Source organism: Emydura macquarii, unplaced genomic scaffold (genome assembly GCF_026122565.2).
Source record: "Emydura macquarii macquarii isolate MOO-44397 ecotype Brisbane River unplaced genomic scaffold, CSIRO-AGI_Emac_v2 contig_312, whole genome shotgun sequence".
Classification (NCBI taxonomy): Eukaryota; Metazoa; Chordata; order Testudines; family Chelidae; genus Emydura; species Emydura macquarii.
Window position 1 is genome coordinate 13,319,534 of NW_027130449.1, and position 288,358 is coordinate 13,607,891.

General features: G+C 46.9%; 2 long non-coding RNA genes across 7 annotated transcripts; one reads left to right on the forward strand and one right to left on the reverse strand.

Moving 5' to 3' along the window:
- Window positions 1-25,142: 25,142 nt before the first annotated feature.
- Window positions 25,143-67,230, forward strand: LOC137164841 (uncharacterized). 6 transcript variants are annotated; one of them, XR_010923219.1, is made up of 4 exons: window positions 25,143-25,273; window positions 35,972-36,114; window positions 64,149-64,254; window positions 66,798-67,230. It is a non-coding gene; the product is annotated as an uncharacterized lncRNA (long non-coding RNA). The 6 variants fall into 6 exon arrangements; XR_010923220.1 differs by having other exon boundaries at window positions 66,829-67,230; XR_010923221.1 differs by lacking the exon at window positions 66,798-67,230 and adding an exon at window positions 64,923-65,145.
- On the reverse strand, window positions 63,081-190,493 carry LOC137164855 (uncharacterized). The gene is made up of 4 exons (XR_010923224.1): window positions 189,371-190,493; window positions 92,644-92,802; window positions 64,904-65,075; window positions 63,081-63,299 (listed from the first exon to the last, which is right to left on the reverse strand). It is a non-coding gene; the product is annotated as an uncharacterized lncRNA (long non-coding RNA).
- Between the last annotated feature and the right edge of the window lie 97,865 nt (window positions 190,494-288,358).

The following is a 288,358-nucleotide window of genomic DNA, read 5'->3' on the forward strand; positions in this document are numbered from 1 at the left end:
ACCTTCTCTTACATCCCTTGGTAGTTTATGTGGCAGGCAGGTAGCCTTTAACCTTTCCCTGCCTGCTTTTAGCCCAGCGTGATGTCCCCTCCTTTTGTGTGCTCACTCTTCTTGTGAGGCTAAAATAAGCAAGCTGAGATACTCAGATGACAGGTTTTGCTTGAAATGACCCAGCTATGGCCCTGTTCTTCCTCCTCCTTGACCTCCACTATCCTCCATCTTACGCCCCTTCATCTCCTGGAAACCTCCCTTCTTTCTTCCTACCCAAACTTTTCATCTGCCAGGCTGCCTTTCATTTGCCCCTGGCCCTTGCTTTTCCCCACGCTTTCCTTCTCACTATGGTCCGTGACGTTCTTCTTGTTCTCCCTGTCCTCATCTGCATTTCCACATTTCCTTTCCGTTTGTTTCGTCTTGGCTCCCATCACTCCTGGAAGGTTATTTAATGGTTTTCTCCCTCCTCCCCACTTTGGTTTCTTTCTTCTCCATCCTCCCCACATGGGTCCCGCTTATATTTTCTGCGTCTGCTTTTATGGTTAACTCTCAGTGACCCATAGGGAGATCAGGAAGGCTCCTTGTTGAAAATCTGCTACCAAACTGCTCTGAGTGTGGGGGTAATTTCTCAGCTGTTGATGGTGTCACCCCCACATTGGATACTGCTAATTCCTCCCTGCCAGAGATTAGGGGTGAAAGCCTGGCCCCATTGACATCAATGGAAAATCTCCCATTGACTTCAACAGAGTCAGGATTTCACCATAGTTAGTCCGAGAGCTCATGAAAATATTTTGGAAGAATTTGCCTTTGTAATGGGCCAGCTTATCACAAATATCAGGTCCTGGCAAAGCATTTTCATACCCCTTGAAAAATCTCCCCCATCCCAATTCTAATGACACAAACTGATTCCTGTGCCAATCTGTCTATGCAAGGCCTGCTCCTGCCCCTTGAAAGTGAGTGAAAGTTTCTCTTCATATCAGTTGCAGTGCAAACATCAGAGTGACTTGAAAAACATCAGTTATGTTTTCTAGCAAACTATGTTTTTAATTGTTTTATTTTTCTAAAGTTCCTGTAAATATTTTTTGTTTTTTTCAATGAAAAAAAGATGACAAAAATCTAATTTTTCAATTTTCAAGGACCGTTTTCAGTAAAAAAAAAAATAAAAAAAAAATCAATTTTTGGTAAATAAAATTACTGAAGCATTTTCTGTTTTAAAAGGAAAATTTTTACTTTGGTGAAAAACCCACCTTTTCCTCCCCTTCTCAAGCCCCACCCAAATGTGTCCACAACAATATTTCAACCACCTCTAATAAACATTTCCAGCAGGAGCATTAATAGAAGCTTGTTTGCAAGTTGGATTCACTGCTCCCTTGATTATGGTTAGAAAAAGCTTTTAAAAATATATTGGAAAAGGAAATTAATAGTTTCCCCAGTTGTTCATGACATCCTTGGGAGCACTGGGGTTTATTACAGGACGAGCAGAGCCTCATGTGAAACGTTTGCAAATACAGTTCTGCAATTGTTCCCAGCAAACGGCCAGGTGAATTCCCCCCTTTTTCTGTCAGCAAATTGTCAGTGAGCAAAATCTTCTCCATGTTCTCAAATGAATTTGTCATTGCAATTGTTTAGCTAACAATCTACATGGATAGTTCTTGGTCCAACCAAGGCTTGTTGTGAGTTCTCTGTTGCAAACACTGGTTATATTCAAAATATCTCGACTAGTTTTGATGGGATGCATACATCACATGGCATTGTTTCTCTTCTCTGATTGGATGAGTGTGACACAATCAGGGTCACGGTGCGAACACTTGTATTTATGAGCTTAAAATTGATTTCCTGAGGGCACTGGCTTAAAAATTGCTGTCCTTGTAAAAGGCCCCACCAGCAAACTCATTAGTAAAGATATTCACGGAGACCAAACCCAAAGGAGGAGCAAATACAGCCACCCAGTCCCTACTGACATCACATCCCCGCTGAGTTGTCGAGAGTGAAGACATATCGTAATAATATGATACCAAAAACTTTTTATTAAAAAAATAAATCCTGGCTCTTCTCGGTTTCATCCGGAGCTGGATATAGACATTCCAAGCTCCCCCAGGAAAGTGCTGATCTCGCAGTGCTTTGAGCCCCAGCTACAAAGCTGAGTATTGCAAGATTTCCAGCCCTGATTCTAGAACGACATGCATTTGGTTAAGGCCACCCAGTGGGAATCACACCACCGCTGGAGAGCCTCTCCATTGTTTAAAGTGGCTGCTCTCCTTGGTTTGGAGCTGATTGGATGATTTTCACCTTCTCACAGCAGAATGAAAAAGAAATCCAAAGGAACATGCATCCTCCTGCAATGTGCTGTCCAGATCCAAAGACAGGTTACCCCCTGGCACCTGGCCTATACACCACTCATGTCCCAATTAAGTTCTTTGGAATGAGCTAGATAGCACCAAATGTCAAGTATTTAATTAGTACACTGGCATTGTGCTAGCCCTGTGCACAGGGACAAATTTCACCCACTCTTGTATTCCAGCACTGACCTTTTCATGTACTGCATGAGTACCCCATGGCTCTGCACCTGGCAGCTCCGAGTGGACTCCGTGGGATGAAATGGCACAGACACTTGCATTTTCTCACTTCCAGTGAATCGCCATGAACCTGTGACAGAAGTTGCCTGTGAAGTACCCAGGTATTTGTTTATCATACAGAGCATCCCTCTGGTTGTCCCACATCAATCACCCTTGCTCTGCCTCGCTGGCGGCTCGCAAAACAATGGTGGGTGGCTTGTATCTCTCTCTGGAGAGCAGCTGTGTGCAACTCCTTAACTTTCATCCGTAATAAAAGTGAGTTGTCGCTTTCACAAACTGATGGTCATAATCCACCCCAGCTTTCCAAGGAGAGAGTGACAAATGGAGCGTGGCCTGCATTTTAGGTGATATCTTTGGCTAGTCATTTCACTGCTTTAGGATCACACCAGGTAATATTTCCTCAGAACACAGCCCTGGTGAGCCTGCACTGGAAATACTGTTTACAGTTAGAGGCTTCTCAAAGGAAGAGCATTAAAATCAAGTGGAAACAAAGATAAGAAGATTGGAAGGGCTGACATGAGAAAAAGATAAAGGAACTTAACTTATGGAGCTTTAAAGAAATAAAGGGGCATAAGGGAGTTGGGAAGAATATGATAGAGCTATACAAAGAATAATAATTTTATTTATAAATTGCTCCACTCCAAGACACACAGGGACCCAGAGAGACAATTAAAACACAATAATAATAAACAATAATAATTAAAACATCATAAAATGCACAATATAAAAAGCAAACAATGTACTAAAAAGCCCATGAAATCCTGGAGAGGAAATAAAATGAAGGCAAGGGGGAAAACTTATTTGAAGTTGACAGAGGATATATCACAGGCATTAATGTCTTTGCACTTAGAAAAGGCCAAGTTTAGATTAGATGTAAGGGAAAACATCCGAGCAGGGAGAGCAAATGACCAGTGGGAGATCTACCAAGTGTGGGCATGGAGGGACAACAACAATGGAAGATTTCACAAAGACATCATACAATGCACTCGGGATGACAGGTTACCAAGGGCAAGTGGTTGAATATGAAGCCCAGTAACATTCCCAATATCTGTGATCACAGCGTGGACAGTGAGAAGCAAAGAGAAAGAAAAGCCTGAGTTACGTCTAAAGCCCAGGGCTGGTGACTCAGAACTTTATTGTGGTGAGCTACTATTCAAAGACTAAGCATGTTGATGTAGCTGGGATGCAGCAGCTAAGCACCCTTGCAGATCTCCGCCCGCTCGGCTTGTTTATGCGGAAAAGACAAAACTAAACATAAGGATCGTCACACAGCCAAACAGACCAATGGTCCGTCTCACTCGGAGTCCTGATTCAAACGGCAGGTTTCAGCCCCTCATCTCTTCTTTGCCTTCTAAAAGTGCATCACTTTTCCAGGTGCCACTACACTGCTGGAGAACTGCATCCCAGACAGAGCATTGCCCAAGGCTATCAACCATAAGTGCCCAGGGTATCATGGGTGAGACTGAAGGCAGAATACGTCCCTATGGGCCAAATTCTGCCCCTCCTTCTTGACCAAGTTGGGATCTCTTGCAGCAGAACTGGTTGCTCTTCACCTGTACTGGGAGGGGGACAGGATTTGGGAAGTGCACCCTCCTCCACGACACCAACTCCACCTGCCTGGGAATTCCCTGTGTGCTGCTGAGTGGCTGGGTCTGGGATGGGGAAAGGGCAGCGCATCCACTGCTAAGTGGATGCGCTGCCAATGTCCCCCTGCGAACGGGGCGTGCAAGCAGCAGCACAGAGTCTATGTCAGTCCTGTGTCTGGAGGAGCCGGCAAGGAGGAAGTCTCCAATGCTCAGCCTGTTAGCCACGTGCCTGAAATGTAGACCGATGAGCTGTGTGTAAAGATGGGACTATAAGGAAGCGGGGCAGGTGAACAGCAAAGAGGGCTGCGGATTAGGGAGTGCCCGGATACCTGTTACTACAACGGAGTAGCTCCCAGGATGATGTAACATAACATGCATGCCATATAGCCACTGTGTACTCCGCATTTCAACATGGACTATGTGTGGGAAAGACTCAGCCTGTACTCTGCGCAGGATAATCACGAGAATGAACTGTAACAGCCCACTCTGAAAAAGGAAGCAAAGCTGGAGTTTACTGTACCTGCTGGCTAATAGTTGGAGAACTGTGCTCTTGGACAAGCAGTTTGCCCTGGGAATATTAGGCATACAGCTTGAAAGCCTCTTCTATCGGTGAAGCCGGCTGTGGGTAATGTCTGCGGCAGCGAGACTCTCCGAAAAGATGCATTTTCTGACAGTGAGAAGGTTGCTCAGACTGAAAGCATCGCTGTGCGCTATGGCTGCTTTGAAATGTCAGTGCGCTCCATCAGCTCAGCCTGGCGTTAGGGGTAGGAAGGCTGTCCAAGAAAATGCTTTTCAAATCAGCCTGTGAGCCAGAAGCTGTGGGGAATGAGTTCTCCTGGGAACCCTCCATCCTTCAATCCTTAGAGCCTAAAAATAAAGGTTGGGCCGGGCAGATCTCAGTGGGAGGAGTGGTAAAGAGTCTTGTTGTGCATAGGGTAGCAGGCCAGTGCAGAGGAAGGAAAGACCCTGGCTCTGCCTCCTCAACAACCCCTCCCTGATACTGTGGGGGCAAGGTGATGCTTTGGGGGCTGACAGAAGGAGCAGTCCCTGCCCTCTCTCAAAGAAGGGGTGTGCCGGAAGGAAAGGGTCGTTGTGCTCTCAGCCTGCATCCCGTCTCCGGCAGGCACAATCGGGCCCAGAGTGAGCAGAACTCTTCTCTGTCCCCCTTCCCGGGGATGTGGGATGGTGACAGGTATGGAGAGTGCAGCATCTGGCTCCCAGCCACCTTCTCCCAAAGGTTCAGTGCCCCTTGTAGGACCTCCATCGCTGGGAGCGCTCTGCCCTCCTGGGTGCCAGCCAGGCCTTGTCAAAAGCTGTTAGTGCCGCCTACCCCGTTGCCTGGAAGCTGTGCTTTATTACATCCCAGCACTTCCAAGGTAGCTTCCAGTCAAGGTTGACAACTATTGAATTTAATTACGTAGGAGCATAGGATTTGGCAGACGGGACTAGGCAATTGGTTCATCTGATCCAGCATCTCACCTCTGGTAGTGAACAGTGCCTGATGCATCAGGAAAGTGGAAAAGTAGCCATTCATGAATGCACCTGGACAACTGTGTGCTAGGGGAAAACTTCCTGCTTGACCCCTTCAGACATAATCTTCAGCATGAGCTTTGATTAGCCCTCTATTTTCCATGCATAGCTACAAACGTCATTATCGATTGTAAAATTATGCAGCTCAACTTTAAATCCAGCTATATTTAACTTTCTGACCTCCTGTGGATGCTAATTCCACAGGCTGCCAACACAGTGGGTGAGGAAATATTTATTTCTATTTATTCGAGATTTACCGGCTATTAACTGCAGTGAATGGGCCTTTGTTCTCTTACTCCAGGATGGTAAACTAGGGACTGAACAGTTTTCATTCTACTCTTCATAATCTTAATTTTCTTGGTTAAATGCCCCCGTGGCCTTTCTCATTGCCAGACTAAATAATCCCAGTTTTTACACAGAATCATAGGGCTGGAAGGGACCTCGAGAGGTCATCTAGTCCAGTCCCCTGCACTCATGGCAGGACTAAGTGATATCTAGACCATCCCTGACAGGTGTTTGTCTAGGTTCTATCATATTATGTATTATGCGGATTTAATTTTGTGCCAACAAGTTTTGTACCTACAATGAATAACAGGCGAAACTGGTAGCACATAGACATCTTACTACCCCATTGCCCCAACAAATCAGGAAGTTAGTTGTCGAAGGTCTACCAACTATGCCTGCAGTTCATTGCAGCCGCTTTTATTTGTCAGTGGAAAATCATGCCCCCAAGTCTGAAGGCCTGTCTGAAAATCAACCCCATTGTCAGCTTCTGCAGGTAAGCAGAGAAAGAGAGAAAGAGAGATGCACAAGCAGACATCATCACACAGATTTCCAGGCTGAATTTGCATCTCTTTTGATTCTTCAAAGGTAAACAAATAGATTGTTGTTGGTTTTTTCTTTCTTCTGCCGCTGAACTGGTGTGCGGTGGGTCTTTTGTAGAGAGAAGCCTTTAAAAGATCCGGGAAGCAATTCCAACATTTTCTATAGGTGCAGACAGATAATTGAATGCTTTCAAAGAACACTGTGAGGCGGGAGAAGTTCAATTTGTAGTGTAGTGTAGTGTTCCCTGCATGGACTGAGCTTTGTGCCTTGGTGGGTTTTTTGTTTGGTTGGTTTTGTTTTTGTGTTTTGCCCTCCTCCCTTCCTCTAGGAGTTGAATTGTTCTCTGTGTTTTTGTGGTTTGTCTCTAACAAAGCACATAGGGTGGGAAAGGAGAAATGATCTAAAATCTGACCAAAGACTCTTGTAATCTATCAGGCAATAAAGCAGTGACTATTTTTATCTCATCTGAAATAAAGGAGAAGGAGCCTTTTCCAGTATCCGTGAAGATGGTCAGAAAGTCTTTTTGCTGAACCAACACAGCAGAACAAAAGTCAGCTCCAGGCAATTTGCTGTGTTTTGGCGTTTTTTGTTTTTTTTTAATTTGTTGACTCACAAACAGAACCAGAGTGATATTTTGGGAAAAGAGAGGGGATTTTCTTATCACTTCAGTGCTTGCTTGTACAGTGATTAGAATTTAGATCTGTTTGGGTATAAAAAGAAGAGCTTGCTGCTGGCTGGAAATGAACTTCATATGGGCTTAAAGTAGCCAGGTATTCTCACCAGAGCTCTGCAAATGCTCCCCCGGCCTGGATTTTCAGGAGATGGGGGAGGAGCAAGGGAAGGAGATTGGGTCTCTTTACTCTGACCACCCAAGGTTCCAGTTATCTTCACAGACACCTCTTGCTTTGTGTCACTGTCCCTTGAGACTTGGATGCTGAACCACTAACCAGTCAGTAGCAAGAGGTGTAAAAACCCAGGCTTCCCCAGTGTCTCTGGGGTCCATGTTGGGACTGACATAGGCAGAGGTACCTGAATTATTCTGGGCGTTTTTCAGGGTTGATGTGTCTCAGCTGACATATCTGAGCTGACATTGCTTTGCTTTCGAGAACTCAGTCCACTCTTGTTGCCACTGACGCCGAGAGCGCTATAGAAAATACAGATGGAAAACAAATCTGTTCAATCACATCTACCCCATCCCACTGCCAAATGGTTATGTCGTTTATTCCAGACCTCACTGTGTGACCTACTTATGCATGTCTGTTCCATGTGCCTTCCACTGCTTCCATAGCATAGTATCCTACACTGTCCAACAGACCTCACCTTAGAAACAAAGGAGCAATGATCTTGTGGCTGATGCATTGGACGGGAGCTCAGGAGGTCTGGGAGCAGTTCCCAGAGCTACCCCCAATTCCCTGCGTGATGTGGAGTAAGATATTTAAACTCTCTGTGCCTCATCTCCCCCTTTATAAAATGGGGATAATAATCCTTCTTTTCTCCCACTCTTCCACTCTCTTGTCTGTTTAGACTCTGAGATCTTTGGGGCAGGGGCTGTCATTGATTGTGTGTGTACAGCAGCGAGCACAATGGGGACCGGATCTCAGCAGGAGCCTCTGGGTGCTACCCTCATGGAAATCAATAATAACCAAAGACCCATTTCTCGCTCTGCAGCACATAACCTTGCTCAGTGTCATTTCAGTGTTCCCGGTTACACCTCTTTGATCCACCTCGAAATGTCCTTTCTCTGCTTGGCATTTATTGCACTCGAGCATATTGTGACAGGGCCAGACCGCAGGGCTATGAAAGGGTGCTGGAAGGCATGGATATTCGCCCCAGGATCCATAAAGCCCTCTTCCCTGGGTAACCCAGCTGGGGCTAATTGAAGACAGTTGGGCCAATTAGGCCACCTGGAGCCTATCAAAGAAGCTGCCCCAGCAGTTTAAAAGCCTCCATTTCAGGCAGGCCAAGTAGGCTGAAAGGGAGTTAACAGCCAGAGGAGAGGAGGCAGAGCAAAGCGAGCAACGCAGAACAAAGAGGAGTGAAGTGAAGCAAAGCGGAGCGGAGAGGAGCTGCCCTGCCCTGCCCTGCCGCCACTGTAGCTGCAGGGCTTGGGACTATCATCCACGGCTGCTACCATACTGAGACAGAGAGGCTCCAGCCGGGGAAGACACCACAACCCTTCACGCCGGTACGAGGGAGCAGTCTACAGGCCGGGGGGGCCACGGACAGGTAGCCCAGGGAAGGTAGTAGGTCTCCAGGACTAAGCAGGGCGAGACCACTCCTTGCAGGGTCCCTGGGTCGGGGGCCCGGGGAAGAGGGCGGGACCGGGTCCCCCCTCCCCCTGCACTCCCCTCCCTGCCGCACCACTGGCATAGCCGCTGAAGCGCAGGATCCACAGGGCGGGACAGGCGCACCCTGCCACAATATTGAGACCACGCCTATGACAGAGCCTGGAACAAGATCTCGCTAAGAATTCAGAGCTTTGGATGCTGTCTCATCTGTAGGGACCATCCTAGATATTGTTACCTGAGCTGCTCTGCAAAGGAGGCATTTATCCTATCATTGCACCACATGCATCGTAATAAGGGGAGATATTTTCCTGTTCTTGGAACACAGCAATGCAAGGAGATATTTTTAGCACACTAACATAAATGTTTCCTTTTTAATACCTACTACCACAGAAGAAACAGCAGGTGTGTCTGTTAATAGGATGAAGAACTATAGAAAATGTTCAGGTGAGGGATACCAGCAAACAGACAAAAAACAGGATATTTTAAGGCTATGGTGATTGGATTTTAAAGATACCCAACCTGGAAGTGGGATAATTCCCTCTTTTAGTTCCCCACTGTGGGGGAAGTGGAGGCTCAGAAGCTTCAGTAGGTTTAGCTTTTGCATATCAGAGCTGGTGGTTATTTCAGACATGCTCAATCCGGGCGGTTTATTTCTGGTCCAAAGGAAAGACTGATTTAAGTCTTGTTTCAGTGACATTGCTTATGCATAGCCACGTGCACGTCACAGGCTCTGCACTGGCCCATGGAATGTCTGTTGAGACTATACAAAAATAAATTGTATTGTATTTAAATATTTCTAAAGTCATTTTAGTGTATTTAAGTCTTAATTCATCTTCTCTAAATCTTTTTTCACTGCATTAATGTGATGTATTGACAGAAAAATGAATGACATTACTAAAAAAGCTTGCTGGCAATTTTAGTTGTAAAATCTTTTTTTCCCTAGTTCCATTTCTCCTTCCTATTCAGTCTCTCTTGCTTCCTTAAGCTGCTAAGACTATTCTGGGATTTCATGAAGAGGCTTCAAGATGTCTCCTACATCTTTTCACTGCAGCTAGTTTAATATGTGCCAATTTCAAGATGTAATGATGAAGAATCAGGTTCGGACTGGAGGGATGAGGCCTGTTCAAGGAAAGATCTTCCATTTAGACAGAAGGGCTGTACATTTATTAAGGGGTTCTAGGCACACACACACACAAACACAGGTCCAAATGGAGCACATTCTTCTCACAGCTCCCTATCCCACCCCACCCTACCCTCTCCATTAGGAAATCTCAATCAGTTGCTATCTGAATGCTGGATGCCACCCAACTTAAGAGTTGCATTGGCAGCAGGCCTCAAGTTTCTGCCACTCAGGTCCTGAGCAGTCCGGCTATGAATTTATGCACTGCTTTCCCATTCCTTCTTGATTTATCATTTCCAGTGTGCCAGCAAAGTCATATGCATTAATCATCTCAACTTTTAAATCTGCTCCCTTAAATCATTTTGCACACTGGGAGCCATTTGTTTTGCACACTGGAGGGTCCTTCTCTGTTTCACTGGAAATGTGCATTGCAGTCAGAGAAACTATGATAAGCTGGGACAATTAGGGCTCTCTCAAAAGGCAATGTCTCTTTCTGGTAAAGTAGGTAGGTGGATAAATAGCTGCAGCTTTAGTTCCAGAACTGTCCCTCCTGGATTGGTCAATTCTCTGCAATGACCGAGAACTTGGCAACACACTAGGATGGAAAAGCACAGAGAGAAGCTGTTTTTAATGAGATTTGTGAGCCTGAACCAAAAAGCTCAGCTCCAAAGACCTCCAAACTAGAGGCAGTTTAGAATCCTGTCTGGACTGGCACGAATGCTGTGGAGCTGCTCTGGATTTACACTGGCAAGTGGCAGCCCGGAGATCAAAATTTGACCCCACTTGTCTAAGTGTTCCCATGGGCGTGTGTGTGTGTGTACAAGGGAGAGAGAGGACGAGGAGCAAGGATGGAAACAGCCAGAGCTAGGCTAGCGTTCCACTAAGCTGCTTTATTGCTGTGGCTCTTTCCCTCCCGCCTCTTCATATCCAGCTGCACGTTGGATTAGATTTGGATGGGGGCATGAGTCTGTTACTTTCCATATTCCATAGGTGGGCTCCAGTGGCGATGCCAGTCAGGTGGTGCCAGCTGACAGATGCCTGTACTGCTCTTCTGGAGTGTCCTTTCCCAAGGCAGGGCCAGTGGTGGAAAGCATTGAAAAGATCTCTGTGTTGCTCAGGATCCATTCGGTGCTTTTCTGCCCCCCGCAGCTGCCTGCATGTGAATTCTCTTTGAAGGGGAGGAGTGTTCTTTTCATAAGGGGTATGTAAAGAAAACAAAAAGCAGGTGCCTGAAGAAGTCCTGAACAACAGAGTTTGTTATTGCACTCTGCTGAGGAACAAGTGATGTATTCTCCTCTGCCTGCCATGTCGTGTTTCCCCAGTCAGGGGAGGTATGCACTTTGCTGAAGCACCACATTAGCTCTACTATATTGCAAATTAGATCTGGTTAATTAGGTGAAGAAGAGGAATCAGTTTTAAGGTCTGAAGCCTCCTGGTGTCTCTGTAACTAACCAGCCTGCTGCCTTTACCCAACTGTTTGCAAACCATGAGCCCACAAGCAGAGAGGAGAGTTTGATTCAGAGTGCACTTGATTTTGTGGTTCCAATCAGGCATTTGCTCTTGATCCCAGCAGCTCAGGGCATTGTGCATTATCCATGCTTCCTGGTGTTTAAGGAGCCACTGACATTAGAAGCAATAAAGGTCCCACTAGTCTTGCCCCTGGGGACTAGAGTATGATGGTTGCCTACAGTGTGTTTTATGCTGCTTTGTTCTGTCTTGTTTTAAATGCCCAAGCAATGGAAGTTCCTATGAGCTTTGGTCATTGGCCCACTGTCAGCGTATGGGAGGCATGGATGGATGCTTTTGAGAGGTTGCTAAATGGACAAAGCCACGTGTCCCAGACGGACATCATCGGTCGGATGGTGTTGTGGAGCTCAGGGGCAGAGCACATCAGAGTATAGGGCTCAGTTTGGCCTGCAACCAGGAACTTGGGGCCCTTTCACTGCACGGGATCAGTTTGTTCTGTCCATGCTAAACTTGCCACAGATAGAAAGGAACATGTGTCAGCTCACACAGCAATCTGCCCATGCTCCGTCGCCCAGTGGAATTCAGAAGCAGCACATGGAACAGGGTGGTGGAGTTACTGCCATATATGGTTTATATTCTCACAAGTCCCACCTCCGGAAGGTGGTAATTCTGACAATGCAGGTAGGGTGGAGGCAAAAAAAACCTATCATTTTTGCCATGGAAAGTGAGAGAAAATATTGAAAATGGCAAAAAATCCACCCCACAAACAAAATGTTCATGAATACTCACAAGGCCAAACTGGTGGTGCAAACGATGATCATTATTGCCAACTAAAATTCAGGAAGAGGATGGAATTCAGCTTGAGATGTTAAGCCAGCCCCTAGCTATTAGGAGACCCGAATGAGACCTGATGGGGGGTGGATTATCCTGCATCTGTTACTGCATCATTCTTAAATTTTCTTCTGAAACCTCTGGCGCTGGCCACTGCCAGAGACAGGAGACTGGGCTAGACGGGCCTTGGTTCGGATCCAGGCAGGCCATTTCTATGTCCGGATGATATTTGGTTACAGGTCAGAACTCAGAGTGTAACTGAATTGCTGGGGCAGAGAGCATGCCTTGCTTGATGCCTTTTACAGTGACAAGCCCCCTGCCAAGGCTTATCAACTAACAATGCAATCCCAATCATTATTCTCATGCAGTGCTGGCCCAGCAGAGAAGATTCTGTGCACCGTATGTCCCCATAGTTCTGCTACCAACGTAGCACCAAACTGTGGCACCAGCAGAACGGGTCCGTGGGTGTGTGCCGTTCGCCTCTCTTGCGGTCGTTCCGTTCCCCAGGGAGGTGGCATGGAGGGATAGAGGTGCTCTCGCATGTAGGCGGGGAGCAAGGCTGGAAGCAGGTAATCTAAGGAGAAGCCAAAAGAATAGGAAGGTCCCTTGCTAGGGCACAATCCATTTCAATTCATCACGGCATCTGAACGGAGACCTGGAATGCTCAGCTTCCTTGTCCTCATCTTAAACCATCGAGGCCAAACGCACTGTCTCTGTCCCTCTCCTGACCAACCCCTCTCTGCCTCCAACCCCCCACTTTCCCCCAATGGGGTTTCAACAGCCATCTCAGCACTCTACATCGATGAGAAACCCCCAGCCTAGAAGGCTCACTGGGGGCTACCCAGGGCTAGGTGCTGGATGACATGGCCTTTTTTCCCCATATGCTGCTTTGTAACATCTGGATCATTGCACTGCCGCGGTGAAAGCATCCTATCCAATGTGCATAAGTCCTCCTTAGCGCTCCAGGGCATCTGTGCTTACCATGTAAATGCAAGAGGCATGGCTTAGCAAAAAATATAAGCAGTGTACAGATTCATTTTGACAGTCTCTGAATTATGTTGTATGAGGGCAAGAAAGGGAAACAAATCAACCTGGGTCTGGGTAGCTTGCACTGTGTCGATTTCTCTTTTAAAGGGCCAGCAGCTCACAGACTTCCAGATTAAAAGGTGCATGTTATCTGGAAAAACGTGTATCGGTGTGTATATAACAGGAACTGCTAACTCTACTATGCTCTCACACACTGTGTTGGAATTGCAGGCTCAGGAATGGTGTGCACTGATCCTTGGCTGACATAAATGTAGCTTAAAAATAGAAAGAGGCTGATGAAAAGTGCAAAGAGAAACTCTAGGCGCTGTGTGTGTGTTTAATATGAAATATTGAAGAGACGGCTCAGAATGGAGTTGTCAGTGCTTTGGGGGTTTGAAGAAGAACCAGAAGGATGGATCTGCCATGCTTTTATATTTATTTGGCTAAGAGGAAGCTGATATAGGAGGGAGTTCCCATGTTTCCAGTATTATGACGGGTGGGGAAGAGGGAGTTTCTCTTTGCTGATGTGTGCTCTAACGCTGGCGTGGGATCCCCATAATCCCTTCAATTCAAAATCCCAGACGGATTTCCCTGTAATCCGTGATGTAAATTCTCATGGATCCCCTCAAACATTATATTCGCTTTCTGGAATATTTTGCATCCCTGTTCTAGCCTCTTGTTCTGTCTGTGGGTGCGCAGGCATATGTGTGATTTCTCCTCGTCAACATTTCCACAAGAACAGTGCTGACACCATCATTATTGTCTATACCCATCTGGCCTGACATGTCTTGTGATTTGTTTTCCGAGCCATGTGACGGCCGTTCCTTGGTGACCTGGATTTTCTAAAGACATTCTGGAGCGAAGCCTCACACCCGCCAGGCACGTGTGATCACATCATCTTGCATGGCTTGGCCATCAGCAAACCCTGTAAGATTTGAGATGAGTCTCCCAGAGCTCCAGCCTGCACACCTTGTGAGAACAAGTCCCCTTGTGAGATTCCCAGTACCTCATCCTCTCATATGGGCTAGCTTACCCTGCAAGAACAGCCTGCCTCGTGGCTGTCTCCCTCGAGGGCATGGGCCTCTGGGTCTAGCAGCTTCACTACACTCTCAGTCCATGCTGAGTCAAGGAAAGAAACTATCTTGCTGGTAGGACTGAGTCCACCACTTGATCGGTTCCAGTAGCATCTGTGGGGCACCTAGGGGCAGAGGCTACTGCTCAGCGATTTCCACAGTGATCTGCTGCAATGTCAGAGAAGGTTCAGGCATCAGGTGGAGAAATAACCTGCAGTGGACGCAAACGCTTAAAAATGTAAAAATAAAAAAAACACTTCCATAGATGATGGCAAAATTGTTCCTAAATTGAATGTTTTTCCCATTTTTTTCCATGCGGTGTCTGTGGCACTTTAAGATTATTCTCTCCCAGGGGGCTTCATGAAAGCTGTAAATACTCTGAATTGCTCTCAAGGCTAGCCCTATGACAGTTCACTTCTCAAGAAAATATATTCTAATACGCGCTGCCATCGTTATTCAGAAGACCTAGGTGCAGACGCTTTCGTGTCTATGAAGAAAAGATTGCTGACTGCTAATTTTTTTGCTAAATGATAAATACATCCAGTCTCTGTAGTTCACAAGGAGAATTTTTAGGAGAAACCAGTAGCGACTTCAATCCGTTGAGTCCCAGCTCCAGGGGACTATGCATCAAATTTTCACAAGTGGGTAAGTGACTTGAGACCATATGTCCCATTTTCAAAACTGACCCAGGAGCCTAAGTCTCATTGAAAGTTAATGGGAGCTAGGTGCTGACCTGCTTAGGCCCATTTGATCCAATGGAGCAAATTCATCCCAGCTGTTCACTTCACTACGTGCTTATGCCATGGCTAGATTTGGCCTTGTGGACAGGCTATTTATGGGCAATAATGAGTAGGGTGAGAAGGGAAAGTAGATAACCTTAAGAATAGCTATTCATGTGACCTCTCTTAATGCAACAGAAGTTTTTATTATTGTTGTAACTATTTATTGATTTGTATTGTGGTAGAACGTACGAAACTTAGCCCCACTGTGCTAGGCCCTGTACAAATATATAACAAAAAGACAGTCCTTGCCTTGATTTAATTAATTTGTTTATTGGCACGTCCATAGTATCTGAACACCTCACAAATGCGAAAGGATAAGGCTTCCCGACCCCCCTGAAATGTAAAGTGATTATCCCCAGGTGAGGAACCAAAGCCACTAAAGGATTTGCTAAAGTCACATGGGAAATGTGTGGAGGAGATAGAACAGAACCCAGGTCGCCTGCCTTAGGCTGTTCTCTTATCCACAAGGCCACCTTCCGCTGAGTCTTTGGGAGCGTACCATTTCAGCTACCCCAGTTTCCTGGCATTTGAGCTCTGAAATGCTTCAGAAATAGGGGGGGAAATCCACACATTTTGGACGTGATGGGACCGTTTTCTGCAAGGGTGCATTTACAGTAGAGTTACTAAAGACTGGTGACTAAGCCATATTGAGTCAACGGCCCCCTCTGCCCCCTCACAGTTAGGTGTCAGCACAGCTATCCAACCAGCTGGCTCTCAGTGAACGTGGACACTGCGGTCAGAGATGTGGCTGTCGCATGTGTGGGTGCACCTCAGGTAGCTTTGACTGCGCTGGCTTGCTAAATATAGTCGTGAAGGTGCTCGGGGGCAATGTACAATACTTGCAAATAAAGATGAAATCTGCATTTTATTTGGCTTCGCATTGGTTACAAAGCTGAAAATAACTTTAGTTTGCACTCCCTGTCCCCCTCCAAATAACCCCCCTGCCCCAGTCATGACGTTTCCACTTTAAAAAAGGCCCGACGTCTCATTAAGAAGAGCCCATTTCTGCATGGACATCAATCTGTGCGAAGCACAAAGCGGCTGGACACTCGCTTTTCACAGGTTTTCAGTTCAGAAATAGAAAATGAGATGTCTGAGGGGATGTGAACTTTCCACAAATAAAACTGGCAAAAAGCTTCGAGAACAAGAGCCCACGAATTTTTCACAGCCCTAGAGGCAGAATGGCCTGCTTGCTGAACGTTGCAGCCAACTGAACTGCCTTTTAGCTGCCCTCGCCATTAGGTAATAGCAGAGATGCATATTGTCTGCCGAGAACTGCCCAGGCTGTTTAGCTGCATACTTAGTAGTTTTAATCAATTTTAGTGTTTTCTTTCTCCAGCCGTATCTGGAAATTGGGTTGAACATCCCAGTGCTTTGCAAAGAACACAGGTGACAAATGTGATATGAAAAGCAGCTTTCTCTGTCTGAGGGCAGGCTCTGAACGAACACACACACACACACGGGCTCTGCAGCACAGATTAATTTATGATTCATAAGCACTTTTACACACATACATCTCAAAAGCCCTGTTCTGTATCATCAGCATTAAAATGCAACAAAGTAAGACACAAGGATATTTAAAGGCACCCCCCCCCTTCAGTGTGGTATTTAAAGCACATGCCTAACTTTAAAGAGTTGAGCAGCCCTACCTATTGACGCTATTGCTACCACTTGTGTTCTTACAATTAGGTACATAAATGTGTTGCTAAACCGAGGCACAAAAGAACTAGCCTGATTCCTTTGTGGGACTAAAATCCGGACGCATCTGCCCCATATTGACTTGGAAATGGAAGCAGGTGAACACTAGGCGTGTAGCACTTAGAATTTTTGCATGTGTCTGCCATGCAGACTGGGAAAGCACAGAAAATGCTTCCAAGCATCATCTTTGAACCTAATGCTCTTGTGTGGAGGTGTAAAATATACTAAATCCATGCCACTGGCATGCCTTGGATTTCAGCTGTGTGGCTATAAGCAAGGAACAGCCAAGACTTGAAGCATGGTGCATAAGAAAATTCTGATTCGACTTAGATCTAGATATTTATGTGCTTATCTGGTCCACATCACTCTGGTACCTGAGCACCTCACCATCTTTACTGTGTCTATTGTCAGCCCACCACTGTGTGTCAGGCAGTGCTATTGTCCTCATTTTACAAGAGGGGAACTGAGACAAAAAGACTTGCCCATGCCAGGATTACCTAACATAGCAGCGATTGAAGCCAGGTCTCCTGAGGCCTACGCTAGCACTCCAACCATTGCACCAGTTTTTCTCTTGAGGTGAATTAGCAGCTCTGAAGGAGGTGAGGTGAGCAGGACTAGGATCAGAAAACATCAGGAACTTAACAAGGGGGGAAAAAAAACCCTGTTCTCATAAACTACCCAGTACTGGTTTTACAGATCCAAAAGTCGAGAGAGTTTGGGGAAGCTGAGCCAACCCTGAGCTCTCAAGTTGTGGAGTTCATCCAACCTCTGGTCTCTAGGTCTCTCAATCTGGCATCTTTTACCAGCATCAAATTCTTTTATACAAAGAAATAATAATCATTAATAAAAACAGCCCTCCCCTCTGGGGTTGCCTCCAGGATTATCCTGGTTTTCTTGGGAGAAACCCATGCCTCCCAAACAGCGGTTGTGTGATCGGAATAAACTTTGAAATCCTTTTCTCTTACTTTTCTGCTCTAATACCACGTGCATCACCATATGACTGATGATGACATTCTGGAAAAGGCACAATGTCATCCCAACTTGATGCAACATTTATTCCTGCAAACTCATCCATCAGGTTGTGCTGCAAAGTGCTGCCAAGGCAACAGCGTGATGGAGAAATCCAAACTCCAATACCACGCTCAATCGCAATGCCTGGCTGTGTACTGAAGAAGCACAGGGAGACACAGCAAGCTAAACACGGCTCAGGTTAGAAATATACTCCATGTAAAGCCCTTCATGGACTGTCATGGCTGTGGCATCCTTGTGATCAGAAAGACGTGCTGTATGTAATCTACCACACCTTAGGTTTGAGTGTCCTTGAAAGACAACTGAGAAATCCTCAAAGAAAGCAAGAGGAAAACCAGAGCTTTGGTATGTTTGACTTTCATTCCGGTGAACAGTAAGGGCGAGAGAGAAATGAGAAGTGAAGCTATCTACAGGGACTGCCATACTGACAGATCCAAAACAAGCCAAAGTCTTTAGCAGACTAAGATAACAGGGGATGTAAAGATCCAAGCTTCCCTTCGCTGTCATTTGTGAGATGATTGCTTGTGAGAATCCTACTATCGGCTGGCTCTGTGTGTGTGTGTGTGTGTGTGTGTGTGTCCGTGTGCGTGTGTACATGAGAAAGCGCTGATGTGTGTGATTCATTAACTGATTTTTATAACAGTCCTGGACCTAAACCAGTACAACGATCCCCCCACTGAACGATGTGGAAGTTTGAGAGTCCACGTCTCATTTATAACAAAGGACCCCAGGCTCTGGCAGTGTAAATGAATCTTAGTGTGAATAAGAATGGGGAAAGCGCGACTCTCACTGTCTTGGGAGACGATTCAGAGGAGGCTCTCCATGCCCAGCTGGAACGGACACCTGGTCTATGCTGATACCCACCATTACTGAGTTCACCTTCGCGAGGAACCCAGGAGAGAGCCAGCGCTCACTGGATAGAGATTTACCTTCTTTGCTCGGTATTTATTTGTATTTCACCTGCCTTCAAATGGGAACTGAAAGCACTTTGGTAAATGAACCAAGGGGTTTGTCTGGCTGCCCTGTAACTTCCGCGAGTGCTCCTGCATCCTTTCACAGCCCTTACTACATAGCACCTCAGACTGGTCCTCCAGCACAGGCAGAATGGGTGGAGCTACTGTTCAGCAGGTTGTTCCTGGAGGGTGAAATGCTCCCCAGTGTAGAGAGACAAGCACTTGAGTGGTGCATGGGTCTGTGCTCGCTATCCACAGAGCGATCCTGCTGAAAGTGATGAGTTCCAAGGAAATTGCACCTTCGGGCTTCAGATGGATTTAGGTGGTGCACAGGGCTTGAGCTGCCCCTCTGCACTGGGATGAATTTCATCCTAACTTTTCGGGTAACTGGGGACTAGTAAGAAGCAGCCGTTTGCTAGCTTTACTGGGACAAGAGAATCCCTCGACACTTCTTGCAGTAAAACTTATCAGTGAGTTGCATCAGATAGTTCAACAGATCGTACGGCAACACAACACCGGGGGGAACTATTGTCCTCTTCTTCTCCTCCACATCTGAGTCACAAAGGCTTGTGCCACACCTGCAGTCTTCCTCCCTCGGGTGGCAAGGGCTTCCGAGCAAGGCTGGGATGCATTCCAGGACTCAGTTTACTATCCCAGAGGGTTCCCGGGGACCAAAAGGACAAGCATAAGAAAGTCAAACAAAGCCAGCGTTATCTTTCTGTCAGTTTGCACTCTCCAGGCAAAGCATTAATATGCATTTCTCTGACGTGCTGTAAGTCACTTGTGTGAAGTGCTGCATCTAATTGATTTGAGATGCATCAGCCAAGCCTTGTGACTGTCTCTGCCATGCCTGCGTGTAATAAGTGCAACACGCCGGAAAGAGGGGAATTACTCTTGACACTGGGATTATATCTCTGCCAAAGGCATCAATATTCTATTAAAGATGTGTGATAATATAACACTAATTATCAATTGAGGGCCCATTAAAGGGGGAATACAAACAGCAATTCGATCTCACCTTTCAAATTAAAAACCCACAATGATTTTCTGTTCCCGGTGCTTTTTTTTTTTTTAAATGTTTTGCCTCATGCATAGTTCAGTAATCCAAATTGCAGGCAAACACCTCAGAAATGTCCGTCTTCCCCCAACATGCTGAGGAAAAGGCTTCCCATCTGACTGACCCGGGAAAGGTCTCTCTGGGAAAGTCCTTGCCTGTTCTTATTTGCCTGCTTGCCTCAGGGCATCATAATTAATTGCCTTGATTAAATCATAGAGAAAAGCACAGGTCATGTGAGATGAATTGGTACCAAACCAGCCTCTCAAAGCCCTTCAGTGACTATAAATCCAGCCAGCAGAAGGAGTGCAACTTATCTTGCCAGGATGTGGTGTATTGAAAACTGTGTTAAAATTACAAGCTATCACTTTAAGAGTAAAGAGCTTTCTGGTCCTGCTTGGAGGCTACAGATCTCTGCAGTGAAGCATGTGATCTGAGTGTCCTGCTGTCAGTCTGTGAAAAGCCAGCCTAGAGCAAGGCAGGTGAGATGTGCTGCGCTGCCTTAGGGAGCAGCCTGCTTTGTCTCTCTCTGCTTTCAGGTCTCTAGTGCTAAGGTTCCGTTCTGACCTTCCAGCAAGAGTATTTGATGTTTTCATTGAACTTGTGTGTGTGTGTGTGTGTGTGTGTGTGTGTGTGTGTGCGCGCACCCTGTCAATATAAGAGAGGCTAGGGCAGGTTTTGGCTACAAATCAGCTTTCCAAAAGATCTGTGTGACTTGGACAAAGGTGTGAAAGGAAATGGAAGGCAGGGTTAGCCAACAGAGTAGTTTGTGTAGTCATCAACTGGCAGAGCTTATTGTACATACCGTGGTAGTGCCCAGCAGGGGCGTTGGAACAATTTTTATAGTGGGGGTGCTGAGAGCCATTGAACAAAACTGTAAACCCTGTAAACTGTATAGGATGGAAACCACTTCAAGACTGGGTGCTGCCGCCGCACCCCCAGCATTCCTAGTTCCCGCACCCCTAGTGCCCAGAGGCTGCTTTGGGATCAGGCCTCCATTGTGTTACGTGCTGTACATATACATTGGAAGAACTTAGGTCCAAATGTGCCAGATGACATAAGGTGAGCCACCAGTGATGGAGCACACGGCTACATCGCTGAGCTGTCGGGATGATGGGCGCACGCGGCTACATAGATGAATTGTAGGCATGCTTGCAAGTCCATTCTTTCCCCCATCCTCAGTATAAATAACAAAGGAATATCAAGAATCCCTGCTTACCCCTTGCCTTGCCATTATCTGCAACGGATTGAAGCTTCCAGGTTCTGAGTCAGTGGCATGCCGCCAACATCCCTCCAGAACCTCTGGACTCCCTGGCAGATGCCTCCAAGGAAAGGTCCAGCATAAGGCCTGGACACAACTTACATCCTCAAAAATGGCTTAGTTGGGACTGAAATGGTGTGTGGCCTTGTGCCTGCTTTCAACACGGGGTGACTGTCATCTCAGAGCGCAATTCTGGTGTCCCTTCTGCCCACTTCTTATTTAAGCCCATGTATCTATTCATCTTGGTTTTTTCTGAGTGGCCTGTCACTTGATATCTAAGGTCCAGCATCAGAGCCCTGGTCTGCGGTACGTGCAGGGGTTTAACCAAAGACGTGTTTTAGATCAACCTGGCCAAACTAGTGTAAATCTTAGAGTTAAAACTGTCCAAACAGGGTCTGCACCAGCTTAGCTAATCCAATTGAAACGTTAAACTGGTGCAACCTGCAATGTAGGGAAGGCCAAAGTGCCAGTATCTACATGGTCGTGTCTAGGGTAGGTCTACCCTGCACACTAAACCTGGGCTCTGTCGCACATTCAGCCCCCAATCCCCCTGCCTTCCACACACAAATCAGTCTGACCTGGGTCAGCAAACACTCAGGACCTGGGTCCTAGCACTCTTGCTTAGTGTGCAGTGTAGACGTATCCTAAGAACGCTTCCACACCTTGCTTTCAAAAAGGCCTCTCCCTCTAGTGGCCGGAAACCTGTACAGACGCTTCAAAGCACCTGCAATCTTGCTGGCTTTCGCAGAGTCTCCTTTCCCACAGCTGTAGGGCTGCTGCTGCTTTGAGCACTGATTGTTCCCATATCTAGGTCCCAGCAGGGAGAGAGGGCTCACCAGACTTGAAGAGGAGAATGTCTTGTTGACCTCTCCAGAGACAGTTTGCCTTTCCCCTTGGACAAAGCCAGCCGCACAGCCTGCCTGGGTAGGAGGATGGGCCTTTTTCAAGTACTTTGCAGCTCTGAAAAAAAGCTGGATTTTTTTCTCCTTGAAGAAGATGCCAGTCTCAGGGGCCAGGGGCCAAGGAATACATAACATTACTAGGGGAACAACCCTCATTCTCCATGGAAGAGACTTTTCCAAAAATTTGGGGGCAGCAGCTGATCTCCTGTCTCCAAAAGGAGGATAATAAAGTTCCATTCTCTTTAAATGTCATGGCAGGCGTCTCAAGATAATGGTCTTTTCCAAGTGGGAGGGATTTTCCCCCACCCTTGCAAAGGGCATCGTTGTAGTTCTACCAGCTAGTGTATTAAGCTTAGCAGAGCAAGAGTCATTGACTTCCACAATTTCATCCCTCCTTCCCCCCCAACAGCTCTGATCTCTCTGATCAGCTTAGTGATGGTCTGTAGTGCTGAGCCAGCCTGCAAAGGTCAGGCTGAGATGAAATTCATTTTTACATCCTCTGTTTTGAAAAAAAAATAAAAAATGACCCCGTGCCAGGGGAGAGCTGTTGCTTAGATTCACCCCAGGCATTCTAAGAGCCCCAGTCTAAACAACCAGCATGTCATACAGACCAGTTCATAGCAGCTGTTTAACCTCTTCATTGTCAAGGGGATTTACAACTTGCTGTGCTCCGGGAACTGCATGCCTAAAATATTTTTAAAGCAGAAATAAGTGCACCTCACCTCTTAGATTCTCTCAATACTTCTGGCTTGTTTTCAGGGCTGTAGTGAGCGTCCATATAGTTTGGCCCCAACTAGTTCAGGAAACAGTGTAAAAGCCTATGGCTTCAGTGTCTCATTGCCAGAGTAAGCATATGCTCCAAGGTGCTGATCCTGCCAGCTCCTCTGTGTGGTCAGAGCCTGGAATCCAAGAGCAGCCTGTCTGTCCTCCCATACAGAACGTTTTGCAGTATCAGGGCCTAAAAGTAGAATAAAAATTGCTCAGCCACTAATGCAAATACAAGGACATACCTTATCGCCTGAGAATAGGTGACATGCAAGCTCCTCAGAGTTCCAGTACATATCTGCAAACATTCCTGGGATGGTGATGAATTCCAGAGACCTGGACTAGCCCACCCCCAAGAATGACCACATAGCTCGCCACTCTCCAGTCTGGATGTAAAACTGCCTTTCTCAATCTTGCTTTCCCATATGGCAACATATTAAACACATGAATAAAAACCTCTCACAGGTAACTTCTCCTCCTGGGGAAAAGAAAGCTTTATTTGGTCAATGTGAGACATCTTGGGTGAAATCCTGGCCCCACTAAAATCTATGAGCACTGACTTTTGAGGGGTGCTCAGGTACCTTTCAGAAAAGTTTCAGGAGTGGGAAGCTTTTTCTTAGAGTTTCTGGCATGGGCAAAGACTGATTCTGATTTTTCCCAAACCATCGTCTCTCCACGGCACCTCTGGGAATGGCCTCGCAGGTGTGACGTGTGTGCCTGTATTGTAGTGTCTGTTGAAGCACAGAGCAGCAAAACACCCTTTCAGCTCTGACTGGCACCTGCCCCAATGTGTCACTGCAACTGGACAAGCTGACAGGATGCCATAGTCCCTGGGTAGCTGCAAACCACAACTGGCAACGGAGCCAAAGGGCAACCCACTCACAGGTAAACCAGGAGTCGTGGTGCCAGCTCCTTGGACCGCTTTGGAAAATAATGAAAGGTCATGGCTAAAAGCAACATTTCTGGCCTTCATCGCCACAGAAGCACCAAGGTTTGGTTTGAACAACCATGTTAACTGCTTAGAGCCCGGTCTTGCTCCAGCTGAAGTCACCAGGTGCTGAACCATCCATGTCAGTAGGAACAGAATCAGGACCAGAGTGCAGTGATCCATTCAAAATGGGAAAGGGATTTTCTCCACGTGGGCTGCAGTGAGTTTGTCACATGGTCTGGGTAAATGCCCCGGCCATTTCATACCGACTGCCCTGTACTGATCCAGCTTTGGCTTTTGACACACAGCTCTGCTATTGTATAGTGCTCCAGTCGCACTAGTAAGAACGGAGGGTTTATGCCACACAGCCGAAGCCCCATGAGCCTGAGTCAGCTGACCCCTGCCAGTCACGGGTGTTTTATTGCCGTGTAGACAGAGCCTTACTTTTATAAGTACTATGGTCGCTCGGCTCACTTGAGCCCAAAGTGAGCCCTGTTGGACAGGAACATGCATACGGTAAACATCTAACGAAGGGGATGTATTGAGTCACTGCAAGATGATGTGAAAAGTCAGACGAGAAAGTCTTTATCAGTACTGGTAACAGTTACAGCATCAGCAACTGGGTCTGTTGAAAACAGGTAGCATTTACAGAGAGATGCTATTCTGGGAATTCCTCCTGAGCATTTGTTTTCTTGCATGCAGCAGCAATAGGCAGCTATGCATTATTTTAAAGAGACAGAGAAATATTCTATCAGCTCTAGGAGCTATAGATTGAAACCACAGTGAGAAACAGACTCATACTCCATATGATCCATCTTGTCAAAACACGATCATTTAATTCCTTATAAAAGCAAGGAAGGTGTATTTAAAATGTCATCCTTTGGGTCTATGAGCGGGATTCCTATGTATCAATCATCTCAGGTAAACTGTATTATTTAGGAGCTTTCTGACAGCGGACAAGCTGAAAACATTTTTAAACTATGCACACAAGATGTACAGCATCTCAATTATTTAAATAATGCTGATTTTGTGTGTGTGTGTGTGTTTCAGTTTCATCCTACAGATTAATCACAAGGCAGTGATGATGCCCAGAGACACCTAAAAAAGGAAGGTGAGTCCACAGAGACTAATGAGGAACTTATATGACCCATGCTTGAGATAATGCACCACTGAAACTGAACACTAATAATCTATGAAATTGACAAGAAAATCAGAGTGGGTGTGACTGAAGTGGACTAAGCCCAGAGGCTCCCTGCTGGAGGCTTCAGGATCCTGCCACACTGATCCCAGGAAAGGAGCAGTGGAGCTAAATCCTCCAAGCAGCTTAGAGAGACAGCACAGGACACAGCCAATCAGAGAGTCTGCAGGGAGCAGCCAATCAGAGCCCAGGAGGGCCCTATAAAAAGGAGCTGCAGGGTGGCTGAGGCCCCTATACTTAGTTGTTTGCTGGAGTAGGAGGAGTGTAGAAGGTGTGCCTGGCTGACCAAAAAGAGCTGCAGTGCCATGAACAGCTCTGTACCGGCAGGGACTGGAGGAGTGTGACTGAGCTGTGGCAGGCTGCTGGGCCTGAAAGAAGAAGAGCCTAGAGGTAAAGGTGAAGCACTGATAAAGGCTGGGGCTGTGGGGAAGTTTTCCAGGGAACTGAAAGTAGTTTATTTAAAGGGGCCTGTAGTGTGTGGCTGCCATTCTTAGGATCCCAGTGTTGGGATCTGGAGTAGTAGATGGGCCTGGGTTCTCCCCCTCCTCCCCCCATAGGCAGCTGGGGAAGTGGTCTACAAGTGGACAATGATTAAATGCCCCCACCTCCCTCCCCCTCCCCCCCAGGGGATCTGAACTACTTAGTGGCCCAGAGAGGGCAAAATCATTGTCTGGAGGGAAGAAGCCCTGGGGGTATGACTTGATACCAGCACTGGGACTGTTTAAAGACTGCAGACACACCTGACCAGAGGGGGTGCCTGTGAGAGCTAGGTGTCATGCTGTTAAAGTGGGTAAAAAAAAGGTCAGTGATTCAATGGCACTTGGTCTCCTAAAAGAATGGGATGCTTTGGCAATGGGACTTACTTCTGAAGTCAGTTTCATTGCAGTGTGGACATACTGTAGCACCCTGGGCTGGCCTGTGCCGGCTGACATGGGCTTGCAGGACTATGGTATTTCAGTGCATGTGTTTGGATTCAGGGATGCTCCTGCCTCTTGTGAACTGACCCAAAAGAGACATGCAGATGTGCTTATTTAGTGTCAGATGTGTGATGTGGCTGGTTTTTAATGAAAACATAAACCATGGCATGGGGTACCTTCCTATAATGGAGCAGGATTGCTAGGAGTTGGGGTCTTTTAGTTCACCCAGGGCCTCACAGAAAATCAAAGGCAGGTTCATGAACAGAACCATCTCAGCTCTGAGGCTTGGTTAACACACTAGAAAGTTTGCCTACATCACAGGAATGCTGGGAGGCTTAGAACGATTTGAGATGTTTCCCTTAAATAAATATGAAATATTACGTCAAGAGCACCAGTGTGGGACAAGGTGGCAGTCTTAACTCTGACTTTCCCATCTTGGTAATGCTGTGTGCGAAGCTTAAAGCTAGCTGACTCCCAGGGCATGATCTAAAGCCAACTGAAGACAAGGGTGATATCTTCATTGAGTTTAATGGGCTTTGGTTCGTATACTCAGGTGGCAAACTCAGGTATCTGGAGATGCTCATGATATAGCCAGCAACAAAGAGACTCTGGACAGCTGGACGATATCAGGCCTCAGAAAGATATCCCTCTAGGAGAAAAGTGTGGGGTGGGGGATTTTCTTTTTCAACACCCACACCCTCATTTAAAAGAGAAGACACTTGAGTGATCTGACAAGAGGCAGAGATCCATTGGTTCTTTATTGGCTGTGGAGGGGGCTTGTATTTAAAACCATTTGTTATGCTCTCTGTGATTTACTGCTGCACTGGAAAATGGGGCTGGGTATCGATTCTTTGCCTCTTCTGTTGCAAATGGGTGTCATGTTTTATAGTATGTCAGAATAATAGCAGTGGGCACTTTATCAATGTCAAATGTTAAAAATGATCAGCGATTGTGATGTAGGAGATTAAATATGAAAGCTTGATGGGTATATAAAAGTGAAATGGCAATAAAGGGATTTTTATGTTCAACTCGTTGCTCTCCTGAATCCACCTGGGGAGCTATTAGAACCAATTGTGCTGATCAGCGACACATTGCCATGGGTTAAAGGACTGGAAATTGCTGGGTTTTATTCCCCAGGTGGTTGTATTTGTTGCTGAGTTGATGTGGGGGGTGAGAGTTCCAACTTGCTCTTCTGAGGGAAGACTGAATGATGGTGCTTTTGATTGCCGAGAGTGAACAGACATCAGCCCTGTGGAGGTGTTTGTGCAAAATGCAAAGCCACTAGGGCACTGACCACACAGGATGCAAGGGTTGTGACAATGCCAACAGGTGGGCCTGGTGCTGGAGTGGATTTTCCCAGTGGGAATATTCACCCATCCCACAGCCAATTGCACTCTGTGCACTTACACATTACTACAGCCAAAGAGTTCCCTGGTGCACAGTTCACTGCTGAATGCAGAGGGCCAGTAGGAGCCTTGCACATGGATACTATTTTCATAACTGGTTGTACCAAAAACCTAGATCCAAATCACCTCCAAAACTGGAGTGTTTGAAATCTGGATCTGCATGTTACAACTTGAGCATGTCTCTCTGATGAGCTACATTCTTGAGTCATTTAATAGATTGATTAGAAAAATCTGTGGTTTGTCAGTTGGGAACCCAGCATACTGGGGGGAGGTGGAAGGAATAGAAAACTGCAGAAGCACCAGTGCTGCTCTCTGCCCAGCTGCTTGGAAACAAAGCTGAGATTTCACATGTTTCGGCAGCTGAGCTGGTGAAAACTTTTTCAGCAAAACTTATTGGGGGAAAAAATGTGGCTTTGTGACCATGACACACTTCCATAGCAAATGTTCTTTTGTCACAACTTTTGATTTTTCTCAGCAAAAAAACAGAAAACAGGGTAGATTTGTTTCCAATTAAATTAGTTTTTGGTAATCTTGGTTTTGAAATTCGGTTTTTAGTAAAACTGTAGTGTAAAACTTTCAAAAGAAATTCAGTTTTTTCAACAAAAAACAAATGTCATGAAACTGAAAAATGCAAAAGATTGTTTCCTTAGATGTAATTAACCTTTTTTCAACCTCCTCTAATCATCAGCCACTAGCCTCTTAACTGCGCTGCTTCTGACAGGCTGCTTGGACCTGGGAAGGAAGCTACACCCTTAACTGGATGTTAAACACTCTTATGGGAAAGCTTGGTGTGTCAGGTACATGCTGCTCCTTTAAGAACAAAATACAACCCTCCCCACCCACTCTTGGTTGGTTCTTAATAATCATTTTTGCCTCTCAACTCCATCCCTCTTTCTAAAGAACCTCTCACTGCACAGCTCTGCTCCCAAACCTATCCAGCTCCATGCCTGAGAGGGAGGAATTAATTCCTAATGGGCTGCCTTGCATTCAGGGCAATCAGCTGTGCTGCTTTCTCTAGCCAAAGGCATGGTGTTGACCCTGTCCCAGGCAAGCGCTGCACAGAGTCGGTCTATATAAACCCTCACAGTACTTGTGACTCCAGTCTTCCCTTTACAATGCCATCATGTTCAGCTGAGTAAGTTGGATACAGTGAGTAAAATTCAAGAGCAGCTGAATTAGAAAAGGTTGGAGGTGCCGGTGGGAAATTGGGTATTTGGGGAATTATTACTCCATGGATTGGGGAGTGCAGAACTTTACCCAGTGGAGAAATCAAACTGATTGGTTTGGGGTCCGGCACTGGCTTATAGATGTAAGTTTATATGAATATCTAATTGAAGAAGTGTGGTATGGATACTGCAGTATGCACCACAGACCAGCAGCCACGCAGGGAAGCTGTCAAAGGGAATGTTGCAGGATAGCTTTCTAAATACTGATTTCTGGCTGAATGACAGGTCTCTGAGCTGGAAGCGAAATGAGACTCCTGCCTTCTCAGCCCTGGAGTAGGATAGGGAAGGAACATCATTGGCACCAACATGTCTGCTGTAGACAGGAGATACTCCCAAAAGGCATCACTCAAAGCACCCAAGAGGGAATAAATGGCTTCTGCTGCATTTGATATGCCCCTGGAGATGGAGAAACTCAATCTCCTGCTGGTTCTAACTATGATAAGGAAAAGGGAAACTTTTTAACTTGATCAGTAAAATGCTAGTTCAGTTAGTAATTACATAAGTACTTTATTACACAGTAACTAAAAGCTTAATTCTTGAAGTCTAGACTCAAAGTATTTTTTTAAAATTGTTGTAAACAAGAAAAAAATATGCAGGCGGGACAAATGTTCTCTTAATTACCCCAGGACTTCATTAGCTATCACTAATTAAAGCATTTTTTGGAGTCTGACAAATGTCTCAAATTACTCAATTTAGAAGTTGGCTTTGACTCTGGCAATTTATCTAAAACTAGAACTTACTGGGGGGGAAAAAAAAAACCCTCAACTAATTTTTTTATGGAAGTTGATTACAATAATCAGTTATTTCTTATTAAGAGGAAGGCTCAGTTGAAGGTAATTTGTAAGAGATGGATGGATTGGGTTAGGTCCAATACTAACCGGTTTGAACTTTGCTAAACAATTGCTGAACAATTGTCCGAAACTTGGATTGACCCAATATGGGTCTTTTTTGACCCTCAAAAGTCTTATTGACCCTTCTGTTCATTATTTAGTTGCATCCTAAATCTTCACTTCCAGATTCTTCTGCTCCAAGTTAGAATATACACTGAGACTATTCCATGCCATTACATCTGGGAGCAAATTTTTCCTTTTTTCTCATGGAATTTTGCAGCCTCTAGGAGTTTGAAAAAGAAACTCTCCTCTTTTGAGGGCTTCTGTGACTCGAATTTCAAAATCTTCAAGATGTGTGCATCCCTCAGTAGAGAGACCTTCTAAAAATACTATAGTATATCCAATAAGGGAGCAAAATGCAAGGGGCCAGCCCCAGCCCTATGCCATCACCTAAACAGAGGAGAATTTGCATCTCCCGTAATCAAGGACTGAGGGTCATCCCAGCTGTGGCCCTCCCTGGGCCCTCCACTTCACCTCTGCTCCAGCATGGGCCAATGACCATTGGCTTCATGCAGAGCTGTTGTGCAGGTGGTGCGGAGATGGCAGAACCAGTCCTGTGCCTGGGTGCAACAGTCCCCTTCTCTGGGTGTATGACACTTGCCCCGTGGGGCTCTTGCATGAAGGCCAATTAAGGATAGGGCCCAATAGCATCACTGCTGAATTTTGGATCCACACTGATGTATTGCAGGATTTTTCAATAAGCGTGCAGGTGTATTTAAGTTCAGTACAAAAAACTCCAAAATAAAATGCAGTTGTTGGAACACGAAGTAGTCGTAAAATGTGACTTTTTTTCTTAGTAAAGGAGGTTGAAACTCAGTAATTACAGATGTGGATGGTCCTTGTAGTTCTTACCTCGCTAAAAGAAGCCTTAAGTGTTTTGTGCTGCCCAATTCTACACTGGGCAATGACTTTGCTGTGAGTAACATGTTACCCACTCAGAAGAGAAACATTTTGCCTGGGAACATTTTCCTCAAGAGAATAGTTGTTCCCTTAAAGGGACACTGTCAAGAATTTATACTTGCAATTAAGGCTTTCCCTACACAAGGAAACAAGTGAGAGGGACCACAGTCCATTGTTGCCACCTCCCAAGTTCATCAGAAATCTGGAAGTGTTTGTGTTCCTTAAGCCCCAGCTACAGGAATCAATTGATTACATGGGGATTTCAGCTTTCATTTTAAAAACTTTAGCCACCATGGTTGCAGAGAAAAGCTTAAGGCCATGAAGTGAGTACTCCCTAAAGACTCTCAAATCAGATGGCAAAGAAAAAGCATCCACTATTTTAAAAAGCTCCTGGTTTTTAAGCCCAGCTCCTGATTTGTTTTTTGGGGGGGCTAGATTGGTCATGCCACTCTGGATCACATCTTTCCTGTACTCTGCACCCTGAGAACTTTCTGCAGAGAAAAATGTGATTCAGTGACAGTAAAAGGATAATACAGAGAAATTCAGAGGTGTACTGTATGGAGTCTATGCCAGAGCCAGAAATTGAACCCACAGCTTCCGACCCCCAAAGTGCACTCTTAACCACAGGATCTCCCTTCCTCTAACTCCTGAGCCCATAAGAGGGTTCAAAAGACTAATAAAAGAAAGCAATTTTGCCCTGGTTGTTGAAAGATCATGAGTCAGGATCTGCTCCGTTACACCAGTGCAGTCCCGCTGTGTTAAAAAGGTTTGCAGCAGTGTAAACCCCACCTGAATATTTTACCAGGACAAATTCTTAGCTTTTTGTGGAGACTTTTCACTCTTTAAAAAAAGAGGCATGTGCCATGGGCTGAGTAAGGCACTAAACCTCGCTTGCTACAGAGGTTAACTGGAAGCTTTGACAGCTACGCTAATACACTGCTATTTAGTCTGTTGAAAATGACATTAAAGGGTCGTGGTTAAAGACATGGCTCAGTGTTTTTGAGGGAATTTAATGAGGTGTTAGACATATACCGACCTTGTAGGAAGTATCATGACTTTCTGAATGTTGCTGGTTGTGTTGGCCATTTGGTCTGACATCTGGGTTTACTACTAACCCAACACTCATTAATGTCTTTGAGGGGCCAGTCGCATCAAAAACAAGCACTGCTGTGATTATAAAGTGTGCATGGAAAAAATGGCACCTTCTTGCACTCAGTTAAACTGGGTGGGAAGTGGTTCTCATCCACAAGAATTTTTGAGATTTCAAAAAAATTCCTCATGCCAAATGGGGACAAAGTGGAAATCTTGAAAAATTTTGTTGAACCAAAAATCTAAAGGAAGGTGGGGGGAGAATTCAGGTTGACCTAATCAAAACGTTTTGTTTTGGTAACTTCAGAAAGTTTCAATATCTACCTTTTAAACTGTTTTATTACAAATTAACTTTGTCTTTTGTTTTGACATTTTGACCTAAACTGACATTTAAATTCAGAAAAGTTCAAAGTGGGATGTTTCAACAACTTGACATCTTTTCCCCACTTTTTTTAAAGCAGAAGACATGTCAAAACAAAGCATTTCTTGCAAACGATGTTGGTTTCAACAAACTGGCATTTTCTGATATTTTTTCTTTAAAAATTCCTAATCAGCGCTAGCACTCAACACATCTGCTCCCTGGGTGTCTGAGTCATAGCACCTTGCTTTGCTGACAGGTAAGCCTGTAACTCCTTTTAGCTCTGCTGATCCAGCATTGCCATGGAAGAGTGACCTGGGTTTTGCTCTGAATTGCTCTAACAGCTATGAAACTGCCAGTTAAGTTCTGATGGCAAAATCTTGATTGAGGCAGAAAGAATCCTGCTTAACTTTTCCATTCCAGGTGGAACGTGCGAGGCAGGTAGGAAAACAATTTTTGGATTGTAAATTGGGCATACATTTGGATCTGGAATTTCAGACTACTATGCAGTTCTACGTAGTCATTTTTACAATCACTTATGACGAGCAGCCTGATTGTCCGTGCCCTGCACCTCGTGCCTGCATATACACTTGCTTTGCAGAAGTGTGAAGCTTTGCCTAATCAGAACTCCCCACTCCCACCAGTGATGGTTTCATGCTTGCTTTGCACTTCTCGATGACAAAGTGCAAGGCAGTGCAGATACAGGGCTGTCCCTGTGCTGTGATACACTACATTGGGTTGTGGGTTGCATTTCAGTGGTTGGCCCCAGTGGCATGTCTACAGTGGGCTGCTAACATGATATAATGTCAGGAAGTATGACTGCCTCTTACTGTTTTACAGGGAGGGAGGATTATTTTTTCTTAGGTGAAAGTCCCCCCATGCCCTTCCCAGCCAGTGCAGGAGATGTTGAGCTCACAACCTGGCCTCAGGCTCTCCCCTTTCACTAAAGACTCTGGAATGGATGAAAGAAGGAAGGCGGGGGGGTGTCTAAAGAGGATCAGCTCAGGTACTGAGAACCAAATGTGGCTCCAGAACTCCTCCTACTTAGAGCTGCCACATCCAACTTAAGCAAAGTAAGTTTGCCCATCTGTAGTGGAAGGCTGGGTTTTTTCAGAGGTGCTGAGCCTTGGGGGCTGAGGATGCTGAGACAGTGTAGGCTGAGCAGCTTTCACTTCCTCCTTTTCTTTGGTTCATGCACACCTCAGAAAGGAGCTCTCACAATGTCTGATTGCTAGTCATTCTTCTCCTTCCCTTTAGTCCCATTCCAGTGGAAACAGATTAGAGTGCCAGGCATTAGTGACAGGCATTTGAGACTCACATTGCTTTGGACAAACAGATGTATGACCAGCTCTGCATTTAATATTTTTAAAGTCAAAGGGAATGGCACAGCATGTAGCATTTTGCTCAACTTGAACAGCCTGTTATTTACAGGTTGCTGGGTTCTCTGCCTTGGAGCCTGTGTTTCTCTCTCTCTCCCTCTCTTGAGGCTACTGGAGGGAGGCATTCCATGCTCTGGCAATAAGTAACGGGGACCAAGGAGGATTTTGACTACTGAGCAAAAGTTCTGCTCATAAATAAGGCAAGGCTGTTTTCAAAGCTGTTTCTGGGGGTTGGGTATCCACTCCTCATTCCTTTTAATGGGAATTGAGCACCCACATCTCCCGGAGGTGCTTGTGAACTCCTGACCCAAACAAACTCCAGTCAAGTGCCAGGAATGGTTCATTTAAGTCAAGATTATCTTTTTTTAAAGATCTGCTCTAGTTCAAACACGCACTATTCAAAAGTTCTCTTGCCTACGTTATACAGGGAGGTGGACTAGATAATCTGGCCCCGTCTGGTTTTGCAATCCAGGGATCTGACACTCTATGGAGAGCTAAAGTTAAGCCTAGAACTTCTGAGTGTTTAGAGAATTAGGCACCCAACCTAAGGGGATTTAGGCATTTTGAAAAGCCCAGTCACTGCCCCTGGGGCAGATTCTGACTTACCATATGCACCCTCTTCTATGGGGTTTGTCTGGGTGTGCATCAGGCCCAAATGGGACCTTCACACCCTAAAACATCCATTTTGAGTCTTTGGTTTTACAGGAAGGTATCAAAGGATGGGGGAAGTTCAAAGGAGTTCTTCAAATCCTTCCTGTCACCGCCATACACGGGCAGCTTGTGATCTGTACCAGCTTCAAGGCAGCAGGATGGCATTGTAGGAGAACTGTAGACTACCTATGTCTGGTGGCTCCCTGACTGCTGCAGAAAGGCATGGGTCGGGGCACCCCTCACAGCAAATAGTGTAGGGGATGTGCCTTGAGGTGTGAGGGGGAGGGATGTGGGAACCACAGCAAAACCATTCAGTTTAAATTAGAGGAGCCCTTTAATTAGTCAGATGCTCCATGAGCCCTCAGTTGACCTGAAAAGACAGGTTTGAAACCACCGTTACCCCCTTCATTAGTCGACTGGCTGCTTGAATAGACTCGGGGCTGATGTAGTGAAAAGAAATCGTGCAGCTGTTTCTTTAATTTGTCCTGAGATCCTTAGACACTATGGACCACCAAACTCTCTGGATGAAACGCCACTAAGTCAATGCAGCAGCAGCCACTTACAGCGGCAGTTATTTTGGCTCTACACATGAGGCTGATGTGCAGAGAATGGGAGGTAAACAAATGGCAAGCAACCCTACCAAAACACAGGTGATGCACACTCTGTGGTTGGACATCGTTAAATTGAAAAACAGAATCAGAAGGGGGAGAGCCTTTTTATTTTGAAGCTTCTAAGGGAGTATTGAAAAGAATGGAGAGGGGTTTTGCTTTTTTATTAGGGCTTTTAAACAAATAGCTGATAATGTCGCTTATTTGAGTAATTCGGTGCCAGCAATAACTGTCACTTTAAAGTGCTTTATTTAGAAGTAAAATGTATATTTCTTTGTAGAATGCTCCACATTACATCATCACAGGCTGGAAGCAAAATTCTCCTCCTCTTCTAACCTTTCCCTGTTTGAGACAGTCATCTTCTTCTATAATCTGATCTTGGTTATAAAAATATATATATAAGAATGGAGAGACAGCTGGCTCTCCCACACATCTAACATTTCCCTTTCTGCCTGGTTTAACTTTTTTATGACTGCTTGGGTACGCTTCATTGGAGAATTTCTCCCTTCAAATGAGTTTCATGTTTTATGTTAGAAATTTTCCTTTAGACAAACCTGGTAATTTTTCAAGTTAAAATGTGTACATTTTAAGCACTTAGGAAGTTTAAGGATCCCACTGATGGGCACATAAATCTGAGGTTTTTATTCAAGCTGGAGTCTCTGCGTCTAACTGCTTTTTTTTAAGGGAGCAAAGAAAGACTGGCATATTTTTAACTTCCTTTAAAGTAGGAAAAAACCAACTGTCAATTCTCTAAGTAATTTATTAGTATCTGCTCATTCTTCCAGCTCTTTATGTACTAATGCCGGTGTAATGCTATACTTGTAGTTCTTCAAGCATGTACTCGTTTCATAGAAAATAAAGCTGAGGCTGATCTGGCTTCATTGTTTACTACATAAAATCAGTCTCTAAGGGAGTGAAATAAATGTTGCCTGCCTGTCTGCACTCAGCTATGCAGCCAAACCCCTGCCACTTGAAGGAAGGGGTGCTTCTGGAAATGACATCCTCCCAGCAGCCACTGATGAGGGCTTCCAGAGACTGTTAGATCCTTCCCTGGAGGGATATCTCTGCAGAAGTAGACTTGGGCTTAAACTATCAAGTTGGCACTAGATATGAATTCAAATATTCTCTAAGCTCAGATTCTGTGTCCTGGCTTGGGTACCTCCTTGGCGGTGGTCTGTGGTGCTGTACGAAGTATGGATGGCCGTTTATAATAGTGATACCAATGTTACAAAATCACCATGACTCTAACAAGGTATGCCATGTAAGGCATCGTTGGAAAAGCGGTAACTTGCTAGGTATGATAGTGTGTTTATGTATGTATCCTCTTCGTATTGTAAGTTCTGAATAGGTGTGGTATAACTGTCTAAAACTTGTGCGTTGCTACTGGGTGACACCCCCAGACAGATTAGGATCAGCACTCTGCAGCCTGCTTAATGGCCCGTCAAGGGCAATCCGCTATACAATGCACCCAGAGAGAGAAGCCAGAGGCTACACCATTTTAATGATTCAGCAGGACATGTAGGGGCATGCCTGAGGACAGGGGTCTCCAAATGTTCTTCCATGCCCACGTGCTGTGAGCTTGTTTTAGAACAAGCCACGTGACAAAATACTGCAGCTGCCTTTTATATCTCCATCTCGTCTTCACTCCTGCTTCTTACCTCTAGATGAACTTGGCTAGAAGCCGAAGCTTTGCGCAAAGGACTGACAGACCCATCCAGGTACTGGATGTGCTCCAGAGGAATGGTACAAGCCAGCAAACTCACCAGTCCTGCTGAGAATCTGATATATGTGGACTTCGAAGTCATAGGTATGTAACATCTCTCGTTTTTCTTTTATAATAAACCTTTAGCTTTAGATACTCAAGGATTGGCATCAGTGTGGTAGCTTGGGTAAGATCCAAACTAACGCTGATCTGGTAATGTGGCTGACCCTTTGGAGATCAGAAGAACATCTTGTGAAGGGAGTAGTTTTAAATAACTTCTCTTAAATGGACCTACTTGCTGATTGGGAGCCAGCGACTGAAATGCAATAAAGGGGGCTCTGTTACTTCTCTTTGAGCTTCTAGATAACCAGTGTGGGGAATCAGGAGCACTACTTGTGACTGGCTGAATCTAACTTCAGTGTTAGCCACCAGTTTTGAGAGCACCTACTCTCCTTTTCACAGCCTGTCCTGACCTTGGCTTTGTCAAGTGGGCTCCCCTAGGCACATCCGGTCGCATGAACACTTCAGGATTGGATTCTGATCGGAATCCAAAGGCTCATCAAGTTCAGGAGAGTTCAGATCTAAGTTCCTGTGGAATCCCAAAACTGGGATTTCTCTGGATCCTCCGCTTCTGTAGCTCACCTATTTTCTAGTCCATGAAGCATTAGCATCTCTAGCCCAATAGCTATCTGCTATCCTCCCCCAACCAGCTCCTTTTGTCCATTGGGTTGTTACAATACAAGATCACGTAAAGAATCAAAGCGGGACAGGTCCTATTGTTTGGGAGGAAAATATACAAAAAACAGGGACTTAAGACCAGAATTATTTTTCAAATAGAATGGAAAATCTAACAGGGCTTATTGGGAGGAGAACAAGCACTGTGCAAATGTGTGGACCTGTGAGTGGCGTGTGTGTTGAATAGACTTATCACATTGTCAAAGGACCTGCCATTGTGTTCCTGAAAGGCACTTGCAACATTGCATAGAAATCAGTTGTTCATGTCACCCTGAGACTAGGAATAGATGGGATAGAGCCTTTATTTATTTTAAAAGGAAATGTCCCCTGAATAAGACCTTCAAAGCCAGATAAAGCTTATTTTTGAAAGGCATCAGAAACCAGGCAAAGCAAAACTTGTGGGCAAAAACATTTCTAATGTCTTTATTTTTCTCTATCTATATATCTATATAAAAATGTGTGTCTATATGTGTATATGACTGATTTCTATTTCCCCTTGTACCTGTTTGAATGTCTTTGGTCTCCAGTCAGTGGAATTAGCCCAGGATCACTGGGTGGCAGACTCAGTTCCAGCTTGCTGCCTCTGTTCCCCTCCAGCACATTTCAGTGCTGGCGAGTGCTCTGCAACTGCAGTTCAAGACTCAAACTCTCTGCCCACAGATAGGCTGAGACGCATGCAATGGCAGGCCCAGCTTTCCTAGACTGTAAGCTTTGTAGGGCAGGACCCATCTGTCTGTGTGCATACAGCACAATGCAATCCCCACCCTCACTTAGGCACCAGGTATTATAAAGGTTTAATAAACAGCTTCCCAGCACTGCCTCTCTCACCAGCCAGTCAGCCTCACCCCTGAGCAGAAAACATTTCTAGAGGCGATTGGGACGTTCACTTGCCATTCATTCCCTGGGCTCTCTGCTGAGCCTGCTAGTCGTAGCTCCCCCAGGCCAATGGCTCACCAGGCTGTCTCAGTTAAGGCAAATCCTTTTCATAGCCTTGTTTGACCATCTTGGACTGTCCTAACCCAATGGACCAGGGGGACCGGTTTTGCATCTGGATGAAGTAGAGGTAGCCCATCAGCGAGAGTGAGCAAGACTCACGCCCACAATGTTAACCTGTGTGTAACCCAGCCGAAGGGACCAATCGGCTGAGGTTTCAGACCCAGGATTCTCGACTGACTTTAATCTCGCCCTGTGTTTGCTGTAGAGCTGGTATTTTTTCAATTGAAATAGATGCACATAAAACTGTGGTGGGGTTTTTGTGTGGGGGAGGAGGGAAGAATTTCCACGAGTAATAACCTGAAATAGATCATTGAAATTGGTTTTCATCTGAAAAGAAATCATTTCGGTTATCTTCAGCAATGTAAAATTTAAAGCCATTGGCTGAAGCCATACATTTTTCAATGGCTGAAAACCCAAAATCCTAAAGATTCAGTTCAGGGAGTTCTGTTTTTTGACCAAAAACTTGAATGTTCAGAAACTTTCAATGAAAATCAGAACTTTAGGCTTTTTTTTAATCTGAATCTTTTCACAGAACCCATTTCCTGACCCACTCTAATTAGCTACCCCACCCAGTCACTGCAGGCATTTTCTGCATTAGTTTTTGAGACCTTTCTCCCAGGTATGATCCCCAACTTTCCACCCTTAATCTGACGGTGCCAACCAACGGTAACAGCTGTCATGGGCTTGGCAGGAAGGAATGTCAACCCAGTCATTTCCTGAAGGGGGATAAACTAGGGGTGCAAAGTGTCAGCATGAGTTCAGATCCAACCTCCTCCCTGTGCTTTCGGAACCAGACTAAGATCACACTCGCTGAGTGGCGCTGCTCTTGCACAGTGAAAAGAACACACAACGCTTGGTTCGGGAGTGAGAAAGAGGTGAAATCCAGTGCGTTCACAGTCTTTACAGCCTGAAACCCAGAGCAGAGCCCTTCGCAGGAGTTGGCAGTAGGTGTTTAGGATAGGGCCAAGACTCAAGGGGGTACATGCCCTGCATGGGTGCTGGATCTGGCTTTGATGCAGGGCAATCTCCTTCACTGCCACAGCAAGGTTTTAGCAAAAGAACATCTAAAGAAGATTTCAATTACAGCAGCATGTAATTTTCTGTTTGCAATGCTTATTGTATATGTAATTGAATCAGTGTAAAAAGATCCATCCAATTGCTGCAGGGCAGGGATAAGGCCTTGGAGACACTGATGGCTCCTGACTTGAAAAGGCAGAGGAGGAGAGACGGCATGCATGTGTAACACAGATCAGTCTGTCAAAGCATAGTGGTTAGAGCAGGGCTATGCGAGCAGAACTCCTAGATTCTCCACCGGACTCTAGGTGATCCAAGTCATTAGCGCAAATGCCTGGGATTCTGGACTCGGGTTCAATCCTTGGCTCTGGCAGTAAGCTTGTGTTGTGGCTAGAGCAGAGGTTTGGGGGCCAGGAGTCACCCTGGGTCCTATTCCCAGACTTTCCACTGGACTTTTTGGGTGACCTTGGCCAGGTCCCTTCTGTAATGCTGCTGTGACAATGCTCCTCTAACTCACAGGTGCGACTGAGAAGTGAGATTGGTAACATGCTTTGAGACGCTGTTTAAGTGCACTTGTCTCCTTGCTTGGCTTAATGTACGTCCGTGCGTTGGCTTTAGACTCACAGATTCAAATGAATTCCCTGAGCCTTGTAGTCTAGTGTTTGCAGCAAGGGGCATGGAGTCAGGATTCCCCACGTGCCTGTACGCAGATCGCCTGTAGTATTTAAAGCAGTCAGGTAGGATCCTAGGACTCCTGGGTTCTCGGCTGTCGCTGCCTGTGTGTGACCTTGCCCTGGTCAGCTCACCTATCTCTGCCTGGCTTTGTAAACTAGGTCTAAGCAGTGCCTACCTTAGTGAGCTGAAAGCTTTAGCCATGAAGCTCATTTGTCCCTGCCTTCATACAGATCAGGGCTGGTGAGATCCCCACAGTGTCCACAATTGACTAGCTCTCGTTGGTTATCCGTACACCCAGATGCTCTGGCCAATGGTACAATGTCCTTGGTGCCCTGGCTCACTGCAGAAGAGGTCTGAATGCACCCTGCTCTGCCTTCCCATCCCATCCCACTTCACACTACTCCAAGCCCTGTTCCAATCGAGTCTCCCCCCAGACTATTTCAAGGAGGTTATGCTGGGGATTATGGGTGCTCACATGGCCCTATGCAAATTTGCACAGCAGGGAATCACTTGGGTGAACGGACACGCTTACTGTGTTCTTTTTGCTCCTGACCCACCCCAGAACACATGGCAGGGGCCCTGTGATGGGGTGACTGGGCCTGGAGGCCTCAAGGTCCTGCCATGCCTGCCTCAGGAAAAGGGCAGTGGAGCGGGTCCTCTGACTTTCCTAGGAAGTATGTGTGAGATGCAGCCACTCAGAAGGGCTGCAGGGAGCAGTCAGGGCCCAGCAGGCTTGTATAGAAGGAGCTGCAAGGCCAGTGTGAGTCCAATCTGCTGGCAGGGACTGGGGGAGCCAGGAAGGAGCTCCTGGCAGTTGCTGGCAGGGACTGGGGGAGTGCGAGAGTAGTTCCTGGTTGATTGCTGGGACTCAGCTAGGGCAGACTATGGAGAAGTGGCCCAGGGAAACAAACAGCAGCACTTGGTAAAGGGGGGGATGCAGCATGAGGTTCCTCTACTTAAAGGGTCCCCGGGGCCCCCTCCTCACCAGCCGCTGGGGGAAGTGGTTATGCCCGAAGGAAGGGAAGTAGACCTGGTACCCCAGGAAAGGGGGGGGGGGGGGGGCTGCACTACTGGCTCTGACTCAGTGGGGAGCTGTGGTCAGCAAACTTGAGTCGAGGGTTGGCCCGGTAGGAAGGCTGGGGTCACGGGGGACTCGCGTCGAGGTGAGTCGTCCCCAGGGAAGAAGCCCTTGGGGTGGTGTTCAAGACCAGGAACTTTGCAATCTAGCCAAACCAAGCCAGGGTACCGTGATGGGCTCTGCTGGACTGGTTATAGCCTGAGTCCAGGGAGGATGCACCAACTGTGATTGGCCTCTGAGTAATTAGGGACTCAGGGAGGGCAGCAGGACCGTTTGGATTGTGTACCCGTGAAGGGGTTTGTTTTGCGCACGTGCCGTGCGAGACTCGGACGGACGGACGGCTGAGTCACTGAAGACTGCCTGACGAGTGCAGCGACTGCCGAGGGGGGACTGAGCGGGAGGGGCTGCAGGCACATGCTAGACCAGGGGCACCTATGTGGCACCAATCACAAGGGTGTAGGAACAGCAGAATATACCAGCTGGGCTGGGGGAGGGGTTGGCGGGGGGGCCTCCCTGGGAGACTGAATTCCAACGAAGGGCTCAGTTTTGGTTAGACTCAAAGTAGCTAATTAAATTTTTGGAGTGCAAACTGCTGAGGGTCCAAGGCAAATAGCTGCCGAAGACCCAAAAAGAGAGAACAAATAAATAAATAGCCGGGGGACAGAACAAGGATGCCGCAGCCTTGGCCTCCTAAGCGCTTGTTAATAGCCGGAGAGCAGGGAAAAGGAAGTGTCTTGTTGTCTCAGACTGTCATCCTTCACTCTGATGAGCACTTAGAGTGTCACGACCCCTTTCAGCAGCTCTGTGCAGGCAATCAGCCCCTCGTGTTGGTCACTGCTGTTCGCGCACCACCTCTCCAGCTGCTTATAGGGATGCGTTTAAAGAATATCATAGTATGGAAACTGCAGGTTGGGTGGAATGCTTCTGTCCAGGCCACCTTGGGGGTGTCAGTGGTTGTCATAACACTGCTTTTCTGAGAAGCCTAGCGCACGGGAAAACCATCTGCAGGGGTTGAGTTTACACTACCGAAGTCAGAATAAGGCTCTTGCTTAGGCCGGCAGGGGAGGGAGCATGGTCTAGGGGACAGGGTACTGGATGGGTATTGAGACCTGGGTTCTATTAGCGCACTGTGCACATCACTTCTAATCTGTGCCTAAACGCCACCCTCTGTACAACAGGCCGTCCTCTGTATTCCCTGCCCCAAGCATGTTTGTCTCTGAAGCCACTACCCTGCTGGGGCTGCTCTGCAAGAACTGGTGGAACTGGGCACTTACGGAGGGTATCCCCTGATTGGTGGGTGGATGTCTCCCTGCTTCTGATGAAAGCAAAAATAAGCCAGGGCTGCATTAGTTCCCATCATCCCCCTCTGAGCAGGAAGGGTCCTGGACAAGCTGCAAGCAGGGAACCCATGCACTATAGCGCCACTGGGTTGTGGGGCAAGGCAGAGGGTCTCTGCATGGATAACCTGGGGCCTCTGGGGCATCTTGACATCCTCAGGGTTTGAAGGACCGATTGATCAGTTTCTAAAGGGGGGCATGCCCCCGCCCCCCGACAGAATCCAGAAGACACTCTCCAAAGGGAAGCCCCACTGAGGTTTACTCTCCATAGCTCCTTCCTATGGGATTCCTTGCATAAGAGAGTCATCTGGGCCTCTGTGACCACTGGCAAGCCACCTATGTGTCAGGTGCTCAGGGTGAGAGGTTGGAAGATGAGGAGAGAGGCTAAGAGGCAATTTGGCTTCCTGTGCAATGACATGTGAGGGAGTTAGGAGGATCTGACCTTTACTGTCTGTATTTCTAATCTCCATCGGCCTCTCTGGTTTGTGGTTTTGAAGCAGTTACATACAGTGCGTTTCCATGAGGGTCAGAATGAAAGCAGAACATTCATGCAATTACACTTTCACTCTTGTAGTTCCCCAGTTTCCAAAACCCAGGTTTTGGGGAACAGAGTAATGGGGGGGGAGGGAGGAAGAGTTGCTAAGTCTAACCCCTTCATCAGGGTAGATAAAAATCAAGATAAAAAGGTTTTTATTTACATTTCTTTTTAAAATCCATTTAAAATTAATTTTGAAATTGATATTAAGTTTAGTCCTTAAAATTAGTGTATTAGCTATTTAAATTAAACAAAACTCATGGCAAGGTCTAAACAAAGCCAGACCACTGGATTAATGGAGGTCATTGGCTAAGCTCCGGTTTGGAATTGGTTTGGATGAAGTACTAAACCAGCTTTTCACAGTCATCGTATCTTCTGCAGGCTTAGAATATTTTCTCTTAGTTTAGTCTGGTGGTTCAATCAAATTAGTTATTTGAAGTTAAACCAATTGGGAGTTGAAAACAAGATTTTTCTGCTTCCTCTTTGAATCTGTGAATAAAAATGGTGTGAAAGGATGAAATCTATTAGGTCTAAAATCTTGAAGGTCATGATGACAAGAAAAAATCACTTCTATTCACTAGCCATGGATAATACTGCCTTTAACTCAATTAGTTTTAAATGCAAAATGTTCTCTGAAACTTTATTTACCACCCCATTTAAAGTAGTGTAAGTTCACTAATTAAAAATAATGCTGTTTGAGCACTTTTCATTGAATTTAAATTTTCATTTAAATAAGATTGATATAAATTGCAAGTAAAATAATTGGCTAGTAAATAAGAAATTCATCATTCAGCATTTTCTAGTAAATACAAATATAAAAAACAAGAATCTGAAGAAATGCATAAGCTATATAATTGCTTAAATATATATAGACATAGTGTAATCACACTAAATTTGGTACTTTATTAATCAAGTAACAGTTATATTTGCAAATCTACCTATTACGATTACTAACCAATAAAAATCCATTTTTCATTAGGAATATTGCTAGGTTATACAATGCAAAATTAGATTAAAGTTGATAACTTAAATCAAGCTTTCCTGCTTGTTTTAAATCATGATTAAAATTGGAGATATAATAACTTTGATTTAAACTAATCTTGTTCTTGGTCAGCCTTTGGGATTATATCCCCAAATCTTGTTTACATTAAGGAGGAAGTGAAAGCAGAGTAGGAGGCTGGGTGAGTTTATTTCTGCACGTCACTGTGGTGCACTCTGCTGTCTCTGGGACTTGTAGCTGTCAGCAAATGAGACAATTATTTGAACTTGGTTTAAAGGAAAAAATATTGTTGTCGGCTCAGAAAGAGCCTGGAAGCAGACAGAAATGGAGTTTGAGGCCAACAGATGGAGGATTGTGGAAATGACCGAGATGGAGGAGAATGAACAGTAAAACATGAGAATTTGCAAACTTCTGTGGTTTTGGAGCATTGCAGACTGACGATTTCAGCTGAGCGTGCTTCCCACTGTCTCAGCGTGTTGCTTTTCTTGAGCTCTGCTTGTGCTTTATCACCACTTTAAGGCATGTTTAGCACTAGTAAAAGATAGTGGAGGGACAGCCCTGGGATGATGCTGCCTTACCAGTGCTGCTGCTGTTCCTGTGTATTAATGATAATAGACACAACCCCTAACTTAGAGGGATCACCTCGGGGCAGGAGGGGCTTTGCTGTTCAGGACACATTCAAGCCAACATGGGTGACTGTTGTGTTTTCAAAACTCAAAGAAGGGGGCACTTTTCTGCTGACACTTTAAGAGCATGAAACAATCATTTAAAAGACATTTTGTTTTCATTTTGTGTCTGACTCAACAGCGAACATGTTTCTTGGCGTAGAGAATATTGGTCACTAGCTTGTCACTGCCACACCAGCTGCATTCACCTGTGCTGGCGCGGTCTGTGGCACCATCTCCCATTTAGCTGAGCCAAAAGGCCACGGCGGGGTGAACCACCAGGCAGCTTTGTGAATGTGGGCTAGCTGAATGAGGCCCTATGGGTTGAAGGAGAGGGAGAGTGTTTTCTATCCTCTTCCTCGAAGGCAAGCTGGGCCAGGCAGTGCCCATTCAGAACAGTGTCTGCTCAGCAAGGCAGAGTCCCCCTAAGGAACAAGGAGCAGACCAACATTTGAATTTTGTGTGCGCCTCCATGGGCCAGCTCCTTATGGAAAGCCGAGGGATGAGTGGGCCTGCTCAAACGTTTTCTCACCTGCCTATTGTGTGATCTGCTCTTTCTGGTCTCTCCTCCATAGTGACGAATAGCTATTCTTTCCTGTAAAGTTTACAGCCTCTTTCCTCCTCCTCCTCCTCCTCGCTGCTTTTCAGCTGCGCAGGAGTCATCATTCCGTGCTGCTCTTCCTGCCCCCCACTCGCCTCACTGAGCTTACAAAAAGCGATTCCTAGCGCACACCGCTGAGCAGAGAAGCTGGCGGATCACAGGCAGGGAATACAGCTCACACAAGAGATTCCCAGCTGTGGATTAAAGCCCAAAGAACTAAAGCAGAGAGAGGCGCCGTGGTCTAGTGGAGCCTGAACTATACTGGGACTCAGCGTATCTGGATTCTATTCTTGCCTCTGATCTGTGACCTCTAGCAAGTCATTTTACTCTCTCTCCTGACCATTTGTCTGTTTACACACTAAAGTTCTTCAGAGCGGTGACTGTCTCATATGTCTGTGTAATATGCAGCAAACTGGGGTCCTGATCTCTAGGTACTACTATAATGTAACTAATACATTTCCAAGAGTGGCCTCAAATTGCAGTGGTCTTTGTTTTCGGGGGCCTAGCTCAAGACACCTTCAGCTAATGTGTCAGAGATGTGGTAGCCCCTGACCTCGTGTGGAATGGTGAGGCCAGACTTGGTTCTCTACATCCCGACAGTCTGTTTGTTCAGGCAATCTGGAGTGATGTCCCTGGAATCTCCAGCATGTGCCGGGTTTATGACTGCTGATTTGCTGAGAGCTGAGTGGGCTGCCCGTCTCTCTGTTGCCGAAAGAAGCTATTGCATTCCCCTGAAACGGCACTGAAATTCTTTCATTTCGTTCATGAGGAATCTGTTGCTATGAGGTTTTTTACTTAGCAGCAATTGAATCTTTGTTCTCGTTTTGTCTCGTAAAGGCATATCAGTTACTTTTTTAAGTTCAGTTTATTCTTTGCTATGTATTCATTACATGGTGGTTACTTAATGCATTATTTAATGGGAGTGATGATGTAATTAAGCCAGAGGCAGCCGTTAACAACCAGAACTGTCAGGGAGGTTTAGGAGCCTTTGCTACTATGTTCTTGGTGTTATACAGCTTCTAATTTTAAAACAATTACTCCGTCGGGCTGCTTAGAACCACCCCCTTGCACCACGGTGAAGACACACATGGAAGTGCTACAGCAGTGCAGGGGGAGGGATACAGCGGAGGAGGGCTTCGCTACTTTTCACTTCCATTCCTTTGCTCAACTATAAACTATCCCAGTGCCTATGAGCTCTTACTTGAGAAGAGGAGGCTCATTATCTCTTCTTCTGCTTTGCTTCATGCTCTCTCTATCTCGTTCAGTTAACAAGCTCTTCAGGGCTTACTTTTCAGTACTAATAATAAAAAAAAGTTATGATGAAGTCCCAAGGCGGGGTCAGGCCCCACTCTGTGTTTTATTACTAACACAGCTGGTAGGGCCAAACCAAGTCTTGGAGTGAGTTGTCCTGGGACATCCTGAGGTGACAAAAGTTACCCACCACACGTGAAATGTTAATGAACTAAGCTTCACGACCTGGTGCCATCACTATTTCCCTTTCTACAGGAGGGGAAACTGAGGCAAAGACTTGCTTTAAGGTGATCGAGCAAGTTCATGTCACACCCAGGTATCTTTAATCCTAGCAGCCCACTGGGTTAACCATGGGTGATCACTCTCCAGCCAGATTTGAAGCCAATCCTCCCTGTCTAGTGAAGTCAAGGGCATCCTTCCCATATCCATCCCTAGATGTAGAAGCAGGACCCTGATAAAGTTGCTTTGTGCACAGTTTCCTGGGGGAGGGGGGTTTGATGCAGGAAGGGGGCCCTAGCCTTCCTCAAGCCAAATGGGGGAATCAGGGGCTCGGCCAGGATTAGAACCCAAGATTCTCCTCCAGGGAAGCCAGAGCCCAGACGTCGTTTCCATGTGTGTATGGGCGGAGGCATGGCCGCGAGGGTAGCCCCAGGACACGTAGTCCTCCTCTTGAGTTTGTGTGGACGTTTCCTAAGGCTGCGTGTCCTCTTACTCATGCTGATATAATAATGCTGACTGCAGTGACTGACTTACTCCTGATTTACACCAATGTAAATGATAAAGGGCTCCAGGCCCCCCTGCACCCCACATGTGACCTTAGCCAAGCTGGGTAACATTCCTGGCGTGGGTGACTTCCGCTTCCCCCTCTGTAAGGTGCGGATAACACTCTCCCCAGGAGGCGGCATGGGTTATGACTCGCAGAGTGCTGCGAGCTCTCCAGCGTGGGACAAAGCATTATTATTGCTAAAATGCATCAGCCCAAAGTCTGCTGGCACCTAGTTATGCCCTCCCAGGGGCAATAATGGCCCAGTGTGTCTAGGGACTGGTCCTTAGTGCCACTAAGCTTTCTCTGTGGCACTCGGATAGCTTATGAGGGCCTTGGAGGGGACAGAAAGGGCCAACCGGGGAATCTCACCTATGCAGAGGGACCCCCCCGTCTGCCACAAGGGTGCTCAACTCCCTCCTGCCACCCCCACCCGGGGGGCAAACAGTGTAAGTGAGAACAGCCCTATCTTGCCAGGCATGGCCCTAAAATAAGGGGACTGCAAAAGTGGTTCAAAGCAACCTCAGACTCCTCCTGCGTGCTGCCCTACACCCAGCAGTGGCATCACCAAACATCAGGCCCATAATGGCTCCACTCTTAGTCCTTGTCTACGCTTGCGGGGTCGAGCAGGGGCTGGGAAGCTACACGTGGCAAGGAAAGGCAGGCTGTGTCCACACTGCAGTGTGTAGGCATGTATGGCAGAGAAGCTCTGGCAGCGGGGAGGCAGCAGGACCCCACGCTGCTAAAAATAAGAGGGGAGAGGTGGCAGGCCTTGTGTGTGCGCACAGAGCTGTGTAGGGGACGTACCCTGCGGTTCTGAGGGTTCTGTGAAGCAGCACCTCCCTCTCTATGCTGCTGTTGACACGCTGCAGTAGCTGAGTTTGCAGCGTCTGTACTCTGCATGCCGCCGTAACGTAGAACTACCCTGAGTTGTTGCTAGAGTTACGGACGTGATCCAAATGAAAATCAACAGGCTTCGTTTTTAAATTCCCTCCGAGCGTGGCGCAAACACTGGTACCCACCAGCAGGCCAGTGCCCCGCAGACCGGCAAACAAGGCTGCCCGTCGCTGATGAGGACCTTGCCCAGGATAAGCCAGGCAGGAGATGGAGTCTCCAGATTTCAGGGGCACATGCAATGGTCAGCACTGAAGGATGGGATTGGAGATTGTCCTGCATTGGCCATCACGGGCATGCCCAAGAATCTTGCATTATCAAGAGGTGGTAGCTACGGCAGGGCTGTGTGGTTCTTTCAGCCGGCTTGCCTATTTACTAGGGGCACTGTGCTGGAGGCTTTAGGGGAATATAGTGAAGCTCTAATAACTTCCCACTGAGGTGGTGTTGAGAGAGTGCTTCCTGGTGCCTTTTCTGGGGGATATCAGCAGCAAGGATCTTATCCAATTGTAATGGCCAGGTCTAGATCTGCACTCATTGGCTCTCTGGAGTAAAGTTACCTCCAGTTGGTATATCAGGGGTGCACAGCAGGAAGTGGTTTGGAGCTGAGCGGGTAATGTGTGATGATCTGTCAAGGATCAGCTGTAACTACAAACAAAAAGCAGGGAATGGGGTGAGTGGGTGAAACAATGTGTGTAATATGCACAATGGGCAGAGCCAGAGGGTGGATTCCTCTGGCCCTACTCTTTGCTAAAGGGTGCCTGCCATGGATTTCTTCTTGCACCTGATGCAAATACTTCAGTCAGTTGCAAATGTAGCAGCATGGCAACTGTTTGACCGCTTTTGCAATGTTAGTAGGTTAGGGTACCGTAAGTAGTAGTGTTACTCTGCACTGAGGACAGGCCATAGCTTAGGGAAGCAAAACGGACAGTAATTCTTAAATGTCTGCAGGCTGTGCTCAGAATCAACTCCACTTCGACATTCAAATCCAGCGGTGGTTCTCCTCCACCCAGAGAGTGCAGCGCACATCCATTGTATGTGGGCACCAAACTGTAATTCAGCATCTGTTTTCCTTATTTCCAGTGAAGGAACGGACCAGGCTGTTCCTTCCAGGCCATGAATCTTATTGTTTTACACAAAAGCATGCATGTTTTGTTGGCTAATGCTCTTCACCTCCAGGAAGGTGGCAGGTAGGCAGGATTATTTTATGTCCTATCATGGTAAAAAGTGCAGAGCAATCAGAAAAAATTCAGGGAAAATATTATTTGAGTACTTATCAAGGTTTCACAACTGAGAAGTTTTACCCCTATGCTAGAAAGTATGTTTGGACTCTGTTTTACTCGGTAATTAGTGCATGTTTGTCTCTCTGACTTCAACTGATATTTAGCAGTTCGTAGCTTGGGACCCACATTACTTCAGCAAGGCAATAAAAAAAATAGATCTGTAATTGAAATGCTGCTCTGCTCCTGTGGGACTCTGTATGTTGCTTCACTCTGCTGAATGATAAAGATATGTTGCCCTGATCAGAGGCAGATAAGTAGGCTGGATCCCACAGGCAAGCACTAATCGAGCAGTCTGTTTGTTAACTATCAGTCTGTGATGTTTGGTTTGCATAATGTGATGATATAATAACGTGATCATTCTTTAAGGGGGAAATGGATCCAAATTAGGGGTGGTGGGGCAGAGGGCGGAGAAGCAATGCAGTCGAATCTCTGTCTCCGTGGCAGATTTTCTCATACTAAATGAGTTGATTCTCAAGGCTTTATTTTGGGCCAGTTTATTGCCCATTTTGGAATCCATTTAACTATTCTAGCGTGAAGCAGTAGCAAGCTTCTATACCCTATACACGAGTGTGCGTTCTTTGTTAGTCGTAGTTAATGCTTCTATTACGGTGGATGTCTAAAGGCTCCCCTTGGGATTGTGCTTGGTGCTGTACATAGAAAAGAGACAGCCCTTGCCTCAGAGGCCTTACAATCTAAAAGTCACAATCTGACAAAGGATAGACTGTTTATATATGTGTGGATATATATATGCAGTATGGGTCAGATCCTCAGTGGGTATAAATGGGTGCAGCTCTATAGAAGTTAATGGAGTTCCACTGCCGATGCAGTGTATGAGTTTAAACCCTACAACCCATGTATGGAACAGAAACACACTTTCAGTAAATTCAGAACAAAACAAAATTTCATCAATAAAATTCCATCCTGGTTAATTATGTGCTGCCTACCTAAATGTCCTCTGCAGTTTCAAATGGCTATGGCATAATAAATACGATACAATGACAAAGGTCCATTGACTTCAACGGGGTGAAGATTTCATCCTGTGTTCTTCATCTCCTGTCTCGTACTGCTATGCAGTGTGGTTGTGAGCTTTTAAAGAGTGTCGCCCTCACCCAAGCGGTGGCTGTGTTTCAGCAATGGGTGAGATCATTCCTGTGTATTGTTTTATGTTTGGAAAGCACTTTGGGGCCCTTTGGGATGAAAGGTACTACATAAATACAGGCTATTGCTATTATACTGTATTCTAGTCACATCACAAAGTAACACATTATCCTGGGGAAAAAACCCAAAACTGCAAATAAGAAAATAATGGAGAGAATAAAGTAGGTAAGGAATAGATTTTTAAAAAAATCTGTTCTCTGTACTGAAATCAGAGCTCCTGAAGAAAATCAAGAGTCAATAATAAATATAGCATGGGCCAGATTCTCACTAACTTCCTATTGCTGGCACAGCCTCATCAAATCTTGGCCTGAAGGTTTCTTCCCTCTGATTGGACATTTGGGGCATGTTAAATTAATTAGATGGTTGGTATTGCCTTTGCAAAAAGGCTTTTGTTTTTGTTTTGTGTTTTTCATTTTTCTTACTCAGGCAAAACTCCCTTTGAATCCAGTGGGTGGGAGGTTTGCCTGAGTGAGAGTTAAGCACCAAATCCTGCAAACACTTCTTAGTGGAGAAAGTGTTGGCTAATGTGAATGATCTTGCTGACATCCATAAGACAGATTTGCATTTGTACGTAGAGTGCTATGCCTTGTCTGCATTAATTTTTACAGGAGTTAAGGACTTCAGGATTTGATCCGTTGTTACTTAGAACATGTTTAATTTCCCGGGCTGAGCAAAGATGAGTCCTGAAATGAAATCCAGCATCCAAACAAGTCCTCAGACTTCAGGAAAGTTTAAATCTACATCCACATCTTGAACCTTTTGTCTCAGGCCAGTCTCTGGTCTGCTAGGCCACCTAGTTTTTATTCTTCTGAGAGTAACTCCAGATGCTACTCATTACACACAGTCCTTTCTTGATTCTTATTAAATTAATTGCCAGAATAATATCCTGCACCAGTGAGTTGCACAGGTTAATTATTTATTGTAGTAAAAGTGTTTCCTTTTATCCATTTTAAATGTATTGCCTTTTAATTCTCTCAAGTGCTCACTTGTCCTTGCATTATGGAAAAGGTTAAATATTATTGCTGCTAATGGGAACAAATTGAATTAGGCAGAGAAAATATGCCTGGAGGGAGAAATTCAGAAATTGGTCTGGAGTCCTTTGTTCATCCACCAAGCAAAAGGAACAGCTTGGTGATAAAGCTTTCCCCACACACTGTGCCCTGCCTATGTGGCTCAACCCTCACTTAGAGGGATTACTACTACCCTGACTTAGACGGGTGACAGGGGAATTTGGCCTTCATTAAAACCAAACTCTTCATCTGTCTGCTAAGACTAGTGGCAATCAGTCCCATTTGGGATAGTTGTTTTTATTATATAGAGAGCTGTCGATTATGCCAGTGTGTATTGAAGTCTGGTGTGTCCCCTGCCCCGGAGGTGGATGGGAGGTGGGGGTCCTGGATGACTACCTGGGAGTCATAGAAAGGCCTCGATTATTCTCCAGAGTTTTGGCATTAATTAATTAAAAAAAACAGTAAGTGTCTAGCTGTTGTTGGAGTTTAAAAATAAAAAAGCCCTTTGTAATATGAAGTAAATATAATTGATGCAAGGTGTCTGCCTTAGTTTGCAGAAAGTCTGAAAGTGTCTCTGAGATGGGAACTGTCCCATTTCTCAGATGCCCATGATGATACCTTAAGTGTCAACATTGTTGACTGCATCACTGTTCACCGAAGCCTGTAAGGAAGGAGAGGGAGGATCATATTCTGCGTTCTACACCATTGCTGAGATGTGTGAGCCTAGAACAATACATGGTGAGGCTGGAGGCAGTGGGAAGGAGGAGGAAAATTGGTTCCGTTTTCCTGAAGTGTAGGCGCTGCTTTTGAAAGTTTGGGAAATTTTGCATTATGCAGTGGAGTGAAACTCACTAACTCATTTCATGCAATCCACTGGACAGCTCTTAGAGGGGAATGATTTTTGAATGTTACCAGCCCAGGTGGGCTGGACTAGATTTGAACGCCGAGGTAGAAGGCTTAGAGTCCAAGCACCGGTCTCCTGAGCCTTTCAACCTGTTGGTCTAAGCATTCAATAGGCCAGCTCCTCAGCTAGTGTAAACTGGCATCGCTGCCTGGCCTTCAGAGGAGCCATGCCAATTTACTCCAGTTCAGTACCTGTCTTGTTTCACTACAGTATGTTTCCAGTGAGACATTGGGGGTACCTGGTGTGGTGCTAGTTTAAAAGCATTCCTTAATTTCAACCCAGCTGGGAAGGTCTTTGGATGTTCTTTTGGATCCCCTCTCCTCATTCTGACACAGCATGCTTTTCTAGTCCACCCATGGTAGCTCAATATTTCCATTTCCCCCTCCTCATTCTTCTTCTTTCCCAGACTCCAGCAGCCTTTGGAAATGGAGCTCTCTAAAACTGACCAAAAGCACAATGTCACTGTGAAAAGGTTCCATGGGGCCAAAGGTCCATCCCTGCTCTTCCAAACTCCTCCTCAGCAACCTCCTTTCTTTTTTTGTGTGTGTAGGGGTTTCTTCTGATGGGCTTTCATCTCATTCAACCAGAGATCCCCAGAATGACTGAGATGGTTGTGAGGGGAACCTTCCCCATATTGTTTTAGATCTATATATCGCTATATATTATACCTCTGGGGGAAAGTGGGACTCTTGGATCATCTGGGATTACAGAGGACATTATGAGCTTTCAAACAGTGGATGCATCGGATTCAAAAGTGGGTCATGTACAGAAGTATGCTGGAGATGCTTTGTGTGAAGAAAGGGAAGGAGGATTGGAGAACCTGCTGTTTTCTGGTACTATTCAAATGCCAATGAGCACCCATCTAACTGAACTGGTTTTACTAGTGTGCTGGCAGTTTGACCTGGCACAGTAGCTGCTCTGGACTGATTCCCGGATTCCTTTCCTTGTTACAGCAATTACGGGTGGCTGCACCAGTGCGCAACTTGACAGAGGAACAGCAGGCACCGCTTGGGTGAGCAAGAAAAGAAGGGCCCGGAGACACTGCAGAGTGGCTCTCGCAAGAGAATGGTAGTCATGTGCTGTCCCCAGCTCAGCCACTCTACATTGTCTCTGGGTCCTTCTTTTCCTGTATCACCCAAGCCATGCTCGCCTTTCCTCTGGTTGGGACCCTTAGATAAAAGGAGTTCTCTACACATGCAAGGTTTTCTTAGCCATAGCAGTGTAGATAATGGCAAGAGATAGAATGGAAGCAAGGGAAGCGACCCTTGGGCACGATTCCCCATTGTCCTGCATCTTGTGGTGGCGTTGGGGGAAAAAATGGGTCTCTCTCATTACCATTTGGGTTGTAGTGTGTTGTGACGTAAATGACATCATAAGCTGCAGGGCTGTGGAGAATCACACCCTTTATTTTCCCCTTCACATATTCTGAGACAGTCTGCTCCATGCATCAGATGAAATAATGCAACAGCTGTTATTCTGCAAGTCCGCTTTTAAGACCCCAAAATGCAGGATTCTACCTGCATTCCCCCCACCTTACTGGGGAGCACAACAACCTCATGGAAAAAAGAAGCCTATTAATAATTACCAGAAAAGAAAAATCTTGGTATTTTTCTATATGTTTAATGAGCTCTATAAAAAATAGCACTTCAGAGAACTCCCCTACGGCTCCGGCCACCAGCGAAGATGAAATGAGCAAACTTGTCAGATAACACCTTATAAAGGCATGAAAGAGAAACCTGAAGGTCAAAGGTCAAATGAAAGATCACTTAGATTTGAGGAACTATCAACAAGGCACTAATTGGACTGGAAGGAGGAGACAGGTGGAAAGAAACAAAGCAGGAAAACAGCTTTGGAACAAGAATCATTAAAAACAAATTTGGGGAAGAAAAAGGACCAAGCATTGGTGCAGGTGATACACAGACCAAGACCTCCTTTACGATTTGCAGGGTAGAAGATCTTGGAATTTAAGGTTGGACCCAGTCACACAACTCTGCACGTCTGATTCTTTCTGGACATTGGTTCTGGAGATGGGTTTTCCATAGAAACTGTATTGAGTAGGAGAAGGCCAGAGAGAAATATACATTCATATAACATGTGCAAAGCAGGTATAAAGTTCTACCAAATCATGATGGTAACATTTCACACTCACTTCACATCGGTGCAGTTAACAACACAGTGATGAATCTGGCTCAGGACATTCAGGTTTCATTATGACAGATATGACCATTTCCTGCAATATCCTTGAAAAACTTGATTGAATGAAGTTTAGGTATCTTTGGGGTCCATTGTATTAAAGGCAAAGGTTCTGTATTATTGTGGGTCAGGATGTGACTTCTCTGGAGGGAGAGGGGATGTAAATCCTGGGAACTGTTAAGAACTTCAAAGGACTGTGTTGAATGACGTGCCAGACAAGACTAGATTTTTGGGACAATCCGTGTCAAGTGGTCCTAAGGAGAGGACCATTGTCTGCTCATTACCTGCTCTGGGAATCTCAAGATTACAGGCCTCAAGCTGTTTAAAGGAAAGACTGAGCTATTCGTGGCTGTTCTGGCTCTGAATCTGACTGAGACCGTTGTGACCTTGTAATTTAGGTGAAAACCCACCTGTGGGTTTTGAGGGACTGACTCCTACCAGAACACGAAATTGGAGTTGGAGGTGACCTCTGATAAGTTTCATAGCGTGCATGTAGGTTCTCTTATTGCTTTCACCTTAAAAATAAATGTGCTTGCTTATACAGAGCTCTGTGGTTACCTATGACAGCAGGCAATCACAGATGTTCATAGCCTTCAGAGAGAAAGCGAAGAAGACACTGGCTTGTTTGGGCAGTCAGGCTTGCTGGGCATATCACAGTGTAGGCAAGGAACTGTGTATCCTGAGAATGCCAAGTCAGGAGGGATAGACAGACATGGGCCTCCAACCGAAATTGGGGATGACTGAGGAGCTGAGAGTGGGGCCCTGGGTTGTTCACAGGTGCCTGAACTGTGGCACTTATTTTGGCCGCTTTTGCTATTGGAGAAACCTCCCCTGTTTGTTTGGACAAGGATGTAATCAGCACTGGGACTACGCCAGGCATGAGGCAATGGTACTTTCAATGAGAACCTCAGAGGCTCACGATGTGAGGTCAGACTAAGCAGAACTGGGAGACTGGTCTTAGAAACATGCAATGCTCCCCCCCACAATTGATTTGTGGGAGGAGTTGCCTATGGAGAAAGAGCTGAGGAGGTGTGTGGGGTTTCATTTCTGTGCCCTCTTCTTGCAGGGTCTTCATGCAGAGGCTGCTGCACAACAACGTAAAGTGAATCCTATGGAGCGCAGGGAGAAGGGTGGGTGTTTTCTCTGCTGAGGAAGTGACTTGAACCGAAGTGTCTTTGTGGTAAATGTCACTTTCCTCGCTTATGGTAACTGTGTTAAAGACAGGCATGGTCCTGCGGAGACTGCAGCATGGGAGGAAGAGAGTGGATGTAAGGCGAGCCCAGTCATAGGAAGAGATAGAAGAGAGCTAGTGAGGTGTGGAGAGGGAAGCAAGGTGTCCTGTGGCTGCCCTCTGCTTTGTGCAGCCCATGGGGACGATTGGTACCAGAGCTGGTCTCCATTTTATGCAGCCCTCCATTTACTCTGGCTCACGTCTGGCCATCCCTTGTGGTGAGGCAGGTGCATATGGATAGCAATCAAGGCACTGAAGGCATGGCTGAATGAGAGACAGTCCCAAGGACTAAGCCCCAGCCAGCCAAGTGCACAGAAGCCGCTTTTAATTTGCCAGCAGCAAGAATGTGACTTGATCTGTTAGGGGCCGGTCCAATGCTTCCATTGACTTCTATGGGTCATGGACTGGGCTCTGAGCTAGAAGTGGGTGTGGGTGAGTATGGGGCAGGGGATGCTAAGTTAGACCTTTTGCTCTAAAGCAATAAGGCTTTCAAAATGAGCCATCAGCACGGAGCGTATTGCATGAGAGTTTCCTATTCATTCCAGTTCATAACCATTAACTTAAAGCTTTATCAGCAAGTAAGACAGACCTTATGGTTTGAGAATCTATCACGCCTATTGCTTTTCTGAATGGGCCATTGAAAATTATAGGCTGCAGCAGGCAAAATAACCTTTGTAAGTTACGATGATTGGTTCCCCCCTGTGTGGGGGCGGGTTTTCATTTGGCTATTGCTACCGTCTGGCAAAAGCCCAGGCCAAAGCAGAAATCATTTACACTGAGGCCCGGTAAACCTAGCTTCACATCTGGCTACTCATCTGTTAGATTAATGAAATGTGGGATCCAGGATGTGACAACACTCTGTTACGATACTTACACCTGCCCCCTCCACTTCTACTTCCCCCAGCTTTCCCTCTGGGGAAGCCGAGAAGTAGACTGCATTCAAGTGATGGTCAATGGTTAGCCTTCTTCCAGTGCTGTTTCCCTTATTTCTGATTCCTGCCCTCCTCTCCCACCTCAGGGAGCACTTTATTATGAGCCTTGGAGAAGGGCGAAGTGCTCCTTGAACTCCATAGGTCAGCACTGGTCTTCCCGAGGTGAACAACAGATGGACAAGTAGCCAGCTGTTAGGGCTCACCATGGCCTGAGCGCTCCATCTGGTCTGCGGTTTCATTGTAAATCATTGTGACATGCAGGGAACCGGTTTTGTCAGGGCTCTTGTTTAGTTTATTTATTGTACGGCCTGTAAATCTGCACCCTCTTTCAGCAGCTATTGTGTGTGAAACAGCTTTTCCAGGTCAGTAGCAGATCTGTGGTGGTTCCAACCTTCTTCCACGTACACTGTGGAAATCAAAGTAGGTAGGTAGAAGATGGCCTGGCCCTGAAATGCAGAAACTAGGTCCTTTGACTTCACCTATTTTGAGAGAAGCTCCCCAGACAGAGGGTACAAAAAAGCCAGACACGGTGGAGATTGTGGGACTAACAAAATTAATCCCATGGCAGTCAGTGGAGGGATGAGCTGGACGCTAGATATCTCAGGGGAGTACATTCTCTCCCCTCTTCTAGGAGCTGAGCAGATAGACGAGACCCCAATTCACACTTGTGACTAGGACTATTTGCTTAGCTAGTGATTGTGTACCAGAGTAGGGCATGTGACTAGGTGCTGGGAATCCGCTAATAACTGGAGCTGGCCAGAAAATGTTAGAGCATTTCAAAATTGTAAAGAAAAAATGACAAAAGAAGTTGGGAAAATGTTCCCAGAAAATTGCTGCAATTTTTTGAGGAGGATGGATAATAACCCACGCTGGACCTTTGAGGCCAGATCACCTGGTGAGGGTTGGCATCACTGCACCGAGTCAACAGACCTACTTGCACTGAGCCTCTGACCCTAAGACTGGACCTTTGTGCTCATTTAACGAGGTAAAGGTACTAACTAAGTGAGGATTTTAGATGCTGGCCGAGAAGTGGGGTAGATCCGTACAACGCTCTTGTATTCCTGACCAGTAATGTGGCAGACACAGGACAGCGTGGCTCTTCCTAATGCAAACACTCCTCACGCCCTACGAGCAGGCTGCACTGCAGTAGACACATGATGCACGTGGCTGCAGGTGGGGGAAGGCAAGTCTCCAAGTCCTCTCTTGAATTCTGCCTGAGTCCTAGCTGATTTCTGAGACCAACAACAAACACACGAAGACTGGATGTGTTTTCCTTTACCATCCCCCCTCCACTCCTCCTGTTTCTCAAACGAACTCCTTGAAGAAATGAATCTCCCCTTTGTGTAATAGCAAACACAGATATTTCACAGGCGCTCTCCTGGGACAGAGCTCTGCCGCATGCACACACACTGCTTTCATGTTTCCAAGTGTATTTAATGTGCGGGGCCCTTTCCTGCTCAAGGACGGCATTTCAAGTTGGGCAAAAAGACCGAAGCAAAGTTTTGATGGCTGAAAGAAACAGATTCTTAACAGACTTGATTGATAAAACATCACACTTGTGCCGATTAAAGCATGCCGCTCAGAAGTTCTTGCGGAGAAAGGAACAATTGATTTTGGTGTAGTACTTCCATTAGATGCCCAGAATAAGACTTCATAAATATTTAAAGCTTCAGAAGGTGAAGACTGGTTGGGAGCTCCAGGAGTGAGAGTGCAGAGCCTTGGGACCCGCAGATAGGGGTGGTGTTGACTGCTGGTTAGAAATGAGGTCCACGGGTGCTGGTTTACTAGGCGGAGAAAGAAACGGAGCATGTCTTTAGCACTGAATTGTGTGATGCTTCGATAATGGTGGCATGGTGAGGGCAAATGGGCTGCCATTTCCCCACCTCCTTGCAAGTTACCCTGAATGCAGTTAGTTCACCGAGGAGATTCCTGGAGCAGTTGGCTGTTTACCAGATAGTGCTATTCTCCATACATTTACACTGGAATCTGTGCCGTTCTTCTGCCAAAGGTCTAGCATGGAGGATTGCACATCTTCCTCCTTGGAGCATCACTGAGGTCCCTATAGAGAAGCAACTACGCCGACTGCCAGGACTGGGAATACAAATACCTGTTTTCCCTTGATCCTTAATTAAGCCTCACAAGATCCCTACAAGGGCTTGATCCTACGAGCTCCCCCAGGAAGTGGTCATTGGGAGCGGAGGACACGCACTAGGATAGATCCTTAGGGCACTCCTCCATATTCCTTCCTCAGCATGGGGAACTCATTGCCCATAGGCTCAGCAGCTCCCAAGAGTAGCTCAGCAACTCAGTGGATCAAGTTGCTAGAGGGATGTAACGAGGCTTAATTAACGATGGCCAAACTGTGAACTCCAATTAGCAGCAGTTATTCTATGGGTGGTCCCGTTGGCTATTTGCTGAGTAAAGCACTATTCAGCGTGAATGAGGTCATCAGAATTTGGCCCTATATCTAAGGGCAAAGTATTTCCTGTAGAATAATAAAAATCAGGTTGAAAGTCCCTGTTTCACTGATTTTTATGTGTGCAGATATTCTCCTTGTCAGGCACTCCAGCTTGGCTGATACACACACGTACTCGCTGTACAATACCTTTAAAGTATCTATGCAAATTGGATCTTAATATCATTCAGATAAATGGTTTAAGGGAGAAAATAGATACTGTCGTGTGTCAGAGTTAATGTTATAGGCTCTCCCTCCCAAATTGGCTCAGAGAAATTAGCAGGAAGGGAGGAAGGATCAGACGAAATAATAAACCTGCTTACCTGCTCATTAATTTAATCTTTTCTTTCTCTCAGCCTCTTTCATAGCTTTGTGGTTTCTATAACTGTGGAATAAGTACTGAATTGCAAAGTCCTAGATGAAAGGGAGACTAGGTCTGGAAGCACAAAGATTAAAGCAGAATTTTTAGGATTTGTCTTGGATTATTATTAATATTATTATTTTCTCTCTCGGGTTTGTGATGGTTGTTCCTTGCTCTTCTCACAGCTATTCTTCTGGGTGTATTTACAGAGCAGAGAAGCAAAGCACGGAGGCTCTTGGGTAAGTTCAGAGCATTTTTCTGAAGACGTTATTGAAAATGCTGTTACCAATCGAGCAGGCTTTCGGAACCTTACATACCTCCAGAATGAACTTTCTTTTAGCTGTATTTCTACCAGCGCTGGGTCCAGGCATGCTCCCTTCCCCAGATCCAAACTTTGAAGTAGTTCAGTTTCAAATCCAAACTTTGTAACTTGGGCCTCTTTCTCATTTCTATACAGCTGCAAGGATGATCATTTTTGTTGATTGTTTTTGCTGTATACAGACTAACATGGCTACCCCTCTGGAACTTTTCAAGGATGATCATGTAACTGCAGCTGGGTGTAGTTTCTTTGCATAGAATGTGTTTTTCTATGGTCTGTTGCTTGTAAAATGGTTACCCTGGTCCTAGACAGGTGACTCCAAGCAGTATTCCAAAGGACACACCCATGTCAAGTTTCATCTTTTCAGATGGGAGCCGGTGAGGTTGCTTCTCTTGTGTTTGTTCTGTGACTATGGACATTTACCCATTACACAGGCAGAACCCTTCCTTGAATCTCGCCTTGGCCTCTCTGAGCTGTATTATGTTCATTTCTGAAATTGGAGATATAGTGAATAGGCGAGGAATATCTCAAGAATAGCTTTTCCCATTGGAGTTTGGCTCTCCCAGCGCTGTCTCAAAGCAAAAACAAAAACAAAAAGGTTTGGTTCAGATTTTGGGAGGAGGGAAAGAGAATTCCCTTTTGCTTTGCACATCTGTGCAAATCTTACCAGATCTGAATCTCAGCATTTTACACCCACATTGCACAGGGTAAATGATGACAAGGTGCAGGGCAATGGGGAATCAGACCCAAGAATTTTTTTTGGCATTTATTTTGGACTTTTTACAAAACCAGCAGGAAAAAGAGTCTCCAGAGAGCTCCTCATGAGTTTTGTGCATGTGCAGCTCACTGATTCCCAGTGAGCTGGGGTGGGCTCAGACCAAGCCTATCTGCAATCCAGATCTGTCTGATATGATCATCAGGCCCTCCCTTGTTGGCTGGCTACTCTTTCATTCAGAGGAGACCTGAAGCATCAAATCAATGAAGCTTTCAGATGGAGAGAGAGCTGAGCCAGGCTCGGAATATGATTTATAATTTCACGGAGTGTCTGAAGTGTTGTGGTTGGGTTTCGTATTGTAATGGCCTCTCGGCAAGTAGTATCCAATTAGGTGACTCCCTGGGTCCCGCTATTGATTTTTTTGAAGGGGAAGAGGGTGTTGTTTTTTCGTTACTCTTTCAATAGCAGCGCCGTCTAGGCTGGGATCAGGGACCTCTTGTGAGAGCAGTGAATTCACAAGGTGTCACGGGGACCACTTAGGAGGCTCCGGGATCTTGGGGGATAATTTGTTGTCTGGTAGGGGCAGCAGCGGGAAGCAAAATCAGAGGGAAAAAACAACAAATACTACAGCACACAGCTGTTACGTTCCCAGGAGCCAGGTTTGCAGACTACTTCTCCACTCCTTGAGCAGCAAGGCAGCTCGATTCAGTGAGCAGAGGGAAGGCAGACCCTGTGGGAACAACAGCCCTGGTCCCCCCAACACATAGTAATGTCTTAAGTAATCCATGAGGTGCCAGCAGCGAAAGGCGTTAATAGAAGTATTATATTACAGGAACGCCTACAGCCCCATTGCACTAAGGGCTGTACACGCACTGATTGAAAGTCAGTCCCTGCCCCAAAGAGCTTACGCTCTGCCTCATCTTACTCCGAGGGGCTTGCCCAAGGTCGCACGGGTCTCTGTAATGCCAGCAACAGGTCACTGGCTCCTGTGTGCTCCTGCCCTTGACGCCCTGTCCTCCAGGCTGGAATGAAATGAGAAGGCAGCCGACCAGCACTTTCACTGTTCAGGCAGCCTTTCCAGAACAGCACCTTGTAGAGATGACTGGGAAGTACCAGGGCTAGAAGCCATCAGGAGCATGGCAGTAATCTTGTGTGTATAGATAAGGTGAATTCTCAGATGTCAGGCATGTTTGGCTCAACTCTTAGGCCAGAAGGCAGGGCTTCCTTTCAGCATACTGTGTATACATACACTATATATGGTGAGAGAGACCATCCATTAGATTTATGCAAACATTACTGATCCCTTGGGATAGTTATGAATTTTCTCTGAGTTTCAGCATAGCTTCTCCACTCCCTCTTATGGTTCAGATGGAGCTGTATGCATCGCCCATTGGCCATAACCGTGGAGGATGACTGACTAACCAAAACTGCAGGCTTCACTCACTCCCCTGACAAGTTCCTCTTTAACTGGCCCATGAAATTCCACAGCTGATCGGTGACTGGAGTAATGCTGCAGGTTCATCTCTCCTTTTCTTGACACCTCTTTTGAAATGAGCCCAGTAGTAAAAGGTTCATTTCTCAAGTGCTTCTACCTCCCGCCTCTCATTAAACAAAGGGAGTAAGGGGGGAAAGAACCCAAGAAGATTAATTTACGAACTCTAACTAATGCATTTTATGTTCTACATAATAATATAAAGCTTTATTCAGAGACAACAGCCTCCTGCATCAAAGATTCAACTCTCACATTTTGAACTTTTGAGCCCTTCTCCATGCAATTAATGCAGAAAGATCTAAATAAAGTTACACAGAGCTGCTTGCAGATAATATCTTGAGCTGTGAAGTAGGGCTCCCTCCGCTCTGCAGGCAGGATCACAAAAGCTGCTTTGCTTGACATTCCTTGCCTGCAGGGTCCCCTTCCACTCTTATTAGATTGTGTGTGTAACTAAAAGGAGAAATTGCTCACACTGCTGCAGTGACTGGAGGTTGCAGTGCTCTTTATCCCACAGAGCTGGCGTAGCCAGCATGGTAGGGAGTGCTGAGAAGGAAGTCGTGTGATTGATTCTGGGCTGTCAAAGCCCATCCCAGGTAAGCTTGAATCAAACACCCCAAAGAAGCTTTGGGACAGATGCTGATGCCCTTTCTCAAACCAAGCAGTGTCGCCAGGAGCCCATCTGGGATGGCACTGTCTCAATGAGACGGGTGTGAAAGGATGCTGTCAACAAGGAAGGAAACTTGCAGGCTTAGTAATTACAGCATGTGCTGGCCCCCTCATAAAGCTGTGACCCATGCGTCCTTGTATAGTAGAGAGAAGCAGCCAGCTGAAAAGCCGGAGGAATGGTCTGCTATTCTAAGGGCTGGTTCTGCTGCAATGCAGAGAGGGGCCAGAACAGACTACGGATATGAGCACTGCCAGATCTGGTCTGGGGAAGCTTGGATTTAGATTCAAAGCTTTGTCGTGGGGAGATCACTCCCTTCCCTGGCCTGTTAAATCTGGCTTCTGAAACCAGAACTCTGCCACTAACCCCCTGTTTGATCTCAGCAAAGCCACACACTCAGCTCACCCATCTGAGGACATGAAGAACAGATGCTGCATCGAAGCTGAACTATGCTGAGGAAACTAGTTATGATTAAGAACGCCTTCCTTCTCCTTTATAGTCCATATGTGTCTTAGTTTCAGAGAAGCCAGTTAGCCTCCGCGGCATGTCGGATTGTGGCTTTGATGGAAGCAGTAAAATTCACTCTGTGCTGTACCGTCCTTTGCACCCCATGTGTGATATGTACTACCTAGGGCCTGAGGAGTTCCCTTCCTTCGTACTGTACAGAGCTTATATTCCATACCTTACTGCAGGGTAAGCTGTACCATTTCTATTCTTAGATCTCTGCAAAATGCTAATTGCTGTGCCTGACCTCTCCAAGATAACAAGGGAAAACCTCCCCTCATTATCACTGCAGTCTGTGGGTGAAGGAAATCAAAGTTTATTGTAGAATGAATGCACTTACTGTAAATTCCAACATATGCTGTGCAAAAATGCCAGCTAAATAAGACTTCAGAAGCATGGAGTGTTTTTAAATAATAATGAATACCCACTGCTGTTTATTACAGAACAGAAATGTAATAAAGGACAAAGCTGCAGTTGCATTTCATCTTTCCTTACAGGACATATTGCATCAGGCCTGCAGTTGAGAAGCTGAAAGAAAAAAATGTCAATGTAACACAGGAACGTAACAGTAATTTTGAGCGTTTACAGAGCAATTTATGAACATTACCTCATTTGGCTTCCCAGCATCCCTGTGAGCTGGGTAACCATTATCATTCCCATTTCACCCATGTGTAAACTGAGGCACAGATGAGGAGTCTTTCGCCAGCTCACTGAGTGAGAGATCCTGCATGAGAACTCCAGAGTTCAGGATTCTGTGTTACACAGTGACTAGAGCAGAGCGCGGGGAGGATCCCGGGAGGGGACAAGCCAAAGCCTCTGCAGGTCAAGCTTCAAATGCATGGGCAGAATTGTGTGGGGAGCCCCACACTGGACAAAGGAGGACGTGAGGCACATTTGCAGAGCTGTGTAAGATTGCAGGACTGGAATAGCAGAGGGTTGTCAGGAAATTATTCTGCAAGTCAGACCTAGCACTCACTGGCAGAGCTGTGAGTGGAGAATACTCATACAAATATCCTCTGTGCTTTGCCAGCTTTAGATCGAACCGTAAGGACCACATTTGTGCCTCGCGTAATGCCCTTGACTTCACTGGAGTTCAGCAGAAATGAATTTGGCCTTAAATGTGTTCCTGACTTGGACACTAAAATTCCCTCTCCCCCCTACTCCCCAGTTGTGTATGTATCTGTCTTTATGCAAATATCCATACACTCACATGCAGAGTGCAATATAGCACTGGAATTTGGTCTGCTTGCTGAAGGTATCAGCACTCATTTAACAAAACAACCTATTAGAGGAGTTATGTTTTGGGGAGACTGTTATCTGCCTCAGCAGGTTTCTACTGCCTTTTCCTCGTGTAATTCAAGACGTTTCTCTCCTCAGACTGAATGCTGCGGAGACCGGGCTAGCCCTTGTACCTTCCTAGGTACACCGGCACTATCTACAGCTCTTGCAGATGCAAATGCTTGGCTCTGGCACAGATTGCTGAGTTTGAATTTTTATTTGATTTTCTTGTAATGTGTGGAGGGAACTGAAACAGCTGCCTGCCTCTCTCCAGTAGCCTGAATGTGGCAGGAAGTGGCAACCAAAGATTTACAGCCAGCTAGGAGAGGTTCTCCAAGATTTCTGGGACTCCAATGGTCTCTTGTGATAATCCCAATGATATAAAATATTTATTCAGTCCTAATTGGGACTAATTACCACTTAACCCAGAGAAGGGACATACCCAGAGTGCCCAGCAGTTCAATACATTTACTACTGAATAGCCTCTGCGAGAGCTAATTAAAAGGCAAGAGCTATAGGCTGCCCCAGTCTCTCTGCAAACTTGTAAAGAAACCACTGAATTTATTTGTTTTAGAAGGTAGGACCTTGTGTAACTGAGCAAGCAAAGTGCTGACACACTCAGCCTGAGGTCTGTACCATTCCACTCAAAGCCTCCCTCATGGATGCCCTCCTAAAGGAAAGCCTGCTTCACTTGTAATTTTATTTTGATTATTTTTTTCCTCCCTTCTGGTTCAGCTTCATCTCCAAATGTCATTCTCTCTCTCATTTTTCACCTTTGAAGAGACCTTTTCCTTTCCCTCCGCTCCCTTGAGCGGTCTCTTTCAACGAATGTTTTTTCTGCATATAACACTGACCTTTCCCTCATCTCCATAGGACAAAGGCAGCTTGGCACTTTCCTAATGGGAATTGGCTCCAAAAGTTCCAGTAATTGCTCCATCCTCAGTGTTTAACTGCAGAGTCTTATTCAGCTTCCACTGCTGCAGATGCCCTTTCTCCTCTTTGCCAGTCTCCTACGAGTTGAACAGCCTGAAAACAGATTAATAAGTCCCCATTAACAGTTCTTTAATCAGAACCCCTTTCTTCCTTATTTTAATAGGCCCTTTCAGTTTTATTGTTATTTCCATTCTATTACTTGGGAATCCTTCAACATGAAAAATCCCCCAGTGCAGCAACCTTGGCTTTGCTATTCATGTTCCTATGCTGAGATGCCCACTGCATGCTAAAAATTGCGAGGGGCTGAGATTCTCTTCACACAGTCTTCTTTGCTTTCCCTAGCTTGCTTTGCATTCATCAAGTCTACATTGCGGGGGCTAGTGACATCTAAAGTGTACAAGGGTTGCTCAGCTCCGTGAGAGATGCCCTGTTAGTTATTAGGGGAGCTGCATTCTGAATCTACAAGTTACTGGGTGGCCTTGGATTGTTGCTCACACTTTACAATAATCTGATCTAGAGGGATAACTACAGCAAGGTCCATAGCCAAGAAGAAGGGTTGCAAATTCCTGGCCAACCTCAGATGCCTTCTCTATCACCTTGCCTCTCCTCCCATCTTCTTTCCCCCCGTCAAGCAGCATTATCCACGCTATGCAAACCGAGCTTCACCCTAGCTCCAGACCAACAGTAGCAATCCCCCATGATTGTCCCTTTTTATTCACTCTTTACAAGAGAGAGAAAGAGTGTGTGGTGCCTAACCAGGTTTTAAGGATTTAAACACATTTGGACAGAACTGTGTGAATAATATTCATTAGGACTGGCATGTGCGCAGACAGAAACAGGGGAAACAACATTTTCTCACTGCTGCAATGAAGTTTATAGCAGCCAGCGGAGACACAAGCTGCATAGCTTTGAGCAGCGAGCATTGTTCCTCTGCTTGTGGAACCACACTGTGGATGCAGCCACATCCTTTGCCTCTTACGACTGCTTGTACAGCAGCTGTTCAATGCCCCTCTCTTCTCCCATTTCCAGAGAAGCATGGCCCAATTGCTTTGTGTTTAGCATTTGACAGAGCTGTGCAAGAGGCCTGGGTTGCTTTTGTGCTCTCTGGGTAGGGGAACGTATACACACCTGCACTCCAGAATGCACAGCTCTGGCTCCTTGTGGAAACTCGAGCCCTGTCTGTATTAGGTCTTTTTGCACTGAGATAGCTACAGCATTGCAACCCCCAGTGTAGATGTGGTGCATGGTGTAAGATGACACTTGGATGTGACTTACTCCTGTATATTAGGGTGAGTTGCACCACTTTGAACCCATTTTGCCTGGTGCAGTATGTCTACATTAAAGTTGTCACTGGTGTAGTGATATTCGTGTGGGTACACCAGTTCAAATTCACCCCATCTAGACAAGCCCTTGCATCCATTCATTCAAGGACAGTGGCTGCTGCCACTGCAGATAAGCAAAGATTTTTATAACATGGCTGGACCCAACCAACAGCTGTTCTTTCCAGCTCTCAGTCATCAATCACTGCTGACAGTCTGACCTCCTTGGTCAACAGTGTGGGCCTCATCATAATTTCTGGGGAGGGCTTTCTTGCCTGTTGGAAGCACAAAAATACCACTTAGCAAGAACAGGTAGGGCTAATGATAGATGGCAGCCCTGCAGATATGCCAGAGGCTTTGACCTAATTGTCACTGAGATACCTCCTGATTAACTAATAGTTAAAAACCAGTTAACATTTCTGTTCTTCCTAAAGTTTGTCTTGACTTTTTTTTCTCCACCTTCTGCCCTTCGTTTTAAATTGGCTCCAAATTAAAGAAACCTAGTTAAGTGGCACCATTTTCATTAGGCAGCTGCCAACCCCATTGGAAATCAAGTGAGTCATCCAAGGAGCAAAGGTCCAAGTTACTCCCATTGCTGAGCCCAGCTCTGGATTTCTGAGTTAAGTTGAAGTGGGCTCCCAGAGCAAGTCCTGGAAGAAGAACTCACATTATATGTGTCTACCTGGAACGGACTTCTCGGCGTCTCAGAGAGGGCCAGTGGAATCTGAATGGGATTTCTCAGCCCATCTGCAATGGATTCTGTGTAAAGCCCATGGAAGGAAGAAATCTGAACTGGAGTTCTGCAGCAACCTGGAATGAACACTTAGTTCCCCTGATTTTTTATTTCTTTGCTACACCTGAATAAAACTACAACCCAGCAGCAGTCTCCTTAGCACATTTACTTTGATGTGAAATAACTTAATTACTATAATAGGTTCATCTCCTTGCCACCGCCCTCCCCCCAGTGTTGAATCACGTAGAGCATTCACACAAATTGATACAGAGCCTCTCAGGTTAATTCAATAATACTTTTTGACAGACCTAGGAATAGTATTCTTGTGCGGTAGGGGGCTTTTCTAGTCCTATTTAACAGATTTATGCCATGTTTTCCAGATATGCATTTAATCTCTTTGACTACGAGGCAAGGCCTGAAAGAGGTGTTCACAGGAAGGTACTTCTTTAGGCCTTGGCCTTGCACACCCTGGCGGGGCACACAGCAGGGAGTTCCCGTTTGTTGCCCTTCAGGCCAAATGTGAGGGTAGGCTACCTATAGGTGACGCCAGGGTAAGCGCTAGGCATGATTCTCTGCACTGAATGGTAGGAGTCCTGCATGCCAGCACTGTTTACTCCTGTACATGAGAGCTCTCAGCCAGTAAGGGTGCGAGGTGTGGACGGAAAACAAATCCCCATCAGACACTCGCTTCTCTTCCCTTTTTGTCCTTTTTTCCGGCTACTAGGCTAGAGTAGCATGGCAGCTGCCATCTCATTAAGGGTTAGAGTCTGGACTTGGCCTACTGCCATCATTAGCCTTACTCTAGTAGGTCTGAATCTGGGCTAGCATTCAATCAGGGTGCCCTGCACTCTTGGTCCTGAGAAGGGGCACTCAGAGCTAACAACCTGCCACATTTCACATGCAAACGTGTTTAATGCTTACCCAGGAAAGACCCTTTTATTGCATGCGTTTCTGCAAGTGAGAAGCATTAGGACTGACCTCCTTGGATACTAGACTCATTTAACCACAGAGCAGGTTCAGCATAGGAAATGGCAGAGAAAATGTACCCTCCCTGCTAGTCGGTCCCATTCCCGACCTCGTGAGATTACCTTTGGTGACAAGGGAGCAATGAGGTCTTGACGTGTCTGCTTTGGCTGCCATCAAGGGCACAGCTTTTGGGGGGTTGTGCATTTCACATCGTTGGCTAAGAAGCCAATGCCCATTTTCGGCGGAATGGCCATCACTGACACCGAGCAGCTGGGGAACCATAGCAATTGCACAATAAGGGGCCAATCCAAAAAGGCATCAAAGCCAATGGGAGTCTTCTCATACTCTTCAGAGACCTTTGGATGAGGCTCTAAAAGTGCTTTCTCAAATATACTTCACAGCTCACGATGAGAGAGCCTCATTGCCATGCGGAGAATGATGCACTGAGCAAAATGGGGGCAGCCCTTTGCCCTTGAGTACTATTCTGTGAACTCCCAGCCAGCTGTTGAGCTTATTATATTTGTAACCACATGTTAGTGTGATGGGGGCTTGGGGAATCACTGATGTTTGACAAGGTGACACATATGCTCAGAAAATCTTTGCTCTCTCTCTCCCGCCCCCTTTCCTTTTTTAAAGTAAAGCAGTGATCTCTAGCTAATGAAGTCAGTCCTGCTGGGCCATTTTACACTGCTCCTGGAGTTTTTCAGTTGACTGTCCTGCAGAGATCAAGTCTCTTACCATGGATTAACCCTGTTGCTCTGATAGTGCAGCTATAGGAATGGCTGATGATTTGAGAAATGCATGCTGTTGTCATAGGTTTGGGCTGGGGCTCCAGGAGACAATAACAAGGAAGGTAGATGGAGGATGAGGGGCATTGGACCCATCTGGAGATGAGCAAGCTGAGGATTGAATGAGCAGTAAAGAAACAAGCTAAACAGATCGAGGGGTGCAAAATGTGCAGGGTTATTGGCATTTTCCATTCTTCCAGTTCCAGTAAAGAGAGTCCATGTTACCAAAATTACCACTTCAGTACGCTGAACTGACACTAACATGATGATGGGAAATTGGAAGGAAAATGTAGTGTAAGCAAGGTCTGTATCTCATATGTAGGAGTTGCATATCAGCTCCGTTTGGTGGTATTACAGGGGTGGAGGGTTAAAGAGCATCTCCCTATGTCTACGTTCCTGGTACCTGGTGAGAAGAACTAATAGCTACATGTGAAGTTGCTCCTTCTCCCTTCAGTGGTTGGGAGAGTTTGCTGCACCTACACTGTTTAGGTACTCTGTTCAGGACCAGCTCTGCGGAGACGGCCATCAAGGCTGTTTGTCGCTTTACCTAGGTTCTCGTAATGCTGTGTCTCAGCAGGGGACTGTAAATGACTTTATAGTTATTGTTCCTCAAATTGGACACCCCCTTGGAGCTTAGATAATATGAGATGAAACAGTCTGCAGGAGATTGCAGTCAAATGGAACAGTGATGGGGGTTCCCCCCGCCCTTGCTCAGAAGAAACACTCCATATATTTACTGCTTCTCTACATCTCCCCTTCTCGGTCACAATTTGTAACAGAGCCACACCTGGCAATGCCAAGGGTGAATTTAGGCATAATCACCAAGCAAATTGAGCTGCCTGAACCCTGTATGGATGAATGAATTTTGCATGCTAAAATTTGGAAATACAGATTTGACAGCAAGCCCTAAAGAGGGATGGGAAAGGAGTGTGTGTGTTTCGGTTTCTCACTCTATTTCCTACTCAAGCAGGGTTTGCAAGGAAATGTTATTACCAGTGAAGTAGAAATATCATTTCATGTCATTTGGCTTCACAGTGCATACGTAACCATGTGAGTGCTGAAGAAGAGAAGGGGAGGGTATGGATACACAGGCTAATGATGGGAGATCCTGAAGGTACAGGAAAGAAAGAAATAGCCAGGGGCATGGGGAAGGGAAAAGATGATTTCAGGGCTTGGGGTTATAAGACTGAGGCCTAGAACGGGAAGAGGGAGCCTACAATTGAAAGAGAAGTGGAGGAAAGGGAGCATGTTGGAGAGGAGACACCTGCCAGAAAGCGTGTGTGTGTGGAGGGGTGAGGCTGGAGTAGACACACTGCTTTGAGCTTGGAGGATAGTGAGGCAGAGTTGGGGTAAGCAACTTGGAGAGGAGAAATAATTGAGAAAAATGGAGTTTCTTGACTCAGGAAGCCAAGCAGCTGGGAGCCCTGGTGTCAGAGCATCCTGTGAAATTTAGATTCACTGATTCACTCAGACTGAGTTTAGTTTATCCAAAAACTGCAAATCATTTAGAAAAAAGTCTCTTTAGAGTTTGAGATTTTACCTACCTTAGAGAAAGCCTCTGACTTTGCAGAAGCCTTCCTAAAACCTGAAGTCACTGCATTAGGGAAGCAAATGCATAGGAGGCAAATGATCCTTCCCACAACCCCTGGCCCCAAGCACTTGCACTGAACACAGTGGGGGGTAATTGTAGCCCTCAGCTAGAATAGTATTGCCCTCTCTTTGTGAAGGCTTCCCTGGGATGTTTCAGGACCTTGGATAGCAGGCAGTCCAGGCCTGGTGCAATGGGAAGTTGAACAGTTGATCCAAAGCCTTATTTACTGGAAATTTGGGACAGTTTATGATCTCTTTGGGACAGAGACTGTCTTTGTTCTGTTTTTGTATAGTGCCTACATCTAGTACCATGGGGTCCTGGTCCATGGCTTAGAGTCCTGAGCACTGCTACCACAACACAAGTAATAAAAGTAAAGAGGAGATTTTAGCTCCACTGAGGTCAATGACAAAACTCCCGTTGACTTCTATAGGCCAGGAGTTCAGTCCGCATATGTATATATCTGTTGACACACACGGGACAGCTTGTATTTCGTGTCTTCCAACCCATCAGAAAGGAGAATATTGACAGTAACACAACTAAGACATTTCACAGCATCGTTTCCAATTCTAGACAACTCAGAGGAAGCCGAGCCGAGGGAAAACTCCGAATTGCATGTGATCGCAGTCATTCTGTTTGCTTTTTTCCATAGCAGATCTGATGATTTAAATTAGGTCTCGATTCTTGTTTAAATTACAGTTTACTGTTCTGCGCCCTGCTCAGAAGTGAATTACCTTAAGCAGCAGTATTAATAACACGGTTATAATTAAGCTTCATTACTGTAGGCAGTTTGCTGAAACAAATTGCTTCTTCATTATTATGGCACCTTTGGTAAAAAGGCATTTCCCCAGAATGCGACCTTGATGCTTTATATAGCAAAAGCCAAGGTATGATAGAGATGTAAGGATGAATTAGCATCTTTTGCCTTCTATATCAAGCTCATTAAAAGGAAAGCAATTCAAGTCAAAACTAAGCAGCTTTGATGGAGATTTTAATCTGTGCGAAATGGATAATGAATAGGTTTGAACTTTCCCTGCCATCTTTATAATGGTGCTTTATTTATATTATGCTACTATTAAAAATATAAATAAACAACAGAAGTGGGGGGGAATCCAGCTGGCTTGGGATCCTAGATTGGTTTCAGGGTTGCATTGTGGCTGGGGTTGGGTTTGACTGGGCCATTGCTTAGAGCCAGGGATGGGGACATGGGAAGAGAAAGACGCACTTTCTGACCACAAAGTATCGTTGCAGTTGATTCTCTGTTTTATTCAATCACTTGGCTTGAGTCTGCACGAGACTGTCCTACATGAAGCTGGGAGACAGGGTCACCCAAACCAGCCTTCACACTGACCGGTTTGTTTTAGGGTTGGGAAGCTGCCATGAGCCGCCCAATCCAATACCCTTACACAAGTGCTGGGATTCTTCCTCCCAGCTTCTCTTTGCATTAAATGCAGCCTGATCAGGCCAATTTCTAGGGATAGGGCATCCTTGACTTGCAATAAGAGATTGCCCCATCACCTGTGCCACTTGCTAATCTCTTGGCCACTTCACAAGCTCAACTCATCCTACCACAGGCAGACAATGGGGAAGCATTTAGCCCTTTATCCTCTACAACTAGTGTCCCGTCCAGATGCAAGGCTGCCCTGTGGTGGCAGGCAGTGTGCCTAGCAGTTAGAACACACGCAGAACGGGAGTCAGGACTCTAGTATCTTCCACTAACCCACAGAGGGTCTTGCCCACATCACTTCCTCTCTCTCTACCTCAGCATCCCCTGCCCTACCCCCCATAAAATGGAGAGCATAGCAGTGAGCCATCTCCCAGGGTGGTTGAGCATTAATGAGTGTTTGCAAAAGGCTTGGAGATCCTGGGGTGGAAGATGCTACGGAAACACCAGCCCTTCATATTAGCATGAAGACTTTAGCATATTTAAATCCCCAGAGGGATTGTCTGAATGCAACACTGGTATTTAATTGTCTGAGGCAGCTGGTTTCTGGCATGGGCGAGAGGGATCAACGAAGCAATGGCTACATATGCTTTCCTTCTGATTGCACTTTGCACAGCTCTTCCACAACTCACGAATAAAGCATCTGAATGATAGAAGTAATGCTGGAGGAATTGGTCATCATGACCATTGCATTGACTTCCTGGGCTAAAGGAAGGGATGATGGCAGGTGTTAGGAGAGTGAAGATAACCCTTTCATACTTGTTATGGCAGTCTCTCTCTTTTTTTGGACCAGACCTTTGGGGATATTCTTACACCACCCTCACCCGTACTGTGACTCTCCCAGTTGGGAGAGGTGATTAAATCTAGGCAGAAGGACCAGATATTGAGGAGAGCTGCAGCTGGTCATTATCTTTTATACAATACCTGGTGGGTGTTTAACTCTGGCTTCTGGTTGGGAGGGTCTCTGGTTGAGAGCTGTGATCTTATTTTTCTTTCTCATACCTTAGTTCTGTGACCAGTCACACACACGCATCCCATACACATGACATACATGTGACACATCCCTTCTGCACTCAACTCTCAGCATCAGACATGTTTCATGTGTAAAAAGACTGCAGCACTGAAAAGAAAAGCTCCCTTGTCTCTGTTTTGTGCTTGTAGAATTCATGTTGCTACTTCCTCTAAGCTAGGGTCACAGAGCTACTAAAGGTCACCTGCTGCCACATTATCTCCTGTTAAGATGCACAAATGTGCATCTATTTTCACTTGAGGCTGCAGCACTGCAGCCATTAGCCATAAATATTACAGCCTGGCACATAGCTGAGCACCACACAGCCACACCTGCATAGCAGACTTTCATCCCTACAGCTGCTGAGTACATGCCGACTTCAGGCACCCAGGCAACGCTCCAGGTAAAACTCAACAAAGCTGAGGTTCGAATTTTAACAACCTTTCAAACCCTTGTCATTTCCCTTCCCTGTAATTCCTAGCAGCTCTCTGTGAATGTCTGTTAGCATGCAATTAAACTAGCTTCTCAAAAGGTTACTGATAAAAATGTTTCTCTCCATTGTTAAACTGGGCATTTAACGGGTCTCTTGCTAACCTTTAGCATGATGGAGTTTAACACTTTATGTGCCAAAAGTTGCTAAGTGTATTTTTGTGCGTGTCCATGCCAGAAATGAGGCAGTTTTATATTACAAATAAATTATAAAAAATGACCCATTAGGCTGTTCCGCAGAGCAGAGCATGGACATTGCCACGCCACGCAGATCGTTAGCCCAGCTAGTCTGATGTTCTGTACCACACAGTACTTCAGTGTAAAATAACTTTCCCTTCCAATTGCAAGTAGTTACTTTTAGAATACTTTTCTATGGAAAGTGGGATTCCCTCCTGACCCCTCTTAATGGGCTGGGTTTCACACTGCAGCATGACAATTGATGTGCCTGGTAATATTTTTACTCCAGTTCCCGGCAGATGTAGCTATGTGAGATTCACTGATGCAAATATCAAATCCTTCTTAGGAATTGAATTGCATTTTTAATCTTAATGATTTCCTGGGGCACTAAGTTCCACAAGTAGACAGTATGCTGTTAAATAAGCATTTTCCTTTCTATATGCACCTTATAAATCTATTCTATCTATATGCACATAAACTCATTGAAAAATCCTAGATGTAAATTTCATTGAGAATTTATTCCAATAATAACTGGGTTTCCATTTATCATATCTGGCTCTAGCTCAAGTTTAAAATCTTTTTAGGTTAAAACTATGATCTTTGATAACTGTGTTTTACTTATAGTAAAAAATAAAGGTGAGATGAAAAATAATTTTTCCTTATTTAAGTGTCTCTGCCACTGACACAATGTGTGACCTTGGATAAATCACTCCACCTTTTTTTGCCTGAGCTTCACCATATGTTCGATGGTAATAAGAATACTAAGTACTTCCCCTGGATGTTGTGAGACGTCGTCATCGTCGTCTTCTTATGCTTTATGGTCATGCAGACTCCTCTATTAAATCTATACCACCGCCTACAATAGTCCTCATACTTTCATGCTGCTCCACTTTCTTACCCTGCTCTGTAGCCTTTAAAAATGTAGGAGAGGTTTTCTAGTGTTATCCCACTTTCCCAACACTCTCACTAAACCCCTCATAGTATGTTCTGTCACCTTAAAACATCTACATTCATTATAAAGCGCCTATCTTTCCTGGATCACTCCCTGCATTCCCATAGCAGCTGAGCGGTGTTTCTTTAGCCTGACATGTTACGTAACCCAGCTCTGTGTCTATTCAACACACATAAGTTGTTATTCAAACCACACTAATCAGTTAACAGAACTTTGGAGTCGCACATTAGTCTCTATTTTGGGGCACACTTATAGAATCTCCTTCCTTTTTTCTCCTTGGTCCACAATTCTTTCCATTCCTTTTTAAACTAAACTTTATAGTTTCTGCTTACTCAAAGGAAACCTTATATCAATTCCTCCATTTTTAAAGCATTTTTCGCTTCCTTTTCTGCCATTTCATTGCCAAGGAATCTTAGTATCTGCTGGAATCCAGGCTAGTACTATATCCACACCCAGGTGTACTAACTCTGTCAAAGAATATTTTCTTTGTTAGATCATTCTTGCTTTCTGAGGTACTCTTTTGAATTGCCAGCATACCTCGTAATGAATCCAAAAAGAGAACAGCTGTGGTAGGCTGTTCCTGTCTTATCTGGTTTAATGCTAACATTAGTCCCACCAATTCAACTGTCATAATGGCTACAAAATTAAATATTCTGTTAGATTTCTTAACTTCAGTCTCAGGGCTGAAAAAAACGCTACCATTTTTTTCATCTTTAGATCCATCACTATCCATTCAGCAATGGCAACCCCATTTACCATATAGAACTCAAACTTTATCTGTCATACAGTATGACTCCTTCTTTCCCTTTATTTTATTATATATCCAGAGAGCTGATTTTCCAGATATAATTTACTACCCCACAGCTATAGATCTTACTCTCTTCTTGTCCTTCCTTTTCACTTAACTCTTTTACCCACACTTTAACCCCAAGAATATGAGCGAGTTTATTGTGTCAGGCTGCAGGTCATCTGCTTAATTCCCAACATTGCTTATGTATTTGTCCACTATTTGTCTCTTCTCTGTTTCCTTTGACTGTAGCCCAAAATATCACCTCTAACGTTTCATTCTTAAATTGACAGGCGTTTTTCCAGTAGCTACCTCTATTACACACACACAATGCTGTAGGAGGGAATGCACTGCTTGCACTTCAGCGCTTGAGCTTGAACGGGCTCTAACTTTTTAAGCTCCAATCTGGATGCAGCATTTAAAGCTTGATAATCATAATCTATAACTGATCTTATTAATGCTCTATGGGGCATCATCGGCACTTCCTTATCTGCTCCCCCATTAATCCCCGTAATCCTTTTAAATAGATCAACCCTACCCTTACATTTGTTTTTAATACTCTTTATATGGCTCTTCCAAGTAAGTTTATTATCAAAGAGCACACCCAGAAATTAAAAACTTTTTCTATAAAGGTATAAATTTCATTCATCTTTAATCTTTCTTCTAGTGAAAACCATTCCCTTTGTTTTAGTAATTGAAATTTAAATCCACCAGCAGCTCCCCATTCCGAGATCTCTGAGTGCTTCCTTGAGTCTCTCTCTAGCCACTGTAAATCGCCTACTTTTAACCCTTTGTGACGCGTATTCTGCGTTAATGTTTACAAAGTGATTTCAGACCCCCGGCTGGAAGGTGCTAACTTTCATCATTGTTGTGTTAGTTAATCAGCTGTGTCTGGACTTTCCCAGTGCACTGCCATAGATAACATAACCCAACATACAATAAAGGATAGAGACATTGCTAGCAGTGGAAGGAGGGGGTGGCTCCCAAATGTTAAGAAGTAACAGTCTAGCTGTAAAGTGCGGACAGCGTGCTCTCAGTGCTTCCTTCCCTGATGTGCATAAGTAATTGACAGCTCATTAACTGCTCATTAGAAACAGTAGAAATCCTTATGACAAAAACAAACCCTAGTGACTCAGAAAAGGGCAAAGATCCTGCTTGGGAATTACTGAGGAAACTCTAGGAGATTGACAATGATAGGCCAGAAAGCAGCGGGTTTGCCCTGGAAATAGACACCCTGAGCTCTCCAGAGGCCCGTGAAGGCTATAAACACCTGGGATGGGGAAAGAATCATTCTGGGTGGTTGGAGCCAGGTTAATGCAGACCCTGCCCATTCTCCACCTGCCTCGCCCCTTTATGTTGGCCACAGGGTGTTGCATCAGAGCTGCTAGCTGTGGTGACTCTATGCAACTTCCAGAGTCCCCTACACATGGGAAATCCTCCTGTGGCCAGCTACACTGATTTGCTATCCTGTCTTAACAGAGGGAAGGATCACAACTCAGCGACTAACAGAAGACCAGGGGCATCTATGCCTTGCCTGATACATGAGTAAAGAAATGGGTGGTGACCATTTAACACCGGGTGGGGGACCATTCAGAGAGTGAATCCCAGACTGAGAGCCTGGGGCGCACCCATGCATCCCACTCATCGGCTCAAGGCATTCTAGCCATCGCCCTGAGAACAATGAATGTTTTGCCCACCCATGCTCTGTCTGTTCCACCTCGGGCTGATCAGCACTCGGCACCACTGCCCTGTGATGAAGCATGAGAGACAGAAATAGAGGGAGTCAATGAGGAAGAAAGGACTAGAATGGCCTTTTCTGCATAGCTGCCAGCCTCATCTCTGCGAGCGGCGCGCCGCTGAATAGCAAAGAACAATTTAAGTTTCTTTGTCTCCCTTATCAGTGTGAGCAGCCCATATGCCATGGTAACTACAATCTTGAAAGTAGGGTGTGACGGGAAGGGACGATCCAGCACTGGAGAATGAATTGCTGGCGCTCTCAATGGAGCAGTCCAAGTTGGCCCGCCTGCTACAACAAGATAAGGCGGTTGTTCGCTCAGGCCTCCATGCCAATCTGGCGTCTTTGTGGCATCTTGCTGTGTGGGAGAAATATCTCCAACCAAGAAAAAGGGATCACAATGGCAGATAGTGCCAAATTTTACCCCTCTAATTCAGGGCTGGGGCTGAACCTTAGTGCTCATGACAGTAAAAGGTGAGAGAGCCTTTGGATTATGCCAAGGTGGGCTTTTTGTGCTCCCCTCAGTCCCAAGAGGTAAGTAACACCTTCTCGGCCACTCAGCCCTACCCCTAGAATTCAGTCCTGATGAGCAAACCCCCTCCTCCTATTCTAATCCTAGCTCTCCCCCCTCCCCCCGCTCTGCCACAGCACCTCAGTCCTACTGTGCAACAGTCTGATTGAGTGGCGTTTTGTGGCCAATGAAGTTGTTACCTTGTTCTGAGTTGAAGTGCAAAGCCAGCTCTCCCAGCGTGACAAGCATTACCCTCCTCCATTGTAAATTACCCCAGCAGAGAACTTCCTCTTGTGATTGTATCTTCACAGCTTCCTACATGGCTCCAAATCCAGTGGTGACAGCAAGTGCTTGGCTGCCAGTGTCCACACGTGAGGCGTGGAGAGTATCTGGCCAAGTTGCCCATTCGGATGGGAATAAGCAGGACAAACCCAGACAAGAGAGGCTTTCACCAATTATTGGACTGTCCTAAACTAATGTCTGGTGTTGCTGTTTGTGAAGCCCCAGAGGGGACTGTATTTAATAGTGAGGGTCTTACTTTCATCCCAAATCATTCAACAAATGTAAACTGACCAGAAGGGCCACTTTACCGGCAACTGAAATGCAGCTGTCTCTGGGGTGGAACAGAGCAGCTGTTTAACCAGCACCAAGCAACACTGCACAACCATCTAATGATGGAAGGGAAGAGGAATACTTAACATAAAACGCTGGATTCATACTAATAATGAAAGTACTTAGTACCATTACAGAGCATGGGCTTGGCCTCAAAGAGAGTAGCAGTATCAGTCTCCTCACTGTGCAGACTGAGGTACAGCGAAGTAACTGTCTCAGGTCACAGTGAGTTAGTGGTAGAATCCAGGCATCCTGCCTCCAAGTCCCATGCTCTGCCCCTGTTTTATCCCATCCTACACACATCAGGTGACTAAGTCCTGTAGGTTTCAATAAGAGTTAGCCAACTAAGTACCTTGGCAGAGCTGTGTCTCTGGGCCTGTTTCCCATCTGCGTATGGGGAGAATAAGCCTTCCTTTCTCTCCCCACCCATCCCTTTTTCTCTCTTGTCTAGTTAGACTGTAAACTGTTACGGGCAGTCTCTCTCTCACTATGTGATTGTGCAGCTCCTAGCACGCTAAGGCCCTGATCCCAGCTAATGCCTCTAGACACTATCATAATGCAAATGAATAATAATGCCATTTCAGCAGTGAATGCAGTGATTCCTATCCGTCATTAGCAAAGAGAACTAGGACCACCTTCAGGATGAAAGTCACTCTATAAAAGGTAAGATATTATTATTAGTGTTGTTATTATTAATCCACTTATTCGAAAAGGCCCTTACCTTAATACCCCTATTTGCTGCCCTTAAACTCCATGTCATAGTGGCTCCACACTTGCTTTCCACATCGTGGACAAATAATTTGCATAACTTAATTAAATTTAAGTAATCTTCCCTGAAGTCTGCCTGTAAATGATGCTGTGTACATGGTCTTAAAGCAAATCAATGCACATGATGAAAGAGCCTATTTCAGTTAAGCGAATTATAAGGAGGCGGGTGACGTCCTCAGTATAATAATTCCCTGTGAATTATTTATATGGAATCTGCAATTACATTGAGCAAAACAATGTTGTATGCATAAAGCACACTTAATTATCCAACCACCTGTTATGAATTCAGGCTCAGCCTATAGTGGGCTCCCTTATAAATGATCCCAGTGCGGTAGTAGCAGTCTACCAACATGCTGAGGTAAAGGGAGAGATGGGGCAGGAAGAACTGAGGGACACACCCCATGAGTAAAATGGACCATGGGAAAGGAATTGTCCAACTTCCTTGGAAATTCAGCTGCAACTAAGAAACAAGAGGAAGGAATTTCATAGGCCAGTTTGGCCGAGCTCAGCATTAGATCCACCGTTGACATGCTCTCGGTTTTCTTCATCCCACCCCAAACTCCCACCATGCTCCCAGCCAGCCTGTCCGCCCCTTTGTGTTGATTTCTGGGTCCTTTTCCATGCCTCTGCAGACACAGAACCTTTCTGTCTGTTTGTCCATCCACCTGGGTTCTTATGTTTGCACATGTCATGGTAGTTTCCAAATCCCATCTCTGACTTGGTCCGTCATTCCTCAGCATTCTCCTCCTTCCAGTCCCCCAGAAGTGCACCTTTCCCGAAGGCCTGTTAATCTATGGGCCACAGAAATGGAGGGGGTCTCCTTCACGCTTGCGTCTTGAAGCTGTTCCACTTGAATTAACTGGTCTTTTGGCCAGCCTGCCCACCAGTTTCACTCTACAGTCTGGTGGTTAGGCAGGGTGCCTCAGTTGTGGTAGTTGCTGGTTCAAATCTCCCCTTCATTTGCTGAGAAGCAGAGTGTCACCGGCTCTCTGGTAGCATAGGTGTCTGCTCTAGTCCTTGGTGCATAGCTATTCCACTTGACTTAAATATTCTTTAAGGTCTTGACTTAAATATCCTTTAGGTCAATGCCTGGGGCACTCACTTGAGAGGATGCAGACACCCCCCCACACCCATTCAAATCCCTTCTCATCAGGCTATCTTGGGGGGGGAGGCAAATGAACCATGGTCTGTCACCTCCTGGGTGCCCAGCGCTGCTTGCGTCACACAGCTAGGAAACGCTCCGGTGCTTTCTCCGTTTCTTATGGGATTGTTAAGTACCTGCCTAGTGCCCCACAAAACAGCCGAGAGGAGAAGGGGCAGGGGAGGCCTCCTGCGTAACCTTTTGTGATGACCTGGGAAGAGTTTGTAATATGTTTATCACTCCTGTGTGTGCCTCGGTTTCCCCTCTGCGCTCATTGTTACCTAGTGGGTGGACAAGGACTGTTGCTCTCGGGGCAGGCTGTGACTGGTGCCTAGTTGTCAGGGACTAAGGGCTGGCTGGGGCCTTAGGCCCCCATATCAATGGAGCATCCGAGCAGACAACGGCAAACCCATTTACCTGGACATTGACACCTAGCAACCCACAACCCAGAGGGCTCGTGTCCTTCCCCCCCCAGCCTTGCATTTCCCCAGCTCGAGAAGACAGGCCTGGGGCGGTGGGTGGTCAGCGCTGGCTGCCGGAAGGAGGTGGGGTTCTCACCTGGAGCCTGAGGAAGGAACCAAATGGAGGAACACAGCCATAGCATGACCCAAGGGGTTCACGCCAGGCTGGCTGGGCTCTGGGCTACCCGGAATGGGCTGTGCTTTAACCGGCAGGGCTCTGGGCTGCCTACGCGGTGCTCCCGCTGACTAATAAAGCCGACTTACCCGTTGAAGCCCTTCGCCTTACAGAGTGGGCTCTGGCCTGGGACACAAGAGACCTTGTTGCGGACCAAGGGTTGTTTCGCAGGCCCTCTTGCTTCTTTTTAATAAAGAGTTATTGCAGATTTAAGCCAAAACGCCAGCTCCAGACTGCATCAGAGCCCCAGACTGCGTCTGAGCGATGATCCATCAAGCCCGCTCACCTGTCTTCCGCCAGCGCCCAAGGCCGGTCGCGTCAATTATCTCAAAGCCTCCGCCTGCCCGACGGCGGGAGCGGCTGCCGGGGGCCAGAGTGCTAGATAATTGCCCTCCTCTGTGTGTTGCCATTGAAGCGACCAGCCTTGGGCGTTGGCGGAAGTCAGGTGAGCGGGCTTGCCGGATCGTCGCTCGGACGCAGTCCGGGGCCAGTTGCGTGCCGTTAACGTCCCCGTCTGCCTGATGAGACGAAGGGAGTTGAAGAGGGCTCACAGGCAGCAGAGGTGAGCGCCCCACTCGTCGGGCTGTTGCCTCGGAGTGTTGTGCAGGGCCCTCGAGTGGTTCTTTCTGGTGTGTGGGGAAGGCAGAGGTGCTGTCTCTTTTGTCACTCGGTGCTGTTCCACATGAATGAAAGGTGGTTCGGGCCAGGCTTCACCACCAAGTTCCTGCGTAGCCTGGTGCTTGGCCTATGTCCTGCAGCTGTGGGGGCTGCCGGTTCGAGCCTGCCTTGGCGCCTGTGCCTTCCCCGGCCTGGTGGAGGCCCCTTCCTTTGCTCTTACCTGTTGAAGCCCTTCAACTTTAGTTAAAGGTGCTTTGGGGCAGGCATTTGTTGTCAATTCCTGGGTAGTCCAGCGGTTAAGCTTGCATCCTGCGGCTGTGGAGGCTGCCGGTTTGAGCCTGCCTTGGGGTCGGCCTGTCGTAGGGTGCTCCTGCCCTCTCTATTGCCGCTTGAAGCCCTTCCACTTTAGTTAAAGGGGCTTTGGGCCAGACCACCTGCCAGCCTCCCTCTCTAGTCCAGTGGTGAGGATACTCACCTGGGTTGTCGGAGAGCTGGGTTCAAATCCCCTGTCTGCCTGTTCAGCAGGGGTTTGCACTAGGCTTTCCGGCCTCCCTGGGGACTGTCCTTTAGGGTGTTCCGTCCTTGGGTGAGCCCCTTCTCTTTCTCAAGAGCCGTTGTCTTCTTGGGAAAGGGAGGGGGCTCTAACAAGGGCGGCCCACCCCGACTCTCTCCTAGGAGGTGGCAGCCCCCAGCTCAGGCCCCTCAATGTCGAAGGGGCGTGCCCTGGGGTCTGCCACAGCCTAGGTGCCTATCCTGATCACAGCGGATGAGAGAGGGGGGGCGTTTTGCGTAAAGCCGCCATAACTCTTTAGTAAAAAGCAGCAAGAGGGCCTGCGAAACGCCCCTTGCTCCAGTACAAGGGCTCCCATTTCACAGGCCAGACTGCCTCCCATGAGGGGGACGGGGGGATTCGAGCCAGGCTCGGCCACGCCCCAGGCAAGCGCTCTAACCCCCGGGGCATCCAGCGCTCTGCAAGACAGCCCGCTTCCGGTTAATATGTAGCGAAAGAGGAGCAGCGTCAAAAGAAAAGACTCCAACGCCCACTCCAGGAACAAGATTTGAACCGGCACCTACCCCATCCGCAGAGCAAGAGCCAAACCACAGGACCAGAGAGGCACCCAAGTGGGCCCTCCTGCCCGGCTCCCACTTAGTGATGTCATGACGTAGGCCCACCTTCAATAGGAAACGCGGAGGGAGCCAGCACGTTGGAATAGGGGCTAGCCCAGGACTTAGGCCAGTCACTTGAGAGGTAAAAGACCAAGGTTCAAGTCCCTTCTCAGGGAGCATAAAGAGGATTCAAACCCTTCACCATTCACCCGCCAGGGCAGTACCCAAACCACTGGACTACCCAGGGCTCCACGGTGTTGGCCTACAGCCCAATGGCAGCATACTGCAAGCGGAGCAGCTTGGAGCAAAAAGAGCAAGGGAGCCGATGCACATGGGTACAGCCTAGCCCGGCACTTAGGCTGTTCACTTGAGAGGCAAGAGATCAAGGCTCCAATCCCTTCTCGGCAAGAAGGAGGCTCGAACCCCCGCCACCCACATGCCAGGCAGACGCCCAAGCCGCTAGACTACCCCGGGCTGTCCGCTCCCACCCTCGGCCCGAGGAGTAGGTAATGAAAGCGGCACAGCTTCAGCCAAAAAGGTCAAGGGGCCCACAGGCCTCACGAAAACACCTCTCACTCCAAGGAGTGGATATTTACTGGAGAGCTGGGAGATGGCTGTTCAGGTCCTTTCTCAGGAAACAAGCTGAGGAAGGAGTTGAACCCGTATCACCCACGTACTGGGTAAATACCCAAACCACTGGACTGCAGAGGGGCTCTCGGGCATCGCCCTCGCCCATGGCTGTTTAATGAAGGAGGCACGGCCTCCGGCCGCTCCAAAGAGCAGCCCGCCTCAGACTATTCGCCGCCGTCAGGGACCGGGGCTCGCGCATGAGAGATTGCGGAGCCCTTTTCCGATTCCTGCGCTGCAGGCGGGAGGGTGGGTTGGGGAAGCTGAGCCAGAGTCTGCCACCCCCCGAGGTAGCGCCCGCTGTGTGCGATGGTGGCCAGAGACCCCTGAGGCACCAGACTCCTTTCGTGCAAGCTCGTTAGGCCCGCTCACCTGTCTTCCGCCAGCTCCCAAGGCCAGGCGCTTCAATGGCAACACACAGAGGGGGGCAATTATCAAGCGCTCCGGCCCCCGGCAGCCGCTCCCGCCGTCGGGCAGGCGGAGGCTTAGCAATGCCCGGAGCGCGGGGCTGCGTCCGAAGATCCTGGCTCAGGGCCGTTGCTGGCCCTGTCTGCCGTGAACTTTCTCGTTCTCTTTTCAACCCACTTCTAGTTTTGGCCTTCGGAACATCAACTGCCAAGCGGCTCCAAAGGGCGCCTGGGTGTTGCAGGGAAAACGCGGGGACCTGTGTTCGGTTGAACGCCCTCGCCTCACCCCTGGGTCTTGTGTTACAGGCAGGGGTGAATAACACGTCCTTATTCGCGCTCTTCACCCCGGTCACAACATTACCCACCTCGTGCATAGTCCCCCTTTGGCCTGGCTTTTCCCAGCTGAACTGGAAGCAGGCTCCTCCCCACCCCACGGCGGGGCTGGAGGCCCTAACCCACTGGCTAAAGGCTGCCCGGGAAGCCTTCGCCGCCTTTCCCCTCTGCTGGGCTGCGGGGCCTTCAGCAGGTGCCTAACGAGCTTGCACGAAACAAGTCTGGCGCCTGAGGGGTCTCTGGCCACCATCGCACGCAGCGGGCGCTACCTCGGGGGGGTGGCAGACTCTGGCTCAGCTTCCCCAACCCACCCTCCCGCCTGCGGCGCAGGAATCGGAACAGGGCTCCGCAATCTCTCACGCGCGAGCCCCGGTCCCTGACGGCGGCGAATAGTCTGAGGCGGGCTGCTCTTCGCAGCGGCCGGAGGCCGTGCCTCCTTCATTAAACAGCCATGGTCGAGGGCGACGCCCGAGAGTCCCTCTGCAGTCCAGTGGTTTGGGTATTTACCCAGTACGTGGGTGATGCGGGTTCAACTCCTTCCTCGGCTTGCTGAGAAAGGACCTGAATAGCCGTCTCCCAGCTCTCCAGTAAATATCCACTCCTTGGAGTGAGAGGTGTTCTCATGCGGCCTGGTGGGCCCCTTGACCTTTTTGGCTGAAGCTGTGCCACTTTCATTACCTACTCCTTGGGCCGAGATCAGAAGCAGACAGCCTGGGGTAGTCTAGCGGCTTGGGTGTCTGCCTGACATGCGGGTAGCTGGGGTTCAAGCCTCCTTCTTGCCGAGAAGGGATTGGAGTCTTGATCTCTTGCCTCTCAAGTGAACAGCCTAAGTGCCGGGCTAGGCTGTACCCATGTGTATCGGCTCCCTTGCTCTTTTCGCTCCAAGCTGCTCTGCTTGCAGTATGCTGCCATTGGGCTGCAGGCCAACACCGTGGAGTCCTGGGTAGTCCAGTGGTTTGGGTACTGCCCTGGCGGGTGAATGGTGAGGGGTTTGAATCCTCTTTATGCTCCCTGAGACGGGACTTGAACCTTGGTCTTTCGCCGCTCCAGTGACTGGCCTAAGTCCTGGGCTAGCCCCTATTCCAACGTGCTGGCTCCCTCCGCGTTTCCTATTGAAGGTGGGCCAACGTCATGCCATCACTAAGTGGGAGCCGGGCAGGAGGGCCCACTTGGGTGCCTCTCTGGTCTTGTGGTTTGGCGCCTGCCCTGCGGATGGGGTAGGTGCCGGTTCAAATCTTGTTCCTGGAGTGGGCATTGGAGTCTTTTCTTTTGACGCTGCTCCTCTTTCGCTACATATTAACCGGAAGCGGGCTGTCTTGCAGAGCGCTGGATGCCCCGGGGGTTAGAGCGCTTGCCTGGGGCATGGCCGAGCCTGGTTCAAATCCCCCGTCGCCTCGTGGGAGGCAGTCTGGCCTGTGAAATGGGAGCCCTTGTACTGGAGCAAGGGGTGTTTCGCAGGCCCTCTTGCTGCTTTTTACTAAAGAGTTATGGCGGCTTTACGCAAAACGCCCCCCTCCCTCTCTTGTCCCCTGTGATCAGGATAGGCACCTAGGCTGTGGCAGACCCCAGGGCACGCCCCTTCGACATTGAGGGGCCTGAGCTGGGGGCTGCCACCTCCTAGGAGAGAGTCAGGGGTGGGCCGCCCTTGTTAGGGCCCCCTCCCTTTCCCAAGAAGACAACAGCTCTTGAGAAAGAGAGGGGGCTCACCCAAGGACAGAACACCCTAAAGGACAGTCCCCAGGGAGGCCAGAAAGCCTGGTGCAAAGCCCTGCTGAACAGGCAGACGGGGGATTTGAACCCAGCTCTTCGACAACCCAGGTGAGTATCCTAACCACTGGACTAGAGAGGGAGGCTAGTGGTGGGTCTGGCCCAAAGCCCCTTTAACTAAAGTGGAAGGGCTTCAAGTGGCAATAGAGAGGGCAGGAGCACCCTACGGCAGGCCGACCCCAAGGCAGGCTCAAACCAGCAGCCTCCACAGCCGCAGGACACAAGCTTAACCGCTGGACTACCCAGGAATTGACAACAAAGGCCTGCCCCAAAGCACCTTTAACTAAAGTGGAAGGGCACACATGCGACAGGGGGGAGGAGGGGAATTTGACTACTATTTTACTAAAGAGGGAGAGCTTCTGCAGTGAGGGACACCCTCACCTCATGACACTGGCTGTGTAAGCAAGGCACACTTAGCCCTTCTCAAACCTTCAAAGGCAACGAAGAGAAGAGGGCACTTATCAAGCGATCTGTTTAAAGACTAGTGAATTCAAGTAGAACAGCTTCAAGACACAAGAGTGAGGGAGACCCCCTCCTTTTCTGTGGCCCATAGATTAGCATATTCACCTGGGCAGTAGGAGATTCCCCCTCAAATCCTCTCTCACCAGGCAGAGCGGGATATTCGGTGCCGGCTTTAGGGAAAATGGCACCCTGGGGAAACTTTTATTTTGAGCCCCCTGCCTCCCCATTGCCCCACGCTCCCTTCCGTGCCAACATACCTTAGGCCCACCCCGCTCTTCGCCTCTTGATCGCGGCGGCCAGGGAGCAGCAGCTTCTGGCCGGGCTCTTAGCTCTGAAGGCCGCACTACTGCCAGCAGCAGTGCAGAAGTGAGGGGGGCATGGGATGGTGTATTGCCATACTTACTTCTGCACTGCTGCTGGCAGTAGCACTGCCTTCTCAGCTGGGCAGCTGGAGTGCCCTCCCTGGCACCCTGGGTAGTCATCCACCCGTAAGGCTGGCCCTGCCTACCAACACATTTCTCTGCCATGCAAACAATACGGGGGCCAGAGTACCGAGTGCAGGGCAGCTCTGCAATTCCGACCTGCAGCCCCCACTGTGACACCAGTCCTGGGCTGTCCCTATGCAGAAATCACCTCTCTTACCCAACTGGGTCACATCACGCAGTGCTTTTATGTGTTGCAGAAGTGCCCTGTTTGACCTGAGTGGAGACCCTTCACTCATTTCATTCGTGACCTCATTTAGGATTCATGCCCCCCCTCAGGAAATGGAAAAGCCCTCCACCTCATGTGCGTTATCTCAAAGTAGGGGCTGGAGTGGCCTGCGGCAGAACACAGATGTTAGTTGTTGAGTGAGCGGCCCAGGGGAGCATGTGCTCTTTCCCCATCAAATATTGGACCATTCCTGAATGTTTAATAGGAAAGAAATGAGTGGTTTTTTTCCTTTAAAGATTTACCATGTACAAATGTATGAGAATATTAAAAGCAACAATTAACTTTATTGGAAACCTTATATTCTCCAGTCTCATTAGAAGTGCCAACAAGATCTATTATTAGTATTACTATGCAGATAATGTAATAAAAAGGGTATTTAAAGTGGATAGTTTTGCATTGAAATAAAATAGCCTCTCTCTCTTTCAAGTTATATCATATCAGCGGCGTTAAGCAAGTGTCTGATCACCCCAACACCCAGAAGGGGGAGTTTCTGAATCCCTTTCTTTGAAAATGTTTTCTGGCAGAAACAGATCTTAATCAGTATGAGGATAACAAATAATGCACTCAAGGAGCATCTAATCTTGCCTCTGAGAAGCTCAGAGCACTCCACAGCCATTAACAAATGAATCCGCTCAGCCCCCGGGGTCCGTATTAACCTCAACTTCACAGATGGGGGAAACAAGTGCAGAGAAGTGAGGTGACTGCCACAAGGTCACATGTTGCATCAGTGGCAGAGCAAGGGAGAGAATCCAGTAGTCCTGACTCACATTTTAAAATGCAGAAGCGTTGTATCTCTGGGAGACGGATGTCTGCTGTGGCATGCTTCCATCTATAGCTCTCCCTGTAACAGCTCTGAGCACTACCAACCGTGCCACAAGCGTACTGAGTCCCCTCACCAATAATCTCAGCTAGGGGGCTAACCAGCATGTTGTGTCTCTGCTCCCCAAGCAGCTCTAAGGGTGTGAGAAAACCACAGGGACAGAGCTGGGTTCCAAATGACTGCGTTTGCTAGCTATATTCCAACACACCAGGCTACCTGCAGTTGTCCACTGCTGCTCCGCCAGGAGGGCCCCCAAACTATTTAAAGGCATAATACCCAGTGGTTTTGCATTGGGGTTCACATGCCACTCCTGGCAGATGGAGACCTGAGCTGTGAGGGTGGGCCAAGGGGACTGGGTGGGAGTTGGGGCCATAAATGGATCCTTTCCTTTTTCGGTGATCCACACCATAAAGCAGCTGGACTCCCACCTTTAAACTTCAGTTCAAAAGCCTTTTCCCTGTTCCTCACTGGGATGCCTGAGGGGCATGGCAATTTTGTGGGGGGAAAGGGGGAACGGGGGAGGCGCTCTGCTGGGAAAAGCTGCTGAAAGTGCACAGCCAGAAAAGGAAAAGACTAGGGTTGGGGTCAGGTTTCTTTTGAAAATCTGAGCATGGCAGGTTCTCACACTTCGCTTGACTCACAGAATAGTTTGTCCAGCTGTGACAGTAAGTACCATCTAGGGCCCTCCAATGTGATGACTGGGTAACACAACAGAAAAAGAGTTCCCATTGTGAAGACTAGGGCATGAGTCTCCTGTATCCTATGTTAGCATGGCTGTTGGAACACCAATAGACAGCGTGGTGACCCCCTCCACCCTGCACGCACACATGCACACTCACACCATGCACACACAGCAGCGGTTGCAGATGGGCATGCAGCGTGACAGAAATAAAGGGTTGTACAGCTGGTGCTCAGATCCCTTGATATGGGCAACTTAGAAATACCTGAGAATGCCGGTCAGATAGACAGTCATATGTGCTCACCCACACTGACACCCTCTGTACATACGCACACTCCACATAGACACACACACCAAAAAGGTGTCATTTTGCTCATACTGTCATTGCGGATCAAGTCCCAAATGTGGCAACACGGAGGGGTCTGAAACCTGGCCATGCCAAACTGATAACCCACTCCACCATGGCTGTTCGGAGCATTCGCTTGTGCCACAGAGACGGCTTCCACTGCCTGAACAATGGCAATTGGCTCTTCCTGCTCAGGCATTTCTGGACCCAACCAATAGAGAGTGCTGCTTTGAGGTCAGCACCAACTCGCAACCACTTTACAGAGCTAGTGCAAGCAGATGGAGAGGGGTGGCTGCAGGAGGATGACAGCACAATACACAGAGATGACACAGCCTTGGTGCCATGGCACCAGCACACACACACTCCAACAGCAGGAGGAGCAATGGCTTTATCGGAACAGAAAGATATGTCCTGGACACAGTGCAGATTAGCTGACTCCCCTCTCTGCAGTGGATGTGTAAGTGAAGCATGTCTGTGTTGCACGTGTGTGTGTTTGCACTCAGATGTAAACACAGACTGCCACCAGACATCTTATTATAGCACATAAGTGGGGAAATGATTTGCATAACTTAATTACAATTTTACAGTAATCTTCAACTAGAGTCAGGTTCTAACAAACAAACATCAAATCCTGTGCCTTAAACCCCAAAGGTTAATTAGCCTCTCATAGGTGTCTGCCACCCCAAGGAAAGCAAATCACCGAAAAGCAACAGTTGATGTTCCTGGTTGTTGACTGGTTGAATAAGGTAAATCAACAACTGGTTACATAGGGCGATGAAAACCACGCTGGGCCTAGGAGTTTAGACACAATCTCCAGCCCCCAGTTGCCAGTCTAGAGATTTGGTCCTGCGCTTTGTACCAATCACTGTTCTCTCCAGTTGAATATGCCAGCCATGCTGCAAAATGTGCCAGGTGCAGACAGCCTGGAGAGGACCATAGGAATTGCCATCCTGTTTAAGACCATTGTCCATCTAATGCAGCGTCCTCTCATTAACAATAAACATTGGCCGGCACCTTCTGCTTCAGAGAAAGGTGCAAGAAAGCCTGCTGTTATGAGATAACCTGTCCCCAGGGAAAATTTCTTCCTAGCCCCTCCAAAGTTAAAGGCTGGCTGAAGTCCTGACACCAGATACTAGATACTGGTCAGAAAATGGATTCTCCCCCCCACCCAGGAAATATTGACTCTCCATCAAAAAAACCAAACCAGAACATTCTTGGCCCAAAATGCCAAAAACTGAAAATTGGGGCCAAAAAGGGTTTTGGGTGATTGGTTTTCAGGAGCAAAATTAAAAACTTTTGAGGGAAACAGACACATTCCTCCAAAATATCTGTTTAATCAAAAATCCTATTTTCCATAGGCAATAAAAAGTTCCTACGATAATTTCCCACTGTCCACAGGAATGACCTCAGACCAACAGTGTAACACTGTTTTGCCCTGGGAAAGACCAATCTTTCTTTGCATCATTACATTGTAAAGAGGGCAGTTCACTGTCCGAGACCTACTTTTTTCTATTTTATTTTACGCGAGACACTTATATTTCTTGTTCTCTTGCCATTTACTCTTGTCCATAGTTAGAATCTCTATCCTTTCATGCTGCAGCTTCCATTGAACCAAATTACATCAGTGTAGCAGTGGGAGTCGGAGAGGAACAAGCACTTAAGGAGTCAGAAAAATAGGTTACATTTGGTGACACACAAAATCCCTGCCTAAAAATATCAGGGAGCTTTCTCCTCCCACCTACTCTCCTGAGTTTTGCACTGAATCACAGCTTTAAATATGTATCTACGAACACAAAGTGGAACTGGACTGAAAGATTAAGTCAATGGAGTTATCCCATTGTAAAACTGGTGTAAATGAAAAGAGAATCAGCCCCCTCCCTCCTCCAAGGCCATGTGGAACACTGTACAGGCGGAGTAGCAAGTGCCATGGCCTAGTGGCTGAGGCACAGCAAGGGGATTTGAGAGGCTGTGGGGGCTGGTTGGGAATGAACAGACCTGCTCTTGAAATCCGTAAGTCATTCGTGAACAGTGGTATTTCAGCCTGCGCTGGTCTTCTCGGCATAGCTACGCAGCGTGAAGGAGTGTTCAGGGACTCAGGACATGGACTCATATCATCATAAAAAAAGAATTGTTTAATTTGTGGCTTTAAATTTTAAATAACTCTGCCAGAGCAGAGCTGTTCTTGGGCAGCTCTCAGCTCTCGACCTTGCACTCAGCCGCTCCATTCAAATTCCATTTCTGTAAGAGACCCCAGTGGGGATTCAAATACCATTTAAATGAGCTCGGTTCTCTCATTCCTCTTTTTCTGAATGTCTCTCTGCTGCAGACCACAGGAAGGACAGCTCTGCCTTGGTCCCTATCTTCCCATGTGAACTGTGTGAGAGTCCCTCTCTTTTCTATAGGTTTTTATACCACACTCATTACTGTACTAGCTGAGCACCTCTTGGACATAAGACTCCCCATAGAATGATTGAAATGTCAGGCTGAAAGGGACCTGAAGAGATCATCTAGTTCAGCCCCCTGCACAGAGGCAGGACCAAGGAAACCTAGACCATCAATGACAGGTGTTTGTCCAAACTGTTCTTTAAGGATCAATGTAAAAACCTCCCTATCACTGGATGTTTTAGAGATGGAAAATTTCAGCCCAAATGTATGAAGTGATACTTTTGTGCCAATTTTTACAAGCAGTCTATCTGATTTCAACATAACTGTGACTGTGGTGGCCTCAACTTTCTCAGCAACTGCCCCACAATTGCAGAATTCACTTCCAGCAGGGATTCAAGTGGCCATGAGCCGCAGTACCATGTCTCTTTTTTAATATGATGTCTGATTTGTAAGGCCCTCAGATACCAGGGAGAAGAACACGGTAGAAATATACAGAGGCATGCAGTCTACTTTCCATTTCCTGAGTGATACGAAAGCAGCTGTATTGCAGAGCAGATTTAGATAAATATTGGTGGTCTACATGGCAATTTAGGGCCCACTTCTTCCATCCTTTCTTACCTTTCATCTTAATTTGTGGAGTAAAAGGATGGCAGTATCAGGAATTTAGCAAATGTAATCCTTCTGAATGACTAGTTCAGGTCAGATCTCCAGTTGAACTTGAAGGTACCAGAGAACAGAATTTTGTCTCCGTAGTAGTTGTTATTAATTTACTTCCCTTTGAGTTTGTGTGATGGGGACTGCTCCCCACACTAGCCCCCACTCCCCCAACGCAAGAGCTGAATCAGGCCAGGTGGGCCCAATCAGCTAATTAGTCTGCAAACAAAGGAGCTTTAAGCTGGAGGCAGCTAATTAGAGAGAGGCTCACCTGTACAGGAAAAGGCGGGTCTATAAAGTCAGGTAGCCGGCAGCAAACAAAGGCTTGCCGGAAAGGCTGCAGGGAAGCAGCCTGTAGTCACGCTCTGGGAGGAGGGCTCTTGGTACAGCTGTGAGAGATGGTGAACTGAACTGAACTGGTATGTAGGAAGCAGTCCGGGGGAGAGCAGAGAGAGGAAGCCCAGAACTGCTCAGGTGAGGGTTCTGGATGGGATCCCAGGAAAGAGGGTGGGCCTGGGTTCCCCTACCAGCCACTGAGGGTGTGGCAGAGAACTGAGGCAGTGCCTAGGAGGACTGCCGAGGACTACTGATAGACTTCCCCAGGAAGGGGACTGCTGAGTGACCTGGCTGGAGGGCTAAGTCACAAAGGGGATGCTGCAATTCCTGGAGCGAGAGAGAAGCTGCAGAGCAGAGAGGGAGAGACTGAATAGCAGTGTGTGAACTGTAGAAGGAGCTGCCTATCTCCACAGCTAATCCCCAGAGTGACCAGGAGGAGGTGCCAGACCAAAGGTAAGTGGTGCATCCCTTGACGGTTTGCCACGGGATCCCTGCACTCTGAGGCTCTGTCTACACTACAGCCTATATTGGCCAGGGGTGTGAATGTTCTTTCTTCTCCTCCTGCCCCCCTCCCCCAGTGACAGCCTTACATTCCTGCACTTAAAACGTATGGGGCTGCTGTGCAATGTCAACAGTTCTTGTGCTTCTGTTTGGCCTGGAGAGGCCGTAAATCCAAGTGGACGGGGAGGGGGTATTTCAGTGCCAGGACTTCACTTCAAAGCCCAGGACAGAGAGGCTGCGACAATCACTGTACCTTGTATGGAAGGTGTCGCTGCTCTAGATGAATCCTGCTGGCTCGGGTTAAATGAGATGGGCAAGTCTTTGGGTCCGGGACGGTCTGTCCATTCCATCTGTGTATGGTGCTTGCACAGTGGGATCCTCAGCCTATTTAGGGCTTCTAGATGCTACCGCACTACAAATAAAAAATAAGAACATGGGTACATAAGGATTGCCATGTCATCCAGTGGTGGATCTGATCTTGCTTCTTGTTACTTAATGAGTGATGCTGTGAGATCAGAGACCCTAAACCATCGCCACCTGGCACTCCTTCCAAGTGGCCTGTAAGGTTCAGTGCCTCTGATTGGACACTGAGCTTAGATCTATGCAATTATCTGTGGAGAGCTTGGCTTTGTTGATGTTAGCGCCGCACATATCCTTACTAATTAAAATCTCTATTGAGATTTGCATTTTTATGAAATGCCTGTGCTGGAAATCTTTATTAAAAGAAACCCCAATATATATTAATTCAGTCTAATCTTGGGCATTTCAGGCTCCAGAAGCAAGTGCTTTTTGTAAAGCTACAAACCTAATATCTATAACGCTCCAGTTTCCCTAGTCAGCATACCTCTTCTTCAAGTATCACATTTCTCTGTAAAGATGGCAAATGATCCATTTATAATAAAATCTAATGAAGTCAGCCTCCCCTATCCCACCATCCTCAGACCGGGTGTTTTCCCAGTCTGAATGCCATGGGCCAAAATATCCCTGAAATAAAGCCGTTGCAGGGAGAAAAATCAATGGAGTTATACCAGAGGTGAATTTGATCCAATTAGTTATTTAGCTTGTAGGTGTTTCCACAGAGAGAGCATCCCTATTCCTGGTTATCTACAGATAAGTCTGCTTTTCTACCATGTCGCACTAGAATTGTGTAGATGCAATTCCACTGACTCCAAGTGGGTTGCAGTGACCAGGCAGAGAAGAATCAGGCCCTAGAGCCTCTAACGTAGTCTTTTCTCCTTTTTTAAATATCTGTTGATGATGCACTGGAAAGGATCAGGAGCAAAACTGTGCAACCCCCCCTAGGAAAAATCAATACAGATCCCAGTTTGCAAGGGGCTTGTGCAAACATCTGGTGATCAGACTTTAAAGGTTTGAACAGAACTCCCCAAGAATCTGTCCATAGGGATATCACTTAGCCAGGGTTTCACTCAAATCTTTGTGGGGGGAGGGAGGTGAGCCCTGTGGGCATACATTGTCTGGGGCTCTTTCATACTGTGGGGGTCAGTCTGGGGGATATGAGCTGTCAGGGCATTCACACCAACCTTGTTTCCAGGGTTGGTTTGCAGCCCCTGACACTTACTGTGTATCACAGGTTTAATATTAATAAAAAAACCCAAACTGAAATCCAGGACAAGCTTGGGATTGACATCCCTGAGCAGAACCATCATCATCTGCCCAGGCTTACATGAAGCCTTCATGGAAAGAGGCATGAAGGGCTACACAGTCAGCCTGAGAACTAGGTTTATGAAGCAACTCAGCAGCTACTTTGCTCTCCTAGCATCACACCATGCAACTCGATCACTCGCGTTCCCCCTCGTGCTCCTCTTGTGTTGGCCATGGAAGCTCCTGAAGGAAAGCTGAATGTGCAGAATGGATTGGGCTATTGAAACCCACTGTTGCACTGGCTGAATGACTCTGTTCCTATCCTGATTTGAACAGGTTTATTGTTTAATGCGTTATGGTAGCAGCTAGAGACCCCAAACAAGATCAGGGCCTTGTTATCCCGGACACTGTACAAACAGGTACTAAGACAATCCCTGTCCCGCAAAAACACAGCAGGCCTATTGCTCACTTTGAACCAATGGGGAATTGAGGCACTGAGTAGTAAAATGACTTGCCCAATATCACTCCGGGAATCTGAGAAGCAGAATGCAGTGTGGTCTAGTGGATAGGAGACTGAATTGGATTCGTATCTGACTCAGCTACTGACCTGCTGTGTAACCATGGGCCATGTGCCTCTTCCCCCCCCAGCACCCTTTGTCTATTTAGACAGCAAGCTTTCTGGGGTGGAGACGGTCTCCAGCTATGTTCAGACAGCACCTAGTTCAATTGGTCCCCAATATCCGTTATTACTGTCATGCTAATAATGAGCAGAGCAGGGAACGAAGTCCCAACCCACCCTGCAAAAAACCACATTCTTGTAGCCTGGTGTTCAGGATGAGACTCCAACAAGTTAGATGGGATAGAGAGGGGACCGCCAAGTTCCTTTCTTAGTTGGAGACAAATAGTCCCCTAGCAGAAGTGTTTATTTCTTGACAGTACTCAGTGAGAATCTTAGACAATTTCTCCCCTTTAACAGGACTATTTTTTTAATTGGGCTCTTCCTAGATGAGGCTCAAAGCCAATAATTTAATCAGCAATTTGTATCTCATTTGAAATGCCTCTGTCTGGAGTCAAGGGAAAAAAGATTAGCTTTTCCTCCCTGAAATATGGCTGCCGGATGCAAGGGGATAGAGAACGCAAATAAGCAAAGCAAAGTTAAGCTTTCTGTATAGAGCTGGAGGCTTAACAGTACAGATTACAACAGCAGGTGATGAGCAACTTTAGCCTCTGCTGTGTAGGCTGTGAAAAATCCTGTTATACTCCAAAAGCATTTTAGCTACAGCTCTGAGTTTCAAAAATGATTGATCTGAAATCTAAGGGGCTGGCGACAACTGGAGACCAAAAGTTATTTAGCTCTAAGCCAGGAGGAGACCTGGTAGGGCCAAAAAGCTGTCTGATTCTAGGAGTCAGCTTGAGTTTGGAGCCTGCTGCCTTTCTCCCTGCCACCTGGGAGAACTTCTGATCTGCCTTGGACCTTATGGATGAAGACAGTCCAAAGAGATGAAAACTATAGGGAAAAAACCATGTGGGGTGACAAGAAAGAAACTGGAAAATGAGTGTCTTGGGGTAACTGAAGGAAAGGTAAAGAGCTTTGTTTATTGACTAAATGTATTAAGTGCTCATCTTCAGACTTCTGTATACAGTACAAAAACAAGAATACACCAAAAATTGGGGCATAAGGATGTTAAAGGGTCACACAGAAATCTACATATTGGTAGATACGTTGTTTGAAGCTGGATTGCAGATCCACATAGTCAGCATTAGGTCGATCAACCAATGATAATAGATGCCTGTGAAGTTTGTTTTTAGAAACTAATTAACCAATTAGCTAATTTAATTTCTTAGACTGGATCCTATTGACTCCAGTGGAGCTGTGCTGTTTTTAACCTTCTGAAGATCTTGGATGAAATCCTGGCCTGACTGAAGTAAATGGCAAAAGTCCCATTGAGTTCAATGGAGCCAGAATTTTGCTGCTTGTGTTTGAGCTGGTCTACATGCAAAATTGGCACCAGTTTAACTAAAATCAGATATTAGGCCAATTTAGTGAAACCAATGTAAACCTCTATGTAGACGCTTAAATCATTTTACAAGAGGCTTGTATGGATTATATGGATTGAGCTTCATTTGGTGAATTACCAATGTAGATGTGGGGGGGGAGAGGGGGCAGTTACTGAATCAAAATGTTTTCATGTTGTAAAACAGCTGTAGAAGGGGAGGGACACAACTGTCCAACCTTGAACTTTGGCACCCAGCTATTGCTGTAACTTTGACACACCTGGGCCAAGTGGTTTTGATGGAAAGATTGAACACAAAGGCCAGATTCTGGTAGCTGCTGAGCTCAGCTCAGGAATTGTCCCATTGTAAATGAACAGATTTAGGTTGAAACTTCTTTTCAGCAGACATACTCTTACTATGTTTTGTACAGCCCCTAGCACCATGAGACCCTGATCTTTATGGGGGGGGGGGGGAGACACACTGTGCATACTACATAACAATTATTAGACTAGGAAAAAATCTCTAGCATCTGTCCCCACTTATTTCTCTCCTGGTGAGAAACTAACTCACTCCAGGACTCCAAACTTTCCTGTCTGCCCAGGAGCTGGGAAAGTCTCCTTTAGTCAGACTGGCAGCTTGTGTAGTTAAAGGTAGAACAAATGTGATATTTTTCCCCTCAACAAGGTACATACCTCCTGAGAGGATAGTAAACACCTGATGCTGTTTCACAAAGGGGCAACAGATTTTTTCCTTCATGGAATTCCAAGTCTCATGATACAACATGACAGGCAAAGTATTCCCAGGCTCTGTCTGACATCCCTGCAGTCAGCAGTTAAAGCTGCAGGCCCCATTTGTGCAGACATGAAGGGAATTGACTCTTTCTTGGAGAAAAATAAAACCCAAGTGAGTCCCCTGGTTTGCTGTCTTAGCAGTCCCAGCTGAACACTGACCTGGCAATAGACCACACTCGCAGGCAGGCACCGCTTTGCTGAAGCTCAGCCACATCCTTTCTGTGGGGGTCAGTGAGGTAGGAGCAGTGTAGAGGCTGGCCTCAGAACAGTGTCCCAAAGAGAGACTGAGACTTCAGGGGTCTGAGGAGCTGGCACAGGTGTGGAGCATTCCGTGATTGAGCGTTCTGGGTGCTTGCTTCAAAACTTCATTGACAACAAATAAGCAATCAGTTCTGAAGCTGCTGGCTAATGAAGCCCAGCTGTGTCAGTTCAGAACAGTGCAAAACTGAGGCACAAAGGACAGGCTAGAGCACTTCCCAGAGCTTGGAAGTTTCTTTCTGCTATGGTATGCTGTGGGGAGAGTGCACAGGACTATACAGGGGTTCAAGAGATCTGCAACAAAGCCAGTGCAAGTTTATCTGAATCAGAGTGCAGCATGCAAATGGAAAGGCACCAGCATGGTGCAAGAAAATGCTGCCTTGCAACGCAGCTAACGCTAATTTGCAGCAGCAGGGAGATGGGTCATCAGAATTCAGCTCAGTGTTGATGTATATTAGAGACACAACAGGGCAAGGTGATCTAGTGTAATGCTCAGGATTCACGTCTTTGCTTTTAGGATGTTCAGGCACTGACACCCCCAGTAATAAGTGTGATGTAAATGTTTAGATGACAGATCGAGTGATACCTAGTACTGTACTTTTGTCTTCTCAGCAACTATAATTTACCTGAAATATTCAGGCTGCACCTGTTTGTGCCTCTCTGGACAGACCTCACCTGGAATGTGACTCAGACTGAGCTTGCTGCAACCCCAAGTGGTGTCCCCAGTGGAAAGCTGCCCAACACAAGAGGGGCTCGTCTCCTTCTACTGCAATCTAACAGCATTTTTCTCCATGTTAAAACCCTTCCCTAATGCTCAGGATGCTAATTTTCCCCGGTTTGGAGGAGGTGGGAGGGAATAGGAGTTGTTAAGGAGAAGGGATCTGCATCCATTCTGCTTTACTCCCCTGGCATCACATTTAATTTTGGGTTTATTATCATTACTGAGAGCTTATTTATTAACTTTATGGTAATGATGCTGGTGCTGTGGTCCCAGAGCCTTCAAGTTTGGCTGAAGGAGGGGTTGACATTTCCAAGCACCAGCCAGTGCAGAGACTAGATGCAAGAGGAGCAGAACAGGGGGAGCTGTTGCTCCCCGGTCCCTGCTGAGTCAGGAGCCTGATGTATGGCCAGTTGTAGGGAGAACTGAACTGTTTAAATAAATGGAGGGAAATTTTCTAATGAGAATGAAAAGGAATGGACAATGCAGGGGGAAAAAAGCCTTCCCATAGGGGAAGAGAAAGCCGATGGATATGCTGGATAAAATACACTGCTTGGGCCATATCCATATAATAGTCTGTCCAAAACCCACCTCATGTTAGAGCAGTTAAGCCCTCAAAAGTTAGGAAATGCCAGTATTAAGAGCACCAGCACCTAAGCTGGCCCCCTTGTGTGTGTGCACTTTGATTAAAGCTTTAATTACATGGCCACCCATAGCAGAGAGGACTTTAATCAGGTCACTCCCGGGCTGTGCATGCACCTCAAGGGTTCTGAAGACACCTTTGCAATACTTTGCATTGCCCCAAAGCCTCTTCAGTCAGATGCTTTGCAGCATTAGTCCATAGCCATTTACAGAGCAGATTTAGCAGCAGCAGCAGCAGGCCCCTCTCTTCTCCTTTGAGTGACGTTTGCTCAAATGTGTGTTACTACAGGCCCCTGGTTTCAGATTTTCATGAGTAATTCATAAGCAGGGTTATCCCAAAAGGAGTGTCAATTCTCCACGTCTCAGGTACAGCCAGGGAGCTATTTTTAACACTATTCCCATCTTTGGAGACCTACATTTGAGCCTTGCTAATTCATGCATCACTAATCTATAAACCTAGCAATCTCCCCAAAAACACCACCTCAGCTCTGATTTCATAGTAGAAACTGAGTTTTTCAATTACTTATGACCTCTTTCATAGAACACTCACTAGTGTATGATGAAGTATCATTATCACTTACAAGTCAACTGCTCTTGCCTAAGTTAATAAAGGATAGTAGGGGAATCAGCAATGCTGAGTTGTATCCTTATACTTGCTTAAGACTTCAGCCTGAAACACACTAAGGAAAGTCTCCCACTGACTTCAGTGGGCTTTGGATTGGGCCCCAATTTGACAACTTGCAATGTCTCTTCCAGTAATTAATGTGAAGTAAGGGTGGTTCTATGGTTATTTATAGTGTATACTAGAAAGGGGCCAAACTTTTACCCTAATCCTTCTGAATCTCAGTAGGTGTGATGGGAGGTAGATCTGAATTTCCAGAGCAAAATCTACCCACCAGGGTTCGTTCCATGCTGGATTCAAAATCAGAAAAGGCCTAACTGGGATATGGGCAAGCTCTTGTGAGAGCAGAACTTGAGGCCAAGGTGGTGGAAGTCTTAGACGAGCCAGCCTCTCGGGATTTCCACAACTCAAGATGGTGAAGACCTTGTATGATTGGCTGATTGCGTGAGATGGCTGCCATTTGGTGCTGACAGAGGCAAGTGAAAAAACGAGTCGTTTGCTTTGAACCTGAGCCTACTCTGGATCTGAGCACTACATCCCAGAGAAGCTAATGAGAGCCAGTTGGGTGTTTTTTGCCAAAACCTTTAATTATCAATGTCAATCCATCAAAATGAGACCCTTCTGCAGGTTTTGACAAATTTTGAGAAAAAAATTTAGTTTTAATTTGTTCAAACCATAATTTGTTCACCATAATAAAAAAAATTGATTTTCCAGTTAAATTACTATTTTCTAAATGTAAATTATAGCCAATAAATGTTAGGAATAAAGAACCATCAAAGCTGAAATGGAATACTTTGACTGACCCAAACTCATTTTTTCTCCAGATTTTTGGTTCGCAAATTGAGATTTTTCACTTTTGTCTTGATTCAAGACGGGGGGGGGGGGGGGGGATTTTGCGGTTCCAAATTTTCATGGGATGGGAAAACTATTTCCCACTCAGCTCTGAAGCAAATACCTATTGAGAAGGTTGCTGTCGGATTGCCACTCAATGAGGGCTGTTGAGTCACACCTGAGCAAGAGTGAAGAGGTCTTTTGTTCAGAAGAGGCTTAGTGTCTGAGGGCTGGTCTACAACAGGAAGTTAAGCTGACCTAGCTACATTACTCAAGGTGTGAAATTCACACCCTGGAGCGATGTAATTAAGCCAACCTGAGTCCACTGTAACAGCGCTAGGCTGATGGAAAAATTCTTCTATAGACCTAACTCAAACCGGTAAATGTACTGTAGTGATGGAAGAACATGCAAAACACATGCACCCAGTCCCCTCCCAGCTGAAGGGCTGAGGATGGCGAGGAATTATACTGAAACAAAGTGTAGAAGATACTGGCAAAAACATCTCTCCATCTTTTGAGCTGCCCTTTTAAATGGATTTCCCTTGCAGTGGCATTTCTCATTTTGACTGTCTCCCAGGAGCATCCTGAATTAATATTGTATTCCTGGTGCCTGCTGCTGTCTGGCTACCTTTTAATTGAGGGGCACCCTTGACACAGCTGTGAATCTCTGCTGATCATGAACCATGACAATTGAAACATCAGTATCTCATGGTGGGAACTGGCAGCTTGTTCCATTGCAGGTGTCTGGGGCAGAGGGGGGAGAATCTCTTCAAGCAGCCCCTGAAAAGAGACCTGTTCCTCCCAGCTTGTGCCAGGCCTGCCAGAGGTTTCCTTGTAGGTCAAGGATGCAGAACGTGTTGGATGAGCCACCTGCATTACTTTAAGTGAATTGTATGCTGGTAAAAGGGGCCAGGGTAATCCAGGGGGTTGGTGTCTTGTATGCACAGAATTGGTACAGCATGGGAGAAGCAACAGTGTCTGCTTCCCAAACAGCGTGCTGCCTACAGCTGAGCCCTGCGGCTGACTGGCAGGATCTCCTCTAATCCTCAATGGGCTACTGAGTTCTTTGCCTGTCTGCTGAGAACAGCCACTAAAGCTGCCCACTGTTATGTGGACACTTGGAATGAGGCTTGCCCAGCCCATTTCATTCCACCAAATATCTGTCCCTGGGCTGTACTGGAAAGCCAGACAGCCAAGCACTAATATTTATCCATTTGCCCTCAGTCGGGAGGAAGCGGACGGGAGAAGTGGGGAAGCACTGAGAAAAGGTGGGTTGTTTTGGGCGGAAGGGAGGAGGAGGGAAGAGAACGAAAAGAAGCACCTCCCAGGTGTAAAGGTCGTGTGCAGCCCAGCTCGGACTCTGCTGCAATCAGTATAAAGAGGACTCCGCAATGAGGTTGTAAGATACAGACCAACCCTGCAGTTCTGTCTAACTCTGTAGCTCCCAGACTTACTAGTGCAGCCTGGGCTGCCCAATGTCATCATACAGGGTCTACGTGCTGGCATGAGACAAGCAGCCATGAAACTGAATCCTTAAGCCTCGTAGGCAGCCGTCTAGTAAGCTTTCCAAAAAAGTCACTTTTGCAGGCTTATCCATACTGAACCTCTGCTCCCTGTGATGTTTGTCCTTCACTAGAAATTAGTGACAACTTTCCAAAGCTTTCCCCCGTCTGCCCTGGCATTTAGCTGAAATGCAACATTTTACCCCAGCAATCAGCTGGTAATCTTGGCAGCATTACTTAGAGGAACTGCGCCTGTCCTGCCCATCTGATGCACACTGCAAAAGAGGCAGAATCATGGCTTCCTGGTGGAAGGGGAGGAGTGGGGAACTGAGGTTGACTTGGAGATGAGCATCTGCCACAGAGCTTAAAATAAGCATCAGTTAATTCCAACAGAAGCAAACCTGCACTGCAAATAGACATTTCCCCAAACCACATCCCCACTTGAAAGTGCCTGTGAATTCTCAGAGGCACATTTAGAACAGAGTCTCACTTGCTTTACTGTCTCCTAGCAGGCACATGAGGTTTGAAGTTTTGAAACAATGTTTTCTTATTGTGGGGTTGTATGACTAAAGATGACCATCTCTATCATTGTCATTACCACTGTTACTTTGTCCAAGATTTATGGAAACTGTCATGTAAGGTGTCAATGGAGAAGTTACACTTTGCTAAGTCTAATGACCCTGTTTATATGCCTGTATCATCTTTGTATCTGAAGTTCCAAATATTGGTTATGCACGTCTCTTAGACTTGTGGTGTATTTCTAGGTGACACCCTCCGGATAGACTTTGCATTAGGGCTAGACAGCTATGTATTAGTGGCCCATCAAGGACACTCCACTCTCAAGGGGCCATTGAAGAAACTCATCCTGTCCAGATAGTTCTACCTGCAGATGCTTCAGACTGCCTCTGTGATTCAGCAAACCATGTAAGGGCATGTGACCCTGGATTTCATCTTGGACCAGTAACTTTCCAGACACCTGGACTGGACTTTGTTTGGGATAGTAAATTTCCATGTACATGGCAGAGGATGTAAAGACACCCGAGCCCTCTGTCTCCTTCCTACTCTAATTCTCTGGACTAGGAATTTACAACCAAAGGAGAATCTTGAACTATGGACTGAGGACCTTCCGATTTTTAAAGATTTACCAAAGACTTTTCAAGCCAACATCTATTCCATCACTGCTACAAACCTGATCTAAGGACTTTGCAATCTTGTGTATGGTCTATTAACCATTTATAATGCTTTTATTAAAACATCTCTCGTTAGTTTACGAAGGATTGGCTGACAGTGAGATATTTGGGTAAGATCTGAAATACAGATTGACCTGGAGTAAATGTCTGATCCTCTGGGGTTAGAAAGACCTCCCATCTGGTGAACTGGGTTCTCAGTAACCTCTCCGATTGGGCTGCCTTGATGGGAGCCAAGGGCTGGAATGCCTAAAAGACTGTTTGACTTCTCTATCACCACATTGGTTAACAAGAAGTTTTGTTACAGGTTTTGTGATGCTAATCCTTGAATAAACCACCCATTAGGGGGAATTGTCTCCCTTATTTCTTGCAGTCTGCCCCCAGTGTGGCATTCTCAGTACAGCCCGTCCCAGGCACCTGGTCACCCTTAAAAATACTCAAGCAAATACCAATAAAGGCTCTACTCCTGGCACTTACAACACTGTCCTTGTCCTGCGGCTATGGGGACCTTGACAGTTCAGAAGGGGCAAGACAAAGAAGAGCAGGGTGGTCTTTGGCTGGATGACACAGGTGTTTTTTCAGCAGACAGACTGGGGGGACAGTGGGGGGAGGGGAAGGGATTTCTGTGGGTACAAAATGGGGTAGTTTCTTCCTTCCCTGAAACATCCCAAAACAGATGAACTTGGCTGTCTGGGGGATGTGAACCAGGATTTGAACCACAGCACTCACAACTAGCTATTCTCCTGTCCACCCACACACACACAGCTATGCATTGGAAATCTGCCTTCCACGGCCAGCAGAGCTAGCCCCTCACATACCCAAATCATGAGACTGGCTTAAACGTGAGATTTAAAAAAAAGGCACAGTGGGACTTCTGATTTGCCTTTTGGTTCTTGAGCTTTTATGTCTAAGAACTTCTCCCCACAATCAGAAAGGTTAGATTAGAAACTTGCTTTTTACTTTAAATGAAAGCGGAAATTGTGACATGATTACAGGACTCCTGGAGCGAGGGTGTTAGGAAAAGCCCCAGACTGTAAGACTGGAGAGAGAAATAACAAGAGGGGACAACGCTGACTAGTTTCATGCCACCTACAGCCTTTGCCAAAATGATGCTGCCATGCCCCAGGCTTGAGCATGGGGCTGTGAGTCAGGACCTGAGGGCTAGATTTAGACCCGCTGTGACCTTGAGCAGATCACATCCCTGCTCTGGCCTCCAATTAAGGTTAACTGAGGTGCCCGTCTTAGGGAAGTGCTGTGAGTCACTGCTCAAAAAGCAGAGCAGAAGCCCCGCGGCTGCTCCTAGACGGTGTTTATAGTAGGTGGTGGAGAGGGTGACAATCGAATACAGCAGTTGGCATGAGCTGTGGTGGTGCAAACCAGGCCTTCCATTGGATGGCCTCATGAGCAGGGGGGCTTTGTCCTCCTCTCCTGTCTGGCACCTGTAAGAGGTTTATGAATCTGCTGCTGCTGCCTCTGAGCTAATGGTCCCACTTCTTTGAGTGAAGGGGGGTTGGGTTCGTGCTCTGTACATGTCATGCTTGCGGTTGACAGCTGTGCAGATGCACCAGTGACTGGAAAACAGGCTTTGTGTCACTGGCCTCAGTTAGGATTGCAGTGTATTCCAAGGCAAACTGACCCATCTTCTCCCCGCTCCTCCCTCCCCAGCAGGGGGACCTGACAGATTCTGCTAATTAAAAGGAGGGGGGGAGACCCCAAACCACAGCTAGCACCCGGTAAAACAAGGCAGTCTCCTAGGAGATGCCAATCCCTTTCACACTGATCTCCTGGGCCCATAACACCCTTCTTCTCTCTCTCCCCTTTGCATGGCACAGAGGTAGACGTTGATGATTAATAAGTCTTAGAGGGGAATAGAACAGCCTGTCAAATGCTGGGGGAATTGATCAGTGGGAGCTGAATAGCCATTGCTAATTAACTTCTTGTTCTCCAGACTCTGCTCTCCTGCAGGAGTGTGGACAAGGCTCACACAACAGCTCTTGTGCCCTTGCGTGTTCAGGCTCTGATCTAACACCTTGTAAGCTAGCTCCAGCAGCTGAGTTACCCTGGCCTGTGGACCTGTGACAGGAAAAAGACCCTTGCGGGTCCAGCCTCAGAGTTCAGCTGGAGGGCAGCACTGTCCCGCGATAGAGGCAACTGCAGGAGGAACGCAAATGACATTTTGATGGGCTTGAAGTGGTCCTAGAATGTGACACAGCCCAGCCTTGCCCCAGGAAGGAAACACATTTACTCAGACACCATCTGCCATTATAGTCACACGCTAGTGCATCCCGCGGGGGAGCAGGGAGTAAAGTCTGACTGAATGAGTTCAAATGGCCTGAATTGACTACACAACTAGCTCAGCCGACTGCGAGATGGGCCTGGGCTGGCCAGCAGGGAAACACTGGCGTTGCTGAGCCCAAAAATGGCTAACGCAGAGAACAGGCCATAGAAACCCAGTTCGTTTAAATCCCATGCAGAAATGTACAAGAACCTGACCTCCATCACCGGTACCTGCCCCCACATCGACCCTAGTGACACCATCACTGGCCCTAGCCACATCAGCCACACCATAAGGAGCTCATTCACCTGCACATCTACTAATGTGATATATGCCATCATGTGCCAGCAATGCCCCTCTGCCATGTACATTGGCCAAACCGGACTGTCACTGCGCAAAAGAATAAATGGACACAAATCAGACATAAAAAATAGAAACATCCATAATCCAGTCAGAGAGCACTTCAATCTCCCAGGACACTCTGTAAATGACTTGAAAGTTGCCATACTTCTACAAAAAAACTTCAAAAACAGACTTCAAAGAGAAACTGCAGAGCTTGAACTGATCTGCAAACTTGACACTATCAAACTGGTTTAAACAGGGACCTGGAATGGCTATCTCATTACAAGAAGTAATTCTCACCTCCTAATCAATGGTTGTGAATAGGCCTCCACTACTTCCCCATTGTTGTTCCTTAAACTTGGATGTATATATACACCTGCCTTTTGATTCCTATTTCTTGCATCTGAAGAAGTGGGTTACAGCCCACGAAAGCTTATGCCTGCAAAAATTAAATCCGTTAGTCTTTAAAGTGCTACAGGTCTCTCGTTGTTTTTGCTGCGTGCAGACTAACACAGCTACCCCTCTAGTACCTGGGTGTATTACAGTACCATTGCTAGCAACGTCCTTTAAAAGAGAAGGGCATTTACAAGGAAATACCCTGCCAGTCAGCTTAGCCAGGACAGGTTTACAGGTCCCCAGTTATATGCAGCGATGTCACATCTCCTCACTTGTGAGGCATAGGGCACACTGACCTCCAGCCCAGGATCTCACGACCTCTTCATGCGTTTTATTATTTGCAGGACTATCGTGCCTAGCTGCCCAAGTCATGGACCAGGCCCCCACTGTGTTAAATAATTAAACCCCCACCCCTCTCCTTTGCCATGTCGGTAAGTCCATTTTACAAAAGATCCAGCTGAGATACCATATGGTGAAGTGACCTGGCCAAAGCCCCACAGCTGAGTGAGGCATAGAACGCCGGAGTCCTGCTCTAAGACAATCCTGACACCCAAGCTGCTGTAGATAGTTTCACAAAATGTGAATTCTCTTGTTTCTGCATTTCACAGACTACGAAAGCTGGTTGAAATTAAAACATTTTTACCCAAAAAATGGGATTTTGTCAAAAACTTTTTTCAGGGAAAATATTGGGGTGAGGGGCATTACTATTTAACAGGAAAATTTCAGTTTTTGAAAATGAAAATTACACAAGTGTTCATTCCAATCGACTCAAAACCAACAGTCCCTATTTTGAATGGATACGGGGGTAAAAAGTTTTTCACTTAGCTTAAAAACTTATTGTGAAAAACCAGAGATGCCAATAAGAAGTTTCAGATGAACAAAATGTTCAGAATAGTGTGGGGGAGGATCTGCAACATACAGATCTTTCTTTCCAGCTCTGTCTTCTATGTATGTAGCAGGCTATCATGGTAGATGTAGTTGAGAACCTCTGAGCCCATGGGTCTGATTCTACAAAATAACTGCATTCCTAGGCTCAGATGAGCTGCAGAGAAGCGTCCAGGCAGTTTATCAATTCACACAGATAATAAGCAGCAGGGAGGCAGAACCCAGGATCTTTAGTTCTAACATTCTGGCTGCCAAACAGCGGCCTGAGATCTGTCCCCTGCAGAGCAGAGATGCTATAGATGTTACCATGCAGATGTGTAAAATAATTGAGTCATCTGGAGGCAATTTAAAGCTGGGAGCAGGAGTGAAATATGTCCCTACCCCAACAGGGAGGGAATCTCCAGGTCGATTTCGGATACATTTAAACATCATAGGAAGGCAAGAGCAGAGGCCTTTTTTGCTTAAGTTTGTAACTCTCTTGTGCCTAAATAGTACAATCACTGGGGTTTTATAAATAGCACAGACACACAGACAGGTGGACAAACAGGAAAACCTTCCGTTTGTTGCAATCTAGTTTTTGTTATTTTGTTTTCTTTTGCTCTAGATTATGAATTGTTTGATATGGAATTTCAAACGATCACTTAAAGCTCTAATTAGCCCATAACAGCTCTGAGTAAGCAACCTGGGTGTAATGTGTGTTTAAGTGGTTAGTGCCTTTTCCTCTCTCTTCCTTTCTAATTGGTGTTTAATTAAAAGAATAAATAAAAAAGAAAAGCAGCTTTTCTTGGCCCATTTGGGTTTAAATATTAAACAGCAGGTTTCTTCCTGGGAGCGGTTTAGGTTTGAGGACTTCTAGGAAGAGACTGAAAGAAGTCTCGGTGATGACTGTCCCATATAGAAATGTTCCTTCACACTGCAGCAGTAGGAGGAGGTGTGTTTAGGGAGAACTGTGTGTGTGTGAATAGATCCATGTGTGTTCATCCATAGGCATGTAGGTGGACATGTGTGTGTTTATACTATCTGCCAGCAGTGGGCTTTTCTGATCTTCCTATTATGCTCTGCAGAAGCTCAGCCTGCAGCCCGTGGCACATCCTTCACCTTTCTTAAAGCTCAGAAAGGCGCAGATGTTGTTTGAACCAGGGAAAATGTCAGCTCCCAGGAGGAGCAGAGGGTTACCTTACGGTGAGCCCCTAGGAAGGCCGGCCCTGCATGCTGGCTATTGCTTCTTGCATGCATTTACATATGTTCCTTCAGACTGCATTCAACAGTCTCCCAACTGCTTCCCTGCCCCCTCCACTTCCAGTCAGGTTCCACTCTCTTTTGTTCCTCTTCCCCTTTCGCCCCCTTATGTCTTGCATACACAGACACGCGCATGCACACAGAGCTGATCTTTTCTCAGCGGGTTTTGATTTACATGAAGTAAAACAACACACAGAACAGGAGTTGCAGCTCTGTGAGAGAGAGTACGGTGTGAGTCTTCTCCCTAGCGCAGGGCTCAAGGCTGAGTGGAATTTTCTGCTCTGTGATATACAGGCCGTCAGCCTCAATGTTCTAAGAGGTCCCCTCTGGCCTTAAACTCTATGATTCTATTAAGCTATGCTGCACTGGGTCTGCCTCCTAAAATGGCAGCTGCCCTGCAGACAGGGAGACACCTTACAAAATGGGACAGCGCTAACAGTAAAACTCTTTGAGGTGGACTGCAATCGACACCCAAACCTCAGTGCTTTGTACTCCTGTCCCTTCTCTCCCAGTCCCAGCACCAGCCTTGCAGGCGGAATTCCTGTGGGAAGCCCATGATTGCCAGAACACATCTTCAACTGTTACAGTTCAGACCCCACGAAGTCCTGAGATTGCCACCACCGAAAAAACAAACCAAAAAAACAACCTGTGGGTTCTTTTACTTTGCCTTCAAGTTTTTCTCTGTAACCATGAGGACTCATATTCTTATTAATTTTCTTTCTGTAGTGCTTAGGTGTCCAAGTCATGCATCAGGACCCCTTTGTGCTAGGTGCTGTACAAACACTGACCAAAAAGACCGTCCCTGCCCCCAAAGAGCTGAGAACTGTCCTGACTCATATTCTTATTAATTTTCTTTCTGTAGTGCTTAGGTGTCCAAGTTTTTTTTTTTTTTTAAAGGAAGCTTTCCCCTGCACGGGGCGGTCTTTGTGCTTGCAAAGTGGCCGGGAGGGGGGATGGGGGGGAAGGGGAGGAGGACAATGCATTAGCAAAGCATCGGATAATTCCTGCTCGCTGAGTTACTACATTCACTAATGTCTGACCATTGTCTAGTATTCTCCCTTCCTTGGTCTCTTGGCAAAGGGCAGCAGGGCTGGCAGACTAACTCATAACAGCATCAGGAAAGCTATGATGTCTGTGCCACTACTGAAGACGAGGCTGTCATGAGGAGCTTTGGAACATAGCTGTGGTTTTCAAAGTCATTCCCTCCAGAGTGTAATTACAGTGGGGGCAAAAGGAGCCATGTCTTCTCTTCCTACTGGTCTGATAGCCCCATCTGAGGTCATCCCAGCTGGAGAATATTGGTTTGAGGGCTAGTTCCACACCCGCAACATCTCCCTTCTGACTCGGGAAAAGTTAGACCCCTGATTGGCCTGGGAAAGCCAGACGGCCCCTCCTAAAAGCACCCGAGTACAAGAGGGGAAAAATCCCCTTTGTAGGCCACAGCATGTTGCAAATAATTGAGCCCTACAAGCCGGGTTTCGCTGAGGGATTCCATCCATATTCATAGCTCCTGTGTCTGTGGAAATGAACATGGCAAATATTCCGGCACAACTCTGATAGCAAGAAATCTTAAGTAGCAATTCAACATTTCTGCCCGTTCCACAGTTCCCATCGGGGAGAAGGAAGGATATTTAAATGTTGTCTAACAAGCCAGGCGGCAGAGCGCTTAGCCAGGGCTGGTCTGAGGGCGGGTCTCTCTACCCTCCCCTTTTCCAACCCTGCTGTTATTATAAATAAATAAATATATATACAGCCTGAAAAGTTAATGGCCAGAAGTTTAATTTTCCCCTGCCTCACTAGAATTTAGGGAGATTTGATGCAAAACATGCAAAAAGTGCATGCCTATGAATACCAAGCATGTTAATAGGTTAAAGTAAATCTAAAGTAACATTTGAAAGCTGAAAGATGAAAGCAGATCACAGGCCAAAGATCAAACAATCTAGAATCACTTCTAAGCCTTTTACTGCTGCAGATTATTAGCATTTGAAAGTGAAAAGCATTAGCCAGGAGGGTGGGGAGAAGAAAAAGTTGGAAGGAATTTCTGTTGTGGAGATAAAAATCTGAAATGAATGCAGGTGGACAAGGAGGAATAGAAAGGATCTGGCTTATCATAAAAATGGGGGGAGCATATCAGTGAGGGGGGAACCACCAATTTATTTTTAGAGCCCAGATAAATATTGTAGTTGATCAAACTGTCGGGTTTATTTTGTGTTCTCGACAACATTGTTTAGGTGGTTTAGGCTGCCGGGAAGTTTGTTTCCTGGTGTGTCCGGCAAAGGCTCGGTCTTGCTTGGCTTTCTCCATCCTGCTGTAGTAAGTGTGTGGGAGGGACAGTGCCTCCCATGGAGCCCAGCAGCAGCATGGCCCTCTCTTCCTCCACATCACACTGAAGGGCAGGCAGGTCTGCGCTTCTGTCCCAAGGGGTGAATGTGAGGAAGAAGTGATGGGAGAGCAGTGTTGGCTAGGGTGACCCCTGCTGTGCTGGCAATTCATACACCCTCTGCTGCTCTCTGCAGCCTGTCTCTTAGAAGTGGTGGGCTGAACTTCGCAGGATAGAAAGGAGACTAGCAAAATGTCAAGGGTGGGAAGGGGGGAAACCCATTAAGGAGCTCAAAGAGCATGAAAATAACTTGAGCTGACCAAATGAGAGAGGACATTAGCAGGGGAGCATTCTCAAGTGCAACTTGGTGAGCTGTAAATTGGTGTGTTTTGTTTTCTGTCTCTTTCCTGCTGCCTTCCCCTCACTTTGTACTGTTTTCCTCCAGCATGGTAAATATTAACAGACTAATTTGTAAACCAGCTCTGTTAGCAGGGTGGGTATGTAATCACAAGCAGCACTGCTGCAAAACTCAGGTGTGGAATAAGAACCGGGCCGTTCTGGCTAATCTCCAGAAGAAAACATGAATCTGGGCAGAAATGATCGTGCTGGACTCTGGGCTACTTACGCGGCCCTTCCTGTGACCTGGCCCTAAGGGGAGTCTGACTGCATGCAGACTGAAGCGTCTGGGCCTTTCTTTGCAGGAGGATTGTTTGCAGACACACTTTTGTGCTGCAGAGGAAAACGTCTGAATGTGTGCCGCGGGTGATTTGATTTGCACCTACACGGCAGCAGCGACCGGAGGTACAGCGGCTTAGCTCTGCTCTCCCAGATCAGCAGTACGCAGCACCCCGAGTGCAATGAGCCGTTCCTCCTATGAAATGGTATCGAGACTTTTGGGAGCTCAGGCTGGAGCCTGGCTCCAAGACCTGGGGGTGGGGCGGGGCGGTTCTCAGAGCCCAGACTCCAGCGCAAGCCAGAGTGTCTGCCCTGCCATTTTACAGCCCCATAGCCTGGCCCGTGAGCCGGAGTCTGCCGACCTGGGCCAGATGCAGCTATGCTGTGGGCCTTTTATCGCGGTGTAGACGAACCCACAGAGAGACAATCCCAGCCCTGAAGGGTTTCCAGTCTAAAGAGATATGACAGACAGAAAGGGCCAAAGAGGTGAGAGAGATACAGCCGGGGAAAGGGGAGTAGCTCAGCCAGCTACAGAATGTAGGTCTCCTGTGTCCCAGCGCCCTCCCCATCTACGGTAGCACACTGCTGATTGCTGCGGCTGGCAGGGAGCGGTACCGAATATCCCAGCATATCCACAGTAGCTGGCGCCTCCACACAGCTGTATGCGAACTGCAGCTGTCAAACCAAGTGGGCCCAGTGCTGCTGGGCGTGGCCGACAAGCCCCACTCCTCGGGTGGTCAGTGCCCACCCTGCTCAGTCTGCTCTCCTCAAAAGCCATGGCTACACTAGGAGCTGGAGCATGAGCATCAGCCAGCACCAGGACAGGCCGCAGTGTGGCCACACTGGCACAGGTCAGCACGCCCACCAGCGCCGGGCAGGCTTGCGCTTGGCTTGGTTCCGCCACAGCTACCAGTGCTACGGCAGCTGCCTTGCTCTGTGTACTGGCAGGAGCTGGGTGCCAGCTAGTGTGCGGATGTGCACCCGTGCTGGAATCACACCCCCGGAGCCTAAGATCTCACGCTTGTGAAGTGTGCTCACGCTCCTCCGATGTGAATGGGCATTTGCTATTTACTGCTCCTTCAGAAGAACCCCCTTTGCTTTCTATAGCTGCAGAGATGGGCCTGAGCCACAACGCTCAGAGTCAAACCTCCTCAACGGTTGGGGATGGGAGGCCCTTGGGCTTGGGAGTGGGCCTCTGTCTGTATTATATCTTACAGGCCCGTGTTTATGGCAGGCTCAGTGACTGACAATTACCAGTGAACAAAGGTAGGAAGAGGGGCATATGGGGAATGTTGGGACACGCTTTATTTATAATGCTTTTGAGAAAAAGTACAATGTCTAGCTGTTAAAAGGTCTCTATTTGATTGTATCCTGCCAGCCTTTGTATATTGCTTTTATTCTTAGATAGTAATTCTCTTCAGATACGGGACAGTGTCTTGATAAGTGTTTGCCTGGCGCCTAGCACAATAAGATCCCCATCTTGACTAAGGCCTCTGGGAATTATGACGTTAATAAAAATAACAGGCTCTTCCAGGCTAAGAGAAGATGAAAGTAGTAAAGACCTATCTGTAGAGACTGTCCTTTACTTTAGGTTTGTACAGTGCCCCACACAATGGGATGCCAACCTGGTTGAAACCTCTAGACATTAGCACAATATCATGGGTAAATAAGAACAAGAAGTCAGCCAACCTAACTCGGAAGACCACAGGGAGTAGCGCTATTGAGCGAGGAGGTTACATTTTCACACGGTCACTTCTGTAGACCATAACTGTGCTTGAACCATGATTATAGAAATAGGAGAACAGCCACAGTCAGAACTTTGGAGTCCTGCTACTCAGGTGATATAGAAAACCCCACCTCTGGATGGAAAAATTACCACAGGGTCTGTATCCATCAGCCACGTAGCCTGAGACTACATGTGCAGTGGAAACAGAGAAGAGTCAAGCAAGAGGCAATCAGAAACTAGTGCTGAGTTGGTTCCACCTGATCCTACAAGTTAACTCTCAGAAGTCACAGCAAGCCAGCCAAGTCATACATCCTGCCAGGAGCTAGGCCAAGTCTCCTTGTGTTTCATTTCCTCCCCCATGCTCCCAAGTGGCAAATTCCAGGAATGTGGCAGTCTGGGGTTGGGTTTGAAGCGACAGAGAAGGGAGAGGTATTTAGCAACCAGCACGCAGAACAGGCTGGCTCTAAATGAAGTGAGCTCCCAGGTTAGCTGCCGCTGATAAAAACACGCCGAGGGAAATGGATGTGTTTGCTGCTGAAATGTCATGGGACAGAGAGAGAGCGCGAGGGAGGGAGCGTGGTGTTTGAGGATGAATGGGGGGCTCAGTCAGAGCTAATGTAAATGTCACCATCGCTGCTCGGCGCAGGGCTCTGTGATGGGAGGCAGCAGCCCCACTCTGCTGTCCCTGGCTTTGTTCTCTGTGCAATGACAGGCTGCTTGGTGCTGATTTAGAGGGGGCTGTGGCCATACCATGATCCACTCCCCACGCGCCCAGGCAGTAATTCATAGCCTCATAAAAAAAATTAAAACTAAAACCCGTCACACCAGGGCAGCAGCTTGTAGAGCAGATTTAAGGGTGGGATGAATTCAGTCACAAAATGAGGTGTCAGACACAGCGCGGGGGAGGGACAGAGGGAAATTACTGCAAGCCAAGGAGAGAGAGTCCCTGTAAGACTATTAGGAGAGTATATATTTTATGGAAGGCTCAACACTGAATCCTCTGTAAACCAGCTAGAGAAAGACCTTCTTCATTACCAGACAGAGCAGTTACAAAGAGGGGAATGCAGGGGGATAGACAGATATTTTCAGAAATGCCCAGTGACTTGGGGTCTCCATTTTCATTTGCACAACTTCTTGTGACATTGTTTGGATCCCATGTTAAAATTTGCCGGGCACTTGCAGCTCCCATTGACTTCAGCCGAAGTGGCTGTAGCTCAGCACCTCAGAATCAGCCCAATGCACCAGAAGTTGGACCTCCCAGAACATAAAGTGTCCCAGAATGACTGGTTACTTCTGAAAAGTATGTGTCAGCAGCCAGTCTATGTATCAGCAGCCGCTCTTGAAACTACAGATCATAGTACATCTCTCAATGTCTACACTCTCCTTCCATCCTCATGCATGCTATATTTGCATGCTGGTTATAGCTCCAAGGGCATTAATTGACCAGCTGAGGAAGTTCCAGCTACAGATGAAAGGCTATAAGTAAATATTTTGATATTAAACATCGTTATTGGAAAATATCAATGTTTTATTGGCAGGGCGGCTGCCTTCTGGTCATTTGTTTTCCTCCTGGCTCAGCTGTGTTCATTCCCCTATCCTTCAGTCAAGTCAAAAGTCACTTGAAGCTACAGGAAAGGACTTTTTCTGCCTCTTTCATTTATTTACTAAAATATAGAATAATAGAAATGTAGGACTGGAAGGGACCTCAATGGGTCATCTAGTCCATTCTCTCCTCCCACCTACCCTCATGCTGAGCAGAATTAAGTATTATCTAGACCATCCCTGACAGGTGTTTGTCAAACCTGTTCTAAAAACCTCCAGTGACAGAAATGCCATAACCTCCCTAAGTAACTTGTTCCAGTGCTTAAACCGCTCTTATTGTTAGGAGCAGATCCACACTGCTCGGCTGTAAAGGTTATGGGGAGTCAAACCAGCGCTTACACATCCCTTCAGAAACCGACCTACAGAGGTTAAGTGAGGGTAAGTGTAACCCAGACACTGAGGTGTCAGAAGAGAAGAGCATAGCAAGAAAAGCAAGTAATGGGAGGGTGTCAGAATCTGCACGTTAATGTAAACTGCACCCTATTTTAGCTTACACCTTCTTGGCATGTAATCTGTATCATCTTAGCCTCCCTTTCACTCACTGCTGTGTCAATCAGTGTATGTAATTAGGTCTAACTGAGCAAATGGGAACCTAACCTACATTTCCTCTGGACTTGGCTCTCTCCTGCTCGGTTTACATATCTGCATCTAGGATGTCAAAGTATCTCCCTACCTGGCTGTGGTGTGGCTTTCTTTAATTAATGTCTCTTACAGCTCTCGGCCATCCCCAGATGAAGGATGTTTCTCTACACATGTTATTTTTGTTACTTGGATTCCAGAATGAGAGTTATCAAGGTGAATAAGATACTAGATGACCCCAAAATAAAAAGTAATCAATGCCCCAAAAGAAAAAGGAAACACGACAAGCTGCCCTTTTGCAAATTGCATCTCTAAGCAGAAACATCAGAATCAGGGAACCTTAGTACACAAGGGAGGCTCATGACTAGTATCAAGAGGTTTGACATAAACACAACTGTCTGTGTCTGTGCAGCCATGTGGAAGGCAACAGAATAACCCACTGATGCTGTGTGGCAGGGGGAAAACAAGGCTTTGAAAAGCAGAAACTATTTTCCTTTCAACCATCAATTGAAAAAGCCCTTGGTGCCTATTGGAGCTGGATGCAGTGGATTTCTGGAGCGGGGGAGGGGGGGAACAACCAACCACAAAACCTAAATGTAAGAAAAACGAGACAACAAAACCCAAGTGAAATGTCGGGGTGAGAGAATTCTGGGAAGTTGCCGATCGCTGCCAGTCACTGGCACATGAGCGTGTTGGGTATGTCCAATGGCTCCAGGCACGCCAGTCAACAGGAAACAGGCCCTGTGTGCTTAGCTGGCATAGCAAAGCTGGCTGAGGATTTAGCCTAGACATGGTGCCTCCCCAGACTTGGGATAATCCACTTGCCAGATTCAATGCTGGTGGCTCCGGGACATCGTCCCTGGCTTGGTTTGAGGCCTGGGATAAGGGGATGCTGTAGGTCAGGAGCGAGGTACACTGCAGATCAGTGTGGCGAGCTCCAGGACTGGAATAATAGGGGGGCTGCAGGGTCTGACTGAAGTGCATTGGATGAACAGTTTAAGGGATCACAGCTCGATGCTGCACGCCGGGAGAGAAGAATATTGCCAAGGATATATGAAGCCCCTGGCTGGAATAACAGGAAGTGCGGCGGGTCAGGGTTAAGGCAAGACAGAGAGCAAATCTCACACTTCACCCAGTGCCTCAAGGCCTGCACCAAGCAAACAACCCTGCAACAACGCCATGCTCGGATTCCCCTCACTCCCAACTTGCATGGTCTGCCATCACCACTGGCAGCGCTCTCTCAGCCAGCTGCTTACGTGGCTGCAATTTCAAGCAGCAGATTATTAAAAAGAAGCCAGCAAGCACGAGAAGAAAGTGAATGCCATATCTATTAAATGCAGCCTTGGTTGTAATAAACACTGAAGTTGACTATTCCCAGAGGGACTTGCTAATGTAGGAGATTGATTCACTGCAGTGTAACCCCCCAAGGCCCTTACACAGAGCTCTGACTAAACTTCCTTTAAAATCAATCCAGCCTTTTCACCACTTTTGACAGGGCGTTCTAATATTAATCCACTCTCCTTGTCAGTCAGCTCCACTAACAAAGGCTTTAATGAGCTTTAACCAGGCATAATAAACACTAGGTGGAGGATTCTGGGACCTCTTTGGAAAAGGCTATCCTTGGCATGGGGAAAAGGCTTGCATCATTGCTTTAGACAAGTACATGGCAACAGCTTCCCAGCCAGGATGAGCGGGGTGGGGGCTGACCAGTGAATTTAGTCCCCTCGCTGTTGAGAAATGTGTGTGTAAGAGAGGTCGGTTCTCTCCCTGGCTAAAAATGACACCGATTTAATGGCTCAGAGCCTTCCACTTGGTGTAGCCACTGACGTGAGGAGCAAAGGCTAGTAGGCAAGTCAGCCTGACACAGCCACCGCAATCCAGCCTGCCGCTAGCCTCAGCCTCTGGGCGGAAATGGAGTTTTGTTGTGAAAAATGTAACGCACGTGAGCCCTGCGATTGTGCCAGGCACAAAATACTACACTGCACAGCCCGGCCCCCGCCTCCTTTCCACAGCTCTGCCTCTGACTCACCGCCCGCTTTGCCCCCCCTTCAGCTGGAAGAGGAACGATCCACCTGGGTTTCTTCACACCGAAATTCGGAAGGCCGAGCTCCCTGCACGTGTGTCAGGCAGGGTCGGACCGCACTGCTGGGGAAGCACAGCTGTGGGTTCCTTTCCAGAACCAGCGAGCCCTGAGCTGTTGTCAGGGACTCTTTGTTACAGCACCAAAAGCCAATGGGAGCAAGGGAAGGGATGAGGGAGCTGGACTCAGTCAGTTTCAGGCACCGTGGTGCTTTGGTAGAGCTGTGGGGGCAGGGGCCTCACACCTGCAATAGCAGGGGTGCTGGAGGTCAGAAGAGACAGAGGCCCAGGGTGGTAGTAGCAGGGGGTGTCTTGAGACAGGCTGCGGTGCACCGGCACAGCTGGGGGAGGGACGTTTGCTCACCTTCCACCTTGAGTTGGGTGCATTTACATGGAGCTGCTCTTCAGCCCAGTGTGGGTTGAGGTAACCAGCCCATTTTCATGCCTATCGAGTAGCCTGGGTTGCCTCTGGAACCCACACAGGCCCTGAACTACTGAAGGAGGCGACTTTTGTTTTATCTGAGAGGAAGGATGGCAACCAAGGTCTGCCCCATCACAGACGTCCCTGCCCCTTCCCCAGATGTGCTCCCTGCTTGCCCAGCTCCTGCTCTGAGAGGGCTGCTAGCAGACCCCAGCAGCTGGTTGGGCAGAGGCTGCTGGTGGGAGAGGAGGCGAGCTAAGACCAGACAAAACAGGCCCTATTTCCATGCGTTTGCACATGGCGCTTGTGTGGGAGCACGTCTAGGCCCGTGCGCACGCAGGAAAAGACACGGCAGCACTGCTTTGGCAGAGTCCAGCCAGCTGGCCTCACTCGAACAGCCCACTGCTCAGGTTACTGCTGCAGAACGAGCTCATTTAACCGTCTCCCCCAGCTTGGCCCAAGAGATAAGTGCAGCTGGATGGAAGCTAGGTTCAGCCACCCCACCTGACTATTGGACGGAGGAGAGGGAAAGGCAACACCTACTGCACCGCCCGGTTTTGTTACCTGTACCATGCAGAGCCACTCCGCTGCCTCATACCCAGTGTTGTGAGTAGCGCTGAGCTCCTGAACTTACCCACCCGAGGCCAGCACCCCTCTCCTTATTACCCTGCTGGTCTCACTAATCAGGATTGCCCTGCTGCCGCCTTGTGCTCCATCCTGTTTGCCCGTGTCCACCCGTAGCATCTCATTTTATACGGACATTGTAAGCTGTGTGGGGCATGGACTGTCTCTTAGATGTGTGTGTGTGTACAGCACCTAGCACCATGTGGTGTTATTGCTAATAATAATAATAGAACCCTCAGAGGCCCCTCTGCATCTAGCCTGACCTGTCCATCTCCAAATTTACCTCCTTTTTTTCCTGCACAAGCGTCACTCACGATGTTCAAATACCCATCACTTTCTGAGGTGAAAGCCAGTTCTCCTACCCGCTCCGTCCCAAACCTAGCACAGGTGTATCCTGCAGTGGGCAATTTGCCTGAGCCTAATTTCAAGGTGTTGAATTGCTGCTGTGTTTGTTGCTGGATGTGTCTCACAAAGAACAAATTGTGGTTAGACTCTTTTAAAGCCAGGAAAGGATATTTTGTGTTTTTCTGTCACATTCCACAAACTCAAGAAATAGCTGGCAGGACTTTGTTCACATTTCACACATCCCCCTTACTCTAACAACAACCTCCCCCGTCCCGCTCCTGTCCCCCCCCAGAAAATCATCTTTGGGCCAAGAGCAAAGCATGGATAATTTCTTTCCAGGAGGTAATTTTTTACTTTTAAAGACGCCTGTGACAATAGAGGACTGCCGGGGAAACGACTCCACAATGTTAACTACAGCAGGGTTGCGTTAGCAGCATGCACATATACATATGTTCTATACATAGTATAATTTTGATGCTGCACATATAATCTATCAGCAAAATGTGGATGCAGCATGTCAGATCCCTATATTTTCCCCTGAATACCCTTTTAAAGGTTGTCATTTCTCCTGACAGGCTTGTAAGTGGCTTTCTTTGAGAGATGCTCCATGTCTCCCAGTAGCTTAAGTGCCACGTGCAGCGGTGACATGTTGGAGCTGCAGTAACTATGCATTTTTTATTGAGTAAGCGAGTTAATGGGCATGTAAAACACATACAACTTGTCAGCACGTTAGCGGCTGCCTCTGACGTCGCTGCTGCTGCTGCCTGGGGCTGAAGTCAATTACACATCCTCTCTTGTGCTCTCATTCTGGGCTTTTCTGCCCCTCAAGCTTTCCTGATTTTTTATTATTTTCAGAAATGTGCTGTTGAGGAGGATCCAGCTCAGCTGACTGGGCTGTTTTCTTGGAGCACTCACACCTGGTGCATTCGCAGGAACGGGGGAGATACGGAGTCACCATAGGGCGTTCTGCAGCTCCTTCTCGCTGAGAACCATGTTAGCCTCCCCTGGCTAGCAGGATGCCATGGCGCTGTATCCCTCTCCCGTGCTCCCAACTGTGCAGCACTCGCTCTGTCAGCCGGGAATGGGATCCCAGAGAGCACCCGTGCATGTAAAGGGAAACAGTCCTTTCCCCACAGCCTTGCTGAGATTTGTAATGGTGGAATCGGGGACGTTTTCTCTCCCAGCTGGGCTAGCTGCAGCATACACTAATTCCTTCCATGAGTGCTCTGCCCAGGCCAGGCGGCTCTGCCCTGCCCTGCCCTGCCCTGCGGCTCTTCTTACATGGGCCTGCTCGGCTGCTTCTCACAGCCCCTCTCCTATTGGCTGCTTTTCATGCAGCCTCCCTAGGGCTCCATTCACCCCCTTACTGGCCCACGTGGGACCAAAGCCCCCACCACACCCCTCCCCCTCAAGACCAACTGCCCCAGGAGGAGAGGGGGTATTACCTTCCCTGCTTCCTAGCTGTGCCCACAGGATGTCCCTCTCCTGCCTCGGGTTCTCCACTAGGAGGGGCAATCTGCCTGGATCGGAGTCCCTACCGCCTCCTGTTCTCCTCCAGTGTGGGTCCCCTCATCTGTCTGAGTCCTCTCCATCCCAGTCGTCTTCTCCACCACCTCCTTACCACCCCCTCTGCGTCTGGGAGATGGCTCCCTACCAGGTCCATGGTCCTCCCTGCTACATCCCTCTGGACGGTCTCTGACTTAACCTGGCTCCCAGGCATCCCTTTTCCAACCCACCTTCTCCTAAGGGGGCAATGCCTTTTTATATGGCCTTCCTCATGGCACCAAAAGCAAACCCTTTGCCGCCTCTTGGGCATAGGCATCCCATTGTCCTTCCCTGGCTCAGCCCTTTACCCTGGGCTAGCCGTGACCCTACAACAGCTCATGTACGGGCTCTCCCTCTGCAGATGCCCATCCCTTCCCTTTTCTCATCACAAATTGGACTCGTAGGCTCTTTTCATTCTCTGCGTGAGGCTCTGTCCCGTACCCCAGTAGGGGCATTCTGCCTTCCAGTACCTTTGTCGCCCACAGGCATAACATCCACCCAGCCCAGCCTCTGGTTTCCTGGCCCTGGTCCCTCTCTTCTCATCCTACTCCCTGCAAGCTCTACTGATCTCTTGCCACAGGAGTTTTGCTAGGCCAGCTGTTGCTTGGCTAGCTGAATCCTGTGCCGTCCATTGTCTTTGCTGATTTGCTAGGATTTCCTGCAGCGGGGTCAACACCGTGTCCCCGCTGTCAGTCCCTTTCTGCAGGGGTACGGACCCTGGAGTCCAGCCTGGGACAGCACAAAAGCCCTCGGCAAAACATGCCTCTGCACATTGCAGTTCCGTTGTTTCTCCACCTTCACCGTCTCTCTCATAGTCTCTCAAACCTATTTCCCCTTATGTCAGGGTTGCTTCCTGCACCGGTGTTCTCCCCATCCCCTTGTATTGGGGTGACCGTGGGCCCACATTCTCCACCATTTGTCACCGTGCGCATCACTCACTGCCAGGCTGGTACCGCCTCCCGGCCATTTTGGGGATTAGCTTGAGGCCAGCACCCCGTCCGTGCTCCGCACACACCATCACTCCATCTCTGCAGCCTGCCTGCAGCCCCAGGAACGGCAGCATTCCTGTACAGGCTTAGCTCTCCAGCCAGGTCACTGTCTGTGTTCCCCCTTCCAGGGAGTTTAGCTCCTAGTCCAGCCACTTCCCCAGTGCCAAGTGGGGGGAGAACCTAACCCACCCACTACTCCAGGCGCCAACTCAGGGTCCCTCCAATTCATGGTCAGTTACTGCTTTCCTTAGCCTCTACTATCACTCCATTTCCCACAGCCACAGCACCCGCTCAGTCTGAGCAGCCCGCCTGGAGCGTCTTCGGCTCTCCCCGGGTTCCTGCCTTTACTGCTCTGTCCAAGGCGCTACAGTGGGGGTGCAATAATTTCCGCAGAGGGGCCACTCCACGAATTTCGGTAAGTCGTCGCAGGCCACATGTTTCTACTATATTAACGAAATTACTACACCATTGTATAAAGACCCCATTATGTTCTTCCCACAACAAAGTAATTACACTTAATAACAATTAACTGAATACACGTTTATCTTATCTTGCACAAGCTTATCTTAGGAGGCAATTCATATTGCAAACCATTTTGTGAACACTTGTAAAATGTGTAATGACACCAACGCTAAAGTTTTCCTTACAACTTACGTCCAAGTGTGTCCCGAACTGCCTTCTTCCAGTCACGTGACCAGAAGCAGGCAGTTCAGGAAGCCACCGGCTGAGAAAGCTCCAGTTGAAGGTAGCTTAAGCAGAGCTTTGGTGGACTTACTTTCGAAGTGGGTGGCCCACCCAGGCCCATCCGTAGCTACGCCGCTGTGTGGAGGAAGATTCTAGTAGTTTCCTCAATTGCCAGGAGTCATGGCGGGCCGGACAGAAATGTTAGATGGGTCGGATTTTGCCCACCCCTGTGCTACAGGGTTACAGCCTACTCCAGACACAGTCCTCCCTCCTTGAGCTCCAAACAGCTACTGAGTCTGCTCGGCCCTGCGCTCTTCTTATATGGGCCTGCTGGGCCTTGATTGGTCACTCCTCACAGCCCTTCTCCTATTGGCTGCTTTTTGCACAGCTTCCTTAGAGCTCTATTAACCCCTTACTGGACAGTGTGGGGCCAATGCACCATCAGACCCTCTTTTGGAGAATCAAGAGAAACGTTGCAAGCAGCTCTAATTATAACCAAGTCCTAGCAGGAACACGACAGCCTGTGAGTCTTACTGCATCACTGCCAGGTAGGCCAGACATGCAGTAGATCTACCCGTTATATTCTACAAAGAAGGGTGCAGACGAATGAAGACCATGCTCTGTCTTGAGCCAGGCACCCAAGCCACAGAACTGAAGTATGTCGGAAAAGCACCCTATATGTGTGTACCGTGTGTGATTTTGCAGTGCACACAGATGGAAAGGAAGATCGAAATGTTAATTAATTAATTAATTAATTAATTAATTGCCCCATCTTTCTCTGGAACCTTTAGATAAGGATTTTCTGAAGTCCTCAATGTTGGCCTCACTCTTCTACCACTGAGGTCAATAGAGGTTTTATCATTCACTTGTTGGGAGCAGAGTAAGGCCAACCCTGAGTGCTTTGGAAAACCCCACACTTTCTCTCCACAGGCCACACTTCTATTTTGAAGATAAGCATGGCTGAAGGCAATATTTATGGAGATTTAGTGAGGGCCCAATGATACTGACCTGACTGGATTGTCACCAGAAGAGGTGCAAAAATTGCTACAAAGATTAGGGTGGAAGCAGAGAAGTTAGGTCTAAAAAATGTTCTTGAGCTGGCTTGTCCTTAACCCTGGAAGAAGGTTGAGTCTCATCAGGATGCCAGTCTTTCAGTCTAAGAAACCCTTCTTGGAAATGTTCCTTCCTTATCTTTTTTGAGGGGATATCCCAGTCACAATTTGAATTCTGTGAGCAGGATCCTTCCCTCAGTTACTCTGATAAAGCAATGGAGTTGCTCCTCATATACACCAGGGCAACTGATGGCATAATTTGGCTCTGCACCTTGAAGTCTGACAATTCATATTATTACCTGGACAGATCTGGGTCCAGATTCTCAGCTGGTGGAAGCAGGCAAAGCTCCTTAGAGCTATACAGAGCTGACAATATGGCCCTTTCTTTTTTAGTATAAAACAGAACAGAATAAAAAATGGACATGGAAATCAGGAGAGGGAATACACAGGGATTATCATCTGAATTGGTCTAACAATTAACAGCTAAAAATCTGCAGGATCCATTCTTTGTGTTTAATTATATGGGAACTGGAAATGCAAATATTTACTGAAAATTAATATCATGCAATCATCATCAGGAAGTCATTGGGCCATTTCTTAAGGATCATTTGAATATTGTCTGCCTGGAAAGAAGGTCCTGAGTGAGCATTACAGTAGCTGCAATGTTATAAACAAATCTAAGGGTTTGCTTTACTTTTCCTCTCAGCAGAACTCTTAATTATGTATCTTGCAAATGTGCTTGAAAAATGGATTAGACGCACCAGCTGTTTGCTACCATGGCAGAGCCTTTTCTGACGCGTTTGTAGTGGCTCCAAAGTATTATCCACGTGCCCTGCGCTGGCAGTGCAGGCAAGTGATCAGGAAGGACCCGCTTTGGTTCAATGTGGAGATTAGCTTGGGTCTTGTAGATGAGACGAAAGGTATTCTGCTTGAATTAGTGACAGCTGTCTCTGCTCATAAGTCAGGAACTGGGACAATTTGTGCAAGGTTGGTTCACTTTGTTGGGTATGGTGTTTCGTGGGAGGATGGTGGGAGAGAATACAGGAGAATTTAAGACAAACACACAGCACATTAGAGGAATTTATCTCACAAGCAATAGCTGACACGAGGTGTGGAGGGGCAAGGGAGAGCAACAATAGGGCTGGAGCACACGTGTGAGTCCAAGTTCTGCATGTTGTGAGCACTGCCCCCGCGCTTGACCTGAAATGCCCCTGGCTCCTTGTGAGGGCCAAACCTAGCCAGCAAGTGCCTCATCCCGAATGCGTGGTGCTAAGATCCCATCATAATCAACTGCTCTCCCCTGAAAGTGGTTGATATGTTAGACAGCTGCTACCAACATCCCTCAATGTCTTGGCTCTCCTCCCATGTTCATCTCCAATGCAGACAAGGAGCCATCCTTTAAATAAGCTCCCGAGGACACCCATTAATAAATGCTACTTATCTCTGCATGCCCTGAAATAGCTAGGTGGGCAGTGCACCAGAATGGAACTTTTAGCTCAAGTAGCAATGACTTTGACCGTGCAAAATTGCACTCTAGTCCAGCCAAATTAACCGGTAATGCTTGCATTAGTGTAAAATCCTCCATCAAACCATGAAGGCTGTCATTAAAAACACTCAAGGCCAAAAAATATAGGGGGTGAGGAAAGAAGAACCCTGCACAGTTAACGATCGGAGAGGATGATTTGCCAATAACTTGCTCCTTGCATTGTCCTTTATACCTAGGCAAAGTGAGTGCAACCCACTACCCGCTTTGCCCAGGTGAAAAGGACAGCTGAGGTGAAAGGCAGTGGGGAATCTGGCTCAAGTGCATCAAGCCGGAGAACTGAATGTCAGATCTGAACAGGAATTTCCCTATTACTCTAGAACCTGCACCCTGACACTATAGCCCTGCACACAGCTCCAGTTAATAACATACATCCCCTTTGTGCAGGACAGGTGGGATCAGGACTGCACATGGCTGTGCATTGCTCCAGAAATTCCTCAGCTCCAGGCAGAGCAATGGAATTCACACCGGCCTTTGTTTAACACCAGGCAACACAGGGTCCAGCGCTCCCTCTTCCTCTCCCGTCACAGGGCCAGGCTGAGCTCTCTTGCAGACTTTCCCTCTTATTGTCATGTAGGCAGGAGGCGAGCAAGTTGCATACATTAACATTTCTTTAATTCTATCATGGCTTCTGAAATACACGGAGTCACAACTCAATGGGTGAACAGTCAGACTTATGCAGAAATGCCATTTCTACTTGGCTTCCTTAACAGGGCTGTTCTGAGTGTCAGCAGTAGCTGTGGCTCACTCCATTTTCTGGAACCGCTGCAGATCTGCTCCATGCACTTCTTCTGTGCCCGGCACACACACCAACTAATGAGAATTCATCCCGACGTGCAAATAGGCTTCATCGTAATAGGTTGGCAGACTAGCCTTTCTGGCTAATATTAACTCTACCTCAGCTAATTGGCGCAGAGTTCAAACTCTCTGCCGCTTCCAGGGTTGACAGCAGCTGCTGCCTGAGGAGGTGAAGAATGGATATGTGACTAAAAACCAGAGCTGGCTGTCAGGAGCCCTGGGTTCTAGTCCTGCGATTGCCAGAGACTCCTGGTGTGACCTTAGATAAAGCGCTAGGATTCCCTTGGCGGAGGAGGGCAGCGCCTCTCTAAACCATTCACTGTGCTAAGCTCTGCGGTATCTCCGTGCTCACTTCCCCATCTGCAGAGTAGATATGACACCTAGGAGGCTGCAGTAATTGTTGTTAAAGCACTATATGAGTCTCCAAATGGAGGAGAAGAGCAAATTGTCACTGCTCCAGTCCTGGGGCCTTTGCTTTCCAATGTGAACCAATGGATGCCGAGGCTCTAGGATGGCTTTATTAACAAAGCAAAACAGAAACTTGACTAGGTCCCAGTCCCAAAAGAACATCAATCATTCGGCAAGGAGCTCCCCCCAGGATAGCACAGTGGTGTTTGCAAGTCACCTAAAACTGCCTGGGCGTGTGTTGTTACAAACGTATGGTGGTAGCATGGGGCCTGGCCCAATGCCTATTGCTGCCAGTGGAAAGATTCCCATTGATTTCAATGGGCACTGGGTCTGGGCTATAGTCCACAATCCGTTGCTTGGGTAGGATGTCTAGAGCTGCTGTGGTGAAAACGGCTCACTGGGAGCTCATTCAAGAACAGCTCCTGAACCGTGTCCAGTGGTTATTACAATTTATCCGTTGTAACACCTAGGAGCCCCAGTCCTGAAGCAGGAACCCCTGGTGCTAGGCACTGGACAAACACAGAAGAAAAAGCTGGGCCCTGCCTAACGGTGCATACAGTTTATATCTTGGGATGTGGAGAGGAAGGCCGGATAATCACCCCACTGAATTCTGTACCTCGTGAGAAAAGCCTCGCTAGACCTTCCCACAGCAGCCAAGCAAGGAAAACCAGCTGCAGAAAACTAATTGTGAAATTAAAACAGGAAAATAAGGGGCTAGGTATTTTTTGTGCCTGGGTGTTAATGATCACATTTTGTTACGCCAGCTCTTTCATGGCTAAAAGCGTCTCTCTTCTCTCTTTTAATTCTTCCACAGGGCGAACTGAGACCATGGTTGCATTTCCCCTACCACACAAATTCTGTCATTGCTGTAATGCTCTCTTAGTTACAGGGCTTTTTGGTTTTTATTTTAACTCAGGCAGATCGGTATGGGGGAGTTGTCTATTCATAGGTGTTCCAGGAAGCTTAAACAACTCAAGCAGAAGAATACCTAGAAGAAACTAAAGAGGTTCTGATGGAAGAATGTGCTGAAATCAAATGGGGCTTAATTAGGAGAACACGACTTTCCTGTTAATGCTCCCCATCCATGTGACACAGGCAAAGAGAGAGGGAAAAAACTGCCAAAGAGCTTATTTGTTTTGCAATTATGGATGAAATAAAAAATTACTTGGTCTAATTAGACCTCTTTTAGTAAGAGAAGCATGCAAAATAAACTCCATTTCATTATCAATTCCAACACAATTCTCTCTTGCGCTTTATATGTTTAAGTGAAAATGTGGAGGGTCAATTTGCTATGTAAATTTCCACAAATTTGGCTAAACTAAAACGATTAACCTAATGCATATGCAAATTAGCTTAATTGATGACTTCTCTTGGTAACTTTAAAGAGAGGAAGGGGGTTGTGGAAATTATTCCAATTGTGAAAATTCTCTAAAGCATTTCTTTGCGCAATAAAGAAATTATATCTTGACAAATTAAAGAGAGTATAATGAAATCAGATTAATTAATGCCAAGACCAATTAGCACATGCAAAGAGAGAGAGATTTAGGGAACCACGATTTGCTATTAGATGATTCTAAGAACTTGTCAGCCTTCACAAAGATAGCCATATATATTTCCATTATGCAGAGAATTAGCAAGCTTCTTGCTTACGTTTCATTTACTTTTGGGATGCACAAAAGGGCCAAATGCTGAAACATGGAGCAAATCTGGAATTAGAAGTAATTGTCCCCATGCAAACACAGATTGAATCCTCATCCTTCAACTGCGGAGGCAGCTGCATAGCTGTGGCACAGATATTGCTAGTGAATCTGAGGCTGAGAGTAGTGTATGCTTTCTGCTGCTTCCCTGCATATGTGCACGTTTGGTCCAGTGTATCCAGAAGATAGATTGACTCATGAGCCCACCCCCATCTGCCGATATCCCATGTGAACTGCAAAGACTTGGCACCTGCACTTTGCTGGGCTGCACAGTCCCCTGCTTAGGCTCTGCTGCCTTTGCCCCTCGGTGTAGATTAAATAGTTTTGCTTTATAAGCCCCCAAAATGTGGTCCACAAGAAATTGTCCTATCAAAGCAGACCACTGGTCCATCCAGCCCAGCATCCCATCTCTGGCAACACTCACTACCTGGTGCTTTGGAGGAAGATGAAAAGAAAAGCACATGGAATTTGCCCAGCTTTTTGACATTATACCATGGTGCAGTGGAGATGTCTTCCTGGCCCCCAACAGTTTATATTTTTAAGCATGAGGATCCATGACCCTTGCAATTTTTATCACAGCTAACGTCATTATTCTTAGCCATGTACATTTCTAGCCCTTTATGGGAACTTGCTCTGATATTTGCCCTAATAATATCCTGCCGCAGTTTGTTCCACAGGTTAATTATTCAGAGCATACACAATCATTTATCCCAATAAACTTTCCTAAGAAATACAATTGAAAGTTGTATTTTTATCACCTGTTTCTGGTGATAACAGAAGCATTACAACACAGTGAGAGGCTGAAATGGGGGAGTGCATTTAGTTTAAACATAGATAAACTAGCAAAGGAGCCAATGGACCCAATCTTTGTTGTCTTGCACCTTGTGAAATTATTGACACCAGTGCAAAGTGCACTGCCTCGGTACATGGCAATGGAGAAGGAGGTTCAAGGCTTGGTTCTGTTCTCATTTGTCCTGGTATAAATCGGGAGGAAATGCACTGAAGTCAATGGATTTGCCTTGCTGTGAAACTGGGGTGAGTGGGATTATAATCAGGGATGTGTATCCAGCACGATCCTCATTCCTTCCTGTCTTCCTTAATGCATGTCTATTTGTTGAACTGATCTCCATTGGTTTTCCCTCTGTTCTTCTGCTCTAATGTTCAACGAGGGTCCTCTCATGGGCATGTTTTGCTGCAGCCTCAGAAGCTGGGGTCCTTTCCCGATATGGTAGAGTTTCAGGCTCAGCTTTATCTCCCCTAGCCATGGATTGAATCGTTACAGCCTGCGACATGCTCTTATATTTCATGGCATGTCAATCCCCAGCTCGCCCTCGCCCAGGGGAACGTGCTGCTGTGCAGCCTCCCTGCGGCTAATTGGAGAGCCGCTTTGATGGACTCTGAAGTGAGGTGTGTCTGGTCTGCTCCATGTGGAAGAAGGGTGGCAGCAGTTGCTGGGTCAAGATGGGGGTGGAGAGGCTGGTGTGGAGAAAAACTGGGGCAAGGTGCAAAATGCACCTCTTTGCACAGACCTTTGCCCAAGAAGACAGCTACAAAAAGATCAAATAAACATCCCTTCTCCTATAACTTGCAACAGAGCGACCCTAGACATAGCATCAGAGAGAGGGCGGGGAAGAGAAAAATCTTTCCCGAGCAACACTGTTACTGTGTATGGTGATTGGAGCACTGTGTGCTGACAGACAGACAGACAAGACGACAGACTGACTGGTGTCCATGGCAAGATCCGGAGAAGTAAAGCATAGGTCGATGTAAGGAGAGAGAGAATTTTCACAGGATAGAAATAAAGGCCCTGGTCCAGCAAAGCCGGGAGCATGTATCTAGCGTTAAGTACGTGAATGATTCCACCAAAGTCCTCGGCACTGCTCATGTGTCTGAAGATGAACATGGGCTTCAGAGCTTTGCTGGATTGGGGCCAAAATGGAGAAAACCACGGACCCTGTGGTGTGTCGGTCTGACTTTCACGTTCTCTCTGCAGCGGCTGTGTAGCCCAGGTCTCTCCTGCAGAACGTTCATTACTATCGCACTGACAGCGATGACAACTTCTCTTGACCACCGCTATAACATGCACGTGATGCAATGAAAATAATTAGCAGCAACACTGCATGTAACATCCTGCTTGTGTCGCCTCTCTCTTGTTGGTGGTAAAGCTACAGTTAACAATTTAACTGTAAGGGAGGGCCCGTTTATTTACCTTGTAATTAGACTGTGCTGGGAAAGGCTTAATATTAAATGTCACACGGAAGGGCTCAAATTATTCATTGTCAAATGTAACTCTGTCTCAGCACAGCCCGCGGGCTCCTTCCCGTGCAGATGTCTGAGCTGTGGTGCAAGACGTTTTGATTCTTTTGGAGATGGACTGTAGTTGTCAGCTTTCCAGGGGGGAAGGGATTTTAGCATGATGACTCCCCTTTAACAGTGCGGGGAATCCTGATGCCTGCTCTATCTGTGTTAGATTCTTATCTGAGCACCTCATCATTTATACTGTGTTTATCCTCACAGCCCCCTGGGGAATCATAGAAGATTAGAGTTGGAAGGAACCTCAGGAGATCATCTAGTCCAACCCCCTGCTCAAAGCAGGACTAACCTCAGCTAAATAAGGTAGGGAGCAGCTATTATTCCCATTGTACAGACAGCAAACTGAGGCTTAGAGAGACAAAGTTGATCAAGGACATGCTGGGAGTCTGTGACAGAGCAGCAAATTGAAAACAGGACTCCTGCATCCCAAGCTATTGCCCTGACCACTGGGCCGTCCTTCCTCTCAGCGTTACTTCTTCTGGACAGGAAGGAAGAGGCCTCAGGCATCCCCTTTTTTTCTCTCTCTGCTCCCCTAGCAGGGATGAGAAGTTCTGGGTCTGTTTCTTGTCTCAGCCCATCGGCTCTTCTGAAGTGGCAGCCAGAGAGGCATGCAACATGAAGCTTGGCCTGCAGTCACCTAGCGGCTCAGAGCTGCTTCTTCACATCTCAGAGCTCCTTCCTTGTGAGAAAGGGATGGTCACACTAGACAGCTGCCGCCATCTCCCTCCACACCCTCGCGGGCTAGTCTGCTCTTTCTATTGCAAGGTACAACTTGTGCATGAGCTGCAAGCCTGAGGTGTGTTGCAGCCAGAGGCAAAAAGCCCAGGGAATAGGAGGGATGTGAATCCCAATGGGAGCCAAATTAGACCCGGATGACTTGACAACACAGTAGCCCATGCAGCTGTAGTTTAACCAAAACATAAGATGCATGGGTGTTGTTCTGGGGTTTATATGCAGTGTTAATCTGTGGAACAGGCAGCCACTGGATATTGTTGAAGCAAATTGCTTAGAAGGATTCTAAAGGACAAGATGCTCATATGCATGACAGCAGTATTAGGTGAAGTTAAAAATACAACCGTGCATCTGTACAGTCTCTGCACCCATAACGCAACGTCATATGAGTCCTGCAATGTCCTGTGTGGTTTGCTTGTTTGTTTGGTTTTGGTTTTTTATTCTAAGAGCTGCCAGACTGGGTCAAACCATGGTCCATCTTGCCCAGTATCTGGTCTTCAGCAATGGCCAATACCAGAGCCTCTGGGCGAGTGTGCACAGCAGGGCAATTATGGAATGATCCACCCGTCTTTCACTCCTGACCCCCGGCAGTCAGAGGTTTTGGGGCGCCCCGAGCTTGGGGTTGCATCCCTGACCAGCTTGGCCAATAGCCATTGAAGGACCGATCCTCCATGCATTTACCTAATTCCTTTTTGACCCCGCTTATACGATTGGCCTGTGGAACATCCCATGGCAATGAGATCCACGGGTTAGTTAGTGCAAGACCAGATTAAATTAGATTGCATGGAAATGGCGTTCCTTTGAAGCATGAGAGGCTGCAAGATACCAGACTGGCTGAACTTACAGTCTGCTCAAGCCTGCAAAGTCCAAACTTCCGAATAATTGAGTCTCTTTAGAGGACTGACAACTAGGTCAGTACCGCATGATGAAGTGCACTCAGAGACGGGAATTTTCTGAAGGCATTATCTGAGCTGTTAAGATATTTGAACCATTGAATAAGTGTTATTGTAGGCATTATGTTACCATTCTGCTAAAGTTCACGTCTCCGATGCATTACCTCACTCTCGCCATTCAGAGGGGGGAGAAAAAAAGGTCACTTTAAAAAAAAAAAAAAAAAGGAAGAAAGAAAGAAAAAGAAAAAAAGGCTCTGGGTTCAGACAGGACTATAGCCTGCCTGCTGCCGGATGGGAAATGCTCTTTATGCAGCAGCAAGTAACCTTCAATCAGAGGGTGCAGCAGGCTGATCCCTCTGTGCCTCGCTGCAGAGAACTCGGACTCCAGCTCCAGCCCAGCTAATGGGATCTGAGCAGGAAATAAAGCAGGGAGATTTCTAAAGGTTTATGGCTTTGAAGCAGAAGATGGAGATCAGGAGTCTGAATGAGCCAGGCAGCATTTTCGCTGCTGACTCTGGGGTCTGGGTTCTCTTCTCTGGTTGCCACACACTGGTAAACAACTGGGAATGGTTTCCTGATACTTGCTGGGTATTTTATGCTCGCAGAGACTGATGGGTCCTTCCCCCGTCTCTTAGCACCTCTGAATGGAATTGGAGAATTGGTTGGTTGTAAAACTAAGAAGCTGAGGGAGAGTGGATGGTGCAAAGCAGCACATTGTCTGCTCCCCACCTCCAGCTCTGCCAGTGTCCCTCAAGTACAGACCTCGCATCCCACTGCTAAACCAGCCCTGGCTTTGCCCGGCCCAGCTCTGCCTACTTAGGAGCAAGTATTGGGTATTTGATGGGTACTTGGGTACAGCGTAGGTACTGACATTGCCTCGTCAGACTATGCTCACTGGTTGAGGCAGCAAAGTCACCCCCAGGAAGTACCAGTTGCAATGTGGTTGCATCCAGAAGCCACATTGGGACAATGGAGGTCTCGGGTGATGAATGTGCCTTTTAGCAGCAAAACAGCATCTTCTGATGAGTCTCTGACTCCTGCCACCATGTGCACTCAGAAGGGGCGTTGGCTCATCCATGGCCAGAGCCCAGTCCCATGCCGAGACTTGTGCCTCACTTCCCTGCCAATATGTCTCTGCACAGAATGGATAGTTCCCGGCATGAGTTCCACGCTGAGTGACACAGAGCACCAGTCTCATGCCGTACGGAGGAGCTGAGTGATTCATAAAGAAGCTTCAGGAAGGATGTAGAAAGAAGGCGACACACGAGGAGTCAAGCACCACACACACTTGTGTGAGTATATAATATATACACACACACATACATATATGGAATTGCATGGCTGCGGTAGCTTTCAAGGAGAGGTTTGCCCTCTCCCCTCTCTTCCCACAAAACATAGCAGAGCCTGCAGGGTTGCAAAATGAAACCTTTTGCTCCATTTATTTCACTGCGATTGATTCCATACTGTGCATCCCAGTTTACTGGTACCTTTATAGCAAAGCAGGTTCTTTCCATCTCATTGGTATTATGCATGAGCTAAGATACAAAATGAGCAAACATGCTGGTTGGATAAACACCCTGAAGAGGTTCATTCGTTCTTTCTTTCTTTCTTCTCTTCACTTTTTGGCACAGTTCGTCATTCACATAAACTGCAGTAGCAAAGAATTGTCTTCCAATCACCAGGATAATTCATTCTCTCTTTCCTCCCCCAATTTACAGCCTTGTTTGTTAAATTGTAAAACATTAAAGAAGAAAAACACGATGTGCTTTTTCAACTTTGCCTCTCTAATGCCTTCATTAATTGAACTCATCAGCTAAAATAATTTGTGGAGGGGATGTTGGTGAGGGGGAGAAAAAGAAGGAACCGATCATATGCAGGGGAAATAACTCCGAAGTGAAAACACTTGACGAGGAGATTGCACTATTTATGCACACAACTGTCCTGCTGTGCTTCTGAAATGCAGTGATTTAATGAGCTGCTCAAAGGTGATTGTTATTAAGAAATGCTGTCTCTGGTTATTCTCCTCTGTATGATTAGGATGGAGCCCAGCAGAAGTCTGACCTGACACGTTATTAAAGATTTAGAGGTTTGCTCCCCCACTTCCCGCTCCTGTCTCAGAAGCTCTTTTTGAAACTTTTTGAAACCAAAATTAAATATTGCACAAGCTGAACAGGGGCTTGTTTAACGCAGCTGCTGAGCCAGAGTTCAGAAGAAATAAGAAAAGCATTTGTGTTAACAGATGTTCCTCCTCTCTGGCTGGGATCTGGGATGAGCGGAGCTGGCTAGCTCTGAGTCTGCCTGGAGCTGAGAAGGAGGAGGCAGCATTGGAGACCGAAAGGGGTTCAAAGACAAACACTCCATGCTCACCTCCACCACAGCCCTCAGCTCTGGCCAGCCACTGGGTGGTGGCAACAGCAAAGCCATCAGCCTGATTGCCCTGGCTAAGCCCCCGTCTGTGCCACTGTGCAGTCACTTGGCAAGCCAATGAGGCTTTTGGAGCTCATGTTCCTCCTCTCTAAATCCCAGCTCTCTCCTTCCCCGAATTCCATCTGTGTGAGCACGTTACAAATGTTGTGTGATTATGACTGTAATACAGCAGCACCTAGAGACACCAACCAGGATCGGGGCCTCATGTGCCAGTTGCTGCACAAACACAGTGAGAGAAAATCCCTGCCCCAAAGGGTCTGCAGTCTAGATGGACAAGAGAGACAAAGGGTAGGAGGAGCAAACAGAGGGGAAGCGACTTGCACATGGTCATATAACAGATCCAGGGGAGAGCTGGAAATAGAACCCAGGCATCCTGGCTTCCTCTCCTGTCCTCTGCCCATTGGAGCGCACTCCTCTCTATCAAGAAAGTCAGCACTTTGTCTCTTCATGGGAGTGGATAAACATTAAGTACTGCAAGGTAGGCAGGGAGCTATGATCCTCATTATATAGATAGGACACATGGAGAGTAAATAACTTGACCAAGGCCACAAAAGGAGTCAGTGGCAGAGTCAGGGTTGGAGCTCAAGAGTTTCTGGCTCTGAGTCCCATGCACAGTCCTGTAAAACGATGCTCCCATATGAATACTTTTAGCTCCTGGCTACCTGGAACATGCCCACCCTGCATAAACCAAAGAGCCAGCCAGAAGACGGAGTACTAATCAGCTAAGACACCTGCCCTGCTTCCAAAATCACTCTGACATCGCCAAACCCCAGAGCATGTAAATATGTAAAGAACGGCACAAGCATCCCCACTGAAAGCAAAGCCATTATTGGTACCGCATCAAAACCATTGTTCTCTTCCACCTTCATCTGTCTGGGAGATGATCCATTAGCTCCCAGAAATCAAAGTGTCAAGTCTCCCATGCAGGTAATTCAGACCTGGCACCAGGCTCACATTATCTTGCAGCTGTTGTGAGAAACTCATGGGCGACTTGGAATTTCAGCAGCTGTGTGAGTCTCCTGCCATCCACCCAGCCCCATCTCCAGGGGACCAGATGCACTAGAGAGAAGCAGACGGGGGGAGGCTATTCCATTAATACTATGGGAGGGGACAAGACAATGTGGGAGGCGTTTATATTATTGGCTCAGACACATGCACATGCATGTACACATATATATGCATATACACAGCACACACACACACACACACACACACACACACACACACACACACACACACACACACACACACAGAGTGCATACATGCAGACCCTTCCTAGTAGCCATTGCCCTCCCCAGGCCTCAGCCCTGGCTTTCGGAGGTCAAGTCAGATGCTCGCTGATATGTTAATATATGTAAATCAGCAGAATTTGGTTCTCATCTTGACTATCAAGAGGCTTCCAACCCAAAGTCATCATTTGTATCCAGTGGGTTCTGTGATGCTACAGAAATCTCCTTGTGTCAGAAGAGGGAGAGGGACTGCACTATCCCAGACTTCACTGAGTGACAGGCACCGTTAAACATGGCCCTTTCCACGGTCATCCCAGTGGGGTGCTCTGTGAGGGTGTTATCACTGTACACTCCCCACATCCACTGCAGATCCCCATTTGACTATTAATCTGCAAGGGCATCACTGATTCTCCCATTCTATTCCTCATCGTGGACTAGAGACAGTCAGAAAATTTCTGTAGAAACAATTTTCCAACAGAAAATGCCATTTTGGCTAAATCAAAATTATTTGAAAAATTATATCAATATTCACAAAATTTAGCTTTTAAAAATTGGAAAAAATACATTAAAAATGTCAAAATGTCCCAGCTTGACATTTTTTAAATGGAAGGTTTTGATTTTGACATTTCAAAGCAACTTTTTGTTTTGAAATTTACTTTATTTTATAAAAACTATGTAAATTAAAAAGCATCACAATCAACACAAAGTGTATCAAAATTATTGAAGCTAAAAGTTTTGATTAATCTGAAACTAACTTTTCCCCCCAAACTTTGTTTCACAAAATGTTTTAAAATTTTGGCTTTTTTTCCCCCCCACCAATTTACAATGGAAAAAAATTCAAAATATCAATTTTTTTGAAGGAATGGAGAATCCACTTACTGACCAACCAGATCATGGAGGCCTCTCGGTAATATACCAGTAGGCGAAGGCAGCTCGTGGGGTGACCTGAGTCATGAAGCACTGAAGGGCTGGATTGACGGAGGTTTAGGATTGTATTCTCAGAGCCAGGCCTCACCTCAGACACACTGACGGGAGGCAGCAACAGCTAGCGGAGTAACTGGGAGTGAAGCCAGCCAGGAAGTCCTGAGTTCTCTGCCAGAAATTCACTCTGTGACCTTGGATGCAAATATATTTTAATGATCTAAGGCAGTGGTTCCAGCCCTGTAATGTGTGCCCTGCAACTCACTCCATACCAAATGGAAGGAGTGAGTCCAATACCTTCCCTCCTAGATAGGCAGTGGGGATGTCCTCCCAAAATATGGCGGCTGCCCTCTAAAAATCAGACTCCCCGGCCTTCTGTCCCAGGGATGCTGCTACAAGATGCTGTTTCTGCCTCTGAACCACAGTGGAAGGGAAGGGAAGGGAAGGCCTTATCTTTAGGACTCTAGATTGAGCTACATGAGATCTGCATTCTGTTTCCAGTTCTGCCACTGACGTCTTGTGCAATCTCGGGCAAGTCACTTAATCTCTCTCTGCCTCAGTTCTCCCATCTGCAAAAGGATAATAATACGTATTTTCTTCTGCCCTTTTTCTATCTTGCCTAGTTAGATTAGGGCAAAGGCTGTCTCTTTCCATGTGTATACACAGTAACTAGCACAAGAGAGCCCTGATCTCAGTGCAGCCTCTGGGTGCTGCTGCAAAACGAATAAACAACAACAACAATGGAGAGTTTCTGCTGAGCCCCATCTCCCTGACAATTTCAAAGACACTCCATGCAGCAGGTCTGCTCTGGTTTCTCTCCAGGAGCAGAGTGTTTCTCCTTTCAAGTTACTCGAGCACTGCCATTTCTCCGAGGTTAAGCAGCGCTAATGGAGAAAGCATTCCAAGTTTCATTTTCCTCTGTAATGGAAAATGCAAGAGCGAGATTTCAGTCTGTGAGCACTTCTATGAAAAAACAAATATCTTTATTGGCACTGGACAGCCTGCCAATCAGCTACGAAATTGCTGGCTTCTGTTTCTCCCCTGAAGGAATGCCTCTGCATGCAAAGCTACCGGAAAAAACTTCAGGGTCTGGAGGATAAAAGGCCCCTTCTCTGCCTTTCGTCGAGTGATTTGCAATGCATTGCTTCAGCATAATTTCTCATCTCTGCTGCTCACAAAGGAAGCTCTGTTGCTATCTGTGAGTTTAATAATTTCTATTCCCTACACCTTGCATTCATAATGCAGCTTTCGACATTCCAGCTCATGCTATCCGACTGCTCTGTGACTCTGCCAGAGCGCTACCTTTTAGTTAGGACTAAGAAAGGAACAAAAATAGAGTCTTAACATTCAAAAGACATCTTGCAGCAGAGAGTAGGGATGATGCTCATCCCTGGAACAAAAGGGAAGGTGCAGCCACACAGCCATGGGTGCCTTCCTCCCTAGCTCCTGTACCACGGGTGCCCAGCACATAGTGTCATCTGAGCGCCACATCTAATTTCCATACAACTGAGCGGACTGCAGCGCCGCCCTCTTTAATGCACTAACGTCAGTATGGTTCCCAGTGAGAACATGCGCCATCTTGATCCTAGCAGAGGCTGGAAAATCAGATGCTGGTCTCCATGGGGTGCAGAGCGTTGCATTTAAAATGAGGGTGGGCAAGGTGTCATACCGTAGTGTTTTGTAGGTTGTCTGTTTGCCAGCCCTGCCCTAACAATCAGCAGCAGGTAGGAACCAGAGGGGAGGGGAGAGGAAATAGTGGTTCAAGCTGGTTAATTAATTAAGAAGGTCAAGAGGTAATTTGACTATAGTGTGTAAGTACCTTCACAGGGAGACAATACCAGGTACTGAAGGGTTCTTTAATCTAGCAGAGAGAGGCAGAACAAGAACCAGTGGCTGAAAGCTACAGCCAGACAAATTCATATTAGAAATAAGGGACAAATGTTTAACCACTGGAACAAACTAACAAGGGAGGTGGTGGAGTCTCCATCTCTCGATGTCTTCAGATCCAGACTGCAAGCCTTTCTGGGAGAGATTCTTTAGTCAAATACAAGTGACCACGCTCAATACAGGGGTAACCGGGTGAAATTCTCTGGCCTGTGCTGTACAGGAGGTCAGGCTAGATAATCTAATGGTTCTTTCTGACTTTAGAATTTATGAATTGTCTGAGCCTTTCGCGCCCTGGGTCTTATAGGATGGTATTTGCCAAGACCAGTCTTTGGTCCAATTTTTGCAGATCAATATTTCTTGCGTTTCTATCTCTCCATGATTTTTCAAAGTGCTTTCTTCGGTCCATGTCTCTATTAAACACCCATCAGATTTTGCTCCAAAATCCTTTGGGATTCTATTCAGGTTCTTATCCTACCCTCACCACTGCGGTATCTGAGCACCTTCTGGTTGTGCACAAGTCACGTGACTAACATCTGTCACACATGATTCTCTCTTTCTCCCCTTTGTCTCCAAGGAGAACGTGATGTGATTTTTCTTTTAATTGAATATATCATTTATTTATTTACTGTCTGCTGTCCTGTGTGTGTATGTGTTTGTTACTGAACACCTGCACCTTGAATGTGGACCAGACAGTGCTTTGAGGCCGTTCTGAATTCCTCAGGATGTTGGTCCCTTAGCTTTGTACCAACTCTAGAGAATCTCTGTCTCCTAAACAAACCAGCTGTACCTTTGCTGGAGACAGCTCCATTGTGCCCAAGAAGAACACTTCTCGACCATGGCCTTCATCCTGCACTTTAAGGTGATAGTGGGCCCTAGGAGATAAGGACAGAGACCTTGAATTTTGCTTGCTATTCTGTGATAAGCCAGATGAAAGGTGCTATATATGTATATGAGATCGTTAAGTATTAGCTATTAAACTAGCATGTCTCAGATCGGTAGTTGGTTTCTGCAAAAAATTAACGGTGGCATTTAGAATAGCTGAATAACTCTGTTGAGCAGAGGAAAACATATTGTAGAAAGACTGTTTGGTTCCAAGCATAGCCTGAGTCGATGTTACTGGACTAGACTCTGAACAGCATGTTATAGTGAAACAAACACACACAATTAAAGTGAAAGAAGCTCTTGTTAGAGTGTACAGTCACTTGGCAGCAAAGGTTTTTAATTGGACACATCACATTACATCTGAGCCCTTCCCTGTCTGTTCTGCCCACTCATTACAAATGCAAACTAGCAAAACAGAAAAACAGAGACTTAAGTGATTTAAATAGATGGGGATATTTGCCTCTGTTCCATGCATTATGCATCTGCCTGGTGTCAGTCCCCCCCTCCTCTCTTGTTCTTTCACACACAGAAATCCTGAAGATATATTGGGAATAAAGATCCCTTTGCCAACATCCCTGGCTCTGAGACAGTGACATTTCATTCATGGCAAAAAGGAATTTGCCATCCAGTAGGTTTGGCTGTGAACCACTCAGTCAAAGAAGAGAATTGTAGAAATGGCCTCCAAAGTGATATGCAGCTCCCTTAGCCAGTGCAGAATTGTTCCTTAGATTGTATTTGCTAGAGCACAGACAATACACAGCTATCTATTTATCTAACATACCTACTCCCCTGTCTGTCTGTCTGTCTAATCCATCTTGGATTTTTCTAAGGAATGGTTTGGAGAGACCAGCCCAGCAGATTCTCACCTTGATTATTTCTTCATCACCCGAAGGCTTAGAAGGAGAGCACCCCATCTTTTTTCCAAACTGAAGAATAGAATTTCCCACAGTTGTTTGATTTCTAGAGGGCTTTCAGGATCTTCCTTCAACAGAACAGAATGTATCTTTCATTCATACAAAATGGAAAAAAAAATGGCAGTCCTAGAATCCAGCAAAGGTGAATTAAGGAGACATTCGTTCTGAAACTTAAGAACAATTGCTCTTCCGCAAGAGTAACTGGAGAGACATTGTGTTTTCTGTGTTAAATAAACCTCTCTTGGCTTAGTGCTCTCCGGCATCTGACCCTGTTATCAAAAACGTGTCAGAAGGTTTCTCCTTCATCAGACAGAAGCTCTTTTATAAATGAGAGAAAAGGAAATTTATTCCAGTATTTAGTAGGATAAATCTGCAAGAAGTATTGTCAGACCTGGAGTCTGGGTTGAATCAGTCATAAAGGAGCAGGGATGTCACTGAGAACTTGCCTTGAGGCCTGGAAGATGGATGGTGATTTATTTCAGGGTCTGTACAGAGAACTAAAGTAAACCCTTGCTATTTTCGTGAGCCATACAAGTTTGCCATGCAGCAGCCTCGCAGGAAAACAACCCATTGATTCAGATTAACCAGGAGATTTTAGCAAGGTGAAGGCTGACTAATGGAGGGGATTTTGTAAACACCTACAAATATCGGGCAGGGCCTAAGCAGAAAAGAGGGAGCTGGATTGTTTGGGGGCATCCTAAGGATTTGACTAGGAGTACGTGTGTTTCCAATGTCAGATCTGACTTGGGGTCTTTTGTATCCATTATGCTCCCCACCCCAGGCAGTGGAAGGTGAAAACACCTGGGTAATGAGCTCACCCAGCTGTGCAGTGCTGTATGGGGGAAAGGGAACAGATCAATTTAGACTATGTTATCTTGGGCAGGGATTGCCTTTTTGTCCTGTTTGTATGGCACCTAGCACCATGGGCCCTGGTCCACGACTAGGGTTTGGAGGGGCTATGGTAATACAAATAAATGGACATGTACCAGAAAACACAATGAAGTATAAAATGCCTACCTCTGGGGTTTGAAATCTGTCTACTGTCTGTCTAAGAGCCCGTACCAGGCTCAACATCTGAGTGCCAGACTACTCTGAGATCCTTGGGGGGTGCTAGAGAAGCACAAAGTAATTAATGGCTGTTACTATCTATCGTGCATGGGTAATGTGTTTGGGTGCCTCATATGCTGCCAAAGAGCGCATACTGGCGTCACTCTGCTGCCTGTTCTGTAATTCTCGCACTAGCAAGGGGGAATCACAGCATTCCTCGGGCAGAGTTCATGGCTTCGGTTCCATATCAGAAGCTGGAGAGAAGCTGCAGTGTTTTTTTCGCTCCCAGGTGTGCCCCAGGCATTTGTAAATCTTTCATCATTGAGAGCTTCTCACCAGCCAAAAGGGCAAGATCATGCAGACTGCTCCTCCTTCCCCCTCGACTGGGGGCTTTGGTGTATTCTCCTCAGACTGGATCAGCAGCTGCAGCTCCCCTGAGGGATCCACACTTTCAGAGAGATGTGCTTTTCAGTGGAGTTAGATGCAAACTTTGCTTCTTCCTCAGCTTTGAGGACACACTTGTGTTTGAGGTGACAGGTGGGACAGCTCCCAGCCCCAGCCCCTGAATGCTACGGCACAACCTGGAGACCAGTTTGCTAACCCTACTTTGGGTCCCAAGATCTAGCTGTGAGCTCCATTACTGTGAGGCATGTATTTATTTCCTACGCTGTCTTTGTCCAGCTCTATTGCTTGTGAGTACACCGTATGCAGTGCATAATATATCAGCACAGAACTGGGTTTCCTAGAGCACTGCTTACATTCAAATGCCATCTCAAAAGCACATTACAAAGCAATTGAGTTAGAGCCCGGCGCCGCAGTTTGACTGTGCAGATAAATTCGGCAGCTACTATGCACCCAGAGAGAGCTCTCACGTGGTCTTGGGAAGGTGCATATAACCAGCACAGCTGTCTGGCAAGAGCAGGGTTCTCTGCCAGTACGCCTGGTGTTCTCCCAAGCCCTAGCCTCACACAGTTTGACTGAGGTCAGAGACTGTGAATATTACTCTCTAAGTCCCTCTCTGTCCGGGCCTACCTACGCCTACCGACAAATACCATTTTGCAATTCTTAGCCTTTACATAGGGCCTGATCTAAAGCCTGCACTCCATGTCAGGTCAGCATTGTTATCCCCCTTTTACAGATGGGGAACCTGAGGTACAGAGAGAGGGAAATGACTTGCCGGAGGATACATGAGGAGGCAGAATTACAGATCAGGAATTCTTGGTTCCCAGTCTCCTCGCCTAACCCGCAGACAGCTTTCTCACCCTGTCTCCAACCAAAAATGAGAGACCCACCTACACGCATATGTGACTCAGAGCCAAAATGTAAAACTCGTTCATTATCCGAAGCAGACTGCAATGATCTTGTGTTGGTGTGTAGCACAACCTCACACAAATAAATAATTCAGCCCACTAAAGACTGCTGCACAGGCAACTTTCCTGGGGATTTAATGCTCACATCCTTCACAGTTCTGCCACGGCAAAAGAGAAAAATTACAAATTGATCCACAGGATCAGACTCCCCTCTCCTACTCCTTTGCTCCTTCTTTATAAATAACGGCTAAGCCTTTGACAGGTTGGATTTATTCGGCGGGGGTTGCGGGACAAGGACAGGTGGAGCTGAGGTTCAGTGCTTTGGAAACTTTGGTTCTGGGATGAATAATGCATGAGGGTGCAGAATCGATACTGGTGCATCAGAGATGGAAGTCAGTCAACAGATAGGGTGCCCAAGTGAGTGAATACAGCACAGACGGATCTGCAAACACGCATTGCAGCGGTGTAAGCATCTCACTTGGCTGTGTCAGTGCCCCTTTGCTTTCTTTTTGCTAGTGTTCTGGTGAGTGGGTTTCCCCGGAGGAGCATTAGCAACTACGATCTGCGGGTCTCAAGACACTTTAGAATCACCAGTGAGCAGAGCTACTGAAAACATTTTTTCCACCAGAAAATGGCCTTTTTTCCTCCCCCTCCCCCAAATTATAGTTTCCATTTCATTCCAAATCTGGATTTTTCTAAAAGCCAATGGTGCCAAATTCACTGCTGGAGTAAATTGATGCAGCTCCATTGGCGCCAGCCGAGAGTTTGTTCCTACAGCTGAAAAGATGCTACTTAATCAGGACAGAATAGGATGCGCTTCTAGTGCCATTTACAGACCCAGAAAAATTCCATTCTGCTGCTTTTGTGTCTTCCCTATTGCCCCTTTTCTCTGCACCACCCCCTCTGCGCCCCGTGGCACAGGCCGGGTTGTCAAATAGCCACAAAGCCTGTTGTTCTTGGCATTCTCCCTCTCCCCCTTGGCGCATCTTCTGCAGTCCTTGAAATTTTCCATCTCGAGGGTCAAGTCCCTGGTGCATCCTCACAGCGTAATTGTGAAATTATTATGGTTGGTGATTTTAATTTAAATTGGATGGAGAAATGTTGTACTGCGGCTGACTCATTTGCTATGGATTTTCACTTAACCAAATTGATTAGTCAACCAACTAGACTTAACTTGAAAGTTGTAATCATTCATTATTAGATCTAATTTTCATGTCGCTCCCAGCCTACGTTCAGAAATTAAACTGCAAAGAGGACTTTAACAAAGTTAGGTCCAGGGTCCTGACAGAAATTCAGGCCTGATGCGGAGAGCGCCATCCTTAAGCCACCCTTAAGCACCCAGGAAGAGACAATCCCCCGAGATGTTGCTGGGTTAATTTTTCTGGCGCTCCACAAAAGAATGAGTGAGAAAATGGTATGTCCAGTTCCTGTGGAATTATCTTTTTCCTTCGGCATGGAAAAAAGAGATGCAACACGCCAGAAGTTACATCCATCTCCCTAGGTCTATGACGGGGAGCATTCCTTAACTGCTTGGCTTCTGCACATCCCTCCCCACAACGGCCTACCATGCTCTCCTGTACCGCACGACTGAACAGGATGCCTGTTCTGATCACTGACAAAGGGCTGCCACTGCACTTTGCTGTCTGTCACTAGCACAAGTCCCGTATCCAAATCCAAGGTTCCTATGCAGGCTGAAAGTCTTCAGTCTATGACTGGTGTACTCTTGGGGTTAGCGCAGGGTCGATAGAAGTCAGGACTTCAGGTTCTAATCCTGCCTATGCAGCACAGGGGGCTGGCAGTCATGGAGTCTCATCCTAAACCCGCCACGGGCTCTCTGGGTTTCCTCTGGAAAGCCACTTCACCTCCCTCTGCCTCACTTTGACTCTCCACCCAGCACAAGATACCACCACCTACCTCTCGGGGGAATGACGGCTCTTAGCCAATGCTGGCAAAGCACTTTGTGATCCTTGAATAAAGTCAATGAATAGCTATTTGACTCTTTGGAGCTGTCGAATATAAACGACTGGTTTTCATGAACACTGAGCTCCTGCAACTCCGGATGGAGTCAGTGGGAGATGTGGGCTGTCTGCGTTTCTGGAAATCAAACCTGTACATTCCCACTCGCCCTCCTGTGCTGGACTAGAACTGGACCCTGCCATCAATCTTAGGGGTCGCATGTGCTGGTGTTTGCTGGAGTGGCTAAGAAATGGATTGGTGCCTCAAACATTACGGGACATCAGGGCTGTGAAGTATGCGGCACATCTAAAACTAGCCATATGACCAAGGGCCAGTCTGCTACCGGCACAGAGACGTCCTCAGCCAACTGATCAGCGCTTTCCTTTTTCTCTGACTGTGCCAGTGATTTCAGAAAAGCTCAGTGCAACTCTAATTACTACTTTCAGAGGCCATCGCATCGGCCCCTCTGTATAAGTAAGCAGGCTGTGTGCCAATTAATACCTTTAATTAACAGTGAGGACTCACTGGAGGGACTAGAACTCGTTCTACCAGATGGTATCTCTGCCTGTTGATCTAAATGGAGCAGCTCTGAGAGGTCAAGCCAGCCACGATGTATGACTGAGTTACCGGCCATTCCCTGCCAATTAAAATAACCGCAAGGGAGAAGTTCCCACCTGTGGGACAGATGGACGGGCAGTGGGGGAAAGCTGGAGGAACCCAGCAACCTACACAGCACAGAGGCACTTTCAGCTTTGTACCGTCCATGGTGGAATGTTCTTGGAACGACTTGTAAACGCCTTTCCAAGGGAAATGGCCGTAAAATGAGCAAAATGGCTATAAAATGGCCGTAAAAATTCCCTAGCTCCATAGGCCAGCCTTCTAGACTGTGAGTGCATAAATGAGGAGCGCTGGGACGGGCATCTCCCATGGCTGGATGGTGACAGAGGGCCAGTTTGTCTCTCTCATTTCTCTCACTTCCAAGCCCTCCCTCTCCTCCTCTCGGCCTGGTGATGCAGGCTGCGTCACTCCTCCTGTCTCCACAGCCAGGGTCCCGTCTCTCCCTCTGTGCAGGCCTTTCCTTCTCTCTTCTCCCTCACCTCCTTCCTCCTTCAAGGCTCAAGCTTTTCTTCTCCATTTTGTCACTTCTCCCCCAGTTACATTAGACGGGATTCTGCTGCTGAATAATAATAATAATAATATGAACCCTTATGCTTCAGCAGGCCACTTATTTCTTACATCAACATGCAAGACTGAACTAGAGGAGCTGCTGCTTGGAATTGGGATGCCAGTTCCTAAGCTGCCCTCCCCAGCGATGCTCCTAGTCTGTAACCAGCAAGGCCACTCGGACGCCAGTCCAAGGTTGGCCACATAGTGACTCAGATCACCAAACCCAGAGGGCCTTCACAAAGCATAATGCAGATAGGCGCCAACCTTCCCCAGACACGTAGCCTTCCCCTGGCTGAGCAGTGTGTTACTACTGCAAACTGGAAACATTAAAAGAAATGCAACTGCTGTTCTTTAAATAAAGTAGATCTATCTGTACAAGAGCAACTGGGTGAAATTCTATGGCCTGTATTTATACAGGAGGTCAGACTAGATGATCTGCTGCTGGTCCCTTCTAGCCTTAAAATCTATGTATCTATCAATCTATAGCCACTGAATCTATGCTATTTATGAAGCATCTGTCTCTGTGGCATTTAAACAGCATGACACAACATCGATGCCTGTGCAGAAAACGTTTTGCATTGTAGCCCCAAACCTCCCTATTCAAACAATTATAGTTGTAGTAGGTGTGGGAGTAGGGGGCCAGAGAGAGATCCTTATTCAAAGCAATGTATGTTAACAGCTCCAAAAGCTTTTAACGGAGGCCATTATTCCCATTCTGAGAATCAATGCATTTTATTTTCCTCTGAGGTATTTGTTTGGCTTTGCTTCTGTGTTTCAAACACACAAGGCATGTTTAACAAAACAAGGCAGCCCCGCAATAGAGGCAGCACATTGTATTTTCCCTGAAATTACTGGAAGTTCATTTTCAAAGCAGGGCAGTTTTCTTGGAATCAATACATATCAACTAAAATCAATAACTACTCTACGCAGATGGGCTGAGAGACCTAACTGATAGCACTCTATTGCATTTGTATCCAAATCTGTATCTTTTCAACAAGTCAATGCATTTAAGCATCTGCCACTGTCTTTTCACTTAAAAATAATCTGTTTGCAGATAGGACCGTACTTTTCCATGGAGTCCAGTAATATACTCTGTGTATTTACTGCAGCCAACGTCTGTTTACTCATATCAAAACATTTCCACTTAACGTCCAACCTAGTTCATTCCAGCTTCAGCTAACCACTTACGCACCATTCTGAACCAACTGATTTCAGCCATATCCCTGCATTTCCCCTCACAACCTCTAGGCTTACAGCTTTCTCACAACAGGTCTTTCTGGACATAAAGATGCAACCGTACACAAACCCCTTAAAAATTCACCTGAGAAAGGATGGAAACCATGAGGTACAAGCAGGCAATTGCTAGGAGGGCTGGAGAAGGGGGAGAGAGTGAAGATAGATGGAAGAGCCATATCAGGGGACTGCAGAGGTGGAAATCTGTTTCTTAAGGCAGGCAGCATTTTTGTTGAAGGATTAGCAGTGGCTGCTCACATGACATTGTAATGAGTCTTGGCCACGCATCTCACACAAGACAGCAATGGGGAATCAGGCCTCAGGAATCTCTCTCTCTCTTTCTCACCACTCAGCCAGGTCTGACACTCCATAGGTAGAGGGCATTGGGCACACACCCTTTTAAATTCTCTGACCAGTATAGCGAGCTGCATTCTCCCAGGCCACATGCCCCATCTGTACTTTCAATTTGAAATTGGACGATTTTTCACTTACTGTCCTAAACTATTGTGTAGTGTTGTTGTGTACTGCTGCCATATCTCACACCAGAGATGGCTGCATTTCTGTGGTGGGTGAAGTGTGTATTTTGCATTGCAATTTGTTAATTCGTTCAAATTCTTTCCGTGTGTATGTGTATATATATATATATATATATATATACATATATATATATATTAATTAGATATCTAGCTATACCTGGTTTTTCTGGGCAGCCAAATTTCATCTCCCATGACGCACCATAGTCTGCCGTCTGGGTAAAACACCATGGTGCATTCTGGGAGTTCCATGACTACGGTGCAGCATGGGAGATTAAGTCCAACCAGGGAACCTGGCCTGTATAGAAGAAGGGCCTCTCCAATGTTGAACCAAGCCAAAATGAAATATTTTGACATTGCTAAATCAACGCTTTTTTGGAACTTTTCATCCCACAGAAAATGTTGATACTTCAATGTTTTGTCTTGATGTGGGATGAAAACAAATATTGGAATTGGCTGCTTGCCAGAAATTGCAATTTTGACCAGCTCTAATACACACATCTGTGTGTACTTGTTTATGTTGTGTCACACATACCTATTTACCTACTGTAGATCTTTCAAAGCACACATCACCATTGTATCCAGGTAGTTTTGCATGAAAGACAATATATAAATGTTATTTTGACAGGACAGAGGGACACGGCTTGTTTAAAAGGCTCTGTTGAGAGCTGTTCCTTTAAGAAGAGAAGAATTGCAAGTCCCAGTTGTCCCAGATACTATAAGAAAACTCTAAGCAGGGAAGTTGGCCAGGGTGAGTTTTTTTCAATCAAATGCTTCTCTGATGTTCAGAGGGAGGCATTTTTCTTGGGTTTTCTCTGTTCTTGTGCTGTATGCAAATCACAGTTCTCTGTGAGTTATTAGATAACAAAGGACTGTTTTCTCTGCAGAGACTTGCTTATGTCTGAACCTTGCGAGAAGGATAATTAAGGAATGCCTTAGGAAGCTGCATAGAGGATCATTTGCATCCCTTCCCCAACATAATATCTAGGTGGAAGGTACAACAGGTTCCCCCCACCTGAAATCAGATATCAGCTTGGCTTGGAAGGGAGCGAGAAGGTGGGAACCTAAAATGTAGTGAATATGACCATCTTTAGGCCGGCTAAGGATGCTCACATACACATATGCGTGCACACCTCCCCCCCGCTGCATTTCATCATATGAAGGGCCCCCTTCTTGGTTTCTGTACTGCGCTGGCGTCTCCGAGTCCCACTCACTGCCTGGGAGCCCACTTTGCTAGGTGCTGTCCAAACAGGGAACAAAAAGACTGTCCCTTCCCCAAAGAGCTTATGATGTGTTGAGGAAGACGTCCCACCTGTGCATAAACCTGAAACGTCCGGTGCCAGGGAGTCAGAGCATTCCAGAGCTGAAGCTTAGACCCCGAGTTTGGGAATGGTCGTGCAAATCCAGACACCAAGTCTTTGCTCACTAGTCGCTATCCCCGTAAGCCCCCAGTGCTCTGCCCAGGAATTCTTGGCAGCGCGTGACCCCGCTGGAGCAGGAATTCAAACCTTCCCTTTAAGGGTGATTTCTGATTCCTTCCCCCTGCCCTGTACCAGCCCCATCTCCTCCTGCCAGTGTCTTTTTTCCCTTCCTGTTGGAATCGTGGCAGGCCCTCGCCAGTCCTGGGGCCTGTGAAACCATACTGTGTTGCCATGGTGAAGATTTTTATAACACGAGTAACACATAAGAAATTTCACAATCCTGAGCTTGCCTGGGATGAGGAGTTAATGAGGAGGAGGAGGAGAGTGGGAAAGGGTTCGTTCGTTCGTTCGTTCGTTCGTTCTTCCTTCCTTCCTTTCAACAATGAGAAAACAAAAAAACAAAGAAAAAAATCAAATCTGGATTGGAGAGACCCAGCCTCCCATCTCGGCAAACAGGGAAAGATTTGCAATGGACAAAAGAGCTTGTGTTCTTGTCTATTAGGGTGATCAGCAGGCAAAGCCCCCTAAGGAAATGTCACTGAACCGGCACCAGCTGCTGCTAACTCAAACCAACAGGTGAGAAGCAGCACAGTGGCTCTGGGTCCCTGTCTTTACACTGAAAGCTCTGCCCAGCTCCTTCCCACAGGGATGCGTCCCGCCAGAGAGCAGACCACAGGAGTCAGGTTGATGGGCAGGGAGGCTCTGAACTTAGCTGCTAACCTGGCAAGTGGATGCATTGGCAGGCCAGGATCCTGCACCCCCTGCAACCAATGCATGTTGTGATGGCCTGCATGTCTCCAGACTCAGGGAAGGGCACAATTCAGCCCTGTGCAGAGGTGCCTAAGCCCTAATTAACTCCTCAAAACACAGCTCGAGTGATGCAGAGGCTTTTGTCCTGGGCCTCTGCCCGGGGACAGAATCAGCTGCCTCCTGGGTCCTGGCCTTGGCACAACCAGGTCAGTACTCAGCGACTGGGGGAGGCCCAAGGGAGAAGGGGGTGCCGAGTGCCAAATCATTGCACAGCCAATGCATCCATCAGCGGGGCTGGGCTCCAGAAACGTCAGGTAACGGGACGTCCACGGTGAACTCAGCGGCTCCCTCCCGAGTGAATCAATGGGGCCATGAAGTCAGCACGTGGCCAAAGAGAGAGGGGAGCTGGTGACAGAGCATAAGCGAAGGCTGTGTTTGAAGGGTCCTGGCTGGGGGTTGTTATTATTAGATGTTAACTTGACTCCCTGAACTCTTGAGGAAAATAAACTCTCTCTTGCCGCTAGTTTTATCTAGCTACTGCCAAGAGGAGCCGGCCTCATCTCTCCACCACCCATATCCCATCGGCCGTCTCGTTCGCATGGCCAAGGATTGAGTGAAGCATGGAGAGAGGAATTCCCCTCCTGCCTTGCAAGCGGGGGCCCGGCTGGCAGGATGGTGTTAGGAACCTGGTATTGCTGCTGTTCTTGTGATAATAGCGTTGGGGTAAGAAGATGTCAGACTGCAGTGTTGTTAACCAGGCACCTTCTACCAGCCCTACACAGAAGGTAGCAAGGAATAAAAATGGGCGTCTTTCTAACCCCTTCATTTACAGGCATCTGTCCTGCTGAAATGCTTTAGGCAAAATATGTAGCTGGCTGGATTTTGGTGAGGATGCAGCAAGCCTCTTTGACCCATCCGGTAGGTCCTGAGAGTCAGCGCAACTCTGGAGCTGTCAAGCTTCTCCCCAGATGTGAGATGGGGCTTGCTCAGTGGCTGGGGCACAGAAAAACAGAAGTCGTGATTCTGAATTTCAAGGAAGGGTGGGGAAAACCATCCCCCCAAAGAAGGCAAGACTATTCACACATCTATTGTGTTCTCCTCCTGCAGAGGGGAAGGACGGGAGGGACGGAGAAAGGAAATGGGACAACTTTAGAGAGGTGAGAAGACAAACAGTTCCAGACCTGTTCAGCAACGCGAGCTTCTCTGTTGGGTGCCGCTGACTATCATATCAGTCATTAGGCTGAACCTAGGGGGAGCGACAAAGCCAGGGGTCCCTCGTGTCAGGCTACTTAGCCAAAGGCAAACCGAGCTGTATGTGTACACAGGGTGCGAGCGTGTCCCGACGGCCCGGTGTGCTGGAACACTGGCTGCCTGCGCCCCAGGGGCACATGGTACGTTGCTGAGCCCAAGGTCATGTGACTTCAACCCCTTCCCTGCCCCACACATGAGGGTTGTGGCTATCTGGCTCGCCGGCCCTGCTAAAGCATGTTACTACTGAGCAGACGGTTTTTCTGATGTCTGCAAACAATGACTGATGAATTACAAGTGCAAACCCTGAAACTCACGTTGGGGTGGGCAGGGTGGAGGTGGGAGGCGTTCCAGTGCATCTCGTAATGGGCTTATCTGGTGGTCGGAGCAGGGCACCAAAAGCTGGTCCTCCTGGGCCCCCTTCTTGACTTTACTACCTGGCCTGAAGCAGTGGAGTCCATCCCACACCGGCACACAGTACATACTGGGCCTGAGCTGTTGTTGAGGAGAACAGGGTGCAGTCAAGGACTGAGAGTGCACCAGGTCACACTGAAGCCCCCTTTTGCACTTCCCTGATTCTGGGGCTGTTTTGTGCAGGGCTGATCCCCCAAAATATCTGCTTGCCAGTGGCCCCAACAGGTTGTTAGATCACGTTGGGTTCTCCAAGGCACGGGGACACCCAGGCCACAACCCCTTTCCTCTCCTCACACCCCAGACACTGGCAAGAGAGAGCTGACACACGGGCGTACACTGAGGCAGTCGTCCCTGGATTTATGGATGCTTTGCTCTGGCAGACCCATGCAGTGCAGCCCGGCTGCTGCTGAGGATGGAGACCATGCATAGCACCCGACTAATTTGGTTTATGAGGCAGTATCACAGCCTTAGTGACAGGAACGGGTACAGTTGTATCTTTGACAATTAGCATACATTAGAGATGCTCTGTGGTCTAGTGGAGAAGACAGGAGACCTGGATCCTATTCCTTGCTCTGCCTCTGCCCAGTTGGGTGACCTTAGGCAAGCCACTTCCCCTCCCACCCTTCGTCTGTCTGGACTATTTAGAATGTAAGCTCTTTGGGGCAGAGGCTGTCTCTTAATATATGTTTGTACAGCTCCTAGCACAACGGGGCCCTGATCTCAGCTGGGGCCTACTGCCACGTAGATAGTAATACCGACGTGTGAGTATCCTGCAAACCTCACTGCTGAACCAGCTGTCTCTCCAGCCAGTCCAGGTCATAAATTCCCATTTACGCTATAAAGTTTGATTTTTTAGCATCTCCCAGACATTTCCTCACTTTACTAGAATTGATGGGATCATGTGTAATTTTTAAATGATATTAAGCGTGGTAATAACACTCTGGAAACCAAGTGAAAATCATAAATTATTAAAAATGACTGAGCTGAAATGTGGCTTCTTTGCTTTTGTGCCTGACTGATGGGTCACATGCTGCCTTCTATATCCTCAAGGCTCTGAGATAAGCTCCCCTCCATATGTTACACCAGCATGGAAACCCAATGGGTGCAGCAACAGAAAAGCCGTATGAATGGCGCAGACAGCGATTTTTAGACTCCTTGGTTTTAACATAAGGGACTATCAGCTCCCTTCTGAAAATGCTCACAGGAAATACCACAGCACTGCTACCTCTGCCACACCTATTCAGACCTGCACGCAGGAGACTGTACCATTTTAAAAATCCTACTTTCAGGGGAAGCCCTGACCTGGTGGTGATGGAAGATCCTGTGGCTCATATAAGTACATCACACTGGCTAAATTTGTCACATCCCTCCTCTATTGACTGAGCAACATAGAAGATAACAGCCTGCTACTGCTGCCAGCTGATGGTTTTACTTCTTAGGCTCGAGTGGGAGAGGCCTGTGTATTGGTACTGAAGGTTCCGGGTTTGATTTCCCATGATGGGGTCCTTATACAAGGACTAGAGCCAGTTAGCCAAATTATAACTAATTACATTGTCTTCCCAAAGCTCCCCCTTGAGTTTCAATTAGATGCAATATTCTTCTTCCTCTTCTTGTTCCGAGACGTTAGCTAACATTGCTCGTAAAAGCTTCCGTGTTCCAGCCCAGAGTCAATTGCATTATTGTGATGAGTGAAATAGCTTAGAATCCTTCGGGGAGAAAGGTGCACTCTAAAATTGAAGCTATGTTTCATTAACCGTGCTCAGAATTCCTGAAATGAAGGGTCTGATATGATATTTTTTCTTGATTAAATTATGGAATTAAAACATAGAAAAACCATGCTAGTATCACACAATCATATCGATAGTAGCACAGTATGATACTAGTGATCTATCTACCTATCACCATAAAAAAACAAATGTTTATCTGTCACCATAAAAACCACAGTATCAAAATATCTATCATCACATAAGTTCTCTCTCTCTCTCCCTCCTTATCTACTGCCATATATTCTTTCCCTGTCTGTTACAATATGTACTCTCCATACTGTGCTTATCAGCATGGTCTGATTGCCTATGCACCTAACCTCCTATTAAGAGCTTGTTTACATCCCTGTCAAGGGAGTTCTCACCGCTTTGCAGTCCCTAGGCTGTTCCCAGACCCCAGCTGGAGATGCTGTGTGAGACACCTCTTTGCACCCTTTTCTTTCCAAGTCAGGAATATCACTGCTACCCAGACTGCAGTCATTGCTCAGTTCTGGCGCAGTTTTGTTGAAACCTCGGCTTCAGACACTGCTTGACAAGGGCGCAAACTCATGCATTTTTCAAGCCGATCAATGCAGCCAGGCACCCTGTAGACATAATGACTGCATCGGCCTGGATGCGAGACAGACTGGGTGAGTCTCTCCAAGCCTGGCGTAATAGGCAGAGCCCAGGAAAGCTGGGCATTATTTATAATTTAACTTATAATTTGCTGTTCAAACCCAGTGGTTTAAAATAGTTGGATGTCAGAGTGCTTTTGGAGAAGGGAGCAGGGCGGGGGAAGGAAAAGGAGACAGAAGGATCATAGTACTTCACAGCTTCAAAAAGCAGAGTACATGAAAAGCTCTTCGCTGAGGTTCTGATCTACTTTGCATGGCAATAAGCAATCTCCATCATAAAAAAATATTAAAAATAGCAAAATACAACCCAGCAGGTTACAAGAACGCAGCCCCAGCAGCTCCAGCGTGGCAATCAGAGGCAATTTGGGAACAATGCCTCAGATAATTATCAAAGATTTCAGCTGCAATTTTCCCCCCCTTTAAATGGAAATGGGATGCCAGTGTAAGAGGGCAATGGGGAAAAAATGACAGCTTCTCACTTAATGTTCAGCTTCTGGGAGGTGCTGCCATGTACTCACCCTTCTGCCTGTCTGAAAAAACATCCTTGCAAAAATTTAATAATCAAAATCAGATGGTGTGATGGACATTTTGTCTGGGGATGAGCAAAACACGCTGATGAAAAGAGAACGGGCAATTCATCAATGGACACAGCAGTGGAGGCGGTAGTGGGGTTGCTCCAACGTTTCAGTTGAAACTTTTTTTGATAGAAAATTGCATTTTCAAGGAAAGAAAACATTTGTTGGAAAGTGTCTGCTTTCCTTGAAATCTTTTCAGTTTTCAGACACCATTTTTTTTGTTTTTGTTTTTTATGTTATCCAGCCAATTTTTTTATTGTTGTTGGTAGTTTGGGGGCAACATTTTCCATATTTTGATAGTTTTCAGCTGAATTTGGGGTTTGTATTTTTTTGCAAGGGAGGGGGCCAACAAAAATTCATAAGTTTCAATGAAATAAAAAGCATTTTCTGACCAGCTCTAGAAAGAAGGAAAGGAACATGAGAATGGCCACACTGGGTCAGACCAATGGCCCACCTACCCCAGTATCCTGTCTTCTGACAGGGGCCAGTGCTAGATGCTTCAGTGAGAATGAACAGAACAGAGCATTTATCGAAGGAACCATCCCCTTTTGTCTAGTCCCAGCTTCTGGCTGTCAGACATTTAGGGACACCCAGAGCATGGGAGCAGCGACGACAAGGAAACTCGCGTTTGTTTATAGGTACAGGCAGACCTGGTCCTGCTTTGAGCAGGGGGTTGGAGCAGATGACCTCCTTTAGTCAAGCCTGCTTTCTACAGATTTTGGGGCTCATATAAAGCGCACTGATCTCTATGGGCATCTTCCCATTGATTTCAGAGAACTTTGAATGAGGCCCCCTCTTCCTTAGTCACAGGGGTTCTGACAGTTCATGCAAACAAGTTTCAGCCTATGGGGCGTTCTCCCACTGCTCACGACTTATTATTCCTGATGTCTTATTGGCCACCTAAGTCACATGGCCTTATACCTGCATCTTGATTGAAAGACTCTCTCTCTTTCACCCCCCCGATGAGAATTAGGAATAAGAAAAGCTGACGAGCAGATAATCAATAATGAATAGCAAATACTCCCCTGTTAATTCACAAGTCCCTTTGTTGGGCTGCAAACAAGAGTCGTCATATGCAGAACAGCCAGTCCCCAAACATCTGGGGTGAATTTCCCCACAGTGCAATATAAGACGTAGGCCCCACTTTAACCCTATGTTTCGGATTTCAGCGGGGCTTGAGGGGTGTGTAAACCTGCATTTCTTCGTCTGCATAGGAGTGAATTTCACCCTTTGTGCATCATAAATGTTGTGTAGGTGGGTGTTTTATGTGTGTCTGACTGAGAAAAAAGAGCAACAATTTCACAGCATGGTGACCTCAATGCCCTGACAAAGTTCCGGTGCTGGGAAGACAATGGCTTGTCTGCAGAATACACTCCACAGGCCAGCAGGTGACAGTGCAGGCAGGCTGCCCAGGAGACAGGTAGATAGATTTGCATGTACATACCAAGAAGAGAGGTCACAGATGGGAAAATGAAAGAATCAGCCCCCTCGGGTCAGCTAAAAACTGTGGCCAGCAGAGAAGATGACAGTCAAGAAGTGAAACTGAGGGAAGAGAATGCAGCTAAAGGAAACAACATGGGAAGGGATAAAAAAAAAAAAAAGACAATACTAACACACTGAGCTTCCTTTTTTCATAAGGAAAAAATAGAAGTTGTGCTTTGAAGCATTACTGTCCAGCGTCTGCCTTTTCTCTGGGGCATGGGGGGAAACGGATTCCCACTTTGCAGAGCGGCAAAGCAGGGAACATCCTTAGAGTGACTCAGACCAGCATCTCTAGAGAGCACCCTCATGCCTTTCTGCAGAGATGCTAGTGCAAGCCGGGGTGTGATCAATGCTAGTGTGAGTGTGCATTCACTGTCCTCAGTGTTCCTTCCAGATTCCAAGCCACCCCAAACCTGCTTCAGGGCAGGGATGTATTTCATTGTGCAGCACCTGGCGCTTTGGGACCTCAGTAGGTCTGATCTCCAGATGCTACTCTGAGATAAATAAATCTGAGCATTGGGTTTATTCTCAAAGTCAGTGGTGCTGACCAGCAGCTTCAACACTCCAACCAGGCCCACCAGTTATCAGAGCCACGGTTATGCCCTCCCCATCACACCCCTAACCCCTCCGTGACATCAAACTGCTGCTCCAGTTACAACCCACCCTCCTTCATCAGCAGTATCTGCTCTCGCTGGCTAAGATCGCAAGAGCCAAACTAATCTCACCTCCACTGGAAGTCACCCTGTACAGATGTTATATTGTAGTGTATTGATTTCCTCTGCACCTCATGCGGAGTGGAATTGTGTGCGCAGAGACACACACACACCCAGCTGGTGATGGGATTAGTGTTCACTGCATAGAATCAAAGAAGATGAGGGTTGGCAGGGACCTCAGGAGGTATCTAGTCCAACCCCCGGCTCAAAGCAGGACCAACCCCAGCTAAATCATCCCGAAGGACACTGTAAAACTCACTTCCTGCACCTGTAGACCCCTGTCGGTTCTTTAGAGCCTATTTCTGCTGCATCTCTAGGGTTTTACAAGTGTGCTCGCTGCAGGGAGGGGAAGGTGCTGGGTCTGTCCTCTGCATTTCCTTTATAAGTGCAGATCCCGCCCAGCACTGAACCGGCCCTGGTCTCCTTTCAGGAGGTCCCCTTGCTGGACAGCTCCCCAGCTGCCCTACTAGTAACCTAAAGCCCCTGTCACTCAGTGGGACCCACTGCAGAGCCGACGACCGGATCCTGCTCCCTCTTTTCAATCTTTCCGCGTTTTCCTTTTTACTCAGCAATGGAAGCATTTTGGCTTGGGGGGCGGGGAAGGGAGAGAAGATTAAATGTCTCTCTCTTTCTCTCATGCACAAACACACATGGAAGAACAAAGGTGTGAAAAACAGAGGTGACGAGATTGTTCTGGTAGCCTGAGATGTTGTGAAATGAAATCCCAACATGCCCAGGCACGGCGAGGTGTCTTGGGGCACCAGCGCTGACATGGCTGCTCTCACCGTGGGGGGAAATCAGCAACAAACATCTCACAGCACAGGCCCTGCTTTCCTTGGGAGGAAACGTTCCCGCCTCACCGCCGTGCAGCATAACAGGGCCCTCGACCACGCACCATCTGATGAGCGGGTAGTAACTACCTGTATTCGAGGCCCATGGATTTTGGACAGCTTTATACTGGGACATACTTCAGAATGTCCCCATGGGGCCTGACTCTCCGCTGTTCATTGCCAGCCAGGAGGAAGAGCGGGGTTTTCCAGGTTAACACAATGTTTTGATGCCCAGGTATTCCTCCCACCATCCCAAGGGATGTTTCTCCTCCATCCACCATGGCTGGAATCCACTCCAATGCAAAGGGCCAGCACAAGGCCTATGCACCAATTCCACCCTCAAAACAGGCTGTAAGTGGGGCACTGCCGTCACGCTGGTTTTCTGCATTTCACCCCACCTCTCTACTAGAAGAGAAGGGAGTGATTTCCAAAGGGGCCCCAGCCTGGAGTCTTTTGCATGTGTCAGTACCTGGACGTGGCCTTTGGAAGCACAAACGCTCAAACTGAACACCAGTGTGCATAGGTGCGAGACTCTGATCGCCTCTCTTTATTAATTGTTTGTATCACAATAGTGCCTGGATGAGCCAGTTAAAAATCACAGCCTGGTTGTGTTACGGGCTGCACAAACACGGGTCGAGCCACCCCAAAGACTCGTAATCTCAACAGACAAGACAGACAGATGGTGGGAGGGGAAATGACTTGCCCCAGGTCACACAGGCTAGACCTTTACTGCATACAGAGAATGCCATCCCTATGTAAAACCTTACTCGACACAAGACACTGTCATTTTTATTTCAATGTACCAAACTGAGGCCAACCCAATGCCCCAGTGCCCCACTACAACCTGGGACTAGCTGCAGTGAGGTACAAACTCTGCCTTGTCTCCACTGAGATTTTATAGCAAGTTTGCTAGTCCTTTGACAAAGCCATGGCAAATTAGGGGCAGAGCTGGGACTCAGGTCTCCTGAGCCCCAGGCCAGAGCTTTATCCAGGAGGCTACACGGCCAATCTCTCTGACCTATACATGCAGGTATTAATGCATGAAAGGCGACACCGCACATTTCCAAAAGGGAAGGCTATTCTCTTCTGTCTACTCTACGCCTTGCCCCTGACCCCACGAGCTGTGTGCCTGAGGCCTCTTTCTGAAAGCCAGGCCTTTGCTTCCTTCCTCAGCTTAGCATCTTATTGCTCCCCCAGCTGAAGTCAAGTACAATGAGCGTGTGTTGCAGTCTTTTGTTGATCAGTCCTGGCCTCTCATTAAAATTAGCTGATACTCTGCTGGGTGGGTTTGCATCCTGCCTATTTTAAGCCCTTGCTGTCGGATCAGTGAGGCAGCTCGTAAGCCGTCAAATCACATTTTAAAAAGCAAATTGCTTTTATAATTAATTTAATTATTATGACGGTGCCAAGTTTGTGTGTTGCCTTAATGAACACAATCAGGTTTCACTCTCCGTTTCCCCTGCCCCCCTTTCCTGGGCCCCACCCCCAGTTTGGCAAAGGAGGGAGCACCCGACTCAGGCTGAGTAATTAAAGTTTCGATTGTTGTCGCTCGTTAAATGGTACATGTTTTAATTATCCTTTGAGTCTGCCCATGCATTCATGCCACCTAGGCTGGTTGAGGAGGGAAGCAGCCACTACAGCCCACCACTCGCTGGCATACAAACAAAAACACTCCTTTTTTTCAAACAAAGTGAGTAATTTTGAGTTGCCATAGCGACTGTAATAGACGTGACAGTTTAAGATTTTGTTGTTGTTGTCAAAAGTGCTTGAAACTTAATTATCTTTGCAGCTCTCTCCCCAACCCATCACATATGCCTTGGTCCGGCAAAGCCCCATTAGTAAGAGTTGTAGTATTAAATTAGGGCCCGAAACCGAGATCAGGGCCTCGTTGTGCTAGGTGCTGTACAGACACAAAGTAATAAACAGCCTCTGCACCTCACAGCACTTACAATCTAAGCAGGAAAAGGAGGAGAGAAAAATAATATTATCCCTTTTGCACAGACGGGAAACAGAGGCACTGAAGGAATGAATGATTTGCCCAAGGGTTTGTGCAAAATCCGTGGCAGAGCTAGGATTTTAGTCCTCAGCCCTGTTCCAAGGGCCTTAATCACAGCACCCTCTTTTTGCTGCATGCAAGGATGTCCCACTGCAGCGCAGTTGTGAGCAGAGGCAACTCAGTGCCCACTGCCACCCTTCACAGCCACATGGAAATTGGGATGAGCCTGCTGATGAGTCGCTAACTGGAAAAGAGCTTGACCAACTGCAGCACTGAGCCTCAGCTCTCGCTACATAAGAATAGCCTCAGAAACCAGTACTCTACTGGGTAGGATAAAGCCTCAGCCCTGGCGAATGAATGAAAGCTAAGCAGGTGCTGAGAGATGCTGGTAAACAAGAAGGTGAGAAGAGATTCTAGACAGCGGGGATTTTCAGGATTGCATCCCTCTGCAAGTCTGTGGTTTGCTGGCTTCCCCCCCCCTCTTCGCCTGTGCTCTCTTTTTGTAGATAGATTTCAGTGTATTGATTTCCTACCTCCTCAGACTTAGTCTTTTATGGATCAGAGGTGAAGAGAAAATGAAAGCCGAGGTTTAAGGCCCCTGAATTAGATGGTTTTGGAGATTATTTTGATGAAATATCTCTAAACATGCTCTCGTCCTGGAGGAGGGGCAGGCAGCAGGCCAGCGAGGCTTGAAAGATCCAATTAAAATTAACCCCGCACCCACCACCCTGCAATAAATAAATAATCCAGCTACTAAAATTGGCTCTGAAGCAGCATCTCAGCAATTCTGGAGAAAAGCTGGATTTCAGTGGTTATTGTTAAAATTGTAAGTACCTCCTCATCATCCTTGACCTGTCCTGTACTTCACAGAGATCAGGGAGAACTGACATTCTTTTCTCTGCTTCTGCTGCAAAGGGAGCTGTGTCTGTGCCTGTGCTGCTTTTCTAGGCATCCCCTCCAAGCACCGAGATGTGCTTGGCACAGGAGAAGTCTGAGAGACGTCAGGGAGCCAGAGATGTCTCCATGATTCTCTGGGCTGATCTGCTCCAGCACTGACAACGGCTACAGCAGCCAATTTATGCCAGCTGGCAACAGTTCGCAAGGGACTGGCCGTCAGCTGGAGATTGCTGGAGAGCAGTGGGGCACTGACCACACGACCTCCCCGCCCTCTATGCTGAGGCCTCCACTGTGAGCTCCCCCGTGCTGAAAGAGTTCTCAGCTGACCCGATCCCGCTGCCTTGGAGCTGCTTTGTGGAGCCAGCAAGCAGGAGAGAATCTGGCTTTCAATTTGTAGACACTGTTCATTAATGGGCAAAGATACCCTGGGAAGGAGCTGGAATTGACCCCGGAAGTGAGAGAGCAAAGGAATACACAGCAGGGGGAGCGAGCAGGGGCCCGTGTGTGGATAGGAAGGAGGAGGAAAGGTGCTAGGTGAGTAGAGAGGGCTGGCATTGCTATTACTGCCACCCCAGCAGATATAAAGCATGGCAACACTACTGCCTGGGCTACAGGTGTGGCCCCCCATGGAATTGTTTATCCACAATCCCTACGGTAAGTGTGGGGGAATGCAGCCAGTTTATTCTGTAGTGCGGACAGGACCCACCCTGAAGACCTGATTCAAACCCCACTCAGGTCAGTGGAAGGACTCTCATTGACTTCAAAGGGCATTGGATTAGGTCTTAAGTGCCCCGATTTCCAAGCGATATGCTCCGTAAGGGTGACACACACCACAAGTCCAGGGGAGCAGGTGACTGGTGAGCTGGGTGGTTTTCCCATCCTGGTGTAAATAACGTCCTTCTCAAACATCTCACAGCTCAAGGGAAGCCAAAATTAAGGTGCTTTGTCCTTGGCATTCCCGAAGGCGACAAGGAACTAGAGAAGGCAAATCCTCTTTTAACGGCGCCTACATTTCCTTGTAAGATACAAAGGCACATCTTGATGGCTAGCGCCAGGGTGGGTTTGGACTGCCAGATAAGTGCTCCACTGGTGCCACCCCTGTTAGCCAATGGTACCATCTGGTGGCGATCCAAATTAACTACAGGCATGTTCCTTCTAGGTAGATCCCAGCCTACGCCCCCTCACCAACTTCCCTGCTTCATGGCGAACTCGAATCTGACCCTTAGTGATCTGCTACCCGCTGTGGAAGTCAGCGTTTCGCCCAGGTGTGCCAGGAGGGGTGTTGAGGGATGGGGGGGGTGCCAGAACCTGCAGCCCTCGCATGCTCCACCTCCCTCTCATATCACATTTCTGCTCCCTAGGTCAGTTCTGATAAACTGGGAGCGGGATCAGTCACCCCTTAACCTTTGCTTTGTTACGCTGACCAGACTGAGCGCCCATCTTTTACTGTAAGGCTTGCTTTCCAATCCTTCAATCATTTTCATGCTTCCTCTCAGAACTGTCTCCGCTGGATCAACATCCTCCTTGATCTGAATGCCAGAACAGGGCGCAGTGTTCTAGCAGTGCCAGACACAGAGACAATAAAATCTCCCTACTCCTACAGGAGTGCTCCTGTCTGGGTGTCACAGGGTCACGGTCTGCCTAAACCAGTGGCGTCTCACATGACGTGAGCTCTGTTTCATTTTACAGCACTCACTTGATAGCCAACCCAAGATGACCACTTTGGCTTTAAAATCCACAACCTAAAAGGAGACCATCTTTCACTGGCTCGATCAAAAGGTGCAGTCACCTGAGCAAGCCAGGTTTTTGGGTTAAGCCTGCAGGGATCCTTCCTCTCCTGCCCCAGCTTCACCCAGAACGATCCCCGGGAGGAAGCAAGCAGACATTTTAACCTTGTCTGCTGGGCCCTGATTGGCTTCTGCTGGATCAATTCCCTGCCGGCAGCCCATCCTTAGCGCTCTTAACTCGCTGCTCTTTTCCCCCAAAAGAGACTTCCTTGGGCAGGATACGCAAAGGGGGCAGGGCCTCCAAAAGGCATCAGATGCCTGCTCTACCCCATCACAATCACATCAGGCCTTCTAGTCACAGCATCACACCGGCAGCTCGTCTGCAGCCTCCCCTGTGTGTTTTTCCAGAGTCAGTTTCCCCGCATAGAGCCCCCCATCCTGTAAGAGTGGGCTGCTCTCTTGGTTCTAGATGTTTAACTTCACATGTGGCCATATTCAAATGCACATTGTTTGCTTGTTCCCACCTTACCAAGTGAGCCAGGTTGGTCTGTATCAGTGACTGGCCTCTGCAGCATTTACCACTCCCCCAATCCTTGCGTCATCTCTAATGGTTATCAGGGATGATTTAATATTTTCTTCCAGGTCATTGAGAAAAATGTTAAAAGGTGGAGGACTCAGAACTGAGCCCTGAGGGACCCTACTGGAAACACATCCACTAGATGATAATTCCCCGTCTACAGTTGTATTTGGAGACCTACCAGTTAGCTGGTTTTTAATCTATTTATTGTGTGACCGGTTGAATTTGTATCGTCGTAGTTTTTTTGGTGTGGTATCGAGTCAAATACCTTACAAAAGTACAGTACATCTACACTATTACCCTTATCAACCACACTTGTAATCTCACCCAAAAAGTACCAAGTTAGTTGCACAGGAACTATATTCCATAAGGCCCCCATGCTGCTTGGCGTTCATGTTATTGCCATCCTTCAATTCTTTATGAAATCCAGCCCCAGATCAGTCATTCTATTATTTTTGCCTAGGTGCCACGTCGGGATGACAGGCCTATGACGACTGGGTCGTCCCGCTGACCCTGGGCATAAGATGAGCTAGCGGCCAATCTTCTGGAGCCTCCCTGGTGCACCAAGACAGGGTACGTCTACACTGCAGTCACAGGGTGTGACTCGCGTACATATACCCGAGCTAGCTTTAATCGAGTTTAGATCCTGGAGCAGTGAAGCCGTAGCCCAGGCTTCCGTGTGGGCTAGCTGCCCAAGGGATGAACCAGGGCTTGCAGGGGCTTGTACAGACCATGCCGAAGCACGTGCGGCCGCAGCTCCAGTGCGCGATTTAGCTAGATTAAAGTGAGCTCAGGTACATCCACACAAGCTGCAACCCGTCCCTGCAGTTGCAGTGTAGACATATCCTTAGACATCACAGTGGAGAACAGGCCCATCCCAGGGCTACTCCCTTGGCACCCATGTTAGCCCCAACGGGAAGTGTTAAGGCAGAAAAACTAGCGTGTAGACATTCACGGCTCCCCAGCTCTCTCACCCAAAAGCAGCCTACAGGGCTCTTTGGCCTGCTGTTTTATTAATTCCTAATTTCCAATTTGCAGGAGGAGAGAACCTTAGCCCTCCATCACGCCAGCCCAGCACTCACAGCAATGAGCCAAGTATCTCTAGACAGTCTTTAATTTATTTCCCGGCGCACATGGGCACTGCTGAGAGACTCGATGGCACCAGCTTAAACATAATAAATTACTCAAGTACGAGAGATTAGTTAATAAAGTGTCAAGCGCCCGTAAAGTGCTGCTTTGTCAAAGATACAAAATATTCTTCTGTTTCTCCAAAGATAAATAGTGCCTGCGAAGGGCTGGAACACCCCGGCTCGCGCAGCACCACAGCCTCCTCATTGCAATCAGGTACCTCGGTGCACAGAACACTTCAAGATGCTGCCAAACTGCGGGAGCATGCTGGCCAGAAATTCTGCACATAAAGCTAGTGCTTTGTAAGTCAGTGGCCTCTCGGATTGACTGCAAAAAATATAATGAAAGCAAACAGGCCTTTCTTCGGTGATATTTTCCCAGGCAGCTTTTTGTAGGTAGAAATGCAATATTGTGCAGAAAAGCGATGACAATTTCCCCCTGGAAAATCTGCATTTTTGTTGCTTTATCCCTACACAGAAAGGACTGGATCAATGGAACATTACTGACTGGCCATTGGGTGACCCAGCTGAGAACAAGGCTGGGGTTGGCTTGTTTGTTTTATCCAAAAGTAAACTAAAATTCAGAGCACATTCAAGGAAATAACTGGCAGGTCAATCTAGAACAAATACCCTCAGTACTTTGCTACAGGATTTACAATCGGCCTGTGGAATTTTGCCTTCGCATCTGGATTTAAAGAGGGCAACGTCCTGTTCTGATCAATGATATATAACACGCCTAGTGAAGAGTTACATACCCTGCACACTAAGATGGGGCAATCCAGTCACGAGCTTCTAGGGATAAGGGGGCATCTGATAAATTACACCGTTGGCCAAGTGCATGGTGGGAGCGTCCATCCAATATTAATAACGGTTAGAAGTAGGCCACCAGACTTGAGGAAGGAGGGTCTTGTGGTTAAAGAACTGGAAGAGGATTCAGAAGATCTGAGTCAAGTTCACAGTGGTGTCAAGGCTTCCTGTGTGAACTTGAGCAAGTCATTGAAGCTGCCTCCCCTTGGCTCTCTAGTGGTAAATGGCAGTAACCGCACTGCCCTGCCTCCCGGGGGGGTTGCGAGGATAAATCAAATTGTGTTTGTGGGGCTCCCTAAGTACATGAGATTCTGAGCCCATTTCTGAAGGCCAGCGAGGTGCAAAGAGGCACTCAGGCTGAACCACCCTGCCTAGTGAAGTTCAGCAATCGCGGGTCTCTGGGGAAAATCCAGAACTCTTCCAGCAAAGCAATAAGAACAGACCCTGCTGCCCTTGATCAACCAGCTAAGTGCTTCAGCAGAATCAAAGAATAAGTCCTCACGCCACTGCTGAAAAGCTGTGAAGTCAGCTCTTATTCTTATCGATAAACCAGCTACCTAATGACACGGACCTGCTGACTCAACAGTGTCTGGGTATGTCTGTCCCTGCCTCAGAGGTTACTACACAGGGAATAGTTTCTCCACAGGACCTGGGGCTAGATGTAAACATTACAAATGGGCAAACCTCATGGAGTGTAAAGGAGTTCTTAACCTTGGGGTGGGGGGCACAGTTTAGATTTGCAGAGTATTTTCAAAAGTGACTTGCTACAAATTCAATAATACTATCAAGGCTGGTCAGAAAATGACTGTTTCCTGTGAAAAAAATCTGAATGAAAGCAAAAATGGTTTTTCTTCACAAACTCTCATGTTTTCATTGTAAAACCAAAACCCTGAAATTTCTGTTGAGTCAAACAAACAAACCAACAGGAAAATATTTTTAGGGTGGGGGGGAGGAGGTTGACAAAACTTTTGACCAGCTCTAAATAAATATAAAATAAAACAACGTCGCCCACTGGCCGTTGTGACTGATGGTGGGTATGAGCGCGGACAGCACTTGTCTACTGGGAACTAGGCTAAGATTGTCTCAAAGCCATTCTGCGATGTTATTAGTCAACTTAAAGCAATGAAAGCAATACGATTGTTTAAACACTGTGGAACAAAGAGAGGGCTGGGGTGGGTGGAGGAATAATCAAGATATAAAAAGCAAAAGCTGGGAGGGAATGCCAGGGCAGAGGCTGGAGAAGGAAAGGATTTCCCATTTGAACAGATCAGAAGAGTGAGTGCAAGCAATGCAAGCAGGCTGCTAACGAGGTACAGTCACGGACTGGGTGATTTGAGATCTCCTTCAGGAAGGGCAGATGGACAGTTGCTTGGAAGTCACTGAGAGACCCTCATCTCCAGCAGAGAGGAGAAGAAAGTGGGCTTTGGGGCCAGAGGTTGCAGAGCTGAGGGGAGAACCAGTACAATACCACCTGAAACCCCTTTTATTGCAGTTTGGGGAAAGATTCATTCCCACTTGGCATTTCTACCCTTGTGTCTTTGGAGAGGAGTCCATGAATCAGACACACGGATGGGAACCGCATGGAGTACGACGCACTTTCACTCTAGTTAGCGCTGCAGAGCCAGCCCAGCCCTGAGAGCGGGAGCTGAATTCTCTCCTGCCCTGTGCATCATTAATGGAATTATTAAATCAATGCCAGTGGCAGCATCTTCATTACAGAGGAACCCAGCTTGACTTTCAGATCACAGGGGGAGTCAGTGGCTCTGGCAGTTAGAAACATCATTCCCTTAACTGGAAACTGAGCACATTTATTCTGAAAGCCACCCAGAGACAGGACGGTGTCTTTCTAGAAGTTCTTCTTTCTTTAGTTCAGTTGTCAGCTACTGGACTCTTGATGATGTTCTCTCATGTAGCACACACAGAAGATTAATGCCCATATTGGTGGGAATTGCTAGGTGAAACTCTATGACTTGTGCTAGCTGGAGGCCATAGAGTGGCTTCTTCCGGCCTTAAAACTACAATTCTGTGACTATATGAGATAATCAGCATGGAGCCACACAATTACTCTCTCTCTCTCTCGCTCTCTCTTTTTTTTTTTTTAAACAGAATTGCTGTCTGACAGGAGAACTGCACATTATTAATAAAGAACCACAGGTACCTTCGGCAGCAGACTGCATCAGTGTCAGAACTGGGTTTCAAACTCAGCAACTCCTGTGCTCAGACAACTAGCCCCCGCTGTCTCGTACAGACAGCATGGCGGCGTTCCAGCAGCTTGCCTGCCTCCTTCTCTACAGACATCTGGGTGTCCCCTGGCTGTGGCTGAAATGGCTGAGGGATGTGTGGATTCTGCTGCAGTGTGAATACCTTGGAGCATTTCACTCACCGACTTGGGCCTTGTCTACCCGAGGGATTTCATCCACCCTTAGCCACACTGGTGCAAACCCCAAGGTATAAAGGCAAAAGTGCTATTTGCATTGGTGGAGATCAGCCTTGCTTGGAAGTGTGACAAGTTGTGCTGTGACATGATCATCCGTGGTGCTTTGCCCTGCCTGCACTTGGCGGTTGCACCGGTGGCTGTACCCTGGGTTCATTTACAATGAGCCCGTCTCCCACTAGTGACTGGGCCACACTGAGGAGAACAGCCTGCTCTGTCTGTCCCACTCAGCAGGGTGACACCACTCTGTCTGGCAGGGTTGGGGCTTACGTTCTGGGTGCTTTTCAGCCCACTGCTGGCTGTGGTGTCTGTCTGTCTCCAGTCATGGTCTGTTAGGGATGCCATTTACTCTGGCAGGGGAGCAGACACAGTCTCAACTTGTGACAGAATCCCTTTCCAAATTGCTCAAGTCCCCGGCTTTGCAGGGAGCCGTCTGCTACTACAAGGATGGAGCCAAATCACCACTCAGGCTGAAAATTCTCTCTGACTGGATGGAAGTTTGGAGGACATCCCAGGCAAACACGGCATAACCTTCGCTGTGGGCAAAGCAGCTTTGAGAGAAGCCCACTAAGAGCTTCACAGTCACCCACCAAGCTCCTAAGCAGAGGTACCTATTGCAGGTTCTCTCCCATGCAATACAACTGCTTGGTGCTGCAAGCTATTGCCCTTTCTCCATCCACCTGCCGCTACTGGCAGCGATCAACAGAGAACGTGCCCAGACACACTGCATCTCGCCTGGAATTTTGGTTTCGTGTTTGGATGCTCTCATGAACAGCAGAGCCCGTGGGAGGTGGGATAGTCAATAGGAACCAGCAGCAGCAGCTGGGTAGAGCGACTGCTGGCTGGACCATTCAATTCAGCACCTCTTGTGCATGCAGGGATTGGCCCATCCAAATATCTTTTCCTCACCTGGATTTGTTCACCTCTGCATGGACATATTCTGAGGGGACCTGCAGCACCTGGAGTGGCTCCCAGTCAGCTAGCAACAATAATTGCTACAGGCTTGGAGGTTCGGTTCGGACAAGCACTCAAAAGCAAAGGAGTTTCTCCAGACTATCTAAACCTTCTGAGTTAGCAAGGCTGGATGGGAAATTTCAGTCAAGCAGGCCCTCCCATTGAGCCGGAAGTTCTGCAAGAGTTGCTGTCATTGTCTCACTTAGAATCATAGACTCAGAGTTGGAAGGGACCTCAGGAGGTCATCTAGTCCAACCCCCTGCTCAGAGCAGGACTAACCTCAGCTAAATAATCCCAGCGAGGGTGTTGTTAAAACACAGTTTAAAAACCTCTAAAGATGGACATTCCACCACCTCCCTAGGTAACCCATTCCAGTGCTTCACCAACCTCCTAGGGGAAAACGTTTTCCTAATGTCCAACCTAGACCTCCCCCCTGCAACTTGAGACCATTGCTCCTAGTTCTGTCATCTGCCACCACTGAGAACAGCCTAGCCCCATCCTCCCTGGAACCCCCTTTCAGGTAGTTAAAGGCTGCTATCAAATCCCACCTCACTCTTCTCTTCTGTAGACTGAACAAGCCTAGTTCCTTCAGCCTCTCCTCATAAGTCTTGTGCTCCAGCCCCCTCATCATTTTTGTTGCCCTCCGCTGGTCTCTCTCTAACTTAATCTCATCTCCCTAGTTTTTTTACACTGTGATCCTCACAATGATCCTCAAACATTGACAACAGTCGCCCCTGTGATATTTCAGCCTTTGCACTCCTAGCCCTATTGGGACCTGGAAAAACAGAAAAAAGTTAACAAAGCTTCTTTCAAGCCCCCAAAAGTCCTGGGTTTGTCTGAGAATTTGAAGATGGGTCAGGAAGAAATGCATTCTTTTGTTTTTCATCTAAATTGGTTCCGTGATCCCATCTTAGAGCCAGCTACTCAGCTGGTGTAAACTCACACAGATCTGTGAAAGTCAATAGATCTGCACCACTTTACACTAGATGAGGAGTTATTCCTAACTGCCTACATTTTACTCAGTGAGCAGATTTTACTTACATCTTCTCAGAGAATAAAGCTCCATTACATAAAACTCTGAATTACGTATATCATGAGACACATCTGGCAACACTGGTGAAATGGGAGACTGAAAAACGGGGTGGAGAAGACCGAGGGTGGGCAAGAATGTGAGATTAGAAACCAGAGTGATTAAACAAACTGCTTGCAATAAATTCAGAACAATGTTTGAAACTGCACTGTGTTTTCATGCAAAGTGATTGGCAGCTCCTGGGTGTCGATAGAATACCAGATCGGATCTCACTAGGTGTTTTTACCCTTATGCTGCTTGATTTAATTACCAAACCATGGATAGTGCTTGTAGAGACAAGTAATTACAGAGAGGTGGGATTATTTTGGGGGCATATTTAAAATATGCTGCAGGGAGCTACAGGAAGCCAATTCGGATGCTGGTTATTATTACATGCAGCCACTTTTGAGGCCTGTTTATAGAGGCTCAGGAATGCTCCCTGCTGGTGAGTCTGTACTATATCCCTTCAGATACATAGGCAGCCTTCAGTGAAAGCTCAGGTGTTAAGCAGAGCTGCTTCTCTAGCACTTTGTTCCTTTTAACAGGTATGCTCCTTATTGCAAGGGCATTTGCTTCTCCGATACCTTCATGGAAGTTGCATGAATCGGTGTAACGTAGCAGAGTTATCCTTTTAAATAGATGTATAATAAAAATGAGTAGTAATGATGACTGTGTATGTCTCAGGTTAGTGCAGCATGCGTTAATTAGCAAACTTGTCCTTTTCCCATCAAAGAGTTTTAAAGAGGGTTAGTCCATATTAACCAGATTGTTGCAAACACACCAGCTAACTATGGTGATAGGTGCTCTGGAAATGTATGTAACAATAAAAACAATCCTCTCCAGCACGCATCTATCTCCTGTTTTACTCAGTATATCAAGCACACACACACAGACAGAGACAGTTTGTGGGTACATGGGTGGGAGGAGGGCACATCTTTTGGGGTTGTTTCTTTGCCATGATGCTATTCCCACACACAGCAATAGCTAGGCAGGAGGAGAGCTACGGCAACAGCTGCTCACCAGGCATTGCTTGGCCTTTTCCCTTTTGTCTTGTCCTCCCTCCTGTCCCCTGACACCATCTCTTTGTTCCATACCCTTGCTGTATCTTGTCACAGACCAACACTAAACTCTTTGGCGCAGTGACTGTCTTTGCATTATCATTGCTAAGTTGTAGGACGGCAGCATCTCCAAGCCCTAACTAATATCCAGGCCCCGCGCTGGTAGCTGCAGTGTGCACACATGGTAAAAGATGGCCTCAGCCCCAAAGAGATTGCACTTTAAATAGACAAAGCAGACAAAAGTGGGATCGAGATCCTCATTGTACGGATGGGGAACGGAGACGCAGATGAAGTGAGGGGCTCAAGGTCACGCAGGCAATCTGTGGCAGTGCTGGGAAGTGAACCCAAGTTTCCTAAATCCCATTCCACTCCATATGACTTAACCTGTCTTGATGTTAAGGCACTAGGGCTTGCTCTGAGGAGCCTGAGCTCTGAGCCAGTCCTAGAGCATGGTCTCCTGCCCTATCCCTTCTCTTTCGGATGGTCTCTGGAGGGTTTTTTTGATTGGTTGGTTCCCCCACCCTATCCTTCAAACTGTGCTCTTTCATGCAGATTGCCTTCCCTAGCCTGAGGTGAGCTAATGCTCTTGCTTGTTTTATTCCACAGCTCTGACCAAAGGAGGAGGAGATAACATATTCAAAGAGGCTTTCAGATCTCCCGTGCTGTTGACCAAGCGACTGCAGGTTCTATTTTGGTTTTGTATTACAAAGGAGCCCTGTATTTAATCAGAGTGTAAGTGTGATTTCTTACTGCATGAAATGTGAATCTGCATCCAACCCTCTTCTCCCTCTCTCATTCATTCACACACAAAAATCACAGGCTCGTTCTGTCCATGATACATACACACACAGACATTTCTCTCAGATCTCTGTTTGAAAGTGACAATACTGAATTTCTCTTGTCAAAGCAGTTGTATTTATCCCATTGGTACATAGCTGAATCTGGCTGTCTGACTCACATGCCAGGAGATTAATTCTATTCCTATAAAGTAACGAATGAGACATTGGGTCTAGGGAAGTTTCCTTGGTAGCCTGGGCTGGACTTTGGAAATATATATATATGTGTGCATGCAGTGGTCATACATATTCTACTTGTTTATTATTTGTATTGAGGTGGCACCTGGGAGCCACCATCACGGACCAGGACCCCACTGAGTTAGGTGCGGTACAAACAGAACTAAAAGACAGCTTTGTTCGAAAGAGCTTCAGTTACAATCTAAATAAAAGGGTTTTTTTGTTTCTGGTTTGAGAGAGATACCAGTGTGCCCCACTTAGGGTTACCAGATAGCAAGTGTGAAAAACTGAGACAGGGGATGAGGAGTAATAGGCACCTATATTAGAAAAAAGGCCCAAATATCAGGACTGTCCCTATAAAATCAGGACATCTGGTCATCCTCACCCCACCCAAAATCTAGGGTAAAAACTGGGAGTCTCTCTCAAGCCAGGAGAGACATTTTAAGTGTGAACACTGTATTTGGAGATATACACACACACACAAGGCAGAGGGGAGGAAATCTAGCCACTCTCGCTTTTTCTCTTTACTTCTATGCCTTCCTTCCCCATAGCATCTGAGCCACAGTCAAGGACTTCAGTCTCCTTGTCACATTATTGGTACCCAAAGGTAAACTTTGAATTTTGCGCCAGGTGACCAGCCCTGGAGAATGGAGCCCTTCATTAACTGCATGTGGCAAGGGCAGGGACCATCCACACAATCTTCCCCAGCACTGCCCTTCCACCAGTGTGGCCCATCAGCCTTGACCTCTGTGGATGAAAGGAGTGTCCAAGGCTACATAGCCCGTTCAAATCTCCTGATCTCTGACTGCAAGAGAGAGACCGGTCAATGTCAGCATACAGGTGTGGTGCAGCATGTGGTCAACGTCACCAGAAGCGTGCATGTGTGGAGTGCGGGCAGGTGTCCAGATGGAGAAATAAATGGAAGGATGGATAGATGGACAGAGCGAGTATATTTTGTCCAGACAGAGAAAGTCTGAATTTGACTACACGTGGGGTGGTTTGTTTGTGTCTGGCTACTCACCCCTCAGTGTTGTTAAGCACTAAGAACAAACCCAGGCCTGTATGCAATTCAAATGCATGTAAATCCCACTCAAATGCAGCACGTCATCCTGTCTAGTAATCCCAATCTATGCTTTTTGCATGCCGTCCCTCCTAATCTTGCCTCATGCCCACCCCCTTTCACAGGAGTTGATTGCACATGCAAACAGGTGGAACCATAGCTGGGAATGCCATTTCTTGTTGCAGGCAAATGACTCAGTTTTGCTCACAACACCCAGTTTAAATATAGTCCAACTCCTCAATCCAGGTTAGCTCCCTCTGTATGAAAGCTCTGCTTCTGCACGTCAAGCCTGATTACATAGACTCACAGACTCCAAGGTCCGAAGGGACCAATATGATCATCTAGTCTGACCTCCTGCACAACGCAGGCCACAGAACTTCACCCACCCACTCCTGTAATAGACCCTGACCTGTGGCTGAGTTATTAAAGTCCTCAAATCACGGTTTAAAATCTTTAAGGTACAGAGAATCCACCAGCAAGTGAGCCGTGCCCCATGCTCAGAGGAAGGCAAAAAAAACCCAGAGCCTTTGCCCAGCTGCCGTGGGCAATTCTGAATTTTAAACTCCCTCCATTTGGATCAATTAAAATATTGATACGGACATGCTGTAGATCAAAACCGTCAGCCCTGTTTACACGGTGTATGGATCCCAGTCAATAATCCCTCTCTGAAAGGTCTGGTGTATTTGCTCAATACAACCTTTTGAGGCTGGGAAAACAACCAGGGTTTTAAAAATACCGTTTAACTAATATTTTCTTATTTAAGTCTTTCCACAATGGAGGAGCCATTAGTGCCGGTATTTCTGCTCTTGCACTGGGAGAGGGTGGTGCTAGGAGTATTGTGGGGATGGTGAATCATTCCCTTTTTTAAAAAAGATTAATAAAGCAAACCATTAAGCAAAACGGAGTGTGAAGAAAGGTAGCAGTGGCTGGGGGAAAAGCAAGAGGGTCTGATCCTGCATTACCTTGTACTGGTGCCATTTCACACCAGTGTAAAGTGAGTGCAAAACACCACCACTCTGCCTTTGCTCTTTGCACATGAAGAATACAAGGAAGCCACGCAGACCCAGCTGGGTTCCAAATACCCATGTTTCCTAACTACGTAGGCCTCGCTTTCTGTAGGTACATATAGACACCAACTTTCTGCTAGGTTCTAGTGGCTTCTACCAGGGAGCACCCCCTCCCACAGTTCCTGTACACTGCATTTACCACCATTTTACTCCCACTATGCACAAAGACAGCACAAGCTGCCAGGGACCAGAGAATCAGGCCCAGAGAGTCTGTCAAGGAGCCAGAAATCCCAAATTCTAATCCTAGCTCCATCACTACTTGTTTTTGTTAGCTTTGGGCAATTCTCTTGTCTTTCACACCTCAGCTTCCCTCTCTGTATAATGGGCATAGTGTATGTGCTACACCAGACTTTCTGCTGCCTTGCAAAGTCACTGGCATGAGCACAAATACTAGCAACAGAAGCAAGAGGAGAGAATAGCAGTTTGGTTGTATTTTACATCCTCTTGGAGCAGGTGTAAGTGAACATAGAAGGTGCACAGCACGGGAGGGTCACGGCTCTCTGCTTATCTAACAAAGGTGCTGAGAGGCTGGGCGCTGGAAGGACCAGCATTGCTGAGAATTGTTACAGCTGTTCATCGCAGAACAGTTCTGACAAAGCCAGGCAATTCCCAACCCGCCCTGAATACAGCTCTCACGGCAGCAGTAATCATGAAGGGAAAAGATAAGAAGAGGCAGGGGAGAGCAGTGTGTAACCTTGAGACTTCAGCTTCCAATGAGAACTACGGTTATGTTGTGGTGCTTCTGAATTCAGACACAAGGGACCTCAGCGCATGGTCACCAGGTGTGGTGTGCAGCCAGGCCAATTGGTCATGCATAATCATTGGGGAGGGAATGAACTTTTCCTTCCCTCATTTCCTTTTCAAATCCAGAGAGAGGCACTCTGGAAAAGGCCACAGGCCTCAGCCCCTGCACTTACCAACCCTCTCACCTTTCTGTCTCTTGTGCCCCTTCCTCCTATCTAAATTAAAATCTCTCTCTTTCCCTTTCAACCTCCTCCTTTGGAAGGGCTTGGAGTTACAGCCTTTATCCTATAGTGAGTTCTGCTCAACCTCAGGGGTCTGCTCAGAGGGGTTTCAGCACAGGACTGAAGCCTTGAGGAGGAATTTTATGTACCCATAGGCACTGAAAGCAGCTGCACTGCTTCCTGCTACAGCTCTGTCTGCAAGAATTCAAAATGGAGGGTGAGCTTTTATAGAGTAGTCCCCCTTCCAATCAATGGGCGGGGCAATGCTGAGACGGGACAGGGCTGGGCTCCTGCAAGAAGGGAGCACATGGGAAGAATGGAGAGATGAATTCATCCTTAGAGTAAAACATGAGATAGCTCTGTGGATTGACACTGTGGGCAAACCTTCAGAAGCACTCAGGGACAGATTTTCAAGTGCACACAGCTGGATCCAGATTCTCCAAAGATCTTAACACCGAAAGTGCATGCAGTGTGCGGTGCTGTTTGAAAAACCTGACCACTTGTTTTGGTGTCCAAATGGGAGGTGAGCAGATTGGAAAAAGAAAAGAATGAAATGAAGAAAAGAAAAGGTGCCATGTGATTTACAGATCCAGTGACAACTAGCAACCGACTTGTAATGCTGCATGCTCCCAGAGAATTGTTTGGGATCAATCCATAGATTTTGAAATAAATAATTTACAGTAGAAAAATTTTGAACAAATAAATTGGAAGAATTTAGGATCCATTTGCAGACATCCAGTGAACAGGGTAAATTCATCTAAGAAATGATCAGTTACAAATTCTTAACAATGTAACAATCCCTATCTTGTCCTGACCAGGTTACAAAAAACTCCAAAGCCAACACATAGACTAATATGAAACCCCTAGAATTTCAATCAGATTTCTGAATAAGCTCCAAAACAGTTGTGCAAGCAGCTGTTCTCCCTCGTATACATCTTTGCATGCTTCAGTAGAGTTTGTGGAGTCTATTTACCACATCTAAGACCAATTTCCTTCCCTTCAGTTGCTTTGAAGATAATTGAAGATACTTGCATTGTCTGCCTTCAAATGTAAAAGCTGGCTAATGCTGAAATCAATGCTTCCTAGTTAATGCTGCTTCTCCATTGGCATTGAACATTGTGTAACAAAGCCTTGAATGGCTGGATCAGCAAATCTTCACTGGCCAGCTACTTTGTTAATCAGAAAAGGCTGTGAACAAACCCTGGCCCCTTTGATAATGCCAGATGGATTGAGCTGTTAAGACTGAATTAAATATTTAATAGCAAACTTTGCAAAATTGTACTGCAGAGGCAATTTCCCCCAATTAAGAAGGTGAGGCAGCAGAATGAATGGCAGGGATTGTGCAGGCCCTAGCTTGTTTATTTCAGTGGTGGGCTGGTTCCCAGGTTAGACAGGAACCTATGAGATTCAGCATGAGGTATGAGATTGCCTGGCCACGAGCAAGCAGCTTTCGGGATTTTCAGCAATGAAAAGGAGATGAGATGCAGCTGTGGGTGCAGCTCTCATTCTACAGAAGATTTTGTTGCTCTGTCAGGCTGCATCAGATATTACAACACAGTACATCAGGGCATGCTAAGCCTGAACAGCATGAGGAAGATGCAGGAGAACAGGATTCCCCAGTGGGATAGCACAGAGAATAGAATGTGGAAGAGAGGAAAGAGGAGGAAACAACAGTGCAGAGGATGAAGGCAGCTCTTTTGCGAATTCTGAGAACCTCTTATGGTAGTTGTATTTCAGCTGCTGCTTATCCTCCTCTTTACCTTATTATTGTCCCTCCTTCCTCTAGCCCAGATTCCCCCATTGGGATGATCAATGTACTGTACTTTTCTTGCATTTTCATAGTCAAACGATGGGTCCCTCGAGCTAGCTACAATCACCATATGCACCCATCTATCCTGTCTCTCTCTCTCATCAACTCTGTGTTCATCATCGGAAAACCTCTGTTTTCTCTCTTGCCTCTGACTTACCCTCCCCCTCCCTCAGCCATTCTTTATTATTTAACTGCAGGCACGTTGTTGATTTAACCCAAAAAAGTATGGTGAGATGCTTTGTATGAAAGATACTCTACAAAACAGATCTGTGTTGTGCTACACAGTAAGTGGCTGTTTGTCCACTGAAAAATGGAAAGATCCTAAGAAACTAGATGTCAGATATTTTTTTCAGTCTGAGCAGAATTTTCTGTTAAATATTTTTTTTAAAATCAAAGTCACAGACTTTCCAGGTTCCCAGATGATGGCGATATATGTCACTCTTGGTTATGGTTATTATAATTGTTAGTAATGTCTAAAGGCTCCACTCAAAATCAGTGCTGGGCATTGTACAGGGATATAGTAAGAAACCATTAGTGCTCTGAAGAGCTCACAATCTATATAGACAAGACAAGACACACAAAAGTGTTATGGGAAAACTGAAGTACAGAGATTGTTTGTTGTGGGTTTTTTGTGGTGTTTTTGGGGGGGTTAATCACACAAGAAGCCTATGGTTAAGACAGCATTTGAATCTAGCATGCCTGGGTCCAAGCCTAGTGCTTGAACCACATGATCATTGTTCCTCATCTGGTTGTTATGGTCACCAAACTCCCCCACTTTTCATCATTACACTTTAATCATCCCTGTATTGCCTTAAATACCAGAATTATTTAGACACCCCCTTATGGATACAGGAAGTGAGTTTCATCAAAGACTAGTCTACAAATGTCCATAATTTTGCTTTACCATCTGCAAATAATCCTGGATTACTTTGTAATGAAAGAGAGAGAGAGAGAGAGAGAGTGTAATTGTGGGATAATAAAATGTAGACACTCCAAATCAGCTTAGCCCGCAACTTGTTCTTTGTGTTTTGTTTTGGTCTGGTATTTTTTATTGTCATTGTGTTTTGTTTGGCCTCATAAAGCTAATTTCAACATACACTTTCTCGGCTGGCACATCATAGTGGGAAGTGATCGTCTTAGATCTTACAGCCTCAGTCATTTTAGTGCTAGTGTAGTAAGTGTTTGGAAGGGAAACCTTCCAGAACATCTGGGTGTTGGCAATTCAGAAGGCCTTGATCAGTTCTCATTAAAGCTCTCTCCCTCAAGAAGAAAGACAGCTAACCCTAATGCCCTGCCTGAATTCTAACTGAATTAATGATCTGCCCTGCCTAAAATTCCCCTTGCTCTTTTCAGCTCAACAGTATGTTCTTTGCCACTTCCCCACCCTCATCTGTTGTGCAGCGTTCAACCAGAGGCAGCTGCACTTCAGTGGTGAAAGTAATAGCTCCTTGGAGGTGAACTGGTGCTATATGCTAACTGGTGTTATACATACCCAGCTGAACAGCTTCTCAGACATGTGTGCAGCCAGCTCCAGCGAGAAGAGGTTCCCGGAGTCACCACATCTATCACTGGTACTTTTGTAGCTCCCATTACAGTAGCATCAAAGCACCTCACATTCTCCACTGAGAGAGAGAGAGTTCCCTATTACACAGAGGGAAATGAGGGGGAATGCAGAGGGGCTAAAGGCTAGTCTACGCATGCAGTTATTCCAGAACCATTACTGTGCTTTATACTCACACCCTCCCTTAATCTGAATTAGCTTCCAAGTGCAGACAACACTAGACGACTTGCAGGCGGTCACACAGGTGGTCAGTGGCAGAGCAGGGATTTGAACAGAGCTCTCCAAAGCCTCAGGCGAGTGTCCCACCACTGGACCATCCTCTCTCTCTAGAGACCCTCCCAATTCAAATGGTGACAAAAAACTACATTCACATTAAGAGTACCTGGCTTCCCAGCATTCTTCTCATTCCTTTGGTAACAATAGCCTGGTTTCTACACAATTCTGCAGCGGTAGAGAAAATAACCCCAGGGGGCAGGGCAGCCTTCCTGCTCCTCTGGCTCCCCTACCTTGGGCCCACGGGCCTGCTCTCGTTCTGGTGCCTGGGACTGCCTTTGCCCCAGCATTGACCAGGGCTCAGGCCCAACATAGTCCCCAGACAGAGGGCAGAGAAGGCTCCCTGTCAAAGCCGGCTGAAAAGAGGGAAGCTAGGAAGTAAAATTTCCCTTTGGCCTGTTCCCTATGGACGGTGAGAGCGCAGAACCGCTGTGAAGGTGCGCGTGTGCGCACACGCCAGTGGGCATGTTGTGGAGGGGGCGTGGGAGCAGCGCCGGCCTTCTTGCCCTACCACACCCGTGGAGGAAAGTCTCCCTGTTTGCTAGCATTGAATGATAGGAGCATCCAACTTCCGTGCCAGCCCCTGTAGGCTGGATGCTTCTAGAGGTCACCAAACCGAAGTGCTTCTAACACAAAACAGGCCAAAGAATCACCTCACTCCCCCTTCACCAGCCAGCCCTGGGCACGGTGGGCAGGGGGGGTGATCGCTGCCATAAGGAAACAGCCGTGCACTGCTAGCCAGTGGCACGCCCTCTCAGGCACTCGGCCCAGCCTTGTTGCAAGGAATTACATTTGAACGCTGTCCCTTAAGTGCAAGGTTTCAGGGCTGCTCCTTGCGGGAGGCAGACCCCTGCAGCTGGGATGGGCCTGTCTGGAGAGTCAGTTTGGCCCTGTCACACGGTGTGTGCATGCCAGGGAAGGGGCCCACAGGAGAGACAGGGAAGAGCCTATTTCTAGAGAGAACATAAATCCTCTAGAGGCTTTGACTTGGAGCAGAGAAACCTCTGGGGATCTGAGTTGCTGTATAAAGAAAAGCTTTGAGAGGCAGGAAGGAAGGACCAGAAATGTCAGTCTGGAAATGGACTGGATAGTGACAATGAATAAAACAAGTGACCCTCCTGTGAAGCTGTAATGAGGCTGGTGCTTTTGGTATTTAATTCACAGGCTATTTAGCTATCCATCCCCATACATACCCATCTTCTACACCCCTCTAATGCTGCTCCCATCATCTCCCTTATTCAATACAAAATTACTCAGGAACAATTGTTACTGTGGTTATTATTTATTTGCTAAGTGCCAGTAATGGCTCCCACCTCCCTTTTTGTTACACTGCTCTCAGTGCCTGCTCATTCCTGGATGCAGCTTCATTTTTTATAACTTCCATAAACTTCAGTGCATGGCAATAACAACTCATTATTTCACCTGAGCCTAGTGGATCATCATAATGCACAGACCAGTTTATGAGGCTCCTCAGATTGCTGGTCAGACCTTTAATGAGTGACCCCGGTGCCTTTATGGAGAATGGCTCCTTTTTATTGAGTTGCAGACAATAAGACAACACAGGTAGCCTCTGCAAGGGGCACAGGTGCTTTAACGAAGTGCTGGCACCTTCTTTTCAAACCAGCTGACCCCTTTCACATCCCTTCACAAATCAAGAAATAGGGTTTAAAAGGCCAGGGATTATTCCTCAATTTTAAAAATATTGATGAAAATAACCTCTCAGGATCTGTGTACACAGCAAAGAAAAACCCACATCTGGCCCATGCCAGCCGACTGGGGCTGACTGGGCTGAGGCTGAGGGGCTGCTTCATTGCTGTGTAGACTTTTGAGTTCAGGCGGGAGCCCTGGGTCTAGGACCTCCCATCTGGCAGGGTCCTTGAGCCCTGGCCCACGCCTGAGTCCCACACATTTTTGCCTTTAAAATCTTGAGACCAACATCTGCTTCCTTATTGAAGATTTTTCCTTCCCTCATGCAAGTGTATCCAGATTTGTTATTGTGGGGTTGCTCATGAGAGCCGGGCATATAGGTAAAGGAGGCTGACATTTTTCCATTTCAATATTTTGGACTAAAAAGGGTTTTTTTCATTAAATGAAAATGTTCATGAAAAAAATTCAATTTGTCAGGTTTTTGTCAAGAAATCAGAAACTCAAAAACATTTCAAAGAAAATTTTCAGTGAAAATTATCTTGTTTTCACCTACACTTTTGTGGGGGAGAAAAAAAACAAAACAAAAAAAAAAAAAAACCACTGTGGACACGTTCGTTTCAGGATACGAATGTTTGTGCTCTACCCTGGGGTAATAGCCCAGAACAACCACAGCAACCTTTTCCCTCGGCTTGGAGGCTGCATTTCCAATTAAACAAAGAAGAACAGGGACGAGGCGGCACAGGGAAGTGAATAGAAAGGAGCTGTTCTGCATGAGTTATTCAGAAAAGCCCCCAGCACACCGGACATACAAGTTTAATTGCAATGAAGTCTGCCCTAAATCCTTTTGAATTGGTACATACCTGTTCCTGACAGTTACATACTTGTCTTTGTATGATTAAATTAAAAGGTTTAGAAAGTACAAAAGCAGTGTGGAAGCTAATTGTATTCCTAAAAGACAGCGAGAAAAGACGACGAGTTCAGCACTGATGTAATTATGCAGAGAAAGCCACTGGAGCTGTTGAAAATCTCTAGAAGCCTTTAATGTTTTAACAGTGACCATGTGCAAGGCTAGATGGTGGAGCCCAGAACAGGAACACCTCTCTAGCCCGCACAGAAAGGAGGGGAAAGGCCATCGGTCGTGGCTCTGTTGTCTCAGCAAATTTGGTGCCAATGAGAGGTGCCAGACTGATGGTTCTCTGTTTCTCTCTGTCCAGGTGCAGTAAAGGCAGCGGCAGGATGAGCTTCCCCACCCACTATCCCACCACCAAGCAGCGTAATCCCTGCACTCCCAGGGTGAGGTGGGAGTCTCCGCTCCACTGACCCTTCGCTCCTCAGCCTGCCCGCTCAGCCCAACCCCATTACCGCCCATTGGGCTGAGATTTCACATGGGCCATTGAGCAGCCCTCCGAATGAAAGCTTCGTCCCCGGGCTGGGGGCCGCCTTCTTTTCCCTACAAGCCTCATCCTGCCCCCACTGCAGTCAGTCAGTCAGTCAATGGGAGCGTCGCCCCTGACCCCACGGAGCATAACGCCGGGTCCTACGTGGAGCTTCCTCCGTTACTCCTGTCCGTTCAGCTTTAATACAACGCAGCCATGCTAGGACCACCTCAAGTCTCTTTCTATAAGTGCTTCTCTCCCAGGGCTCCAGGCTTCCATTAAACGCATCAGTAAATCCTACACAGGAGCCGCCTCTGCCCAGGGCCAGGAGGGCTGTGCTTTTCTGGACAGTTCAGTCCTTTTGGTTTGCTAAGTGCCTTCTTTAAAAAAGAAAGAGATCAGCGGGGGAGCGTGCCCTGCCGCCAGTGCAGAGCAAACATGGCTCAGGGCTGACTAGGCCCCGGATAACCTCTCAGCCAAGCATGCAGTTCACCACAGAACATGGGCTAGTCCAATGTACATTTCAGAAATGTTCCTCATCCATGCAAAGCAGACTGATGCCAACCAGCTGGAGATGCCTTTGCGTGTGCGATAGAGCTTTGCACACCGTGAACCTTCTCCCCATTCACCTGCCTGCCCTCAGAATTAGGTCTGGATCAGCACCGGATCGCAGTCTGCTCCCCAGCAATTTTAGATCTAGATCCTCAGATGGAAACCAGTCTTGGTGATTCAGGCCCGTATAATGGGCCAAACTGGAACACTTTAGGAAAGTCCAGATTCAGAGCCAGAAAACTGTGACTCAACCAATCTCGGAGGCAGCACGTCAAGAGGAGATTATGACACGATGCACAGCATATCTGTGGAAGACTTGATTGCTAAGACTTGACGTAGTTTATCACTCAACGTGACTTGCTTCCAAACTTGGTAAAATGAATCTTAAAGCACAGCTATCGAGTTATACTGCAACAACAACAGTCACCTTGTGACGTTGCATTTTATCAGCTGACTGAAGAGACGGACAATGATTTATACGTATAACAAGACTGCTCTTCTCCTGCCCAAGCTGCAGAGATAGAGAGCCCTGCTTCCCTCAGATGTAGGAACTGCAAGCTAGTCTAGTAGCAAATCACAGGCAACATTAGACAAATACTATGGTTCTGCAATTTCATTCCATGCACAGCATGGAGACGGCAAGTCCACCATTGTTCTATGCAGCACAACAACATTAGCTGATGCTATCCAAACTGCTAACAATCTGAATTTACATCCTCCAAATGTTTTGTGGATGTTCTTCTGTTAAGCGAGCCTGATGAACAGCTTTTAAGTGAACAAATGGTTTTGTGTAATGCCACTTCAATCCTTTGGTCTGAAATAGCCAACGTGAAAGCTTCAGAATATTATCCAATGAGATGTGTGCTCATTCTAAATGGAATTGTACCATTTGATGCTCGTGGAATTCTCATCCATGAAAGAGGATTCAGACATCAATGCAGAGACCACTGATGAAAAGAAAACTTTCCATTCAATGACTAGCGGGCATTTCAACAGTCTGCAGATATTTCTTGTGACGCTGGACTATCACTGACGCGTGGGAAAGAAAAGTCGCTCACTCTCCCTGGGCAAGCGGTGTCTTATGCAGTGTTCATTATTTGAAAAACCTAGAACATATCCAGAACTGACTCACCATGGAAAAGGTACTTGAGAAAAATCAGTGTCTGTTGTCAGAATAATCTTTGCTGCACAGAGTTGTGCACATGCCAAGGCAATGGAGACTGTGGTAACCCACGCACTCCCAGAGACTATAATGATGAACATGGTGATGATAATGATGTTGACTCGAAATGTCACCAGCACTATTACATTTCAATGATGCCTGTATCCATTTATTATTAGCTTTTATTTGATCCTTTAGATTGTTGTTGTGATGCTGTGAGGTCACGATTAAATCCAGTGTTATGTCTTGAAATAATACATTGAGTAATTAAACCAACAGAAACAAATGCAAATATTTCAAAGTGGTCATTTTAATGTGTAGCTGGTATCATTGTTTATCCTTGTTTCTATGGTAATGGCACCACTTGACAGCTTCACATCATACCTCAACTGAAAGTAGACATAATAAGCTTTCAAATGATATATGATGTGAGTGTGTGTAGAGAGGGAACATTAAGTTGACAAATCGGTGGTGTCTGCCACTCGCTTAATATAGCATAGTGATAAGTGCAGGATAGACAGACAGAGACAGACAGACAAATAGATAGATAAATGATTGAAGGCTTTCAGCTACTTCAATGGGGAAAATATTCTCCATTGTCTGCTTGTAAGACCGTGTTGCTGTATCTGCTTCCTTTGTGACATCAGTCTAATTTATGGAGTGCATTGTCTGTAAATCTGCTGCGTAACTGTGTCATGTCAGCACAAGAGTGTCTTTTTTTCCCGTTAACAACGAGAACTCATTAATGCAGCAGGAACCTGCAGCAGACTGTGGAGTAGCAGCATGTGTTCTTTGTTGCGCCTGCTCTTCACAAGGGTAAGCATGGTGATAGCCACCACAGAGCTTTGATGCTCTGGGTTGATTCCTAGATTTCTAGCTGTGAGTGAGACTCTGTGAGGTTCCTCATAAGCATCTTGTGGTTTTGTAACGTGTTTCACTTTGTTTTAACTAAGTCACCTAAACTCTGCTCGATATTGTGCCCTCCCTTTTCCCCGCTAAGCAACTGTGTGCTATGACAAATTCCTCCATCATAGACATTTTTTATTTATTTTTGCACCATCCCCAGTGAATCTCCCTAAACATGTAAGAGGGAGAAACATATGCCATGTGTTTCTCCCCATGAGTGGGCTGGAGGTACCAGCCCTCCTTCTCAGCTTTGCTCCATCTTGGAGACTGCTTCCTGTTCCCCTCTGGAGGAAATCATCTTGTATTTGCTTAGTTAAAAAGGCAGCTTCCTATCAGGGAATTCCTTTGGATTTCGTTGCCCTTTCCAAATGCAGTAGATAAACATTTCAGTCAGGGTTCAGGAAAGATTTCTCCAAAGAGCTGCGATTAAAGCATAACCTTTTCCAGGGCACCTGTTAACTCCTCACATTCTAAAGGCTGGCTTTTTGAAGTGCGCAAAGTAGGGTTGGAGGCTGAGAAGGGATTGACAGGACAGGCTCTTTTCACTCTGACTGCCTTTGGCCAAATACTGCCAAGCAGAAGCAACTCTGGGGAGCATTGCTCATCTTTGCTATTTATAAACCCAGGACACAGAGTATGTAAATATTTCATAATTCAATATTTATGAAGTACTGGCTTGCGCCTGCCATGATATAGGACAGTGAGTATCTTAAGCGCACCATGGCAAAGGAATATACATATCCACTTAGGATATTCCTCCACAACTTCATGGCATGGCTCCTCCCAGTCCAGAAAGCACTTCTGCAAAGCTCTCAGAGCACTTGACGTATATGCATTCATTCTCACAAACACCTCGAGGAGGCAGGTTGGTGTCCTTAACCATATTCTGCCAGTGGAGAATCTGAAGCACCAGGTAAGAAAAAGGACTTGTCTGAGGTCACAGAGCAAGTCAGACAGAGTCCAGGAATCCTAGCTCCCAGTCCACTGATCTAACCACTGGACCATGCTCCCCTGCCAAAATCAATTGGAATCAATCAAGTACTAGGGATTATGTGACTCGGGATGGTTTGTGGCACAGACTCAGCTCCCCGAACTTTGCAGGAATTGAGACATGGGTTGTCCCACCAATCTCACCTGCAAAGGTACTTGCAGGGTTATCTGCAGGCTCACACAGCCATGACGCGGGTGGGGGAAGATGTCTGAGTTTTGAAAACACATCAGCCACTCAGCAATGAGAGGTATGCTAACAGCACACACCCCAGGAAAATTGCACACCACTCCGAGCCCTGAGGCCGAGAAAACTAAAAACGATAATCCATCACATTAGAGCTAAATGTTATTACTGCAATTTTCCCTGTGCATTTCAAACACCTCTCTGCCTGTGTCTCTCCTGGGAGTCCACATGGTCTGCAGTGGAAGCAGCAAAGGGGGGGATGGGCGATGGAAGAAAAGACCACACAGAGGAAAAGAAAATGGTAATGACAACAGCAGTAAAGCAAAATGCAAAGAAGAGGCCCCTTTGCTGCTCTGTCCTCTTCACAGCTAATTGCGGAGGCGCTTTGAAGTGTGCTGGTCTTTAGGGGAGCAACAAGAGGACGCTCAGCATGTGAAAGGAGCAAGGCAGAAGTGGAAGTGAAGGAAGAAGGAAAAAGGAACCTTCAAGAGGTTGATGCTGTTGGGGGGTGCAGGCTGGTTTTGTCAGCCCCAGGGGAGTTTAATTCAAGCCACTGGGAAAAAGCTTGAGAGTCAGCGTATCCCACATGCTGCAGACACACAGTCAGTTAACTGCATTCCTCGCACTGCTCCCTCTCGCAGCATCGCCTGTACCTCTTGTTCTGCCGCCTGCACATTGGCAAACCAGGAGCCAGGTCATGCCAAGAGTTCCCATACCTCACTCAAACGTTGACACGCATATCTGGAATGGGTCTGGCTCACCTGGGTGTTAGTGTCGTTAAAATAGGCATTAGAGTTATAAAAACGTGCTTAGCATTTAGACTTTATCAAATGCATGGGAACTGCGGCATGCATTAATCTCTGCTAGAACATCTGTATCCCATATTGTAAGAGGATATTTCAGTGTTTGTATTAGAAGTCTTTGTAACTCTGTAAATCACCAGACTGGAGGGAGACATTAACTCGTGTGAAGTGCTAGCATCCAACAAAAGGTGTTACACCATGTCCTACAAGGAAGGCCCATTGATAGCAGATGGCCTAGCGGGGAGCACTCAAAGAGGACGAAAACCTTTGTTGATTGTTCCTCCCCTCCCGCCTCCACCATGAAGAGGGGACGTGAAAGTGGATTCCTGTCATCAGCTGAGTTTGCAACTCCAAGCAGAAGAAGGGAATGGATTAAAAAAACCCTAAAAAGGAGGAACTGTATCTTTATGCTGCTTGGAGTCTGGGGGACAATGATTACTAGGCATAAGCAAAAGATCCCCAGTACTTAGACTCTTCTAGAAAAAGCAAGCTCTCTATTACCTTTTGAAACTTAATATTGGAACTCACTTGTGTGTACATGTTTACCTCCTTTAACCTTGTTAGTAACGCTCATTTCATCTTCCTACTTAATAAATCTTTAGATAGTTTATTATAGGGTTGGCTGCAAGCATGGTCTTTGGTGTGAGATCTAAAGTGCAACTGAGCTGCAGTAAGTGATTGGCCCTTTGGGACTGGGAGTAACCTGAATACTGCTATGATCTTTGTGAAGGACCATCTATCACACAGGCAAGGTTACCTGTGTGGCAAGACATATCGGAGTACCCAAGGGGACGGTCTGTGACCCCATGTTTAGGCTGTTACGATGCCTGAGGAGTTTACACTGCATAACTGGCTGTTGACATTTAAGTCTAGGACTCACAACTCATTTGGGGTTTGTGCCCCATTTCCTCAAAGTCTGCCCTGAGGTTGGTACCCACGATCTTGAGCCACTGCAGGACAGTGGGACACATGAAATGCAAGGAGCCAACTGCAGCTGGACCCTGTTCTTTCAGAGAGTCGAGCCAATAGCCTGGATGCCAGGCCCTGAGCTTTGGGGTGTTCAAAGCCCTGGATCCAGATTTGAATTAATTATTTAGCTCTGCAAATCCTCCCGTGTATTGCCCAGTTAGAATGCCAGGGGAAAGTTTTCTAAGAACAAGCATCCCACCACCACCACCAGAGACATCACTTCGTGAAACCCCGATAGCGTGAAACCCTGGCAGCTTCTTGGTGACTCAATTCAGCTTGAGCATATCGGCAAGTGCAGAGCTGGGAATGGGGCAAGAGAAGGTGGCAAGGAAGAGGGAGGGCTCTCCTTCCCTGCGCACTGCAGAGTGGCTAATTCCGTCAGAGGAGGTTCTGGAACTGCCTGCTGCGTGGCTGCGTGGCCGCACACAAGCTTGCTTCAGCGGCTCTGGCTTTCTGGGCACACTTTGGAGCCATGCATAGAAGGCTCGAATCGGTTTTCACCGCTATGCACTGACTGGAAAAATAAAAGCAGCCTGATGCAGAGTTTGACGCAAGCTGCTGTCTCCGGTGGCCTGTCAGCAAAGCAAACATGACCACAGGGGAGCCCCTCAGCCATGAACTGTTGCCACGTTCTCATCACCAGGACTCAAACCACAGAGGTAATAAGGGGCAGCTAAAAGGTGATTTTTCCTGGTGAGGCTGAAGATGGGTAATTGCCTCTTCCCGCTAAGGATTGGTCTTAGCTGAGAGAGTCTTCTCTTTCCCCTGGCCAAGTAGGCAGGACAGCTCCCAGCACAAGCCACTTCCGCCAGCTGAGCTGGTAGGACGTGTCACGGCGCTCTCTCAGGTGCCTGTCACCACCCCCGGCGAGCCCCAGCAGTCATCCCCTCACCCAGCACCCCCAGTAAGCAGCCATTGTCTCTCAGAGCTCAGCCTGCCGTAGGACAAGCTGCCAGTCTGCAGCCAGCCTGTTCTCTGTACTCACTTTCCAATGCTACATTTCATCCCCCTCTCCTGCTGCTCAGACAGAGCAAAGGACACCAAAGAGAGGCAGTGTTTGCTCTGACCTCCTGAATGGCCTAACATTAGAGCCCATTTGCTGGGTGCTGCTGAGTGCGGCTGTCAAATAAACAGACCAAATGCATTGGTTAGCAAAGCCCTGCTAGTGCTGTCATTAAAAGGTTTCAAAAATAACCCCCTAAAGCAGCTCTGACTCAAGCGGTCTAATTCAGGCAGGGAATTGATCCTTCTCCGACTGTTTCATGGCGTTAAAAGCAAGATTGATTGTAAATTTATGTTGTAAAAGTGCATCATTATTTGGACCCATTAATGCAGTGCTTTTCTGTGCAAATTGATGTTATTTTTATGATGTTGTTTATGAGCCTGAATAATCAGATTGATTCTTAATTTCTAAGGCTCTGTGGCTGAGCGTGAGCGGAGACTCCAAAGCGAAGCTGGTCTCAATATCTCCATGCACATCTGCAGAGCTTGGGGGATGCATTGAGGTAGAGAAGGGCAACGGGCCCGACCAAAAACACCCCCTGATCCAAGCAGGGCCCAAGCATAATTTTTTCAGGGCCAGCACAAACTTGTAACACGGCCCCCCCCACCACAACCTCTCATCCCAGACATGCAATCTCATGAGCCACTCCCCCTCCCCCCCCCCCCCTTCGTTCAATGCAGCCGATAGTGGTCACTGGGGACAGATGGCTGGACCAGATGGACCCTACCCACCCTCTGGCAATTCCTCTCTTATTAGATTTGGATGTGGGTTTTAATTTAAGCTCATCTCTGGGGCTGGTCTAAATATATGTGCCATGAATAAAGGACCAGGCCTGGATTTTACCCCCAAACTAAACCCAAATCCTAAATCTTTAAGAAAAACAGGTATGTGCAATGTTTGTATTTGCTGTTAACATTTTGGTGCTGCCTAGCGATTCAGACACAGCAGCCCTAGGTGTGAATCAACCCGGGTGTGAGTTTTGCAGAATAAAACCCCAGCCAAGCCTATCTGAAATGGAGACTCAAACAGATTGGGCTGTGAATCCCAGTCCAACATGCCTGTGCTGCCTGAGATTGCTTCAGGGAACGTGAGTGGGGGGCAGGGCAAATATCCTAGCAGAGCTCTTTGCTTAACAGCTCCAGCTCCTTTTGTGCTAGTGTTGCGAAATGCTGCTGTCCGAGGCCTGAATTTAAGGATGCACCAGCACAGCCTGTCAGAGCAACCTCGATGAGTGGACTGCCACAGCTGTCGGGATAACAGAGGCGGTTGCCATGGCAAGCCTGCTGCTCAGGGCCAAAATACAGATGTTCAGAGCACTCTAGTTGCAGAGCGGTTGGTAAGTGCTGCTGTTTGCAAGGATGATTGGCTCCTCCTCCCACGGCTTGTGCAGGGTTTCTGGCTGCATCCGCAGGGAGCTCGGGAGTCAATCAGGAGTCCATTTTTCTGAGCACTTCCCAAAATGAGGTAGAGCAAGAGAGAATCCAAGAGGAGGAGGAGATTGGTCCTCCTCCGCAGGGATCTGTCGTTATTTAGGGCCAGATTCGGATTTCAGGGGCTGCTCGCAGGGTCAGACAGCTCTTAGTACATGGATCGGGGTCAGACTCTAGCCTTGAAGTTGGAGGTGGGGAGAGAATTTGTTTCTCTTCTTCCTCCCCCTCCCTTCTCTCTCTCAGCTGCTATTGCTGCCGTGGGCAGGTCAAGCGGAAGAAGTGGAATTTGCCAGTGTCAGGAAGGCGGTGAGTGCTGTGGTTATTCTCCCCGCAGGGGCCTCCCCAGTTCTGCAGCTATTGAGAAATCTCCATCCCCAGCTTTTGTAAGCTTGACACCTGAGCATGCCCATTCCACAATTAGGAGAAGGATGGTGCTGGGGTCAGGAACTTGGGAGGCCTGGGGTCAAATCCCTGATCTGCCACAGGCATCCTCTGGGACCATGGGCAAGTTACTAAGCAGCTGTGCCTCAGTTCCCTGTACAGTGGAGATAACAGCTCTGCCACAGCTCACGGACATGCTAGGATGATAAACACACTACAGGCTGTGCGGCCAGCACTGAGCTAATAAGGTAATGAGGTCTACTTAGGTACCTCATAACGATACGGAAGGCCTTAACAATGGAGGGAGCAGAGCACTGCAGTGATGTGCTCTTAATGGATGCAATTCGTCAGCCGTTGGGCTGGCTGAATCCTTGTCTGTACCCTCATTCCCACCCCGCCTGCTGTGAGCTGCAGTAATCTGGCCTGGAAGGCCTGGGTCACCAACTAGTTACACTTTAATAGTATCCTGCAATGGGTGTGTGAGATTTAGGGGTGAGTGAGCAGGAACAGCGCGGTGAAGATGCTGGACCTAGGGCAGTGAACGAAAGTTTACGGAAACAAGGTATTTATCAGTGTTGTGATAATCTTGCATTTACAGAACACATCAACGTGTGTGCACACGTGGACATGTGTGCTAGAGATCCAAAAGGCTCCTGTGCCAAATGGTATGTTTTGCTAGACACACACAGTGGACTAAAAGCTTGGCTCCACCCCAGTCTTTGGAGTTACACGGATTGACACCGACTGAGGATCTGCCCACTGCTGCCAAAGTCACTATCTGCAAATATTCCCTATTGCCCACGTCAGCCCCAGCCTTCCTATCCATGTTCTCGCCAGTGAACTCACTAGAGTGCTCGCAAGACGTGAGCACGAAAGGGGAACAGACACAGCCCAAGTGAATGTTCCTGGAAAACAGTTTGCCTGCAGTTGCCCTGTTTTATTTTAAACTGCTCTGACACCCTCCGATGAAAGGTAAGAGGGGAGCACTAGCAGCGTATTACTGCAACACACGTGATTATTTTAATTGATTTTTAGTCGTAGAACCAGAAAATCCTGCAGAACTGACTGCTATGAATAATTAATTGCCATCCAATCTGATCCCAGAACTCCCCACTGGGGGGTCTGTTCCCCTTCATTTCCCATTTCTTTCTTTCTCCACCTCACCCTTCTTGCAAAGATACGACAGACAGAGGGAGAGAAGTGCCGCCTTATCTGAAGAACTTTTACCAGGCCATTTAAATCATTCTAATTACTCAAGAAACACACCATTAACTTTTCCAATGAGGTCTGCAGAGGGGAAAGGGAAATATATATTTTATATATATCTACTGTATTTTATGCAGCTTAGAGGAATAACATGGAGGAATGCAACAAGGGCAGAGAGAAAAACAAACAGGCAGTGTCCTGATATTAGTAATTGCGAATTCATTAGAAAAGCATTGATTGCCATGGACTGATTTAGCACACAGTTTGATTGCCAGGCATACAGTAGAGCCAACAAAAATACATTGCAATTCAGAATTACTTTAAAATACTAGTAAAAATATTTGACTCACCACAGCAGATGCAGCATATTCCACACTCCCACTGCAGTGAGCAACAGTTTATTACTCAGGACCAGCCAGATTCGATTCTTCACCCAGGCCTGGGTGGTTGGTCTTTTGAAACCTTCTGCTAGATCTCTTTAATTGCACTTGGGGCCTGAGTTTCAGTGGTGCTGAGCACTTGCAACTCACATTGACTTCAGCTAGAGTGCAGGGTGCTCAGCACCGCTGCACAATCATCTTGAGCTGTTGAGGCCCAATCCAGCTCCCCTGGATACCAAGAGAAAGACACCCCGAATGAGCCTACCGGGCCCAAGCTGGAGGTCGGGACTCGAGGCAGTCCGAAATTTTCCACTGGAACGTTTGGCCATCAGGAAATGCTGAACGCATCAAAAGCTAACTGCCTTGATTTCAACAAAATGTCCCTTGGAAAGAGAACTTGACAAAAGTGTTTCAGCAATTCCGTTACTGAATGCTAATTTTCTGTTTTGGAGCAACTTCTCATTGCAATTTGTTTTATTGACTATCAGCTAGTAGCAGAAGTGTTGACTCACCCCTGCAGCACCCTGGATGTGACAGAGCAGCTTCTCCTCTTCTCGGGCCCACGGTGGTCTATGCTCCAATCAGGTCACTTGAAAGTCTCTCCCCTTCTAGGATAAGAGAAGTACAACTAAGAGTCCAAAACCATCCCAAACACAAGAGATCCTTCTGCCCCATCCTTGAGACTCCATCTTCAGCCACACCCTGGGCTCAATTGTCCTAGCATCAGGCATGGGCACCCTTTTCTCAGGGTTGGGAGGGGAAGCCAGGTCCAGCCTCTGCTCTGGGTTCCAGCCAGAGACCCTGTATTAAGGAGCAGGAGCCGCTCTCAGAGATGGTGCTATCTCTGAGCCCCTTGCGCTGCCTTCCTGCAGTCTGTGCTTAATGCAGCCTCTCTACTGGTTCTCAGGCTTCTGGCTTCTCCCTAGGTCCTCCCAGCTCCTTTCTCTGCTGGAAAGTCAACCCCTCCAGACTCCATCTCTGTGCCTTGCCAGGGCCCACCACAGAAATCAGTTCCATCCCTGTGGCCTTCTTCAGTCTGCCTTTCCCAGGCCCTTCCCCTTGTCACTCCTGGTTTTCTTGATCCTGGGTTCCACTCCTAACCCCACTCTGTACCATTCCTTTCCTTCTGTTATGAAGAGCCAGTTCCCCCTGCCTCAGCTGGGCCTAATAACAAATCAAACCCGACACACCCTCCAGGTGCAGCAAGATGAGCTCACTGAGTGCTCAGACTCTTGTTAACCCTTGGTTTGCCTGTATGAGGCAGACACCCCCCTCGCTATAACAGAATTATAATTAATCATTAATGGAGTATAGGCAAAATCAGAACAAAATCTTAGGATTCACCAGAAACATTTTTTTCTGGCATTTTGTTTCATGGAAAATTTTGAATATTTTTGTTCTCATTCTGTTCCACGATGGATTTTTTTTTTTTTTTTAATTGCAGATTTTTCTGTGAAATGGAAAATCTGGTATCTAGTCCTTCCTCAGCAAAACCTCCTGTTGACTCCAGTGGGAATTGTGACAGAGTGATCCATTCACAACTGCGCCAGGGGACTTCTATTTTGGGAGATCAACAGATCACCTAGCGTGTCAGCTTCTCTTCACTCTCCCCAGAAACTAGAACAGGTGGCATTCAATGAAACGGAAAGACGGCTCTTTGGAAGCAGGTAAAAGGAGTGAACTTCTGCACAGCAGCTCAGTAAGCGCATGGAACTCATCAACACAGAGTGTCATTGGGACCAACAGGTTAGCAGCGTTCAGAAAAAGAACCAATTTTACGTGGATGAAGAGAGGATCAAGCATTACAATAGTAAGAGTTAATAACTATCCAGGGAGGGCTATAACCCCTCCTGCATCAGGGAAACCTCGGACTAATGGCGGTTAGGAAAAGGGTGTCCTTGGGGGCACTTCATTCTATAACTGCCCAGCATTGCGTTTCCACTGCAGTATCTGGGTCTGGCCACTGTCAGACGCAGAGTACTAGGCTGGATGGTACTTCGGGCTCTGGCAATACCTATCAGTGTTGTTATTACTGTTATTATTCATTTGTGTTACCGTAGCACATGCACAAAGATGGCCCTGCCCTGAAGAGCTGACAATTTACATAGAGCAGACACAGCCAGGGTGTGGAAGGGGTAAGGCACACAGGCACGGTGAGCAACATGATGGCAGCAAACATCATGTTAGTGCCACAATTTTTGGCCGGGGGGGAGGGGATCAGCTAAAGGAAACAGAAAAGGGACACTGAAGAGAAGGGGAAGAGGGGGACAGGGAATGGAAGAAGAGGGCAGGAGGAGTGATACTGAAGTGAAGATACCATGAGCGGGGGTTGGAGCAAGCAGCCAAGCAGCTCAGGACGGAGAAAATCCAGTCAAAACTGCAGGAAGTTCTCTGACTGTCCAAAGGTCCCTCTTTCGGCTGTTTGTGCCTCTGCCAACTGGAGTCTTAGTAGCTACATCCGTGCTCAGAATGGAACAGGACAGCCAAAGGGCACCCTATTGTACTGCTCTTACTTAGCATGCTAGGTGACTCGCAGGCAACGTAAGAGCTGTATGCTGCACTGGGGCAGAGCCGGAGGAGCATTAACGTAGATTAACCACCAGCATCTTAATTAGTGTTTCATCTAACTCAGTCTGCAGCAACTTTTACCTGCAACGTCTGGAATGGTGCTGAACACAGCTAGTCTTTGGTTGTGCTTGCAGTTAAACCCCATGCAGCACCAGTTCAGCTGTACCCATTGGGGACACAACAGGTCGTTTTGCTAGTGTAAACAAAGCCCTAGTGAAATGGAAATGTTCAATAGGAAGGGGACCCTCTTGGAGTCAACCCCACAATCCCATGTCTATCAGTGAGACCCCCCGTTTCCTGGAGCTAAAGGGATTGGTAATTGGAACTCCTGGGTCTATCTCCAGCTTTGCCACTGACTTTCTGTGGGGGCTCAGCATCTTTGAAAACCAGGCCATTCATCTCCTAGGGCCTTGCTTTACCCCTCTGTAGAATGGGGATAATAATTCTTCTCTCCTTCAGGCAGATGTGATGAGGCTTTATCAAGGGTCAAATGTCTTGAGAGCCTTGTAAGAAGTGCAAAGTATATTAAAACAAATAGGATTTTCAGAGTCTTGTCAGGGCTCTGTGCGTGCGGTGTGCACATGGAACAATATTTAAAGGGTCGAGTCTCGAAATTCACTAGATTTCATCTAACAACTGCTACACATCTGCCACAGGAAATGTAAAGCCCCCGGAGAGATGGCTAGGAAGCAAACTGCCCCTCTGTGTATTGTGATGTCCCTTGAATGTCCCCCTACTCCTGGAGGAGCCTTCAGGTTGTCTCCATAGCTATCAGAGAGATAGCGAGAGGAGAATGTCAACTCCAAGGACATGGGGGGAAGAACACACAAGCTTTGAAAGTTGTACTTCCACCTATAATTTATTCAAGTACGAAATGATAATCTGCAGCTCTTCATGGACTTTTCAAAAGGTTTAGGCTAAAATTACCCAATTGGCCTATCAAAATCTCTGTCAGAGCATCACTTTGGCAAAGCTTGCTAGGAGGATGACAGGAACCCTTTGGAGAGTGAGAGAGTGGGCTTTTGAACACACAGTGCTAATTTTATTAGTGGTAGTGGCACACAAGACAGTCCCTCTCTACCCCGGGCTATTTGGTTCAGTTCCTTGGGATGCGGGAGCAAATGTAATTTATATAACAAAATCTTGGGATTCAAGAGAGTTCAGGGCCAGATTTTCAAGTGCTCGGCCCCCAGTATGCACCCAAGATGTCGAGCTCCTTCGAAAAGCTCGCCCCAGTTATGGGTGCTGAGCTCTTTTGAAAAATCTGGCCTAATGCAGCTGTGGAGCTAGCCCCAGGGCAAGTGCAGGCAAGTGCAATGAAAACTCCCCACACCCCCTCACCAGTGCACCCACCCAGCCCTAAATGGCATCATTATATGTTCTTTCTTGTGTGGTACCCCCTGATCAGAGATCCAGGCCTCATTGTCCTGGGCACTGTACAAACAAACACAAAGAAAGTCCTGCCCCAGAGAGCTCAGGAGGCTGGATCTAGAGACAATACTCGGCAGGTTACTGAGCTGACACCCTGGGACAGAGAAAGGAGGAGGAGAGAAGAGGTGGTAGAGACAGTGACATTTGCATATGGTCGCAGTCTCAGTGAGGTCAGTCGTCACAGCGGCTTGCCTAACCTGCACCATCCCTTGCTATTCCAGCTCGGAAAATGCTCCATAGTTCTAGCCAGAGCACCCCCTTGCTGTTGTTTCCCTCACAAGCATCCGCCTGCCTCGCAAACATCTATCCTGTACTATATGCCAGTCCTGCATCGCCACAGATCTGTGCTGTTTCTCACCTTCTCAGTCCTGATCTGCCCAACACACACAAGCTCCTCAAAACCTGCCCTCTCCTTACACAAACCCCGTGTCTGTGGCAGGACACCAAGCTTCTTCTCATCAGCCTTAGCGGGACTGGCAATTGCAGCAAGTCTCTCGGACTGAGCTCTCTTTTAAACGCTTCTTAAAGCTTGAGCATTAGCACATGAGATATGGAAGGCAGCAATCATTACAGTGCGCGTGCTGTCAATGCTGCCTGTATCTTTAGTTAACAGTGAAAAGTTACTGTGCCATCTGCCCAATGCATCAGCTCATGACACACCGAGAGGCCTGAGACTGTATATTCTATACAATTTCACCGGCACGCCAGTTCAGAGCTCATTTATCCACGTTTGCAGCAGCTCTGGCCAACCCCGCCATCCCTTTGCTCTTCTGGATAAAGATCTCCGGCAATATCCCCCGCTCGCGTAAACTGACCTGGCTCCACCGTCTCTAATGAAGGTATACTGACAGATGCCAGCTGAGAATCTGGCCTCTCATTTCCCATCTCCGACTCGGGTTTCCTCTAGGCTCTGTGTTATACTATCTCTCCAGCTCTGTGGGGAGCTGACAGCTCCGTGAAAGTGTGATGGTTCCTCTCTCCTATGGAGCATTCTCATTAAAATCTCATTTCCAGATCAGATTGTATGAGGTTGCATGATCTCTTCCTCTCCATAGGGGTGCGGAGGCATCTGTGGCTGGCTTTGCCTCCACTCTCCCTCCTCTTGTCCATTCTTGCTCTAATTTTCTCTGCACAAGGGACTGAACCGAGACTACTTTGAAGGAGCCCACCCTCAGATGGGAAGAACCGTTTCTACCAGTATGATCTGGACTGGAACTAGCGGCCTAAAACTGAAATGCTGAATATGTCCCACCAACGCTGCTCAGGAATTTTGACACCCACTTCCTAAGTTAACTTCCCTTTCAGGAGACAATATTTTCCCTTTAGTCACATATGATTCCATCTCCCGGGGTGATACTGCTTTGTGACTAAATCTTGTGGATGGCAAAACTTTCCTCTCTTCTTCACACCAAGTGTTAGTCTGAGCAGTCTGGGATATGCTAGCAAGCAGATTCTGTTACATACATCCCAATCGGCTAATTACTCCTCTCCTGCGCTCTGCCTCCCATTGGTAATTAACATGCTTTTTATATCAGTGCATGGCCACGGCTTCAGAAGTGGTTTTCAATCCTCAGCTGCAAACCTAAGAGGCATGTCCTGCCTTTTTTCACTTCTGGAACGAAAGATCAGTCAGTGCAGATAATAAATCCACACCAGCCATCACAGTCGAGGAAACTTTATCGGCGATTGTCATGTGACCCAGCTCAGGAAAAGCCCATGGAAATGTGAAATAAACCCTTACAAAATAATTAAAGGAATTTCATTTAAAAGTTTAAAATACCCAGTCATGAACAAAATGTTAGCAAGGGACCCAAAACAAAGCCACTGCTTAAATTCGGTGGCCCAGGCCCAACTCTAGTATAAGGTGAGCGGGGTAGATTCTGGTCTAAGTTAAGCAGGTATGAATCTGGAGTGACTCCATATATGGCAATGTAGTTATCCTGGTGCAATACTGGAGTGTGATCTGAGGCAGGCCCAGAGTTGGGACAAAACTCAGAACCATTTATTCAAATCCTTTTCAACGTGAGGCATTCTAGATATACTGTGACTGGGATCAGAACCACCACTACATGGGCTTTAAAAACACAAAACTTTTCTGTCCCCAGTAGAGTTATTTGTATTGCATTAGCCTCTAAAGGACCCAACCAAGATCAGAGCCCCACTGTGCTGGGTGCTGTACAGACATATAGTCAGAGACAGTCCTTGCTCTGAAGAGTTTACAATCTAAATAGACAAACGGTGGGAGAAAGGAAGTATCACTTCCATTTTACAGTTGAGGAATTCAGGCACAGACAGATTAAATGACTTACCCAAGGTCAAATTAAGCCCAGCCCCCAAAGTCCCATCCGATTGCCTTACCCCAAGAACAACTTTCTTCTCTGAACACTTCCGGTTAAATAAATTCAAACCCTGAATACAGAATTTTGTGGCTCCCTGTTTTCACTAGCACTACAAGAGTCATATAGAAAATCCAGCTGCCCACTGTCACTTGGTGGGCCTGAAAATGCAGTGTGCATCAGATGGCTCCACTTTCCCTGTGTCTAAGTGAAGCAACCCAGTGAGAAAGGGAATTGGACAGAGCAGTCAAAAGGCTAAACAACGAGAGTTCTGTGGCACTTTGAAGAATAACACATTTAATTTTAGCAGGCATAAGCTTTCGTGAGGCTCAGCTCAGAGGTAGAAATGCAACAGACGAAGTGAGCTGAGCCTCACGAAAGCTTATGCCTGCTAAAATTAAATGTGGTAGTCTTTAAAGTGCCACAGAACTCTCGTTGTTTTTGCTGTATACAGACGAACACGGCTACCTCTCTGGAACTCTTCTATATAAAAGGCTAAACGTGATCCTCAGAAGCAATGTATCAGAGGACCCCAGAGTATATCTGTTGGAAAGGCTTCACTTGTTAATGCACATAGCTAAATTACATAAAATACATTATAATGAGAGCAAGTCTAATGGCTAAAAAGTTAATACTCCGGCACCAGAAAAGCATGACAGATTACGTTTTTAAGCTGGCCTGTTGGTTTGTTTGACCTCCATGATCGGGAAAGAGAAATATCCTTCCACATAAAGGAAAGAAGAGACCATTTCAGTTCTTTATGGCCAGAGTTTTTCAAGGTAAATTATGATGTTTAGTCATGTGGTGCCAGCAGCGAGGCATTTATGATTGCTCTGTTAGAACACACGATGGAGAAGTGTGTGTGTGCATGCCTGTTATTATGTGGTGTTATGGATTATTCTAGATATATAATCATTATTTGAAGGGGGGATTACTGACAGCCAAAAGGAGACCGCTCTAGTTAGTCATCTTTATTCATTTATGTCATTTTTTACTACTCTGCAACAAGAAGTGCCCATCACATGCCCTAGACAAACTTTTAAAAATACACGTATCAGTAAACAGACCCCTCAGTTACCCCCAGACCAAGTCAAACGACCCCACAGCATAAAATCTGTAGGACCAGACAACTTCCATCCAAGAGCGTTAAAAGAATTGGCTGAAGAGCTCTCCAAACCAGAAATGTTGATTTTGAACAAAGCTGACATGAGAACATAAGAACAGCCAGACTGGGACAGACCAATGGTCCGTCTAACCCAGGATCCTGTCTTCTGACAGTGGCCAGTATCAGATACTTCAGAGGGAATGAACAGTACAAGGCAATCATGAAGTGATCCATCCCCTGTCCTCCAGTCCCAGCTTCTTGGAACAATGGGGACTGGGGAAATCCAGAGTTATGTCAATATTTTACGAGGCTGAATGAGATGACCTGGGAAATGACAGGCTGGTTAACCCGAGTAAATGTCTGACTCTGTGAAGCACATTAATTAGCCTCTCACAAAATCCCCACCAGACTCCTCCCACCCAGCTGCGCTCACCATCCATGTTCTTGCAGGTGAAGGAGAAGAGATGGTTGCTGCAGTGCACTCTAAAGGGCCTGGGGAGGAAGGGAAGGGGAGAGGTTGCTCCTTGGAGAATGCCCTGCCAGCTGCCTCCTCTTTTCTTCTACCAAAATCCACAACCGCCAGCAAGAGCTTAGCCGCAAGAAACACACTGAACATCTTCAAGATCTCTCACCTAAGGCCACCCCTACTTTTCACAACTCTGGGAAGGCAATGTCCTTGCTCCATATCCTTGAGGTCAATAAACCAGGGCCACTGTGAATCCAAGTGGGAAGTAAGTGCACAGAGACACCCTGCCAGCTGCCCCCTCTCTTGACCTGAAGGATGTCCAGCTCGAGAACTGTTACTGATCATAGCTGTGGCAGTGCGGTCCAGAGAGAGAGAGAGAGAGCTAAGTATAAGTCAGATAAGTATGGCCCACCTCAGTTAGGGCTTTACAGGTCACCTTTAAGATACGTGTGTGTGTGTGTGCGTATATATAGACTCCTTAAAGGTGTTGTTTTAGACCTATAAAGCTCTAAGTGGCCTGGGGGGGGGGGGGGTGCGTGTGTATATTTATCCTACCCCGAAAAGAAGAAATCAAAAAGCAAGACAAAGACAATATGTTTTATTTTCTTCCTCTTGGTTTCTCTCCACCCCACCTCTCCCTACTCAGACCATGAATGAGTCAGAGCCTTTTCAAGGTCAAAACAGCAGCTTCAGAGTTGGAGAAACCCTACAGGCAAGCAATTATGTAATTAGCATTAAATGTGTCACTTCTACGATTAATTATTTCACTTTAATCAAGTATAAAAATACGAGGTTTTTAAAGAGTGGCATAAAAATGGACTTCGAATATTTTTACAATTCCATTTAATATTTTTTTAAACCAGTGGGAGAAGTTCACGCTCTAGGCAGATTGGGGTTGGTAATGCAGGCTGCAGATAGATACATAACAAAACTCTGTCAGTGCTTCTCAGTCCCTACTGGAGGCCACCAGACAACCTGCACAGGGACTCCTTCACCCCACATCTCTGCCAATGCACCCTGCTTTTCCAGACCTCTCCTTCCTAACCAGTCCTGACAACGTACTTCAGTCCTGACGTGCAGCCCCCATGGCCACTCCAGTCCTATTGCCTCACAGCACCACACCAACACACTGCCTTTCTGCAATGCCTCCTGCTAGTCCAGTGCTGGCCCTTCCGTATGCAGAATTGATCACTTGAACCAGGCTGTATGTCAGTCCTTGGGGGAATCTTATGATGTGGGCAAATATCCATTAAGGGACGAGGGTCACAACAATATCTTTTTGCCTCCAAGGGGCCAAGAAAATGTAATATTCTATTGTGTCAGCTACCTGGGTTTCCAATCTTCACTCCCAGGCATTATACTGCATTTCACTTGAACCCCATGTGTTTGCCTTGATCTAATAATGGAAGGAGTCACTGGTAATATTGTCTCTGAGATTTAATATATAAAGCCATTGTAAATCATTTATTTCATTTCCTTGGCAAGGTCTTCATCTATTGTGTCTAAGGGAGGAAGTGGGTGACATTCAAAAGCAATAATGATTGCCAGAGTGATTATTACAAAGGGGGAAATGACCTTTGCAACGTGTTCTCTTTGTGGGCTAGCGCACGACTGGCAGTGGCCTCCTTCCAACAACCCTTCGCACAACGAGTCATGAATAACCATACATTCCCCGCTCTCCCAGCAGCTGCCCCCGGACTGTAACTTTAAAACACTCTAATGAACTGGATAATGGCTGAGACACGACTGCCCTCTGCCGGCTAGAACCAGAGCTCCTCAGTTGTGTGCCAAACACCTCATATTGCTAACAGAGATTCCTCTTTGGCTCAAGTGATCGAGACCTGTGGCTTCTGGAGCAGAAGACACGCAGTTCTGGCCCTGTGAAGTACTGAAACCACACTAAGTAGCATTATGCAACTGTGAAGTCCTAGAGACTGTCATGGATTGGTTTAAATTTGTATAGGGTTTTAAAAGATTATTACTAGCAATGGATAAACTGACCAAAGCTTTTGAGTTTGGCTTTGGTTCAGATCAACATCCAGAAGTTCAGACAAGAAGCACTAGCTAAAGACAGAGCTGCTGTCAGCAATCCACAACCTCAGGCTTGGCAAAACAAGGTTGGACATCTTACAAGGAGAGGATTTTTGTGGGATTCCTAGTCTAAACTGCTTTCTAATTGGCTTTTTGCAGTGGCAAGGAGCCAAAGAGGTGCCTAGGGTTTTTAAAGAAAAAAACAAAGACAATGGAACTAGTCACCATTTTTCACATGTAAAGTGGCCTTTTTTCAAAAAGAAAACCTGTCACTAAAATTGTCATCAATGGAATTTTCTGTTCTCGCTAAATTTCCCACAACGTTTTACCAACATGCTTATCAAAATTATGATACGCATTTTTTGTTTCTCAAAACTACATTTTCTTACTAAAAACTAGGTTTTCATCAAATAAAAAAAAATTGAAAACACTTGGAAAGATTTTGGTAAAAGAAATCACAGGAAATTTCACACAAAATGGAAAATGGCTCCACTTTAAACCTCACAACTTTGTCATGTCTAAATTTTTCATTACATTGCTTTCCTGATTTTTGAGCAGCTGTCATAGAAAATTTTAACTTCATTTTTCCAAAACTCACAAAAAGTTTTTCAGCCTGGACTGAGTTTTGGACCAAACTTCAGACCATTCAAACCAGTTTGCCCAAGTCACAACCCCTTAAACCAGCGCAGAGGATTACCTTGCACTCTCCGCTCTGTGTCTTAGGGCCTCTCAAGCACTACTAAAGCAACTGAGTCAAGGGACCTAATTAAATCAGGGTTAAAATCCGCAGCGGTGATGGAACCTACCTGGGCTGTAAATGGGTTGGATAATGTGGCTAAAGCCAAGAGGTTAAGTCCAACAATTACAAACTCAGTTGCCTAAAGTTAGGCACAAAGGTGATGTCTGCACGTCCAGCAGCATGCAGAGTATACACACTACATGCCCTCCCAGCATGGGTGTAAATAGCACTATCAATGGCGAGGCACCACTTAGACAAGGAGGGTAGAGAACCTAGGGTATGCACCCTACACGGTTCTGCACACGCCCAACCACTGCCTCCCCCCTCCACAGCCTCCCAGCCTTTCCCCATTGCAGGGAAGGATTCCCACAGTCGAGAAAGGCTCTGGTGGTGGGAAGCTTCCAGAGCCTTTCACTGCTGCGCGTAATGACACTGCAGTGTGGACACTACCTGCTTTGCACTGCGGCGTGTAGCTACACACACCTCGCACACTGTCACCAGCGTAGACCAGGCCTAAATAACGCCCGATTTGCAGAGAGACCGAACCCTCACAGCTCCTGTGGACTTTTATTTCGGTGTCCAAAGTTGGGCACCCAAGACTGAAAAGGTTGGCTCTAAATGGCTTCAGTCCAGGTCATGCAGCAAGTGCCTGATAGAGCTGGGAACGGAAGGCACACTTCTGAGCTGCCCAGGATGTCTGCTTCCCCGGAGGCTGCCTTTCTCCTCAGGGACAGGCAGGGTGATGAGAACATGAATGAACAGGGGGGAAGCAAAATTGCCAGTGCTCTCTGGGTATTAATGTGTAATTAAAGCATCAAGGCTGCGACCCTATCAGGGATGGCGGGAGATTTACTGTGCCAAGAGAGAGAATAGGTCCAGAGAAGTGCAATGAGTCTCACCAGAGTCCAGGTCATCCTTTCCACATGAATTAGAGTGCCCCTGAGATCAGATTCATCATGGCAAGCCAGACTGGGGATAGAGAACGTGACCATGCTGTAACAAAGGGAGGAGGTGAGCGCTGTGTGGGAAATCAGAGTGAGGTAAAGGACTGGTGCTGCTGAAACGCTGAGGCCCAGGACTTCAAACGAGGTGAGCAAAGATGCCTTCTAAGAGCACAGAGGCAGATGGTGAATCATCGAGGGGAGCGACTAGGTCGCCACCCTGTCAAGTTAAACATGGCTTGGAAATGAACAAGCTGTGGTAGGAGAGGAACAGACACGGGGTGGTGCCAAGCGCTCACTCCTGAGGATATTAACATCAGCGAGGAAGCCAGATTCAGGCATCTGCTCTGGGAAGTGTGGTACAGTGAGTGAAGCAGAGCCCCATCAGTCAGGACTTCTGGGTTCTCTTTCTGGCTGTGTCACGAACTAGTCAGGGGGCTCTGAGCAGGCCACATATGGGCTGGTTTTCAGAGCTGCTGAGTGCCCACTGAAAGCAATCAGGGCAGCAAGGACTCAACACCTCTGATAAATATGCCCTTACACCTCTCAGCCCCAGGACAGTCTCTGATGGGGGGCAGAGTGCATGGTGCAGAGCACGAACCAAGGGTTAGCAATGGCATTGGCGTTACACTAGCTTTACACTGATGTGTGGCTTCAGTGGAGTTACTACTGGTTTACACTGGTGTGCATGAGTGGAGAAGCAGATCCATCGAGTCAGAGCCTCAAAAACGCTTGGTGCAGCTGAAGGGATGGTGAGGTGATGGTAGCTCCAAACCACCTTCATCACCCCTTCACCCCACCCCACTCCCTGGGGAATTCAGTCATGCAGTCTGGTCTCGCTCATGTGCCTCCTCTAGCTGTGAAGTAAACTCACTTGCTCCTACAGTTCCAATTACCTTTGCCCATCTAAGGACCTCTCCGTGCTTTACAGGTATTGAGCCATCCCTGCGTGACAGGTCAGGATTTCTACAAGTGGAGAAACAGACACAGCAAGAGGCAGGGATTGGCCCACAATTACACAGCGAGCAAGAGCAGAGCTAGGGAGAGAATGCAGTCGTCCTGTCTCCTGCCCTAAGTATTAGATCAAAGTTCCTAGGAGCTCCCTAAGGTCCTTGCTTTAGTACCAAGGCGTAACCCTTGGTACGAAACCCACAAGATGCTCCTGCCAGAACATTTTCTTCTCCCTGCTCCCCAACCTCCTTTTTACCTGTCTGCTTTATGAGATCTGATCAGCAGTTTGCCACAAGACTGAATAAATCGGTCTTTTACTAACCGGCGAACGGAAGATCTTGGATGTGAAGAGACGCTTATTTATCCCTTACCAGGCGGTCTAATGAATAATTTCATCTTTGCAAAAGCTCATTTTGAAATTTGAAGACAAGAGATATATTGCCGAGACGGCTGGAAGACTACGACATTAATTTTGTGCTGAAAGATTTACTTAAAAATTAGATTTTACCATTTTAATGCCTCCTTTCTTTTCTTTAAATAAGCTGTGAAATGCAGTTAATTAGACTTAAAACCTAGCAGCTTAGACATTTGGGCTTCAGTGTAAGCTACAAAAGAAAGCAATCTTTTTCACTTGCAAATTAAATCTAAATTCATTTTATGGCTAAACCTCCATTTAAACATAGGCAAGCCCAAAAAGTTGTTATATTGTGTGTGGTGAGTGTGGGGAGGACATGGTAAAAATGGGCAGAGTGTTTCTCTCCTCCAGCCATATTAGACTGAATAACATTTTCAAAAGTACTAAATGGTTTAGGAGGCTGCATCCCATTTTCAAAAGTTTTTTGAAAATAGGACGTAAGCTCCTAAACCCCTTAGGTGATCTTGAAAATTGTCCACCTTTTCTCAGTGTTCCAGTAACAAAATGAGATACTGGAACCTAACGAGTCTGTGATTGGGGGAAATGAGTCTTCCTGGCCAACACTACTGGGTAGTGTTCCTGACTGCCGCTGGCAGAATTTCAATGGGGAATGAAGATAGCCTTTGTCTAACTCACAGGGTGTTATGAAACCTGGCTGGTTAATGTTTGTACAACGCTTTGCATCTTTGCCTTTGCCTATGCTAGCCCACGCTACTCTAAAATTCCTCACCAGTGCTAATGCCAATGCAACTCTACTACTGGCAGCAACAGCTGAAGCACAAGCATAGGCAGGTTGCCAGAATTGTGCTGTCTAACCGTGAGCAGAGTAAGGGCATGCAAAATGATGCTTCAACAGCAGCAGCTGCTGACCCCGTGTCTGCACTAGCACTTTTATTGCTGGTGGAGCTGCACCGGTGCTAGCGAGGGTGGAACATTTGAGCAATAATTCTGGGGTTTAGACAAGGCCCTTGTGTGACGCTGCTGTAGGTAGAAAGTATTATTTCTAACCAGAGATGGAGGATATTGTATCACCAGTACATAGGGATAGAGCTGGTCAGAAAATGGAGAGGGGTCTGTGGAAAATGTAGATGAAAATGGGAGTGGAGGGGGAGGAAAAAGAGCTGTGGGCAAAATAACCTAAATATTTTGGTTCTGAAATGCTGCCATAGTGCTTCATGTGAGTCGTCATTTGGGCACCTCAGACCTGCATTCTCCTCCACACGCTGGCTCCTCGCTCAGACTACATCGCTCTTCATGCACCACGATCTCCCCTCTTGCTGGAATGCTCTGTGTCATGGGGGCGGGGGCGGCCGTGCCTACTCCGGACTATTCGCTCCAGCTCCAAAAAGCTGTTTACTTAGACCATGGCCATGGTTTCACATGGACAGGATTTCCTTTGCATGAGCATTCGGGGAGCAGCCACCCATCCCATACACCCAGGGGGACTTGTGTGCGCACAAACAGTCACGAGTATTATTCTTCTGCGTCATACATTTCAGTTACCCAATCAGGCAGCAGAAACAGTATTACGTGATTTAGGCAACCAATCACACACCACGAATAATCAATGTGCATGGTTTGCCAGTACCCCACAGGCTGAAAATTTTGTCCATATCCCAAGTGCTTCTAAAAACCAATATATTCATTACAGTCAAAGTCTGTCCAAATATGATTTACACACAGGAAAAAAGAGGCAGTGCGATCTAGTGGGTAGCGCAGCAGACTGGGTCTCAGGAGACCCTTGGTTCTAACTCCAGCTCTCACACTGGTTTGCTGTGTGACCTTGGGCAAGTTGTTTTGCCTCTGTTTCTCTTCAGTTGTCTATAAACGATTCATCTATTTCAATTGTGAGCACACTGGGGCACAGACTTTTTCTTCCTTTCTTTATACAGTACACAGAAGAATAAGGCCCTAATTTTGGTTCAGAATCTGTAAAATAAATAATAATAAAAAAAGGACTGAATTCAAGTAGCTTTGATCATCATTATTCTAATCACTTGGCAATGCTTCCCTGATTGTCACCCTTACTTTCCCTTTCCTCGCTTTCACCCCAACTCATGTTTGTTATATCCCCTCTGAATCACCCTAAATAATTCCTCTCTCTTCATGGAGGTGTACACGCTTCAGACACACGTCCGTCTGTCCCAACACGATGCTCAACATCCCATCTTAGCCCAAGTTCTTGGTCTCCTTCCACCAATACAGCTATTGTGACCATCTCCTTATGAGGGTTCCCGTTACCAGCCACAGTCCATCCTGCACTGAGTTCCACCGAGTGCATTTAATTACCCTGCACCTGCAGAATCAGACGTGTGCAGGGAAAGGAGGAGGGGGAGAAACGGAGAGAGAAAGAGAAAGCCTTTGACTCATTAGCTGCATCTTAAATTCTGACGTTCCAAGCTGATGGGATTTATAATAATGAATTAATCCCACAGAAGGAGACAGGTTTCAGCTACTTGGTTATTAGCTGCCTGGGGAGGAAGGAGACCCTGCGGTGCAGATGTGTTATCAAGTTATTCTCCTTATACCTGGCGCACGTTGTGTGTTCCTTCTTTCGGCGAAGGATCGTGTTGTAGGAAAATATCCCCGTGCGTCCCCCCTGACAGGACTCCATTCCTCAGCACACAATCCCTAGGCAGCTCAGCCTGTCCTGCAGGGCACAGCATCACTGTGGGTCTGCAGTTCAAAGTAATGTTCAAAGTCTGGGGGTTTCTGCCTGTGTGACCAAGAATTCTGTAGCAGCGTGTGGAAAAAGAGAATTGCGGTGCAGTATCATGGGGCCTGCATTCTTATCTCTTCCTTGGTCTAACTTTCTTGGGTCTCTTCTTCCCTTCTTATTCCATTGTCTCTTGAAAGCAACCCTACTGGTTATTAAAATGGCATCTCTTCTAGGAACGAATGAACCTCACAAGTTCCAGATAAATGCCTAGAAGTGTGGATGCTTCACCGAATTCTCTGAATCGGCAAAGCTGGGCTGGAAATCTTGTGTAAAGAGGCTTTCCTGAGAGATTTCTGGCGCTTCCAGTTTCAGGTCAGGCTGGGAAAACCCCAAGAGCAGTTTACACCTGTGGTTCCTACTGTTGCAAGAATGGTCTATGGCTGTATATATGTAAACAGCTAATAGATACCATGATAATAACTAATAGATAGTCCTCAAGAATACGTAGCAGAGTTCTTGACTTTTGTAAGACCAATCAAGCTTGCTACTGAGTGCACTGCACATGGCTTCCTCAGTGCAACTCTAGCATCTACCACGATAGGAAATCTGTGTTAGATGCTTTAACCACAATCCTTCGTCTGCCCACCATTTAAATTCTCTTTCAACCAGACCACCCCTTTTTCATTGTTGCTGTGTCATGTCTGTCTACTTTCACCTTCCTTTTTCTTCATGCTTTTAGCCAGTAAAGCTAGACTTGCAGTTAAATATGACCCATTCCTCTTGGCTTATGCTGAATGAACTCAGGTGATTTCGTGTATGATCAATATTTAAAGGGTCTTGCTCTGGTTCTCGGAGCAAAAGGTGTGAGAGAAGCACTGTAATGGATTTCAGACTTGGGCACAGATGGATGGATGGATGGGCCAGCCTTTTAGTGCAGAGACTAAAGAAATGGCAATTCCAGTTTGCACAGTTTAATTTAAAAGATTTTCCACCCCTCACTCTGTGACTAGCCTGCTGAAAGAAGGGGCAAAGTAAGAGGGAGACGGGTTTTCTGGATGCAACGTTGCAGAATGTAGGAACAGATATTGGGGGAGAACTTTAAATCAGAGATGGGTCCAAGCCAGACTGGTCAAATCCAGGCAGATCTCAACTTTCCCACACCTCAGGGCTGTTGAGGTCGAGGGTTCTGATTCAGTCATTAAAGGGACAAAGGCTGGACACAACACTAGGTTCCCTGATCTGACCGTTCCCTAAACTGGCAGCTGTAGATTTCCCTGACACTGGCGACAGGGATGGCATAGACTAAGCCATAGAACTGGGGAGCTCCAGAGATGCTATTTGTGGCTCTGCCCCTTCAGCTCCACCCAGAATTCAACCAAAGTAACTATTCCCCAAAGAATTTAATAATCCCAAATATTGAAAATACTTTCAGTGAGCTGTTAACTAAACCAGTCATTTAGAGCCTAATCCGCAGAAGTGACTGACATATTCAGCGCCACTGAAGTTGATGGCATGCAAAGGCGGTGGGATTAATACCCTAAAACACAGTGGACTGTACTGAGAATCCCAGCCAAACTGGGTTTTGCTTACAATAGGAATATCAAGATACTGTTTCCAAGTGAGGAAAAGTGAGTGAGTTACTCAGTTCCACTCCATCTTTTATTATTAGTGAAGTTGAAAGAAATAGGCCAAACTTTTTAAATCCATGGCCTAGATTTTCAAAAGTTCCCAGTGATTTTGGGTGCCTTCATTTTTAGGGTCAATCCCAATGGGGCCTGATCCGCTCTTCCAAGTGTCTCAAGCAGGGCAATCAAAACCAGGAAGCACTTGTGAAAATTTAGGCCTGTGAGTTTAACCCGGGGCCCAATTTTCAGAGGATTTCAGGTGGTTGCAAGACCCCTAAAAATTAAGCCCTGGTAGTTTTCCTAGATCTTTTTTTCCCTACACTCAGCCACTGTTGTCTTCATCTCCTCCCGCCATCTTCTTCTCATTCCAAGTGAATAGAGCGTATATAGGGGATGCCGATTTATCTGGTGAGCTAATAATGCACCAGTGCTCTCGGAAAGAAATCCCCAGCTGGCTTCGTGTTGTGCCTCTTCAGGAAAACGATTCATATTTTGGAAAGAGCAGGGATTTATGTGTCGCCTTATTATCATTTATTACGGCCAATATCAGAGCTGCATTGTGTTTGGCACGGCACAGATACAGCGTAAAACACAGATCCAGCCTTCAAAGAGTTAATAGTCTAAATAGGTAATACAATGAAGTACCATTCTCCCTATTTTAAAGATGGAGAGGGGAGATGCAGAGATTAAATGATATACCCAAGGGGTCAACATCAGAGCTGGGAATTAATCCCAGTCCCCTAACTCCCAGATCAGTACCATAACTGTCCTGCTCCTCAGCCATCCTTCCTTCCTCACGCACCTGCAGCTCAAATGGCTCTTAGCTAGTACATGACTCGGGGGTATTTTGCAGGAATCCACAGGTTAACTATTTGGTATGCACTAACCCATCCCCATCTTCAACCACAAGGCTTCCTCAAGTGACAGAGAAACCCGAGCTCAGAGCTGGCTCACCTCCTTGTGGAGCCCATGAAGCTCTGGAAATCAAAGCAGCTCCCCCAATACGATAGCCCTTCACAAATGGCGGATTAATTGACTGAAAACTTCTAATGCCATCTGTGTTGCGTAGGCATTTTAATAATTCCTGAGGTGAAATTAATCACTGGCTCCTGCTCTTTCATGCTGTCTTTGAGGCACTTTTTAAACTCCACAGAGAGTTCCTAGGTGGTCTATTTTCCGTGGGTAACTTTACCTTTCGACCCCAATTAAATCTGATTTTGTGGGAGGCACCTGCTGAAATACCATCTCTGCTTGGCCATAACTCAAAACGCAAGTCAGTCCTCCGAAAGATGGGTTACCCTGACCCCTTACAGGTCTGTGATTTCAGATAGCTCCGGGAGGTTAGCGCACACCCCGGGTTTTGGGGTGGAGGGAGGAAACGCTAAAGGCAGGGTGACGGAAAGATGTGGTAACCTCCTGAAATATAATGCATGGGGTGGTGTCTGGTGTCTTACTCCTTCATTAATGTACTCACCTGAGATATGTCAAATAATTAAAAGAGAAGGGGAAAAACAAGCCTATGGATTTCTTCTAGTGCTTTGATCTTTTTTAGCACCTTCTCTCCAGGAAGATGAACATGTTTTACTGGCACTGCTTAATTAATCCTCTCTACCCCCCTTGTGAGGTAGGCAAGTGGTATGATCCCCATTATACAGAAAGGGAACCTGAGGCACGGAACAACGTAACACAAGAAGTCTGTGTCAGACCCCAGCACACACACTCACACACACACACAGCACACACGCGCTACATCCCTGGCATTAAGACCCTTATTATTAGATGATGAACACACTGGAACAGTCTCCCCTGGAAAGCCCTAATTCCTCCTTCTCCCAGACCCGGGGCTAGGCTCCTACGGGAGTGCAGCTCCATGCAGATTATTTTTTCCATAACCGGCCCCCACCAATGAGGAATCAATATGGTCTCCTTGCTTTACAGGAACGTTTCAGTAATCCTAATTGGTCACTATGGCAACCCCAGCAGCCTCAGCTTCCCATGGTCTCAGTGCAGAGACAGTGAGATGAGAGTGAGCAAGACAGAGGTTAAGCCTATTTATTGTATAATGCTCTGCTTTGATATCACCTAGATCCACATGCTGAGTACTTGGAAGGAAACAAAATCCCGTGTAAATTAGAATGATACCATCCAACCCTCTCCTCGGCGCCTGACTAGCCGGAGATGGTAACACTGTTGTCTGGAGGCTCGGGGTCTCAGCAGCTGCCTGACCTCCCTTCGTCTTTACGGCTGACCGAGTTTCCACAACTCCCTAACTTTTCTGGGATTTGAGGAGTGAAAGTCCCAGTGACTCACTTGGGCACCGGCGCTTTTCTATGCTGGGGCCTCTGGTCCTCAGAGGAGTGGTGCATTCTGGGAGTGCCTGCGAGCCAGAAAACCCCACAGAGCGGCAGATGGCAGAATCCACCAAACGTTCTCCCCCCGTCTCTGGGCCCCTTGCCTTTGCATCTGGACTCGGTCTGTAGTTTTGGATGCAAGGTCTGAGAGGCAGGGTCTGGGTCCTGGCCCATGTCTTGTACAGGGCTAAGTGCATCGCTGGCGCTTTGAAAAAGCAAAAAATAATAATCACTTATCACTGCCTCTAGTCCCTCCTGCCTGGGATTGGCAAAACAAGTGGCCAGCTGAGACTTTGCTTTTTCTGTTACTGTATCCTCCCCACCCACCCTCCTCTCTCTGTCTCATCCACCCCCTGCATTTCCCCACTTCCTCAGGCTTGACTCTCGCGCCAGGCCAGAGTCTGCTGCTCTGAGCCTTGGTTCGTAGTTTACACCAGAGCAATGGTACCCAATGGGAAGGCAGTCCTTTGGCTGCACTTTGCACTCACATTGCACTAGTGCAAATGGCTGCACAGGGAAATGGAGAATCTGGCCTCTATGCTGTGAGCTGTCGGGATAGGGACTGTATTCTTCGCTATTTGCCTGACATTGCTAGTCCACTGGGGTCCATGTCTTTGGCTGGGGTTCTAAGCATTACCTGACATAATTCATATATTAAGTGCGGAGGAAGGTCTGACCCCAAAGTGGCAGCATGGGGGAGAAGAAAGGTTAGATTAAGTGGCAAGATGAAGCATCCAGACCATTCCTTCTGCTTGCGGGCTGGGACAGAGCAGTCTGTTTCTGTCTAGGTAACCTGTCAGTCCCCTGGGAAAACTGCCTACTTAGGTGCCTTTGACCAGCAGCACTCAACAGGGTCCCTTCTGAAAAAAGCAACTCTTCAGCTGTTCTAGGAGTGCGACTGGATTCCTTTCTTCTGCTAGTAAGTAAGGCAACAAACTTTCATTTTCCAAAGAAGAGAGTGAGGGACCACTAGGGACCTGGAGTCACCACGAGTTTATTTGAGTTGAAAGAGAAGAGAGAAGGATGTGGCATTTATTTAAAAAAAACAAAAACAAAAAACTTCCCCAGAGAAACTGGGGGTGTTTGGACTGAGAAAGCTCAGAAGGAAAAGGGGAGTCCAAAGGGGAATTTGAATACAAGAAGAGAAAGACATTTCTTCATATTTAAATCCAAAAGGACACTGAGGGATTCAGCAGCCAGAGAGAAAGAGACGCTTTGCCAAGCCCCTCAAAGGAGAAGAAAGGCTATGCAGCCACTGCCTTGTGATAAATGATACATCATGCAGGATGGTCTCTTTGCACAGGGCCCGGATGGCAGGCACAAGTGAATTCGCACCAGCTCTGACTGCAATGCAAAGATCTCATTAAGAAAACTGTGAGGGGAGGAAGCGCGGGGAGGGAGTGGGGGAATTCAATGTTCTGGGTCTTGGTGGAATTTTCTCTTACAAACAAGTTAGTCTTGCTTGCGTTTTACCAGGAGCCAGCTCTTAGAAGGCACAGCGAGTAATTGGGACTGGCCTAAAATAAAAAAGGCGACTCGGCGCCCTAGGGGAAATCTCTTAAAACACATAATTATGAATGGTGTTAAACTGTGGAAGACAAAATGATGGCTCTGTTTAGATTCTGGATTTACAGTAAATACCAAGTTCTCCCTGTGGCTGCTGCTGTATTTATTAACATTATTTGAACACATCAGAGGGCCTACATTCAAACAGGCTTCAAACAACAGCAACAAATTGTTGCTAAATGCCTCTGAGACCATCCTGGGGCCTGTCCCTGCCCCATGGACAGACATTCACACAATTCCAAAGGGCACACACTTCAGATGTGAGGGCGTATTACCCCCACTTTGCACTCGCACTGCACTAGTGTCAAAGACGACAAAGTGCAGTGACACTATGAAATGATGGGATTTGACCATGATTTGGGCTCTAGAATGACCCTTGCTCAGTCCTCACCCTGCGAGCACCTCACCTTTCCAGTGCCTCATCTCCTGACAGAAGTCTATCCCAATGGCTTTTCTTCCATTGCACCGGAAGGCTGATGAAACCATGTTATCAGACGGATGATCCCCCTCTAGAGGAGTGAGTGACTTAGAGAATGCACAGGGAGCTTGGAAATAAATCCCCTTCCATGGATAATCAGGTTCAGTCAATGGACACTAGACTTTTACATGAACTGAATAGACAAGCCAAAGAGACAACAATGGGTTCTTATAGACTAGCTGGTGGTTCCTTGGGCCAGCATCAGGGATCTACTGTAAGAGCCAAGGTCTTACACTGCTCTGGTTCCTTTCCTGAGCCCCCTGACCTCCCCTCTACACATGCCAGCTGCCAAGTGAAGTCTGCCATGCTTGTTGTGGCTTGGTTTTTTATAGCAGTGGTTGGAGGTCAGATGACCTCCACTTCCAATGGGCCAGGTCATCGGACATTGCAAAAATGTGCACTCACCTTTATAAATATGCTGCACTCACAACCACCACATCACACACACACAGACACATACATCCCAAATACACATACAAGCCAAAGGATGATGAAGAAATGCAGTGCAACCTCTGAACCCTTTCTCCCCCAAAATTCCCAAATCTAACACACGGAAAGAAGGAAACTACCCACAAACCCCGTCCTTGACTGAAATGGGAGAACACAAAACTCCTGAAGCCTGTCTGAGTGCCCATTCCACAACCCTGAACACAGGGGGCAGTTGAGGAGAATTTGGCTTACGAGCTCAAGAATGAGATGTGATTCCTCTAAGAAATTGAACAGAGGAACATTTAAACTGCAGAGCATGTAAACAACCAACCCCTAGTAGTGAGATCTATTCAACTGTGCAACAGTCCCCAAAGTAATTTAAAACTGGCCTGGACAGATCACTAGAGAATAGACTGTAGGAAATGCCTCACGCTGGCCATAGGGATGGGGAAAATGCACTATCCCATCTTTAATTCCTGAGGTCCTGCACTCTTTGAATGTAATAGGGATGTTTAATGAGTTACCGATAGCAACTCAGGCTCTTGGAGTTGCCTATCATTCAAAAGAGGCAGCTAAAATTTAATTTTCCGAATGACCCAATAGAACGGTGGCTCAGAAGTAACAAACTGAGCTGGAATTACCAGACTAGATCAAACCAGTATCCCTGGCCAGTGCCAGCTGCTTCAGAGGAATGTGCAAGAAAATCTTTCAAGTACCTTTGTGGAATAAGCTCTGGGATAATCTGTCCCCTGGGAAAGTTTCCTCTGGGTATCAATAGTTGGTGAGAGGTTGGCTCATGTCCTGAAGCAGGAGGATATTTTTTTTAATCCTTCCTATTAGAACATTCCTATTATTCATATTACTGTGTAATCCCTTTTTGAACCTTGCTCAGCTCTTAGCCTTAGTGATATCTTCTAGCAGCAGGTTCCACAGGCCCTCGTCCATTGTGTAAAAAAACATATCTCCCATTATCAATCTGAAGTTTGCCACCTTTCAGACTCACTGAATGTCATTTGCTTTTCTGTATGAGTTAACTGAGCAGCTCCATTCTGCCTCTCTCACGCACAGCCTCTAACTTTCATCAGAATTTCCTCTCCTCTTGCATTGTCCTAGCCCTGGGAGGCAACTCCTATGCTTTGTTTTCCAAAAAAGAAAGCACCATTTTATTTCCCCTCCTAAGAAATTGATCTATCAGCTTCCTCTGCTTTCTGACCTCTCTTTATGGCATTCAGAAATGTGGAGATGCCCAGTGCTTGAATCTCCTTAGCAAAACCCTCAGCCTTGGAAAGGAGGTCAGGCAGCCAAGATACCCAAATAGAGATCTGATCTCTCACCCTCCTTAGCTGCATGAGGGAAATGAGCAGTTCTCTCCAGAGGGGGCTGCCAGTCATCTTCCATTCCCAGGACAGACAGAGAGATGCGTCTCAGACCTTGTTGTCTTGGACCCTAGTTGTAAGGCTTGTTGTTCTTGAGGGTGGCATTTCTCCTGCACTCTGTGTTAGGGCATTGGCCCGTTAATCTTTCCACTTTATCCCCATGTAACAATCGTTTCTTTCCCCCAGTTTCATTGTGTTGCCAGAGATGACAAAATACGTATTTTAATAAGCACGTTGCTTTGAGCGCCCGGGCCATGTGTCAGCATCAGTTTGCAATATCGTTGGCAGAGGGATCTCAAGATAATAGGAGCCTCTTCATCTTCGATGGAGCTGGATTGGCGCAATTGAATGTCTGAGGAAGATTACAAGCAGTTATGGATATTGCTTGTCATGCTGCCATCAGCAGACGCCTTTTTCAATTGACTAGTGGCATGTATTTCTGGAATAGGTAATGCCAGATATATTTACTGTAGCAAAATTAGGCTGTGATGGCCCTCGGGAATGATTTGCAGATGTCATTTGTCAATGGAGCATACAGAGCCTTAACCCTTCATTGCCTCTTTAATGGTGAACACCGAAGAATCACCCTTGGGATAATTAAGCAACTCTTACCAAGCAAGTCCGTTTCTTCCAGTGACACAGATATAGGCCAGTGAAAGTGTTCTGGAAAAGTTGTGAAGTATTCAATAGGGATGAAACCAACAGTCGTAGAGAAACGCAATTTGGCCACCTCTTCAGCGAGCAGTAAGCGGCATAGCTCCATTGACTTGGTCGAGATCCACCAGTTGAGGATCTGGCCCATAGAATTTAATAGCGGTTTTGTGCATACCTAGAAGCTATTCCTGAATGGGAAATGGTGGCAAATCAAAGGAATAAGTTCTTCTAACAGATTTACAGTCCCTCAAGTTGACTTTGCTGGTCCCAGAGCTGCCATCTTCCGAGCATCCGTGCTGATGCCTGACTCTGCTTACTGCAGGAGGCGAGAACCTGCCATGTCATCTGTGAAATTGTCATTGTCATTCCCTTCCTATCTCCCAATTTACACCCCCCTGGACAAGGGTGTGGTGATGTGACAGCTGCACAGTGTCCCGTTCCTAGGGAGCGAATCTCTCAGCAGACCTGCTCTTCTACCTCTCTCTCTTTTCTTTCTCACATGCAGGTGAGGGAAGAAAGTCCATTCACACTGGGCCTTCTGGATCAAACTTTATAACTCATGTTGGACAGAACCAGGCCTCAACTGTGGAAATCACCTGCCACATCCTCCAGAGGTAGGTGAAACCTCACCCTCTGCTACCCAGGGGCCTACCCAGGAGAAAATCCCACCCCAATGCAAAATGTCTCATTAAATCACAGCAGGATGAAAGGGAAGAAGACAGATGTAGACCTCTTTCCTTCCAACCTCAGCAACTACAGGATTATTCCAGGGGGTCCTTTGCCATTGGCCACCAAAACAGGGCTTGTTCACACCTGCTACCTGCATCGCCGCAGGGGTCAAGGGCACAGGCAGACACAGCAGCTGCACAAACATCCTCTTTTTCCTTACCAGGCTTTTTTTGCTCTCTTCCTGGAATATGTTATATATAGAGAGAGATTTTTAGCCAGCTAAATTCTAACTTGCCAGAGGGGCCCTCCACCAAGAACAGCACCACACTTAAGCATGATAGATGGCAACAGCAGCAGTAATGTGGTCGGGCGGTGAATCCAGAACACCCCGAGGAACCAGAGATTTGTGATCAGATCTCACTTGGTCAACTATCCCATTCATCACTCAGGAACAAGGGATGGGGGGGGAGGTATCCTGGGCCTCAATGGCAGTGCTTTCAAGGCAGCTTGATTAACAGTTTGTAGGGCGGAGGTAGGGTGTTTCTCACCCCTCGATTTAAGGCCCTGTGAGCACCGCCCTGGCCGTGAGCCTCTCATGATGCTATGTGTGGAATCGGGATCCTCTTTTCCTGCTGTTGGAGCTGAGCACTGCCTCGCCTGGGAGATCTCTCCGTCCACCCCATTCATTTATTTCCTGCTCTCTTTCTTTCTCACACTCGCTGTCGACTCCAACCACCTAGAAAACACATTCTGCCCTTTCTAAAATGCATGGTCAGCTGTGTCCCCGTTTCCTCTCCCTTGCTACCCACTGATCAAAGCAGACTTGCCAGTGTGAGTCAGGAGATGCCCTGCTATTTGTTCCAGCTGCCAAAATACCTTCCCCGCTCCAATTCTCCTCCCAGCAACACCGGGAGATTTTTAAAAACAGCCCTGCCTTGCCCCCCCACCATCAGAGATGCTCTGTTCTCTCTCAGCTAAGCCCAGACTCGTCACAAACAGACCACAACTGGCTGCATTGATCAGCCTCCGGTTTCTCGTTTGACAGCGTTTTTCATGTGAAAGCTTAGACCCTGGCTTCAAAATGCTCAGTGCGGGTCAGCTCCCCACACTGCACAAGGGGCAGAGGGGAGGGGCGGCAGGCAAGGGGATTTGCACAATTGCTCCCCTGCAAGGAAGCACTTGAAAATCTCCGAGCCTGACTGCACGACTAAAAGAACTGGCAGCAGCAGTGGCAGAGTTAAGGGTGAGGGGCTTGTTGATGAAGCTCCATGCTGTGAGCCGCAAAGGTCAGCGCTCATCTACTGCCTGGCGTGTGCCAGAACGCTGGCAGGCCGTGTGGCTCGCCGCTCGGAGAGGCTCTGCTGAGACGGATGGATTGTGGACTGCCCGGAACCTCCGCCATGCTGCGGATAAAAGTAGCTGCGCAATGGCATAAGGAGCGTGGCAGCGAGGGAGGAATTGGAGCGAAGGGAGCGCAGCGTGACAGGCACCTGGACATCGACTCCGACGTCTGCGTGCGAGAGAGAGCGAGAGCGAGAGAGTGTGACAGGCAGGCACTCCCCCGGCAGGAAAATTTCAAGGTATTTGCTGTATGTGCTGGAGAGGAGGGAAAGAAAGGAATGAAAAACAGACAAATACCCTTTGCCGACCATGAAACCGGAACAAGAAACCGCCCCATTAACAAGTCCTTTGTCTTAAATGTCTGCTTGACAGAGCCCCCAAAGGTCTAGAGCTGAGTTCTGCAGAGGTGCTGCAACTCGGGGTGCCGGACGTGCGGCCGCACCCCCTGGCTTGAAGTGGTTTCCATTCTATGCAGCGTTTGCAGTTTGGTTCAATGGCGTTCGGCAGCCCATGGTACAAATTGTCCCAGCACCCCTGGAGTTCTGTTCCACTTCCATTCAGTCGCCTGCATTGAGCAAGCCGAGCTCTGACACTCTCTCCATGTGTCGTTTCAGATCGCTCTGGCTGGCTGTATTTGGGAAAGAACTGATGATGGAGGAACACAGGAGCCCTTCTCTTTGTGAACCTCAGGGAGCAACAAGATGAGAAGAAACTAGAGTCTTCTGTCAGATAGGATCTGACGAATCCAGTGCACAGAAGCTGGGTTTTCGCAATAATCACACCTTCTCGCAACCCCTGCCACTAACAGCCACACTGAAGGAACTCTAAGGCAGCCATGCACAGGCCGGGTTTTCAGCAGTGTCAAGGGGGAGCTGAGGATCTGCCCATACTGCTCGGAGAACTAAGCGCTGTGTGATAAACCTCACAGCCTCCACACAACCTGAGCACTCATCGGGGAAAATCAATCCGTAACAGGGCCTTAGAGCGAATGCATGAGTCCCAGTGCACCGGTACTGCCCTGGGCCCTTCAAACTGGGAGCTGCAGTGGCTGGGAGCTAGCATGTGAACTATAGGAAGCCTTCATGCCTCTTAGGTGAGGGCAGCAGACAGGAGAGACACAGCGGGCAACCCTAGGATGGGTCTCTCCATGGAAGGTGGGAAGGGAGCATCTTCCCCCATCGCAGCTGGCAGGAGCAGGGAGAGCCTCAGGAACTAGTCTCCAGTAGTTTGAGTTATTCACTCTAGTCTGAAAATACAGCCAGCCCCGGAGAACGGGGCTTGGACTGAATGGGTGCTGGGAGCTTTACTCCACCTTCTCTGGCTGGGAAGTTTGCCCACCAGCTTACGCCTTCCCTTGCAGGCTGCCGCATCCTCCTCAATGGGAAAAGGGCCCGTAGCCCTGCACAGTTGCTGGTTCACAGGCACACTAGCAGCACACCCTCATAACCCCACTTTGCTCTTGGGTGCAGGGAGCCCACGGCATACAGACGCCATGGCAGGATCCCCAAAGTTGCCTCCCGCAGCACGGCAGAACCATGCAGGCACTACTGCATCTCTGGGGTGCCCTGTATCCGGGACAGGAGTCAGGGAGAAGAGAGGCAAGATTTGTCCCTAGTTCTGCTTTTCAGGGTCTTTCCAGCTCCAGCAGTGCTGTACTGGTCTAATGATTGGGACAGGATGATCCTGCTTCTGCCAGCAGCTACTCTGAGAGGCAGCATGGTCTCATGAATGCGGCACTGGCGACCTGGGTCTTAGACCTGGTGCTGCGCCTGGCCAGCTGTGTGACTTGGCAAGTCACTGTCCTGCTCTGGGACTCCGTTCCCACTCCCCCCTCTGCCTGTCTTCTTGATGTAGGCTGAAAGCTCTGTGCGGGAGGGGTTGTTTCTTTCTATGTGTGTGTGCAGCACCGTGCACAATGGGGCCCCAAGCTCAGCCGGGGCACCTCTGTTCTACTGTGCCACACACCATGAAAAAGAGACAACTCCGCTCCTTACGCCCCTCTGAAAACGGAGTCAGCGCCCAGTGTTACGTTTGTCAGAATAGGCTCCAGCAATTCCTGACTATAAATGAAAGGCAGATGTGTCTGAAAATGTCATCCTCTGGGTGTGTGGTCAGGAGCCTTATAAATCATTCAGCATTAATGAGCAACTGCCATGTTATTTAACTGCAGACTAATGGGCCAAAAGCTTATTTAAATAATGGGGGGCAGCGAGGACACACTGGTTTTCAATAGACATGTGGCTTTCTAGCCCATATTGTTATTGTCACAGGGTCTGAGAAGGGATGGGTCTTGTCCCAAGGAATTCACGGTCCAAGGACGGACTGGCAGACACGGAGGCTGAGGTGAGTTTTCAAGAAGGACTTACGCTGGGCTGGGGGAGTGCTTTGCAGACGAGTTCAAGGAGGTTACGCTCTATGTAGGAGGCACTCAGAAGAAGGGACAGAAACAGAGCGGACCAAAAATGTCCAGTCATCTTTTTTTTTTTAAATGGAAAATGGCTTTTTGGACAAAACAGAAAATGTCCTGAGCAATGTCTGTTTTCATAGGAAGTGTACACCTTGGCACTGGAAAACCAAAACCTTCTGACAAACAGGAAAACAAAAATTGTGGATTTTATCAACACTTTTAGATGTGAGCAGCTTTACCCAGAGATGACAGTGGTCACGCAGGGTCTGAGAAGAGGCTGGGTCTACTGATAAGAGCAGGGCGCCGAGGTCCAAGACTCCAGGGTTCTATTTCCAGATCTGGTACCAATCCACCATGCGGGCTTGGGCAAATCCCATCCTTACCCCTCTGCCTCACTCTCCCCAGGAGTAAAGTGGGGCTATGAGTGCTCAGGAAGGTCCTAGGAGGGTTGAATGAAATCCTGCTCGTCCAGTGCTGAAAGATCCTCAGATGGATAGCTACCCTTAACTAGGCGAGTCCCTCGGACGCCCGTACGACGCTCAGTGCGTGCTGTGAAGATTGACAGGCCTTGTCTCCTGCATGAGCTGAGTTTCAAGCCAGAGTCGTTCCAATCTGCCTGCAAGGAAGGTCTGAATGCTCCACTTCCATCTGCCAGGGCACGTTTGGATCATATGCACTTTCTCCAAACTGACACTGGGTATCAGACCTGACATAATTCCTTTCCTGGGTGTCCAGATGCTTTATGCTGGGTCACAGCCCAGAGGTTGGTATCACAGTGACTGTACTAGTTGGGGAGCAGAGGAGAAGCAAAATACCAGTGCATCCAGCTTGTCAGCAGCCGAGAGCTGGCCAGGGATTTGACTAGAAGAGGGACAGAAGGGTGAAGGGGGTGAGAAGTTCACTGTTTGATATGTGACCCGTGGCCTCTCTGCTGAGACGGACAGCAGCAAGAGGGCAGTTTCAGCCCGCTGGGCTGGAAGGCTCTGTGATGCAGACTCAGGCCTGCAGGAACTGGCCTGAGATAGGCAGTTAAGTCACCAGGACCTCATTCCCTGACACATGCGAAACAGCACTTTACTATGCAAGTGACCCTGCTAAATTCAGTAAGCCCCTTCTAGACGAAAATGAATACAGGTGTCGGAATCTAGCCCCAACTATTAACTTCAGTGGTGCTACTGCTGGAATACAGCGTTATCTACGTAAAAAGGACTTCAGCATTCTAACTCGTATCCTGCATGAGAACATTATGGAGCTTTCAATATCCCTGAAAAAGCTGTCTGGTTAAATAGTTTCCATTGGCCTTTCAGGGGTTGGTATGGCGTAAGAGAGGCGTTGTACCTTAATTTCTCAACACAACTCAAATGTTTGTTTCTTCCTAAACCTGAAAGTAGGGAGGTGAAGCAGAAAAAGTGTGTGTGTGTGTGTGTGTGTGTAAATATATCTGCACACTGGTTATCAGGTTATCAAGCAGGAAAGACCTCTCTAGGGAACAGAAAGGATTTTCCCCCTTTTGTACTACAACGGAGTAAACAACAGGAATTTGTCCTGAAATAAATAAGACAAGCACTTTTTATAATGTGGGGAATTATATTTATATTTCCCAAGAGCATTAGCACATCCAGGACTGTGCCATGTTTCTCATTAATGAGCCTTTCGATCAAATTCATCTAATAGTAAAAGGGAGCCCTGGTCCATGGTCAGCGTTTTAATAAAAGTCAGGTCTCTGGAGAGAGGCCTGTCACTGCTGGAGTCCACTCCTGCAAATCTTTGAGACATTTGGGAGGAAAAAAAATCAGGCACATCATTTCAGCACCAGTATACGGCCCTGGTGTGAACATAAATGGGTCTGTGTGAGCCTGTACTTTGTGTGGATGTCTGTCTGCCTCCGTGTGCTTCATTACTGAGAGTAGCTTAGTCATTCTGTGTACATGCCTTCTGTGCCTGTTGTCATGTGCATCTTTATCAGCTTGCCTCTGTTTCTATGTGTGTGACTGTCTTAGTCTGTACACAATTATCTCTGCCTGTATGTGGTGTGTCAGTCTGAGTATGTTTTCTTTTCCCAATCTCTGTATATCATAAGAACGGCCACACCGGGTCAGACCAATGGTCCATCCAGCCCACTATCCTGTCTTCTGACAGTGGCCAGTGCTAGGTGCTTCAGAGGGAATAAACAGAACAGGCAGTCATCAAGTGATCCATCCAGTTGCCTATTCCCCGCTTCTGGCAAACAGAGGCTAGGGACACTTCAGAGCATGGCTTTGCATCTCTGCCCATCCTGGCTAATAGCCAGTGCTGGACCCATCCTCCCTGAGATACCCTATCAGATGTCGGTGTGTGCATGTTGCAGCCTGTCTGGGCATGCATACTGCTCTGCATGGCACACTACTCCCAAGTACTGACACACAGCTAACTCCAGCCCTGCTGCACTGGGAGAAGATCGACTTTTCCATATTTTCAAGTTAATGAACAGATGCGTGTCTCTCCAACAGTCTGACCTTCACTGGCCAAGACAGCTCCCAGCAACTGCTGAAGCTCTTGTCAGTACAGATACGAGGTGTTTAATAAGGTGTCTAAGTGCTTATAACAGGAACTTCTAAGGTCTGCAGGGTCTTTTCTTTTAAACAATGTAGGAACAGATTATAACTGATGAGCATTCTCCCTCCAATCCCAGACAGCTCAATTCCAGGCTGGCAGAGCAGACGGTGGTGGGTTTATCCTCCTCTGATTACTTACAGAGAAATAAAGCTTCTCAGCCATTCACTTAGAAGCAGGAGCCAGGCTCCTGCGCTGACTTTTTTTGGAGCCATCTTTCATTAAGCTTCTCTGGATAGAGATCAACTTCCTCCTCACTCTGCATTAATTACTGTTACACCTGCCTTGGAAACGAACTGCCCAAAGGAGTGAAAGTTTGGACTGGCTCCACTGCCGCTGCCAACAGTTCCTCTGCTGAAACGCCGTTGTACGATCCCTGGACCCACACACTTCACTGAGCCTCTGTACATCCCTCCCTATGCCTCCTGCAGCAGAGTAAGAAATACCTAGAGCCCTGATCCATACACAGGAAGGGCTTCGTCCAGGCAGGGCAGAACCAGTGTCCCCATAGTGCAGATCAGATTAAAGTGACTCACAGAGAGAGGAGGTGGTTTGCCCAGTCACATCGTCGATGTGTGACAGAGCCTGGAAGAGAGCCCAGGTGTCCCAGTTCACATGCTCCTGCCTTATTCATTTCACTAGACCCAAGGACTTATTTCCCCAGCATGCTCACAAAGGCCACAGGCCCCCTACAATTAGCCCTTTCTACACTGCCACTGTGATAGCCATTTACTCAGACAGGTGTCTTCCCACAGCTGCTGCCTCATCTGCCCCTCGGAGACGGAAGGTAATTTGGCTCTTGCCATACCAGGAGAAGCCCTTTCCTGGGCAAGGAAAGTCCAGCTCAAAACAAACAGCTCTTCCTTCCCCTGATTTCTGTGGCTAGTCCCAATTGTCACCCCTCTCCAGGGGAGATCTTTCCCATCAGCTGCAGAGGAGTGAGGCTTCTTCCTACACTCTGCAGTAGTCCCACCCTGGCACCCCTAAAGAATCACTCACACTGACCAGGCTTCAGGTTCACCACATCCCACCTGTCCAAGGCCAAGCGGTTCTTCTTTCCTGCCCTGCAGGTTTAGATCCTCACCAGAATAACAACTCTTCCCAGCCCAGGACATGGCTCCCAACATGTCCCTTATCCCTGGACCCCCTCCACAGCCTTGTGATGCAGACAGAGACACTTCCAGGGCTCAGACATTCAAGGCCAAGCACCATCCCTGCCTGGGGACACTTCTCTCCAGCCTTCAGCAGTCTCTGTAGGTCCCTTCCCAAGCCCTTTAGCACCCTACACATCCTACCCGCTACTCATGCTCCCACTAAGTTGAGTGACAAGAAATTATTTTATAGTCCTGCTGTCACATGACCCTCCGTCACCAGACCCCTACAACTCCCAGCTCCTCTCTTTCAAGGGCCAGGGCTTAGGTCCAGGCTTACCCATCCTGTGACAGATACCAATGGGGCAGGTACTTCAAGGGCAGACTTAACATTACTGGGGCTTTATGTGCTGGGATTGAGGAGCATACGTATTCGGTGGGACCACTTGCAATGCATGGTGACTGTTAATTCATTAATGACTTGGTTAATTAGTGCACAGTTGTTGTCATGATGGTTCGGGGTAAATACAGGTTATGTCATCTGTCTTCCAAACCAAATGGTGAAAAGGAAATATTCATTTTGTTCCTATTAAGTGTAATTACCCACTAATCTGTGGGAGCCTGTTATTCCCATTTAATTACAGGGTATTTAACAAATAAACCAGTGGGAGGGTGGAATCCACAGGGGGATAGGAATAAGTGTTGTGCTGCTTACGTGTACACTGCTGTAAGAGCCTGAAAAGGGGGCAGCTGATCCCAGATTGCATGAGGGCCAGGAGAGTCATACACTCAGTCTGCTGGGGCGGCCTCAGAGAAAGTTCCGTTGTGCAACATGTACAACAGGACTGGTTTTTCAAGAGCAGGCGTCCTCAGCCTGCCCGTCCACACACCCAGCACCTCTCCCATCTCCATAAAGCAAATGCAAGCCTAATTTTCCATGAATTAATTACATTTCTGTAAGGGCTTGTGTTAGGGGTTGGGGTGTGCTACAGGCTTTTTTTAAAAAGGGGTAGTCCTTGCCCTCAAAGAGCTGACAATCCCAGTTACAAGAGAGCACAAGAGGCGAATGAAACAGACAAAGAGGTGAAGGTGGAGGACGGGGTAACAATAAAACGAGTGTCTATTAGCAGTACCAGAGCACAGGTCATTCTAAATAAAGTCTCGGGGGACACCGGAAAAAGAAATTGCAATAGGCTTTGGAAAAAATACCTTTTGTGTTGGGCAATCACCCTGGGAGAGGGACCCACTCTGACACCATCAATGTACATATAGGCAAAGTAATATTGCAATAACACGATGAATAAGGTGCCCAGATACCATGGTGATGGGTGCAGTATGAGAATCTGAGTAGAATAGAGTAGAACAAATTCCTGATAGTCCTTTAGTGTCTATCTTACAAATGGGGAATGCTGAGTCTGTATAAGTGAGCCCAGCCCATTGACCTCCCTGGAATAACACCCGCTCGGAGCCTCACCCAGGGTTTCCAAGCCAGAGGATGTAGGCTGCTTTCTTTGCACCACTCAGCAAAACAAAAACCCTTCTGCTTCTGAAGCACATGTCCATTGGCAAGTGGTTACACGCAATGCCTCCCACTCCGCCGTCCATGGGATCACTAGTAGCCGAGCAGAGACACCAAATCTATACTGCTTTCACTTGTGACATGGCAAGGCCCTAGCTCCTAAGGACACAGGGCTTTAGACTGGATAGAACACCACGTCCCGGCAATGGCACAGTTATCCCCAAAGCCCCCCGCCAACCCTGATGGGTCATCGTTTCATTCATGCCAGCACACGGCTTGGAACACTCAGCCTGCCAATCCATGCCGGCGGAACAAGGCCTAAGTCAGAGCGAGCACATTTTATTACCGCATTGTTTGATTGCGTCAGGTTTGCTCAAGTTGATTGTTTACAGCAGTGGTTCCCAACCTGTGGCCCGGGGGCCAAAAGTGGCCTGCGGGGGCTTTCAAAGTGGCACGCGGCCTGCTCATGCTGGCTGCAGAAGGGAGCCAGTGCCTCAGGACCCAGGCGGAGCACGTGCACGGGGCTAAAAGACTGATGCAGGCTGCTTGCTGCGGCCAAGGGGACGGGAGATCAGTGCTACCCTCCCCCTCGCCGTAGCACGGAGCACAGCAAAGCGCTCTGCCTGGGTCCCTAGGTGCTGGGGTCCCTGCTGGAGCCAGAGGGAGAGGACACGGATCTTCCGTCCCCCTGACTGCAGAAGGGAACCAGGTGGAGCGCACGGGGCTACAGGACGCGTGTGATTTCCCTGCTGCAGCCAGGGAGACGGGAGATCAGCGAGGAGGCAGCCTCGCGGCGGGGGGGGGGCGGCCTGCTGGTGGAGACTGGTGGCCCTTCAGGGCTGTAAAAATGATATCGGTGGCCCAGGTCAGGAAGCACTGGTTTAAAGGGTTGATTTAGAGAATCCAGGAAGAAGAACGGAGGCAGTTTGCGGTTGTGGAGGGCGAGAGCTCAGAGAGGCAGGCAGCAATCATATACCAAGATGATGGGTACAGTATGGATAGATAGGTAGGTATGGGGGTGGAAAGATACAAAGGAGGATGAATAGAGAGCTAGATAGGTAAGGGGATTGATTGATTGGTTGATTGACAGATAGCTAGTAGTGTACACAGGTAATACAACAACAATTTAGAACCTTGACTTTATTTTTTATCAACGAGATGTAATAAAGAAGGGAAAGAAATGAGAGAATGTACGTGTGTGAAAGGCCAGATCACTCAGACTGTGAGGCTGAGATGTGTGTGTTGGCTTATCAGTATCATAGCTCTCTTCCGTGGTATCTGGTGTGAGAACGAAGCCAAAGGTGAGCAAAACTGAACACCATCATAGGAATGGCTCCCTCGCCCTCACAAGCCAATGTTAAATGTCCTGGAGCTTTCTGAAGCTACCATAGTCACTCCTCTGCCAACTGAATCCCTGGACTGAGAAGTTACCCTCTGCACAATGTCCCCGAGGCCATACAAAGCCTTTAGCAGACCACACGAGGGAGCAAATCCCAGAGTTGAAAGCTCTCCTCCCTTGGGGAAATCCTAATTCCTAATCCAGAGGGTCATCCTGGCTGACAGCCAACACAGCGTGCTGGCTGAGCATCCAGGACATCTTGAGGCATGAGTGCGAGGCAGTCATTGGGCAAACTGGGCCCCAGACCTTTTAACATGATTATTATTTATATTAGGCAGTGCTTACAGTCCCCGTTGAGATCAGGGACCTATTTTGCTAAGTGCGGTGAGAGACAGTCCCTGCCCCAATGAGCTTACAATCAAAACAGTGACAGACATAGGGTGGGAGAAAAAACGTGTCATTATCACCATTGTGCAGATGGGTGTGAGTGGGACATCCTTGCTGCCCACTGTATTACACCCACACTGACCTGCGAGTTAATCTGTTTGAGAGCAATTCTCGTCCTGATGGAATGGGTCTTAGACTGTTCTCCCCGTCCCTTCCCCACCCACCCCCTGACCCAGAGCAAACCACACAAGCTTACCAATTAGCATACACTGCAAAGCCATTTGCTTCCCCTAAGACATGTCTGTGAATATTCATGAAGCTGAGTTTCTGGGATCACACATTCATCTTTGCCTGATTTACAGCCCCCATTTTCTCCTCAAGGAGCTGGGATATTTATTTATTGTCTCTCTCTTGCATTATCGCCTAGCCGCTGTTCTTCCGACAGGCTTCGCTTCCCTCTAATTCTTCAATTGTTATGGAGATGGGTTCTGAAGGAGCCAGGCTGGGAATCCTGGCAGGACAGGGGTAGGTGGGTGAGAGGGTTAGATGCCAGCCCTTCCTTCATATCTTGTGTAAACAGCTTGTAGTTACGGCAGTGCAGCAGCCACCTGTGGCTTGGGGTGACCTGTTGTAGCACTATGTCGTTCCCTTAAATATGCGTGAGGGGAAGGAACTCAATATCTCTTTTGTTTTGCCCAGTTGTTACCAGTTCTTAATGTCACGCGTTTCTCGCCAGCGTGCTGTGGTCCCGGGTCTCACAGCTGGTTCTGATTAAGGCTCTGAACACTGCTACCCAGGGTAGTCTCTGGGTCACAGCCACTGCAAAACAGGGCATTCAAAGGGCAGCTTTGTTAGCCACGGGGCAACTATGTTTTATTGTGAGCCTCTTCTCCCTGCAACATGCTATAGTGTGGCCTCTTTTCCAAAGCCAAGATGTGCATTTCTGAATTTGGACAAACAGATCAGTACTTGGGTTCCCAAATGCTTGTATGTTAGCAGTATTCCTGCTGCCTGCTGCCAGGGGTTACACACCTATGGCAGCGAATGAGTTGTTCACACTTTTCAGCGTTTACCTGGGTTGTTGGTGACTCACAACTCCCAGATTGTGGTTTGTCACAAACACGAGCCTCCCCTGACTTTAAACGCTTCAGCCATCCATTCCTACAGAATACTCATGTCTGTGGGTTGAGTTTCCATGCACTCTCTTTTTCTGCAGAGGGATTCTAGCATCAGACTCTATATGAGTTTCATGCCCCTGGTGGCCTTTGCATTTCTTCCTATGATGTTGTCATGAGAGATGTATGGTGAAGGTTTGGCAATGTCAGTGCTTTCTCCACTGCTGTGTCCAGGAAAGCAAACTGATGGGAAATTGCCCTCTTCCTTTGCATGGCAACCATGTTCCATCCAGAGAAAACAGGGTGGCAGCTTTTCAAAGGACATTCATAGACAAGTAGCTGGTGAACCAAAACGTGTGTCATGGGCTGCCTTTGCTGGACTCTCAAATGGCATCAAACTGGACCTCTAGCTCAAACCATTCTCCATCCCAAATATAAGATCAGAGAGCCAAACCCGGAACCCACACGCAAGTCCAGACCCCTGACTATGACCCTGACCTGACCCCAGGGGTAAGAACTGAGTGAGGTAGTCACAAGTTGACATGTCCAATCAGCAGTCCATTCTTATTCTTGTTTGTATTGCAACAGCACCTAAGGGCCCATTGTGCTAGTTGCTGTACATGCACGTAACAGGAAGATGGTCCCTGCCCCAATGAGCTTACAACTTGAGTATAAGACAAGAGCAAACAGGGGAGGTGCAAGAGATAGCCAGGGGTGTACAAGGAAAACAGACACCAATATGGTAACTGGAATGTGCTCTGAGCATTGCTTCTTCATGCTTACTAACTGCCATCATCATCAAATGATCTGTAGGCCTCATGGCAGAAGTGAATTCTAAAGAAATATTTGCTCTCTCTCTAGCAACTAGTTTAATGCACTGCAGCAGCTTCATGTGCAATTTTATTCTTCCTGCAGATAAAGACTGATTTAGGAAACTAAGTTTTACAAGTCTCTTATTTGCTGGCATAAGGCATTGTTTTCTGCACCCAGCCACATTCCCTGCGGGACTGGATAAAGATCATGTCCTTATCGAAATAATTGCTTGGTCATTTTCAGATCCCCTGCTCAGATGTGTATCTAGCTCACTGGGCATTTGACTGGCTTCCTCATCCAATCACCCTGAGTGATTTCCATCTTTCATTGTGTCCCACTTGTCACGTACCCATTGGAACTCTTGTGACACTGCACATTCTAGAGACAGCCCTGCAGCACACACCATCAAAAAATCTTTGATTCACTATAATGAAAGAAAGGCGACATTTCTCGCTACTAATAATCTCACACTGGATCAATCCCTGCTCTCAATTAAACCAGTGTCGTTATGGAGTAACCCCAATTACTCCAGTAATTACACCAGCTTAATTTAGAGCAGCATCTGTCCCATTTGCTTTATCCTGTCACACTGTGATTATTTAAAGAAAAAAGTAACTGAAGCACCATTAGCAAATGTGTGTTTTAAGGAAAAAAAATCAAGGGAATAATTGCTTGATTTAAAGTGATCTATTCCATTAAGTAACTCTTTACCATCGGTTCTTTTTAGGCTTTCCAGTGTATTTTTCATTAGTTCTGCATAATAAAATAATTGCAGATTTAGTAAGGAATTTATCATCTTTTATATGAAATTATACTTTAAAAAGGCACAAATATTTACCCCCTTTTGTAGTTGCTATTTTGTAATAAACTAAAGGCCAAACATGGGTGCTCAGGGACTCAAACGTAAGCGTAGATTCTGATGCTTTCATTTACACAGAGTAGCACTTTACTCCCCTAGTAGTCCCATCAATTTAAATTGGGGAAGTCAGGTTTCTCTCAGTGAGAGTAATGCTGGGAGAATCTGTCCCTTTATGACCTTCTCTCTAGCCACCTTCATTTCAGGCTGCCAAGATTTTTGTCAGGCTCCATCATAGCCCAGTTAAAAGGAGGAGAGAATGTGTGCCTCCATTGTGTACTAGTAATCCAATATTAGTTTGTTTTCATTAAGTGCTAGTGAAAGTTGCCAGATTGATTACCTTTCCCCATGGAAGTGTCCTATGGAATATAATAGGCATGAAATCAATAGAGTTCCATAGTTATTTAATGGGGCTCTTCTGAAGTTACTCTCTAACCCTATAGAATTGAATAGAGAACGACACCTTTTCTGTAGGTTTCTTTTCTAAGCATCCTATATCAGGGACAGAATTCTCCGTTAAATTCTATAGGATGATTCAAATATTCTACAGAAAATTGATCATTTTCTATTTGGCATTATTATTATTCTGACTGTATCACCCAAGCACAGCAACTTGGAGATCAAGGCCCCAGTGTGCTAGGAAAAGACACTTATGGAAAAGACAGTCCCTGTCCCAAAGATCTTACAGTCTAAGTAAAAGAAATCTAGGTGTCCCAGAAATGAGAAAAAGCACAGAGGTACTTGTGGGAGAGTGTGGGGGGGAAGAGAGAGAGAGATTTCCATAAAATCTGGAGACTGAACGGTGTTACTTTATCCACCAGGCAGGCTCAGTTGTGCAAGCTTCTCTTCAACCATGCTTCCACTGTGCCTGACTCCTGACCATGCTCCAGGGATGAGAAGGTTGTCCAGCAATAACTGGCCTCCAATGCTGAGACAGGCATGAACGTTTCATCTCAGGAATGATGTGTTTCCGTCACTACTATGTAACAGGTGGTTAATGCCTTCTTAGATCACCATGACAAGAGCGGGATAGTTCCTGAGGGCTCACTGAGGTGATGTCAGGAGCTATGTGTAAAGGAACAGCCTAGAAACAAAGTTTGCAATGGCAGTATGTTCAGAGAGCACCGAGACAAGAAATTATCCACTTAGGATGGAAGAACATCTCCCTGCCAAAGAAGGAGGGAAGGGAAGATGTTGAGTGCGGGGAAGGACCAGACACACATGCATGCAGTGAGACACACGTACAGAATGACACACACACATACAGAGATGCCCAGAAAATGACGTCTACCTACAGCTACATACACCAGGCATACACACTCATGTGTGCACATACGAAATAAGATACACAACACACAAATGCATTCAGAGAATCAGAAAAGGTAGACAAGACAGTACACATGCACAACCTGAGATACACACACAGAGACATTTGGACAAATAGGGAGAGAAGCCCACAGACACACAAGCACAAAGAGACAAACAGAGATATACGCACTCACACAAATACACTCAGAGAAGGAGAATAAGGGGCTTGCAAACGGATACACACGTGCAGGCACGAGCACCTCACACACATCACCAAATTCATTTACCAATAGCAGGGTTTCAGGAGCAGAATTTAAACTATCTCACTGTCATTATGGTGGGGGAAATCTCCCAGTCAAAATGTCTGGGATCTTCTCAGTTTGTCTGAGTTCTACATCTACCTCTTTCATCTCCAGGAGAATAAAAAACCAAAAGGAGTGACTGGTTTTGCAGACCCTACAAAAATGCAATGGTTTGAGCTCCCTCTGATGGCTCTATAGCAGCAGTACAGGAGGGGGGGAAAAACAACAAAAAACCGCTTGGAAGCTTTTGATGCACAAAAGGCCAGACCCACAGCTGGTGTAGATCAGCGGCAGTGACTGCAGTGGACCTATTCCGATTTGCACGAGGCTTCTGTCGAACAGTGAAAAACCTTGACAAACTCAGGGCTAGGAAACTGCTCTTTGCCAAGTGTGCAAGGCCTAGAGCAGTAGGGGAGTAAAATCAAGTTTATAAACAAAAGTTCAGACTGGAAATAAGGCATAATTTTTTAACAGTGAGCGCAATTCACCATCGGAACAATTTCCCAAGGGTCGGGGCGGATTCGTCATCACTGAATTTTTAAAACCAAGATTGGATGTTTTTCTAAAAGATCGGTGCTAGGAATCATTCTGAGGAATTATTTTGTCTGTGTGTATGTGTGTGTGTTGGGGGGGAGGCAGGGAGGAGGATTGCAGCCAGATAATTCATGCACATTAGCCATCCTGCTGCAATATCCCAGCAGAGACAAGGTACCTCTAGATTTCACCACAGGGGAGCTAGACGAGGTCAGCTCTGTACCTCTGCTGGGGCTGACCTTGCCTCTCTCCCCTACAGTGAAACTGCAGGGCCTGGTCTCCACTGGGATTTAGCTAACGCACTAGCTTGCTAAAAACACTTCTTTTTTTTTTTTTTTTGCAGTGAAGACAAAGCCTAGGAGCAGGTAGGTGCTCCGTGGAGGCAGCCTCTCCAGAGCTGTTCACGCATGCATTGAATTTAATAGAGCTGTTTGTTTTCAAAGTACAGCCTGTGCCAGAGTCAGACGGCATTTGAGGGACTGGTATTGAGTTTGACCCAACAAATCTATTCTTTATTGTCAGCTCTGTATTTGTTTCCATGAACTAATTAGGAGAAACGAGAGATTCCATCAGAAGAGCAGGCAGAGAGGAGGGAAGGTGATGTGGAATAGAATCCTGCACAAACTGAGGAAGTAGCAGCCAGAGACGACTTGTGTCTGCTTCAGCAAACAGCCCAGAGAAAGGCAACCCTTAGATTATCATGAGCACTGGGCGCAGTGTAAATGAGGAGCATCGCAATGAGGGAAAATCATGACCCCGTTCAGTATATTATCCCCAGCATAACGTGCTTTGGCACTGTTGGTAGTCAGTATTTATATTCTGGTACTGTCCAAAAGCTTCCATTGCAAAAGCAAATTGCAAAAGTGCAGGGCGCTGTACAAACACAGTATCTGCCCTGATGGATTTACAGTCTTCTACAGGATCATCCTCAGAAAGGAACAACGTTAGACTGACTGACCGTGGTCAAGGAGATCCATGAGACAAAGGGAAAACTCTGCACACAGGCAACTTCTCTGGGATTGGTAAAGGGATTATGGGATTTCATCTTCAAATCTAGCCCAGGGCAGTGAATAGGTTCAGAGGATCAAGAGTGGGACACAGAAAGGGACCATGATAGGATTAGAGAGGGCCAAAGTTTTTCAACTGAAACTTTTTTCAGAGAAAAATGCAAATTCAGGTCCACTGAAACATTTCACAGATTTGCATCAACTACGCCAAATTGTTTTGGATGAAAAGAAAACAAAAGAAAAGTCTGACAAACATCTAAGTTGCATCCCCAGAGCAGAGGGCATTCAGATATGGAGACTGACATTATGTCATTTCTCCATATCCAGCTAAAACGAGTTCCTGGAAGTGGCTGTCTGATGGTTTGTGTGAAATGAGCTGGTGGGTCGCAACCCAGATCCTCAACATCACTAACCCGCCATCTCTACGGACACAAAGAGCCTCTTTTTCACAACTCGTTGCTACCTTCGCCTGCATTTCTGCATGTGCATTGGCTGGCCAGCTTTGCACGTGCAATTACCCCAGCTGCACACACAAAGTTGCACAAAGACCTTGAGTTTCTCTCTATACCTGGCTCTCTGAGCAAGCTAGCCCAGGGGAAATGAAATGGGCACATGAAGATGTGCCAGATGGGAGAGATCTGAGCGCTCCTGATAGTAGCTAGAGTGAAGACACAGGATTATTTCTTCAACGAGACAGAGTCACAGCGGGACAGGGAGGGAGCTGAAAACATTTGGTTAGTTCTAATCTCCCTGGATAATAGGATTGAAGAGCTAGGAGGAAAGAAAAATCAAATCTCTGGCAGCATCTCTGGGTGCCTAGGAAATGACTTCATCTCTGTGTTAGCTACAGCCGTTTGCTGTCTCACACTCTCCTGCTCAGCCTGCGTGGCCATGGCCCAACTTAACATTGTTAGAAAGCCTCAGCAAATGCACTGTGAGAGCTCGCATCATGAGTGTTCTTGTCCCTCTGCTGCCCAGCCCAGGGCTCAGAGAGCAGGATGCTTTTGTGTGCTGTCATCCTTCTACCCTGCCCCACGCACTGTCTCAGGGGCGCCCTAGAGCAGCCTTTCCATCAGTCACTGCTCAGTGTTGTTTTGCTATTTTGAGACCAGTGAGTTAGACGACAGGAGTGAGTGAATACAAAAACAGAGCCAGTCGGTCCCGCTGGGACCTTCCCAAGACACCTGTGCAAAGTGGTTGGAAGATGCTAACCCAGGTGTCAGCAAGCAGAAAATTCTAACCTGGTGGCTTTCCCCTTCCCCTTCCCCCCTATTTTGCACTATGCCAGGCAAAGGAGATTCAGGCCCAGAGAAGTTCAGTGGCTTGACCAAGGTGATAGTTTAACTGGGAACCCTGGGTTCTATTCCTGGCCCTGCACTCTAGTGTTTAGAGGCAGGGACTGGGAGACAGGACTCACCAACTCTCAAAACAGCAAAACAATACTGAACAGCAGCTCGAGGAAAGCTGTTCTAGAGCTCAGGGGTCCTGACTCTCTAACCATTAGAGCGCAGGGCTGAGAGTAGAACCCAGGGCTCCTTATTCCCTGTCCCGTGTAGTAACCACACGTCGTTTTGTTGGCTGACCTCTGCTAACCAGAACGAGCTGTACCAAGAGCCCTGCTCCCCTCCCTGGTTCTGCCTTTCCCTCTGCCAACAAGAGACACACACATCCGCGGTGCAGAGTCCAGTGCCCCAGCTGATCTCCTCTCTAGGCATCAGCTGCCTCTTCCTTGAGAGGCCAGCACAAGGCAAATAAAGTTTTCCTCTGCGCTATTAAGAGTAAAGCCACGATTTTTGTTGGAGTCTCAAGACAGGAGCAACCTCTCTGCATCCTCCTCACCTCCCTCATTCATCACTGTCACATCTGGAGAGCTTTTTTATTTAACAACCAATTTATTTCCAATTTAACTAATCTCAGACTGGAGCATCTCGCACAAACACACCAAAGACACCAGAGCTGTAAATAGACTTACAAGCTACACCAGTTAATATAAACTCCCATCAAAGCACATCAGACAAAAGAGATACTAGAGGGAGATTGCAGGCCACTAAAATATGCAAGCGGCCGCAGTAAACAATCTTTTCCCATCCTCCCCACTGTTTCTTCTGGTGACTTTAAACTGCTGAGATTTATTTATTTGCCTTCTGGATTGCCCTGTCTCACCTTGAGAAGGCAACAAAAGCTTTCATCAACAATTTATGGGGAGATAATATAGAGAGACTTGGTGGGGAGGGTATGGGTAGATGGAGGCAAACAATCAGAAAAAGGAAAACGTATTTCTCCGGGACCCGCCACACTGTATAACTCTCAGCACCGTATTATTGTACCCTTGCCTGTAAGGTCATGTTGCAGCCGTAGATGTACTTTGGAACAACAATTGCTGTAGATAAGGAAAATCTAACTGAATAAAAAGGACAGCTAATCAGACGACAAGCCCCCGAATTGCTCAAGGAATCTATATTGATCTGAACAAGATATCAAAAATAAAATAAAGGATTTTGCTAACTCCACAGACTCCATTTCAGTCCCTGCACCTGGCACTGTTTTTCCGAGAACAGGAGCTGGCCTGCTTCCTTCTTCTATTTCTCCTCCTAAAAGATAAAGTCTCAGCTGCCCATTCAAAGGCAGTAGCCGCTTTTAAAACATTTATTTATTAAAAGCACCCTCCTGATTCCAATCTTCCCATAAGTCCATGAATGTGAGAGATAAACAATCCTTTTAAAAGGCAACTTATCCAGTCCAAGTTCTCTTTTTCTAAAGAGAACCCAGCCCACAATTGGTTTCTATGTCACTGGGGCTGCTCACAATAAGGCCGTCATTCTTCAGCATTATTCCAACTTAAACACAGCCGGAGTCTCTCAATACCACCTGCTGATTGCTTCGAACTACTGCACCGTCAGCCTTTCTCTGGCACACTTTCATCACTTAAGAAAGGGCCGTACCTAGAACAGATCAATGGTCCATCTGATCCAGCCTCTTGTCTCCCATAGTGGTCAGTAGCCAAAGGTTCAAAGAAAAGTATAAGCTCCCTATAAAGATTCTTGTGCAATACCATCCCTTGGTGTACGCACCCATGCTAGCAATTGGCTTACATCCTGGAATGTGAGGATTGATGGACGCTTGTCACAGGAGTTGGAAAAGATCTATGAAATCAGCCAATCTCTTTCCCTGCAAATGCAGGATGGTACCAGGAGTAAGAAAGCCTTTATAGCAGTCTTCCTACTCACTACAAGGGATCACTTAATTCATGCATCTCTATAGAGCTGGTCAAAAAAAACTGACCAAAAATTTTTCCCATTGGAAAATGTGGCTTTGTCAAAATTGTCCATGGGAAAATATTGATTTTGACAAAACGTGTTGATTTTCCAATTGGGAGAATCAGAACAAATAATTAGTTTAGTTTTGTAATGTCAATGTGAAATGAAAAAATTCCTTTCTGAGATATCAGATCATTTCATTTTGATCAAAAATGTTGACATTTTCCATTTTGACATTACCAATTCAAAACTTTGCAGAATTTTTTGTCCTGAAAAATTTTTTGCTGGTCCGACTTTTTGTTCCAATTCACAATGGAAAGTACTTTCAAAATGATTGAAATTTCCCACAAAAGAAAAATGCCATTTTTTGAACAGCTGTGAAATCAAATAACCTTTAAACCTCTCTGAGCCATGTCATTCAATATGCTCAAGCAGTTAGTTCCACAGGTTAATAATATGCTTCGCTGAGGTTTTCCATTCCTCCCTTTGCCCATCCACCCCCACAGCTAATTAACACAGATTTTTTTCCCCCAGAACTCCTTACTTATTTAAAACATTTTGGCTGCTAATAAGCTCTGTGCACATTTAATGCTCTCTACCTCGAACTGGGAGCTGAAAGCACTTTGATAAATGGATTGAAAGGTTTGTCTGGTATCAATGAATCTACACAGCATCCACTGCTGAAATAAGATGAGGTAATTTCTAGCAGTAGCCCTCATCAGCAAGTCACAACAGATATCCTTCTTCTGACAACAGCATGTGTCCCAGCAATCTGGAAGCCAGGAATATATACATATTTAAGGGCCTGATTCTCCTCTCACTCACACCTGAGTAACTCCACTGACATCAGTGAAGCAACACCAATAAGCAAGAGGAGATTCAGACTCTAATAGGCAGCATTAACATACCACCAGAAACTCTCTGCTTCTTTTGAGCTTGACCAGTCTGGCCAGACATCTATAGTGCAGCATTGACCGAGGGCTCAATCCTGGCTGGTTCTGAGTAACTCCTGCAAGGAGTTGCACCTGCACTCCTGTGGGAGTCACTGGGGATTGAAGGTACTCAGTTCCTTGCAGGATTAAACCCCAGAGTTCTGTCCCGGGCTAGAGGAGGGACCTAAGCATGAGTTTAAAATTAAATACTCCCATGAACCACAGTTTCAAATTCCCACCAAGGTTAGCTCAGCCTTTTCTTTTTCAGAGAGTGGCTCTTTCTCTTAATTTCTTAATTGCTGGTGTTCTTGCTCTGCCTGGGTATTAAAGAGCTCACAGAACTGTATGTGGCACAAGACGAAGATCCCAGCCAAACTTTCCACTCTTCCCCCCCGGTTGTGTTGTGGGCCGGCTGCCACTCTCTCCCCCAGAGGTGGCTGCATTTCAGCAGGTTGTGTTTCAAGCTTCACTGGGATAAAAGATTCCTTGGGCTCAATTGTCCCTAATAAGCACACCCTGCCCCCGAGGGAACTCCAGGAGGCATAGTCCATCTTGGATCTCTCCAGCACCCACAGGGAGCCTCTTGCTAAAACACTCCTTCAGAGGGTGTAGTATGCTTTTCCTTCCTGGCCTGTACAAATGGGACATGGACCCACCTCCTTCTCTGCCCCTGCCATGAGATGTGCTCCCATGCGGATCCCAGGACCCATCCAGCCCTGTGTGAGTTACTATCTAGTGCTGCGTCAGGGCACCTGGAGTTCAGAAAATGTACCTAAACCCCACAGCCCAGGAAGTTGAGGCCAACATTGCCCTGGAGGGCAGAAACATACAGGGATTTTGCAGACACTGGGGGAGATTCATGTCCTCTCTAGCCCTGGTGAGAAATGTTGCCAGCCAGCCAGCCTTTAAATTACGCCTCTGAACTGTGCTTAACTCTATTTCCACATCGATTTAGTAGGGGAGTTGGTTTATGCTAAACAAACACTGCTTGATTATTAAAAACGTATTTATCAGCTCTAGTAATAGAGACTTGGCTGAAGCCAGCGTGCTCCTTAGATGCAGCTCTACACGCCCCAATCCGATGGCTTGGCTGGGCAAACGTTCCAAAACCTGGCTCTGGAAAAGAGACGTCAGCTGCCATGGGAAGAGCCACTGTCATTGCTGGCAGCTACAGGGCATCCCGTTATTTTTAAAACCTAATTAAAACATTTAGCTAATCAAAACTGATCTGATCATAGAAGCGTGGGGTGTTTTCAAATGATCATGCAGTGACGGTACATTGCACCACAAAAAGATGGGCTCATCACATCTACGTCACTCTGCTACTAAGGCTGATGTATACGTGTGGACCATGTGCATTCACAGATCCGGCTGACCTCAATGGGCCTGATGTCAACAGGAGTCTTTCTATTGACTCCAGTAGTCTTCAGAGCAGACCCAGTGGGACTGACGGTCTTCGGAGCACAACGTAATCCAAGCCTAAAAGAGTGATGTGTGTTCTTAGGTGGGAAGTTAGCAGACAGAAGGGAAGTGAGGAAGTCCACATTGTGACAATGCAGCTGCCATGGTATGAGGACGCAGGAACATCCAAGGGGCGCTGTCAGAGTTTTGCCATCTGGACTCTGCATTCAGGCCTTATTTCTCTCCATAAGCTCAGACAGCAACTACTGCTACATTCTGCCAGAAATTCTTCCTCGTTTATTAAGCAAACCAAATAATAAAAAGCCATGACTCATCATTTTAAGCAAGGGCTTTTACTCCATAGAAAGGGGGCAGAAAGGCTACAAGTTGTACTGTCAGCTGGGTTTGGTTTTTTGTTCCTCAGACACCAAAGCTGGCTGATGATCTGAAATGTTCACAGGCTCGGAACCTCGACACCCAAAACCGAAGAGAATTGTACAGATAACTTCTGGAGCTGGCACTTTCTCCAGAGATTTGTGAGGTGAAGAGCCAATTCCCGGTGCAGCCTGAGACCAGCGAGCCCAGGTCAGCTGACATGGGCCAGCCACGGTGTTTTACTGCAGTGTAGAAATAGCCATACACACGGCTGTAATGCACATGATCATTATTATCTGAAGCACGTGGCCATGATCCTGAGATATCGCGGCCTATGGCCAGGTCTTAGATGGGGGAAGCTTGTCTTGCTCCCTCCATTTACTCCACCCAGTGACAAGGGAGTGTCTTGGTGGTAGCAGAAGAAGTCCACTCGGAATGCAGCAGTGGATTAATCAGTTGCATAAATGAGAAATGACTGTCTAGGAAGGAGTACAGCAAACAGGATCTGGGGACTATAGTGGATCACAAACTAAATATGAGTCAACAATGTAACACCAGTGCCAAAAAAAAAAAAAAAAAGCAAACATTCTGGGATGTATTAGCAGGAGTGTTGTAAGCAAGACATGAGAAGTAATTTTTCCACTCTCCTTAGCACTGATAAGACTTCAGCTGGAGTATTGTGTCCAGTTCTGGGCACTACACTTCAGGAAAGATGTGGACAAATTGGAAAAAGCCCAGAGGAGAGCCACAAAAATGAATAGGGGTCTAGAAAACATGATCTATGAGGAAAGATGAAAAAATTGGGTGTGTTTTGTCTGGAGAAGAGAAGACTGAGGGACATGGGGACTTCAAGTACACAGAAGGTTGTTAAAAAAAGAAAGGTGATAAATTGTTCTCCTTATCCAGTGAAGACAGGACAAGACGCAATGGGCTTAAATTGTAGCATGTGAGTATAAGGTTGGACATTAGGAAAAACTTCCTAACTGTCAGGGCAGTTAAGCACTGGAACAAGTTTCCTAGGGAGATTGTGGACTCTCCATCATTGGAGGTTTTTCAGAACACATTCGACAAACATTGGTCTGGAAAGGTCTACAAAATACTTAGTCCTGCCTCAGTGCAGGGGACTGGACTAAATGACCTATCAAGGTCCCTTCCAGTCCCACATTTCTATGATCAATGAGAAATGCAACATGGAAGTATTGGAAGCAGCCTTCCTCCTGAATCTTCATGCTGCGAAACATGATAACCCAGTGCTCTGCCTTGGGTCAGATTCCCAGCTGGTGCAAATCAGCAGAACTTCACTGAAGTCCTGGTCTTGTGCTGAACTGCTGCTGTTGGTTCTATTCTGTAGATCTGGTTCTATTCCCTCACTGCCACGCTCTGCAGAATTATTTTTATTTTATTTTGGATTGTGCTGAAAGGTGAGCCCATCGAGCTGGGAAAGAAGGGTCAGGGACAAGGCGCTGCTGCAGCCTGCCCGGCCAGCAGGGACTCGATGTCCCCACCAGAGCCAGAAATATTTTATCTTTCACTTGTGTTGATCCCTGTCCCTGGTAACAAGGAGATGTTACCATGGTGATTGCCAAGTGATAAATCTAGATTACTATTGCCCGGCGCATTAGGCTCGGAGCAGAAATGACCCTTTTAGAACCACAGCACTGCCTGCTCGTTTTTCCTCTTTCTTGATTTTGAAAGCATAACCTTCCCTTGGTGCAGCATTTAGGGAAAACCCCCTGGAAAGGAACACGTCCAAAGATACATCAGCAGCCTCCAGGACAAGTGAAAACCACAAGCCGGGCTAAGCTGCCATCACACACATACATTCCCCACCGCCCCCAGTGCTGTGGCTGCTGGTTTTGGTGTAGTGCACCCTAGGAACGTGGCTCCCCAGCAGCTGTCATCTGGTGTCCAGCCGATAGGCAGCCTGCTCTGGGGGAGGCCAACGGGCATTCACTGCTGGACGGGCATTGGCAGGCTCCTCCAGTGATGGGGAGGGCACAGGCCGTTTTACCGGTATGTAATGGAAAAGATGCCTGTGTCCATCCTACACTGCAGCATCCATCACTGCTATCTCTGTGTGCACCTCTGGAACCCCCACTGGATGAGCTTATAGACTAGAAGGTCAGAAGGGACCATTGTGATCATCCAGACCGACCTCCTGCACAATGCGAGCCACAGAACTTCACCCACCCACTCCTGTAACAGACCCCTGACCTAAGACTGAGTTACTGAAGTCCTCAAATAGTGATTTCAAGACTTCAAGGTACAGAGAATCCATCAGCAAGTGGATTTCCTCCTGGTGGTGTATCTCTGAAACGCTCTAGACTGAAGTTGTCAAAGGCATTTGGGATAACATAGATAAGTACCTGAGAACGGCACCCATGATCTTGTCCCTATGAACAGGGAGGAGCAGGGCTGGATTAAGGTACAGGCATACAGACCCGTGTCTATGTCCCTTGTTTTGTGGAGTCTCATGATGAGGCCAGAATCTCAGCTTTCATTTATTTTCAATAATGTCTCCAGATCTCACAGATGCAAAGAAAAACTTGAAAACATGAACGGAGCTTGAGTTTGCTCTCAGAGGAGTGAACTACCCCATTCACCTTAACACTGAAACCTGCTACCCCTCCAGGCAGGGGTGGGGGCATGGTTTGAGGAAGGGGCCATGGCATGATGGTGGAGGATGCTAGGGTCTTAGGTAGCTTAAATTCAGCCCTGGAGATGTGCAAGGAATCAGGACCCCATTCGTCTCACAAACACTGCACCTCTGATGGCTCAGCAGCTCTAGCTATGAGCATGCGCAAATTGCACATCACTTTTGGAGTCAAATGAATATGCCCAAATAACTTACTGTGCTCTTTGTCCAATTCTTGAATCAAAGCACTAAATGACCTTCACCTAGTGAGGGTGGAAGAATTTGTCCGGTACCATGCGAACCTGTAGGTGTATGCAGCCCGTCCCATTTAGCAGTTCAAACCTCCATCCAGGAAAGTGGCATCAAAAATTGACCCTCAGGGACACGCAGACAAACCACCTTCCTTATTTCTGAGCAGGTTCTCATTGCCCCGCCTGGACAGATGGCATTTGCAATGCATATTCCAGGCTGGACTTTCATCTCAGTCCCTTTCACATTTTGCCAGAATATTTCTGTGTGTAATTTCCCCCCGGGGGAAACACACATCTGAAATTCTGCTTTTCAAATTCCCTTTCCTCTGCCTCCCCGGCTCGCTCCCATACTGGCTTTCCCATCCATGCAGGCGCAGCCACAACTGGCTGTAAATCTATAAACCAGCTCCCTTCCCCTTTGAAGTGCAACCAGTGTTGTTTGGAATCCCTGACTTTTTGCTCCTTTTATCATTCCCCATATTTCACTTATGCAGATCCACAGATTACATTTGTCTCTCAAAACTATTTTCTCAGTAACTCCTTCCCCAGCCTGTTCTTCCTTTCTGTTTGTTCCCACTCCTGTAAATTAGCACTTATTATCTGAATCTTAATAGCACCTCGATGCCTCATCTGAGACTGGGGGGCCACTGTGCTGGGTGCTGCACATATAGGGAGAGAGTCCCAGATCCAAAGACCTTAGAAACATTTCAGATGCCAGACTGGATCAGACCCAAGGTCCTAGCCCAGCATCTTGTCCACCTCTGTCTCGGACAGTGACCAACTACAGAGGAAGGGGGGCAGAACCCTACAGTATCAGGTGTGGGATAATCTGCTTCCCACATGGGGTCTCATCCTAATCGCTAATAGAGACTGCCTTAATCCCTGAAGCGGGAGATTTAATATCCTTTCGTGAATGCTTGTTGCCATTACTTATGAGAACGCTAGATACGCTGGATATCCACAGAATGATCCCAGTCTAACCAGACAAGGCAGAATGATTGCCCTTCTTTTACAGATAGGGAGCAAGGGCACGACTTGACCAAGCCCCCTAGGGAGTCTGTGGCAGAGTTCGAAAGTGACCCACGTCTTGTGAGTCCCAGTCCAGAGCCTTGACCACAAGACCACTCTTCCTCTGTGATTACGCAGTCAGCTCATCCTCTGAGCACCCCTGCTCTGCAGGGCTGCTTTTACTGGCACCCTGGCCATCAGGGGTCTCTGAACATCTCAGGCAAAGAGCAAGTGATTCCCCATCACTACTGATCCCACCATCAGAGATTCATGGAAAGGTCAATGAGTCATTGGCGGCCAGTTCTGCGCTAGGAAGGGACACAACTGGTTTGACTACAAACTCGCATACTAAGATTTCACAGCTCATCCATTTCTAGTTCTGAGACACAGGGAAGGAGCATTTTCTAATAGTTCAAGCCAGACTCTAGGGCCCAGGACTCCTGGGTTCTATTAACGGCTTTGAAAGTCACTCCCTCAGTGACGTAGGGGAAGCCACTTCACCTCTCCATGTCTGCATTCTGCCATCAGAAAAACGAGGGATACAAATGCTGCATTGGCCACTTGCAGGGTGGGGGAATCGATTTGTGTCTGTTAGAGCTGGCCAGGAAATGCTGGGCTTTTTTATTTCCCCCCTGTGATGAATTTCAATCCTGCCAACCTCCGCATCTTTTGTTTTGGGGGATTTATGTGGAATTCCACCTTCCCAAGAACTTGGTAAAAAATGAGCATTTCTGGTTTGACGAAGCAGTCATTTTTAGTCAAAACCATGTTTCAGATGAAATAATTGGGCCTGCTCTACTGTTTGCGACACCTCTTGAGATCTACCCATGCAAAGCATGATCTGCTGCCGGGGTGTAGGAGGCTAGTACTATGCCTTCCAAGGTCCAACCCCTGCCACGCTTCCCTCTGTCCCTCCACCCTCAGTGCTGGCCTCCCAGATGCCATCAGGACAGGGCTGAGAGACTCACTCACAGGGACTGATCTGAATAGCCCAGCCTTTGATTCCCTTTTCCACATCGGCTGAGCAAGGCAGCGCTCCATAGGATTCGGACTCGAGAGACAGATTGGTCTCTGTGCCATTCGCAGCCCCCTTGCCTTTCAGCAGGAGCCTGTCAGAAAGACCTAGCCGCTAACCGGGAGATCAAGCTGATGAAACCTGGATGGATCCAGCCTTGGCCACCAACATCAAAGGAAGATAATCAGAGCTCTGCAATGCTTCCAGGGAAGCAGATGCTGCTGAGGACGCTTTCTGCTACCAGCTCTGGCTCCATCCCCTCCCCGCCACCAACGCCCCTTTATCTGCAAAATCATTCACTGAATTAACTCCCAAGGGAGGAGCTGGCGCAAGCTCAGCGAGGCCCTTCCACCCACAACAGAATAGTGTCAGTCTGAGATGGGCACAGCGCCGGGACAGGGGAGGAGGACACCAAAAATAAATGCGAAAGAAAGAAAGAAAAGAAAGAAAGAAAGAAAGAAAGAAAGGTGAAGGCTCTCAGCTCTCTGCTGGTTTCCTATCACTCATCGGGAGCCAACATGCTATCGGCATGAGAGAGGGACATGCTGAATACCAGTATCAGGCATGGACCCCAAACTTTACAGTGTCTCCGGATCCATAAGTACCACCCTGTGTTGGTTTGCTGGAAAGAGGGATGTGTCATGGGGAGAGCGAACAGATACCCCATGTCACCCCTCTGCGCTGCGCAATCATAATGAGCTCTGCACGGCAGGCTGTCGGGGGCCTCAGCATCTGGCATTGTGGTGTCATTGGATGATACAAAGGAGCCCACTGCCATAGCCTCAGCAACTCTCAGGACTCAGCCTGCTCCCCCTTCCATCCCTGCTAGGATCAGCTATATGGGTCCTGGCCTGGGGGGGATAGAAAACAGGCCCAGACTCTTTCCCACACCTGTTTGGGGTGAGGTGTACTCCAGGGGACTGCAATTTTGCCAAATCTCTGCACGGGAGGGGACTGCAAGAGGGGTCATTTGCGATCCACCTGCCCCGAGTCCTGCCATGCATTTGCACAGGGACAGGACACAGTCTAGACCCCCGTGCCTGTCACGGGACTTTGCATTTCTGTAGTGCCTTCTACCTGAGGACCTCAGAGTGCTCTGCAGTAGCAGTCACAGACAGAGGAAGCATGGTCCAGTGGTTAGGGCACTGGATCAGGACTGGAACCGGTTTCCACCCCTGACACTGACCTTGGACAAGTCAACTCGGCTCCCTTCTCCCATCCTCAGTTCTGCCTATTTAGACTGAGTTCTTTGGGGCAGGGACTGTCTCCTGTTATGTGTCTGTGCAGTGCCCCACACAAGGGGACTCTAATTAATTATTCCCATTTTACAAAGCACAGGGAAGCAAAGAGTCTTGCCCATGGGCACCAAGTGAGACAGTGGCAGAGTTGGGATTGTATTTGTGGTCTCTCAATATCTATGTTATACAATGGAAACCAAGCTCTGGGTAAGGTTCCCTGATAGCTGTGTTCTTTTTGTCTATATATGATTGAATATTGGATCCCAACATAGCTGCAAGGGGGTGTCCAATCATGACAAACCTGTTTTGTTCACCGGCAGCTTTTTCCTTTGCTGGATTCCAGCTCCCAAGGTCGCTGTGCGGTTTAGAATTCCCTCTGCCGGATGATCTCACTCTGCCTTCCAAACAATATTCTCCCAGCAGACGTCCCCGGGTCTCTGTCACTTTAGAAATAAAACAAAACTATCAATTCCTTAATTGTTTTCCCTCCTCTCTAGGGCATCATAAACCGCAGATGTCATTCAACAGCTAACATAGCGTTCCTTCCCTCACGCTAGCCATCCAGGGTCTCTCTCAGCTAGAGAGATAGCGAACTACCTGCACTCTGCTTTAGCTGGCAGCCAGCACAGGAAGCTGGAACGGGACCCCAGGGGACACGGTGAGGCAGAGCATCTCCTTTCTGGAGGACTTCCAAACACAAGGCAGGAATCTCCTTTGCTTTTCTCTGCCTTCCATTAATTAAAGGTATATGTTTGTTTCCAAGGAAGTGAGGGATTAAAATCATTAGCTCTAAAGTCCTGTCGCCAGGTACTAAGTGTTTCAAACACAGCTCTGCTCACTCCTGACCTGCAGCCTCGCCCCAGTGACTCCTGCCATTCCAGTCCTGTGCTCCCACACACTCTACCAATGCACCTCACCCCCACTCCGCCACTATTCCAGCTCAGGCTTTCAACACTGCTCTGACAATGCACGTCAGCCTTGTCTTATAGCATCCCTGCTATTCCAGCCCTTGGCTCCCCACACAGTTCTGCCCAGTCCTCCTTTGATACACCCCCCTACTAGTCCGTTTTTGCACTCCTCACTCAGCAGAGTCAATGCCCCTCAGTCTTGGCTGGCAGCAACTCTTGCTATTTCAGTCCTGGGCTCCCCGCACAGTACTGCCTTGCCAGCCCCACACCTCTCTTCCTGCATCCTTCGAATCTGGTCCCCTTGCGCACAGCACTGCTCACTGCACATGTCTCTGTAAGCAGTTACACAATATAGTTTCAGGAGAGAACAAGGCAGCTACAGGGAAACTAGCCAAACCTTTCGATCCATTTATCAAAGCATCTGCAGTTCCCATTTCAGGGCGAGGGAAACAATAAAACACATTGAGCATAGAAAGCTGCATCCAGAACATTTTATTAAACGTAAGGAAAAAATAAATAAGTGCAGACCTGTTGGCTCATGCCAGCTCTTGTTCTACATCAAACGCCTCTGGTCTCAAACTAATGGTGTTATGTAGGTTGCTATATTGGTTCCTTGCTTTATGATACTGCCCCTTATGCTGGAGATTTATTCTCTTGAGTTCAGCAATTATTTGACATATTCCCCTCAAATGTTGCTTATTGAATCATTGCTATAATATCTCTAACAAGCCCCATTACAGGTTGTCTGCAGGCTTTGAACTTCAGCACAGACATTGAGCAAAAGGGGATAATTCCATTAGCTGGCCTCGGTAATAGACTGTTGTCCAATAGGTATGGAGGGAGGCAGTGTTGCCTAGTAGACAGAGCCCTGGACAGGAACCCAGAAGACTTGAGTTCTGTTTCCAGCACATCCGTTCACTGAGTGAACGTGGGCAAGACATTTCGCTTTGCTCTCTGCCTCAGTTTCCCTATGTGAAAATTGAGGATCATATTATTCCTTTGTGAAATGCTTTGAGATCTTTGAATTCAAGAACTAGGTATTGTCTCTTATTATGGGCACCAGCCCCCAGCGCAAGCAGAACACAATCTCCAAACATCTCACATCTCCACCTGACCTATGAGCCGGCTAGACCTCGCCTGAGGCACAGAAAGGTATGATGATAATGCTAAAGCCATGGAGTGATGTTGCCATCATCTAAAGGTGGGGTTACCATAATTTAGACCAACCCAAGATGGTTTCGGAGCAGGCCCTAAACCAGATTAAGTGTGCCTGAGTACAAAAAGTGAAGATGCTGTATTTAATATTGGGTGGGGAAAGGAATTTGGGGCTAACACCCCTGTGAAAATCTAGCCCCAAAATCTTGGGGTTTAGCTGCCAAGAGGCAGGCAAAGATCTGGGGTAGCTATTTCATTCAAATCCCATTTCTCTCCTCCTGCCTGCTTGGCTTAGACTAGAGTGTAGAGTGAGGCTCACTTTGAAAGCTGGGTTTTATCATCTGCAGGATTATAGCAGGTGTGACAGGAATGTTTTTTTCTCCCGAAGGATAAATCAGTTCCTCCTTCTTCCAACTCTTCTGAACACCTCATTTAAACATTTATCATAGGGCACGGCACATGATCTTCTTTACAAATTGAGGTGTTACACAGCCTTGAATGAGCTGACACGCTGCAGATAGCATTGTGAGTATTTTGTCACCCTGATATTTCTCAGGGTGGTTGTGTATCACTTTTGACTGCTGCTTGTTCACAAGATGTAATGATCCTTTTTAAACAGGGCAACTATAATTAAAGTTTTATAAAAATCTTCAAAGGAGGAGTGAGGGGGAAGAGCCTTCTTCAAAACAGACTTACAAAGAGATGTCACAGAGGGAGAGAGAGAAACTCTGACATGTGTAGCAATCACTCTGCTACTCCAAATCCCACGGAAACGTTTCACCGGAGTTCAGGATTCAAGTACTGATATAGATAAAGCCAGCAGCACGTACGTAGCATTCCTGGATTCTACTGATTGATTAAGGACTGCCTGCCTATGGAAGGCTAGGGTCTGAAGGCTTGATTCACCACCACATCACTTCAGTCTGACACTCGTGTAACTCCAGCCATTCTGGTGTCAAATTGGAGTAATGCCTGCAGAGAATCAGGCAAAGAGAAGCAAAGAGGCTGGCACAACTAACTGGCTCTCAGGTTCTCTATTTCAGTAAAAATAAAACAGTAGACAGTTCTCCCTTGGGTTCTAGCTACCTACCAACATTTTCTGGACAAGATTACCTGGGTTTATCATCAGCCAGCATTCAGCCAGCGCACACCAGGTGTAATTAGTATGGGTAGGATGTTGATTTTTCTGAACATCCTCCAAAAATCATTCTTAAAACCTCATTTTACTAAAGCTGGAAATATCAGTTGTAAGGAGATGGAACGGCAAATATTCAGCCCAATTCTGGCTGGTGCCTGAGGCAAAATGTTTGGATGAGTCACTGAATTATCTGACGCTCTTGAAACTGTAGATCTTGATCTGAAAACCATCGCACTCTCTTTCTCCCTCGCTCGCTCTCTCCCCATGTTTCAGCTCCTTTCAGGTCCTCAGAGGAGCACAGTGATAACAGGCCAAGCCAAAAGACGGAGCCGTTGCTCTGAGGCACTGAGCAGGGGTACATTTCTGTGGGTTCTCTGGGGAGCAGATATGGGTCAGGGAGATTCATTAACCAAGGCTCTGGATGGAGTAGCAAACACCCTACCTCAAATGAATGAGTGCTGCAGATGGCCAGTCCCAGCTGGGAAAGCAATCCAAATTCACTGTATGAGAAGCATCAGCACTTGGTGTGTAACCACACGGGCTGCTGCCACCTCCAGGTTCGTTTCCAGGGACCTGCTATCTGCCACATGTTTGCACAACCCTGCTGCAGGGGAGCTGGTATCTCTCTCACCATCCTGCTGAGTGTCCTGATGGGAAGTCTTTATTCATGTGAGTGCTCCAGGACTGCGCAGACGGGATGGACAGCTTGTTTTACAGCATGGTCCTGGCCAGGAGAGCATCACTACATGCCCATCTAGTGCCAAACACTATGAAATAAAGAGTCCACTAGTTTTTTAACACTCAAAATGCAGTTGAGCAGCTGGGGGGTGGGGAGAGACGGTGGGGACTTGAGCTGATTAGTGCAGCCATGGCTTTGGCGTCAGAATGAGCCATTTCAATGGGGAATGATAGATACTTTGCAGTTACACAGTGGTTCCATCCCAAAGCACCCTAACAAACACCCTCTAATTCAAACTCTGATCAGTTTCAGAATGAAGAAGAATTAGACAGAGTTAAGGCGTCACCCCTGTACCTGAATCCCCTCCTGCTCACAGTCACATTCCCCTCTTTAATAAAAATATCTCTGCCTCTCTCTGTTGCCCATGAAAGACCCACGCAAACAACCAGGAAGTAACTATATAGAGAAAGCTGCTAAACATACTTGGTAGCAATGCTGTCAAGTGCATAAAGCAAGCAGATGAAAAAGAAGAGAGAAACATATTCCACTCCTGCGATCCCTTGCAGTCCCAGCGCCTCAGTGGGTACAAATCGGCATGGAGTTATGCAGATTTCCACCCGGTGAGGATCTGGCCAAGGTGATACTGGTGACAAAGGCAAGAAACACATTTTCAGACATCTGATTTCTAAGCTCCACCATCCATTCTTGTCAATTATTATTATTATTATGTGTATAACCGTAATGCCTAGGAGCCCTAGTCATGGACCAGGACCCCTTTGTGCTAGGTGCTGCACATAGTAGGTATGATTATCCTCCTTTAACACATGGAGAAATAGCGAAGGGAAATGATTTTTCCTAGGCCGCACTGTGAGTCAGTAGCATAGCTGGGAACAGAACCAGGTAGTTCTGACTCCTAGCCCCAGATCAAAGTACTGGACAACAGTATTTCCCCTCTTTCATCATCTCCTTCCCTCTCAACTCCCCTCCCTTCTCCAGTCCAGGGATTAGTATTGACTATTGACAAACAGCACCATTAGGAGATGCGCTAAAGCTTGTAGTGGAACAAAAATTACAGGCTTTTAAGCTGAGAAGCAGCGATTTATGATGAAGGGTATCAGTGCACGGCACAACTATCCCATAGCACATCAGTTGGGCAGCAAAGCTCAAGAGTTGGGAGGGTGAAGAATATAATCCCAATTGCACTAACTCTTCTCAGCTAGGAAGGGCTGCGTTAGTGCGATGGACTCCCAGATAAGCAGATTATCTCATTCACCCTCACAAAAGAAGCCCGACCCCTGATTTGTTAAGTCCAAAGATTAATGCTGAGTTAACCTCTAACAAGCAGTTTGGAGGTGGAAGTGGCGTGGGACTCAGTACAGAGGGATTTTCCAGCGACCCCAAATGGGAATCACACTAGGGCGACCCAGGCCCTCTGACACAGGCTCCCGCCTCTCCTTGTGGATTGTTTGGAAGAGGATTATCATTTTTAACCACCTGACAGAGGTAATGTGGCTCGGAAGTCAGTTGCTTAGTTTTCTCTCCAGAGGACAGCGTGCATTTAGGGAAGCTGTGCAGGAACATAGGCCACATCTTCCTTTCCCTGTGTGGCACGCACAGCAAGGGGGTTCAATACAAGGCTGGTTCTTTTTCCTTTCTAGTTAGGGATACCTACCTGGGGGACCGGTATGTTACAAACAGTTCAGCTGCTGGGCCTCTGGGATTGTAGAGCCAAATCTGAGCCTCAAATGCAAATCCAGGAGAAACTTTTAAAATGGAAATGACTCGTTGAGAGTCTGAGCAAGAGGAATTCGGCCCCTTTGAATTGAGGAGGTCTGCTCTGACTGTTCATACAGTCACAATCCACCACTCCAGATACAATGCTAATTTCCCCAGGACTTCAGGGCATTAGATCCTATAATCCGTGGCTCCTATCTATCTCCTATGGTATCTGGCTCACCACGGGATCCTCTTTGCTTTAACAGTTACCCTTCTCTGTCTGCAAAATGAAACCTGAGAAAAGCCCCATGAAATGTTGGAGGGTGACTTTGGTTTATATATTTATTTATTTATTTATTTATAAAGTGTGTGACAATCTCATTCAGTCTTATCTGACAGAACCTCTTTGCTGATCAGCCTTGGAAAAGCATCCCAGGGAGCAGGGGCATCTCAGCACCGCATCTGGAAATGCTGGCGGAGCAGATGCTGTGCTCAGAGACAAGAAATCACCTTGGAGTCCAAAGATTTGGCATTGAGATCGTCACCTTGGAAACGAGGAATGATGGCCATGCCGTGCAGGGAACCCTGGCCTCCACTTCCTCAACCTCTGACAAGTCTGCGAGGGTAGGGAAGGATGGGGGGTGAATGAGGACTGGGTCAGAGAGTTAGCTGGTACACACATGGAAAAAAGCTGAGTCCCAGCATTACTTAACAGAAGTCCCGAATGCGTCCCTTGAACAAGGCAAACTGATTCAGAGCCCTCTACATTAGTGTGTGTGTGTTTGATATCGAAGTGCAGCTCTGCTACGAAATGCGACTGTGGAGCCCGGTTTGCTGGATACACTTTGATTTTTGTTCATTGAATCATTATTCGCAATTGTTGGGTGAAGAGTTTATCCAGTTTGCAGCCTATGGGGCGGGTCCACATACTCTTCATTCATGGCACGTCACTAGTCATTGAAGTCACATGGTATTGTTTCTGTTCCTCATTGGATGAGTGAAACTTTTCAAAAAGGGTAACAAGCAGCAGCAAGCAATGAATGTTTGTTCACACACAAGCCTCCTGTTTTGCACATGGGCTGAAAATTCCCCATACATCTGTATGAGCACAACCTCATTCGTGCAGTGAATAAATACAGTAATACTATGAATGCCACTTTGCTTTTGTATAGGGGGCAAACAGGCCTGTTGTGAACAGTTGTTTGGGACTCCAAGGAGTGTTTGCAAGCACCAGCTATAGTAATGGGGCTATTGACATTCAACTCAGTGGGCCATGTTCAACCCTGATGTGACTCCACTGCAGCTAATTGTAACTACACAGGCATTAATTGGAGAGGTTCTCAGCTGATGGCAATCAGCACAGTTCCATCCAAGTCATTGGAGTTATACCAATTTACACTCTCTATCCAATGGATTTATACCAAGGATAACTTTGACCCATCACATTAAAAGTTCATGAGCTTTCCTACAGGGAACACACGGTTGGAACCATTGAGTGGACCAGCAAAAACTACACTTTGGTGCTTTTGTAAGCCATTGGTGGTAAGAACGTAATAATATGTCCCTTTAAACCTGATAATCCTGGCATTGCTAACAGACTCACAGCAGTCCTCAACCTCTTGCATGGGGCTGAGTTTGCTCCACAGGCCAATGCACTATCCCATGAGCACCTTTCCCAAGGAAATCTGGAATGCGCCAGCAACAGCACCAAACGTCTGGAGATGTCAGAGAGATTCCATCACCCAGGAACTTAACGTGTCCACAGGAGGAGATCCAGAGATAAAAGTTGTCACTTGAAGTTTGTTGGCTCCCCTATCCCCCAGCGATATGATATGATATGGATCAGCTGCTAGTACAGAGGCTAAATTCTCTTACTGCTGCTGCTTTTTTATTTAAAAAAAAAAAAAGAGAGAGACTTAGAATTGATGATTCCTGGTATGAAGCAGTTTGTCACCTGTGCTTTTATGATTACAGCAACTAAGGGGGAAAAGATGTCCTTTCAGATAAGCATTTGAAAGGGGGAAAAAAATAGAAGCTTTCAAAGGGTCTTTGTTCTCTTGAAGTGCTCTCGCTCCAGAAGCCTGGCAGATTTCTCTGGAGGAGGGGAAGGAGGTGGAATTCAAAAACAAAATGCGTCCTGGTTTTCAAACTGTTTCATATTAGCAGTCATCAATTATGGAATTTGCCTTGACTAATGTTTCAAGCCACTATATCACCCTCGATGTTTATCCTAAATTAGGATTAATTCTCAAGGAAAAGGTTCCATGCTAAACAGGTTATTTCTCTCTCTGTGGAGCTCCCGATGACATTCTTGTTACTAAAATAATCATTTGCTTTTTAACATTTATATGGAGAGATAAAAAAGGCTAACCTTTTCCAAAAGCTCTACAATCTCGGCTTAGGTCACCGGGGGAATGAGGCTAGTCGTTAGCAGCGACAGGTTCAAACGCCAGAGTCACGGCACTTGGGTTTGGAGCTTGTTCAGTTTTCGAAGTTTCAGTTTTGTGGGCTGCAAGTTTGGGTCGGGAGGGAAAGATCAAGACTAGGATTGATAGCAACCATCCCATGACAAAAAAGTCCACGGAGATGAGACAATACTTAGCGTGGAAATGGAACCCACAGATCGGGGTGCAGTGAGCTGGCGGAGGGGCACCAAATGGAAGACAGAACACACAAAGCACAGCTGTCAATGGGGCTGTCACATTCACTTTTCAGTTACAGTTTTTGCAGCTGCTAAACATGAAACAGGGAGGCGACAAAGTGCTGGAAGAAAAGTCACTCTGTGGCCTTAATGAATGTGGGTGTCACTATCATTAGAGCTCAGAGGGAGAGCCTTCCCTGAATATTTATCCTTCCTCATTGACATGCATCCCACTAGCCACATCCAGGCCCTCTGCCGGGGCTGATGGTTTGTGTTTGCAGAGTTGAGGCACATCTAAATAAAAGCCCAGCCCTACGGTCTGATCTGTTTGTCCCACAGAGATAACAGATGAGCCTTTGCCACTCTGACAGCGTGAGGCCTCAGACAAAGGGTGACCTTTACCGTGCCATTAATTTACAGACCAACCCGATTTCCATTCTGACTCGAGGGCATACTCACATCAATTAAAGCCTTTCATTCTGAAATTCTCCTCATGGGCTTGAGCTCTTAATTTGATATATGGGGCAAACAACAGTGAGTGTATGTGTGCCTGTGCAAGAGAGACAGAGAGAGAGACCGGAGTGACATTTAGAAGCTGCTTCATTGTTGTTTGACAGGGTTCAGGCAGATAAATATAATATCAGGAGGAAAACCTCAGCTTGGATTAAATGAGAACCAATTCAGGGAAGCCAAATGCAAACTTTGGTGAGATAAGAATGGGGTTATGGTGCTTGGGGAACTGTAGGAGACTGTGTAAGAAACCCCTAACACCAGAGTCCCAGCTTTGCATGCTTACAGCTAAGATAACTGGCTCATGGTTAGAGGAGGAAAGGAGTTGCAAGACAAGCATTGGGACCAGGAATGTTCTTGGCTGAGCTGAATGGAATGATAACCGATGGGGGGGAATGACAAACAATTGGCTAGCTGAAAGTTCGGAGCAAGGAGAAGGTTCTGATGTTGCTGTTGGCCACATAAGAACATGTTCTCCTTTGCACAGGCCTGGTCATAGCACCCTTGACAATGCTAACATGGAAACTGAAAGTGAGAGTGTTCCTTTGATTCACCCATCCATTGCAAGCATTAAACTATAGCATGCAGTGATGTGTCTCTGGAGGCTTCCATCCTGATTTACCACAGCAGAGTTTGGAACTTCCCAAGATGCTGGGAAAAGCTTTGCCTCCTACCAGAGGTCTACTCTGAGATGAGATGGGGTGTTGGTCCTTCGAAGCGTTCTCATGCTTGGGAACACAGACAATGTGCATATAGTTTCCGTGTTGGTGGCAGATGAGGAAGAAGGGGGCTTACCCCTTGACAGAAGACCCTCTACTCCTTCCTTTTCCCTAGTCACTTTGCCTCTTCTGCAAAACCCAGAGGCTCTGATGGTAACATGATGGTAACATGGCTAAGGGACAGGAGTTAGGCCCCAGGAAATCTGAGTTCTAAGCCTGGCTTTGACACTGACTCACTGTCTAAACTTGGGTATGTCTCTTACACTTTCCCTGTCCCAGTTTTACCACCTTTAAAATGGAAACAACAACATGCCTCTACTTCACCAAGAGGGTGCAAGGCCTAAATTCGCTGACACGGGGCAGCACCTTGCTTGGTGAGTGGGCCCATTGATTTCAGCCAGACTGTTAGAGGAGTCCTCAATAAGCCAGTATCAGCCTCTTGCTCGTCCCTGTTTTACACCAGATTCACTCTAACCACTCAAACGGAGTTACTCCTGATTTACATCAGCATAAGTGAGAGGAGAATCAGCCCACTGTGAGTAGGGCTAGCACAGTCTGGTCCTGATCATCACACAGATTGTACCCGCGTAACTTAAGAGGTGACTGATTTTTACACTTATTTAGTTAAACGAGTGGATTTGTATGTCTGAAGACGCACATCTTGGTTTAAACCTGGCTGCAGTGCAAGCTAAATAATACAACCCACATTTAAAATGATGAACAAAACCCACACAGGGGTTTGCACCAGTTTAACCAAAGAACTTTTAAAAGTGATTTGGGAACATAAGGCTTAAGACTGAAAGGGACCTCATAGGTCATCAAGACCGTTCCCTGCTATTGCAGGAAAACCCAGTGCAATGTCTGTATGTAGACACAGCCTAAGTGTTTGCAAAGCCCTTTGATAGCCAGGGTGCAAAGCAGTGGAGTGGGGCAAAGTGGTGTTATCAATGTTGATTCCATCTTCCACCCATTGCCATCACCATGAAGAGTTTGTAATGAATTTGTGGCCCTTCTGAAAGACTATAGAGTGAGGCATTGTTATTATTTATTAAACAGGTGGCGTATTCCTTAACAGAACTTTCATTAGGAGCATTAGGTACAGATAGTCACCAGCCCAGAACCTACAAGTAATTACGTGTAATTATTATGCCCATATGTTTGGAATAATGATCGCTCCCGAGCTCTGAGGCCGAGAAGCGGAGTCAATTGGAACGGGAGCTATTTATTTTTTCTTTAACAGTTTTCTTCCACTCTTAATTTGTTTTTGCATCTCTTAATGAGCGGTAAGTGATTGCAAGTGATGCCTAGCAGTGTCTGACCCCCTGTTTCTACTTTACTTGTAAAACCAGAGAATTACTAAAACTGTGGGTTAGAGACAAGGGAGGGGCTTTGTCTGAACACATCTCAAGTCCGCGGGGGCTGCACAGTGACAACAGAGTAAGTGGCGATGTGTGCTCCTGATGTCTGAGTGACTATGAAGGTGATAACACACCAGGAGGTGGAATGGTCTACTTTCTTGGTATATACATTTTTAAAAGCCTACCAAAACAAGATGCTCCACTGCACACACTTCTCCCCCTGGGGAGAGAACACATCTGCAGGCACATTGTTTAATGCACTACTGGAAAGTGCTCAGATACCACGGTGATGGGCATGGTAAGAAAAACTATACAGACTAGAATGGAATAGATTGGGCCTTAGAATCTGAGCCAGGAAACCTAGGTTCTGTCCCCAACTCTGCTGTTTCCCAAGCAAATCATTTCCCCTCTTTGTACCACTGTCTCCGCTCCCACGCTTTGTCTGTCTACACTGATTGCCAGGTCTTTGGGGTGAGGAGGGTCCCTCGGTGTGTGTGTGTGTATAGCGCTAGCAGGGCTGGGGTTTTAGGTGGTACTGTAATAATCAAAATAACATGGTTCTTGTATAGACGATATGCTGCAAGGTGACGAGCTGGAGACTTCACTGAGTAAATATATTTGTTTTGCTCTTAGCCAGGGAAGCTCCTGCGCACACGTTCCTTGGAGAAATGCTCTGTCTGCACCGATTCTATTAACTCGGTTTGGGCTAGTGGGTACAGCAGAAGACTGTCAGTCCGGAGTTCCAGGTTCTAGTCGCAGCCTTGCAACTGGTTGTTGCATCACCTCTAACGGGTCACTTAACTGGAACCTCTCTGTGCCTCAGCTGATCCAGCCATAAAATAATTATAATATTAGCCTACCTCACGGTAAGGAGATTGTGAAGCTAGGCAAAAAACTATCCCTGCCTTCTCACTGAGACCTAAATGTGAACTCTCCTCCTGGGAAACCCAATACAAATTATTAGAGAATTATAGATGCCAGCTATGGTATTCATTAGGTTAGGCTAAAAAATTGCAGACGCAAGATTATTTAGGTTAGTCAAAACTAGAGAGGACTGAGGGACCTAGCCAAGCAAGTTGAATGGCCAGCCAAGTGGCAAATAATTCCCACTGCTAAGATGTTGCATAGGGGAAGGAATAGTTTGATCTGCTCACACACACAATGTCGGGTTCTAAATTAGCTCTAACCACTCAAGTAAAAGACCTGGGCATCACGACAGACAGCTCACCAGAAACCACCGCTGGCACAGCAGTGGTCAATAAAACCCAACAAAATGCTAGAATGTATAAAGAACAGGACGGAAAACAATAATGAAAATATCACAGTGCCCGGAGGTGAATAAATCAATGGCTTGCCCTTCCCGGGAACAGTGGGTTCCGTGCTGTTCACCCTATCTCTACAAAGATAGAACAGAAGTAAAAAGGTAATAAAAATGATGAAAGGCATGAAGATGCTTCTATAAGAAGAGAAATTGAAAAGTTTGGAACTGTTTGGTTTAGAGAGGAATCATATAAAAGAGGACATAACATAACGCAAAGGCCATGAGGCTCTAGCTCTTGGAGCTTTGATCAGCTCCACTGTTTGAAGTCTGTGAGTGGTTAATCGCTCTCCGGTGATGAGCTGAGCAGGGAGGCTTGGTATAAAACGTCACTTACTATGCAAACTCAAGAGCTGCAAACACAGTAAGCTAACGGGAGACTTTCGGAGGGAGCTGAGAGATGACGTGTGAGTGGCTTTCCTTCCTGGTTCAGTGCTATGTGTGAGATCCAGATGGCCAGAGATGGAAGAGCGGTGGTGACAAACTGCAATGAATGTGCCATGTTTTCTGTCCTGCCTGGGACTACCTGTGCAGTAAGTGCAAGTTGCTGACTGTGCTGCAGAGAAGATTCGGGGATCTGAGAGGCAAGTAGAGACACTACTGAGAATCAGAGAAGCTGGGACGTTGCTAGACAGCTAGGCTTGAAAAACACCAGTCTCCCAGGTCCAAGGAACAAAGCAGCTGGCCACCAAGGAGTCCAAAAGAGAGGAAGTCAGAGAGGAGGCTGGGCAGTTCATAACCACTAGAGTCAGGAGGTCACAAAGGCATTCTGCACAGCTGGAGACAGGCAGGCTGTGGCCATCAGAGAGAAGAGGAGGGGAAGGAATTCCACACAGCTGGAAGTTGCCAGTTGATTCCAGATCCTCAACATGGAAACTGGAAGATACCTCTCAAGATCCAGCTGGTTCAAGGGAATGGAGAGGTGTACAGGATTCGCCTGTGGATGGCAGGTCTACCCAACCTATAAGAAAATCGAGCTTCTTCACAGGGAGTTCTCCGAACATGCCAGGAAGGCAGACAATCCTTGTTGGGGATTCAATACTCAGAAGAATGAAAATAACATTCTGCAAGGGATAGTCAGACAACAGGACAGCGGGCTACCTTCCCAGAGGCAAGACACAAGATGCCACTGTAAGATTGGATAGGCTTCTAAAGTCGACAGAGAAGGATCCATTGGTGATGGTTCATAATTCTACTAATGACACTGCGTTGCAGGATCTCTTGCAGATAGTGGATTTCTTCAGGGAACTTGGAAGCATACTGAAGAAGAAGAATGTCCAAGTAATCTTACCTGAGATCCTTCCTGTCCCCAGAGCAAGGGAAGACAGACGGCAGAAGAATTAAAGGAGTGTAATATAATTAATGCCAATCAACACGGATTTATGGAAGACCGATCTTGTCAAACTAACTTGGCCCTACACTATTCAACATCTTTATTAATATATCTGGAAGAAAAACATAACTCATCACTGATAAAGTTCGCAGATGACACACAAATTGGGGAGAAGTAACTAATGAAGAGGGCAGGTCACTGATACAGCATGATCTGGGTGCTTGGCAAACTGGGCACAGGCAAACAACATGCATTTTATATGGTGCAGGGAAGGTAAGTCAGACTTGCCTATTTACCATCTCTCACATGAATCAGAGAGCGTCAATGACACCGAAAGTCAAGACACTTAAACTGAAACCGAATTTTGAATTATTTTTACACACTACGTAGTTAGCCCACGAGACTGCAATTAGACCAAGAGCCTCCGCAGATTCAAAGAAATCATTAGGCATTCATCTGGGTAATGAGAACACCCTCAGGTGCATCCCATAGGAGGAACCTCAACCCTCATGCTTCAGGGCATAAATCAACTTCAGAATGACAGGGGTTAGGAAGAAACTTCCCCTCTATGTAGGCTTTCCCACAAGTGTCCGTTAAGGAGTTTCTTGCATCTTCCTCTGAAGTAGCTGGTACTGGCCACCACTGCAGACAGGATACTGGATTACGTCGCACCCTTGTGGGATCTGTTGTGGTTCCTCTGATAGCAACAGTTGGCAGAGGATGTGGCTGGAGCTGCAGGTACGGGGAGTCCGTTCAGTGAGATGTTGCACTGGCTGGAACCAGGGAGAAGACAGAGAAGAGACGTACGCTCTTCCCACATGTACCGCTCATCCCAAAGAGCCTTGCCCTGCCCTGTAGCTCCCTCTGCAATGGCTTCTGCCACCTGTCAGCAGAGACTGCCAGTACACCATGCAGACGGTAGCCATCCTCTGGCTTATTAATTATGAATGAAACCATCTATAATTAATGAAGGGCCCTTTTATCTAATTAAGGGAGCTGCTAGGTAGACGTCTGCATGCTGAGAACCTGACTGGGCCTGTGTGGAACGTACTAAATGAGGAGTTGCTCTCTGTGCCGGGGAGTCTTCAGTTGGCATGTGCCAATCATCCCTGACTCCCTTCATCACATTCTCTCCCGGGAATTCCTAAACTGCAGCAGCCAGAAGCCTGGAGGAAAGTGTTTGCGAAGGAAAACAGAGCTACACAGAGACAATGTTGAATGTAAATATCAGTTAAATATGCATTACCATATGCCCGCGCCTTCGCTGTCTGTTAAGAGGCAGCACGAGGCAGTCAGAAGATGGAGAAGCAAAGAGCTGGAGGCTCAGAAGAACGCATGCCAGCCTGGCATCGCACCAGCCCACGCTGGAACCATTGCTCATGTAAATAAACATCTGTGGATCTGCTCCGGGTCTCCTCCCAAATGAGCATAGTCTGCTGCATGCTTGTCTCCATGTGCCGTGTGCCCTGTACCTCTGCCAATGGCATCTCTTCCATCCAGGGATCTCGTGGCTTCCGGGCCAGATTCAGGGAAGAGTCTGGAATCGTCTCCCTTCTATGTTAGTCCCATGGGAAAAAGCAGCTATGAACTGGCTCCCAAGTAAAACGCACCCCTCTGAAGCACTGATGAACCACACCTGCCCGTGAGGGCCAACTCGTTAATATTCATGCCCAAATGACAGGGAGGAAGAATGGTCAGTTAAGGTGCTGGACTGGGACCTGAGTTCAAATCCTTCCATGGGTGCTGATTCCTTTTGTGACCAAGGGCAAATCACTGAATCCCTCAGTTCCATGTCTATACAATTGTGATAATTGATCCTTCCTTTGTCTGGTCTATTTAGATTGTCAGCTCTTTAGGGCAGGGTCTGCCTTTTACTACAGGTCTGTGCAGTACCTAGTACATGGGGCCCTGATCTCTGTTTGGCCTCTAGGAGCAACCGTGCTATATAGTAAATGGCAAAGACTGTGGGTCCCCAGGAGAGAAGGCCAAGAGAAATTGAATGGCCTTGGCAAAGCTGGACTCACAAAGCCATATCTCAGCAACATCAACTCAACCCTTCCTCCTTCCCAGGTAGATAAATCGAATGGCAACTCTTCTGGATGAGACCTTTCAAATGAAGGTCAGATGTGGTGAAGAGCCTGGGATGGACAGATAAGGCGATGATCCTGTCCACTTTGTAAGGACATTAAAGACACCAAGGCACTTTTCAGAAGAGCAGGGCTTTGCCCTTATCTCCTAGCCCAAACCCATTCCTTGCAGAGACCTGATCAGTTACCAAACTGCACCTTTGAGCGGAAGGATGCACAGCATGACAGATGCTGTTATGTGTGTGAAATACAAAGCTTTTCAGAGCCTGGATTGTCTTTATTTGTGTCTTGCCCAGCACATTGTCAGCATGCGGCGTCCTGAAAGCATAGAAGTTAGAGCCTTCCATGAGCCGAAGATGGCGGCAAAGATGGCATCACTTCTGCGCTTAATCTGAATTCACTCAAGGTGCAGGGTGGGAAACTGTTATTAGGCTGGCCGGAATCACAATTATGCAAACACAGGCACCCACCGCAGCAGTGTGAGCTCGGCAAATCATTCTTTCAGGAAACCTCTTTAAGGGAGAAAGATCAATCAGGTTTTCTCATCCACCCCATGAAGCCGACTGTGATGCAAATCCAACGCTTGCAAGGTACACAACCAGCCCTTCTCCTTTCTCCTCACAGCAATGGCCCTGCCTGGGTCTAAGGTTTTAATGACCATGCCAAGCCCAGATGATAATTGTGGCTGTCTAATTATGCGTGCCTATGATATTAGGCCAAAATGTTTGATTTTCTCTGGCGTTTCCGAGGAGATCATAGCAAGTCTGCTTGGGGTACAAGGATTACTCAGATGGCATTATTTGTTACCAGGAGGTACTGTGTAATTCACTCATTTGCTTTGCATTGGTCCTGCTGCCTCTCTCTTATCTAGGCATGTGCCCCTGCTGCTCACAGATCAGAGCTCCTTGCATTCACTCCCAGCCCCTAGGGGAAAAATCGACTCCTCTTTGTGTATCTTGCCGCAGGAGGTTCTTTCTTGCGGGGAGGGAAGGGTTTTGGTTGTTCATCTGTGGGGAGAAAGGTTGACTCTTGATCAGGAAGATCATCCTGTCCCTTCAAAATTAGCAAGGCAATGAACAAGCTGGTCTGTTGGAATCACCCAGCATCACCAAGGCTATACTTGAAACGGACTAAGGCCCCAGTCCAGCACAGCTTTACAGCACATGCTTGAATGCTTTGCTCTGCTGAGGAGGGATGGAATTCAGCAAGTGCTAAAAGTGAAGCAAAGGTGGATTTCGCTGAATCAAGGCCTAAAATTCAGCCCCCTCCGTCACATTCTTGTATGAAATGTGGGATGAGTCTTTAAGTAACTGCCTTGACTTCAAGTTATCCCAAGGCCAGGTCAGAAATATGGTTCCCAGGCAGCCGAAGAAGCCACTCCAGTGAAACCTCATTCATTCTCGCCTTGGTCATGACTGTCCCTCCAAATCACCTGACGTGCTGGGCACTCTTGGAATACAGGGGATTGTTTTCAGACAAGCCCGGACAAATTTCAAACAAACCTGGCTCTTCCCAATAGATCTCCTAATGCCTGATTTTTCACCCAAGTGCCACCTGGCAAGTCCTGCTGTCTGTGCAATGCACATCCTCTGGTACAGATTAACCTCTCTCTGCTCTGCCTCTGCCGACCCAGACAGATGCGGAGCTGCTGCTTACTTCCTCCCACCTCTCTCTAAGGGAATTGTGTAAACAGGTGTCGCTCAGATACGCACGCCATGTGCCACATATGGCCTTTCTGTCCTGGTAGGAATTTAGCCTCAGCTGTTCAGCTGGCCCCAGCACCATTAGAGGTCTGTGGCTGGAGCACAGATCAGCTGTTTGCAAGCACTAAAAAATGCAAAACCAGCTGCACTCCCTACATGAGGCATTACAGGGGTCAGTGGAGATTAGGGAGTTCAGGCAGAGCAGAAAACTACAGATCAGAGATGGTGCTGCTCAAACTGAAGGGCCTTTTCTTCTAGACAAGTATCACGTCCATCAATCTCAGGTAATGACTCTTGGCTGACATCCCATGGCAGGCTCAGGTGTTCACAGGTGTCATTTCCTGAGCTTTAAGATTCTAGAATCAGTTTATTACCCCATCAGTGAGGCCATGTGAGCACAGGACTAATGAACAGTAATTTTGACTTTATTTTGCTATCACTGCACTGTCATTATATTTAATGAACGTTTTACAGGTGTCTTGATGCACCAAACCCGCAGACTTTGCTGGAGCAGCATTCTGCAGAGTACAAGAGGTCATCTCCATTACATTCACTCACACCAGCCAACTCGGTAATGGAGGTGCTTGTACCAGGCTTTTGTAATTATTTGCATGTTTTCTCTAGTGATTTTTCCCCATGCTTATATTCTGTTTAAAACTGCTGCTTGTCAAGTGAGAGCAAAAGAATAGCCAGAAAACAGGGAGACATATCTGTCTTAATAGTCACATCATCGCCTTGTGCTGCACATGATGTCTCACAATTTAAGCTCACTGGGCTAGTTCTGGTCTTTGATGGGGGCAGTACCTGCAGGGGACATTGATGGAAACTGACCTGGCTGAACTTTGTCATCTGAATCAGTCCTGAACTGACCCCGGGGTCGATGCTGAGAATGCTGCCATATTGCCATGCCCAAGTGTTCAACACTCACACATTTGGCTAAAAAACACAGGACATTGGCTCAAATATCATGAGATTTAAAAAACAAAAAACAAAAAAAAAACCCACAATATATTCTGGGTTCTTTTTCACTTGCCTTTAGATCACACTTGGATCATGTTTTCAAACTTCTCTCTGAAACCATGAGGTCTAGAAACTGACTTTTTAAAAAAAAGAAATGGAGATTCTACTCCAGCCACCTGAATCCAGGTGCTGGGACTTTAAGAAACACACCAAATATTGAGAGAATCATAATAAAATCGAGAGATCTTGCAACAGCAGCCTGCTGTCCTACTGGAAGTGGCATCTTTAAGATGAGACATAAAATTAAGGATCTCACTACTGCAAAGCAAAGACCTCAAGGACCTCAAAGACTGCAAGAGATCTGGCAACAGCACCCTGCTGCTTCCACCACGAGGTGCCAAATGGGCCTGGCCAGAAATAGTCTCTTTCAGCTTTCAAACAAAGTCCTGCAAACACCTACCCATTCCACTCTGTTTTAACAACTTCCTGCAGCGGGAAAAGTGAATAGAAGCCAGCCCACCCTGGCAGCCTGCCCAAATGGAGACAGGCGCCTGCCCCACCCTAACTCATTCTCCTCTAAAATCTTTTGGCAGGGACACAGTCAACTCTAATTGCAATTTCCATTCTGGTGACTGTGCTCTGCAGGCAAAATAGGTCCCTTCTCTATAATGAGTCACTCCAGAATATCAATCTATCCAGGATAAAGTGGAGACAATAGCTGCTTACATGCATAGTGAGTTAATTATGAGCCTCTGCTATTAATCTTGCTATCAGACTGCTAATTGCTCCTTCTTCTCCTGTTAGAGGTGAAGCAGCTCAGTTGCCCTTCCCAAAGCCCAACAGGAAGGTCTCAGCTCCCAGCTCCTCAGAATGGCATGACAAGGGACAAGCAGAGTAGGAGGACCAGAAAACTGAGCTGGAGGCACTTCCAGGCTGGTTTTGCCGAGGATGGCGGGTTTGTTCCTGTGCGCTAGAGAGTGCTCAGATGAGCCCACAGTCTCTCTTGGCTAAGAGAGGAGATGTGGGGCTTGTAGGGCAAAAAGGCAGAGTGGGGGCAGTGTCCTAGCCTGTCACTTTTAGACACCTGGACTCAAAGTCTGACTAGAGTCACCAAATGAAAAGGAACTTACTGGGTCTCAGTCTCGTCTGTGTGTGAGCACTTCAGGAGGTCGCTGCCTGGCCCAGAATGTTGGAGGCCTGCGGTCAGGATGGGGGGTACTGGCAGAGCTGGGGGAGGAGGGATAATCCAAACCTGAATATCACGGGGGGATTGAGAGGCACTGACAAAGCCGGAGAGGTGAGGAGCTTGTGGGGCACCTAGGTCAGGCCACTTCCTGGAGAGCGACATTAACTCCCACTTTTAAGAAATGTTACAAACCAGGAAAGGAAAGTTCGGCTCTGGCCCTTGAGCGCTGAGCAAGCCAGCCTGCATGTGGTTAGGGAGGGAAATGAAACTCAGGCTCAGCAGTGGGTGAGCAGGGTTGGGATGCAGAGCTGCCACTGATCTCAGGCTGGTAACACTGAATTGCTTTCAGTGGCAGCACCCTTAGCTGGCTCACAGCTAGTCAGTGGGGCAGGAAGCCAGAGGCAGACCCAGAGATCTGTGCAAGGCCAGAAGTAAAGCGTCTCCACAGCAGATGCATGCTCTGTGCGCAACGCAATGGCCGTGCCACTAAGCGGCTGCTGTTGGGAGACCGAATCCCTGCAGTGGGAGGTTTGCATTCAAATGTGGAGTTGGACTCTCGCAGGTAAGGAGTTGACATGTCGCATGTAATGAGGAGAGAAAATGCATCAGGAGCATTTGGGGAAATGACAGCAGGATCAGAAATGCCTCCTTCTTCCACAGACTGATTCTGTCAACCAGTTTTGTCAACCAGTCACTCAGAAAAGCGGGAGAAGAAAAAAAGCATTGGAGCTTTCAACTGCAAATCCTTTGGCGTTCTGGAAAGACGGGGCCCTTCGATGCGCTTAGTGCTGCTTACGTAACAAGAGACACCTACACACAGCTCCGCCAAGGCACTTCCACACTGCCCTGCCCTGCAGCACCCCATTCACATCTCGAGCCTCCTAGTCACGAGCCTCCAGTCACGCCCACTGGGATACGGATCATTGGATTTCATGCTTCAGGCTGGAAATAATTCCCATAAAGATCAGGAAGAACTTCCCCACCCTCCATCCCCACATGCAGCAACTGTCCAGGTGCATTATTAAGGGGGTTCACTTTCCTCTGTAGCGTCACATACCAACCACTGCTGCAGACAGAATAATGGACACTGGTCTGAGCCAGTCTAAACCTATGCGCCTCAATATGAAAGTCTCGTGCCAATTTCCATCTTTAAAGCCAAGCCCCTCGACTGCACCTGGCAAGATTCAGGTAAAAGGTACATATAGCCTTTGAACTGGTCATACTAACTTATTTCTCTTTTCATTGGCTCCTTTTCTTCCATCTGCCCAAGGTCTACACTGTACAGTGGTGGCTATGGTAGCCTGCTGAAAGGCCAGGGTTCTTCCCATCAGTGCACAGCTGTGTGCCTCTTGTGGATTTCCTGTCACCATTCCAGCATCTCCAGATTCCCCTTTGTTATGTATTCGATAAGCACTGACAGCATGAGTTCTGCAGCGCAAGACTCCGCAGAAGTCCCTGCCCTGAGGCACTTACAGACCCAACCACAGACACAGAAAGACAAAGCCTAATGGAAAGAACCAGGGGAACCTCAGGCTGAGAGTTTCAGAAGTGACCAGTGATTCTCAGTGCCTTAATTTTTGAGTGCCTGGCAAAGGACCCAATTTTTAGCGCATGCGAGTCTGTCTGAAGTCTGTCACATCCACCAATGGACTGCTGTCCACACTGTGGAAGCTGTCGTTTTATTGATGGTTCTCAGGAAGAGCTCCTGTGTGGTGAGGTGGCTTGAGACACAGCAGCTGACTGCCCGGGGTAGGCAGGAGGTTCCCAAAGCACTACGGTGAGGGCTATTATTGTTTAAGTGGGTTAATTTAACAATGAAACAGAACAGAACTTACAACAGCTTTGGAAGTCTCCTGCCTCTCTCATGCATTCAAATGCCATTTGGCACGTCTTGTCTCAAACTCATCAGACTGTCTAGATGGCCATTTCCTCTTCCCGCCTGGTAGTTATGTTCTGTTTAACGCAGATAGGGCCAAATCCTTCTCTCACTTATTCCAATGAAACTCCACTGAAGCTAAGAGAATGTGCCAGCAAACGGGAGAGGAGAAGCTGTAATATTTAAGACACGCTTAAAATCTTTTGTATTGATTTGCCCTTCTCTGTAATTAGACATAGTGATCAGAACCTCCTTTCCATCACACTGCAGCACTGGTTTAAGCACAGACAGCATGGACAGATGAGACGGCACTTTGCAATGGAAATACTAACATAACCTAATACACATGCAGAGCAAACAGCCCAGCTGTATGACCAGAAAAAACTTCCTGGGAATCTGGCATCAAGATATGATATACATAATATATAACAAGCATGTTTATCAAATGATAACACATCGCCACTGCTGTTAAACTAGCACGAGTCTTGAACTGCACAGAAACGGCATGTATTATTTAAAATACTTTCCCATGAATTCTGTCAAATCAAAAGCAGCTACTGCACCCAAGAGGATAGCGGTCCAGGTATTGCAGTAATGTCTCTCAATGATAATGTCTACTGTGCTTCTGCTGGAGAATAATACACCGTGTGCAATACACCAAGCCCTATCATCTGTTTCTATTTCAATGGAAGCTGGACAGCTCCATAATGTTTATTATGCATGCCATGTCTCACACACCACCATGCAGATTTTAAATATAAGTGCACGCATTTTATGGAAGACAAATAAAGGATGGAGAATACTCCCCCATTGAAAGGGATGTAACACAGGTTAAAAACCTGAGGGTCCAGTAACATGACGTGCTGTAGGAGAGAAATACATTTTTTTTTACAGTAAAGTTTACGTGATTCATTTCTTTTAAGATTTTTTAAAATCAATGTTCTTTCAAGGAAGAGAGTCACTGGGGACAACACCCCACTCTGTTTCCCACTGAAGTCATTGCTTAAGTCCATCCCTTTTCAGCAAAGACTTAAGCACATGTTTAATAGGGGTTATGGAAGGGTACCCAACCCAAGCCCACTGATGTTAATAGAAGCCGTTCCATGGAATTGAATGGACTTTGGCTGACACTCGGTGATAGCAGCAATTAACATGCCAAAAACTATAGTAATTATTCAGGCAATTGTCTAATTTCAGAGTATATTAAACATTGCTTCAAATTACTAATAAATATGACGTTTCAAATGTGTGCAATACACTGCTTCTCATATAGTACTGTAGTCATTGACACAGGTAGTCTGCATGTTCCCAAGGAGCTGGGCTCTTGAAAATGGCATCTTTGTTCCATCTACGACTCACAGCTTTGTGGGCAGGCAGGGGGAACAGGGAAAATCCCACTTCCCATTTTGACACTGAATTTTGATTTTTCCATCTGAGGTCACCAAGAGGTCACCGGTGTTTCTTATCAGATTTCAACTCTTCAAATCTCCTTGTAAACTAGCAAGCTGAAATTTGGCTCACATCATTCATTCATTACGGACTGCTAATTATAAGCTGAGGGTGGGGGAACTGAAATCTGACATTTTTACCCCAGGTCACCAAAAAGCCATCCGTCAATCCATTTACAATAATTTAACTCCTTCCTTGTAGAAGACTTATGTTGGATTTGAGGCTTCCACTCCAGGGGAATAAAAGGAATCTCAGGAAGATTTGGTCAGAAAAATGCAGAACATTTTTCACAAAACAATTCTTGACATTTTTTGTGAAAATTTGTCAAGTTCAACGTTTTGAAAAATGCTGACCACTTACAGTTCCCGGGGCCGGTAAAAAAACCAGCAAATATTTTTCACAAAAAAATTGCTGCCAAAACATTGGTGTCAAATATTTCAACCGGCTTTAGTCTCAGATCAGGAATTCCATGTATTTAGATTTTATCCCAGTGACAGCCCCTCAAACGCTGATGCTGACTACAAAACACGCTGCTTTTAGAGTGGACTGCCATCAACTACATCCCCCAACTACTCATACAGCACCACCGACTTCATCTTCCACAGGCCATAAGTCAGAGCAGAATTTGGTCCTGTGTTTAAAAGTAAAAATCATATCCCAACCTACATCACACCTTGGATTATTAAAACTGAATGAATGTTTAAAAGATAGTTTACAGGCTGCAATATGCTGGTTGTTTGCTTCTTGTACTTCTCAGCTGGGACTATGAAAACAGGCCTCAATTCTGCAAAGAGAACCACGCAAGGAAAACTATGCCCCTTTGGGACTCACTGACTTCAATGAGATAAGACAGGAGTCCATCAACTTTGGTCTCTTTGCAGCTTCAGGGCCACAGACGTTTTCATTTTAATTTATTTAGAGTCACTTTCTCATCAGCTTCTTTTTCAGGTGCAAAGATGCCATGTCTAGGATGCAAACACTGCAAAGGAAGGGTGCTGGTTTGCCAGCTGCTTCCAGTGCAATTTTCCACTGGCTAACAGAGTAAGTGGAGGGAAACAAAGCTGTTAGGAAGAAAATAAGGAGGCTCATCCTATCATGCTTCCAAATCTGTTACTGAGCAGAGGCTGTTGAAAACAGAGCCATCATCATACGGTACAAACAAGGGGGGATGAAACAGAGGACAGAGCTGCCCGGTATTTACAGATACACCCTGCTGCTGTTTCCATTGTAATTAGCCAAGCTCTGATGAGCTCATGGGTCTGCCTCTCGCCATGCGGCTGCGTGTGCTATCACCTCCACTGCTTGGCTCCCTAGCTGGCCTGGGCCCTCCACTGCCAAAGGCTGCATGTGCGGTTGACGAGGGGAGACAGAGTGGGTGGTGACACAGGGACCGGATCCGCATCAGCCTCTGGTTTTCATCTCCCCCGGCAGGCTCAGAGTGGGTGTGGCAATGGTGGGATGTCATGACAAGCACCTAGGAGTCTGGGATCCTTGGAGCAGGGACTGTCCCCCCATACAGCCCCCACCATGCTGAGGCCACGACCCCGGGTGGGCGCCCCTGGGCACTAGCGCAACACAGATAAAGAACAATGACCAGAAACAGGCACGTACAGATAGGGTGAGTCTGGGGGAACGCGATCAGCCAGATTTTTGTGTTATAAACTCAAAAAAGGGGTTGGTTCAGATGCCCACTTTATACAAATCCCCACCATTGAGTGGCTCAGGGATTGGTGTCTCTTAGCGAGTAGGGCCCCAGACTGAGACTGAGGAGAGCTGGGTTCTACTCCTGGCTCTGCCACTGCCCTGAGGGGTGAGCTTGGGGAAGGCACTTCACTTCTCTGTGCCTCAGTTTCTCCACCTGTAAAATAAGGATCAGGATACTGGCCTCCTTTGTGAAGCGCTTTGAGATCTGCAGGAGATAAGAAGCAGGTATTATTATACTAATGCAGAGTTTTTATCCTGCAGTGGTCAAAGAGCTTTACAAACACTCCCCATACTAGGCCAGACCCTGATTCCAGCTACGGTGGTGTACATTTATCCTTCGGACTCCTTGTTGCTTATCCTCGCTTTGCCCTGCCAAACTAACACCTAGCTCCCACCCCGGGCAGAGTGTATGGAGACAGGATTGGACAAGCAATTGAGGATTTTGCATTGGTTTCTCCAAAGAAGCTGCAGCCAGCACGGTGTGATATTGATTCATTCTAATGCGAGCAGCCAGTGTAACCTTGTTTGCTCAGAGACGGTATAATTTGGAGATTATGCTTTAATGAACAGATGATGTACGTTTCAATATACAGAACAAGAAAAGTAATGGAAATTTCAGACAGGTAAATAGAAAGCATAATTCTTGACTGATGTTAACTAATCCCAACTCCCCCAACAGAACGCCAAGCTGCCATGGTAATAAAACTCTTGCATTAGAATTCATCCTCTAAAAAGGAAGAAAGCCAAGGAGCCCCCATCAGCCACATGGCTCTTTGGGGAGGGAGTTTCTAATGCCTCCAGTCCCCCTGGGCTGCTCTTGCTTTAGGGTCTCTCGCTGTCAGCTGCTGCATGGGGAAGGTATACTGTGGGGATGCTCAGCGACCAGGGGTCAGGAAGGAGAGATGGTATGTATCATCCCTTAGCATCCCCTAGCAGTTTAAGGGCTGGGATGTGAGCCTGGGGAGGTGGGGGCTGTGTATCTTTAAAAGCAACAGAAAGGCTCTGTATCAAATCAAACAGCAGGGCCCTGACGCCAATAGCTATGGAAGCCAGCTCGTGCTGGGTGCTGCACTGATGCTGGAAATCTGGCGAGATTCTGCTGCTCTCAGCTTGCTCCTCCCTCTACAACAGCTAGTCCTGGATTTTCACAGATAAAGGGAAAGGGCCGAGGGATGGGAGTACACAGTGACTGCTTCCCTGCCCCGACACCCACTGCTGCTGGCAACATGGAGCGAGAGGCGCAGGCAGCTGATTCTATCAGGGACCCGTCACTATGGATACTGTTCCTGCCTGCCTGCCTGCCGGAGTGTTAGCGCTTGGTGGGCGTGCCCGGGCTGAGCCATGGGGTCAGCTTGGGAAATGCCCCAGCTCCTGCAAGCACTAAGGGATTAGAGACAGCTGCAGAGCAAGGTCTCTGTGGTCCCAGGTGTGCTCCCCTCAGAGAGCATGAGATGGGCCAGAGGCACCCCCTAACATCCCTCAACCCACATTCCCTGCAACCATCTTCAGCCCCAAATGCTGTCAGCTCTGCTGCCCCTCACACTCCCTACACAGCCATCGGGTAGCCCCAGCTCTCCCTTTTAAGGCCTCTCATTACTCTCAGATGCATCCTATTACCTAAGCTCAGTGAGGCCTTTCAGCTGGGACCCCGCTCTAAACCCCAAACCCAATGGCACAGTCTGGCTCAGGGGGGCCTCTTTATACAGGGTGGGGGGTCTGGGGTTGGCAGGATCCCTGCAGGGGGACAGGCAGGTACAAAAGACCTATGTATCCCATCACAGGGGCAAAACACAGGCTGCCTGTACTGGGACCCTAAAATGCAGCCACCTCTAGGGTGGGGTGCGGCAGCCCTTTTTCAGAGGGAATGTATATAAACCGAATGGGGCAGATTCTCCCCTCGAGTAACTACCACAATCTGTGGCACAGCACCAGGCATGAATTTGCCCTGCTTGGTTTGGAATCTGGTCACGTCACTATGACGACTATGACCCTACTGCCTCACCTACACGGCTTCCTGCAGCACAGGGCTCCCTAACACGGCTCTAGGGTGCTGAGGTCAGGAGGGACACAGAGGTAAAAGCACCCTTTAAAGAGTCACCCTCCCTCCTCCTGGCAACAGAGCACCCTATAGCACAATGGGGAGAAACAGGGGGGCATTAGCTGGGTGCTGATTCAGTAGGGCAAGCAGTCTACAGAACCCCCAGCACCGTTTCCTGCAGCACCTTTTCCTCTGAATGAGGCGCAGAGAGATGGGTCACGGGAAAGTGCTCCTCCATTCCCATGCTGCTGAGCAGCCCTTTCTCCTACGATATTTCCTCCCAGTGCTGCGTTTCTCTCAAGGTTTTGGGCTGATGCAGCCACGTATGGTTGAGCTCAGCAGGGGAGCAAAAGATAAATGGTTCAATATGTGCAAAATCCAGACTCTGTCTTCAACACTTATTTTTTCCTCTCTTTCTTCTTAATATTTCATACAACTCCAGATAAGAACTAATGTAAGCCCTGTTATTAAAATCTCCCTATATATTATACATACAGGTCGGTGTGCGGTGCCCTGACATCTGCATTTTTAAAAGTATTTCAGAAACTGGTTTTCTTTTCACAGTGAAAAATAAAATAAACCTGAAAGCCGAGTGGGAATAAAAATGGCTCTTGGATTAGAAAGAAGGCAGCTCTAGCAGTTAGGGAAAGGAACTGAGGAACAGGAATTCTATTGCCTGCTTGCCACAGATGCCCTGTGTGACCTTGGGCCAGTCTCTTTCTTTCTCTGTGCCTCAGTTTCTGCGTCTGTAAGATGGGGATAATGAAACATACACATTTCCCCTGGGAACTTTGAGGCCCAGTACATTAACATTTGTGAATCATTGTTATTTGTTTTACAAAAGCATCAAGAGGCCCAAAATTGATTTGAGATCCCATGTTGCAAGCCTCTGTACATACGTTCCAGAGGTGTCTACACTACAGACGCACAGCTTCTTCCTACATCAGTGGAAGGGGTTTTTCTGTCTATGTAGTTAATCCATCTCTCCAAGAGCGGGCAGCTAGGTCAATGGAAAATTTCTTCCGTACACCTACCCACGTCTACCCCAGGGGTTAGGTAGACTGAACTGTGGCAGTGAGAAACATAGCTAGGTCAATCTAATTTTTAAGTGTAGACCAGGCCATAGTAAGAGGCGCCTCTGCCCTGAAAAGCTTACACTCCAAGTGGACAAGACAAACAATGGAAGGGTTGTTGTCTTCATTTTACAAACAGGGATGAGAGGCACAAGGAGACTGAGACGTGGTCTACACTTAAAATCCACATCCCGAGTGCTACAAGCTGTGCTGACCTCAGCCCCCGTGTAGATGCAGCTAGGTCAATGGAAGAATGTTTCCGTCAACCTAGACACCACCACTTGGGAAGGTGGTCGGCCAACAGTGACAGAAAAGCTCCTTCAGTTGCTGTAGGCTGCCTCTACATGATGGGGTTACAATGGCTGGGCTATGGCACCAACTGTGTCACCAACCTTTTGCCTAATGTATTTACCCACTAGCTCTTACTTCCCTCCTAGGGGACTAGGCATCGAAGTTGCCAGGGAAACACTAAATGTCACCGTTTAGCTTCCTCTCTGGGACTCCGCCTCTGCTCCAGGACTCCAAGCATGGGCCAGATACAAGGAAGGAAGTGACTATGGACTTGCATACTGAAGTCTGGCTGGCTGACTGCACCAGTCTGATCCATACCTCTCCGGTCCCAAATAGGCCTGGATGTGTCTCGCGAACTATCAAGATGAGCTCTGCTCCCAGCCTCTCACTTTATTTATTTATTTCCCATTAAGTCTGCCTCAGAGAGCCTGGGAGAAGCTGCTGAGGGACTTTTCTGTTTGGGAAAAGAAAAACTGCCATAAATTTATTTACTTAAAAGATTTCTCACCAGAAAGCAGCCCCTTGAGACTCCTATTTCCAAGAGTGAATCTCTCACCTAATCACAAAGTGCTGTTTTTTACTGTATCTGCTATCAAGGCAGGCAGTCTCTGTCCTGCCTTTCCTAAAGTCTATTTACCAAATCCATTTGCAAGTCTAAAATTTAATCAGCTAGGTTTCATCTTAGAGGCATTAACATTCAAACAGGACTCACTCCCAGAGATGGAGCCAGAGTAAACTGACGATTCAGGGGGTGTTTGTGCATTAATAATGGGTGTTTGTGAGCCGGGCACTTCTTTCACTGCTGATTTAGATATTCATTGAGTTATTCACAGGTTAAATATGAAATCAAATGAGAGAGTGGAGGCTGGTGCTCTGAGGGGCTTCTGTCCTAGTCCCTTGCACTCACTGCAATAAATAATGAACCAGGCTTCCTATCCGTCTCAGACTCAGAGCGAGACTGTAGCTATTCAAGAGGTTTCTTTTAGTCTCGTGGAGAAGGGACAATAACACAGCATCCTGATGGACAACTGCTAGTGGCCTGAGCACAGAACTGGGAGCAAAAGACCTCACAATCTTCATCTGGTTCTGACCGTGACCCTGAGCCTGGCACTGGAGTTCTGGGCCTCAGTGGACCTATGCATAAAATGGGGCTAATAAATCTTCCTTCTATGGCAAATAGTTTTTTTTATTGAAATAGAAATTTCCCTGGGAAATGCCAATTTTCAGAAGAAAAAAAAAATCTGGGTTGTCATTGACCAAAATGACACTCCCTTCCTCCACCAAATGTATGGTTTTCAATGAAACTTCCCAAAAATTCAAGAATATTTTTTCATGGAGAAAGAAATTCCCAACCAGCTCTGTTTATAAGAGTTGTCTCCTGGGAGGGATTAAAAAGCTAATGCTCATAAAGCACGGTTTATAGCCTTCTCCTTCTCTCGTTGAAGTGAAAGGAAGTTTTGCAATCGACTTCAGTAAAAGCGGGGGAGATCCCTATTGATGGGATATTTTTATATATCAGACCCGTGGCTGCCTGATTTTCCAGAGGACAGTAAGTAGCCTGTTTGTTAGGAGCAAAACATGGGTAAGATAAAGCAGAAATCAGCCCTACCTCATCGCACCTCTAAAATCACGGCTGGTGGAACAATCTTACTGACTGGCTGAATCCAGTAAAACACAGGTGACAGACAGGCCTCACTTATGGTCTGCATACAGCCTCTACTTCTCCAGCCTTGGCTGCACACCCCCCGTGAGAGTGTGCCTCTGTCCAGACCTCCAGCCCTTGACTCCCACTCAGATCTTTCGAGCCGCCACCCTAACCGGCCATGCCCTGCCATTCCAGTTTGTAACTCCCATTCTGTCCTGCTAAAGCCACTCAGTCCTGCCTCTCCATTCCAGAGCTGGGATTCTCCCGATTGCTCGTCATGCCAAACTGGGTGGTAGTTTTATGATGCAGGAATTGTTGTTTCGAGGTTTCAGGGACAAACAGCGGGCTCTTGTACTGGCTAAAATTTTTCCTTTTTTTAAACCAGAAATGTCCCTAATTATCAGTTCAGTACTCCCTGGCTCTTTCCAAAATACTCTGGCTTTACCGCTGTCATTACTACATGACACAGGAAAGCTGAGAGGATCAGTTAACGTTTCCCCTTGCGCCACATGGGCAGGTTATTGGACCATTTTAATGAAGTGCCTGTATTGGCCTGATGGAGCTAAGGTGACAGGCAGCTCTGGTCTGCTTTCATTACTATCAGCTTTCACTCTCTGTGACAAAGATGGATCTGTGTTATTTGCACCATCCTCCTGTGTATTTCATTATGCCTACTTTAAATCTTTTAATAGTGAGTTCAACAGGAGTAACCAATGTGCCGAACCTTTCAGGATTAGGCCAACAGAGAATAGAGCCTTCTCTCGGGGGTCCTTTCGGTCATTAATGTCTCGTGATCAATAGAAGAGTCACAGTTCTCTGACACATACACGAGTTTAGCTTGGACACTTGTTAAGAAGGCAGCATGATCTGGAGGTTTGGGAATCAGGCAGCTCTGAGGTCTAGTACTGGCTCTGCCACTGAGCTTTTGTGTGACCATGGGCAAGTCCCTTCACTTTTCTGCCACAACTTCCCCACCTGCAAGATGAGGCTAAAATATTTACCCATTTACTTCCCCCGATGTTGTGAGGATTAATGAGTTAATGCCTGCCTGCCCAATGCTTCGTACAGAGGAATATACAAAATGTTCATTATTAATATATCTGATGCTCTGCTGCAGTCTGAACTCCTTTGGATGCAACAGTCATGATGGAATCCCTCAGAAAACAGCTGTCCACATGGAATTTCAGTGTATAGTTGCTGAAAACTGCAGCTGGAGCATAGAGTGAAAATTGGACACAAAAAGGTTACCCAAAGCTCTAAAGATCATAAAAACGTGAGGGGTTTGGGCATAAGCAAAGGTTCTGGTGAGCTGCTTCTTATTTCATGCCAACTCCATCCTCCCATGCCTTGATAGAACCAGTTCATTACTAGCAAATTACCAAAAGGAGCCAACCTTGTTTTAAATAAATGCACAAGTACCAATCAGAGAGAGACAGACTGAGTGTGTGTCCAGATCTTTAAAGCAGAAACTCTTAATCCTGCACCTTGGGTACACACCCGATAACAGTATCTCTGCTCATGAAAATAACCTCTGCTGTGATTTATTACAGGCCAGAGAGAAATAGCATGTGATGTCTTCAACTCCAATAAATAAATAAAGGAAGAAATATTCCCCCGGGTCCCTCTGACATATCTAATTGATATCACTAGGGATCTTCCATGAACCAAATAGGAATCTAATCTATTGCCTCATACAGCCAAATGGAAACAGCGGGGTGTCTGCCACTGAACCTCCAGCTTCTGACGGGGACACATATAATGAAAATGGAATCGAATTACAGCCTGTCTGATATCCAAATAACAAATATGGCTCCTGGAGAGAAATGTGTCTTATTGATGTGGGAAAGAAGTTCCACTGATTTTCCCTATCTGCTACCCCTAAACTTCTTAATTGAGCCAGGTGCTAGTTAAAACCTCCCTCAGCTAGAAAAGCACTTGGCAGTTCATAGACACATGCACAGAAATCACACGCAGATGTATGTTCAAGCACACAGGGAAATTAACTCTTGCGCTGGTGTAAATCTGGAGTAACGCCACTGAATTCTGTATCAACAAGAAGAGGATGGAGACTGGTTACAGCTTTACAGTTCTGTCCCGGGACAGGACATTTTGAATGTCTTTGGCTTCCTTGATCCTTATTATTTGTATTATCGTAGTGCCTAGGACTCCTCATCATGGACCAGCACCTCACTGTGCTAGGCTGTTCCAGTCCTCAGGAACCCCTTCACCTCTGCATTGCCAGCGTACCTCATTCGTGACCAAGAAAACCCCTGCTGCTCCAGTCCTGAGCTCCTTCTGAGATGAGATTGTGTAGTTATGTGATGATTTTTGCATTGTGGACTAATGTCTCCTGAAGATGAGTCTGAAACCTACCAAAACACCTTCCTTCTTCTGTCTGACTGGTATGGCCCCCAGCACCTGAGCGCCTCACAATATTTTAATGCATTTATCCTCACAACAGCCTCTTGAAAGAGGGCAGGGCTATTATCCCCATGTTACAGATGGGGAACTAAGGCACAGAGAGGCTAAGTGACTTGCCTGAGGAAGTCTGTGGCAGGGCAGTGAAGTGAACCAGGATCCCCAATTACTAGATTAGTGTTCTAACCACTGGGCCGTACTGCTTCACTTATGACTTCCTGTCCTCTAAACATTAACTTCAAACTGAAATGTAACCCCTGATCCTTTCCTGAGGTTTAGTAAGCTGGGTTAACTTCCCCTCCTAACCTCCCTCCGCCCCCTTCCTAACCCATCTGTGAGCTGCCTCTGCACTTGGAAGTTCCTGCTGGGGCAGAACTCTGGAAACAGGGAGGGACAGACTGTCCTTCCTAGTTGGCTGGCCTGAGCCAAAGCAGGAAGTACCAGAAACCTCATGAGAAATCCTTCTGGAGAAACGACAGAGATGCATTCAAATATCTGGGCCCCTCCAAACGTCTCTGGTTCTCCCCACCACTCGCGATAACGCGACTAGTCAAGGTTTGCTGATGCCTCCCTTTGCTGTGTCCAAAAAGCAAACCCTGAACTAGAACCTCCTTCCATGCATGAGCTCGGTCCCTGCAGCAATGCTGGAGAGCCGATCAGCTGCCACCTCCCACCTCTAGTGTTTAATTAACTCCCTCCTGATCTAGGTAATGGAGCTGTGGAGTTTTTAAACAAAGATTTAATTAACCTGATCTCTGCACTCACAGCAACCAGCCCCTTTGTTGGATTGGTGTGAAATCCCAGGCATATTTAGTCCATGACAACACTGTTAATAGCTCCGAACATACTGGACGTCCCTGGATGGTCCGCACTGAGTCCTCTGGACTCTCTTCTGTTAGCATCAAAGAGTCGCCTGGGTCATTGATTTTTAGCATCATGCAAATTGAATCAGCAGGGAACTGGCAGCTCCAGTGCATTATTATTTAGGATGGATAAACTCTTAGCCCTGATTCTCAGCATCTCACGGAGACCGGGGCAGAGTGTCTGACTTATGATTGTCTTTAATCCTGCTGTGGAACCACATTACCAAGCGAAGGGGGGGCGGTGAGGGCAAAATCACTTCCTCATCAGAGATACTTGCCAGAGAAAGGCGCCACACCACAGAACACAGAGGGCCAGGGCCATCGCTTCCCTCCTCTCCAACCCTGACACATTCCTGGTTCTCTAAAGTGCTACTGAAGCCTTACCAGGAACATACTCCACCTTTCCCATCCTGCCCCTTTGAAGAGAAAGGATGGGCTTAATATTAAGATCTAGGAGTGGGACTCAGGAGATGTGACTTGTGTTCCTGGTTCTGCCATAGACTTACAGGTGTGATCTTATCCCAACCACCTCTCCTCTCTGTGTCTCAGTTTCCCCCCGTAAAATAGGAAGTGAAGTCTTTGGCTTACTTCCCAGAGGTAATTCATTAGCCTCTATGGGAGCTCAAATACGACAGTGATGAATACCACGGGAATGCCCAGTGAAGTGCGGTAGCACCAAACCACAGCAGTAATTTTTCCCAGCATGCCCTCTGCTTCCATATCTAACAGAGCTTTCAGAAAGCTCCGCACTGCTATGGCACATTGGATAGATTCCGGCTGAAGACGGAGGTCAGGAGAAGGGGATCTGTGATACCATAAAGTTTTGTTGCGGTTGGGCTTGGGGGGTTTATTTTGTTTTAAAGTTCCCTAATAAACAATTTGCCAGTGCACTAACTGGTCAAAGGAATTGCGGCAGCACCACAGGACATTCCTCACCTGCCGTCTATGGGGATATCAATCCAGACACTGGAACGCTGGTCTCTCTAGTATTGCTTGTGATGGGTCATTTCCCAGCGTTCCACTCACACATCTAGGCAAGCTGGCAAAGATGGGTGGGGTTATACCCAATGCCAACCGCTTCTATAAGGGGAACAGGGCCATGCCCCCAGCATTTCTGGCAAGTTGCTGCTGTAGTCTAGTCTGGTTGCATTCTCAGTCTGTGCAACTAACTGCCTCTGGTCTCTGTGCATCAGAGTCAGAGTCGGCAAGCCCTGGTGCCATACACCCTGCCCTACACACACACTGCCCTATAGCATAGGTGGAAGATCAACTAATTCTTTAAAGCCCAGATAGCACCTGGCACACTGGCCCATCCATTATAACTGTGCACGGAATATCCAAAGTCCACCCAGAATCCTTAATGGATTTCCTTCCATTAAGCGATGCAATGAATGAGCCAATGATCTACTGGCAGGACACTGACATCAAAAGAAAATTCCAGCTTTCCCCGCAGCCCTTCCTCTTTCTCCCCACAGCAGCAACTCCTTCCCTACCAGAAGCCAACTGCAAATAGACTGGCTCCTAGTAAATTGCAGTAACTTTGCAGAATGCCATTTATAAGTGCATCTCCCAGGCAGGGGTGAGAAGCAGCAACTGACGTGCTGGCATGGATGTCAAACCACAAATGAGACATCCAACTGCTTCATTTATTTATTTAGCAAATCAATTCAACTTTTCATATTTACCAGGAGTTTCGTTCAGGAAGGGCCCTGTCATCAACATGCATTAAACCCACCGTGCTCCAGCAGCAATACAACAACAGGGAAGGACAAATCTCTCTCACCCCATAGCATCAGACACCAGAGCTGTTTTCCAAATCCAGGAAATAGCCAGCTCGGAACAACATATTGGACACACAGTGCTGGATCCTCCCTTTTTCCACCAGCTTTACCCCAGTGTAACTCCACTGATTTCACGAGAGTTACTCCGGATTTACACTGGTACAGGTGCGAGGGTAACTGGCCCAGAACCTCCAGAGAAAGGCGCCCATGTCACAGGCAACTGGTTCCCTTGGTGGAGGAATATTTAGGATCGAATGGAACATGGGAAATGAACCCTGGCCTCATCTGCAGAAACGGTACCCTGATGATACGGCTGAAGTGCTCTGGCACAGGAAGGGAGCACCTTTCCCACGGCAAGTGTCTGGCTATCCTTGTTCTGTGGTTGAAGAGAGAATTACTTGTCCCCAGGGCAACACCTCTTGTCAGCCGAACACGAAACTCATGTGAACATAAATATTGGATGCTTTTTAAATGAAGTTCTGTAATAATCTGCTGAGAACAAAACCGAATCTGCCTAGGAAGCGGGGGGGAAGCAAGGAGGTTTTGCACAACATAATACAAGACTGAGATGACAGGGTCAGGCTCCGTGCGTGGCATTCCTGAAACACCACGAGGAGCTCCTAATGGAAGGGAACGTGGAGTTTTCAGTTGGGAGATTAGACGAAGTGGTTCCGTGTTTAAAAAAAACAAAATAAAGAGGGATCTTGGTGTTTTTCATGTAAAAAGTAGGCCCACACTTTGAAAGGCATAGAAACGTGTATGGTTACACGCATTCGGAATGTCTTCAACAGCAACCTCTTCAGATCATTTCACTGCAGCCAAGAACTTGTTACATGTGACTACTTTTGAAACTCACATTCTAAAGAGTCCAATCTTGGAAGCCAGCTGACATTTACATTATATACGCCTCTGAGTCAGGTTGGTGAATATATGGACATGGAGAGTTGAATACATTCACCTGTGCCCTTCTCCCATGTCTTCAATGAGCTCAAAGGCAGAGGACAATTTCTGCTGATAGCTGATGGGCCAACTGGTGAGCAGAGAACTGTACGTGGGATCTGACTGGTTAACATTGTTCACATCTTGGTATTGTTGACCTCTTCGCAGGTAAACAATAGCAAGGTTCTGACTTGTCACATGACTGCTTCCAACCAGTCATGAGCCAGAATTGTTTCAGTTGTTTATCTATACTTGTAAATATGTATCATTTGTATAGTCACCTCCTGTTTAAACTCGACCCCAGGCTCCAGTGTGACGGTTATATACTGGATTCATGGACCCAACAAGACGAGTTAAGGAAAGTTGAGTTAGTTTTCTTTGCACTGGGGAGCGTCAATCATGCCCTTAAGAATAAAATTAACAGGTGTTTCCATGTGGGGGAGAGAAGGGACTTAATCCTCCAAGATTTGTAATTGTTACTGTACAAAAATATTACAGGTCACTAGAAGTAATTTAATGATAATAAAAACAAAAAAACCCACCACCACAGAAAATGAAGAGGCTGCCATCCGTAATTTTCAGACTTCTTTATCATGTAAAAACCTTCTGTTCATTTCCCGGCAGACGATTAATGTACCTGCAATGGCAATGGAAAATTCTCCTCTTCTTCTTTCCTGACCCCCTCCCCACACGCTTCTACTTCTACTCAGGCTCATGAAGAAAATGAATTGTTCTTCGCCACAATGAGGCCGCACACCCATTAAACAGCTCAGAGCCCTGACTCCTTGTCCAATGGGAAGCAGCGCCGCAGCAGGAATTCAGGTTCACTCCGGTTAAGTGAGGATCGGAAGCCAGCTTAACAGTGGAGAAAATGATTCCTGCCACTGCTGCTTTTCATGTCTCTAAAGTTTCTGGTGCGTTCTCCATTATTACTATGGTTTGTATTGCAGCAGAGTTCAGGGACCCGAGGCACAGACCGGAACCCCATGGTGCTAGGTCAGGACAGTGGCCTGGAGATGACCCCTGCAGATTCTAGTGTTGTTCATGTAAAAGCTAAACCACCCTCACCACCACCACCACAAATCCCGACTGGCTTGAAATATTTAGCTATCATCACTATATTAATGTTGCAATAGAACCTAAAAGCCACAACCCCATGGTGCTGAGTGTTGTACTAATAAATAATACATCACAGCCCCTGCCCCAAAGATCTTACAGTCTAAAAGATAAGATGTAACAGGGGAAGAGACAAAGAATCAGGATGAGCAGGAGACAGGATAACAAATCAATAGACTAGAAGGTGCACCATTCTTAGCTGGTCAGCTGCGATGGTCACAGCTCTCCACCTGCCCAGCCATTATCAGGTTCCAGTCCGTGAAAGCAACAGGTTCATGCTATTCATTACAAAAGCCAAACACTGCTTCACCTAGGAATCCTCAGGGAGGCTATGGCTCGGCACTGCCTTGGGAATACACTTTTGACCTAACACCCTGGAATAATTCTTTCCCGTTTCCTGGCCAGGAGTCTGTGAAAACCAAAGCAGATGGAGCGCCTTAAAAGAAATCTAGAGTAGATTTTACAAGCAGGCTAAGGATATCAGATCTCATGCTTCAGGGCATAATCTGATTCCCCTGAGGGTCAGTAGGGATGTTTTCCCCCCTCAAAAAAGTTGCACAATTGGCCAGAGGCGTTGTGCATAAAAGTGAATTGTCCTGAATTAACCACGGATATGAGGATATTTGCCATGCTCTCAAGCATCTGCTGAAGAAGGATATTCGGTATAACGAACCCCTAATCCCATCTGGGCAGAGAATCCACCTTTATTTGTTCTGAAAAACACCATGTATGTGAACAGCACAATATACCTAAGAGATATAATGCTGAGGTCAGGCTCCTATTGGTGCATCTCAGCCCTTTAATGTTGCACCAGCTGGAATGTTGCTATGGGTGCCAGTTACCCTAGGGCTACCCAGCAGAATTTAGATCCATCTCCACAAGAGTGTCTCAGGACCTGCAAATCAGGGAGCAGCACTGCCCAGAGACAGTGGTTTGGCACCAAGGGTTCCTCTGTGATTGTGTTCCAGGGAGCTGTGTGAAAAGGTCATGCTATTACCGCACATCATTGTACTTCACATAACACGCTAGCCATTAGAATTCTGTCAGATCCTTTCTGAGACACTTGTAATGAGAAAGGGGAAGAGAGCGAGGGGAGAGGGAGGGGGAAACACACGGCACTAAATTAATTCTGATGACAAAGATAATAACAAGATCAGGAAATGGTGCAAAATGAATCCATTATAATTAGAGTGTCAGTGCTGTCAGACCCAAGGTCCTCCCCTCTGAGGTTTCTTGTAGATCAGCAGAAGAATGGCGCCTCTTAAAGAGTTAGCAAGAGACCACTGGGGTAGAGAAGTCGAGTGGCTCTGAGATACAAACTGCAATTGAACCAAATGCTCATATGTGGGAGAAGGCCTTTGCCTCAGCCGTGAACACGTTGCACTTCCCTGGCTGCTTGCATCCGAGGATCTCAAAACAATTTACATTTTGCTATTTATCTCATGGCTACTGCCATGGTACCTGGCCTCGTTACAAAGCATGGTCTAGGAACAGGATGGGTTGGGAATCAGAAGACACGGGTTCTACTCCTGATTCTGCCACCTCACCTGCTTTGTGACCTTAAATTCATGAGCTTCAGTTTCCCTGCCTCGAAAAGGATGGCAGGGGTCTTGTGGGGCTTAATTTGTTCAGATACCATAACAATGGGCACATTTGGTGACAGCTAGAGAAGAGGGTAGAGATCCGCAGCTGAAGGTACTTGTTAAAGGTGTTTTTACAACCCTCCCATATGAACTTGATTCTCAGAACCTTTTTATAGACTGAAAAACTGAAGCTCAGGGAGGAAAAGAGACTTGTCTAATGGTCACAGAGAGTCAGTGGCAGAGCAGGCTATAACCTAGAAATCCTAAATCCCCATCTCCGTGCTCAGCGAAGGGCTTGCCCCTCCGTTCCCTTCTTCCAGACATTCCTGGATGATGTACATTCCATGACCATCCTGAAACACCTCCAACCAGCTGAGTCGCATTGTCATAGCTGCTATCTAAGCAGTGCTCAGAAAAGTGGTGTTTTGGCTGTCCCAGGTCAAGCATTTCCAGGCCAGAATCGTTCAGTCAAAGTCAGATTTTCTCTGAACTGCCCCAGTCACAATCCTACCAGCTATTGTCTGAAAATTGAATGCTGTGTTTTTACTGCTCAATCCTATACAACATCAGTAGCAACAAGGTACTGGGGAGGCGGGGGAGGATTCAGTGGGGGGTGTCTCTTAGGAGGTGCATAACGTGCAAAGCAGAACTCTCTGCAGTCTCAGTTCAGACTTTTTTCTTGAAAATGAAAGGTGGTTTCTGCAGCTGCCCATATAATAGGGTGCTTAACTTTAAGCCGATGCTTAAATCCCGTTGAATTAAATGGAATTTAAGAGCCTGCTTAAGCGCTTTGCTAAAATGTGGCCACAATGTATAAATCCTCCCTGCAAGTATTACTTCTCAAATGATTCTAATTGATAACAACGTTTGGCAATCTTTCAATTCTTTTCATCTCTGCAAACATTAACTAATTAATCCTCACAACCAGAGCTGGGCTGACTCTTTGTCACAAATGATTTAGCTGACGAATTTTGCCCTTTATTCTGTTCAGCTTGCCGCAAACAGATGGATTTTAGTGAATTTGTTTTTCAAAATTGTTCAGTGAACCTTCTGTGTGAACTTATTTCAGCCTATGGCCTGTTGTAAACTGTTTGCTTCACTTGTGTCTTTGACTGTTTGCCATGCCTTATTTATGGTATTTGGATGATATGGGTCCTTAAGTCACATGCTGTCATTTCTGCTTGCTGATTGGATGAATGAAACTTTGTCTGCTCAAAGCAATTCAAAGATGATTGCTTGAGTAGTCCTGGCACCAAACTTCATGTGAACACATATTTGCATCAGTATAAAAAAGACTTTTGCTTTCCACTGACATCCATGAGAATAGCAAAAATAAAAAATAACGAATTAAAAATCACAGCTATGGACACAAAGGGCTGCAAACACCATTAATGAAGCACGTGCTCCCTATCCAACCAGTGGCAAGCACTGTGAGGATCTGCCTGGCTGATTCCTGACATACCTGCAAGGCAGGGAAAAGGCATTATCTGCACTTTACTGATGGAGTAACTATGGCAGAATAAGTGGCTTCATTCAAGGCCATGAGGAGGCTCATTATCAGAGTTACGAGCTCCTGCATACCGATGATGTGCTCAAACTGCACTCCCTGGGATAAGCATTAGGGAAAGCAAACATCCCAATAAAAGCCAGCAGCACCATTCTCTTGTGTCTGTCTCGCCTCATTCTATTTTCGGACAAATGTGGCCCAGGAGTTAGGGAAAGGCACTTGCAGTCAAGACTCCTGCGCCCCACTCCCAGCTTTGCCACTGAGTCACAAAGCAACTTGCAACAAGAGCGTCTCTCTGCCCCAATGTCCTCCCTGTAAAATGGAAATAACTTACTTAATTTCCTGGGGTGTTGTTAGTGCTTAGTTCATTCAGTGCATTTGGGGAACCTTTGGAAATCCCCAGAGAAAAGGTGAGTATGTGTGCAAAGGGCTATTATTTATTATCATTCTGTCGGGATAGAGAGCCCAGCCTCCCTTCTGTTCATGAGCAGCCCATGCCGTTTTTTTTATCATGGTCCACTAAGGTGGGGAGAAACCTACAAGTCTCTCCTGCTCCAAAGTTCAGGGTGCACGGCAGGAATGGTTCATGCCTGTCTCAGTCACCAGCTTTCATTTACCAGGCTGCTCATTTAGCTTTTTGGCAGCTCGCTGCTTCCCTTTGATTTTCCCATCCAGAACCGCAAAAGAGAGCAGGGGTCTCATCGAGCTCTTTCCCCTCTTGCTACGCAGGCACTTGTCAGCGCTAGGCAATGGTGACACAGTTCTTAGACATGGCCTCAAAGCCCATTCCAGGCACTGGAAGATGAATTATGTTTCATTTATATCCAAGAAGCAATCTCAGAGCCCATTTGTGATCAAATTTGCTGTCAGAGAAACTTTGCTTTATCTCATTACATCTGATATCTCTTGGCTTCTTGTCCTTGAGACTATTAAAGTTTAATGTCAAATTCAAGATGAAATGGAATCTTCGCCGTATCGTCTCATCAGGGCCCAAGTGTGCCCCCTTCCATATACAAAATTTTGACAACTAATTACAATGGGGAAGGGGCAGAGAAAAAGGAGAGAAAGAGAGAGAGGTTCCCCTCCCCACCCTTCACACTGAAAATATTATTGTACAGAGCGGCTGTAAATTAACATTAGCGTCACTCTCTGGAAGAGGGAATCATAATTTGCTCATTGTCGGATCAACTTTCTTTGTCTTCCCAAGAGATTGATTCTTCCACATCTCATTGGAGACATGGACATAAACCAGGATGCCCAATAACTGTCACACCACAGGCCAAACTGGTGTCTTGCATAAAGGGTTGTTTTTTAATCTGAAATAAGTAAACATAGAATATACGCTCCCCGCTGTATCTTCCCTGAGAGCTCAATTGCAACTGCCTGCGAGAGAGCATTCACCAGCAGTCAACCACCTTTGCCCTGGCCAGTCAGCTACAGGAAGTGGGCACCCACAACCTGTATTTTAGGATGCCGTGGGCTGCATAGTTGGGTAACCTTGTTATGAACCAAGGCTTAGATTGTGGGGGAGACAGAAGTAAGGAGGGGTAGAGGCAGGAAAGAAGGTTAATGAGACTGAAATATTTTTCATAACATGTGGTTCATTCAGCTCTTCTTTATACTATCCACTCCCAACATAACGTTTCTTGGTTCTACTCTAGCGTACCCTGTTCTGTTCAGGGTTCTTATGCCTCTCTCATCACTGCAGTAATTGAGTCATCCTTTAAGCTACATGACTCATGTATGCCACTTGCGGTTCATTCTTTCTCTCATCCAGGGAGGAAAGTGTGTGTGCAGTGGAGGGTTTTGTTTTGGTAGGGTCGCATTTTGGTTTTTTAATGTCCACGCTGCTCTGTATTTATGCTAAATGTTGTGTATTTTATGTCCTGCCTAGCTTGCCGTACCTAACAGGGTTAGCCTATTATGGAATACCTCAGCCAGTTCTGTCTGGTCTTAGAGTAGGAGAATAAACTCAGTCTGTGAGTGTTTTACATCTCCCTGTGTTCCTGTCTGCTGGTTTCTCTCTGAGTGCAGGCAACTTCCAAATATACAAACACAACACTAAAGAAGCACACTTTGCAGTTGGAGTGGAAGGTGGCGAGATTTGTCATGGTTGTGCAACTACTGACCAGTTAGCAAATGAATGAATCTCCTAACCTTATGGGCTAAATTGCAGCAAGGAATAAAAAACATTCTCTAAGAGCAGCACAAAACATACAGCTGTAGCCAGTAAAGATTAGTTGATAGGGAAAATGCACAGCCATCAGTTTCTCAAAGATGCCAGCAGTGGCCGCTCCTGGGATTATTTCTCCATTATTTGTAATCTAGTAGCACCCAAAATGTGCAAGGTGCTGAGCACATGCTAAATCCCAGTGCATTTGTCCCTCTTCTCCCACAGTGGGCAGGAGATCTCCAATATGTGCTATATTTGTGGTCTCCTTGTTTGTAAGCAACCCTGTTGCAGACAGACAGACAGATACTTTGTATTGGTCATGATTTTTTTTCTCCTGGGGATAAATTACAAGGAAAACTATTATTTTTCCTTTTTTGTTCAACATTTTCTTCTAAATTTCTCTGAGTTGGGTTTGTTGGTTGTTGTTTTGGGTTTTTAGCAGCTGAAATTTAATTTGGTTTTCAGATTTTTCAATGAAAACTTGAAATTTGTCAATGAAAACATTTGGTTGAAATAGCCATTTTCTATCCCAACCGCATCCCCAACCCCATAAAAATTAACAGAAAGTTTTCAACCAACTCTATAGCAGGCCATAGTGTAGTTCCCAAAGCATGTTTCAAAGATAGGTTTTAGGAGACTGAGGCACAAAGAGATAAAGGATCGAATTTTCAAAGCATCCTATAGTTTACACAGCTTGGCTGAAATTTTCAGAGTAATCTAAAGGATTTAGATGCACAATTCATGCTTTACAGAGAAAGACACAAGTAGCTCAATCTATTTAGATTAACTAAGGGAAGGTTTAGAGATGATTTGATCACAATCTATAAGTGCATATATGGGGAACAGAAACCTGATAACAGAGGGCTCTTCAATCTAGCAGACAAAGGTATAGCAAGATCCAGTGGCTTCAAGCTGATAAATTCAGACTAGAAATAAGGTGCAAAATTTTAACCGTGAGGGTAATTAGCCATTGAAACAACTTACCCAGGCTGGTGGTAGATTCTCTGTCACTGGCAAATGTTAAATCAAATGTGGATGTTTTCTAAAATATCTGCTGTAGTCCAGTTAATTAATACAGGGAAGTTCTTGGCCTAAATACATCAGTTCAGACGAGCTGACCACAGTGGTCTCTTGCGGCTTCAGTATCTGTGAACCTATGACAAAAAAAATCCAGGTGAGATTAGCCATAGCTGTCTATCTAAATCTCATAGGCAAATCTGAAACTCCCAGGACTAACTGTCTCAAGACAGGCACTGAAAACCTGAGACACCTAAAACTAGAGGCCCCTTTTGAAAATGTGGACCTAATTCCCATGTCTAAAGCCAAAAAGTAAGTTAATAGTAGAGTCCAGAGTAGAAACTGTAACTCTGAGTCCCAGGCCCCACTCTAGCTATCAGACCAACCTACTTCTAGCAATGGACTGGGTGTTGCATTCTGATACCTGCATGCACAGTGCAAACAAAGGGACCCAATTCTCCTGGTCATGATGGGAATCCCAAGGTTATTGCTGCAGCATGGTGTGATGGCCCCACCCCACGCGTTCGTTAGCAGCGCATCTGCTTCTTTGATGCAGCAACGAGCTTCGTTTCTTACTACCCTTGCGGTGCAGTTGAATGACTTAGCAGGTGCTGACTGGTGAGTAGGGCACGGAAGTCGGCCAGATGGTCCAGGCTCCATTTAGACATGACTGTGATGAGGCATGTAGAAAGGGGAAACAATTGGGCTGATGGCAGAAGTTATATTAGTGCCCAGGACAGAGGGTGCATACCACTCACTTGTGCAGCCTTTGTGAAGGTGTTACCCCAGGGATGGATTTGGCTCAGTGTTTTCATGTCAGTTTTCTATCATTGACATCACCCAGATTTGGTTTGCGTGGCTCTTTGAGCGCTCTGGGGAGATACAGACTTTATGAAAGCAGCTTGGAGGCAACCCTCTCCATGCTCACAGCCCACCAGCACTGCAGTGCCAAGCATATTCCTTGACTGCAGTTTGGGTTCATTGACAAAACGAGCAGGGATTCCTGAATCCCCAATGCCAGCTCTGTTTCTCTGCCGATACCCAAAGGGTGAGAACTTGAGACAAGCCCTCAGCAGAGTCACAACAGGTCCCTCTTCTCTCCCTGCGCTGGTCAGGAGCACAGCTTTGAGCAGACATCCTTCACACATGCCTTGTTTGTCTGCACTTCTGCACTTGCCTTTTCAGCTGCTTTGACCTGTGTGTGAATCTGGTGCTGGTGAAAGGTGGCGCTGGCAGCCCCGGGGGTACAAGTCCCCTGGTCATCCTCCAAACAGGGGTCACCCAGATTTGATGTAAGCTAGCTCCACCCTGCCCCAGCAGCATGCTGCAGCCCTGTCCTAGAGGAAACAAGCCCTCCAGGAGAGAGAGAAATGCTCCAGTCACTCTTTGCCCTTTCTGCTGAGATGGCCCCTAATGGCACAATCTGCCCAGTGGTGGCAAGCAAGAAGACACCAAAGACACCTTGTCCAAAGCCACCAGCAGCTTTCCCAGCTGAGACCAAACCTCTGGCATCGACACCTGCTAAACACATCATCACCCCCACTTAAAGAATCAACAGCAGTTTTCATTTGGGGACCTTTTTTCCTTTCTTGTGTTTTTAAACAGGTTAGTTATAGCTCTTCCAAAATGAATGAACTCGGAGCCTGAAAACCTGAGTTCAATTGTCAGTTATTGCTGGCAGTTTATCAGCATTAACTGATTAGACTCAGAATGATGGATTTCGCTGCCTGGCACTTGTGTGCTAAGGAGAGGAAAAACCTGCTTTTCCTCAGTCTTCTCTGTCAGTGGATAGTAATTGCTGTCTCTAATTCTTGCCCCCTCACTCCCACCACAGCCACATCAGACAACAGCATTTGTTTTCTCGCCTGCTGCAATCACAGAAAAAATAATAATAATAAAATTAAATTAAATTCAAATGAGCAGAGAGCTCAGCCCCGGCAGAATGTAAGTGATGATCATTACGCTTTGGAATCTAAACTCGTTCAATTTTATTGTGGTTCGGGAGATGAATTATGAAATTACATTTGCCCAATTATAAGTCATGCCTTTGCCACAAAGGTCTTTCAAGCCCTGTCTTTTCTCTAAATATCTCTGACTCTTTTCTTTGGGCCAAGGGTTGCAAAAATCCAGAAAATAGTGTCTGTTTTTAAATAATATTCATGACATCTTTTTCTGTTTGAAAGTAGCACAAAGCCAGGGGGAGCTGTGAGTTTCAGAGCTCAGCACAGCTGCTTCTCTTATCTTTTGCTTGCTTTTGAAGATGATTCTGGTGTTAATGATTTTGGATTTGAGTTCTTTTCTTGAGGAGGGGGACAAGAGATGATTTTAAGGATAAAGTCATGTTTTGCACCCTAAAATCTACTACATAGTTCAACCAACAGAGGTTCGTGGTTGAAGAGCAATCTCACGTGAAACCTCCCCCAAAAGAGACATGTACGTGACCGACTCCCGCAGAGAATGGAAACCAGCCTTGCATGGATAGTTAACTGATGCATTCTCTGCCACGCACAAGGGGCAGGAGCTCAGGGGAGCTGGTCTAAGGCAAATGCTCAGGCCTATGT